We start from the raw sequence: 227,778 nt of genomic DNA, 5'->3' as shown, positions 1-227,778 counted from the left end.
TCTGAACAATTGGGTAGTGGGCATACCATGTGGTCTTTCGTTTCACATCGAGGTGACTTGAGTAACAACTCTCTTCTGTGTGTTGGGATTTTTCCCTCATACACATACTGATGCCATTGTTTGTTCTTCGTATACACGTGCAGTTGGCATGTGTCTGATTCACATACATCCGTAGGGTCTGTATGAGCTCGGCATTTGATGGGTGTGTTTGAATCGGGTTCCAAGATCATAGTTTGGTCATCGTTGATTATCTTCACTCTCCATTCTAGGAGTTCCCATCGGAAGTATGGTGCTTTGATCGGATATCCTCTCATTCGGATCGGGAATGCATCCAGTCGTGCCTTGGTTGTAAAATGTGCCTGACACATCATAAATGTGCATGATGCCCATGCTAATCGTGTATGGTCCTTATGTCTTGGTGAGAGTCTGGGGTCGTCCCCTTCTGGGTACCATAGTGTCGGGTTTCTTAACATTGTGGTGGTGTCTACCGCAATGATAGGGATTGCGAAATGTTTTCCTGTTGGTGCGGGAAAATATCGTTGTACAGCTTGTTCTTGTGTGGCTGTTAGCCTTGCAGGCGTTTCTTCCTCGCTTTGTTCGTCTTCGGACGCTTCTGGAGTATCTAGGATTGCGCAGTTGTCGTCGACGCTCATTTCCTTTACTCTATCTTCTGGTTCATCGAGGGTGGTGAGGATTTGTGCGTCCTGTTCCTCCCTATATTGTTGTTCCCTTCGAATCTTCCTTGCTTCTGCTTGTTGTCGCACCCAATCGAGGATTTCTTGGTGCGAGTCTTCGTTCAAATATTCTGGCGATTTTGGTTCGAAAATCTCCTTTCGTCCTGTCATCGCAAGGGTTCTTTTTTCCACTGATTGTTCGTCCAGGTCTTCTTGTACCGCTTGTCGCGCTGCTTGAATTCCTGCGCGTATGTCCTCAAGCTCCGGCGTTGGTATCCTTTGTAGCTTTTCGTGTCCTGGTTTTCGTGGTGGTGGTGTCGTGATTCCCAATGCCCGGTTTATCTGTCTTTGCGTTTTCTTCGGCTTCTTGGGTTCTTTCGGAAACCATCCGGTTCCTTGTTTGCTACTGAGGTGGGTATAGCAGTTGTTATCGTAGCAGAAGGTCCAGCTTAGGTTTTTGTGCTCTACCTCTGGTTCGTAGATTTCGATCTTCTGTTGGTTAGTAGCATTGAGCTGTTTCTTACCTCCTTCTGGTACTGGCTTCCATTCTTTCTTGGGTTTCTTGCATTTGTTGGCGAAATGTCCTGGTTTTCCGCAATTATAACACTTCTTTTCCTTTTTGTCATCTTTTTTGGTAGCGTCAAGCTCCATTCGTCCAGGATTAAGAGTGTGACCATAGGCAATAGGTTCGTCCCGCTTCCTGCGTTGATTGGCTTGGTAACTCTTTCCTTTAGTAGGGTTCCAGGTTCCTTTACCCTGTTTTTTCTGTATGCGTCGCTGATACTGTCTGTCGTCGATCCGTACCGTCATAGCGATGTAGTCCGATAAATTGTCTGGCCTGTTCTCTCTATAGAGTTCATCTTTAACTTCTTCCTTGAGTCCCTTATAGAATGCTGACATAAGAGGTTCGTCCTCCCAGTCAAGCTGAGATGCGAGTTGTCTGAAGCGAGCGGCATAATCGGATGCCGATCCTTTCTGCTTGAGTCCGTCGATATGGTACTCGGCAGCTCTAGCTTCATCAACTGTTCCAAAGGCTTTCTTGATGGCTTTTTCGAACTCATCGTAACTTTCGAAAATGGTGTTGGTTTCGTTTTCGCGGTCGTCTTTTTCCTTGTTAAGGTAGTCCCTCATGATGGGTTCAAACCATGCTAGTGCTATTCCCGTCATACATCCTCCTGCGTGAAGTACCTTGGCAGAGGATTCTTCCATTTTGTTTGGGAATTGTCGGTGGTAAGCCCTGAGTTGAGTGAGGAATCCTTGAAGTGCACCCGGGGATCCGTCGTACGGTCCCGGCGCCCTGGGTCTGAGGATTTCTCCCAAGTCCTTTTTAATTGTGGCAGCAGCCGTGGCTTGTTCCTGTCGTTCTTCTTCCATCTGTTGAACCCGTTCGCGGAGGCGTATGATCTCAGCGAGCATCTCGTGAGCAGAGATGGTTGGTGGCCCCTCCCGAGTTTCGTTCGATCCAGATGCGGTAGTAGCCTCGCGTGGTGCCATGTTTGACAGTTATCAGATATTGCTCAGAGTGACGCAGTAGTAGTCTGAACAAGAGCTTTCAACGTGTAACGACTGTTGCACGGAAGGTCCAATAGGAGTCTTCGACGTGTAACGCTAGGTTCCCAAGGGATAAACTAGGTCGTAGTTTATGTTGGCAGAGCCACTAGGGCAGTCAATCTGAGCAGTTGGGTGTTACGTTGGTAATAGGTCGTAGACCGTAACCAAGTGATCAGAGTCAAAGAGTTGTAAGCGAAGCTTAGTCAATGTAATGATCTGTGTGTTGAAAGCTAAGGAGCTAGAGTCTATCTATGAAGCGAATTTGGGGGTCCCTATATACTACGGTGTTCACCCATTGTTCACTGAAGTCCTGGTGAACTATGGTTACATGCGTGCTACTGGTTCGTCTAGAGTTCACTGAACAGTCAGTGAACTCTTCCTCATTGGCGGCCCGTCCCGACCATTAATCCGTCACCCGCTGTGCCCTGAGCCACTGGGTGGCTCATGCAACCGGCCCATCCTGCGGCCTACGCTGCAGCCTGTGACTGGGTCGTAACATAATATAAGAAGCACTTTACGATACTACCTAATAGAGAACCTAGGTAAGCGTTATAGCTAGCTTAGTTAAGGCGTAAACCTAAAAACCTTCTCTTTTAGTTATCTTTAATTACTAGTATTACGAAATTATTATTAAAGGTATTATAATTATAAAAGCACTTTAAAACTAAACTATTAAAGATATAATAAAGGCTATAAACTAAGCCTTAAAAAGTAACGTAATAATAGCTACGTGTAAGTTACCTAGTAAAGATATAATTATTATATTCTAAGATAATACCTTCTTCTTTAAGGAAAATATAAACTAAACCTAAGCTATCTTTAAGCTAAAAGCAATAATTTATACGAGAATTCTTAGTATTATAATAAAGGCTTTCCCTATTTAATATATTAAAAAAGAAGACCTTATAGCTAACTTTAATAAGGAAAATAACGCGAAGATTATACGCGTTATAATACGCTACTCTTAAAGTAACGCTATAATATAAATAGTTTTAATTTTAAAAGTTAAAGGGATAAAGTAAGCGAATAAGCTATATTAAATTAAACTTATATATAAGGCTAAGATATTTAATGTTAAACCTTACAATAGAACCTTTAACCCACATTAATATTATAACTATTATAAGATAAGCTATATTATTAAATATTATAAGGTAATATTAAGATATAGTTAATACGCTATTATTTAATATAAAAATAAAGAAGAAAGCTACCCTATTATTACATTAAATATTAAATAAAAGTACGTTCTTTACTTTAAGGCGTATTTAATTTAATCTTACCTTTACCTTATATTAAAGGAATACTAGAATAAAGCTAAAGAAGTATATATAGAACGCTTAATAAGGTTTATTAAGCTATATTATAATAATAAATATTACCTAAGACTAAGAGCTAAGAGTAACCTATTCTTAGCGAAAGATTAACCTTTTATAAAGAAGAGAGAGTATTTACTTAAAAGCTATAATTACTATAATACTATTAACTCTTAATTAAATAAAATATTATAGTATATTAATTACCTTTTAACTAATACTCCCTTAATAAAAGTGTTAATTATAGTTATTTAACTCTTTACTTAATAATAATAAAAATTCTTTATTAGAATATTAATAAGAAGAATACACTTATATATATAGCATTATAATATAGCTTTAATATTAACCTAATAGTAATATAAGAATAAAAAATAATAAGGTATAGCTAGCCTCTTAACCTAAGGCTTAGTAAATATTACCTAGTATATTATAAAGAAAGAAACGTTATATATATTAATAAAAGGCATAACTTTAGCACGTAAAAGGCTTAAGAAGAAAAGAATTAAAGCTACGTAACGCTTAAAGGTATTAATATTTTTTCACTTTATTTAAAGCTATTAGGCTTTAACTAATAAATACTATTAGCGAAATTAAAGATAATAAAGCTCTTAAATTAAAGCGTTTTAATTAGCGATTTTAATTAAAAATACCTATTATAAGACACTTATAATAGAATATTAAATAAAGTAAAGAGACTTTTATAAATAATAAAGTGGTAGTAACTTATACTTATTACACTATATAGGGAACCTACCTAATAATACTATAGCTATAAGAATAGTATTATAGACTTAACGTAAGCTATAAGAAGCCTTAAAGTAATATACTTAAGCGCGTTTAATATAGTTAAATTTAATTATATTTTACAGCTAATTAGTATTAACCTTAAAGAGAAAAAGCCTATATTAAATACCTTATTATTAAGGTATATATAAAAGAAGATAAAAGATAACCTAATAGGTATAAAGGTATAATACCACTTTAGCTTAAAGATAGCTCTAGTATTAATTCAAAACCGCTAAGAGATTAATAAATATATATTAGCTTATTAAGTAATTATAAGAAATCGCTTAATTAATAGCTTTAAAGAAGAGAAAGGGTAAACTTAAAGGGGAATTCTAGTAAACTAGTTATATAGCGAAGGTAATAATAGCTACGTGTAAAGCGAAGAGAGCTTAGATTAAAAGACGTATAAAGTTAAACTAGTAACTTAATTATAAGGTAAAGAAAGCTTAAACTTAAATCGTAGTTAAAGAAAGAAAAGGCACGTGATAAGACGCTTTAAGAAAGGTATTATTAGCTGAAAAAGGCCTTTAAAAACTAGAAAGATAAGCGAGGCTTTAAAGCTATACCCCCCTAGAGTAAGCTAACCTTTTACCGCTATATTAAGGTAATCTAAACGATTCTATAAAGCGACCGGCTGTAAAGTATGCTAAAAAGGCTAATATTCTCGCTAAGAAATTCTTCCCTAAGTTTACGGTTAACCTTAACGCTATCCTAGACCCAGAGCATTAGAAGTAGTGTAGTTTTATAGTTTTTAGTGAATTTTAGTGTAGTGTAGTGTAGTGTAGTTTTACTATACTATATTACATTTTAAAAATTAGTGTAATATATAGTATTAATTAATTTATAAGCTATTATTAGCTAATATAATTAGTAAGCTAAAATAAAGCTAAAATTGCTTACTAATATTAGTATTAGTAAGCAGGGATTAGCTAGCTTAAATAAGCTAAAAATAGGGATTAAAAAACTAATAAAAATATAAAAATAAGAGAAAGTATAAGGGAAATTTAAGGGATTTTTATTAGGTAAGTAAGTATTATTTTATACTATAATTATAATTGAAGTTTACGTAATATAAGAAAGGAAAAAAATTCTATTATTTACATATAAATATTTTATAAAAAAAGAGATTTAACTTATTACCCTATAACTTAAATATAAAAAAATTAAATATAAAGCTTATAAGAAATAAATTAAGGTAATAAATAATATTCTTAATTATATATATTAGCTTTAGCCTTATAAGTAATATAATTATTATTATAAATATAAGAGATTATATTCTTTTAATTATATTATATATATAAATTTATATAAAATATAAATTTAAATAACTCTTTATATAGTTAACTTTAAATATTACTTTTTAAACTTTTATAAAGCTGAAATTTAACTCTTTTATATAAAATAAAAAATAATAATAAAAAAACCCTTTTAATATTAAATTAAGTATTAGAATTATAAATATTTTCCTTCTCTTCTTCTTCTTTTATATTCTTACTAATATCTATATAATTAGACTTAAAAATATCCTTATTTTTATTACAATTAGTTAAAACTTTATTCTAATCTTCTTCTTTCTCTTCTTCTTCTTTTTCTTTTAAATTTCTACTAGAATATAAAAATAAATTATAATATCTCTTATTTTCCACCCTTTTATTCTTATTTTTAACCTAGTTTTTTAATAATAAAATAATTCGAATATTTTCATGTAATAAAGTAATTTCTCGCTTAATAATAATATTAGTTCCCTAGTTAAAATTCCCTTTTATAGCTTTTAAGGTAGCTAAAATAACTAAATATTTTTAAGCTATTATAGAAAGAATTAGAAAAGATTTAGTGGAATTAGCCTACTAAATAAATATATCTTACTATTAAAAGTTAGCTTATAATTATAAATGTATAAATAATATTATAAAAGATTATAAAAGGTTAGAAATATTATATCTTCTTTAAAATTAAGCTTTAAATAACTAGAAATCTTATTTTTTCTAGTTTTTTTAATAGCTTTAGTTTTTTACTTTAAAAATAAGTTATTAAATAAGCTAGGCTTTTTTTAAAGCCTAATATTATTATAAGAAGCTAAATTAGCTAGTTATTATAAATTAACTTTAATTCAAGTATTATTTGTATTTTTAGTTGATTTTTTAGAATTAGAAATTTCTTCTAATTCTATATAAGGAATTACTTTATTTTTAGGGTCTTTTATATATTCGTAATAGATTCTATTATATAATTAGTTATTAAGAAATTTAAAATATTTATTATATATAATAAATTTAACTTACTCTTTATATTTAGCTTTTAAGTCTTTTAATAATTAATTAATAGTATTAGAATTAATACTTCATTAATTTTTAATTAATTGTAAATTAAGTCTAAGGTTTAATATAATAGTAAATAAATAAGGCTTCTAAAAATTATAATTACTATTAATATCCTTAAGAAAATAGTAATTTAATTTATATAAGCCTTTTTTTAAAGCTAAAATAAAGATCTTAGCTAATAAATTATAAGTATTTAACTATAAAATAATTAGTAATTTAAAATAAATTTATAAAATTATAAAACTTACATTTTTAAGCTAACTTTTTTAATCTTTTAATATATCTTAAAGTAAAGTATAAATTCTTATTAAGAAAAAATATACTAAACTTATAGTATTACAAGATTAGCTTTATAATTATGTTATAGGCTAATTAATAATCTCTAAAATACTTATTAAAGTATTTAAATTAGCCTATTCTTATATAGTTAAGCTAGTATCTTTAAAAGCTATTAAATTCGTTTTTTTCTGTAATATTTTAATAGGTTCTACTAATAAAATAGCTGTGTAAAGTATTTTATAGGTTAAATTCTATCTTATTACGTTTACTAATATAAGTGAAGTTAATTATTAATACTTATTATAACTTATTAATATTAATAATAATATTTATAAGCTTTTAAAGCTTTAAATAATATTTATAATATAGAATTAATAACTTACTTAATAGTATTTTTATAAGATTACTATTTTTAGTAATAAATCCTTTATCTTTAGCTTCTTTTAAAGCCTTTAACTATTATAAATAAAGTTATTAGTTATTTTTAATAAGAATAGCTATTCTTTTAACTTTTCTAATAATTCCTATTTTATAATTAGCTTAAATTATATAAAATAACTTAAAATAAGTAATATAATAAATACCTGAAATTAAATTATTAAATTTTATTCTTTTTTTAGCAGATAAATCGTTAAATCCTTTGGTAGAATAATGTAAAAATTCGCTATTTATATAATCTTTAATATTTTCGGTATTTGTTATTTCGTTAATAAATATAAATATTATATCTTTAGCTACTATATTTAAAATATAGGCTGTATAACGAATATTTAAAGGCTTTTTATGCCTTTTAGAATATAAGTTTAAAAAAGAAGATAAAAAGGTATTATTATTAGAACCGTTATCCCTAGTAAAGCTATAATTAAAAAGTTAGTAAATTAATATTATTTTATATATAAACTACTAAACTTATAATGTTTTTAGGGTTTATATTATATTCAGTTAATAATTCATTGAAAATTGAATTAATTAAATGGCCGGTATAGCTAGTAGGTAAATATTCAAATCCTAAATATATAATTAGCTTTTAAATTATAATAACAATAATAATAATAATATAAATATAAGAATACTTACTAATTAAATAATATTCTAAGTTAAATTAGGGGTTTAACCAATTAGCTATAACCCCTAAATATAATTTAGAATTAATAGAAGTCTAAATATTAAGTTAAATAGATATAAAACCTATTTTATTAACTTAATTTTAAATTTTATTTATTATATTCTTTTTCATATTAGAATGTAATATTTTTATATGAGATATAAGGCCTTTATAATGAAAAAAGCTAATATTATAACTAAAATAACTTAATATTAGTATAATATATAAGTTATATTATATATATTAATATAACTTACTTGTAATAATAACTTAAAAGCTTTTTAAAGCTTTTACTAGTTATAATAGTAAAAGATAGGTTATTTTAAAGCATAAATTCAAGAGCTAATATAAGAGTAGTATCCTTAGAAAATCCATTACTACTACTAGTAATAGTATTATTTTTAGGTCTTTTATTACTTCTTAAAAAGCTAGAAAAGCTAGATTCGGTTAAAAAGTCTAAAATTAAAGGTGATTCTATAATAGCAGGGACTATTTATAAGTATATTAGTAAATTATAAATTTGTAATATTATAAATATATAAATTAATAATATAATAAGATATAAAATAATAAAAGAAGTAACTTACTAGTTATTTTATCGTTTTCTTCGGCTTTTAATACTATAATAGTAGAATGTTTTTTCCTATAATATACTAAACTATTAAAGGACTAAAAACGGCTAGCTAGGCATGTAAAAGTAAAGTTACAGCTTAGTTAGCTGTAAAAAAAGGTGATTTCTCGTGGTTTTTTTAAATTAACTGCTAAAACCTTATAAGAAAAAAGGTTATATTAAATAATATATAATTTTATGCGAAATTAATAGCTCTTATTATTTATATAGTCTTTTTTAGTTAAAGTTTACTAAGAAAAGCTTAAATTATTTGTAATAATAAGAGGTGTAATTCTAAGAGGATTTTAATCCATTATAAAGGTAGGTTTTAAATAATAAAAAGTTTATATAAGATAGCCTAAATTTAAGGCTATTTAATAATAGAAAAATTTTAAATAAAAGTTAAGTATTCGTAGAGTTATAAGGGTAAGAAGATTAATGTAAAAAAGAGAGGTTTTAAACTTTAAAGCGGGAGAATACAGTTAATATATAGAATAAATTTATAATATAAATAGTTTTAAAAACCTTAGAATTTAGGCATTTTTTTAATGCCTAACTTACCCCTTAAATATGTATATTCGTGTGGAAAATAATAGAATAGTTTTACGAGAAAATGTAACTATAGTGAAATAGTTGAAAAAGCTAGTATGCTTATAATGTATTAAAGGCGTTATATTATGTGATAATATGCTGTTTTATCACTTAAAACATATATATACAGCTTATAGGAAACCTTTATATCTTAAAACTTTAACCGAATATAACTCCTAAAATACTAGACTTATAATTATGCAACTAGTATTAAATTAAAGGGCTTTTTAAGGGCTATTAATTAATTATAAGCTTATAAATTTTAGTTAAGTATTCATAGAGATATTAGGAAATAGAAATTATAGCGTTTTTTATTAAAGTAGGGTAAAATGCTATAGCGTTTTACCCTAGTTAACTTACCCCACTAAATACCGCGGCTATTATCTTTATAATTAATAGGTGAAATTAAGTGGGGTTAATATTTTTAAATAGCTAAGATTATAAGCTTTAAAATAATATTACTCTTATTTTAAACTCCTTTTTTTTATAAAGTTATAATAGTTTTAATATATAAAATAAAAAAAAACTTAAGAATAAAGTTTTTAATATTTATATTAATCCTTATATATAAAATTAATTATATTAGATATATATTTAAGCTTATAAAATACTTTATAGTATATAAATTAATAATATATATAATTTTACTTTAATATAAATAATATATATTAATTAACTTAAAAAACATATATAATTATATATAAAATAATTTATATAAATTTTATTAAATATATATTAAATAAAGTTATACGTTTTATATTAATAAGCTATTAAGATAACTTATATAAAATATAAAAATACTTATTACTTATTTTTATAGATTTATTTTAATTAAATAAAATATAAATAAAAACTAAAAATATTTTAAAATATTATTTACATATAATTAAGGTAAAAAAAAATATTTTAAATTTTTATATTAATTACATATATTATATATATGTAATTAACATTAAAAAAGCATTTATTTCTTATTAAATACTTAAAATAAATGAAGTTAATATCTTTATTTTTAGAATTCTTTAAACTTTAATATTTTACTTATTAATCAACTTATAAAGGATATTTTTATAGTATTATAATAAGCTAAAATTATAGTATTTTTTAGTTATTTTTATAAGCTTATAAGTTTACTTTTAAAGCCCTTATAATTATATATTACACTATAAATATAATTATAATATAGTTAAACTATACTAAAACTATAAGAATTATATTACACTAGAAACTACACTAAAAAACTACATGTAGTATAGTTTTTTTTGTTAATGCTCTGCTCGCGCTCTTCTTAAGTCTAGCTTAAGACCTTATCTTTACTACGTTTATTATTAGCGTATCTTTATTTATTAGTTATTTCGTTTTAAAGGTAACCTCTTTATTTTACTTATTTTAAAACTTCTCTTTTAACTATAAGAGTTTAATATTAATAGCTATATTATAAAGTTAAGTTATTATTACGTTATACTTAAAGCGTAATATTTTCTTACCTATAATTTCTTTTTATATACGTTTATTTAAGGCTTATTATAGTTTTATAAGCTTTATAAAACTAGCTTATAGTATCTCTTTAATAAGCGTAAGCCTATTCTTAAATTAAATAAAGAAGTTTATAAATAACTTATTTTAATATTATTACATTTAATTTAACTTAATAAGTGTAATTTTCTTTTAATAAGAGTTTAAATATATAAATAATAAGTATTCTAAAAACTAAAATAAGTTATAACTCTTTACCTTACTTAATTTAAAAAATAAAGCTATATAACTCTTAACTTTATTAAAGAGATTCTAATAAATAAAGACCTATTAATTATAAGAGCTATTAATAAATTATACGTTTTTGATTAACTTATATATTATAAGCTTCTTTTAAGCCTTAAACACGTTCTTATTACTATTAAAAGAGGTTCTTATTAAAATTAATTTTCGTTTTATTAGGGTATTATTATTAATAAATATTCTTATAGTAGGTATAGCTTATATTACTTAGTTTTATAAGTTATAATATTATTTAAAGAGTTAATAAAGTCTTTTAGTTTAGGTATTTATAATCTCTTATAATATTATAAAGTTAAATAAAGTGCTTTTACTTAACGTAAAAGTATTAGGTATAAGTAAGTTTTATCTTATATTAAATATTACTTTATTAAGGTTATTTATAAGAAAGCTTATTCTTTATTAAGAATTAATTATATTATATTATTATAAGTATATATCTTTAAAAAGTAAAAATAAACTTAAGAAGAAAGAGAAAGAGAAAGAAAGATTTCCCTCTTTTTATCTCCCTTTATATCTTTATTTAACCTATAAATTATTTAAGTTAAGTCTAAGCTACCTTTATATTAGGTCTAGCCTAGGCCTAAGCTACTAGCTTAAGCCTATAATAGTATAGTATAATAAATTTTTAGAAAATTACATAATCTAGTTTTGAAGCTTATAATAAGCTAAGAGGACCCACTTTTTATATAAGCTAATTAGTTATAATATTAGCTAATTTATGTACTTATTATAATAATTTAAGTAGTTTATTAGATTTATTATTAAATATTTAAGCTTTTTTAAAAATTAAAAATATAGTTTTCTTATTAATACTTTAACTATAATTAATACTTTAAATATAATAAATATTTACTCTTTTTATAATTAAATAGAATTTTATTATATTTATTAAAGTATAAAAATCTTCAAGTTTTATAAGAGAATTTAATAAGTTACTTTTAATAAAAATATTCTTTAATATATTTAAAAGAGTAATTATAATATTTTATAATTTAAAAGAGTATTTTTAAGTAAATTTCTTAAATAAAGTAAAAGCTTAAATTAATTTTTAAAGTATATTTAAAGGCTATAATACGTTAGTAAGCCTTAAATAGCTAGTAGTAGCTAGCTAAGCTCGGCTAGGTAGCCTTAAAAGTAAGAAAGAAGTAAAGTTTACTATAATATACTAATTATACTAGAAATATTTAGGATATAGCTTAACGTTAAGCTTAAAATAGTGTAATATAATATAATACTTAAAGAAAACTACGTGATAGCCTTAAATACCTTAATACTAGAATAATTACTTAACTAGTATATTAAAGCTAACTTAAACCTAACTTAAACTTACTATTATATACGCTTTAATAAACTATTATTAAAATAGCTAACCTAATAAATACCTTTAACTAATATATTTTAAAATACGCTTTATATAATTATAGGTTATAATTAGAGTATTAATAAGAAAACTATATTTTTAATTTTTAAAAAAGCTTAAATAATTAATAATAAATTTAATAAAATACTTGAATTATAATAATAGATACATAAATTAGCTAATATTATAACCAATTAGCTTATATAAAAAGTGGGTTCTTTTAGCTTATTATAAGCTTAAAAACTAGATTATGTAATTTTCTAAAAACACACTACACTATACTATACTACAAAAACTACATTTTATAGTTTTTATAGTTCTAGGCTTATAAGAGCTTATAAGGACCCACTTTTTATATTAGCTTATAGTATAAGATTTATACTATTTATCTATAAAACTTATAATCTTATAAGTAATTTATTAGATTTAATATAATTTTTTATATTCGAAACTATAAAAACTATAAAACTATAAAACTATACTACAGTTAATACTCTATATAGACTATAAACTATATAGTATAGTAAGGTTTTAGAAAATTATATAATCTAGTTTTTAAGCTTATAATTAGCTAAAAGAACCCACTTTTTATATAAGCTAATTAGTTATAATATTAGCTAATTTATTTATTTATTATTAAAATTCAATTATTTTATTAGATTTATTATTAAATATTTAAGCTTTTTTAAAAATTAAAAATATAGTTTTCTTATTAATACTCTAATTATATATTAAAGAAAAAGAGTTAACTAAAGAGTACTAGCATAATAATAGTAATATAATACCTTACACGTAACTATATAAGCCCTATAATAATAGTGCCTCACACGTGATTGTGTGGGCCCTAACAGTCAGCCAGACCCTAGTGCGCGAGAACATTCACGCAGCCCATTCCTGTTTTTCACGGACAGCGTTCGATACTACTATTATGTAACTGCATATGATGGAGCAACGCCCCATGCGACAAGGGATCGGATGAGAGCTTCGAGACCAGAGCTTCAATTCAATACAATGACTATTTTTGTGTCTAAGATCCCAGTGGTCAAAGATGCCTCGAGAGACCAGAGGTCCATGGATACATTCAGGCAGTCTAGATGGGGCCTGAGACAGCTCCCTTTGTTGAACAAATCATACAGCCTGGGGTTTCCAAACGCTCCAGACTTGCGGCTGTTGTGTAACCTGTTAGTGTTGAGCGGTCTGCACCGATTTTTGAGGTGCGTTTCCGTGTGACGCCTCACCTGCTCATCACCTGCGGCTTTATTGTGATATATTTCTTTTCCCCCAAGACATGCAGACCCATGGCGACGCATAAACCAATAACCTGTGTAATGTTGAATGGTTCAGCCAGCCATTGTCGCGTTTGGATTCTGCATGTCTGGGGACGGAAAAATACGTGAGACACAGTCACTTTAGCTTTTAGGCAACACATAAGAGGTGGGAATCACAACTAAAACCGTGAGCTCGTTTGGTCCTACATAAGCATCGTCCCTGGAATAATGTTGATGAGTGAAATACCGGGTGACACCTTTAACGCCTTGTTAATCTCTTCAATATGCCGGGCCCGACATCAGGACGTACTCAACGGTGCCACTTTCACTTAGCTGGCGCGACAGTACCTGACCAACTCAATCTTTCAGCTGATTTTTTCGGGATCCCTGCTTAAGAGGTGGATGAGAAAGCCCTATCTTCTGAAAAGAATGTTGACTGGCCGATTCCCATAAGAGATTTTACAGACTTAATTGAAACCGACCTTGAGTTAAAAAGGCTGGCTATGTCTATGTTTGATGAAGTCCCCAGGCGAGATCCTTACGCCTAGGACCCCGTGGGCAACAAGCAAGTACGAAATTATAAACAGATGCTTTATCTGTTCGCAGCTATATTAAATGGAGGTGCTCTAAGATGGAACATAGCGGAATATTAAGGTTGTGACAAGGGCTCAAGGAGGGCTTGGAGCTAATAGCTTAATTCATCTAATAACAGTCTTTGGTATTAAAGGTCATTGGTTTTCCAAGTCCTTGAGGGACCAAAGGTCGCTATAAATACAAGAAGTCAGTGAGGGTCTTTGCCCTAGGTCTCGTGACCGTAGCCCTTGTGTAACCAGCCATTTCCGTGTAACACCAGCTTCCTCTCTCTTTAGCTCGCCCACTAGCTATTATTCAAGGGTCATGATAATATTTACCGCAGGTTCTGGTTAGGGTCAGGTTTCTGAATGCCAGCGCGGAAATGCTTGAATGACCTCCCGTAAATCTAGTCAGAGGCAGGGTCACTGCTTGCTAGTACGGTAAGAGGTAATTTACATTCTTGGTGACCTAGCAGAGGCATTATTCGCTTGATAGCCCAAGGATGGAAGGATGCCTTTAAGGGAAGACTGTTATTTGTGATAAGGGCTCAAGGAGGGCTTAGAGCTAATAGCTCAATTCATCTAATAACAGTCTTTGGTATTAGAGGTCCTTGGTTTTCTAAGTCCTTAAGGGACCAAAGGTCGCTATAAATACAAGAAGTCAGTGAGGGTCTTTGCCCTAGGTCTCGTGACCGTAGCCCTTGTGTAACCAGCCATTTCCGTGTAACAAAGGTGGGCTCTTGGGCTTCCCGTTTAATGCTATTTTGAACTGGCCTATGGGTACTTAAAGCGGTTATGCTTTCTTTCTGCACCCAAGAGTAAATTGACATCTACACATTATACTTGACACTTGGAGAGATAGTGTTCTTATGACGGAAAAGTCGCTGGGAGTCATTACAACTGGTCCGGGGGGTTGGCTAAGCGAAGAAGCTCTGGCTGTCATTGAGAGCGATACTAATATCGATGGTGCACAATGGCTCAAGTTTGAAGAGCTCTTCAAGTGCGATCCTTAACGCGACCCGGTACACTGGGGTTTCCAGTCCTGGGACGATTTCTTCGTCAGAGAATTCAAATCTATCGATAGACTACGACCAGTGGCACACAGAAATGATCCTAGGTGGGTTTTCAACTCTTGTGAAGCCATGCCGTATACACTTCAGAGCAACGTTAAAGAGCAAGATGAGTATTGGCTCAAAGGACAACCATACTCGGTGTCTAATATGCTCAACATGCATCCGACTGCAGCCCAGTTCGCTGGCGGCACGATATATCAAGCGTTTCTAAGCGCGACATCGTATCACCGTTGGAACTCGCTAGTGGGAGGAAGAGTTATACATGCTGAGGCTGTTAATGGAACATACTTCTCTGCCTCTCCTAGCACTTGGTTCTCAAATTCTAATGGTCTAGACCCTGCTGCGCCCAATTAAGCTTAGAGATATATTACGCAAGTGGCAACACGTGCAATGTTTCTCATCGATGCAGAAGGCCTAATTGGCTTAATGGCCGTTATTTACATCGGGATGGCTGACGTGTTAACGTGTGAAATCAAGGAGAGGTTTCGACTCAATTTACCATAATTGGTAACTAAAGGTGAAGAGATTGGATGTTTCACTATGGGGGGTCAACTTACTGTCTGCTCTTTCGAAAAGGACTAAAATTAAGCTGGGTACCGGCCTCATGTCCTGATACCGCCCGCAGGAATCTACCAATTCGTGGTGAGCTCGTGTATGCCGCTAAAGACCTCTAAGAATTATGACATGCAGGAGGAACCTAACCTGAAGCCCTTATTGCACAAGAAGAATATGGACTTTAGAGGCTAAAGCTGGGTTTCGCGGCTGGTGAGGTCTTCTGTCGTTCAAGATTCAATTTCACATACCGTATGACTAGAGCATTAACATGTGTGTACCTCGTATTTAATGTACTAGGACAGTAGATATCAACGCCAAAGGCCCCTTTCAATGGAAAATGGCTGCTATTTATCGGGGACCCCGATAAGCCCCAAAACGCCTCAAATAGCTGCTTTCTAATTGTACGAAAAGCCTTAAAAGAAGGCTCGCGCTACTACCCTATTAAAGCTAAACCTTTAATAGCTAAATATTATAGAACCCCTTAAATTAATTACTTTTTAGGTGACCTATTAAACGACCTTGATATTTATAAATAAGAGCTTATTTTCGTACTTAAATAGCTTTTATTTTAAGGATAATTCCACTATTTAATTTACTTTTATAGCTATTAACGTAATAGTTATAAGCCTAGTTTACTATTAAATTTAAGATATTTTAACGTTAAATTATAATATATTTAAGGTCTTTAAAACTTAATTAACCTAGCTATAAATATTAAAGGTTCTTTACTAGTAACTCTAATAGGTTTAAAAAGCTAGTTTTAATAGCTTTTTATCGTTAAGAAGTACGCTATTAATTAGAGTATTTAACATTTAATTAACCCTTAATAGCCTAATAAGATAACTATTATCTCTTTAAAAAAACTCTAACCTAATAATATTAACCTTAAAGCTATAATAATTATAAATCTTAATAAGGTTTAATTTAAGAGGCTTAAATTCCTTATAAATAACTATTAGATTAATATTTAAGCTTACTAAAGGTATTAAAAAGCTCTTTTAATTACTTAATAATTTATTATAAAGACTATTAATAGTTATTATAATATAATAGCTATTAAAGATAACGTTTTAAGGTAATTAAAGCTATTATAAGCCTAATTATAACCTATATTATAGGAATATAAAAGAGAGGTTTTATTAAAATATAAATTAGTATTAAAGAGCGCTAATCGTACGAAAATTAAGGCTTAAATTATAAGCTAATAGAAGGTACTAATAAAAGCTCGTTAAATTAATCTACCTAATATAAAAGAGCTTTAATTAACCCTAGATTTTATAGCTATAATAGTCTTAATTAGCTTTATATTTTTAAGCTACTAAAATAATTATATTTTAAACCTTTTAAACCTTAATAAGAAAGGTTAAATAGATAAGGTTTTTAACGGCTTTTAAATTAATAATTTATATAAATAGTATTACTAATATTAAAAGGCTACGAAAGGTAAAAGTAGTTTTTTATTCTCTACCTTTTAAGAAAGCCTATTATTATTAAAGACCTTAAATCTATTATAAGTATTAAGCTAACTTAAAAATAATTAATAAAAAAGGTTAAAGATAGCTTTAAATTACCTTTATAATTAAAAATACTATTATTTATTAGTATTTATACTTAAATAAGCCTTTTAAAGATCTAATATAAAAGCCTAACGCTAAAATTAAAGCTTAAATTTAATAAAAGCTATTAAACCCGTTTATTAAGGTAAAAGTTAATTAAGCTTATTAATAAGCTTTTAATTAAATTAATTAAAAGTAATAAAAAAACTTAAAATTAAAAGGTATCGCGTTTTTAAGCTAACTTTAATAATAATAATAAGGTATTCTTTAAAATAAAAGCTCTTATTAATAAGATTCTATATAAGATAAAGGCCTTTTATAAGCGCTAGGGTAATTTAAGCCTTAATAGTATTAAATTAAAGAAGCTAATAAATACTTTTTACGAGTATTAATTAAAGAAGCTTATAAACGCTTTTTACGAGTATTAAAAGCCTAAAAAATTAATAAGTAATAAAGCCTATAAAGGTCTAGTTATTAGAGGGCTTGAAAGGTTAAAAAATAAGGGTAGCTTTAAGAGCTTAAAAACGCTAAAAACGCTTAAATTAATAAAAAAGGCTATAATTAATAAAAGTATAGGTTAAATTACGTGAAGTAAGTAGCCGCGTTATTTATCTAGTTAATCTATAAGAATATTTACCCTTTAAGGGACTCTTTTATTCTGGATTTTAGGTTAAATATATATATTTATAATAACCTTAATTAATTTACTAACTATTAAGTTCTTTAATAGCTTAAAGAAGCCTTTATAAGTAATATAAAGCTTTAAATTAAAGGCTATAAAAAGGTATCTTTATAAACATAAATAGGGCTCTTTTAGCTAGAGTAAGTAGCTTTTATTTTAACCTTTTACATAAATATAGCCTTATTAAATAGCTTTCTAGAAAAGAGCTATAATTAAAACCCGGTTATAAGAGCTATATTAAAGGATAATAAGGTTATCTTTTATATAAGGTATTACTTTAAGTAGCTTATTATTAAATTTAATGAAATTTATTAAATTAAAAGCTTTTAATTTAATTTAACGCTACCTTAACCCTAGAAAATAGCCTCTATTAACCTCTAATACTAATAGCTAGGCTACTTAAACGTTAATAGCCTTAAATATTTAGTTTAATAGACTATTAAATTAAAGATTTAAGGCCTTATATAAATTAATTATAAAGCCTATTTTAAGGCTTAGGCTAAAAGGGTTATCTCTTATTAAAGCCCTCAAATAATAAGTCTAAGACCCTTTTAAAGGATTTATATTAATATCTTTTAATTTAAGCCTAGCTATAATAATAAGTTAATAGCTTTAATAGTTAAAGATAAATTCTTAGGCCTTTTAATAGTCTTTAAGCTTAAAAATACTACTTAAAATACCCTATTATTAGCCCTTTAATTATTTAAGGCTTAAATTTAAAGGTAATATTAATTAGGTATCTATTAAATCTATTAAGATTAGACCTCTAAATGTATTGTATGTTTTGTAGTTTTTACTATACTATATTATATTATATTATATTATAATATAATATAATATAATATAATATAATACATAAATAAAATACCTATAAATGTATTATTAGAATATATAATAATAAATTTCAAAAAATATATAATAATAATAATTTTTTTCTTATTATAATAATATAAAAATTATACTTAAAAGTCTACGTATTAATAAAATATTTTACTTTAAAAATAGAATAAATATAAAATATTATATAACTTTTTATATAAAATAAATAAAACAATAAGGTTTTTTTAAGCTTTATAAAGACGTTATATTATGTAAATTAAGTAAATATTTTTTAAATAATTTTTTTTTACTTATATTATATATAAAAAACTAAAAGAATATATAATATATATTAATTATTTTAAAAATAATATTAAATAATAAATAAAAATATATATATAATATAAGATAATTATATAATAATATATTCTTAATAATATATATTTTTTTTATTTTTCCTTTATTTATTATTAATTTAAATTATTTATTATACTTTATATTTTATATATATTTATTAATATAATATAAATTATATATAAATTATATATTATAAAATTCTTTAGCTTTTTTTATACTTATTCATATATTTTATAATTATAAAATATTTACATATACTTATATATATTATAATATATATATATATATATACATTAAAAATAAATTCTATAACTTTTATTATACTATATATTTAATCTATTATAACTCTACGAAAAAAACGAATTTTATTATAAGATTACTATTATTTAAAAGCTTATAATCTCAGCTGTTTAAAAATATTATTTTTATTTATTTTTAATTAATAATTATAGAGATATTATATACGGTATTTAATAATATAAAGAAAGTAAAGTATTTAAGTTACTTTACTTTAAGAAAAACGCTACATTCTATAAACTAGAATATCTCTACTAATAATAGACTAAAATAGATAAAAATAAGACTAATTAATAGCTCTTAAAAAGCTCTATCTTTATACACTAGATGTATCTTTATACGTTTAATATTTTTAAAGTTATATTAACTTAAAGTTTAAAAATGTAAATACTTCTTTTAGTATATATATATGTTTTAGGTGAAAAAACGCCTTAACGTAACACAATAAAAAGCCCTCTATACATTATAATTATACCGGTATATTTTACTATTTTATAATAATTGTATTTTATCTTATAAATTTTTCACTAAGTTTTATACGAATATACACGTTTTAAGAGTAAGTTAAGCATTAAAAAAATGCCTAAAATTTAAGGTTTTTATAACATCTTTTATTATATTTAAACTTTATATATTAATTATATTATCCCTCTTTAAAGTTTAAAATTCTCTTTTTTTACACTAATACTTAAACACCTATAACTTAATTAATACCTTACTTTTAATAAAACTTTTTTTTTCACCAAATAACCCTACTTTTAGGGTATATAATAATTACTTTCTTTACCTTAAAACCCTATCTTATTTATCATTAAAAATAGCTAAAAATCCCTTTAATTTTAAACCTAATTTATTTACGAATAATAACTCTATTACGAGTCTTTTAACGCTAAATTAATATTAAAATAACCCTAAAAATAATAAGAGCTATTAATTTAATTTAAAATTATATATCTTTTAATATAATCTCTTTAATTTTTAATTATTAGAGATTAATTTTAATAAAGAAAGACTAATTTATTATTTTTATACTTAATTAGATTATTTATTTACTTTTTATACTAAAGTAAAGCGTTTTTAGTCTTTTAATAGTATTATATATTATAAAAAAAAACATTCTTCTATTATAACCTTAAAAAACGAAGAAGATTCTAAATTAACGTGTAAGTTATTATCTTTAAACTATTCTTTTAATATATTAATATAATATTATAATATTTTAAAGATATTAATTACTAATTTATTAATATATAGTGCCTATTATTACGGAATTACCTTTATTATTCAAAATATTAGCTTAATCTAGTATATTTAGCAGTAAAAGAGGTAATAAAAGACCTAGAAATAATACTATTATTAGTGAATTTTCTAAGGATATTACTCTTATACTAGCTATTAAGTTTATGCTTTAAAATAACCTATCTTTTACTACTATTACTAGTAAAAGCTTTAAAAAGCTAATAAGCTATTATAATAAGTAAGTTTATAATATTATATTATATATTTAATAATATTAACTTATTTTAATTAAGATATAAGCTTTTTTCACTATTAAAATATACTTTCTTATATAAATATTTTATATTTAAAAATAAAGAAGAATATAATTAATATAATTTAAAATTAAGTTAATAAATTAAGTTATATATTTATTTAACTTAATATTTAAACTTCTATTAATTCTAAATCTTATTTAAAAGTTATAGCTAATTAGCTAAACTTTAAATTTAATTTAAAATACTATTTAATTAATTAGTTTATTATTTTTATTATATATTATATTATTATTTAACTTTTTAAATTAATTATATTTAGGATTTAAATATTTACCTAATACTTATACTAGAAGTTCTATTAATCTTTATTTTAATTAATTATTATTAGAATATAATATAAAACTAGAAAAAATATTAAGGTAAGTTAATCATAAGGTTATTTTATAATATTTTATGATATTTTATAATATTTTATTAACTTATTTTAAATTATAGTTTTACTAGAGATAATAGCTCTAATAATAACACTTTTCTTACCTCTTTTTTAAACTTTTATACGGAAAAAAACCTAAAACCTTTTAATATTCGTTATATAGCTTATATTTTGAATATTATTATTAAAGATATTATATTTACGTTTATTACTAAATTCATAACATTTAAAAATATTAAGAAATATAAAAATAGTAAGCTTTTATACTTTTTAATAGAAGAATTTAACTAATTATCTTTTAAAAAATAAAAACAATTTTCTAATTTACTTCCGGGTATTTTAAGTTTTTTTTCATTATATTTATATATATTTTAAGCTAATTATTATATAGAAATTATTAGAAAAGTTAGAAAAGTAGTAATTCTTCTTAAAAATAACTAATAACTTTATTCTTAATAGATTAAAGCTTTAAAAGAAGTTAAATTTAAGGGCTTTATAGCTAAAAATAATAATATTATAAAAATTCTATTAGGTAAGTTATATAATATATTTAATAGCTTTTATTTCTATTAAAACCTTAAAAATCTATTTAAAACTATTAATAATTATTACTAACTATTTTTACTTAACTTAATAAACGTAATAAGATGGAATTTAACTTTTAGAATAATAAATATAACTATTATACTTAAAAAAGCTATTATATTATTATAAAACGTTATAAATATAATAGCTTTTAAAGATACTAATTTAATAACGTAAGAATAGCTTAATTTAAAGACTTTATTAAGCATTTTAAAGGTTTTTAATAAGCTTATAAAGAAATTATAAAGCTAGGCTTATAATACTATAAGCTTAATATCTTTTTATATCTTTAAAATATACTTTCTTCTTAAAAATATATTAAAAGATTAAGAAAGTTAGCTTAAAAACGTAAGTTTTTTATATTTTTAAACTTTTTATATTAAAATAATAATTATTTTAACTTATTTATAAAAAACCGCTTATAATTCGTTAGCTAGAGCTTTTATTTTACCTTTAAATATAGGTTTAAAGAAATTAAATTACTATTTTCTAAAAGATATTAATAGTAATTATAGTTTTTAAAAGCTTTATTTATTTACTATTATATTAGACCTTAAATTTAATATTAAAACGGTTAAAACTTAATTTAATATAAATTTAATTACTTTACATTTATTATTAAATAATTTAAAAATAGAATATTAAGAGTAAGTATAAATAATTATTAAAATTAACCTTTTTTTTAATATTTTATAATTAATTATATCTTAGAATATATAAATTATATATAAAAGACCCTAAAAATAAGCTTATTTTAAATATAAAAATAAAAGAAGATTCTTTTTTTAATTCTAATTTAAATAATTAAGTAATAATTAATTTATAATAACTAGCTAAGAAATTAATATCTTATAAAGATCTTAGGCTTAAATTAAAGCCTAGTTTATTTAATAACTTATTTCTTAAGTAAAAAAATAAAGCTATTAAAGAAACTAAAAAAAACGAGATTTCTAGTTATTATAAGCTTAATTTAAAAGATAATAAGGTATTTTTAATATTTATAAGCTTAATTATATAAAAATAAATACTAACTTTTAATAGAAAGATATATTTATTTAGTAGGCTAATTCTATTAAAGCTTTTTTAATTCTTTTAATAATAGCACGAAAATATTTAGCTATTTTAGTTACTTTAAAAGCTATAAAAGGGAATTTAAACTAAGAAGATAACGTGATTAGTAAGCGAAGAACCTCTTTAATACATTCTAATATTTAAAAAATTTTATTATTAAAAAACTAGGCTAAAAATAAGGAAAAATAAGTTAAAATAAAGAAATATTATAATTTACTCTCTTATTTTAACTTAGATTTAGAAAAATCTAAATTAAATGAAAATTCAGCTTTTTTTAATAATAATAAAGCTATTTCTAAAGTTAAATTTATAAATAGTACTAAAAATAGGGAAGAAGAGAAAGATAATAATATTTATAATGTATAATAGCTTTATATTAGTATAAAATAAAGCTTTTAATATTTTTTTTGAATTTTATAATAATAAGAAAAACCTTAGCTTTATAAAAATATTTATATTAATATTATAAGTTATATATTTAAAAAGTTACTTATATTTATATTTTTTTAAATTTAATATTTACTCTTAAGTCTTTTTATAGTATATTTTTAAATATATTATTAAGAATTAATGATATAAAAAATAGTATTCTATTAGTATAATTTTAAGGTTTATAATAATTTATTATTTGCTATTAAATTTTTAATAATTATTAAGATATTAAATAATAAAGCTTAAAAATTTAAGTTTAATACTATATAAATTAAGAAAAAAGGACTTAAAAATAATAATAATTAAGTAACATAATTAATTAACGCGTTCATAGCTTTAAAGTATTTAATTTTATAAAATTTATATATTTAAAGTTTAAACTTTATATTTTAAATTTTTAATAATATATTTTAAATAATAAAAATATAAGTAACTCTCTTATTATATATCTTATAATAATATAAATTAATGCATTTTAAAGGCCTAAAATAGCTCTATTTAACTATATAGAAATATTTCTTATAAGCCTTATAATTAGCCTTATATATACAAGTAAAAAATTTACTAGCGTTTTTCCCTAATAATACATTTATAGGTATTTTAAGAATGTAATATATTATATTTAAATATAATACACGGAAATACAATACAATATAAAATATAATACACAATACACTTGTATTTACTATATTCGTAAGAGCTCTAATTAAGATAATAATAAAAGCCTTTAAACGGCCTATAAAGCTTAGATTAACTATAAAGGTATTATTAATAAGCTTATATTACTATATATACCCGCTTAAAACGGCTCTACTAAAAGGTTTAGGGGTATTTTAGGGTTAAAAGCTCGTATAATATAGCTAGTAGTTAATCTTTTTATTAAATTATAGCCTAAGATTTAAAAAGCTATTACTTACCTTTATAATCTATTATTATAATAAGGTATAAACTAAAAGACGCTCTTCTAATAGCTTTAATAGTAGCTTTAATTAAATAATCGTAATATAAGTTATTTAAATAAGCTTAATATTATACATTTAATCGCGTATAACTATAAGGCTTATTTAATAACTTAAAAAGCCCTTTAAAGCATTTAAAAATAAGCTCTTAAGATAATAGCTCACGTAAAAATTAACTATCTTATTAAATATAACTGAACTAATATCTTTTATATATAAATTCTATTAAAATTAAAAGTTAAACGGGTTAAAGATATAACCTTTAATAAAAAAACCTTTTATTAAAGCTGAATTTATTAAATTTAACTATAAAAGCTATAATAGCTTAAATTTTTAACCTATATTAAGTCTTATAATAATAGTAATATTAATAAGGTATAATTCGTTATTAAAGTTAACACTTAAGGCCTTTAAGCTAATTAAAAAGAAAGTTAATTATTTAAATTTAATATTTTTAAAAACCTTAAATCTAATATAAGCGGCCCTTATTAAGACCTTTTAATATTAGCTTTATTAGAGCCTTTTAACTAAGATAAAAGATCTTAATAGTTATAATAAATTTCTAATAGGGCTCTTAGTAGCTTTTATAGTAGCTTTTTAATTAAATAGCTTAAAAAGCTATATAAAAGAAGCCTACTACTTAAACCTTAATATTAAAAAGAGCTATAAAAGTACTCTTATAAGCTTAAATTTAAAAAGGCTACTTAAGCTAAATATAATACTCTAATTAGCTAAGAGACCTTTTAACTCGTTTAACCTAATTAAATAAAATAATTATATTACTTATTATTATTAACTTAAGTGTTTAAATATAAATATAATAAATACGAATTTATTAATAAATTTAAGGCTCGTTTATATATACGAGATAACCTTTAACCACCTAATAATAAGAAGACTTATACTATAACCTTAACTAAAAGGTTATTTGAAACTCTAATAGCTATTACAGTTAAATTTAACCTAAAAGCTAGGTAGCTTAACGTAATAAATGCCTTTATAAATAGTTTAATTAATAAAGAAGTTTACGTTAAATTTCCTAAAGGCTTTAAAAGACCTAATTAAATAATAAGGCTATTATAAGCCTTATATAAGCTATAAAGGTTAGCCTTATTATAGTAATAGTCTCTTATTAAAACCTTTAAGCTATTAAGTTTAATACCTTATTTAAAAGACTCTTATATCTTTAATAGCTTAATATTAATAGTCTTTTTTTACGTTAATAATATTATCTTTTTATACTAATAGATAGCTTTTAAAGCTACTAATTAAATAATTTAAAAGCTTAAATTAACCTATAATATAAAGGATCTTAGCGAGCTATAATAGTTTCTAGGTATTTAAGTTCTTTAAGATAAAGCTACTTATAAGCTTTAATTATATTAGAATTTCTATATTAAAAAACTAACTATAAAATTTAATATCCCTAAAAGAGATAGCTTTAAAGAAAGTCTAATACCTAAAAATCAATTAAAACTACATTTAGGTATTATAACTACTAATTAACTTCATTAATATTAGCAAATAATTAGCTCTATTAATTATATTACGATTATTAAAAGACCTAATATAGTTAAACTAATAGCTAAGCTAGTTAAATTTCTCTTTAATCCGTTAAAAATCCACTAATAAGTCGCTAATTAAGTTATTAAGTACCTATATTTAACGCGATACCTAGCAATTAAATTTAATAAAAGTTCTAATAACTTAAAGCTTTAAATAGCTTTTAATATTACCTTTATAAATAACTAATAAACCTAAAAGTTATTATAAGGCTTAATAATTCAATTATTTAATAGACCTATTAATTAAACGGCTAATAAGTAAGATATAGTTATAATATCGTTTATAAAAGCTAAATTATTAGCTTTTACACATATAATTAAAGAGACTATCGCGATATTTAGGCTTTTTTAATAGCTAAACCTTTAGCTAGATTATTTAAAGCCTATAATATAATATAATAATTTATAAACGATTTAGCTTATTAATAGTAGTCTTTTAAGGCTTAAAATTACTCTTTATTATATTAATATTTATAATAGCTAGATTTAATAAGCCTATTAATCAGACCTCTAAATGTATTGTATTTTTTGTATTTTTTACTATACTATATTGTATTGTATTATAATGTAATATATTACAATACATTACAAGATTAGAATACCTATAAATGTATTATAAGGCTATGAAATATTTAATATTATAAATAAATGCTTATATAAGCATATTATATATTAAAATAAAGCTAAAAATCACGTGATTTCAAATCTTTAAAAGTTAACCTTAAAATGTGGATATTAAGCGAGATATTAAGCTTTAAAGTTATGTCTTAAAATAAAAAGTAAGTAAAGCGGGGCGAATTTTCAATTGCTTATAACTTCTTAATGTAGTAGCTTATAATAGTAAAAAGTGAGGCATTTTAAAGAGCTGATTTAGCTCTTTTAAATGATATAAGATTTTTTCTTATAACCCTTATAATTAGCCTTATAATTTTAAGTTAAAAAAACAAGGGTCTTTTTTCCTTAAAATACATTTATAGGTATTTTACTAATGTAATGTAATGTATTTAAATACAATACACGAAAATACAATACAATACAAAATACAATACACAATACACTTGTATTTACTATATTCGTAAGAGCTCTGCTATTAATAAGGGACCTTTAATATTAAATTCGTTTAAAGCGCTAATAATTTAACTAATAAATTAACGAAGATCTTAATAAGCTAATAATTTAACCGCTTTATTAAGTAATTAAGGCTTATTAATATTATTAGTATTATTAAAAGAGCTTAAATTAACTAATCTAGCTTACCCTAATAATTATTAATAGCTTTAACAGCTAGCTATTAATTTAATCTATAAGGGTATATTAACGCTAAAGGCCTCTTTTAATAGAAAATAACTACTATTTATTAGGGACTTTAATAAGCCTTAAAACGCCTTAAATAATTGCTTTCTAATTATACGAAAAGCCTTAAAAGAAGGCTTACACTACCACTCTATTAAAGCCGAATCTTTAATAGCTAAATATTATAAAACCCCTTAAATTAATTACTTTTTAAGTGACCTATTAAATAACCTTAATATCTATAAATAAGGGCCTACTTTCGTATCTAGATAGCTTTAATTCCAAGGATAATTCCACTATTTAATCTACTTTTATTAGAGTATTAAAAGTAGTATAGTTTTATAGTTTTTAGTGAATTTTAGTATAATGTAGTGTAATATAGTTTTACTATACTACATTACATTTTAAAAATTAGTATAATATATAATATTAATCAATTTATAAGCTATTATTAGCTAATATAATTAGTAAGCTAAAATAAAGCTAAATTTACTTACTAATATTAGTATTAGTAAGTAGAGATTAGCTAGCTTAAATAAGCTAAAAATAGGGATTAAAAAACTAATAAAAATAAAATAAAAATAAAATAAAAAGGAATTATAAGGGAATTATATTAAGTAAGTAAGTATTATTTTATATTATTATTATAATTAAAATATTTTAAATATAATAAATTCAAAAATTTCTATTATTTACATATAAATATCTTATAAAATAATAATATTTATAGTATTACCCTATAACTTAAATATAAAATATTAAATATTAAAGTTATAAGAAATATATTAAAGTTATAAATAATATATTTAAATACCTTAAAGTTTTTCATATAAAATAATATTTTATACTTTCTTTTTATATATATTATTTCTTATATTATAATAAATTTTATATTTCCTACTTAACTTTTTTATTTTTAAATTTTATTATAAAAAAAGTTTTACTAAAAAAAAGCTTATATAAGTATATTATATATTAAAATAAAGCTAAAAATCACGTGATTTTAAATCTTTAAAAATTAACCTTAAAATATAAATATTAAGCGAGATATTAAGCTTTTAATCTCTTATTTTAAAAAAGTAAATCTTAATTTTTAACTAAGATTTCACCTATTATAACTCACTTAATCTATAAGCTATACGTATAAAAACTAATGTATTATAAAGAGCTAAATTAGCTTTATTTAAGTATAATAATTATAACCTTATAAGTCTTATAATTAACGTTATATTTATAATTAAAATTTCCCTTTATAATTACACATTACACTATAAATATAGTTATAGTATAGTTAAATTACATTAAAACTATAGAAACTACACTACACTAAAAACTACACTAAAAAACTACATGTAGTGTAGTTTTTTTGTTAATGCTCTGGCTTCCATAGCTGTTAACGTGATAGTAGAAGTCGGGAAATGCGAGACATTAACGGCTGCCAGCCTAGTGTTTTTGGGTGTGACTAAGAGTCAGGAATCCGGCAGTTTACTTGATTTCATTTCTATCATTATGCTAAATCGTGAGGAGATTGATATACCGGACGTATAGATGGAAGCATACGCTCCACTAAGTACGAACACTTATTCTCATGCACCCTGAAGATTGCTATCCCACCAACCGACAAACCAGGAAGTTGTTTAATTTGACAACCCACTAAGCTCTATATTCATAGTTCCGGAAACCAGTCTGTTGCAAACGTCGTGTGGTCGTACCCCGAGGCTTGCTGTATAGCAGGTATATCTGCGACGACGCATGGATTTGGAGCACCACTAAGCACCATGTCGCGTTTCCGTACAACACATTGTATGTCGCTGAACTGTGACGACTTCTGCAATTCATCGAATTGCCTCTTCGCATTGAAAACAAGAGATGCGCATGTAAATCGTCGCCCTGGGCGGCAACTACACGGATGTAATCCCAGAACAAAATAGCTGAGACCAAAAACCGAATAGTAGTAGTCTTCGTGCCGGACATCTTTAGGCATGTCGAGGGGCCAGGGCTCAGTGTCGAGCTTTCGAAGACTGCGAAGCTGGGCCATCATGTCTGCTTCGAACTCCACGTCTGTTCGAGGGGGCGTCATTGGAAATAAAGCTATGAGAGTTGTGAATTGGTTGTTGTTTTCCCATTCAAATTGTTGTCTTATTTTCCAATCCTTGAGTCGTTGGGCTACTAATGCGGAATTTTGCTCACTTCCAAGCTCCCATTTGCATACACAGAGATCCCATGTGCTTCTACTAAAAGCTAGTTTCGCGCCTATACAAGGTAGGAAGAGACTTGTGGCCCATATCGCAAATTGTTGTCGAATTCCTTTCTCTTCATCTTCTTCTTGTTCTCTCGTCGCTTCGTTGTGAAGGTGAACGTCCAGCTTTCCGACACATGGCAACAATTTCAACTTCTCGTGAGAGTTGTTGGCATGCAGAGAGTGAAACTCTGCGCTGACGTCCCGACCAGCGCTGCCCAAGAGGAGCCCGCCACCAGGATGATGTTTGTGGTAGTGTGTAATGTCATAGACAAGACCATCTACAACTACCCAAGCATCCTGAGCTGAAGAGTGCAGCTTTAGTTCAGATAGATCTACTGTGGGTGGCGCTGAAGCAACTGGGTGCCACCAGTTGATCAACTTATTGGTTAGGGTTGATAGCGCAACTCCCGCGAAGCTGTTCTGCATTTCGTCCTCGTCACTCATGATTTGAATGGGTGTGATGGCTGTCGTCGTTACGATCTAAACTTGCTTCAAGATGACCCAGCGGGAAACACCCAAGAAAAAAAAAAGAAGAAATGGGAGAGCGCGAGGAAAGAGCAGATCAAATGGAACTGACGCGCATGTATGTGCGTTAGTTGCGTGAACTCTCCTTGAAGACCATTCTAACCGGGCGCTGTCCAAGTCCGTGCGATGGGGGCTGCAGTATCGGGGTTTGGAGACAAGCTCAATTCAACCTAACAATTAAATTCGCTTAGATATCAACGGCCCCTGGTTGTCTCAAAGGGCCCAATGATCAAGTACCTCCTATTCAACACAGTCAGGCGGTGAGCCTGATGACCTTGTAAGCCTGAGGGCGAAAGCGGTCTCGGCTCCGTTGTGTAACATCATATTCCTTTTTTTCGTGGTGGGCTCGTGAGACAATTATGTATGTCAATGGATCGAAAATGATTCGACACCAAATAAACGAGAGTCACCTCGCAATTTCCGGACAGGTAACAAAATTCCATTTGATTCCTCTTACTCGGTACTGAGAAATGGAAGGACCTCCAGGATAAGAAATCAGCAAACAACGAACCTTTTCAAGCCGCTTCCACGGAAACATGGAGAACATGGATCTAGTAACAGCACGGATTTCCCTTCCGCAGCATGGAGACAATTTTTTTGGCCCCTCTACACTTATCTGTGCTGCGTGGATCATCATCAACAGTCGAGATGCAGGGTTGGAAAATGTGACTCTCAGCATTGCCACAACTGGACATAACCTGCAAACGAGACTGGATGACCATGATGCGGCCCGGATTTCCTCAACAATAACTTTATGCCTGAATCGGAACCCAAAGCTTGGAGAGTTTCTGAAAACTCTGCAGGTCCATGCCTCGCAAGCACCTGCACATGGCGAATTACTGCAAATTTCCAGAACGTATCCAATGACGCAAGGAGAGAACTTGGCATACTCCTTGGACGCAATCCGGTTGGGGGAAAACGGCATTGAGCAGAACTGTACTTCAAAAAATGGCCTGACCAAACATGTGCTTGCATCAGCAACTGCTTCTGTGCTCCAAATTCAGCTTGAGCCCAACGGCAGCGCAATAGCCGCAATGCGCTCTGATCCTAGGACAGCGAATATCCGGTCAGAAGCGAAGATTTTCGAGCAACTTGCATTTGTGACGAGCCAGCTCACTCAGGGTCTAGGTCCCAACCAGGGAGTCAGAGACATCTCCTTGGTTACACAGACCGATCTTGAACAGATATGGAAGTGGAACAACAGTGTTCCCATGGCGGTGGATGACTGTGTACACAAACGCGTCGAGGCACAGGCACGAATTCAACCAGATGCGCCCGCCGTATGTGCTTGGGACGGCGAATTGACCTACAATAAACTTGACCGACTGGCCACAGCGCTGGCCCTTGAGCTAATTGATAAAGTTGGGGCTGGGGTAAAAACAACAGTGCCACTGTGCTTTGAGAAGTCCATGTGGACGGCAGTTGCTATGCTGGGTGTTCTCAAAGCCGGGTTTGCCTTTGTCCTACTCGACCCTTCGCTCCCAAAGCGTCGATTACTAGTCATGGTTGACGAGGTGGATGCATCTTTGGTTTTGACATCCATGTCCAACTTGCAACTTGGCCAACAGCTCACTCGGAAAGTCATCTGCATTGGTCCCGGCTTGATCAATCCCGCCAGCAGTGACGCAGCATCGGCAAGTCACATTCAGGCTTCTTCCGCAACATTGGCATGCGTATTATTCACATCGGGCAGTACAGGCATTCCAAAAGGAGTAATGATTTCGCATGGAAACTTCTGCTCTAGCTTCGAGTACCAAGCTGGCCCTCTCCGCTATGGTAGTGGCCACAGAGTGTTTGACTTCGCCTCCTATTCTTGGGGTGTGGCCGTGATTACTGCGCTCGCCACGTTGGCCTCGGGGGGGTGCTTGTGTATTCCATCCGAGGAGGACCGGCGTGATAATGTCGGCAAGGCTATTGCTGACACGAGAGCTACGAATGCCGACATGAATCCTGCCGTTGCAAGACTTTTGAGCCCGGCAACAGTGCCGACGCTGAAGCTGCTTATTCTGAGTGGCGAGGCACTAACAACAGACGACTTTGCTCGCTGGTGGGGGAAAGTACAACTTGTCAATCTATATGGCCTCGCCGAATGCACAACAAATTGCGTGCTGAATAGTAGTCCGTCAAGTCTGGAGGAATGCACCCGGATAGGCCGAGGGGCTGGCCTAGTGACTTGGATTGTTGACCCCGACGACCATGAGTGTCTGCTGCCATTGGGATGTACTGGTGAGCTGCTTTTAGAGGGCCCTCTTATTACAGGGGGCTATTTGAAGGACCCTAAAAGAAACGCAGAAGTCTTTATTGATAGCCCGTCGTGGCTGCTACGTGGCACGTCTGTCTGGCCAGGAAGGCAAGGAAAACTGTACAAGACGGGCGATCTAGTACGCTACGAGCATGATGGAAGTCTGGTGTACATTGGCCGCAAGGACATGCAAGTCAAAGTGAATGGCCAGCGAGTTGAGCTCGGGGAAGTTGAGAACCAAATTCGACATCACTGGCCAGCGGTGAAAGAAGTCGTGGTAGAGGCTGTAACACTGCAACATGGGGCAAGACAACTTCTTGCTGCATTTTTACAACTTGATCATGACCAAGCACATTGCAACAAAGCAGCCTCAACACTTGACGCACCCCATATCATCTCTATTCCGGTACATTATAAGGACAAGTTGGAACAACATCTACCAACTTACATGGTGCCAAGCATGTACATCTCTACGAAATACATTCCCAGGACCGCCACGGGAAAGACCGACCGTAAAAAACTACGGCAAATTGGTTCCGCTTGTACCACGCAACAACTCGCCAGAACCCTGGCGTCTAGCCTCTCAAAGCAGTACCCGACAACTGCATTGCAGAGACAAATTCACAAAACATGGGTGGCCGCCCTTGAAATCGATGCAGAAATGATTGGCACCACGGACAACTTCTTCGACTTGGGTGGAGATTCTATAGTCGCCATGAAAGCGGTAGGAGAAGCACGAAATGTTGGCATCAACCTTGGCGTGGCCGATATTTTTCGTCACAAGACAATTATGCAACTCTGCGAGGTCTTGCCAAAATGTACAACCGCTGATCAACTGCCGAGACGGACCAAACTATATGGTTCCGAAACAGAAGCAACGCTACTCGCAGAGATGAAGTCATTGTATCCCAGTGTCAAGTCCAGCAAAGTGTCCGGTTTCTTCCCTCTTACGGCTTTCCAGGAAATGGAAGTCAGTGAGGGCATAAAGTATGGCGATTTTTGCAACTACTTCTTCCTCCATGTTGGCGCTGAGTTGAATGTGCCACAGCTCAAGAGGAGTTGCGCCACGGTGGTAGAAATGTACCCCTTACTTCGGTCTTCCTTCTTGCGACTATTTGGAGATTTTCGCCAGGTTGTTCTTCAGAGTCCCGAGGTCCCATGGATACGATTGACACATGTCCATGGCAATTTCGATCGAGTTACATTCGAGCTGTGCGAAAAGGACTTGGGCACCTATAATCCCACTCAACCTCCGTTTAACGTCATGCTTCTAAGGCACCCAATTCAGGGTGACCGCTTGGTTCTTCGTCTATCTCATGCCCAGTATGATGGTATCTCTTTACCGCTTTTGTTTCAATCACTTTCAGATGCATACAAGGGAATAGGCCAAGGGTCTGGTCAAGCAACCGATTTCTCTGCCTATCTGACGTATGCCGTTCTTCGGCGATCCGAATCACTACAATACTGGAGGCAATTACTCCAAGGCTCTCAGTGGACTCCTCGGGATGTATGGCTGCCATTATCGGGTTCCCCGGGGGGGCCACCTAAATTGGAACCTGTGAAAACAGAAGCGACGATCAGGCTGCCAACCCTTGACAGCAACATCACCACCGCCACACTTGTTAGCACTGCTTGGGCTGTGCTTCTTTCTCGCTTGACTGGTCGTGATGACGTAGTATACGGCCACCTAGTTTCGGGACGCAATTCATGCATCAAAGGAATTCAAGACATTGTGGGACCATGCATTAACATTGTCCCTGTCCGTGTGAAGCTGGACCCAACTCAAACTTTGTTGGAGCTGATGCAGTCTGTTCAGGAGCAATTTCTTATGCTTGGAGAAGCCGACTCGCTGGGCTTCAAGGATATCATTGAGAACTGTACTGATTGGCCAGCAGAGTCGTCTTTCGATACAGTTATTCAGCATCAAAATATTACTGAGGAGCCAGTTATCCGGTTTGTGGGAACCGGATCTCAGGTTCGGGAGGTTGAAAATCCAAACTCGATCACAACATACATTCACATCATATCATATCCACATAAAGAGCATCTGCGATTTAGGCTTCTAGCGAATACAAAGATAATAAGCTTGGGCATTGCGAATTTGCTACTTGGTCGACTTTGTGGAGTAGTAGAGAAGCTCGTGCTTGGCCCTCAGAAATGTTTGTCACACTGTCGTGGCGAACTAAAGACAAATCTGGTATGAGGTATCCAACAACGGCTTCCAACCCCAAGAGGATGAAAGACACAGTGGAATCAAGTCTTGCAGAGATACTCGGCTTTCTAGCTATTATGAATAATAATGCTGTTTACAGGGAGGGATACAGGAGATATAGTCGTCGTATTAATAAATCTTAAGATAATAAAGCTCTTAAATTGAGGTATTTTTATTAATAATTTTATTATGGGCTCGAGCTGGCAGCTCGGGCCTAGGCCGGACCCGATGCGGAGGCAGCGTGGACCCAGCTCGGATAATCTACGGGCTAGGTAGGGATATAAAAGGGGGTAAGAAGGGGGGAACCTTTCTTCTTCTTTCTCTTTCTTCTTAAGTTTATTCTTACTTTTTAAAGACGTATACTTAGTAGTATAGTATAGCTAGTCCTTAATAAATTTTAATTAAAAAGACCTATTATAAAACGCTTATAATAAAATATTTAATAAAGTAAAGAGACTCTTATAAATAAAGTATTAACTATAGTATAGTTTTATAGTTTTATAGTTTTTATAGTTTCTAATATAAAATATTATATTAAATCTAATAAAATACTTATAGAATTATAAGTTTTATGAATAATTAATATAAATTTAAAATTATAAGCTAATAATAAAAAAAGTAGGTTCTTATATACTCTTATACAGAGTATTAATAAGAAAACTACATTTTAAATTTTTAAAAAAGCTTAAATAATTAATAATAAATCTAATAAAATACTTAAATTATAATAATAAATACATAAGTTAGCTAATATTATAACTAAATAGCTTATATAAAAAGTGGGTTCTTTTAGCTTATTATAAGCTTAAAAACTAAATTATATAATTTTCTAAAAATATACTATATTATACTATACTATAAAAACTATATTTTATAGTTTTTAAAGTTCTAGCCTTATAAGAGCTTATAAGAGCCCACGTTTTATGTTAGCTTATAGTATAAAATTCATACTATTTATTTATAAAACTTATAATCTTATAAGTATTTTATTAGATTTAATATTATTTATTATATTAGAAACTATAAAAACTATAAAACTATAAAACTACACTACTTCTAATATGTAACGGTGGCTTAGGTTCTAAGGCACAGTAGGTCTGTTTCTTAGGAAGTAAGTCAGGTTGAATGCTACAGAGTAGCTTTTGAGCAGTATCACAATAAGGCCGTTAAGAGTATAACTCTCAATAGTAAAACTATTGCTTAGATTGATCAATAGAGATCTAGACTATCTGACTATGGGAATACCTCCTCCTTAAGTACTCGTCTATCTCTCTATTGTAGTCCTGGATCAGATAGATCCCATCTGATCCCCCGTGCTGGATCAGGTTGATCCCCTCTGATCCATTGAGTTGGATCAGACTGATCCCATCTGATCCCCTCACGTGACCTGCGATCCCGTCGGGCCCCATTCTTGTCTGCATGCTGGCGGCCCATGACGCCGGCCAACTGCTTCAGGTACCCTTGGTTCGTAACATAATACTCCTCCCCCATTGGTCTTGTCCTCAAGGCCATTTCGTTTCGTCCGGTAAGTATTCTCTTCCTTCCCCTCTTTCCCTTTTTTCTTTCTTCGTCATTCTTTTCACAATGTCTTCTGACCGTGTTTCGAAACAGCGATCTCGCCCTAACCAGAAGATTGATCGCAAACGTCTTTCCGAGTTCATATCTGCCTTTGGCTTCGTCATGCCTTCCTGCGATTCGTGTCGAAAAAACAATCGAGAGTGCATTGTCGCTGAAGGGAAAGACAGGTGCAGCGAATGTGCTTTGCGTGGTTACACCAGCTGCAATCCGGGCGGAACGTCTTCGGATGCTTATAATCGTGTCCTTCGCGAAAAGGATCGTCTCGACAGAGAACGTGCTTCGGCCGAGGAGGATTTGGAGCGGGCGATGGCTCGTTTGCAAAGGATTCGTCGTCAGGAGAAATTTTTGCGACAAAAGGCTGCGGAGATGATTGCTCGTGGTGTGGAGAGTCTGGACGAGTTAGAGGCCCAGGAGCGTCTGGAGTTGGAGTCCAACATGCTTAATCAGACACCCGAGTTTCTAGCAGACTTGGGTTTCCCTATTCCTGATGAGTTTTTATTCTCTGGTGGAACTGTTCAAGCGACGTCGAGCAGTTCGTGAGATTCTTGGCTGGTTCCCAGGTGTTTTCGGAGTTTGGATATCCCTTCCATTTAACGAGATAATGACGATTCTTTGTATCTCCCCGTGCTTTGAGTATCCGTTCGACTTCGTATTCGTTGGTATCTTCCGTTGTGATGTTGGTAGCGATTGTAGATTCATCTGGTGCTTTCTCTAGTAGCGATATATGAAATATGGGATGGATTTTCATTCCATCTGGTAATGATAGTTCGTAGTTGGTATTCGAGATTTTCCGTTTGATAAGGAATGGTCCGATCTTCTTCCAGTCGAGTTTGTCGCTGGGTCGCTTAGTTTTGATGTTTTTGCGAATGAGGTATACTTTATGTCCCTCCTCTAGGATTGGCGCTGGCAATCTCTTTCTGTCCGCGTAGTGTTTCATTCGGTTCTGCAAAAATATCCATTCCTGTTGCAAGTGTTTCTGTATTTCTGTCATGGTTGCTGCATGCGTTGTAGCTGCTGGCGCGTTCACATTCTGTGTCGCATGTGTCTCGATGATAGGGTCAAATCCGTAATTTGCCCTGAACGGTGACATCTTCATGTTGTCAATTTCGGAGCTATTGTAAGCCCATTGTGCTAGTGGTAGCCATTCTACCCAATCATTCTGTTGGTAGTTGACATAGCTTCGCAGATATTGTTCGAGTATTTGGTTCAAGATTTCTGTTTGTCCATCTGATTGTGGGTGGAATGCCGTTGATAAGCTTTGTTTGATCTTCATGGTTTCCATGAGGCATTTCCAAAAGTTTGAGGTGAACAATTTGTCGCGATCCGATATAAGCTTTGTTGGTAATCCATGTTGTGCAATGACTGTTTTGAAGAACATATACGCTAAGTCCTTGGTGTTGCTCGATTCCTTGTATGGAATGTAGTAGGCGTATTTTGTGAGTTTGTCCACAATAACTAGGATGCTGTCGTAAGCTACTCCTGTCATGGGTTCTTTTGACTTCGGTAGTTTGACGATGAAGTCCATTGTAACAGTTTGCCATGCTCTCTCAGGTGGCGATATCGGTTGTAATTCTCCGTATGGTGCGTGTCGCGCTGATTTTGCTTTGTTGCACGTGTCGCATTTCTTGATGACTTCTTGTACCATTTTTCTGCTTTCTGGGAAGTCGTACGATCTTCTTAGCCTGCTGATCGTTTTCCCTACACCCTGATGTCCGTGTAGTGGGTGCTCGTGTATTTCCTTGACAAGCTGTTCTTGAAGTGTACTGGGAACATACTGCCGTTCATTGTACAAGAAGGTCTTGCCTTCCTTGGACAGATGCGTTTTCGTTTCCCAATTGTCCAGATAGCTGTCATTCTTAATGCATGATGCGATCCGATGCATCCATGTTTCATCTGGCTTGACTTGCCATGTCATGTTGATTTCTCGGGTGCCTAGCACAAGGTTCCCATCCTTGGTGGCGCGTAGCAAGGGTGCATTACTCACTTGCTCATCCGATTTCAAATCCTCTCTTCGGCTGAGCGCGTCTGCTCTTCCGTTTTCGGATCCTTTACGGTATATGATTTCGAAGTCATAATCCGTGAGGGTTTCATACCATCTGATCTGTCGTTTGTTCAGATCCTTTGTGGTCAAGAACGATGTGAGATTCTTGTGATCGGTATAGACCTTGATTTGATGCTTTGCTCCTATGAGATAGTGTCTCCATTCTTTGAAGCACTCAATGATAGCCATGAGTTCTTTGTCGTGGATCCCATAGTTGAGTTCGGGTCCGTGGAGTTTCTTCGAGAAGAATGCAACTGGGTGCAATCTTCCTTGATCATCTCGTTGTCCAAGCTGTCCGCCTAGTGCAAAGTCTGAGGCGTCCGTTTCAAGCTCATAAGGTTTGTCCTGATCAGGTGCTTTCAACACAGGTTCTGACGTAACTAAATCTTTCATTTTCTGGAATGCCGTGGCTTCTGGTTCGTTCCATTGGAAGCCGACTTCTTTCTTTGTTAGGTTTGTAAGAGGTCGTGAGATGTCTCCATATCCGCTCAAGAACTTGCGGTAGAAGTTCACGAATGCTGTGAATCCTCTAACTTCCTTCAGATTCTTTGGTGTAGGCCATTCCTTGATGGTTTTGATCTTATCCGGGCTCATTCGTATTTCTCCGTATGTGAGCACGTACCCTAGAAAGTGCACAGTGTTCTGGTGGAACTGGCATTTCGAGGCTTCGACTAAGAGTTTGTTGTCCTGTAGAGTTTGTAGTACCTCATGTACATGTCGTTTGTGTTCCTCAAGGGTATCTGAATAAATGAGGATATCGTCGAGGTATACAACCACAAACACTCCTAGTTGTTTCCGTAAGATTGTATCGATCATTCTTTGAAAGGTTGCTGGTGCGTTGGTAAGCCCGAAAGGCATCACTAGATATTCGTAGTGTCCTCTGCTGGTTCGAAATGCTGTCATCCACTCGTGGCCTTCTTTCATCCGTATAAGGTTATAGGCTCCTTTTAAGTCGAGTGTGGTGAACCATTTGGCTTTTCCAACTTTGTCTCTGATTTCCGTCATAAGCGGTAACGGGTATCGATTCTTGATTGTGATCTTATTCAAGTGTCGGTAATCGATGCATGGTCGTAGTTTCCCGTTCTTCTTTGGTACCCACAGGATTGGGTATCCTGCTGGGGACTCTGATGGTCGTATGTATCCTTTTTGTAGCATGTCCTCCAGATACTCCTTGAGCGCCTTGTCCTGCTCAGGGTTCTGAGGATAAATTTTGTTGAACGTTGGTTCAGTACCGGGCTGGAGTCTGATCTCGTGGTCCCAGCGTGAATGCTCCGGTAGTCCTGTTTCTAGCTCTCCGCTGAACAGCTTGCTGTACTGTGAGTATTCCTCGGGAATCTCCGTTGTCTCAGCTTTTGGCTCTCTGGCGATCACATATATTCCTAGAGGCCTGTCGTAGTTCGAATGAGGTGCCCTTCGTAGGCCGCTCTCTGCTTCGTAACCGCATCCTGGTAAATCCCATTGAAGTTGGCCGGTTCTCCAATTGACTCGTGGATTGCTCGCCCGCAACCAGGGTATCCCTAATATAACATCGTGTTTTGAGATCACTGTGATATCTAGTGTAACTCGGTGTTTCGTGCCTTGTATGTCGACTAGAAGCTGCGCAACTTCCATGTCAACTACTCCTTGGCTATACTTCACCGCAGTTCCTTCCACAGTCGTGAGTCGGTAGGGCTCGTCTTTGGGTGTCCAAGGCAATCGTAATCTGTTGACGAGATTCGGCGAGATAAAATTTCCTTGTGCTCCGCTATCAATCATTGCCTGGATCCTTTGTCCCATTATAGTCATGTCGATCATGAGGTGTGCTGTGCTGCCGATGTTTGCAGTACATAGAGACCTGTCAGATCTCCGTCGAGGAATCGGTCTTAATTGCGACGACGGCTGTCGTTTCCCGATTTGTTGATCCTGTCCTCATGTCGTTCTCTAGCGCGTTGTTCTAGGCGCTGTCGTCGGCGGTTGTCTTCCGACGCATTGTTGGAGCTTCCTTGGTGATCGCTTGATCTACCATCTGTGTTAATCGAACTCGGGCTAAGCGAGTTGCTCACAGTCACACAGTTCCCTTCCTCCTTGCATTGTGGGGTTATGGCTTGGGTAGTGTGTGCGTTATCCTTAGCACAGTATAACTTTCCGTTCAATATCTTTGAATCGGTTCGTCGTAATTTCGGTTGTATCGTAAGGGTTGTTCTCCTTCCCTTTCGTTCTCGTGGAAACCATCCGCTACCTTGCTTGCTGCTAAGGTGCGTGTAGCAATTGTCATCGTAACAGAAGGTCCAATTAAGGAGTCTGTGTTCGATTTCAGGTTCGTCTTTCTCAGTTGGATGATTCTCTTCTTCTTGGATCTGTTCCAGTGAAGGTTCACTTTTTGGTGAGGGTGTCCAGTGTTCCCAAAAGTCGTCGGGTACTGGTTGGGTTCCGAATTCCCAATCTTCATCCGAACTGATGTTGTTTGCTAACGTGGGGCTTCCTTCATTGCTTGCCATACTAAGATTTCGCGTGGGCAAGTCTTCTCGATTTGCGGCATGGAGCTTCTTGCCTTCAGGGATTGGCTTCCATGGCTTTTTCGGGGCTCTGCATTTATTCGCAAAGTGTCCAGTCTTGCCACAATTGTAACAAGTCTTCCCCTTTTCCTTATTCGCGGCGTCAAGTTCCATAGGTCCGGCGTGGTACCCGTATGCTGTCGATGTTCGGCGTGGCTTGCTACTATTAGGTTTATTGAACCTAGCATATGTTCCGAATTTCCTGTGACTTTTTTCGTGACGTCGCTCGTATAGACGGTTGTCTGCCTTGATGACCATTTCGACGAAGTCGTCAAATAACTCAGGACGATCTTCTCGATAAATGTCATCCTTCACTTCTTCTTTGAGTCCTTGATAGAAGACTTCCATTTTGGGTTCGGTATTCCAGTTGAGTTTTGCTGCGATGCGTTTGAATTCCCTAGCGTAATGAGCTGCAGATCCGGTCTGCTTGAGTCGAGTAAGTTGTCGTGTAGCTTCCTTATGCTCATCGGGATTTCCAAATGCAGCGAGAAGTCGTTCTTCGAAGGTTTCGTAATCAGAGAAGATGTGGACAACTTCCGCTCCGGCTTCGGCACCGTGCTTAAGATGTGCGCGGAGGGTTGGCTCCCACCATTCCATTGCTTTCCCAGTCAAGAGGTTGCCAATGCAAAGAATCTGTGACTCAGGTGTCGTGTAGATTTTTTCGTTGACTCGTAGGTAAGCTTGGGCTTGTGTGAGAAAGTTCCTCACATCACCCTTGTAGCCATCGTATGATTCAGGCTTGGGGAATTTTGGCATGTTGTTGTTGTTGATAGAGGATGCAGGTGTGAGATTTTGAACTGCTGCAAGTTCCTCTTCTCGTGCCTCAAGTTTTTCGTAGAGATCATTCTGTCGGTCGAGAAGCTGTCGATTCTGCTTCTCGAGCTCGGTGATCTTGTCATGAAGGTACTTCATCATCTCCCCGGGGTTGGTGGTCTTTCCGCTTGAAGTAGACATCTTGGAAGTCGTTACTGCTCAAAGTTTCAAGGTAACTTACTGAACAGGATTGATCAAAATGTAACGGTGGCTTAGGTTCTAAGGCACAGTAGGTCTGTTTCTTAGGAAGTAAGTCAGGTTGAATGCTACAGAGTAGCTTTTGAGCAGTATCACAATAAGGCCGTTAAGAGTATAACTCTCAATAGTAAAACTATTGCTTAGATTGATCAATAGAGATCTAGACTATCTGACTATGGGAATACCTCCTCCTTAAGTACTCGTCTATCTCTCTATTGTAGTCCTGGATCAGATAGATCCCATCTGATCCCCCGTGCTGGATCAGGTTGATCCCCTCTGATCCATTGAGTTGGATCAGACTGATCCCATCTGATCCCCTCACGTGACCTGCGATCCCGTCGGGCCCCATTCTTGTCTGCATGCTGGCGGCCCATGACGCCGGCCAACTGCTTCAGGTACCCTTGGTTCGTAACATAATACTCTGCTCTTATAAGCTTAAAACTTAAGAAACTATAAAATATAGTTTTTATAGTATAATATAATATAATAAGTTTTTAAAAAACTATATAATTTAGTTTTTAAGCTTATAAAAAGCTAAAAGAACTTACCTTTTTATATAAGCTAATTAATTATAATATTAGCTATTTTACATATTTATTATTATAATTTAAGTATTTTATTAGATTTATTATTAATTATTTAAGCTTTTTTAAAAAATGAAAATATAGTTTTCTTGTTAATGCTCTGCGTGGCATAGACCACGCACGCCCTTAAGGAGATACCAATTGGGTACAAGGTTATGGGTAGTTGCTGACTCGGGATACTTTCTTCGATGGTCCTTTCATGTAAAGGGTAGTGGCCCCGTCAGATACGACGCATCTTTATACCCAGAACTAGCTCCAGCACAAGGAATTGTTATTGATCTTGGCTACAAGGTATAGGTAGTTGCTAACTCAGGATACTTTCTTTGATGGTCCTTTCATGTAAAGGGTAGTGGCCCTGTCGGATATAACGCATCTTTGTACCCAGAACTAGCTCTAATACAAGGAATTATTATCGATCTCCTTAGCCGACTGCCAGCTCCTCCATCTGCAAGTCACGGCTACCACTGCTTTATGGACGATCTTTTTAGTACACCATATCTAAAATATTCGAGTTTTTGAGGTACCAAGGTTCTGCTGCTACAGGTACCACGCGTCTTAGGAGGATTGATAGCCGCAAGATAACAGAGCTTAAAACTAAAGATAGATCCAAGGATATTGTCGTATGGGGTACTAGGTACTCTTCACGTAAGGAAGCATAAGACTAAAGACGTTATACAATTTGCTTTTAAGGATAATATATTAGTACTTACTATAAGTATACGCTTTACTAGATTCAAGTCTTTAATATCGAGACTACGTAGACGACCTGGGAAAACGTCCACGAGTGCTAAACTGTAAGAGTACCCTTTAAAGGCGAACTAACAAAGATGCTACAGATGCCACGACTTATTGATGGGTATTTTGGCACTCAAGGTGACTTGTATTTGTATGGATTTACCATGTATATATATGTACCGGTGGCCCGCTTGTGTAAGTAGTTTTTGGTGTTTCCGATTAGTTACCCGTAAGCGAGATTAGGGTGGAAACAGTGTGGCAATTATAAAGAATTCATGCGCGCACTACATAAGTCATGGCATTAATGCGCGAACCTACTAAGCGGGCCGGCCCTACGCATTAATAAGGCGATATACATATGCGTAGCCCCACTTGCAGCGGGCCTCGCGACTGACGGCGCCCACAAGCTCCGACACAATGGTTATGGTTAATGTTCCTTTAAGGTTATAAATCTCAAGTGCCGGGCTCCGTTCCGTCCACCACTTGGCCCACTGAATGACTCGTCGAGACTCAGCCCGGGGCCTTCTTTCTAATAAGAGGGCATATTATTGCGGCATTTGCTCCTACCTATAGCAAAAGTGGAATGCACACTTCAATAGGAGCGGCGTTGTTATGCATTTGATTGGTACACTGACACATATGACTGTAGGCTGAGTGGTGGGCCAGGTCGCGAGTAATGCCAGACGATGTTTCAGCGCGCGAGGGACTGGGGAGACCGAAATTACATGGACATGGCGGATTTATATGCATATAGTGTTACGCGTCAGCTAGCATCGTCATGACAGCTCACACCAGCACATCGAGACGTTTCTCCCCCCCACATCCCTTTCTCGGTAGGTGATACATGGTGCAGCTATATGCTATCCATTCTTTAGCATAATATATGCTTAGTGGGGGAGATTACGGTATCAAGAGATGAAATGGGATAACCGACTATGCTGTCAAGATGAGTTGACTGTTCTTGTGTGTTACGTAGGTATATAAAGACAGTCAGGATCCTCTCTTCCTCCATGCCGAGCTCTTACAAGCAACCAACACATATTTCGTCTACCAGTCACATCTACATACTACAGCACTTCATCATGAGCTTCTCCATCACCCCACGAGTCTTTTCCGTCTTGTGCCTGGCGGTTGCATCTGTTGCCGGCCAGTGGAGCGGAAATTACAACACGACGAGCGTGCCGCGCCGTCTGGACCCTGCGGCCAAATGCTGGATCAAGAGCCTGGCCCAGAGGCCCTACACGGCCATCTACCCGTGCACCTGTACTGGCGGCGAGGTCTGGCCCGACTGCAATTGGCAGGATGCGTTGCTTTTCAACGCTGTCAGAAATGCAGACTGCAGGTGTGCCACGACGGGAGATCTACAAAACGAGCCTGAGAGCCTGAAGGCGTATGGCCAGAAGAAGCCTAACGCGGTGACGCAGTGCCTCTGTGATCCCGTGGCCGGCAACGAGGCCGACACCGATGGGTTGGTTGTGCCAGCTCCCGACTGCTGGTGCCCGGCCCAGTCTCTTAAAGAGAAGAGCGGGTTGTCCGAGGCCAAGGAGAGCCAGGTCGTTCCGGAGACGCCTCCTTGCGGCGCATCTATCCAGCAGTGCCGCGACGAGTTGAACAAGAGCGGCCATCCTCCGAAGAACGTCTGCCAGCATTTAATGCAGTATAAACCTACGGAAATTTCCGAACCTCTTAAGAGCCGTCTACCAAACTGCAGCATTTCTTCCCTCACTGAAGTCTGTAAGGGTATTTAACAAGACTAATAAGTCAAGGTGTTATGGGCTCGTGCTGGAAGCTCGGGCCTAGGCTGGGGCCTTTACGGAGCTAACCCGTACCTGGTCCGGGTAATTCTTGGTCTAGGCGTCGATATGATAGGAGGAAAATGAAAAAAAAAAAGTTTATTTTTACTTTCAGTAACGTATACGTATTACGTGCAGCCGCAGATATTCCCAGTCTTTTATAAGAAGTTACCTTTATTACATGTATTTACTATAACTTATTGCTATAAGAAATATACATATATATACTATAAAAATATAAATCTCTACGCTATTTAGCTTATGCTATGCCTAACTAATTAAACTCTCTTAACACCGCCCCTTAGGTATAGGCTATAGCAAAGGGGTATAGGTCTCGCGATACTGCAATATAGTTAGACTACTAAACGTACGAGTATTCTTCTAATAGAACCTATTAATAGGTTAAAGATACCTTAAGTGTTTACTATTTTATATGGAGATTAATATAGTCCTATTATATGCTAATACTCGCGTAAACTATTATTTTTATAAAGAGTAATCTTTAGTATCTCCTATTATAATCCTCACGTCTCGCAGTTATCTTATAATATCTATTACGCCCTAAAACGAATCTTTGTGGTTACTAGTTACACAATCTATAACCCTAAGGTTATACAGAGCGTATTTCGTATCGTGTAGGTTAAAGGTGCCCACTAGGCTAGCTATTCTAGTAGTGGTTCGTTAGTTAAGTATTATATTATATTATATTATTTTAAGCCTAATATTAAGCTATATTTTAATTACTTTTAATATAATTAATATATTACAATAAACTTTACTTTTTCCTTACTTTTAAAGTTACTTAATTAAGCTTAATTAATTATTATTAGTTATTTAAGGCTTATTATAACCTTTATAAGAGCTTTAAATTAAGCTATTAATTTTTCTTTCCTTTCTTCTTCTTTAAACCCTTAATTTTTATACGTATAACCTCTTTATATAGCCTTTAATATTAAGCTAGTCTTATAATAGCTTTTAATACTCTTTATAAGCTTATTAAAGTTATACTTATATTAGCTTATCTTTTAATATTTTTTAAGCGAATTTAATTAATACACGTTATTCTTTAAGCTTTATTCTCTTTCCCTTTAATTATTATAAGCGTTTTATTAATTAAGGTAAGTTCTTAGTAACTTCTTACTAGAGTATTAACAAGAAAACGATATTTTTAATTTTCAAAAAAGCTTAAATAATTAATAATAAATCTAATAAAATACTTAAATTATAATAATAAATACATAAATTAGCTAATATTATAACTAATTAGTTTATATAAAAAAGTGGGTCTTAATAGCTTATTATAAGCTTAAAAACTAGATTATATAATTTTCTAAAAATATACTATACTATATTTAGAGCATTAACTGTAGTGTAGTTTTGTAGTTTTGTAGTTTTTGTAGTTTTGAATATAAAAAATTATATTAAATCTAATAAAATACTTATAGAATTATAAGTTTTACGAATAAGTAGTATAAATCTAAAATTATAAGCTTATAATAAAAAAGTGGGTCCTTATATACTCTTATAAGCTTAAAACTTCAAAAACTACATTTTATAGTTTTTATAGTGTAGTATAGTGTAGTGTATTTTTAGAAAATTATATAATCTAGTTTTTAAGCTTATAATAAGCTAGAAGGACCCACTTTTTTATGTGAGCTAATTGGCTATAATATTAGCTAATTTATGTATTTATTATTATAATTTAAGTATTTTATTAGATTTATTATTAATTATTTAAGCTTTTTTGAAAATTAAAATATAGTTTTCTTGTTAATGCTCTAACTATATTATATTATAAAAACTATAAAATGTAGTTTTTTAAGTTTTAAGCTTATAATACTATATAAGAACCTGCTTTTTTTAATATTAGCTTATAATATAGAATTTATATTAGTTATTCGTAAAACTTATAATTCTATAAGTATTTTATTAGATTTAATATAATTTTTTATATTTAAAACTATAAAAACTATAAAACTATAAAACTACACTACAGTTAATACTCTAGTTCTTACCTAATACTAGCTTAATATTAGGCGTTTCTCTCTCTTATCTTAGCTACTATTTTTAATTATATATTAGTTTATTTTACTTTATATATCTACCTAACTTTAACCTAGTCCTAATATTCTTTCTATTAATATTTCATAGAAAGCTAGTATTTATTTATATAATAATATTAAAAATATTTTATATAATATATTTTATATAAATTAATATATATTTATTAACTTCTTAAAAAATAAATAAAATAAATTAAAATTAAATATAATAAAATATATAAAATATAACTTATATATAAAAAAATTTCTTAAAAATTACTTTATTATATATATAATTTTTATATTATAATATATTTTATTTTATTTATTATTAATAATATTAATATTTTAAAGACTAAGAAAGTGTCCCGAAATTTTATAGCTGTCCCGGAATTTTATGGTCAACTAAGTGGCTGGCCCACTTAGTTGTCAACGGGTATATAAAAGACACCATGTCAATGTCCTATTCAGTGTGAACAACATCTGCCAACGAGCCGGTTCCAGGGGGATACACCTGTCTAGTAAATTTTATTAAAAAGTGAAAATTTTTTCATCACATAACGTCATGAATCCATCATGCAGGAGTGGTTGGATGTTGTCATCCATAGATCGATCCATTCATTTAACTAGTATCAGGCGTACCACCTCTTCCTTGTTCGCACGCAGAAACTTCCAGTCCGGACAGTAAGACATACAAATACACAGAGTAGAAAAGGGATATTATAAGAAAAAAAAAAGACAAGCCAGCCATGTGTCTGTCAGTGCCCCCAATAAACGCCCCTTCTCTTGAGATAAATACGACCTTTCCCCACTATTCCGAGAGAAAAAAAACACTGCGATCCTCAGTCACTTGGTCATCTATACAGACGCGCAAAGTGCATCATCGCTGTATTTCTTGGGTCATCCAAATAGCCACTCCCATGAACCCTTTTGTCCCCCTTGTCCAAATCAACGCCCTTTTCACCCTATTTCTCTTTCTGTTTAACGCCGTGTTCGATAATAAAAATCCAGTCAGTACACCCCAACCCCAACCCAAGAATGTGAAATAAAACAAGGCTTTCGTGAGCTCCAAACTATTTCTGTGTTTTGACGGCCAAATGGATTCCTCTCTCCAGTTTTGGGTGGGCTTGCCTGCAACACTATGAATCCGTCTGCATGACCATCTGGCAGTTGAAACAGCGAAACCCGCAATCGTCAGCGATAAGCAAGTATACATCATACACATTCCGATACAGAATCAGACCCCATTCACTGCTGGTGCTGAGTCATTGGTCTTGTCCAGAGGCTGGGGGTCCATCGTCATTTCCACTTGAACGTCGTCAGGACTGGCGAGGCCTGGTTTCAAGAGAGTTGATCCTCCTGCGACTTTGCCTGCGGCCTTGTTTAGTCGACTCTTGTAGTCGCTGAGGCTCAATTTCTTTTTGACAGGACTCGGGGTTGCAGCGATACCATTGATCGAGCCTACAGCAAAAGAATTCGGTGCGCTTGCAGTTCCAAACGGGGACAGCGCCGCAGAACTTGCTGCTGATAGAGGAGTAGCCGTACTTGACGCAGCTAGTCCAGTGCTGTCGAACGCAGGTACGGGAGGCAATTGTACGCGAAGATCTGGCGCCTTCATCTTGCTTGTTTCTATCGTCGTGCCATTCAAAACTACACTTTGAGGAATTTCAGCCATGCTGGTATTGGTCGTGTGCGACGTCGGTGATGTTACATCAGAGCCAGTGCTAGCGACCGAGGCTCGATGTTCGCTGATAGGCGAGTCCAGCTCCACAGCTGAGACACTGCATAATTGATTTGCCAAACAACTTCTTTTCCTTTCCTCTTCACTGATTAGACTTTGGCGTCGGTTGTTCATTAATCTTTTCGAAAGTGAAATGATTTTCTTCCTGATCGGAGTTGGGTTGCAGGATTCGCTTATCCAATGGCCCTCAACGGTCTCTGTTTGTACGGCTACATCGCAGTATATTGCGCGGGGACCTGTCGAGGTCTGCCTGGAGCCCGACGTAGATGGACATGGCTTGTCCGATGCCTTTGGATATCCGATGCTTGGCGACCTTCCGCTAGCCGGTGAGCCAGACTTGCTGCGAGTTGTACCTGCATCAACATACTGCCCAGGTGGACCCGCTGAACCATTCCTTGACTTTGATTTTGATGAGGACGTTGTCCCATCAGAAACGCGCTTCTTTTTCCTCAGCGGTTGCTGTTGTTCCATTCGACGGAATGAATCCTCCACCATAGCTACTTTCCTCTTGTCTCTGTCCGTTGGCTCAGTTAGTATTCCAAGTTGATCAAAAGACCCAACTGGCGTACGGTCGCGACTTGGAGGTTTACTGCGCGACCCTCCTTCAACTTTGACATCATCGGCTCCTTCGTCAGTATTTCCCTCACTAGCAGCTCTGCTATTGGTAGCGTGACCAGTGCTGGTGGGCGAGATGGTGTGATTACGGGGCTTTCGAGACTTCTTCTTTCCACCTTTGCCTTGGTTTCTGCCAAAAAGATATTGTCGATGAAAACGGGCAAAGGCACAGTTGTTCTCCAGGTCGCAGGCACAACCACCGTATTCAGATAATATTCGGTCGATCCAGTTAGAAATGGCTGTATATTCAGCCGAGTCCAACTCTGGCTCGTCCTGAGCAGCAGAGTCGTCATCGCTCAATCCCAGTAAATTAAGCCACCTGTCCCGCACACTCTTTTCCAGTCGAAAATCCCACGGCAGCGTGATTTGTTCCTTGGCAGGGATATACCGGTCGCTGACAAGCCAAAAGTGGTATTCTGACCCCCCAGACAAATACGTGTCCAGCTGAGCATTTGGCTTGCAGCTCCTCCGCACATATCTCGCCAGAGAGCCTTCTTTTCTGGTGTCAATGTACAGCGGTAAACTAGGGTGGAAAAAGACAAAAGGGAGGGGGCAAGAGAGATCAGCCCAGACGTTGGCAGGGTCGGCGCAATAGTCCTTTTGAAAACCGATCTCGCCATTCAGCTCAATCAAGGCAACATCCTTTTCGATCGCCGTTGTCGATTCGATACAGCGCCATCGAAGGGTCGTTCCAGGCTCTACTGATCGGGTAGTGTCATTTACCTCTAGCTTTGGCTTCATCTGATCCACATTGGGTGGCTCATCTTGAAAGACTTCTGCGCGGGTCCTGCCCACCTCTTGTTTCATCGTATCGGGATCTCGCAACCATCGTGAAAGTGCTGTAGGGATAGCTAGACTAGCAAACGCATTGTTATGTGTATCGGGGACCTCTTGCTCATTATAGAGGGCGTAAAATCCAGCGGAATAGTGATGAATCTGAAAGTCATTGGGGAGATCGGGAGGTGTTGTGGCGGGACTGGGAGGATGGGCAGGATTCGATTGCGAGTTTTGACCGTACGAAGGGCTTCGCTTCGACGGCTGGGAACTGACGGAGTGCGAAGGGCGGTGTGAGGATTTTGCTTTCTTCGAGGAAGGGGGAGGGGGGCTGGCTAGTTTGCCGTTTTCAAGGTGGCCATTTAACTGTAGGTCATTTGGCTTCGGTTTCTTTCTGGCCCCCTTGGTCGGAGGTCGCTTCGTCTTCTTGTCCAGGGGCTCCTTTTGTGCTTCTAATATACTATTGGCATTTCGCAGTCGAAGGGTTCGCTCAATGGCCTTTTGTCGATCTAGGGGTCGCGGCTTGCATTCTGCACAAGAGTGAGAGAAGTCCTCTCGAATAGCCTCCTCTCTATTGTTAGGATAGAAGCAGTCAATGTGCTGCCAAGTATCGCACGTCTCGCAGTAGATCGTGTTTCCGTCATCGTCAGAGAAGTTGCAGATACACTTGATGGTGTAAGGCTCTTCCTCCGTCTGCTCTACGCTCGGGGCAATAGCCGGGTCATCTTTGACAACCGTATCCACGGGCGCTGGTAGAACGGTCTGACTGGGAAGTGGTGCCTGCGTCGACGGCGGCGCGGGTATGTCTGTCATAATCTGAAGAAGGTCTCACAGGAGTTGGCGGCGAAGGGCGTGAGTGGCAAGCAGAAAATTAAGGTCGCAATCTTGGGGGCATGACGCCGCTGTGCATAGAGGCGCGCCCGTGGTGTTGCCAAAGGACGGGGCCCCAAAGGTGAGGTTCTTACAGCCTGACGCCCAAATAGGGGTGAGATTATCTCTTTGCGATCAGGCCGCCGACGATTGAAGGAGTTGTCGAGTGTGCACAGCGAATTGAGAGTGGAAGAGAGTCGAGCGCAGAGCGACTGCGGAAGGGTAGCGACGCCACGGCTGATCGGAACGAGAAATCAATCGAGCCGAAGAAGGTTTCTGTTGTCTAAAGCCAGAAAACGCCTTTTTTCGAAGCGTCGAAAGGGGGTGGTAGATTTGGAAAGCCGTGAGAGTCTCTTCACCAAAGCCGTGGAGGAAGCGTCAGGGCGGACTTGGAGATGACGGAGCGCGGCGGATTGTGGCGCGTGAAGGCAGACAGTTGCGCAGGAGCGGCAGGAGCGAAAATGACAAAAGAAAAGGGAGAAGCAAGGCCAGAAGTAGCCGCCAAGTAAATCGAGAGTGGTCTGATGTAGTGAATCGCGTCGTGCAGTCGAAGAAACGAAGGGGCGATGAAGGTGTGCGTGTGTGCGAAAGGAAGAAGAGGGAGACAACTCGTGGGCTGCACAGAAGAGAATGGGAATTTGGGGGGGAAGGAGCCAAGATTCAATGGGTAGCAAATGGCAGCAGGATGGGGAAAGAGCGAACCGGAAGACCCAAAACACCAGTCGACGCTTGGGGGGGAAGGGGGGAAGGCGACTAGACATCCACGGGAACTTTGGCCTACGGGCAGTCAAGCACTGGGGTGTGAGGGGGGCTGACCACTTTGAGCAGCTACAGAGTGGCCAGAGCGGCCAGCGAGACCAAAAGCTTGACGCTGCACGAGAAACGGACAACCGACGACCGGTTGCGCTGGTGGTTGCGAGGGCGTGTGTTATGTGTCGTCGTGCGTGCTGTCTATGAGCCAGCTCGGGGAGACTGGATAGCGCTGTTGAGCCAGACGAGCGCAGTCAAAGACGTCGGGACCTGCGAGGCAACAATCACCAGTTTTGCTCGAGCTTTTGAGCCGTCCCAGGTTAGGAGGCAGTCCGAACAGCTCGTAAAGAAGACCTGGACACTTGAGAACTCCGTCCTCGCACATGGATTACAATCTCAGCTGCTCGATATTGCCGTGGATTGGGTGTCCAGGCATTTGAGCTCGACAGCCAACTCTCGACGGCAGATAGGATCTGATGCGTGCTTGCTCGCCGCGGATGCTGACCACGGATGTTTGCATTGTAGAACTGGCCCATTTAGCTTCTTGCGCCAGTTACAGCAAGCAACCTACGCCTCTCACCTCGACTTGCATCAGAAGTGCATCAAACACTACCAGCCTTGGATGATGTTGTTGCAACCAGGTCGAGATCCGTCCGTTGTTCCGACGCTACAATTCACATTCAATAGAACGGACAAACGCGCACGAAAGTGAGGCACCTGGTGCGGTCGAGTGCAGACCCAAGGTTGATGTCCGAAGCACCGAGTTGGCTCCATCTATTCTCCTCCATTCATTCTCACGTCATGTCATGTCATGCTGCCCACATGTTTCCACTTCTCTTGATAATCTTCTCGCCTCTATCGGTTTTCCTGTCCTCAATTACATACGATTGATGGACATGTCGAGATTTGCTCCATATTGTAGTGATGTGGTGCAAGACCGAGAAGGCGGCCCCAAAGAGCTGTCTCTCTCCCTCAGGAAGGGGGTGTGTGCGAATTTCAGCCACCAGAAGTAGAGGCGGAGGCGGAGGCGGAGAGAAATTGACAAGGACTTGCGTCAGATGGGAAGAAGAAAGGAAGAGGGACAAGAGAGAAGGAAAAACACAGGTGGCAGAGGCGTCGCATCTATTTAAACCTAGACCTAGTTAGGAATAGCGTCGGACTCGATGACTCGCTCTGAATGGTCGTTGGCCACATTACTTGACAAGTCTGGTCCACTTGGTTATCGCATGTGTGCCTGAGGCCACATTTTTTGCTTTGGCCCCACGCGCTAGACTCCCAACTCCTTACCGGGAACGGGCGTCAACTAGAGATCAGAAAGTTGTTGACGCAGACGCAGATGTGATGCAGACGGCATGCAGATTCGTGACTCCTCACTTGCCCACCAACCTAGGTACTACTTAGATCCATGAGCGATCGGGACAAGGTGACCGGGAGGGGGAGGGACAGCACTATTGCAAGTGGAGTTCAAATGTTATCTGGAGTGTGCCTGAGGTGCAACAAGCACCGAAAACTGTGCATCAACAATAAATACCAGGCAGGTCCACGGAGCAGTCGACAAGGGTTCGTACTGCTACTAGTCGGTGATTGCTGACGGGCGTCCTGGTGGTCATGGCCAACATGGCTTGCTATACAGCGGATGGGCTTCGCATCCGTTTGCTTCTTTCTGTCCATAGGTTCTACCTTTTGCTGACCTTTGCTCGACTCAGATGACTTTCACGGCTTCCAAGTGCGTCTCGATCCATTGCCAATCTGCTACCGAATTGCGTCTGATATTCGAAAACGAGGTGGTCCTTTACCACAGGCTAGCGCAACCAGCGGTCAACCACTTGAGAAATCCTCGACGAGCGACCGATTGTCGCCTATTCCCCGAAATAAATATAGATCCCAAGCGAGGGGAATAGAAGACAAACTACCCGAATTAAGTGACATGCCATGCCTTGCGACTGGACACACATTACTCGTCCTGCAGCGTAGTCTCACTGTCCGAGCTAGAGCTACGACAAGCAAGCGACTAAACTAGGGAGATCGTGCCTGGGCCAGATTACTGTGGACGACGCATGTCAAACCAACCGGCCCTTCATGTGCGAAATCTATTCTGAACATCATAGGCGATAGTTTCCGTCGAGTGTCCTACACCCGGCCAAAGTGCCCGCGCGGCCAACCAGCGTAGCATCAAACCATGCAATTGCTCTTGTCCGTAGGCAGGAATCACAAAAAAGAAGGGGGGGGCAAGATTTTATTCAATGAAACAACACCCGCCCGTAGACGAATACGGTGCTTTTGCTGCCTATGGTCGTGCAGATTTGTACGGCTTCCCGAGCTTTCAAACTTCGGCCCTTAGTGCATTGCCCACAATGGTTTCTATTTAAGGTGTCGTTCACATCACATGTTTAAATATAGCATTTTTCCTTCGTGCCACAGTATAAACTGCAAACACAATGGAAAAATCAAAAATTACGCCCCCAATGGCCCCGAAGGACAATTGAGCACAGGACGACTCCGCGATGTGCAATGCAGGCCTCCTCTGCTAGTATCCCGTATTCTTGATCGCAGGATACTGGAACAAGGTAAGTATGAAGAAGAAAGGAGAAAAGGTTGGAAACAGGACGGCGGGAAGCAGGAACTATATACTACTTGTGGGTGGTCTGTGCGCTTGCCGTTCCTGCCCAAGGCACGCAAGGCTGAGTTGGTGCCTGCTGGTGCCTGTTGATGCCTTGCGGCGGAAATTGCGGTCTCATTTCGTTTATCCGGAAAGTTGCCGAGTTCTGTAGTTGCAGGTTGTTTCTGTCTGTTTTTGCTCTATTTTCCCTTTATTCTCTCAGCTTGCATCACGTCACAAAAGTGCAGTAGAACAATTCTCTCTCGTCGAATTCCCTTGCGAACAGTGTTACGGGAATCGTATCCTCTGGCCAGATGTGAAACCAAACTTATTGAAGAGAGTAATGGCTAATCTCTCGACTACTTATTACGGAGTACAAAGTATTCCAACATTCGTACCCAGCCCAACCTGTTGTCGTTGGTGGCCGCGGATATATTCCAAACCGACATGAATCCCCGGCTCGGCGTTCAATGTACCATTATATTAGGATTGCTTCTTTCCACACAGGTGTTCAGCTGTTGGGTGGTGTACTCCCCGTTTGCTTCGGGAGTTTGCCATTGCAAGTTCAATATTCAGGATGATGTCAACGACCGGCTTAGGCCAATGACACTCACATCTTCGGGTAGGAGGATCTCTGTATACAGATACCTTTGGTAAGGTGTAGATGTCATTCTCGTGGATGATTTGACTTCGGGGCCGATCTACTAGAATCAGTAGCGACTTCGTAAGCAGCTTCACCGTTGAGTCGAGAGTCACTACCCAGAAGATTTGCGATACGCATTACCAAGGCGACCTGTTAATGGTCCCACCGGTATTGTGCGATAATGTGGTGCCTCGCTTCCAATATGAGAGTCTTGTGCTCCGTGTCACCATATGCAATACAGGCGGTATGGGGAGAATGAAGGAGCGCATGGGTGTAACAGAATATCCCACGTAAAATACGGGATGGGGGCACCACTGGCGAACCTATAGTCGCAGACTCACACTCGTCACACGGCTTTGAGAAACACGAAACAAAAAAAGTCCACCCCCATGATCGACCCGAATTTCCTATTCAATCTGTCCAAACGAGATGTTGTCATTGAGTAATAGCCAGAGTACGGAGTACTCTGTTCTGTATAGGGTGGTTGGGTTGAAACATTGCTCGTGGGCGTTGGACATGTGTCGCGGTATCCCAAGGACAAGACGGATTTGAATATACGTCACAGCCCACCACTTCGTGTTCCGCGGCAAACAACAGCCTTCATGATAAATCCAGGAAGTGCCAGTCAAGGCCGACAGGGAACATTTGAACTAGTGGAGAAAACATTGAAGCCATTCAATGCTATTATTCCATGTTCAACTGGTCCCATGACGCCCTGTTGTGCCCCAGCACGCGGGTTGCAAAAAAGACCGCACACCTGTGTGTGTGGTTGTGGGTGCGGGGTGTGCGGCCTTTTTTGCAACCCGCGTGCCCAGCCAAAGCGGCCCATTCACAATCTGTGGGTCTCGTCAGCCAACCAGTCAACTGCCGCCCGCTCACTGCAGCCATGTCTCATCCCCAACACTCGCTGCCGTCATCTCTCGCCTCATGCAGCGACATCGTCCAGCGACTGTTCTACGACCGAAACGCCGAGACTACGCCTTTTAAAGAGACTTTCGCTGCCTCCCACCCAGCACAGCCTACAGCCAGCCGTGTTTATTATCGCCGTCAACTGCTGAGCGAAAATGAGATTCTCTGTTGCTGCCTTGTCCGCCCTCCTGGCACCTTCGGCGGCACTGAGCTTGTTCAACGGTGATTCCCAGCAGGCCATCACTTCTAATGACGACTTGAAGATTCCCGGGGAGTCCCCGCTAGAGCACTGCCCTGACAGGAAGGGTGAAGGATATATTGAGTTAAATAGCGTGGATTTGGCCCCGAACCCTCCTGCTGCGTATGTGCTTTCCCCTCACTCCTTGGCGAGATGGTGGTTGGATATCCTGCGGTGAATGGCTATACTGACTCGTTTGTTCTCTTCGACTCTAGTGGCCAGGATCTCGTCATAAAGGCAAACGGAACCGTCAAGAAGACCATCGAAGAGGGCGCGTATATCGATCTGGTTGTCAAGTATGGGCTTATCAGACTTCTCAAGACCAGAGCCGATCTGTGTGAGCAAATGGGTGAAGTTGATCTGAAATGTCCCGTCGAACCCGGCGACAGGGTCATCACCAAGACTGTTCAACTGCCCAAAGAGATTCCTCCCGTAAGTATCTTGTGATACCCAGGTATGTAGGTCTCTTGGACCAAGTGAAGCTGATTTGGCACGCAGGGCACCTACAATGTCGAGGCTGACGTCTTCGCTGCCAATGGAGAGAGAATCACCTGCTTGACTGCTACTGTTAAGTTCAGTTTGCCCGGAATGGATTTCCTTGACGGCGAGTTGTAATAAGTTGCTGGGAAATGCGTCATATTAGACGATAGTTTGTTACGAGACACTACGTACGGCAGCCTGTGTTGATTTTCTGCTCCTTTTGCTTTCATATCATTGCTTGTTATGTTTATTACTTCAGAAAGCATCTGTTGGACGTACAAGGCCACAAGTTTGATGTGTTTCAAGCCAGCATACCTATGGGTTTTTTTCCCTTTGGGTTCTTCGATCTTGGTACTTTCCAAGGACTGCGGTAATTGAGTTGGATCAGAGAGTCAAGCCGGAGGTGGTTTTGTTGAGGAGAAATCAATAACGCGGCTATACCTCTTATTCATTTTCTTTTTAGCATACAAGGCCCGCATTTCAGCAAACGACTTATCTCAAGCAAGCTGTCTAATTCGCAAGTGCAACGTGTTCCGTGCCATCATGACCAACGCAATTAGGCTGAATTTTATCCGTAGTATCTTTACCACCTCACATGTCATGCATGCTGATCTTTACTCCCCAAATAGGCGACGAACTCGCCTTAAAACGCTGTCCTTCTCAGGATCGTATGGGTGGTCCTTGCTGGGAATCTCCAGAACAGTCGGAAAGGCGGCGGTGTAAGTGTCAATTCTGTGCCGTATCCGGTCCGCAATCTACCACATTCTGTCAGTTGATCCAAGTTGAAACCACGACAGGTGCGTGTATCCGCGTTGTACTGACGTGTTGGTTGATCAAGACGATGCCTATGTCATTTCGGTCTTGGGTAAATCGATCAAAGGCCGATTCGATGGCCGCTGTGTCCGTTTTGCTATCTACAACCAGGAAGTTCTTTTGGGAGTCGGCGCCAGCTGTGACATGCTATGAATGATTTGCTTAGTCTGCCCAGGTCGGTGTGTTTACGATCCAACGGCTCATGTACTTACGCCGATGCCTGCGAGTAGCAAGCCCGTTACCGAGTCCTAGGTGCGTCAGTCGAGGCCTGTCGTTACGATACGTTCCTCGTCTCTCTGCCGGTGGGAATGTTGTCCCATGGCTCAACCTACCTCGTCGCCAATGACGGCAAGGAATTCTCGGTTCTTGTAATCCGCTTGGTTGGCCATCTTGACTGTCGGATGGCGACTTGGCTGCGGCAATGTCCCCCGTTGTATAGCTGGAGGCGGTGGAGGTTAGGAGTTGGCCTAGCCGCCACTATGGTGGCAGCGCAAGCCAAGGCAGGCAGGCGGTGGGAGGTCTCGAATGCCCCGGTTGCTGCCCCAGTCGCTGCATTAGTAGCTGCCTGTTGCCCCGCAAAGTGCTGAAGCTGGCGCCTGCAAAGTTAAGTGGGGCGTCTTTGCGGCGCTAGCTCTCGAGCCAACGCTCCTGCCTGCTTGTTGCTGGGCGCTGGACTCGAGCTGGAAACCTGGACAGAAAAAGCTCTTACTACCGGGCCATGTAAACACACATTGCCGACCCTCCCTCTCTTCAAGCCTTCAACAAGGGGACTTCGCGGCGCATATCGCCTGTGACTTCTCTTCTGTGCGGCGAGAAACGACCACATAGCTCAAGGGTTTGGTCGTTATTAAGCTTTCCTTCCGCTCTCGTCGATTCGTTAAAAGGTTCGATCATCCTGCCGAACAGCCTGACGGTCTACAACCATGCCCCGACTCGTACGACGGCGTCCCCTTTGGGATCGCATCACTTCAATGCTGAACCCCATGGATTTTTTGTTGTGGCTTTCCGAGGAGATAGAGACGAGAGACTGGGATTCGGGTCTGGTGGGAACGCAACTTGGCCTTGGGTTGAACTTTCTCTTCCTCGTCGTGCGGGCGAACTCGGGTTCCAAGCAGGCAAGCGATGATATTTTTGGCGACGACGGTTCATCCCGCTGGTTGTCGATGCTTGTGAGTCTTTTACATATATGGGAAGCTTGGAGCTCCTGAAGCTGATACTAACGTGGTGAATTGGTAGATCTATCCGCTATCCTGGGGGCTGATTGCGTTTTCCATTATCAACGCCATTTATACTGTTTCGCGAAGTAGAAAGTACAGATTATTTGAGGCGAATATCGACGTGAAACCGAGTTCATCTTCTGTTCGACGAGTTAAAGTGCAGTCTTCGCCGGTGGCTTCGTCGCCGCTGCGCTTTATTGCCGACATGATTACTTCAGATTCGGCCGAATCGAGGGCCCATCCAGACAAGAGCCGAGATGTATGGGAGCTCTCCATATGGGACCCTCTCCCTGTTTGCGTTAGGCTGGCATGCTTGTTTAGTCCGGGACATGTACTCGTCTATCTAATATTCTTGCCTCTAGCGCCTTTGGATCCTCGCCCTAGTGTCACCGTCTTTAATTCCTTGGTTATGCAAGTGGTCTTGTCTGCGCAGATGCTTTTGCTATCATCGAGATATTTGCAGCAGGCCAAGGATAGCGCTATCGTTCAGAAGGAGGTTTTCCATGAATACGATGCCAAATTTGTCCAGCCACGAATCCACCCGATTGTCAGAGACGTCGGGACGCAAATGTCGGACGACCAACCGGTAATTTCGAGAGAGTTTGTTCAGGTTGGAACGCCGACGACGCTCATCAGGCGGTCTTTTATCTCTCATGGTAACTCATATGTCGACTCAGAGGAAGCCACGCCTATGAAGAGGTTTAACAGTCCCAGTATCAGTGCGGGCAATGTTATGAAACCACAGATGTTCACGCCTGCCACTGCCAGTCGGCGAACAGAGCTATTCACTCCCGCAGTAAGCAGTCATCGATCTTCGGGTATCCGACATAGTTTGCCGGCTGGATACACCCCGCGTAGTAATACTCCTGCTGCCTACACACCTGCTCCGCCGTCAACCTCCACGGTGGGCACGTCAACGGGCGTGAATACGAATTTCGGAGGCGGCCTTGGCGTTTACTCACACCAAAATTCCCCCTTGAAGAAGGCTATTAGTATGTCAGACATGAACAGTGACAACTTCTCGCCTAGGAGTTCTAGGGAAGTAGCTGCATATGAACAGCGCGGTCAGGAGCCCCCAAGTAGCCCGACAAAATACTCGGAAAATATGCGCTTCACGGGTACGAATATCAACAGCTCGCCGCATCCATTTGCCAATATGGGCAAGCATTCGGCGTCGGAAAGGTTTCCTAAGCGGTGGCGCGGCTAGTTGGCTATTATTACTGAGGAGAATATTCGTCTTGCATTGTCCTTATGGCATTTTCTGGCGTTTTACTATTTAGGTTAGGTTAGAAGCTGGGGCTGTCTTTATACGAAGTGCTCTATTCTAATACACAAAGCTCCAGACCTGGGTACTTGCGCCTGACTGTAAGTGTTTCATGGACTTGGATAGTCCAAGACTTCGGTGGTATTCCATTATCAAGCCAAGGACCGGTTGCTCCTTTCCCGATTTTCGCGTCACCGGTAAACTCGCCGGATGCGCCTACTTCTGGAAATACAGACAACGCCTTCCGTTTTGCTTGGTACAATTAACTCCACGTAGCAAAGATAAACATTTTTCACTCTAGAACTTGATTTATTCCTTAAACTGCCGAGCTGTTCTCCATTATTTATTGTTACTTGCGTCTGACTTTGCGCGGGCTTCACACCCCCAGCTGGAAGCACCTGACGAGATTCACCGCCAGCTGCCCAGGCACTGTTCAACCAGTAATGAAAGCTTGGTTCTCGTGATACCGCCCCTTTAGTTAGGTGGAACATGTCACCGTTTCTCCCTCCCAAGGCGTCCATCCCGAGTCCGACAACGCCTGTACAATCCGACAAACGGTCCAAACCAACAACAGGAAAGAAATCATCTGTCAACACCCATAGCTCATACTCCATCAGCTCCTGGGTCAAGAACATATTGCCTAGCCACCGACCGGAGCGTAGGGGTACACTCCGTCGTCGAGGCTACTGGGAGCAGCAGGAGTTGAGGCATTCTAATCAGAACGAGACGTATTTCGCAGCAGACAGACAAAGTCGAAGGAGCGCAACGGTTGGGTCAAATCATATCACTGAATGGAACTTGGCGAGAGACCTATCTGACGGTGGGAAGACCTGCCGTGATTGTGAAGAAAATATGGCTCTGGATGCTGATCGAAAATGGAGCTGGGCTCCTGGCGACGATACTGTGAAAAGCCGAATGGACATCCCGGATACGAAACAAGCACATGGGCCTTCTAGGAAAAACCAAAACCAAGCCAATGTTGCGGCCGTTGACAGTTCAGGGTCACAATCACCATCTGCAGCTGAACTTCAGACCATCGAGGCGAAAAAAGAGACACGTCGACTTCGACGTAATCTGAAAGAGAGTGGCGATTACCTGGGTGTTCAAGGTTTTAACCCAGAGACTGGTCAGCTCGATGTTGTGACCTCAACGGAGAGCGATAGAAGCAGCCTCAGCCAAGAAACTCAGCAAAAGCTTCTTATTCTTCGTAATACCCTGAGAGATGCCCGGCATTCGTACAAGGGCGCAAAAGAGAGGAACGAGAACGAAGTTAGGAAAATTCTGTGGAAGAATGAAAAGGAAAAGCTCCGCCGGTTGGAGAAAGAAAAAGAAGCGGCGACGGAGATCAACAAAACATTCAAGTGGAAACGCCATGCACGGCAATGGTCCTCAGCTCAGGAGCCGGATTTGAGTCCTATCGCCCAGTCAATTGTTGGAACAGCAGAGACATCTCGTGAGTGAGCCGCAACAGAACATTCCGGAATGCCCTCACTAACATGGTCCAACCTAGGCAGGGAATCACATCATCAAAACTCGAAACTCGAGCATCACGACTCGATGTCAAACCTCATTGATCTTGATTTTTCCTGCAAAACTTCCTTTCCTGCTTCAGCGATGCACCGCGACCAGCCGCTAGCGCGGAGTCCTGATTCAGCAGCTACAGTCGTCAAAACAGCACATGGCCAAAGCCTCGCAGACCCTGCCGGGTTAGGTTCCTCGGCCTGGGAACTCTTCGTGAATGGTATAAGTTTCGACAGTTCCGACGAGCCCGTGCCCGCCAAAGACCCGGAGGTTAGCTTGCCAGGTAGTGAGAGGACATATATAAGGCAATTTGGGAATAGTGAGCAACCAGCCTCGGGTAGCAAGTCAAACAACAGCCAAGAAACTCATTATTCTGTCCTGAGAGAAGAACTGAAGCAGAAGAATGCGAATATTGGACCTAATAATAACGGTTCTTTTTTAGACTTGCGCCGCCAGAGACAAGAAGACCCTAGAGGGGAAACAGCCATAATAAACTCTTTGGCAATACTGACGAGAAAATACTCCGAGCCCAGCATACGGTCAAAGAGGCTGCATTTACCCCACAACGTTGTCAATCTCTCAAGCCAATGCAAGCAAGACAAAAGAGGGCCAGCTACGATAAATCACAACAAGAAGGGAGAGCAGTCCCAATCATCTTCCATGATGACCGCGGAGCAGGTGCTACGAAAGCGTCAGTCCGAGGGCATCCAGCCCACGCAAGAAAAACCTGTGATAGCGACAGGTTCACGAGCAAAGCTCATGCAAAATTGGGGTCATTGGATATCGAGAAGGAGAGGATCCCGAAGTTCTCGATCAAGCCAAGACAACACAGCGAGCCATTCCGCCGTCGATCTCAAGACAATCCCACAGATTCCAGACAGTTGGGCAGCAGATCTAACTTCCAGGCTGGGCCAGCAGATTTTTGCTCACAGGCCGGAGACGAACCGCCGAGTGAGTACCAACTACACGACGCGCCAGCAGACGGGGACAGAAGTCGAAGAACAGCATCGAGTCTCTTCAATTACAGAACCCAACGAGCACATAGACATCTCGGCCCGAGACAACCGCGAGAGTATTGCATGGAAAGAAGTCGAGACCAAGCAACCAGTACCGGTAAGCTGTGCATGCACACCCATCACCACCACTACTGGTTGCGGCCAACAAGATTTGCAAGTGAGCCCCCGAACGAATATCCAACGGGACACAGAGAACCCTTCAAGTCTACTGTTGGAGAGTCATCGCCGTGGTATAGCGTCCGGCATGCCTCTGGCTGCCAGGTCCGAAAGCAACTTGGGGGCCGCTGTAATGAAACCCTTACGGAATCAATTGCAGAGCGTGGGCCAGGCAAATCACGGTATCGGAAGAGATACTATGTTGAAGAACAGGAAAATACAAATGGACGAGCGCATGGAGAGGAGTACCCGGCCTGTTGCGAAGACCGGCAACACGGCAGCATCGGACGTGGTCGTGTCCAGGCCGAAAGAACTGGTTGGCACTTCAAAGGCAGTCAAGGGTCTCGGAAAACCTGTGGCCCATGGCGTAGACATGAGGCCCAAAGTGATTTCCAAAGTATCGAACGAGGGCGAGCTAAAAGATGCCAACATACGAACCGAATGCAAGCTCGTCATGTCAGAACAGAACCGGCACATGGCACGACAAGACGAGCCCGGCGGGCTGAGCGACGCAAGTCAAGGACCAGGACGCTTCACGGATCCGAATGTCGGAGACACTGGCGGCGACGGTTGCCAAAGCTCTTCAAGTGGTGACAAAACAACTGACGCTGTTTCTCTTATGGCGATTACGGAGTACTTGGAGCTAGTAAGATGCCACTTACTCGCATTCTTTCTGCTGTACTGGGAGATTGTAGGCCCAGTCTTCAATTCCGGATCGGAGTACTGGGCGAGAAACAGGAGAAGCGAATCAACTCTGGGCGATTGTTTTGCTCTAGTTCTTGCGCTGCCCGGAGCAATCCTTGTTGTCATGGGCCTTATTTAGGTGATGAGGCTGGTAACTATATGCGGAGAGAATTCCGGATACATGAAGGACTTGATTTACGACGTGCTGAATGCGTGGGGATTCCCATAGTAGAGCCGCGACTGGGCATGGCATCCGACGTGGCTACTCTTCTCAATCTGAGCGACATGCAGCACTGCCGGTGATAACCAAAGATTTGAACAACAAGCCTGTGCTACTCTGAGCCTTGCAGTATTTTTCGTAGACTACGGAGTAGTGGTGTCGGGATCGTGGGCCAGCCGTGGGCCGATGTGTGGCGTCTGATGGGGCCGGGCCGCCGAAAGCGCAGACAAGAGGGGAAAGGGACACAGCGGTCAAGGAGTAGGTGGCCGAGTGTTCAGGTGTGTGAAAAGCGACGATCTTTGGACGGAGATCAAGCTGTGAGAGGACCACGTCGAGATGTCTGGGCAAGCGAGGCATCATGTTCGAGTGTGAAGGGCTGGAGGGGCCGTGATGGCCAATGCCATGAAGGGCATTAGACATGGTGTTTGTTTTCTGGCCATCGTACTCGGTACTGAGTAGGGGGAAATGGTTGATGGGCGGGCAAATGAGCCATGATCGGGTGAGCTCATGCACATGTGTGACGGTCTGTGTGACGATTGATGCCGATGGCCGCAGGGGGCTTAAGGCTGAGGGGCAAATCGGCGCCGATGTTGGCGGCCCATCCCATGGGGCACTGGAGCAAGAATGCCATTTGCGTGCTCTGCACTCTGTAGAGAGGTTTGAACAACAGTGTTACTTGACAGAGCTATTAGACTTAGGCAACTAGTTGTTATGAAACGAGTGATGGGGAAAAAAGAAGTAGTATTGGACTTTTGACACGCGTTTCTGTACTCTAGGCACGGCGGACATTATTTTCTGGTACCATTTACCGAGTACCCATTGAAATTGCCTTTGGGCCAATCCGCGACCACCATTTAGCAATCTGCATGCTACCAACATTGAAAGTGCGGGGCCAGTGGACGCGAATGGGGCTGCTTCAGCGGGGTGTTAACCAGTAAACGGCCGTTCTCCATGTCCGCAGGCAGACACGCAGAGCCCCAAAGCACCGTACGCCAGAAGCTGAGGAGGGGCTACACGCGCTGTGATATGGCGCCTCGTTGGCCGGTTCGGAGTCGCGAACCCGTCAAGAATTGGCGGCTCCGAACATCGGAGGCCCCGATGCCGGTCCTGCGCAAAACAGCTACCTTGCCGTGTTCCTGCACTTTGCCGACAGTTGCAGATTAAAACCAGCCAGTGGGCCGCGATGTCTTTTCCTCAGTTTGGTGGAGGAGCTCATCTACTTGACTTTGCTTGACTTGCCATTGATGGTGATTGAAACGCACACGACATCATCAGCACTCCAATAAAGCGAAAAAAACACCTTGGCAGAAGCTCGGCACTGTTTGGCTTCGACCAATAGACGACGAATTAAAACAAATCCACGCGCAGTTCGCACCTTTGGTGTCTTTGGCGTCAGCGGCGCTTCGCTTGGAAACTTGTCGCCTGTTTTGTCCGACTTTCTCCTCTTGATTTCTCCTTCTCTTTCTTCTTCCCTACCCACCTATTTTCTTTTGTTGCGCGCAACCCGGCGGTCACAATGCCTGGGCCCGAGAGGAATCCACAGACCCTGTACGATAAGGTTCTGTCGAACCACATTGTTGATGAGAAGCTCGATGGCACAATCTTGCTGTACATCGGTATGTCTTGCATTGTGCTAAGATTTTCTGTGACAACGGCTGACTTTTTTTTGCTGCATCTAGACAGACACTTGGTCCACGAGGTGACTTCACCTGTATGTTTGCTCTGCTGCGGCGCTCACGATGCGGAATAATGGATAAGGTGCTGACTAGTAGCAGCAAGCTTTTGAGGGACTGAAGAATGCTGGTCGAAAAGTTCGCCGGCCAGACTGCACTCTGGCTACCACTGACCATGTAGGTTTCGCCGCCCTCACTCACACATTGCTCTGTTGGTGAATATGCGAATGATGTGCTAACAAGAGCAAAGAACGTCCCCACCACATCAAGAAAAGGCATGAAAGACATTGCCACCTTCATCGAGGAAGACGACTCAAGAACCCAATGCGTTACCCTTGAAGAAAACGTCAGGGATTTCGGCCTGACCTACTTTGGTCTCGGCGACAAGCGCCAGGGCATCGTTCACGTCATCGGCCCGGAGCAGGGCTTCACTCTCCCCGGAACTACCGTTGTCTGCGGAGACAGCCACACCTCTACCCATGGCGCTTTTGGTTCTCTCGCATTTGGCATTGGTACCAGCGAGGTTGAGCACGTCCTGGCCACCCAGTGCCTGATTACCAAGCGTAGCAAAAACATGCGAATCCAGGTCGATGGCGAGCTGGCTCCCGGTGTGAGCTCCAAGGACATCATTCTCCATGCTATTGGCAAGATTGGTACTGCTGGTGGCACTGGCGCTGTCATTGAATTTTGTGGCTCAGTCATTCGCAGCTTGAGCATGGAGGCTCGCATGTCCATTTGTAACATGTCCATCGAGGGTGGTGCTCGTGCTGGCATGGTTGCTCCCGATGAAACCACCTTTGAGTACCTCAAGGGCCGCCCACTGGCCCCCAAGTTCGGTTCCGATGAGTGGAACAGGGCCACGGCTTACTGGAAGGCACTGCAATCCGATCCTGGTGCCAAATACGACATTGACGTTTTTATCGACGGCAAGGACATTATCCCCACTGTTACTTGGGGGACCTCTCCCGAAGATGTTGTCCCCATTACCGGCGTTGTGCCTGACCCCGAGACGTTTGCCACCGAGGCCAAGAAGGCTACCGGGCGTAGAATGCTCGAGTATATGGGCTTGACTGCTGGCACACCAATGGAAGAGATTGTGGTTGACAAGGTGTTCATTGGATCTTGCACCAACTCTCGTATCGAGGATCTGCGTGCCGCCGCACACGTCGTCAAGGGCAAGAAGATTGCTTCTAGTATCAAGCGAGCCATGGTGGTCCCCGGCTCTGGTCTCGTCAAGACTCAGGCTGAGGAGGAGGGCATCGACCAGGTTTTTGTTGACGCCGGATTTGAATGGCGCGAGGCTGGTTGCAGCATGTGCCTGGGCATGAACCCGGATATCCTCTCTCCGCAGGAACGATGTGCCAGCACCTCCAACCGAAACTTTGAAGGTCGTCAGGGGGCCGGCGGCCGAACACATCTGATGTCTCCTGTCATGGCTGCAGCTGCGGCCATCGTTGGCAAGCTCGCCGACGTGCGCAAGCTCGCCAGCTACAAAGCCAGCCCACATGTCGAGGCCAGCATTACCCCATCCACCTCACAAAAGGCCCATGTAGATGAGAGGGTCGCTACTGATGCTCATGAGCGAGAAGTTATTGGCGACCAGCCTGAAGATTCAGAGCCGCACACCAACACGTCTGTCCCTGCCTCCAACGGCGGCTCCTCAGCCGTCGGGCTCCCCAAGTTTCTCAGCCACAAGGGCATTGCCGCGCCCTTGGACATGGCCAATGTTGACACCGACGCCATCATCCCGAAGCAGTTTTTGAAGACCATCAAGCGAACCGGCCTGGGCACTGCCCTCTTTCACGCCTTGCGCTATAGCCCAGATGGCTCGGACAATCCCGACTTTGTCCTCAACCAGGAGCCCTACCGCAACGCCAAGATCCTCGTCTGCACAGGGCCAAACTTTGGCTGCGGTTCATCCCGAGAGCACGCCCCCTGGGCCCTCCTCGACTTTGGCATCAAGTGTGTCATTGCCCCCTCCTTTGCCGACATCTTTTTCAACAATACCTTCAAGAACGGCATGCTGCCCATAAAAATCGAGAACAAGCCAGACCTCGACGCCATCGCCGTCGAAGCCCGTGCGGGTCGCGAAATAGAAATCGACCTCCCCAACCAGCTGATCAAGAACTCTGTCGGCGACACAATCTGCGCCTTTGACGTGGAAGAATTCCGCAAACACTGCCTGGTTAACGGCCTGGATGACATTGGCCTCACTATGCAGATGGAGGACAAGATTGGCGAGTTTGAGAAGAAAATGACGGAGAAGACGCCATGGCTGGATGGCACCGCGTACTTGAAGAGACCTGGCCAGGGGGGCAAACTGGCCGCCAAGGCGGTGCCTGTGCCCAAGACGAACAGGGGCGAGGAGAAGAAGGAGCCACTGGAGTGGTGAGGAGCATTTCTGAAGATGATGGGATCAAAGGATTTAAAGCGAAAGGTGTAAGCGGGTCTAATGGAAATACTTTGGTATTGTGATGAACTAATTGCAACGAATTGGTCTATGAGTGCGTGATGGGCTCTTCACCAATGACACTTTTTGAAAAAGCTCCCGTTTCTGCGAATATACCAAAGGCAGATATAGAAAAATAAAAAAATCAAACGAATGAATCGTTCAATGGTTGCGTTGCGTATCTGGTGTCTCACCTTGTGTCGCGCTGAATATGTTAATTGTGCGGAGGTTCATATATATGAACCAAACTAAAGAAGATTAATAAATCTTGAAAACAGCTTTAAAAATTATGACAACAAGAAAATGTGAATTTTTATTAGCTGTTAAGAAGTTTGGAGGAGGAATGGGCCGTGATGTGGTTAGCTCTCTTCTTGTCCTTGCAGGGAAGAGATGGAACTGCCAACTTGGTTTGGAGTGGCTACTCTGTACGCTGGCTAATGTTCGCTGGTCGGTTGATTCGTTTGCGAAACCGTGGTTTGGGTGGTGGTGGAATTGCATGCGCTGACAATAGATTATTGCAATTTGCATTTGGTCAATGTGGGTTCACGAACCACCACCATCATTCTCGGCAACTTCTCCACTTGACGGCTTCGACTTTCGACGACGACGCTGATGCCACGGCGGCCATTCAAGGATGGGCTCCAAGACCTTGGAAAACGAAGACCGTCGGGAATATGGTATACACGCCCGCTCCCTTACTGTTTGAGCTTTTGCGGTGCTGACCCCCGAGTAGAGGTCCCGTCATCCAGCGGATCCTGTTCTGCCGGCGGAGAGCCACGAGGCAGCCACCTTTTGCGAGATGGTGATGGGTGTATGGGTAGCCAGGGCGCGGACGAAGGCGACAATGACGACGATGACGATGAATCGCATGCTGCTGCCACCGTTTCGCTGACGTGCCCTACGTCTGGCGAGGCAAGCAAGAAAAAGAAGCGCAAGAGGTCCAAAAAGAAGAAGGCCCAGACCGCTCTCAAGCAGTCGTCACCTCCGAGGATCCCGCTTCACCAGCTCTTTTCTTGTGGGGAGTATCGACCCGGTGAGCTGTGCGACTATGAGACGACTTCTACCGTCAAGGCGCCCGAGCTGCGTTACCAAGGACAGCGTGCTCTTGAAGACCCCACGTTCCTGAATAATTACCGAAAGGCGGCTGAAGTTCACCGCCAGACTCGGAAATGGGTACAGGAATCTGTCAAGCCAGGCCAGACACTTACTGAGATTGCCGTTGGAATCGAAGAAAGTGTTCGAGCCCTCCTGGATAACGCTGGGCTGGAGGCCGGACAGGGTCTACAATCAGGCCTTGGGTTCCCCACGGGCCTGTCGCTGAACCACTGCGTGGCACATTATACGCCGAACCCCGGCCAAAAGGACGTGGTGCTTCAGCGGCAGGACGTCATGAAGGTCGATTTTGGCGTCCACGTCAATGGCTGGATTGTCGACAGCGCGTTTACAATGTCGTTTGACCCGACGTATGATAATCTCCTGGCCGCGGTGAAGGACGCGACCAACACGGGTATCAAGGTGAGAGGAGAATCCATCAGGATTGCCGGCGGCATGGAACTGACGAGGCAGAATGCCGGAATCGACGTGCGCATCAGCGACGTTAGCGCCGCGATTCAAGAAGCCATGGAAAGTTATGAAGTGGACATCCGGGGCAAGACGTACCCCGTGAAGCCCGTGCGGAATCTCTGCGGACACGACATTAAACACTATCGCATCCATGGCGAGAAGACGATTCCATTTGTCAAAAATTCGAACCAGACCAAGATGGAAGAGGGCGACGTCTTTGCCGTCGAAACATTTGGCAGTACGGGGCGTGGCTTCATCCGGGACGGCGTAAGTTTGGGCCACGAGGCCGTGTCATGAGCCAGACTGTGCTAAGGTGCAACAGCCAGGTATTTACGGCTATGGCTTAAGCCACAGTCCTCCGGAGCGCGTGTCTCTCCCCTGGAGCTCAGCGAATAAACTGTACAAGACGATCAAGGCGAACTTTGGGACGCTGGTGTTTTGTCGTCGGTACCTGAATCATGTCGGTCTGGACCGTTACCTGGCCGGGGTATGTTTTGTGATTGTTGACGAGGGTGGCTATTGCTGACGGGAGCAAGATTAATTGTCTCGTGTCGAATGGAATACTCGATGATTATGCGCCTTTAATGGATGTTCCTGGGTCTTACTCGGCGCAGTTTGAGCATGTATGTGCGCCTACTTTCTTTTCTTTTCTTGTGGTTCTGCATCTTGTCTCTCTTTGCGGCGAGAAGGTTACGTTGCTAATCCTGGCAGACTATTTTGCTGCGCGAGTCGGCAAAGGAGGTTGTTAGTCGTGGTGACGACTATTGATCGTCGTCTTTGGGCTTGAATGATGGCGTTTCATTTAACAAATCAAGGCAACAAGAGACTTGGCCTGATGCGAGCTTTGCATTGTATAGACCGGTTCAACACTCCTCTTGGAAAGGCTCAACGCGTGGAGGAATGGTGCCGTCAAGAGCTCAACACTTCTGTGGCAAGGGGTTTCAACACCCTGGTGAGAAGGCTGCTTCAACGTCAGCTCTTTGGGGAAGATTCGATATACTACGTCCATTTATGCAATGTGATTTTGTTAAGCCTTTTAGCTTAATAGCCGCTCCGTGGCGTCGGCCTGGCAACCAAGATGATATACTGCGGCATGTGACACTTGAGTGCGCTATACTGTATAATTATCGCACATGAGTGTATACTCGTTGATGGACAAATGTATCCTGACGTAGACTGTAGTTGAAGGCCAAACAAATCCTGGCAGGTACATGTTTCGTATACTCTTTGCTGTCGTCACCAGAACTAGCAATAGATTCGCAAACATGGCCTTGCCTCGATGCATAGCCACTATTTAAAGAATAGCCATAGAGATAAGTCATGGTGCAGCGTCGTGACGTTTGCTTGAGTAGAGCCCATTTGACGTCTTGGCCGCGCATTCAACTCGCTTCGCCGCCTTGCTAGCGTGGAAGCCTCATATCCAGCCATAGGTGTTGGAAGGATTCCTTGATCCGGCGGCCCTGCCTACGTCAGAGGTCCTCTTGATGATGGGGCCCGGTGCCTAGCATATTGACTTTGCAAGAGGGTAGAGAGCTCTGACAGCAGCGTGTGAAGGCATTCACTCATAACGAGTGTTCTGAATAGCATGAAAGAATCGTCCTATCGGATTTAATGATTCATGGCTAGATGTAAAGTATAAAACGGCAGAGTACCGAAGCGCTGGTCATGGTTGGTTAGCAGGGGCAACTCTGGAGTACAGCTTCAATTTGACACAATACACGCATCCTCGACACATTTTTGGCCGTGGGAATCATTACTCTATTCTTAGATAATATGGTAGTCTGCTGGCCAAAAGCTGCAGTCGAAAAGACGGCCCACGCACCCGCAGCGATAGATGAGGATGGGGGCGAGTGGTATCTAGCAGGCAGAAGGGGCTGCGTATGACACAATGGAGCTTGGAACTACACAATCTGAAGCTCTTCATGGAGAGTGTGAAGTGTAGATGAGCAGAGAGAGAGGTGAAGTACAATCAGCGCTACGATTTCGGCCAAAGGCATACGAAGCACGTTCAAGATATCACAAGTCAAGGTGATTATAATAAAGGATGTAGAAAGGCAGCGAAAAGTAGCTCAATTCGTAACATGACAAGCACTTGGAGTAATCCAGGTAAAGCCTTGATGCGTTAAAAAATTGCTGACGACTGATACTCGTTACAATGTGCAGATGTCCACTTTTACAAGTGTCGTGCAGAATGACCCTATCAACATTGCCAAGTGTGCAAGTCAAAGCCACAGAACAATGGGTGAGTCGCTTATTTGACCCCAGAGAACAAAAGAAGGCGTTGGTAAAGAGAGGACTTTGGTCTTGGTTGGCCGGGCTCTAACCCTCATGGAGAGCTTCATACAACGAAGCAAGGCCTGAATCATCCATGCGTTTAACCTTTTCCATGGAGTAGAAAACAGAGTGCTGAGCGTGAAAGTTTTGAAACGAAATTCGCTTCTAGCCCCCCGTCTTGTTTATACAAGACAGGCGGGGAGGCCAATGAGGACTGGACTGCCAATGTTATAGCCAGAACGGCTGTTGGAACGCGTTCGAGGTGAGCAGGGATTGTCCAGGATGGTAGGTGTTTTGTTTGGTTCTTTTTTCCCCTTTTGGCTTGATGTGTAGTTGCTTTGCCTGACTAGGCTGAGTATCGGTGGATAGGCTTAGAATGATTGAAGTGGATTTTGAGCAGGGACACTACCTCGAATTACATGTCTCGTCTCGCGGCGGCAAACATAAGAACATTGAACAGACAACCCATGATGCATCATGCTGGATGATTCTGTAAGATACACAGCAGACGTTGACAGCCTGCGATACTGCCCAAGTCACCCATGGGTTGCCGACTCGAGTCACGTCTTGCTCACTGCTATATACCGTGGAACACACGACATGTCCAGCTAGAGTCATTACTGTACAATTACAAATCTTAACAGCCAGCTACCAGCTTACATGCTTGAGACATTATCCGCTTACAGTTGGTGTTACCCGCGCTGCTTATGACCGCAGAAAAGTACTACGTGGATTAGTTGTGATACACGGACTCCATGCATACTAAATAAAGTTGGAAGTAAGCATCGGAATAGTTGCCGCCGGAGGACAGGGGCACACGGAGCTTTAAGGGGTCTTTTTTGGCATGACAAGTGCATTCTTGAGTATATAGAGGAAGTAACAAGTGAGTAGATGACGGCTAACCTTTGTACGCGCTGAAAACGAAGAACTTTTAGCTATTAGACCGGGCATCGATTGTACGTACCCACATTACCCGATGGCGGCCATTGTGTGACATGCTTGGATCAATTTTCATCCACGGAGCCTGTGTATGTGGATGTTATCGCGGTTATCCCTAGCCTTCTTCCTAGCCCTACACTATTATAATTGTATATATTATATGTTCACGGTGTCTTGCGTCGTTAGTTACGGTTCCCTGGCCTAGGTACGGCTAAAATACAGTGTTACTAGATGCCCTCTATCTAGCCCCACCTTTTTTTTTTCTCTAAATAATAAGTTAAATAAGTTAATTAAAATAACTTAAAATACTACGCCACCCCTTGCACGTTAGAGCTGTGGGTGCAAGGGGTACGATCATCCGAAGGCTGGGAGTCCTTGGGCCAAGCAACTATTAAGCCATTACATTTAGCTAGCTATCTAGTTATGCAGAGCCGTGGTCTGACCTATATGGATTCCGTGTAAGGACCTGTCGTCTTCTATGCCGCTCATCCCTCATCTTCATCTTCATACCCTCTGGTGGAGACTCGTAAAACAGGTGACCACGATCAAAGGGCGCATCCAGCATCAAGCCCTGGAGCGTTTTTACGCGAGAGACAGCTACGTAGCTTAAACCAGTCTGAAAGTCCCGACAGGAGAGATCTGTCACGATGACATCTTCAGTGATGCTCTGCGACTTGTGAACCGTAATGGCGTAGCATACGATCAGGGGAAACTGCGTGCGAGTGCAGAGAGTGCTTCCGATGAGGAAGTCCCTGTCTACTGGGAGAATCGGGACAATCTTTCTGCCATCAGCGGTGGTCAGGAACACAGGTCCACTGTACTTGTCAAACTCCATCATGATAACACAGGGAGGGTCTTGGACTGGGTCAGCCCCCGGTGCCCAGCCGATATCGTAAACGGTACCGCGAGCGCCGTTGCAGAGACCAACTGGCTGCCAAAGGTTAGATGTCAGCATCAGACGGGCGCCAATGCATATAGGGATCTGCTTCGCAAGGTTGCCCGCCTTGTCATCAGGCGCCGCAGCCGCGCCAAGGCCGACATTCTTAGCCTTGACCTGAATGACTGGCCGGCCGAGGCGGTCGAGGTGGTAGTGGTTATATTCGTTCACCCTATCTTTCGTGGCGTATACTCGCAAGGCGTTGGCGAACCTGGCGACCTCCAGATCATCTAGCTTCGCCTGTACTCGACCGGAAAGGAGTTTCCAGGACTCGACTGACAGTTGGAGGAGCCGCAATTCCTCGAGAGCTGTGCGAAACGCCTTCTGATCGTCGCCCCGTTGCCGTTGGACAACCTTCAAGAAGACTGATTTATCGAAGCGTCTATATGCGTTCCTGCCTTTGATCTCCACTCCCTGCACCTCTTTATCGTAATAGAGCGGCTTCTGTAGCACGGGTGGAAGCTGGAAGAAGTCGCCAACCAGAAGGATGTTAAGACTACCAAAGAACTCCTCATTCCTACTCGGGAACGCCTCGCGCAGGCGGTCATCGATCCAAGAAAGCTGTCGCAGTCCCAGCATGCTCTTCTCATCGATGATCAGGTAGTTGATGTCCTTCAGCTTCTTCTGGAGCTGGGCCATGTCAGTGGGCGAGAGGGGCTTGAAGTCCTTGTTGATTGGAAGGTGTAACAGGGAGTGCAAAGTAGTGCCCGATATCTGATTTCCCGCGACGCCAGTGGGCGCGGCACGCCAAACAGGTGTCCCTCTCCCGGCAGCAGCGGCTTGGAGGTGCGCGGAGAGCAAATTAATGAGGTATGACTTCCCGGTACCACCTCCACCATCCACATGGAGCAGCAACTGAGAGGGTTCCTGATTCAGGAAGTGGTCCATCACGGTATCGTATACTAAGCGCTGATCCCGGTTTAGGGAATCTCGAGCTTCCAAGGGCTGATGATCCACATCAAGGTCAAGGCGGTTTGCCGCCTTGCGTTGCTTCCAGTAGTCGCCCTTGAGAATACCGTCATCAGTATACCGTCCAACGTGAGGGGTCCAATCATAATTGATGTCGATGTCTCGGCGGCCGAGCATGTCGATATCCTCTTCCTCCAGCGGGCGGTCGGGAAGCATGCGGGCGAGTTCATGCCAGTCTTCATCCACAATGGGCTCTTCATGGACCTCAAGCTCAAATTCGTCGTCCTCAGCCCTCAATTCATTTGTATCTGGCTCCCCATAATGATCGTCCGCATGGGTGTCACGGTGCTGCTCTCTGCAAAACCTGTACGCAGCCGCGAAGGAATCGAACCGCTGCCCGCCCACGGTGAGCAACTCCTCTGGAGAGCGATGCGGATGAGCCATCATCAATTTAACACGGCAGAAGTCACCAAACTGGGGAGATGCCTCCACGGACCTGTATCGAGGAAAGTAAGACAGGACTCTCTTCTTCGCGTTGGCAGCGAGTCTCCTCCACGTCTTGAGATTATACGATTGCAGGTACTCGAGGTAAGTTGCATCCTCGTGCTGGTCATTTCTCTCGAGATACCTCCTGTAGCTGCCGACGGTCTCGTTGACATCTTCATCCACGCGATACGAACGTGCATGTTGCTCCAAAGGACGGCAGTCGACAGAGACCACCATCCGCGTGCCTTCCTGCAGAGGAATGTTAAGGAGAAGATGGGAAATCTCCTGCGCCGAGTAATCTCTCTCGGCAATCAGCTTATTCATCAGGCGAGAGGAGAAGGATAATAGCGGCTGAAGGTGTGCCGTGTGCGGCAAAACCTGGTCTGCAAGCTTACAGTAAGGCTCAGTCTTCTTCTCAGATTTGCTGCAATACTTGGCAGCGTACGTAATAACCGCCTGTAGGCTGGTGCAAGGAGATATGTCGATATTGGCTAGCCAGCCTAGTATAATGGCGGGATTGAAGTGATTCATGAGGTTGTCATTCCGCGCCGCCTCGAAGACATAGTACGACTTGCCTTCCTTCCTGATCACTGCGGCCAGCTCCCGCAAGGCACGAGGAAAGTCAAAACGACACTCCCGCTCTGGATTGGCCGCATTGGCCGCCTCGATATCTGCAGCAGCGCCTTCCATATCCCTCGCCAGATCAACGGTTCTCTTCCTTACGCGTAAGCAGTATGTGGTATTGCATCTGTGGCGCTGGCAGCGGTTGACGATTTGTGAGAGACGCAGGAATGTCAGTTCTGTACTCAGTGGATCTACGCTCAGGGGGTTACCCTCACCCTGGGGCATAGTCCTAGTCGGCTCAGGATTAATGGCAGTGATGTGGAATCCCCACGTGCGTGCAAAAACATCACGAGCGGCTTCATCCACCATGTCGACTCTTGGGCAATTCTCCATCCAGTACAGGCCATGGTTGTGCGGACTGCCACGCCCTTGCCATTCATACCGATCCCAGTAATCCGTAATGTTGAACTTCTTGCTTAACACGATATCTCGAAAGAAACAGTATCGGCGGTAGAAATGGAAAGCAGCAATGTGAGGATTCTGACGCAAAAGTTGGCGCGAGAGACCCATCCTCTCGGACTCGGACGCAGCCAGCCATTCATCATATCGGGGCATGTGCTGGTAGAGACTCCGCCAGTGTAAATCTGCCGGGCTGAATGTGATGAATGCACCAGGACATCCAAGGTTGTAGGCATAGGCCTCGAGGTCCTGCCTCTTCCTGTTCCAGAAGGGGCGCGTGCCGCGAATAGGTACCGCATGTCTTGTGATTGAGTTGATTAGCACCTGCGCCTCAGGGTCCTCGCTGTGCTCCAGTGCCTGAACAAGCTGCTCCCGTGTGAGCGGTTCATGACTACCATCGTGTTGCTTCACGAAGAATTTGGACCGTGCACGGGCCTGTGACCGCATCAGAGTATTGAAGGCGACGAAGCGGAAGGTCGGGTGGCGTGCAAAACGCCCGTCATGCCAGCGCATCGCGTGCTCGATGTAGTCCTTGTAGTCGATTGACCGTAGCCGAGGCTCAACAAAGTCGGCTCTCCCGTCAGGAAAGAGGCAGGGAAAAGCTAAGGAGAGTAGGGCATGAGAGCGATTGAACTCATTAATGGGTGTGCGCCGTATATTCGGAAGCTGCAGCTCGTGCTGCACCTGCTCCTGGAAGCTTGTGGAAAGCCTTGGTTCAGCTTCTGGTTCTCCGGCAAGAATAGACCGCAGAGCATCGAGCTCCGTGTCCTTGGCCAAAAGGTCCGGCACCGCAGCCTCGTCCTCCAGGTCCGGTTCTGCCTCCTCATCTTCCTCGGGTCCAACTTCGGCAGCCTCCACCTGGCTCTGGGGGATGTCGTCCAGGACATTGCCATCTTGAGGCAATTGACTCAGCCGCTCTTCGTCGATGACGATGCATCGATAGCCAGGATGATGGCGCCGGAGGTAGTTAAGCCATATGGCAACTGGCTGGCGGCGTACACGGAACTGGCGGGTGAATTGCCGGCTAAGGTTTGCATGGGACGACGTATTGGAAGGACGGAGTAATACAGTGTTCAACTCCCGCGGCAAAAGCGGGAGTTGGTTGTACACCAAGCCAACCTCGCGGAGAAAGTGAACAACATGTCCCCGATATTTGTACTGCTGGCCCCGCACAAGCATAATATTCACGTGGACGTGAACACGGCCTATTAAAGACTCTTCAGTAGGTGTAAGCTGAGGCAATTGAGTCGGTACGGAGCCAAAATCCAACTGGTTGTCCACAGAGAAGAAGTACGGCTCTTCAGGGCCGCGTTTATCATCCTTTCGACAGCAACGCGCACAAATGCCATCAGAATCGATCTTCATCTGGAACCAACGCTCTTGACATCGACCACAAAATTGCATTTGGTCATTGTCCAGCTTTGTCCAGAACTCACGGAGGATTGCTTTATCACGACAGGTCAAGGCGCAAGCGTCCAGGTCCCCATTCCACACCGGATCTTGTGCGTGAAATACGGCCGATTCTTCAGGTGGAATCATCACTGGACTCCGGTACCGTCGTGGCGGCCCCGACGATCGAGTTTGCCTTTGAGATTTTTTTGGCCGCCCTCCTGTACCAGGGGCAGGACCACGGCGAGCACGGCGACGAGGCCCTGACTTTCTGGAAGGCTGCCGCGAGCAATAGCGAAGAGGGCTTTCGTCCAAGGCATTGCTATTATCGTTCCCGTCTTCGTCCCCTAGATCGGAATCAGACTCTACCCCTAGGTGTTCGAGGTACTTCCGTGGTCGAGCAGGTGAAAGCAGCAAGTTGAAATAGTCCTCGACGTCAACATCAGATTCAGAGAACTGTCCCCTGTCATCCGCTTCCTTGGTCATTCCATCCCCATCTGGGAGCTCATTTGCCTGTAGTCGATCTTGACTCCCAGCTACGTTCCGTGGTTAGCTTGAACAAACTGCCGGGACCACAGCACAAGGATACCTTCTCCAGGACCATCAGAACCTTCAAAGACGCCGAGTTGAGAGATTGTGGGAGTTAGTGACACAGCCTCCCCTGCACGGCGTCGTGAACGATGGTCGCGCCGAATAGTGGCCTGCTTGGCCCTGGCGCCGGCCTTGGAGGCATCATCTTGCGAGTCCTTCCCGCCCTTGTGGAACCTAACAGCCAGGTAAGAGTAGTCCACACCAGTCGTGCTGCTTCGGACAGTAGATGGATCAGAATGTGAGGCGACAGGATCGGTCGAGGGCGGCACAGGCGGTGAGGGAGCTAGAGCCCGGAAGAGCCGCGAGCTCGCTTGGGTTGGTGGGATCGGCGTCCCCAGCACTATCTGCGGCTGGCTGCCTGGCTCTCCGAACAAACTCCTAGCTGTATGTTGTTGCCGTAGCTTCTCTGGCGATGTAGGTTGGGTTCCAGATCTCTGGTTAGGAGGCGATAGGCCAGCGTCTCTGTCGGTTCTTTTCGGGGCAGATCTCTCAGCTGAGGTAGGACGGACAGCCAGCTTTCTCAATGCAAGGACGGCACCTTTGGACCTGGCACGCTTGATCAGGTTAGGGAGGCATATATAGTATATCAATGGTGTCAGTTACCTCGGAATTGCGGTGGTCCCGGCATTCCAGACAGGTTGTAGTTGGATTGGCAGATTTCCTCCTGCTAACGAAATTACTTGGTGATTTTGTTCGGTCGCAAGACGGGCAATGGACTGCCAATTCAGATCTAGGACTAATATTACCCCTAGAATCATAATCCATACCCAACCATGCGGTACATCTGTTTCAATAATGGAAGAAAGGCTGCTGGCCAAGCAAACGAACAGATCGCTGGGCAAATTTAGCGATTGTAAACGATTGTAAACGATTGTAAACGATTGTAAACAGAGAAGTAAACAAAGAAGCACCGACAGACGGTGGCTGTCCTTTACCCACTTTTCTAGAGCCACCAACCAATCCAGCCTTCTTTCGCGATTTCCCATACAAAATTTGGACCAATAGAAACTTATTTGTCAAGCCTGCACCAAACCCTCATTATTCGGAAAACTTATGGATTAATGTAGAGTCAGCCTTCGGCTGAATAATAATAATAGTAAAAAAGTAAAGTTAAAAGATACATTTTTTTCTAAACTTTAAAACTTATTATTAATAGCACTTTACTTTATATAAACGATACGGTAAAAGGGCTTACGAAAGTTAACATTTATATCAGATATTATTATAACACCGCTTTCAGACCCTATACCCGCATATAATACGAAAATGTCGTCGAACAGAACGAAAGGTAGACCTCTGTGCACGAATCCCGGATAGCTGCAGAGATAGCTCTTAACGTAGCATGCAGCAATAATTCGAGGTATAGGAGTCCAACTGTTGTAGCTCCTCATCTTGTTTCTGCTCTTGATGCTGGTACTGATGTTGATGCTGCCCCCAATTATGCTGTTGTTGGTACTGAGCTGTGCTACCATAGAAACCCACCGGTAGCTCGTGAAAGCCAGATTCAGATATTGTTAGCGACTGTCCCGTATTCGACTGGGTTGATGGGCGTGAAAAGCATTCTTGTTCTGCCTGCTCCAGACTGTCAGAGCTGAGCAGTTGGTTGGTGAAATTGTACGTGGAGGCATTTGGATTCGTGGGTTCCCAAGCGCTTGCAGCTGATTGGGAGTGCTGATAAACGCGATCTGTACAGGTATATCGTGCGTTGTATGGGCTGTTTTGCTGCTGCGTAGGAATTTCATCCTGGGCCATATGGCTCCTCGTGATATGGTGACTCAGGTCACCGACGCTTTGGCCCATCGGTCTATGTATCCTGGAACTCCCAGACACCGATGCAGAAGCATATGCGTCCTCGCTTCGTTGTTCAAATTGTTGATCGTGTTGGCCATGGGAGGAGTTTCCAGACTGAGAACCTGAAGACGATTTAGCCCACCAGTCTCGGAGCGTCGCGCGAATCGTTTCAGGGACAATCTTGGTTAGCTTTTCAAAGGCTTCCTGTGTCATGAGCTGTTTAAGGCCATTTATCTTATTTATGAAATTGGATTCAAGATGATGTCCAAACGCAGCATAGGGCTCGGGGACGTCGTTATCAAGATACGGGCTGCTTGGCAAAGGATCCTTGGGGAAAATGATTTGGAAGACCGTATTCCAGCTCTCCTCACTATGCGCTGGCATTTTCTTCTTGAATTGTTTTTGGTGGTCAACAGTGATAACCCTTAACTCATGGTTATTCCAGCCTTCAGGCTGACGTCGGTTCTTCGGAACCTCACAAGAATGGGATCGTTTCAGATGTTGCTTGACACGGGATATATCCTCAAAACCTGTTCTGAAGCAGGGGTGGTCATAGCTTTTAGATTGCTTAGCTAGGGGACAAGCCCAGATTTTTCTGGACCTTGGCTGAGGGTTAGATGACGAGCTACCTTCGGCATGCTCATCCGTAATGTTGTTTCTTTTGCCCGGTCGCGCTGGGCGGCGTGGATGATCGTCTGCGGGCGGCGACGAAGCTTTGTGTTTTCCTTTTCTTGGCTCAGATGAACTTCTCGCCGCAGGATGTGTCGTCCTTACTTGGGGGGTTTGTTGGTATGGCCTATCTCGCGCCAAGACCGGAGAGGTGTTTTCAATACTGAATGGCCTTTCTGGTGGAAATATAATGGATTCTCTGTCACTGAAGACGTCACTATACTCTTGATTGGTTCCGGACCAAGATGTAATGTTTGTTGTTGCTTGCCCTACCCCAATCTCTAAAGCCCTTGGCAGCACATTCGATTGTGGTAGATCACTTGGTTCAACTTGGCAATCTTGTCGCCAACTTAGCGCGCCGTCAAATGTGTTTGCATTGGAACTTACACCGTCCAAAGTCTTCGGATAAAGGTCGCTGCCCGATGATGGCGGTAGCCCCGCGTAGCGACTCGTTGCTTGGCCACTACCCGAAGCTGTATTGCTGTATTGTGTGTATTCTATACTATCATGGCCGTGTCCGTTTCCGGATTGGTCCTGGAGATCTGTTCTGTCTTTGTGTTCTCGCCGTCCCGAGAGGGAGACTTCCTGGTTGACGATAGAGATTGGAAAAGCGCTGTCTCAGTGGGTCAGTAATCGGGGCAACAAAAGTTTGGCTGCTCTATAGCATGGCTTTAAGCGACTCCCCTTTGCCACAGTTGACAAAGTAAAAATGATGGCGAATTGCCAAAAGACGAGGCATACTCTAACGTCAACCCACCACCACCGCCGTCACCGTCCTGTGCACCATTATAGCAAGGACCGCAAGTGCCTGGTGCCTCAAATGCCTGCTTCAAAGTGCCATCAAAATCATCAAATCGGCCCCCTGTAAGAGCCGCTGGGTTTGAGCCTAAGGTTCTGTCAGATCTGTCGTAAAAGGTATCACAAGACGCTCATCAACTGCGGGATGTCCATCTGCCATACCATGGTCAAGAAGCTGCGAGGCTATTGTAGTAGGCAAAGTCTTCGGACCATCGGATATAGGCACCTGAAATAGGTAGTTCGATCGCAAGTCCATGCTTGGTGTACTGATTAGACGAATGACTGCAGATGTGTTACATCCGATGCGTGAGTCGCTTATCTGACACGCACCCGTTGCAGAATGAAGCTGCTGACCACCGCTTGAACTAAAGATTAAGAGCTCAACTTGCGATTCAGAGAGAATGAGGAGGAGGGCACACTTAAAAGGCAATCCCAGTCGGGGTCTGGACCAAAGGATTTCGGTATGTACCAACTGTGCTGCCACGTCCCTTGCACTGCCTTCTCGTTTTGCGTAGTGGTCTTCCAGGATGGGCAAAAGCTCTGCAAATTCATCCAAAGCAATAGGAGACTCTTGGAAATATCTTGACCAAATGGGAGAAGGACACTTCTGGTGGCACCCGGCGGTCAGAGCTGGTCGGTAGGTAAGAGCAGAAAACAGAGGACAAACAAGGGAACTGGGAGAGACAGCTCTATCTGCCTCCTTTATCCCAAGGTAAAGTCACTTTGTGGAGGAAGGCACAGCACAGTCCGTGAGTAATTAAAGTGCTGCGAATTGCAAAGCAGCGCCAGGATATACGATGTTGACACAATGGCTTTCAAGCCTTCGAACCGGCTTGTCAAGTTTCTCAGCTGGATTCTTTAATTTCCTCATTTGGATAGATCTGGGACGTGCCGACAAGGTTGCAACGCACGAATGCCGTCAATTGTATGTTCAACACAACTGCGTCGGCTCAACGCGGTTGCCTTTGGGGGCGATGGGATGAGGCGCCCAATTAAAAAAAAGAAAATCTTGGCATAGTGGTCAGATTTGCAGTCACGTCCTTGAACACTTGCTGCACAAGAGACTAAGAGCGTGTCTGTACTTTCTGTACCGTAAATCAAGCAACGACAATGTACAGCGAGGGAGTGATAGGCACGTCGTTCCGGGTACATAGCTTTCATGGTACCTAGTTTAAAACTGTCAACTGTGATATCTATAAAAAATGGTAATCAGCGGTGTGCCAAGTATGAAGCAAGCCAGGGTAACAGAGCGCATGTGTCCAGCCTCGTAAGCAAGCAGTGTGCATGCAGTGAGAGCAGACCTTGGCTTCAGCCATGAGTTCTCATCGCATTGACAAGATTGTGATGCCTTTATTTCTCAGACAATTTGGATAAAGGCCCGCGCAGACGAGGGACTTGACCCCAGAGCGCAACAAGAACCTGAACCGCACATGCGGCTGAAGTAATTTACTCACTGGAGGCGAGACTTCAAGACACGAAATATCCCGATCACGGGGTACCTGAAGCAAGTATAAACGTCCTTCCCCTCTGATCCAACAAATGCCCAACACGCCCTTCCTCTGCAACTGCATGGCACCCGCCACACGCGACCTATTTTACGAACAACGCACAGCCCCAACTTATGTGCTTGTGCCGAGACATCGACGACAGCAAAATACTGTTTTAATACAATATTTACACTTTTGAGATGATCTTTTTCCTAATGCGATAGCCTTCTCGCAACGGGTGTCGCCTGTCAGGCATTCTCTCCACACATGCGCAGTCTCCTTCACCAGCACCAAGGTAATAACACAGTTGGGTTGGGGGAACTAGTCCTACCTATTCATCCTTGGCAGCAAGGAAAACAGCATGTAGTGAGATATTGGTGGCTTGTAGGACTTGGGCAATGCGACCTTATCCCTCCTTGAGACCCCATGGGTGCCTAGATGCAAAGGAACAGCATCAAGGCGTTGACAGCTTCCCGCCCTTGATCCCTTCTCATCTTATCAATACAGATGACTTGTGGGTCATTGTTCGGCATTTGTGTTGTTACATCTCGTCTGAGACGTATGAACAAGTGGCCCATGAGCTGTGCTGCTCAAAACGCCAACACACGAGGAGCGCACCACTCGGCTTGCCTTTTCAATACCCCTGCTGAGAGGGGTGAGATGGCTGATACGGCTGAGATGGCTGGTAGTCAGTAAACATGGATGGCCATGCAGGCCTGCCCAACGACTCGGGACTCGGCCGAAAATTGGCGTTTGAGTCTGGATCATTGCTGGTCAAACAGCTGCAGTGCCCTGGATACCATTATTGAGTGATACCGTAACAGTGACATGTTCGACCGTCTTTCCCCATCAGAAAGTGTCTAAATCTGCTATACAAGTTGGCTTTATGCGAATCTCGAGCGCTACGTGTCACGACTTCCAGCAAATATAGCCCTCACATCTCAATGGATCAGCCTGGTTCAAGTCCTGCCTTGCGCAGCAATTTATCCATGAGTCACCACCCCCCTGTAGAGGCTCTGCTGTCCCTGGTGCGGCCATCGTCTGTCCGGGCTGCCATCCGAAGTTGCCGCTCATCCTCCGATAGTTGTTCAGCAGTCTACAAGGGGAAAGTGGTTTGCCGTCCTTCCGACGCATGAGACCCTCCAATGTAAAAAACATGGACCAGAAAGACTGAGTGGCTGGGCGACTTCTCGAGCGAGCTTTGGCTCTAAAGTAGTTCACATGAGCAACTCGTCAGATACGAAGCTGCCGTCTGCGCCATCGTCTGTAATTCAACCCGAGTTTTCGGACTCTGGTCGGCCTTGACTTGTTCAAGGTCAAAGACACAATCTGTGTCTAAATGACAGATGCATACCGAATTTATCGGTATCAATGGATCGCGTGCTACAAGGGTGAGTGCCAATCGGAGGATGATGATACACCTCCGAACTGCTTTCCCTGAAGCCTCGATATGCACATTGCAGCCATGCTTTTGTCAGGCTCCAAACCCTGGGGCTCACAAGATTCTGCCTAATTTTCTCCATGTTTCAATGAATTCAACCCACCTTCACCCGACCAGTGGACGCCCAATTGGCTCTCAGTCACTCACCTCAGCTCGTGGGGAAGCAGCGCCACATGGCCATCGATTCATTCCCGTGCTGTCTACGAATCTACGATGAGCAATGGGACAGCACAATCTTCATGACACGTGCCCCATAGTTGTCCAAGGCGTTGATTACAGCTGCATATTGAAGATGATCGAAGATCTTTTGTTCATGCCGACACACATCTCTTGTGATAATTGAGGGAGAAATGAGATTCCCATGATGGGATCGACGACTCCCATCGTCGCCCGAAATGGCCCCCGCTTTATACCCAGTGAGAAGGCATCCCCCAATATATGTGTGCGATCTCCCCGCGGCAATACGACTCTGTACTTCCATCATCCGCTTCCCATCAAGTATACTGCAACTTCAGCAACTTTACATGAACAGCATGGCTTCCCGTCCCTCTCCGAAGATCACTTCTTTTGTTTGGGGTCGAATGGAGATTGATAGGGAGCAGCCTGCCAAAGACCTCAAGCTATATCCCGGCGGAGCAAAAAGTTGGGGCTGGGGTGAGATTGGAACAAGGCACCAACCAGGGATTCAAGTTGAAGATGTGCAAGAACTTTTCGGAAAAGGCGCCGCGACGATGGTGCTCTCACGAGGAATGAATAGGAAGCTCCATGTCGATGATGCAACTCTCAAGTTCTTGGCAGCACAACACGTCACGGTAGATACCGCGGAAACGCGCGAGGCAGTCGGCATTCATAACTCACTCGTTGAAGCGGGTTCTTGGGTTGGCGGACTCTTTCATTCCACCTGTTAGAGTTGCTCACATGTATCCAGCTACACTCACAACACACAAATACTTTAGTCTCATGGTATTGTTGTTGAATGATAAACCTGTATGGCACGTGTGCGTCTCTCCGTCGCCAACCAGGTCAAGCTCATTGCTTCCACGCCACCGTATATGAAACTACTATCCAGCATATTACGAGCCACTATACGGAGTACTAAAGTCGCGTCTCGATTACGTTGGCTGCGCAGTGATGGCAGTTGTGTTGGTTCTCGTCTCCACTTTCACTTGAACACGACTTCAAACCTCGGCAACCACTTCCAAGGTGAACCAAGTCTTCTACTAGCTATTCCAGTACATCTCACGAGAAGTAGACAATAAAGTTAATATAAAGCTACGCTAAAACCGAATTTTTTACTATTATTTACATGTAACTTAAAGAGCTTAGTTTAGTTTAAATAAGCTAGCTTCAATGCTACTTGATCCTGAGACTTGTACTTTCCCCTGGCAGGATTTACACAATGCGTGGGTTAAAGTACAACTTCGGGTTCGGGTCCGGCGCCGCATGGAGAGAGCAGTTGCAGCATGCGGTTTCCAGAAGGGGACAAACTCGCATGCTTCGAGGAGGTGCATACAAGGTCGCATTCTACTCGCGGCATCGCACAGTCCGCATGGAGCCAAACGGAACACTGCTATACACCGTCAATCTCACCCGAGGTCAACGCTGAGTAAAGCCACAACTCGGAGCAATAAAGTTATGTAGAATGACTAATTTCTTCGCTACCGCTCATCAGATATCTACGTTCTTCCTCATACATTATTGAATAAAGCCCGGACACTACCAACAAAGAGTTTCACTTACACAGCAAATAGAATCCCGACACCTTTGCAAGACATCTTGTTGCCGGTTCACTTTTTGGCAACCAAAAGCTGCTATTATACCCCCGTTTATAGTCGCGGCGGACCGGAACGAATACCAACGCTTTATATATCCTGATTAGGAAACCAAGAAGCACGGTGCGGTTTCACACAGTTGAGAACAGCATGCCGCGACGCTGCCGGGGTTCGTGGTTATTTCGTGGTTATACCGTGGAGTACCAGGCTCGCAACAGGTAGCGAACGGGCTGGCACATGCATCAGTGACGAGAAGGAGCTCGTATATTGCAGATTGAAAAGTTTCTTGTAGTAAGGAGTCTTTCTAGATTCCGAAATAAGCTTCTAGCTTTTGTACTTGGAGGGAATGGTTTTCAGATTGACACCTCCTCGGATGCTACGAGGATATGACACTTGCTGGGAAATTTGTGTTGCTGGACTCCTGCTTCTGGTCTATAGGCGACCGCGATGTTACTCAAATTGAACTCGTGGAATAGTAGCTGGATATACCAAAAGCGCCACACATACCTACACCAGCTGATTCACTGACTCGTGTCTATATATTGGTTACGCCCAAGGCGGCTGCATTTCTCATATTTTGACACCACCTAAGACACTCCCAACTTGGCTTTCTTTTGTTGGTATGCGCAAAAATTCCGTATTTTCTGTCTACTGCGGCTTCTGAGTGAAGATCTGGATATACTGCCGGCCTACCTGGCCTAGATCAATCCTGAAGCCATAGTTTTCACCCGCCGACCCTTATAGGACACAGCGGTTGAGATGTGCGGTTATCTAGCTGAAGTTGGCTACCGGAACTCTCTTAATGGTAGAATCTCGTCAAGTGCATGACACAAATCTAATGTTTTAATTCTGTCGCTAGTACTGTCACCATCTTGTCAACTTGCAAGTCGAATCTTGAGACGCGCTCTATGCATGGGCAGCTATGGCAAACCAGGGCCTGCTTTCTCTGCAACCATCATTAGGTTCCTAGGAGAAACCTTGAAGTCGAAAATGGGTACAATATCTATCCCCTCCGCTCTCTGTTCCTTCAAAAACCAGTAGCGATCCAAGGCAATTAAACTCTCAACCACCTTGCAGCAAAGCACGCTGAGCGTCCATAGAATGGCAATCTGACCCTCACAGTCTCTATATTTCTCCTCATAGGCTATCAGATCCGCGGCTGGAATCTTGCCATGCGCTATATTCAGGCAGTCCATCGATCTACGCGCAAACTTGGCGAAACTAGCGGTATCCTGTTTCCGAATGCCCCATACTGGCCTCTTTCCATCCCGCGTGTTCACCTCTATTCCCTTGTCGTGTAACAGTTTCTCCAGGATTGCACGGTGCAAACGACGCTTGCCAAACACCGACCCCTCTTGCTGGTTACATGCGCGGCCTGGCCTTGCCCAGTTATTCGGCGCTTGACAGCCCGTCATGAGAGCAGTGGCACTCAGCATGACATTATGTTGTCTCAACACCGAGCTGATGGGGAACCCGGCCGGACAGCTGGGCGACCGAGGAATGACATGGTTATAACAGCAACCCACCACCGCCAAGGCTTCAATGCAAGGCACCGTGGCAAAGTACCTGATCATGTGCTCTGATAAACTCCCGCATGCGTGAAGACCCACGAGCATGCAGCTCTCCCCATCGGCCCAGTCCTCAATCTGGGACGCCAAGGCCGGAGCGCCGTCGATCCAATGCACAATTTGTTTCAATCTGTGTTCTGGTATGCCTAGGGAGGCCGCAACCGACCGCGATCCAGCGATTTGGGATTCACTGCCATCGATGGCGAGACATCGCAGGCCGGGGAATAGGTAGGCAAGGCTGATGGACAGGTAACCTTGGCCGGACCCCATGTCAATAACGCGGCTGATGCCTTTTCTTTGACAGGCATTGTGGATATAAGCGGCTCCGAAAGAAACCTCGGAGATCTTTTTAGGCTTCATGTGCACCGTCAACACCTCTGGCAGGGCGATTGCTGGACCTGGGCGTTGGCTGCGAGGAAGCGCGAGTGACTTCAGAGTCCTCAACCAGTTGGTCAGAGATTCTGGCCGACTTGCAGCGAGTTGAGGCTGTTGCTCAAAAATACACGACCCTATCTCAGCTTCTTCGTCAATGCTGTCGATAAGGTCTTGCTGAGCTAGACGATAATCCGGCCACGCGGACCACCACTCCGTCCATTCTTGTGGCAAGGCCTGCCAGCCACCGTGGATCAGGGCGTCGTTAACATGAATCCCTCCCGTAATCTGACGGACTAAAGGAGTATCAAAAAAGCCACAGAGCTCAGCAGTATAATTTTCTATGTTGTCGTATGATATCGGAAGCGTAGGTAATATCATGGCCATTGATGTCGAGAAGATGGTCTTGTATGGCCATCTCACTTCGGAGCACGGAATTCTGCCGCCGAAGTTTTTCAGTCCTATAGATTCCGGACTCGACAAGTTCGGCATTAAGCTTGGGTCATTATAAGACGATTTATAGTTACAGACAATGGTAAAAGTGTTGGAATCTAGCTCAAACTATGCTTTAGAGAGGAACAAAATCTGCAACCAACAGGGATGTGGGGTTGAAGTGAATGGCAGGTGGACCAATTGTCAAGAAGTGCGCTAGACCAAGTTGGGTCTCAACTCAGATTCTCTTATTCACTCCCAAAGCCGGATGTTATCTGGCTGCGTCTGATGACAGTCTCGTACTGTGAATTACGGGTGTCCGAAGATGGCTTTGAACTGGTTGTATGTCGAACTAAGCTCTATGTTGAGTCCCAATTTTCTGGGGGCCGCTGTTTCCCGCACCGGCCTTGGCAGGACCCTAAAGACACGCTTCCACAACTCTACAGACTCACATCTCAAATTAAGTCTCCTCTCTTCAGATAATGCTTCTGTATTCTTGATCTAGTCTCCTTTAACCTGGCTGAAACCCCACCTGGAAGGGTTCTTTCTTTCGCCGCCCTGCTCCTACCAGCTCTAGGCCAATGCAGCAGCTACCTTAAAGTCTTTTTTCTTTTTGAAGAGACAGGGTACCAAATTCAAGATGGAGAAATATGTATTATATGTTTTGTATTTATCCTTGGAGAATCAGTGACACAGACCAGCCTAGGTAGCCAATTCCACATAACCCTAACCCCAAGAACCGGTCGAAGAGGAGCCCAATAGGCAACTTTGCAGCAGCAGCCAAATAAAAGGAATCGGAACCGAATTATGCAACTGTTAAATACCCATTGCTGTTAAAGCCTTACATTTGCGCAGATAATTCGACAGGCTTATTCCTAGCTTGCACCTCGTGAGGCCCTGTTGTGCCGCCACCTTGATACTGGTGAACTACTGCTCCTGGTTGAGCCGCTGTTGATAAGCGGTGGCGTCTTCATATGCCAGCTGGCTTGGGTTGGATATCGCCTTGTTTCGCCGATAACGAAGAATAAAGAGAGCGGCCGCGATGCCTAGGATAATCCCAGCCAGCACTGTGCCAACAGCGATGCCAGCAATCGCACCCTTGGATAAAGAAGTCGTCGAGGATTCAGGCAAGGCGTCTGACGGCGTAATAGTTGGGAGAGGGAATGTCTTAGCCGACTTTATATCTGTAAATTCGAAATTGAGCTGAAACATGGGTGCCCACAACGTCGTAATAGTTGGCGAGATATTGCCCGTGAGTTGAATAGAAACACTACCAGATAAAACATAGGATCCTTCTTCGGAAATACCGCTCGGCCCGCAGGTAGCCGTTGTAATTGTAGTCTTGTTCGGAACAGCATAGCACGCGTTTCCCTGTGAAGACCAACTTGTGCATGTATAACTACTGCGCGGGCGGAGAGAATCAATGCCAATACCACACGACAACCGGGGCGTCTTGAATGAGACTTACTTCGGGCAGCAACCTATAGCAGTCTCTGCCGGAAAAATGGAAAACTGAATATCCCAGCTTGCTCTTTGCGACCCAATGGCCGACCATGCCGTCGTGTACCCGGCAGAACAAACCGAACCGGGAGAGTAAAACCTCCAGCCACCTATAGCAGACTCTTTGCCCTACTTCTTTCCTACCACGCGCCCAGCAATCTTTACCATCTCTAAGCCCCAGACTTGTATCACAGCGCTGACAGCGATATGCGTACATGGTCGAGTTCAAGTAGTCTGGCCACGGAAACAGCATGACAGCATTGTCCACGTTATCGTAAGCGGCCCAAGCCAAGTTCCTTCTCAGTCATTGCTTTTTGTGCGGGTGGGCAAAAATAGCAAGCCTTCTTATACCGCCGTGATTCAAGCCCGAAGGAGGGGGGAATAGGAGAACAAACTGAAGGACGCAGAAATTAGAGAAAGATTTCTCAGCCTTTCACCACGTCAGTAGGTAAGGCTGCCCCTCTGTCCCCTTTTGTTGGTATGCTGACGCCACTCAGTATGCGCTGCAGTTGAGCCTTGGTATCTTGCTGTGCCCTCGATTGGGCATAGATCACCATGGGCTTGCCTGGAGGTGGTTTTTGTACCGGCTTCAATATCCACCGCTTTGCACCACCATTCATTCCTTGTGCAAGGAAAGTCTTTGGCACGGGAAATAAACAATATCAGCTCAAAAAGTAGAAGTCTTAAAACGATTGATGTAGATGCTGGCAGTGTTGTTTGGCAGTTATACGAATGGAATGAAAATCGGGGATGTGACCTTCGGGGCGGTTGGAGAGCAACATGATCGTTCCATTTACGACGTGTCAGGCTCGGGCGCTTAGCTGGATAGTGCTGAAAGAGACAACATTGTCTTCTGAATCCATGATTGGAAATCATGATCGGCGGCTTCTCCAGTTTCTGGTTGGTGTGAGATTCGATTGGTCATCAGCTCGAATTATACGTAATTTATTGGCATTGTATAGTCACCAAGTAGAAGCAGGTAAAGTACAGAGTAACTATCATGATTGCTATAAAAGAGAAAGACTGGCCATGAGACGCCAGACACTCTACTCTGTCGTTGCGATTAGCCCACCAGCGATATATACTAGGGACGAACATATTTTGCCGGCTGTATGCCCTCATCCGCCTCACTCTGCCCAATCTGCAGCCAGCTCACACCAAGGATGCCCGATGCCAACTCGTTTGGGAGATGCATGGCAGAACACAAGTGCATCGAAAAGCTGAGGAGAAAACGCTCTGCGTATTGCGTGGAATCTTCGAGTCTCGCGCGGTGCAAGTTTGACCTGGTCCTGGCTGCGCTTTCAACCTACGACAACTTGGATATCGACTACCGCGCCCAGCTGAGTAGCGCAATATAGTTAGTTCCTAGGGCGATATCTAGGCCGCTGGGAAAAAAGAAGAACCTCATTCAAGAGCTCCTACGACTGTGCGAGTGACACCGCGACGATCGCTGCACGAGAAAGCTCGATATCGAAGACGACTTTTACCAGACTTTAATGGAGCCCTACTTTTCTATTATTAACATTGAAATTGACAACCTAGTTTCTCTACCGTTTAAGGAAAAGGGCACCTGGCTCGAGTTCGGGTAACGAGGTTGGCCAACATTCAGAGTCGACGCAAGTCCGGCGGTTAGGATGTCAATTATCAGATCGCTCGCAACATCCCTTCAACAAGCCGCTCGGCTGATGCAAACCCTTGGTATCTGGTACATTTGGGTCGATGCCCTTTGCATTATCCCAGACAGCGAGCACTCCTTTAATCTTAACGCGCGCGCAATGCACCTGATCCACGGCAACGCCATCTTTGCCCTCTACGCCGCCGATGGCGCTGATGCTCGGACTGGCCTATTCGTCCTAGACGAGGATCATAGGCTGGAGCAATGGGTCTCCCACTGCGCCGACGGCGTTCACCTGCTGCGGTCTCCGCCTCAGATGCTATCTCAACTCAAAATCTGAGCCCCGTGATTCTACACCCGCTCTGTATCCCTTTCTACGGCTGCGCCCCCCTTGGACATGACAATTGCGGCCGTCATCTCCAAGGAGATGGAATGTCGGCTAGTCAAGGAAGCCGGAGGAGGATTTCTCAACATTCCCGTAAGAACCATACAACGTCCGCAAAACATGTGAAAGTCACAGCACTAGGCCGCATTGCGTCCCGGCCAGCCATTTATGCAATTCTTTACCTGACAGGCGTCATTCCACGTTGTGCCCGCCGCGACCGCCCACGAGGTCGAAGACGGGGGTCTCGGGGAGTCGGGTTCCTCGGGCCGGGCCTCTGCCGGTGCCACCAGTTGACATCATTGACGGGCGGGTCCGCGGAGCCAGCAGCATACCGGCCAAGAGGTCTTGAACGGCGTCACGGATGAACCGGGCGAAAAGACGGAGAAGACAGAGTTCGAGTTGATTGCCATCTCAGAGGTCAAGTCCTTCAAAAAACGACATCTGCAGTGTATTTATCCCGAAAGAGAGCGTCGACTCCAAGGTGGAAAAGATTCGTGGGTACCCAAGGAAAACCCCTAAATATCAAAGCCTAAGAATAGGTGCCTATCTAAGCCTTAATAGGTTCATTAATAAGTTATCATATATTAGATGAGAGATTTGAGTCTTATATGAGCACCCATCTTACACTTAAATTTATGGGCACCCATAGATTATTTTTTTACCTACTTACTCTAAGGATACCCGTTTCTACTCCATAGTCGCGTCTGAGTGGGATCCGGTCCTCGTGCTCCTGTTGAGCACTTTCCTATCAAGGGGTTTCATAGCAGAGTAGCCCTTAGAAAGGTTTTTAAGGCTGTGTTAACTCTGTCCCAAGTGACGGGAATTCATACCTTGAATGAGATGATCATGGCTACTTATGGGTATGGAGGGAACCGTCGTCGTGATTCCGCAGTTTGAGCACTGGGTGATTTCTCCGACATCGAGTAACCGGGCCGAAGTGAATGGAAAAGTGTCTCGGTAACATTGATGGCTCAAGCGACCATTGCAAATCCAGCGCTGGATCGAGTATAGTAGTAAGCAAGGTAAAATGGCTATGTCTCTTGCATCTTGGGCCCATGGCGAGCTTACGCGGCTTCCACCTCCGAAGATTGCCCATAGCCTTGGAAATGCGAGCCCGTGTACCATAATTTGCGTCAAATCCCACGATTATTGTCGAAGAGGTGCGGCATATTATGGAACCATTCCGTTATCCAAGGGAAAACTGACACCGAGGGTCTCGGACGTATTTTTGTCTCGGCGTATATGAATCGTTCGGTAGTCATGTTTCCGCACGTACGATGCCACATGAACCCTGCGTTCAAAGCATCTGTCCTCCGCACTTGTGACAACGGATATATCGTCTTCGTTCTAGCAACAGCTGTTTGACTGTCGCATTTCTGACAGTCGTCTCGCCATGGTAAGGGGTTTGCCATAACGGAGGTCGGAGCACACCCTAATGAGAGTGATTGGGGCTAAAGGCAATAGCTAAAGAGAGAGCTTTCCTCAGGTGCCGTTGTCATAGAAAATGAGGCCAGCAATCGGAGGGAGTGTATATCAGCTGAAGTCCGTCCTCCCTTTTCTGGAGAATACTTCGTCAACGTCAAGGGTTTTTACACTGCAGCGCCAGATCCAGAAATTTGTCGGCTTTGGGCCTCAAGTCGTTTCATTCACTCAACTTCAAATTTAACTAGATCCTACTACATCGCCACCTTTATACAATACCGAGATAGCATGTTTACGTCTTGGGAGCATTTCTGCTGCCCACCCCATCACGGTAGTCCTTGAGAACTGGCGAGGGATTTCCGGTATATCCTGTTTTCTCCATCCATTCTTGCACACTCTTCACCCTAGACGGCAGGATCTCATCCAGAAGCTTGTAATCACGCTTTGTCAGGTTATCCTTCCACATATTCCAAAAGCACGAAAAATTTTCCCGGAAAGTAAGCAGCGTGGGGTTCTCTCCACTGGTGGAATGACCAACGGTCATTTCTGGATTCGGAAAAACTGGCAGTTTGAAGTATTCGTCCAGAGTTAGGTCTTTATATATCGCCTTTCGACCAGTGACCTTTGTAAAGGCAGCAGCAAGGTCTTTCCAAGCGATATCTTCCGTTGCGACATGTAACTGCACGCCGCTACTCCGAGATGGAGTGTCGAAAACCCATCGGACATATTGGCCATAGTCTTCAAGATAAATGAGAGGGCATTTCCCCTCTCCTAGCGGAGCTGCAAAGACAAGAGTGTTTGGATCTTCACGGTCAGGAAAAGGTTGAAGAAATTCTGAAAGTCCCTCCATGTACATGCAGGAGGTTACGACAGTCCAGGCCATTGGAGCAGTGGGTTGAGCGGAAATGTAGTCGGCGACTTTGCCTTTCCCGTCAACGTGGCCGCAACGGTATTTGGGGTCGAAATTCCCGAGCTTTGAAGCATACTCGAGAGCCGCGTAAATGAAGTGCTTCACTTTAGATTCCCGACAAAGCTCATAAATGCGAATGCCCCAGTAGATTTCTGCCACTTCTCCAATGGCAAATCCGTTGGTATTGGCAAAGACGTAGTCCACGTCCTTCAGCGCCTCACGAAGCGTTGGCTCGTGATAGGTATTTCCTTCCAAGATTGTCACCCCAGGGATGGCTGCCAATTCGATGGCCTCCTTGGAAGAAGCGTTTCTTGTAATGACGCGAACAGCATATTCAGAGTCGGATGCCAGTGCTAGGATTACGTTGAGTAAATGTCTCGAAAAAGGACCAGGTTTCTGGCTGACCTTTGACAACCGGCACGCCCTGGGCGCCGGTGCCTCCTATGACCAGAGCGGTTTTCATTGTGTTTCAGGGTCAATATGTTGAAGGTTTCTTTACGGAGGTTAGAAGGCTAGGCGCTGATGGAGAATCAGTCGCATAAGGGTGTCTATCTATATGTGTACTCATAACCCGACCAAGGCTAATTGCCACCCTGCATGATAGTAAAAACTATAACAAAGCTACTTAGATTGATGAAATGATGAAGGATTATGAATAATCTCCTGCTATGTGTCGCTCGCCATAGCCTCGCCGTGGCGTCTCACTATAAGCCACGTATTTCCAGCTACCTTCTTCAACCGCCCAACCAGCGTACCCGGCCTCTATGGTGGCCTACGGTTCATATTTTCAGAACCTTAGGACTTGGCTACTTGTGCAGTGATGGTAAGTGTCTGTCATTATGAGCAACAATTCTGCTCAAGAGTGCATTTTAACAATACCGAGACTTAAGGAGATGACGCTATTTCGGCCACACTGGATTGGAAATCACAAGTGGTCAGAGCAGAGTCCTACAATAGTATCGTTTCTTTACGGATGCATATTTTATCATTGGCTCTGCTCCTTCGCAGCTGTATAACCTCATCGCGTTACCAGCTCGACTAGCACAGCTGGCGCTTCCTTCTCGAGGGACCGAACTCTAAGTAACACCAATATTGGCAACTCGAAATTGCTATCCGAGGCATCCGAGTCCACTGCTTGTGCGCATTTGTTCGGAGGTCTCGACTGGCGATCGCCCGACAACAGCTCTCTGGTGGCCGTGGGCGCCAAGAGCAAGCCATCACCAGAGCATCCTCCAGTCACAATCGAAGCCGCCCATATTGCGCAGCAAGCAGTCCAAGTACAAAAAAAGCCCCGTTGTTTTCGAAGACCATGTGAAGTGGCCCCCAAATGACGTCCAATCCGGCCTCCTTCCAAGTGGCTGTTGCCATTTGACCTGTTCCACGACCCAGGAATAACGTTTTGTTGCCAACCGCCACCAATGCTCATGGGTGAGACAATGCGACCATTCAATGTTGGTGATGGCTGAAGCCTAGTCACCCAGATTTGGTGTTTACGAAAGATTCATAATGTTCCCTCAGGCGGCCGTTACCTCTACTCAAACAACATGATTACAGTGTCCGCCCATTTGATTACCGACTGCAAATGAAATTCTCGGCATACCCTTCAATTTCAATGGTTATTTTTGCCACAAACTTTAGCCGAGGCGACGGCAACAAGTTTGTCCTCAACCATTTGTAACAGCCAAGCATCCTAAGCAACGCAAAGCGAATGTACCGGCGCCGCTGCCACGGATACGTCCCGACATATCTAAGTAGAGTCACTGACCTCTTGGTAATAGAGCAAGATACCCATTTCAAAGCATACTTGTTTGATCACGATGTCTATGTCAGTTAGTACAGTGGCTTGGATCGGGGTAAGACGTGCCTCCTGTTCACATATTCCACCTGTTTCTGGAATGCTGATTTTCTTAACCTCTACTATGCAGACTGGAAATAATGGCAAACCACTTCTTGATGTTGTGGCCGCCTCAGAAAAGTTCAAAATAACGCTTCTTGTCCGCAAGCCGCCAGAGAACTACATAGATATCGTCCCCGACTCTGTGACGGTCAAGCAGGTTGATTTCCAATCTCATGCCTCGCTTGTGGCTGCTTTCCGAGGTATTGACGCGGTGGTCAGCGTTGTGGCATTCGGTCCACAGTCAGATATAGACGTGGTAGAGATAGGAATGATCAACGCCGCGATTGAGGCCGGTGTGAAGTTCTTTATTCCATCAGAGTGGGCGCCTGACTCGGCTGGGGCGAATGTGACGGAGGACCCTTGGATAGAGGTCACTCCGACCAAATGCCGTTCTCGCTCCAAAAAGGGCAGTACACAATTATCTCATGGCAAGAGCAGCGCAAAACCGGATTGCTTTCGCCGTTGTGTATACTGGAGTTATCATTCCAACCAGTAAGTAACATGACTATACATTCATCTTTGCATTCGATGTCTCGCCTTACTTCTGGCTTCTAGGTCTCGCCGTAGGCTTGATAGCATTCGACTTCCAGAACAGGACTGCAGTGTTGCCAGATCACGGCCTTCCCCCCTTCTCCGCTACAACATTGGCAACTACGGGGTCGGCTGTCGTTGCTGTACTTTCAGCGGCGTTTTCCACCGGTGTGAAGAATCGGTTTCTCCATATTTCAGACTTTACAACATCCCTGGCAGAGATTTTGACCATAATAGAGACGTTGGACGGAGTAGGCTGGAAACGGAAGAATATCGCGGCACGAGAACATACGATTTCTAGCATGGCTGCTGTGGATGCCGGGACGTTTGGAAGAACGCAATTCTCGGGAGCACTGATTAGTCCATTCTTTGGAGGGGTTCCCCCATGGCAACATCAGGATAATGAGCTACTTGGACTTGGACAAGAGAAAAGTCTGACGGAAGAAGTGACCAAAGTACTTGAGGCGTCTAGAACCAATCGCTAAGCGGTGTGTAAGCCGAGTGGTGCCAAGATGCCTTCATCCATCACAAGGACAGATCTAGGCCATGGCTTATCTATTATGGAATTATAGTAGCTCTAGTGTTAAACAGTTTGAGGAAGCTTTCTTCTATTGATGTTGATGGATTCCTCAAAGATAATTCTTTCTCAAGTGTAGGCAAGGCGTGTACGGCACAGTTCGATTCGTCCGCGACAGTGGCGCCGCTGTTACACGGAGGTCACATAGCATTGAAGGTACGGGCCGTACCTTGAGCCTGAAGATAGTTACACAAGGGCTCGAGACCTAGTTGAGACCTTAGGCTTCCAGGCTCGCTTGCTCACCACTGGTTTGTATAAGTAAGGGTCATCTGCCCTCTAAGGCCTTGAGAAAACCAAGGACCTTTGATATCAACGCGAATCATGAGTTGAATACGAATATTGTTCCAAGCCCTTGTCACAGCCGCACATTGATCCGAAAAGTACGGAACACCTTTGTCAGTATATGGAGCCCCCCGGCGCCTATGCATGTGACTGTTGAATCCTCCCGCAGATGTGATGTCCTTTACAGCATCGCACAGATATGCGCGCTGCACACGCTTCGCTGATGCCCAACCTCCTGACCGCGCTCACCGTAGCTCGACAGCCTTAAGAATTCCCTGTTGGACATGATAGAAGAGCCCATAAAATGGTGTGGCAGTTCTTGGCCTCTGCCAGGCCGAGCTGTTGGCCAAGGTGCTTCAGAATGGTTTTGTTTGGTCAATGCTTGTCCCGTGCCAGTAGTGGACGTCCATCTATAGTCATTAGAAGCCATCTCTACTCTCAGATAGAATGGCTCGTAGCATGACGGCGACTCGACAGGAAACAGTAAGTTAGCCGTCTACCCCCGAAGCAATCGATGCGGGAGCGCTCACCGTACTGAAGGAGCCATTGCCGGTCCCATTCAAAACAAAAGGCAATGGATCCAATGGCCGAGTCGAGAAATGGGAAGAATTAATGCCGGCATCTCGCCGATCGAAAGCAGATATTGAATTGAATAGCCGACAATACCGCGCCATGGACATTGTCCAACGCCCCCGAGCTGACATGGAGTTTCTGGAAGGGGAACTGGGTGTCCCAAGTCTGAATGATGTCCATGACCTTCTTTGGCTAGCTGGACGCCCCATGCCTCCACGACCGCTCACCTACCAGCTTGCGGCCTCGCGAAATATAACCGTGGTGGAGGACGTCAATCTCCATCTTGTATGGGAGCCCGGGCGGATATTTTTGAAGCCCCTTCCACGATACTTGCTCAATGCGGCCTTCTGGACCGAACACCTCGCCTGTGATACGGCGGCCCAGGATAATTCTTCATGCGTCTCTGGTGTGAGCCTGCAGCAAGATGGCCCAGGTGCTCCGTCCAACGCTTTAAGCAAACGGCGACAGCTGTACGGGTGCGCCTATGGCTTCCTACTGTCATACACGGCCTTGATCCAGCACGAGAGCGACTACCATCTCGCCGCAAGCAACCACTTACTGCCAGCGGACGTGGACTGGGTATCATGGTGTCAGACCTCATGGCAGCTTCTGGAGAACAGCCCTCGCAACATCACACGGGTCAAGTACAGATACGGAGAGCTGCGACTGTCGCGACTCAACAAAATTTCCCGCTGGCGCAGCGCAGCCTGACCTGCTCCGGAGACGGGCCAGTAGGGCTGATGCGTGGATACAAATTCGGGTTCACCACGTACGGCCAGCTACTCGAAGCATGTCTTGTCCCAGTCGTCACGGCTACCGCCTATATGCTGTTGGTTTTGACAGCCATGTAACTCGGGCTTTCAACGGACTACTTGAAAGGCAATTTCGCGTTTCAGCAGGTGTCGTGTGGATTCACGGTATTTTCCATCCTGGCGCCGCTTATGCTAGTTATCCTGAGCTTCGTGCTCGTTTTCGTCTATGTCATTTCCAACTACCAGAGTACAAAAGTGTTTAACCAGAGGAGGATGCGGGTTTATAACGATCTGGACCAGAATGGATGCTGAGACGGATATTCGCTTTTTGTTTTTTTACGAGTCACGCGTGTGGTGATCATGGTGCCATTTGGCCGACTCCATCCCCAGTGAATGGCAACTATTGGGCTAGTGTGATGGAGGGCTATGCTGAAAAGTTACCAGTCTGATGCTTGTAGTCAGGAGCAGGATTACAGTGGTGAGATTTCGTTCTCGGTCGCTCCTTGAGAAACATTCCACTCCACCAAAGCCCGTACTTTCAAGCTGTTTGTCAAATGTTTGTCCCTTTTATTTTGTACATACTTAATATCTTTGCCAGTTCCGCGACCCCTTCTTAAATCAATTAAAGTGTAAATTCATGTCACATTGATAGTCATATGAAGAGGGTTCCCTCGAACTGCCGTGACATCCATATCGCGAAAAAGAACGCGCTCTAATCGAATAGCAATTATACCCCCTTATATTCCGTTAACATCCCAGTTTACTCTTGTGAGAAGATACGCGGACTTCGGGCTGTAATCCTTGATTCCTGTCCATGCCTTCGCCCTCCGAGAGTCTAAACTCATACAAAGCCTGCTCAAGAATGGCAAGACGCGCATCTGGCTTTGGACCAACAATGTGGTCCACCGTCCCGCCATGCTAAAAACGTATAAATGTCGGCATAGCTTGAACAATAGGCTGATTTTACTAAATTGTTTGAGGTTCATCTTTGTGAGATAAATATTGCTAAAATCTTACTTTCCGGGTATTTTAATAGCTCTCGTTAGCCAGCGTTTCGCCAGTTCATCATGCGTGTTGATGCGAGAGGAGCCAGGGCCTTGCACGGCGCGCACCGGGTGGCGTAAGGCCAACTGTGACATTAAAGGGTCGCTTAATGGTGTTTTCAGGATGATCCTGTTTGTTTGAAAATTTCTATTAATATTTTTACGTCTACAGAATTTCAAGTAAGTTGAAACCTGCGTATGGAGATCTGTGACATGTCTACACGGCAAAAGCACAAAGAGGTATGTGGAAATTGAAATGCCCATCCTTAACCTGGGCGATTCACATTTCTTGATACACACTTCTGGTACTACTAATATAATAGAATACACTTGACGGCACAGACTAGACGTATTGTTCTTGGTGGTGCTAAGCTATCCCATCTACCTTCCCCATTCGTAACTTTCCAAACTTGCTCGACAGCCTCAGACAGCAAATTTTGTTTGCATATAGATTCTTCTATGTGACTCGCTGTCAAGGTATTCGCCCAGCCGTGTCCCTAGGTGCCGAAGTTCCCACCTAGCCGCATCAAATCAGAGGAGATTCCGACCTTTTATGGTGTCTTATTAGAGGCGACGGGGAATCGGCTCCTAATGGCACACGGTTACACGAGGGCTACGATCATGGGATGACAGAAGGCCCTCACCGACTTCTTGTATTTATAGAGACCTTCGGTCCCTCAAGGCCTTGAGGAAAATAAAGAACTTTTGATACCAAAGACTATATTAGATAAATTGAGCTACCACTTCAAGCCCTCACTGAGCCCTTGTCGCACCTTAATCGGGCAATGTAAACGCAGCGCAAAGCGGGATACCCTTGCATGGACTGAAAGCACCATGCTCTACATCACGAAGTTGAGTCGGTTGCTCCTATTTCGTCGACTTCAAGTTATGGGTTTCGCTGCTGAATTGGAAACTGACCTGTCATATACATGTAAACGCAGGTAAGAGGAGGAGTTGTGCCTCGGCCAACCGACTCGACTTTCCCGTGTCTTGATCAAGATTTGATTAGACCGATTCTCTGGCATGAACTTTCTGCAAGAATGGTTTTCTCGTACTCTGCCGTTGACCTAGCCACAAACACTGTATTTCGGATCTAGGCAATTATAAGAGCTTATTGATAGCGACAAGAGTTGTCGTACCTCTCGGCCATTCAATTTTATGTCTGTCCGCCCTCACTCAGCCTCCAGTATTGCCTTCCAACGGCTTGCCATGTTGAAGATGATTGTCAGATATCTCTCGACAGTTCCTGGGTCCACGCCCATCTGCCAAAAACGTCAGACAACCCTTTATCCAACTTTACAGGGGTCACTCACTACGCCTTTTCCCTTGCACGACAACTTTAAGTGTTTAATTCTCGTCCCGAATTCGCAGAGACCGGACAGGCTTCTTTTGCTTCTCGGAAATTTCAACATCGTCATAAGACGACGGAGTACATGAAATGTCAGTGATGTTGGCAACGCTATAGGTATGTGATTATTTCAGGGTCGTATTTTTTACTCGTGGATTTGTTTCTAAGAGTTTCGCGTTAGTCTTTGTTATTGATATTATAATGGCCCAGTCGGAGATTTTCCTCCACCGCGGCTGATATCATTGTCCATGGCGTTAGGCTTCCCGCCCAGCCGCGTAACAAAGTAAACCAGTGAAGTTGGCAAACTATGTACAGAGAAACAAAGACCTTATCTTGTTATCTCAGTTGCGAGAAACCGCGAGCAAGGCTTTGGTCTTCCCTTGTTTCACTTGCGCCATGGCCGATAAGAAACTGCCTCCAGCGCACTGAGCGCAGGGTTCTGCTAACATAGTCCTGGGAAGCAAGTCCACGCTTAGCTGCTCACAATCTGCAACTCGTAGACGACTACCAAAAGTGGAGGCACCAGACCTTCTGTTGGTACACGTCTCTCTCTCCCTCTCTCTCCCTGTATCACAGTACCAGACATTTCTCAATTGCATCTGCATGATCTGAGTAAAGCATTTGCCCGTGTTCGCGTCAAAATGCTTACATAATCACATTGGCAATGTCCTTCCTGAGCCAACTCCCCTGTTACAACCCAGACCAGACCCAAACCACACCAACACCCGAAGCGCCACAGCCAGCTTTACCCAAACACCATCGCATCACTGCCATTTCAATGTCCTGGAAGCTAACCAAGAGTAAGTAGCGCTAGCATAGCCTGATGAACGCCCGGCCGCCTGCCCCTCAAATATCACGCACTCTCTGTCTGTTACACAACCCAATCCCGCTAATAGCTCATCTTGTAGAATTAAAGGAGACCACCTGGGCTCCTTGGCAGGTTTCACGAGATCTACATCAACTGCTTCCACTCTAGACCCTAACAAGGACAACAGCCATGTGGCCTCTCTTTCTGATGACGGAACAACAGCCAGCTCCAACCCCGCTGGTATGCTTTGGCCTGGTGTCAAGCTTCAACTCACTGACCGCCCGTTACAGTTGCCTTGGAAAATCCCAGCCAAGCTCCTGTGGTAGAGACGCCAAAACAGGGCATTCTAGTCGTCACCATGCATGAGGACTGCGGTCTGTCCCAACCTGAACAGCACCAAAATATATACTCGTCTCAGCACCACACGACATGCCGCTCGACGGGCAATGCGGTGAGCACTACCAGCTCTACGGAATCGACGTCATCTCGTACTTCGGCTCCCTTCGCGACCAATTCACATCGGCCTCAGTCCTCGCTGGGCCGTGGGTTTCGAGGGATCCCAACTATCCACGGCCGAGTATCTAGCAAGTACATGCCATATGGTCTGGTCGATTTCGACAAGGTCCAAGTCTTTATCAACTCTATTGAAGGGACGCCAGACAATCCCACATGGGCCGGCTCCAACACCCAGTACAAGTTTGACGTGTCCAGAGTTTCAGAGCTGACAGCACATCTCTTCATCCGCAACCCTGCTGCTGCGCGCGGTTTCGGTCGGTCGCAGGATATTTTCCTGGGGTGTGTTAGGGAGAAAAGTGGACTCGGTCACGTTATGTGGTGATGTGAGGGGTAATAATACTAGGGGCACTTTAGGCACATAAGATAGAAAGAGAGAGTAATTAATATAACTAATACCCTAAATTATTATATAGTTTTAGTAATAAGACTAAGACTATTATAATTCTAATACCTTTCTTTATTTCTTTCTTAACTTAATATAAGTGCTAAACACCTAATAAAGCTATACGAATAAGCTCTTATTATTAGACGAATATTATAAAGCTTATTAATATTATAAAACGAATTAATTCTTATAAGAACTTAAGACTATAATATTAAGACTTTAAGGAAGCTTAAAATTAATTATAAAAGATTATTAAACCTATATAAAGCTAAGAATAATATAAATAAACCTTTATTTTATATAAAGAAAGAAATAATATAAATAAACCTTTATAAGAAATTAAAACTATAAAATTAAGATTATAAAGAAGACTAGAACTATTTATAAAAGATTACATAAATTATAAGGTATAAAATAGTTTTAATATAAATAAAACGAGAGAAGAACTTAATATTATAGTATTAAAATTATAAAGAAGTTATAGAATAATACTTACACTTTAAGAGACTATAAAAGCTTAAAGAAGGTAATTAAATAAAAGCTAAATATACGCGAATAAATAATTTAAACTTTTAATTTTAAGGGAGCTTTAAAATATCTCTTAGACACTTAAAAAGGGATATAAAGAGGTTTATTTTTTATAGTTTTTTATAGTTATAAACTTAAACGATTTAAAAGCCTTTAAATAATAGCTAAATACACTATAATATAGCTTTACTTTACTAAACTTTAAGAAAGTTTTAAAACCTACGTTAAACGCTTAAAGAATAAAGTAATAATTCTTATTTTTAAGACTATAAACTTAACGAAATTAAAAGAGATTAAATATATTAATTAAGCGCTTATAAATAGACTAGAATATACGATTATTACTTCTCTTTTTTTAAAGGGTATAAAAAGACTCTTAAAGCTTTTAATAGAACTCTAAAAACGCCTATTCTTTTATTAAAGAATTATATAAGATATCTTCTTATAAAAGTTATATAAGGCTAAAAAACTATAAGCACTTATTCGTTTTATAATATATTAAAATATAATAATAAGGCTAATAATATATTAGATTTATAAAAATAATTAATAAACTACGAAATTAATTCCTAAAAACCTATACTAATAGTATCTTATAAAATAATAGGACTAGTAATAGGTATATTTACTTTTCTATTATATAATCTTATAATTATAGTTAAGTATAAGCTTAAAGTTTTAGCTAAGTAAAAGTAAGGTAAAAAGCTATTAGATATTAGTAAATATAAGATTATTTTTTTAGTTTTTAAGGTTACTTTATAACCCTACTTTAAAGTAAAAAACCTTAATTTTTATACGCGAGTACGTTATACTTAATACTAGAGAGTATATAAATTACTTTACTTTACTAATCTCTTATTAAACTTATTTAATTAAATAAGAAGTATTAGGTATAAATTATAAGAGCTACGTTATAAGAATATAAGATTAATTAAACTTAATTAAATTAAGTATTATAAGAAATTTATAAAGAAGGTAATAATAATTAAAATATTACCTATTATAAATAAAAAGGGTAATTAAAAGTAAGATTAAAATAAAAGAAAAGAGTTTCTTCTTTTAAAGAATTTATATTTTAAATTTTAATTAATTAATTTATTTACCTATAGAAAATAAGAGGCGCGATAGATTTATTAAAGATTTAGCCTTAATTTTACCTTTATTATAACTTTTTTTAGCTTATAAGCTACTTTCTATTATTACTTAAATAAATACGCTTATATTTATTAAACTTCTTTTATTAAACTCTTATTATTAGCTTATAATAATATAATAACACTTAAATACTCTTTTTCTTTTAATCTCTTAAAAGCTAATATTAGCTTAAAATATTTAAAAGACCTTAAAGTTTAACCTTTTTTCTTATTATATTAAGCTAATTTAAAACTATTAAACTTAAACTTAAACTTTAAACTTAACTTTATACCTTTATTTATAAAAGATCTCTCTCTTAATTTTATATATTTATTAAAGAACGTTTTACCTTTATTTTTACGTTTATTAATTAATTTAAACTTAAGAGAAGAGAAGATTAAGAAATTACCTTTATTTTTATTACTAAGAATTATAAACTCTTTAAGCTTTTATTTTATAAGAGAAGTAAAAGAAATTTTATTTATTAAATACCTTAAAGATAATTTTACCTAAGATTACGTTAATTATTATAATATTATAATAGTATTAATAAAAGTATTAAAATATATAAATACTTTAACCTAAGTATATTTTATATAAGATTTAAGGGGAAGAGTAATAATATAATATAAGAACTTAAATTATAAGAATAAAAGATAAGACGCGCTTTTAGTAAAGTTTATTAGAAAGTTTTTAAACCTTAACCCTTATTTAAAGGTAATTATAAAATAAAAGATATTTTATTTTATTAGAGAAAAGAGAGAGTTATTAATAGCTTATATTTAAAGAGTAAAGAACTTAATAATAAAAGTAAAGATAAATGTAAGATAAATATTACTTATTAACTTTATTACTTATTTAATAGATAAAGAAATAAACGCTTAGCTTTAAAAGTAAGTATTAAATAAGCTATTTACTTTAAATAAGTAAATATAAGAGATAATTATTAAAGGTTTAATAATAGTAAATCTTAAGATTATTCTTTATAATTATCGCTTATTTACCTTAAAAAAGATTATAAGATAATATAAGAAATTAACCCTAATAATAAGTATAAACTTAATTCGCGTATTAATAGACTATTAAATAAAATAAGATAAGTAATAGGTTAAATAATAAGTAAAAAGAGATAAGAAAATATTTAAACTTATTAAGTAATTAAAAGTATTTAAGGTTTAAATAAACCTAAAATTATTAAGATTATATAAATAATATAAAAGGCTTAATTATTATACTTAAAACTTAAATAGGTAAATAAGAGGTAATTATATAAACTCTTTTTATATTAATAATAATTTAAACCTAAGAAATAAGACTTTAATATTATTAGCTTTCTCTTTTAAAAATAACGTATAAAAAGACTTAAATTATTTTTAATATTTCTCTTATAAGAAGTAAGAATATATAAAATATAGCTATAAAAATAAGAATAAATACTTACTTAAAAAGTTTAAAAAGAGACGAGAATTATAATAATAAAATGCTTAATAAATAAGAAGAGATAAATACTAGAAGCTAAATATAAGGCTATAATTAAATTACATAAAAGATTTAAGATAAGGGTATTAAAAGATAATTCTATTATTAGAATATACGCTTAAAGAACTAATAATATTACGGTTATTTTAAACTTATATAATTAATTTATAAAGTTATAAATTCTCTTAAGTAAAGAAAATAAATAAAAGAATAAAGAGTATAAACGTAACTATAAAGAATAAGAGTAAAGTTAAGAAGATTTTTAATCTTTAAAGATTATTAAATAAGGTAATAAAACTATCTTAAAAACCTAAAGTTTATTTTAATAATTAAAGTTAAAAGAGAATAAAAAAACTTTTAAATTTTAAAACGCTAAAGAAATAAGCTCTAATAAATGTAAGCCTATTTTAACCTTTATAGTTAATATTATTACTATAAAAAATAATATTAAATAAATTTAAGAGGTTAAGGCTAATAATATAATTACACTTAAAGAGACTAAGTAAAGCTTTCTATAAGTTAAAGTTAAGTCTAATACCTTAAATAGTTCTATTATTACTTATTTTAGTTTTAACTATTATACTTTTTATTAAGGTATCTTTACTTATAAAGAAAATATAAATAAAGAAGGTATCTTCTTTTAAATATAAGTTAAAACTAAAAAAGATTAAAGTAATAAAGGAATATTAGGTTTTAGCTTTTAATCTAGGAAAATAAATAAGAGATACTAGGTTTAATATTAATATTCTATAACTTCTTTAACTAGCTTTTATCTTATAATAATAAATAATACACTTAATATAGTATTATAAGAAGCTAAAAAGTAACTTAATTAAGGCTATTATAAATAGCCTTATTATACTCTTTTAAGATATTATTAAACTAAAATACCTATTTAAAGCATTTATAGTATTAAGCTATTTTAATCTTATAGCTTATAATAATATAGCTAAGCTAAAGAGGTAAGTTATATTAATATTAGAATATATTATTACCTATTTAAAAGAATATTAATCTAGTTTTATTCTAATAAATAAAGAATTAAGTGTAAAACTAATAAGTTATTATTTTATAATAAAGTATAATCTTTTATTAATATAATTAAAAGAAAAGAAACCTATTTATATAATAAATAATATAAAACACTTTATTATAGCTTATACTTATATTAATATAATAATAAAAGAAATTCTAGCTTTAATAAAGTTCTATATTATAAAAGCTTAATAGAATTAAAAAGTACTTTTAAGAAAGACTTAATTACGTTAAATATACGTAGTAAAGTATTATATAAAAGAGAAATTAACTATTATTAAAGTAAAAGGTTAAACTTAAATAATACCACTTTACTTATATTTAAATATATTTATTTAAATACATTTAAAGTAATTATTAATAAGAATAAACTTTAATAAGAACGTAAAGTTTATAGAGAATAATTATAAGATTATTAAAGAAGTAAAAAAGATTCTTAAAGAATTAAATAAAGAAGTTTATAAACGTATAAAAAAAATAAAGTTAAGAAACTTAAAGTTAAAAAAATAACTATTATAAGTAATTATACTAATAATTATTCGCGGGAATTACTTAAACTTAATAATTATAAATTAAACGCGAATTAATTAAAATTAAACTTAAAATAAAGACTATTAAAATAAAATATTACTTAATATAACTTAAATAACTTTTATAATCTTTATAATTAAACGGTAAAGACTAAATAATTATAATTTATAAACGGGATAAAGTTATAAGCCTTAATTCTTTAAAACTTAAACCCTTATAAGTTATTATTAAATAATTATTAGGTAAAAATAAAATTAGCTTTATATTACCCTTAAACTTATACTATAAAACCTATTAATATTACCTAAAATATTACCTAAAAATAAGTAACCTAACGTTTAATTACATAAAATTAAAGATTATTTAATACTAGAGTTTATTATTACTTAAATACCCGTAAAATAGAGAATAAATAGACTATAATTTCTTTATAATTAAATAAGGTAAAATTATCTTATAATAATTTCTTAAAGAAAGAATATTATAACTTTAATAATAATAAAACTAAAAAGAATTATATAATAACTTAAATAATATTAATTAAATTAAAATAAAAGAAGAATAAAAATAATAAGAGAGACTTAAATAAACCTTATAATAATAAGAGAATACTATTAAATCTACTAGATATATTTACGAATATTTTAAGTGTAAGAGAGTTAAATAAACTAATTAAAGATATATCGCGATATTTAAGTTAATAGATTTATATAAAAAAACCGAAAATTAAAAGAGACCCTTTACTAAAGTAAAATCCCTATATAAATCTAATATTACTATTCTTAAAAAAAGGTAAATAGAATAACCCTCCTTATTTTTTAACCTTAAACGAATTTTATATAAAGAGCCGAATTAATTAACGGTAAAACGCACCTAAATATAATAAAGCTTTAATTTATATAGAAAATATAAAATCTAAGGTTTACCTCTTAAAAAATAAAAAACCTTATATAAATACGAATTTCTTAGACTTACTAAAAGGTATTAAGTCTAATAGCCTTTATTTTAGGGACTTAAAGAAATTTATTATAGCTTATAACCTTAACTTTATTTAAATATAATAGAATATAGCTAGGCTTTAATTTATATAGGAAATCTAGAATTTAAGGTTTATCTCTTTAAAAAGTAAAAACCCTATATAAATAACGAAAATCTTTAATTATCCCTAAAAGTAAAAGCTAAAACTCTTTATTTTAAAGGCTTACCCTTAAATATAATATACTATTTAAATTAAAATAATTTATTACCACGCTTTTATTTTAATTACTTAAAATATACACGAATATAAAGTAAGTCTTTTATATTATTAGTATCTTAAAGTAATAGTTTATACTAGGTATTATTATAAAAAGTATTATTTAAAAGTTATTACTCTTATAATCTTAGAGTTATAAAGAAGCGTAAAGATTTAGCGTTAATTAATACTTTAAAGAAAGATAAGGTAAATATAAATATACTAAAACGTAACCTTACTTTAATTTATATAAGAAAATTAAATTTAAAGGCTTACCTCTTATAGTTTTAAAATCTATATATAAATTATCTATTAATTACGTAGCCTTATAAAACTATAGTTTTATAGTTTAAGAATTCCTATATTACACTTAAAAATCTAATAAAAGATAATAATTAACGCTTTATAATTATAAGGCTATACTATATTTATAGAGATTATTTTATTACTAATATTAAAGGTATTTATATAATAAACTTATTATAATATTATATTCCTTTAATTTTTAGGGTACTTCTTAAAAAGCGTAAATAATATTAATATAATAGCTTATATTAAGAATTTTTACGTAAGGTTTTTTCTACTATAAAGTAAGCTAGAATTATTTAAAGAGAAAACTCTTCTTAAATTATATTAATCTTATTTATAAATAAGCTAAGCTTAAAGGAATATTAAATAGTATATAATTATTATAATATTAATAGTAAAACTATTAAATTTAAATATTCTTATTATAATATAAAAGTAAATTTAAACTTAATATATTATAAGCGCTTTATTATTTTCTTTTAAGCTAATACCTTAAATAGGTTTTAAGCTATTAAGATTAACCTAATAAATAAATATAAGATAGCTTTTACTAGGTTAAATGAAATATTTTAATATAATAATATACCTTAAGGCTTAATAGAATTACTAGTTACTTATATTAAATTTAAGGATATAACGCTTAAACACTTATTCTTTAAAGATAAAATAAAACTAGAGTTAATTTTAGGGTATATAAAAGATATTTACACTTTATTTTTTATTTACGTTAATAATTATTACTTAAAATTAAAGACGTGGGAAAACTACTTTAACTTTTTATAAAAGAGGTATTTTCTAAGAGTAATATAAGCTTTTATTAAGCTTAATAAACGTAAGATAAAGCTTTTCGCTTTAAGCGTAAATTATATAAATTATTCCTTAAAGAAAGAAAGGATTTAACTAACACGTAAATATAGGGATTAATTTACCTTAATAGTAAAATATTTTTAATAAAGACTATTATAATTATAAAATAAAATTCTAATACTTATTTATTTAACTTTATTTTTAAGAAAGTTTATTTTAAGTTAAGTTAATTTAATTTTTATTATTAAAGAAGTGTTTTTTTATAAAGTTTTAAAAACTATAAAGATAAAAAGGGAATTAATATAATACTAAAAGGTTCTTAAAGATAACCTAACTTAAATATTAAAGGCTTAAAACGTGCTCTTAAAAATTTATAATAGTATTTAAATAAATGTAATATTTAAAGCGCGTTTAAGGTTTTAATTTTACATGGTAATAAGCGCCTTAAACACAGGTATAAAAGAAGTTTTATTTTAAATAAAGAATACTAAACCTAGCACTTTAATATTAAATAATAACTTCTTAAAGGTTAAAATTATTATATAGCTTTTTTATAAGCTAATAAATACGAAAAAAAGATATATTATACCTAAGAAAAAGATATATATAATTATAGTAAAATTAAAGAAAATATAATAGCTAATAAAGAGTTTACTATTCCCTTTAAAGGTATATATAAATTATAAAGGTATTATTAACTTAATAGTAAGTATAATAAAAGTATATAAAAAAGTAGCTTAATAAATTAATATACTATAAAAGTTAAACGTAAAATATATTTATTAAGCTAATACTATAAAGATTATAAAGATTATTAATAGAATATTAAGAATACTAAATAGCTTAAGATTAAAACCTCTATTAGTAAAGAGAAGAATAAGAGTAAAAGTTACTTTTATAATAATAGATTAATTAATTTAAATTTTAATAAATATAAATATTAAAGAATTAATTCTACTTAAAGAAAGCTTTTTAAATAAAAATATAATATAAGAACTAACACGTAAACTTAAGAGATAGTTTAAATTATAATAATATAAAGAAGTATTAATTACTATTATTTATAAATACTAAATTATTTCTATTAAATAAAGGAAACTTATTAGGCGTTACTCTTTAAAATATAAAATTATTAGTTAAATACTTTATTATTTAAAGTAGAATAAATCTTTAATAAAATATACTCTTATAAAGAATATACTAATAAGAATCTAATAGGCTTATAATACTTTAGAATATTTTAGGCTAAAAATTACTATATAAAAACTATAAAGGAGATTCTTTTAGCTAGATTAATTAAAAGATATAAAAACCTATTATTATTCTTATCTAATATACTAATAAACTAAAAGACGCTTATTAAAAGCTAATTTTAAGATAATTATTATTTTAAAACTATAGAACTTAATAGCTATAAATTATTTAAGTCTTATTACACTTATAACTTAAAATAAAGACGCTTATATATTAATAATAATAGATTATATAACTTAATTTATTATAACTTAATCCTATAATAAAGCTATTAAAAGTATAATTACTAAGACTTAAAATAAGTGCTAGAGATTAATTATAGGATAATTAAGGAAAATCTATTATAATAATAGATTTTACTTTAAGAATTTAAACTTAAAAGTAATATCTTAAAAACACGAAACGAAGATTACGTTTAAACTAGTATTTTATTTATTTACTATAAAACTTATTAAATAAAATATACGCTTAATTAAGAGCTAACTAATAAAGTAAGCTATAAAGAGAGAAGGTATATTATTAGAATTATAAAATTAAATATTACTAACTATTATAATAAACCTTAATAATAGATATATATTTATTATAAGAGCTAGCTTAATAATAGTAATATTAGAATTTAAATTATACTTATAATATAAGAGAGTAAAAGATTTAATTTTAAATAAAGAAATATTATTAGAGAAAGAATTAGTATAAGAAACTAATTTAATATAAATTAATTTCTAAGAGAAGAAAAGAGAATATATTTATACCTAAAAAATTAAAGCTATTACTAATAAAAGCTTACGAAATATTCTATGATTATTTCACGTAAATAATTTAATTTAAAAGAAACTAAATAAAAAGAATAAATTAAAAGGGAAGTTTTATAAGATATAAGAAAATCTTTTATAAGTAATTATAATAATATCTTTAATATTCTATAAAATTAAATTAATAAAGAGAGGTCTATTATAAAAAGTTCATATAAATAACTTAAAATAATTTATTCTATAATTAGAATAATTAAAGCTATTAAGGTTTAATTATTAGGATTTAATTAATTAAAACTTGAAATAAATAAAGCTTAAAAGGGAATAATATATAATAAATTTTAAAAGAGAGCTTAATATAGTATTAAGGTTAATACTAGTTTTCCTCCCCCCTAACCTATTAAAGAGAAAAGTAGACTGTTACGAACCAAGGGTACCTGAAGCAGTTGGCCGGCATTATGGGCCGCCAGCATGTAGACAAGAATAGGGCCCAACGGGATCGCAGGTTACGTGAGGGGATTAAATGGGATTAGTCTGATTTAACTTAATGGATTAGAAGGGATTAACCTAATCTAGCACGGGGGATTAGATGGGATCTATCTAATCTAGGACTATAATAGAGAGATAGACGGGTACTTAAGGAGGAGGTATTCCCGTAGCTAAGTAGTCTAGATCTCTATTAATTAATCTAAGCAATAGTTTTACTATTAAGAGTTATACTCTTAACGGCCTTATTATAATACTACTTAAAAAGCTACTCTATAACATTTAACCTAACTTACTTCCTAAGAAATAGACCTACTATGCCTTAAAACCTAAGCTACCGTTACATTTTAATTAATTCTATTTAGTAAGTTACCTTAAAACTTTAAGTAGTAATAACTTTTAAGATGTCTACTTTAAGCGAAAAGACTACTAACCCCGGGGAGATAATAAAGTACCTTTATAATAAGATTACCGAGCTTAAGAAGCAGAATCGACAGCTTCTTAACCGATAGAATAATCTCTACGAAAAACTTAAGGCACGAGAAGAGGAACTTATAGCAGTTTAAAATCTCACACCTATATCCTCTATTAATAATAACATGCTAAATTCCCTAAGCCTAAATCATACGATGGTTATAAGGGTGATGTGAGGAACTTTCTCACATAAGCCTAAGCTTACCTACGAGTCAACGAAAAAATCTACATAACACCTAAGTTACAGATTCTTTGTATTAGTAACCTCTTAACTGGGAAAGCAATAGAATGGTAGGAGCTAACCCTTCGCGTACATCTTAAGTATAGCGCTAAAGTTAAAGTGGAAGTTATTTACATCTTCTTTAATTACAAAACCTTTAAAGAACAACTTCTCGCTGCATTTAGAAACTCTAATAAGCATAAAGAAGCTACACGATAACTTACTTGACTTAAGCAAACCGGATCTATAGCTTATTACGCTAGGGAGTTTAAACGCATCGCAGTAAAACTTAACTAGAATACTAAACCTAAAATAGAAGTTTTCTATTAAGGACTTAAAGAAGAAGTAAAGGATAACATTTATTAAGAAGATTATCTTAAGTTATTTAACGACTTCGTTAAAATGGTTATTAAGGCAAATAACCGTTTATACGAGCAACGTTACGAAAAAAGTTACAGGAAATTTGGATTATATACTAGGTTTAATAAACCTAATAGTAGCAAGCTACGCCGAATATTAATAGTATACAGGTACCACGCTAAACTTATAGAACTTAACGCTACAAATAAGGAAAAGGGGAAGACTTATTATAATTATAGTAAGACTAGACACTTTACGAATAAATGTAAAGCCTTAAAAAAGCCATAGAAGCTAATTCCTAAAGGCAGGAAGCTTTATACCGTAAACCGAGAAGACTTACCTACGCGAAATCTTAGTGTAGTAAGTAATAAAGGAAGCCTTACGTTAGCAAATAATATTAGTTTAAATAAAGATTAGGAATTTAAAACCTAACTAGTACCCAATAACTTTTAGGAATACTAGACACCCTCACTAAAAAGTAAACCTTTACTAGAACGAATCTAAGAAGAAGAGAATTATTTAACTAAGAAAGATAAACCTAAAATTAAATATAGACTCCTTAACTAGACCTTTTATTACAATAATAATTGCTACACGCACCTTAGTAGCAAGTAAGGTAGCGAATAGTTTCCACGAGAATAAAAGGAAAGGAGAATAACCCTTATAATACAACCGAAATTACGATAAACCAATTTAAAGATATTAAACGGGAAATTATACTATGCTAAGAATAACGCACACACTATTCGAATTACGCCCTTATAATCCGAGGAAGGAAACTATGTAACTACGAGTAACTTACTTAGTCTAAGTTCGATTAACATAAATAGTAGATCAAGTAATCACTAAGAAAGCTTTAATAAGACGCTGGAAGATAATCGCTAATAACAGCGCTTAGAGATACGCGCTAAATAATAATAAGAGGAGAGAAATAATAATTTAGGAAATAACAGCCGTCGTTACAATTAAGACTAATTCCTTAACGGAGATCTAACAGGTCTCTATATATTACAAATATTAGTAGTACTATACACCTCATAGTTAATATAACTATAATAGGAAGAAAGATCCAAGCAATAATTAATAGCAAAGCATAAGGAAATTTTATCTCGTTAAATCTCATTAACAGATTACGATTACCTTAGACACCTAAAGACGAGCCCTACCAACTTATAACTATAGAAGGAATTACGGTAAAGTATAGCCACAGAGTAGTCGATATAAAGATCGCGTAGCTTCTTATTAACATATAAGGCACGAAACACTAAGTTACACTAAATATTATAGTGATCTTAAAACACGATGTTATATTAGGGATACCCTAATTGCAAGCAAGCAATTCACGAGTTAATTAGAGAACCAGCTAACTTTAATAGGATTTACTAGAATACGGTTACGAAGCTAAGAGCGGCCTACGAAGAGTACCTTACTTGGACTACAATAGGCCTCTAGGAATATATGTGATTACTAGAGAGCTAAAAGCTAAGACAACGGAGATTCCCGAGAAATACTTATAATATAATAAGCTATTTAGCGGAGAGCTAGAAATAGGATTACCAGAGCATTTACGCTAGGACTATAAGATTAAACTCTAGCCTGGTACTAAACCAACGTTTAATAAGATTTATCCTTAGAACCCTAAGTAAAACAAGGCGCTTAAGGAGTATTTAAAGGACATGTTATAGAAGGGATATATAAGACTATTAAAGTCCCTAGTAGAATACCTAATTCTATAGGTACTAAAGAAGAACGGGAAACTATAACTATATATTAATTACTAACACTTGAATAAGATTATAATTAAGAATTAATACCCGTTACCGCTTATAACGGAAATTAAAGATAAAGTTAGAAAAGCCAAATAGTTTACCACACTTAACTTAAAAGAAGCCTATAACCTTATACGAATAAAAGAAGGCTATAAGTGGATAATAGCATTTTAAACTAGTAGAGAACACTACGAATATCTAGTAATGCCTTTTAGGCTTACTAATGCACTAGTAACCTTTTAAAGAATAATTAATATAATCTTATAGAAATAACTAGGAGTGTTTATAGTTATATACTGTTACGACCCAGTCACAGGCTGCAGCGTAGGCCGCAGGATGGGCCGGTTGCATGAGCCACCCAGTGGCTCAGGGCACAGCGGGTGACGGATTAATGGTCGGGACGGGCCGCCAATGAGGAAGAGTTCACTGACTGTTCAGTGAACTCTAGACGAACCAGTAGCACGCATGTAACCATAGTTCACCAGGACTTCAGTGAACAATGGGTGAACACCGTAGTATATAGGGACCCCCAAATTCGCTTCATAGATAGACTCTAGCTCCTTAGCTTTCAACACACAGATCATTACATTGACTAAGCTTCGCTTACAACTCTTTGACTCTGATCACTTGGTTACGGTCTACGACCTATTACCAACGTAACACCCAACTGCTCAGATTGACTGCCCTAGTGGCTCTGCCAACATAAACTACGACCTAGTTTATCCCTTGGGAACCTAGCGTTACACGTCGAAGACTCCTATTGGACCTTCCGTGCAACAGTCGTTACACGTTGAAAGCTCTTGTTCAGACTACTACTGCGTCACTCTGAGCAATATCTGATAACTGTCAAACATGGCACCACGCGAGGCTACTACCGCATCTGGATCGAACGAAACTCGGGAGGGGCCACCAACCATCTCTGCTCACGAGATGCTCGCTGAGATCATACGCCTCCGCGAACGGGTTCAACAGATGGAAGAAGAACGACAGGAACAAGCCACGGCTGCTGCCACAATTAAAAAGGACTTGGGAGAAATCCTCAGACCCAGGGCGCCGGGACCGTACGACGGATCCCCGGGTGCACTTCAAGGATTCCTCACTCAACTCAGGGCTTACCACCGACAATTCCCAAACAAAATGGAAGAATCCTCTGCCAAGGTACTTCACGCAGGAGGATGTATGACGGGAATAGCACTAGCATGGTTTGAACCCATCATGAGGGACTACCTTAACAAGGAAAAAGACGACCGCGAAAACGAAACCAACACCATTTTCGAAAGTTACGATGAGTTCGAAAAAGCCATCAAGAAAGCCTTTGGAACAGTTGATGAAGCTAGAGCTGCCGAGTACCATATCGACGGACTCAAGCAGAAAGGATCGGCATCCGATTATGCCGCTCGCTTCAGACAACTCGCATCTCAGCTTGACTGGGAGGACGAACCTCTTATGTCAGCATTCTATAAGGGACTCAAGGAAGAAGTTAAAGATGAACTCTATAGAGAGAACAGGCCAGACAATTTATCGGACTACATCGCTATGACGGTACGGATCGACGACAGACAGTATCAGCGACGCATACAGAAAAAACAGGGTAAAGGAACCTGGAACCCTACTAAAGGAAAGAGTTACCAAGCCAATCAACGCAGGAAGCGGGACGAACCTATTGCCTATGGTCACACTCTTAATCCTGGACGAATGGAGCTTGACGCTACCAAAAAAGATGACAAAAAGGAAAAGAAGTGTTATAATTGCGGAAAACCAGGACATTTCGCCAACAAATGCAAGAAACCCAAGAAAGAATGGAAGCCAGTACCAGAAGGAGGTAAGAAACAGCTCAATGCTACTAACCAACAGAAGATCGAAATCTACGAACCAGAGGTAGAGCACAAAAACCTAAGCTGGACCTTCTGCTACGATAACAACTGCTATACCCACCTCAGTAGCAAACAAGGAACCGGATGGTTTCCGAAAGAACCCAAGAAGCCGAAGAAAACGCAAAGACAGATAAACCGGGCATTGGGAATCACGACACCACCACCACGAAAACCAGGACACGAAAAGCTACAAAGGATACCAACGCCGGAGCTTGAGGAAATACGCGCAGGAATTCAAGCAGCGCGACAAGCGGTACAAGAAGACCTGGACGAACAATCAGTGGAAAAAAGAACCCTTGCGATGACAGGACGAAAGGAGATTTTCGAACCAAAATCGCCAGAATATTTGAACGAAGACTCGCACCAAGAAATCCTCGATTGGGTGCGACAACAAGCAGAAGCAAGGAAGATTCGAAGGGAACAACAATATAGGGAGGAACAGGACGCACAAATCCTCACCACCCTCGATGAACCAGAAGATAGAGTAAAGGAAATGAGCGTCGACGACAACTGCGCAATCCTAGATACTCCAGAAGCGTCCGAAGACGAACAAAGCGAGGAAGAAACGCCTGCAAGGCTAACAGCCACACAAGAACAAGCTGTACAACGATATTTTCCCGCACCAACAGGAAAACATTTCGCAATCCCTATCATTGCGGTAGACACCACCACAATGTTAAGAAACCCGACACTATGGTACCCAGAAGGGGACGACCCCAGACTCTCACCAAGACATAAGGACCATACACGATTAGCATGGGCATCATGCACATTTATGATGTGTCAGGCACATTTTACAACCAAGGCACGACTGGATGCATTCCCGATCCGAATGAGAGGATATCCGATCAAAGCACCATACTTCCGATGGGAACTCCTAGAATGGAGAGTGAAGATAATCAACGATGACCAAACTATGATCTTGGAACCCGATTCAAACACACCCATCAAATGCCGAGCTCATACAGACCCTACGGATGTATGTGAATCAGACACATGCCAACTGCACGTGTATACGAAGAACAAACAATGGCATCAGTATGTGTATGAGGGAAAAATCCCAACACACAGAAGAGAGTTGTTACTCAAGTCACCTCGATGTGAAACGAAAGACCACATGGTATGCCCACTACCCAATTGTTCAGAACATATGGTAGATAAGGCCAGGGAATGGCACAAGTGGCAATGTGGCACACCAGCAGCATACAAACGGGCACAACGAGCATTAGACATACTCGAACACAAAGACCCCAGGGGAATCACAGAATCAACATACCACAATGAGCAAAGGCTGGATAAGTGGTACAACGAACAGAAGTTCAACCCCAGATGCAACAAGAAATATGCGGTAAACTGCGACAACCCAAGATGCGAGAAGCATGGAGAAATGAAAGATCAAATTTACAACCGCCTATGTCAAATGTTTAACGATGGGTTTTGCTTTAAACACCCACAGAATGGAACTGGACCTACGGAATGGTACCAGGAAATGAAACGACAGATTGCAGAAGAATCTATTCCGGAAAACTCAAAAAACGAGGCACGCCATCTGTAAAAGGGCTACAGGCTGGCATGAAAAGAAAGACGCTAATGACCCTCAACGCAACCCAGAACGGACGAAGCGATAAGATGGTATTAGACGCCGAAGTCATGGGACATCGCGTTCGCATACTTGTGGACAGTGGCGCGATGGGCAACTATATCTCACCCAGAGTTGTGAATCGTTACCAACTACCGTGGAAACACAAAGAGGCACCATACGAGTTAACTGATATCGAAGGAAAACCTTTTGATTATAATGACGGGATCATTAACAGAGAGACTGATCATCTCAAAGTACAGATTCAAGATCATTCAGAAGTGATTCAACTCGATGTTATGGACGTATCGGAACACGACCTAGTGTTAGGGTACCCATGGTTATGGGAGAGTAACCCACTGATCAACTGGAGGACAGGCCAACTGAAGTGGAACGAGACTTCAGGCCAACAGAATCAGCAGATTTCGGAAGAAAGAACGAAATTTCGTCATAACTTAGCTCACGAACAGAGTTCTGAAGAAAAAGAACCTTCAAGCAAGTTATCCAAGGACCAACGACAACAAAAGAACAATACAGAAACAACGAATACAAAGAAACGAACGATTGGATCCACCGTAACGACCCCGACGGCGCTACAAACCGGAATACGAACAACAATAAATAATAAGAAGACAAGAGCCAAGATCCGAAAGGTTATTGCCGCCTTACGGAAAGACCTCGCAAACACAAATAAGAAGCTCGAAGGAGAAAAGAACAAAAACGATAAAAACGACAAAAGCTCAATAACGAAAGAAGAAAGACTCAAAAATATCCCTAAGGAATACCGGAAATACGAAAAGCTATTCGCAGAAGAATTGGAAACCGGATTACCAGAACACAGTCAATGGGACCATCAAATCGAATTGATAGATGGAAAGTCGACAACATTTCATAAGATTTACAACTTGAACGCAAAAGAACTCGAAACGCTACGAGAATACATCGACGAGATGTTAGCGAAAGGCTACATCAGAGCATCCACATCAGAAGCTGGATACCCAGTCATGTTTGTTCCAAAGAAAAACGGGAAATTGCGGTTAGTAGTGGACTATCGACGATTGAACGCGATTACCATGAAGGATCGAACACCGTTGCCGCTTATCTCCGAATTACGAGATCGACTGCACGGAATGAATTGGTTCACCGCTCTAGATCTAAAAGGAGCATACAATTTGATTCGAATAAAGAAAGGCCATGAATGGAAAACAGCCTTCAGAACGAAGTTTGGACTATTCGAATACTTGGTAATGCCATTTGGGCTTACCAACGCACCAGCAACATTCCAACGAATGATTAACAGCGTACTACGAGAATATTTGGACAACTTTGTGGTAGTATATCTGGATGATATACTCATCTTCTCGAAAACCCTAGAAGACCACAAGACGCACGTACACAAGGTACTGCAAGCGCTACAAGACGCAAAACTATTAGTTGAACCAGCAAAAAGCAAGTTCCATACACAGGAAGTAGACTTCCTAGGACACACAATACGACCAAACGAGATACGAATGGAAAAAACAAAAATCGAGGCAGTAAGAAACTGGCCAACACCGAAGAATGTCAAGGACATACAAAGCTTTAGAGGCTTTGCGAATTATTACAGAAGATTCATCAAAAGCTACGGCGAAATCGCAGCACCCTTGGATGAACTCACCAAGAAGGATAAGCAGTGGAATTGGAACGATGAGGCGCAATGTGCCTTTGACAAGATCAAAGAACTCATCACATCCGAACCTGTTTTGAAAACCTTTGACCCAGAAAGAGAAACGGAATTAGAAACCGATTCATCAGACTTTGCTCTAGGAGCACAAGTTGGACAAAGAGACGATGACGGAAAACTGCACCCTATTGCGTTCTACTCAAAGAAACTTCACGGAGCAGAACTAAACTACCCCATCTACGACAAGGAATTCCTAGCAATCATCAATGCTTTTAAGGAATTTAGGCACTACCTTATGGGAAGCAAACACAAAGTCAAGGTGTATACCGATCATAAAAATATCTCTCATTTTGCGACGACGCAACAGTTGAACGGACGACAAATCCGATGGGCCGAATATCTTTCAGAATTCGACTATGAAATCATCCATCGAAAAGGATCCGAAAACGGACGAGCAGACGCTCTAAGTCGAAGAAGCGACTACGATACAGGAGTACCTACAGCAACAGGACAACTCCTTGAGATCAATAAAAATGGCAATTTTCAGCAGAGACAACTGAATGCCATACTAAAGGTACAAGACGGAGACCCAGTATACAAGAAAATCCAACAATGGGCAAGGAGAAAGGTCAGGTTTGCAGACACGCCAGAAGAATGTCTCACAGAACCCGGAACTATCCCAAAGTACCATGGAAAGACCTGGATACCTCCAGAACTACAAGAAGAATGCATCAAAGAAATGCATGAACACCCAGTTTACGGACACCAAGGAATCCGCAAAACACTGGACAAGATACGACGACAATACGATTTCTCAGGAATCAAGAAAATGGTCGAAAAGGTTGTCAACGAATGCATACAATGCGGAAAGAGTAAGGCTTCTCGACATAAGCCATACGGAGAATTACAACCATTACCAGTACCAACACGACCATGGGAATCGATAGCTTTCGATCATATCACGAAGCTACCAATGTCAAGAGAACCAATGACCAATGTGGAATATGACAGCATATTCGTGGTCACGGACAGACTCACAAAGTACGGATACTTTCTACCGTACAGAGAAGCAAGCAATGCAGAAGAACTTGCATATGTGTTCTTACGAACAATAGCAAGCAATCATGGGCTGCCAGAGGAAATCATATCGGATAGAGGAAGTACATTTACCTCTAAGTTTTGGCAAGCACTTATGGCACAACTTGGGACAAACCACAAGTTAAGCACTGCATATCATCCACAGACAGATGGACAAACAGAAAGGTTGAACCAGACGCTTGAACAGTATCTGCGATGCTACATCAATTATCAGCAGGATGATTGGGTAAAATGGTTACCTACAGCGCAATTGGCTTACAATAGCTCGATATCGGAATCGACAAAGCAGACACCAGCCTACGCCAATTACGGATTTAATCCCGAAGTATTCCGAACACAGCGCGAAGGACCGCAAGCAGAACGAGCAATGTTGCAAGCAGATGAACTGAAAAAATTGCATGAAGAAATGCGACGCGAATTGGAATTCGTACGAAAAAGAATGGCACAATATCATAATCGGAAAAGATTGAAGGGACCAATCTTTGGGGGGGGAGACATGGTCTACCTACTCCGACGAAACATCAAAACAACGCGACCAAGCGACAAATTGGATTACAAGAAACTAGGACCATTCGCTATCAAAAAACGAATATCGACGAACAACTACGAACTTTCATTACCAAAGACTATGAGGAATCATCCTATAGTACACATTTCACTCCTTGAAGAAGCACCAAACAATGCACCAGCAGAAGAAGACATCGAAGTCATGGACGAAACAGAGTACGAAGTGGAACGGATCCTAGACATGAGAACAAAGAACAAAACGCGCCAATATCTCATTAAATGGAAGAATTACGGAAACGAGGAAAACACATGGGAGCCTATGACTAATTTGAAGAATTGCCAGGCACTGTTGAGACAGTACCACCAGCAGCTTGCGACTCAGCGCTAAGCAACGCGCCCCAGTCTACAACATCAAAGGCACCCCAGTTTTGAGCATCACGAACAGCCTCAGACTCTTGCTGTTGAACCTGCTCCAGCTCACGCTTTCGAGCCTCCTCCTCCTCCTTCTTCCGATCCGCATCCTCCATTTCCTCCAGAGAAGCGAAATCACGACGGGCCATCTCCAGACCCTTTTCACGCAAATGACGACGCATACGCCGAAGGCGCATCAGACGATTCAAGGCCTCATCTATCTCCAACTGAGCCTTACGACGCCTTTCGATTAAAAGCTCCTCCGTTAACTCCTCCTCCTTCTCAAGCCGACGAAGCTCCTCGGTGATACGGTTTACTAGGAATACGTCAGCCAAAGACACGTCACGACAGACAAACCCCGCACGTACAATTCGCCATGGGAGCGCGAGAACTGTCACAAGAACGACCCAGGGAATAACAAAGCGCACAACGACCGATGCTTCCCACAACCCAACAAGGACCCTTCTTTTCGAAGCAACGACTACAGGGCGACACTTCAAAACCCTGCTCACGAATGAAGGCGGCGGTGGCAGCGCGGTTAGTGGTAGAACGGGATTTCTTAGGTTTTTCCACACGGTTAGACATGATGAAAGAAGGACATTACGGGGAAGCAGAGAACTTACGACCAACGGAAGAAAGGGCGACAGGACTATTTATGAAACCAGGCTTGGGTCTTGAGGACAAGACCATGGGAGAGGGGACATCGTGTTACGACCCAGTCACAGGCTGCAGCGTAGGCCGCAGGATGGGCCGGTTGCATGAGCCACCCAGTGGCTCAGGGCACAGCGGGTGACGGATTAATGGTCGGGACGGGCCGCCAATGAGGAAGAGTTCACTGACTGTTCAGTGAACTCTAGACGAACCAGTAGCACGCATGTAACCATAGTTCACCAGGACTTCAGTGAACAATGGGTGAACACCGTAGTATATAGGGACCCCCAAATTCGCTTCATAGATAGACTCTAGCTCCTTAGCTTTCAACACACAGATCATTACATTGACTAAGCTTCGCTTACAACTCTTTGACTCTGATCACTTGGTTACGGTCTACGACCTATTACCAACGTAACACCCAACTGCTCAGATTGACTGCCCTAGTGGCTCTGCCAACATAAACTACGACCTAGTTTATCCCTTGGGAACCTAGCGTTACACGTCGAAGACTCCTATTGGACCTTCCGTGCAACAGTCGTTACATATACCTTAATAATATCCTTATCTACTTAAATACCCTTAAGGAATACAAGCAACATATACATAAGGTACTATAAACTCTACAAGACAATAAACTCTTAATTAAAGCCTTAAAATGCTAGTTCCACTAGAACACTATACACTTTCTAGGGTACGTGCTTATACACGGAGAAATACGAATAAGCCCAAATAAGATTAAAACTATTAAGAAATAGCTTATATTAAAGAATTTAAAAGAAGTTAAAGGATTTATAGCATTTATAAACTTTTACCGTAAGTTCTTAAGCGGATATAAAGACATTTTATAATCTCTTATAAACCTAATAAAGAAAGAAGTTAGCTTCTAATAGAATAAACTAGAAGCTATAGCATTCTAGAAGATAAAAGATTTAATTACGTTAAAACCTATATTAAAAGCACCTAATTAGGATAAACCTTATAAGCTTAAAACGGACGCCTTAGACTTTATACTAGGCGAATAGCTTAAATAACGAGATAATTAAGGAAGATTACACCTAGTTACATTCTTCTTAAAGAAACTCCATGAACCTAAACTTAATTATAGGATCCACAATAAAGAACTCATAGCTATTATTAAGTGCTTTAAAGAATAAAGACACTATCTTATAGGAGCAAAGCATTAAATTAAGGTCTATACTAACCATAAGAATCTCATATCGTTCTTAACTATAAAGAATCTAAATAAACGATAGATCAAATGGTATGAAACCCTTACGAATTATAACTTTAAGATTATATACCGTAAAGGATCTAAAAACAAAAGAGTAAACGCGCTTAGCCGAAGAGAGAACTTAAAATCGGATAAGTAAGTAAGTAATACACCCTTACTACGCGCTATTAAGAATAGGAACCTTATGCTAGGCACCTAAGAAATTAACATAACCTAGCAAGTTAAGCCAGATAAAACATAGATATATTGGATTACATTATACATTAATAATAACAGCTATCTAGATAATTAGGAAACGAAAACGTATTTATCCAAGAAAGGCAAGACCTTCTTATACAATAAATAATAGTATATTCCTAGTACACTTTAAGAATAGCTTATTAAGGAAATATACGAGCACCTACTACACGAACATTAGGGTGTAGGGAAAACGATTAGTAGGCTAAGAAGATCGTATAACTTCCTAGAAAGCAAAAAAATGGTATAAGAAGTTATTAAGAAATGCGACACGTGTAATAAAGCAAAATTAGCGCGACACGCACTATACGAAGAATTATAACCGATATTACCACCTAAAAGAGTATAGTAAACTATTATAATAGACTTTATTATTAAACTATTAAAGTTAAAAGAACCTATAATAGGAGTAGCTTATAATAGCATTCTAGTTATTATGGATAAACTTATAAAATACGCCTACTATATTCTATATAAGGAATTAAGTAACACTAAGGACTTAGCGTATATGTTCTTTAAAACAGTTATTATATAACATGAATTACTAATAAAGCTTATATTAGATCGCGATAAATTATTCACCTTAAACTTTTAGAAATGCCTTATAGAAACCATAAAGATTAAACAAAGCTTATTAACGGCATTCCACCCACAATTAAATAGACAAACAGAAATCTTAAACCAAATACTTAAATAATATCTGCGAAGCTATGTTAACTACTAATAGAATAATTAGGTAAAATAGCTACTACTAGCATAATAGGCTTATAATAGCTCCGAAATTAACAACATAAAGATGTTACTATTTAGGGTAAACTATAGATTTAACCCTATTATTAAGACACACGCGGCACGAAATGTAAACGCATTAGTAGCTATAGCGTATATAGTAATAATAACAGAAATATAGAAACACTTGTAATAGGAATAGATATTTTTGCAGAACTAAATAAAACACTACGCGAATAAAAAGAGATTACTAGCGCTAATCCTAGAGAAGGGATATAAAGTATACCTTATTCGCAAAAACATTAAAACTAAGCGACCTAGCGATAAACTCAACTAGAAGAAGATCGGACTATTCCTTATTAAACGAAAAATCTTGAATACTAACTACGAACTATTATTACTAAATAGAATGAGAATCCATTCTATATTTTATATATTGCTACTAGAGAAAGCACTAAATAAATTTATAATCGCTATAAACATTATAATAGAAGATACTAACGAATATAAAGTTAAACGGATACTTAAAGCACGGGGAGATATAAAGAATTATTATTATCTCGTTAAATAAAAGGGATATTTAAACTCTAAAAACACCTGGGAACTAGCTAAGAATCTTACGAACTGCTTAATGTCACTTAAATAGTTCTACTAGGGAATAAAAACTTATTAGGAATAGGGAAACCTAAGTCTACTAGAAACTCAAGTATTTAATTAAGCATGTTAGATTTTAACTCTAGACGCTTCTAGGCCTTTAACTCGTTTAAACTCTCCATACTACGAGCGATTATCTCCGTAGCCTTTTATCGTAAAAATTTCTTTTAACGATAAATCCTTTATAAACGAGCTATTACTCGCTTTAAATTCTCCTTAACCAAAGCACGTTCTCTATTAAGATAATTCTTTTCGTAAAGGACACGATTATAAGCATTTAAAGACGTTCCGCCCGAATTACAGCTAGTGTAACCACGTAAAGCGTATTCGCTACACCTGTCTTTCCCTTTAGCAATAATGCACTCTTAATTATTTTTTTAACACGAATCGTAGAAAGGCATAACGAAGCTAAAGGCAGATATAAACTCGGAAAGACGTTTGCGATTAATCTTTTAGTTAGGGCGAGATCGCTATTTTAAAACACGGTTAAAAGATATTATAAAAAGAATAATAAAGAAAGAAAAAAGGGAAAAGAGAGAAAGAAAGAGAATACTTACTAAACGAAACGAAATGGCCTTAAGGATAAGACTAATAGGGGAGGAGTATTATGTTACGAACCAAGGGTACCTAAAGCAGTTGGCCGGCATTATAGGCCGCTAGCATGTAGACAAGAATAAGGCCCGACGGGATCGTAGGTCACGTGAGGGGATTAAATGGGATTAGTCTAATCTAACTTAATAGATTAGAAGGGATTAACCTAATTTAGCACGGGGGATTAGATAGGATTTATCTGATTTAGGACTATAATAAAGAGATAAACGGGTACTTAAGGAGAAGGTATTCCCGTAGCCAGGTAGTCTAGATCTTTATTAATTAATCTAAGTAATAGTTTTACTATTAAGAGTTATACTCTTAACGGCCTTATTATGATACTACTTAAAAAGCTACTTTATAGCATTTAACCTGACTTACTTCCTAAGAAACAGACCTACTATGCCTTAGAACCTAAGCCACCGTTACATAGACTTAGTTACGTTATATAGTAATATAAGAGGTAATAATACTAGGGGCACTTTAGGCACACAAGATAGAAAGAGAGAGCAATTAATACAACTAATACCCTAAATTATCATACAGGTGTCGTTCGCCTTACTCTGCGACTCCACGCTAATGAACTTTCAAAAGACGCTAAACCTGGTAAAATTGGCGGAACAACTCAAGGATTCAATGGCGTTGGGTGGTTCAATCTACAGCACGGAACAGGGAAGCTCCAGATTGGTATCGAGTTTGTCGAGAACCAAGCCAGCAAGCTCAGCATTGACGACTTTGACTTGTTAAAAGTTATTGGAAAAGGAAGTTTTGGAAAGTGATGCAAGTAAGGAAAAAGGATACAAACCGCATCTACGCCCTAAAAACGATACGGAAGGCCAAAATCATTTCCCGCTCCGAGGTGATCCATACCCTGGCTGAACGATCCGTTCTTGCTCACACAACAATCCCTTTATTGTCCCTTTAAACCTTCCAGTCACCAGAGAAGCTTTACTTCGTTTTAGCTTTCGTGAACGGTGGGGAACTGTTCTATCACCTCACAAATGAACGACGATTTGATGTAAATCGCGCCCGTTTCTATACAGCTGAACTTTTATGCGCCCTCGAGTGTCTTCATGGCTTTAACGTCATCTATCGAGATTTAAAGCCAGAGAATATCCTCCTCGACTATCAAGGCCATATCGCGCTTTGCGATTTCGGTCTGTGTAAGCTCGAGATGAAAGACGAAGACCGCACTAATACATTCTGCGGCACGCCTGAATATCTCGCACCCGAGCTTTTACTTGGTCAGGGCTATGATAAGACTGTGGATTGGTGGACGCTTGGAGTGTTGTCATATGAAATGCTAACTGGCCTACCGCCGTCTTATAACGGAGAGACCAACGAAATGTATCGAAAGATACTGTCGGAGCCTCTAAGTTCTCCAGGGAATGATGTGGTACCACCGGCAGCTAAGGATCTCTTGACCAAGCTACTTAATCGAAACCCGGCGGAACGCCTTGGAGCGAATGGCTCGGCGCAAATAATGAGGCATCCTTTCTTCCATGCTATTGATTGGAGAAAGCTTCTGGAACGAAACTATGAGCCGACGTTTAAGCCCAATGTGGTATGTTGTTCCCCCACGCCTCCTCTTGTTGGATGCTGCGTGACTGGACAGCTTGGCTGAAATATGTAGGCTAATGCCCTCGACACTACCAACTTCGCCTCCGAGTTCACAACAGAAGCACCTCAAGATTCCTTCGTTGAGGATCCTGCTCTCTCGCACACTATGCAGGATCAGTTTGCCGGCTTTAGTTATACTCGCCCTGTTGCCGGACTCAACGACGTGGGGGGGAGTATCAAGGGTCCGTCCTTTATGAATGGCTCTGAGAATCTACGATGAGCACTTGTGATGCCTGCGAATGTTGGCAAGAGAAAGAATGAAACGCTCGTGGTAGGATGGGAGAAGTTGCAGAGCGCAAGTGTTGCGCAAAAGTGGCCCAGAGTGCGCCGAATACACTATGATCTGTGAATGCAATTTCGACACGGTATGAACTATCTACACCAAAATCTCAGTTCAGTGACCCCCATGCCAATCTCCGAATTAAGATAGTAAGCATAGCTGCAGGAAGGGTCCTTGTTGATGACGGCGTCCCAAAGATGTTGTCGGGCAACGGCCCACACACCTGGTGAGGACGATGAATATCTACAATGACATCCCCAGCCGTCATCATAACGGCCAACCTCGGCCTCCGTGATCAAGCCCCACATGTTGGCCATTTTGTCCATGCACTCTTGGTACCATCCAGTGTATTCCGCCCCAGCAATATGCGCGTTACAACGCACCATCACCACGGGCCCTAGGGGTCCTGCGGTCCTTGAGCTTATGGTACTGTTTGGAAGTGAGGCAGCAGCACAGGCGCCAATGACAGCAAGTGCATATAGTCCCGGCCAAGTACGCATCTTCGTTCATATTACCAGAGCCTGCTCGGGATATTAGTCCTCCTTTTGACCATGACTGCTATTGTTAGATGAGAGGGAGAACAAACCAAGGAATACACTCTGAAGAATAGCAAAGGAGCCAGAAAATAAAAGATGGAACCCAACACAGATAGAAAAGTGCCTGGTGAAGAGGCTCTGTCATTTTCAGACTATTTGGGTTCATTCTTATACTTGCCGAAGACACGCAGACGCGCAATTTTCTACACACAAGCCAATAGCCCCATCTCAATAAAGCGGAAGTATCCCCTATACAAAACTGGTACTAATGAGTTGAAGATGGGTTATCGTACCATAAGATGCCAAAGTCCACGACGCTGCGATCCAATGCCGCTTGCAAGACAAGTGGGACTAACTGTGGCTATTTCCCGTTTTTCGTCCTGCCGGGGGCTCAATACGTCAACCTACCTACAGGTAGGTTGCATTCAGCGACGCATATGGTCCTGAAGGAATTCACCTTTTGGGTAGGCCACAGCAATAAGTCAACTAAATGAACACGGCACGGCTGGGAACTCTCGACGCAGGCTCCAGCCGACGCCGCACGCCAAGCCTTACTTGACCACTTGAATAAATTTCTCTCCCAATTTTTCAGATCCTTCTTCGGCGACGACTTCGCTCTCACCACCGCTCAAGACATCGTCAACACCACTCCCCCGGTTTGTCTCCAATGGACGTCCATCAAGAGACAGAGCAAACTCCACTACTTCGAGCAGGACATCATGTACACCGCACAACACAGGATGCTGTTCGCAATTCTCCGCCGTCGCGTCTAGCTGTCGCCTTTCAATGTCTCCTCTTGATCGCATTAGTTGATATCGGCAATACACTCATCAGCAGGCCGATTGAACAAATACAATGGGAAACGTCTTGTCACAATCCCAACATGAGCAGTATATCAAGTGTTGCGGCAACTCCATCGTGCGCCCCAAAGGACTTTTCCGTGCTTCAAAGCTGGAAAGTTGCTTTCGAAACCGTCATGATTGTCCTCACAGCTGCTCCATTTGGCATGGCGGCCGATGCGTGCGGCCGCAAACGAATCCTCCAGCTATCCATTGTGGGCATTACTTCCGCGCAGGCATTTGACATTGTCATCTGTACGGAGAGTCATGAATCCCGACGTGCTCTAACAGTGCAAAGGGGCTGATATTGTCGTTTAGCTCGCTTCCCGGAAACATTTCCCGTCCATCTAATGGCGCTGAAAGGACTTTGGGCCCTGATGGGGGGCGGCCGTACTGTATTTTCAGCCATGATATTCACAATCTTGAGTGACGTGAGCACAGATGCGCAAAGGTACGGCTGACGTCGCTTTAATCTCAAGACTTTGGCTAACATCCTTGGCTGGTCAACCACCTTCTTTTATGTCGCCGCTGCAGCAATATCAAGTGAACTACTGTCTTACCAGCTACTCCTCATTCTCATGTACGCAGGTAACTGGATTTGTATATACGCTGGGCTGGGCTGCATCGTCCTGTCCTTGTTGACCACGCTCTCTTTGCCCGAGACCCGTCCGAGTCCATCAGCCCCTGAGAGCTGTGGCCAACCGCCGCCATATCAGGGACCAATTCGTTCATTTAGGGAGTGCCACAGGCTCATAGACTTCTTCAAATCGACCGTCGTACTAGCCCGTCGTTCTTTCTATGAGAACAAAAAGCTAGGTTTGCTGCTGTTGTTTTGTGTATTCACAACCGCTGGTAGCCACATACCGCTCATGCTGGCCTGGCAATCTTCAGAGCGACCTGACGCCCTAGACTTGGCGGTGAGTTTCAAACTTTGTACAATGTAACTTATACATGTAAAGCCCCCAATTTACCAACACCCTAGGAGCAGATATTTCTGTCGATCATTTGGTCGAATATTCTAAGGGTCGTGCTATTGACGATAATACTGCCCTTGGTCAGTTACTTGCTTGCCCAGAAACTGGGGCTTAATCCGTTGAAAAAGGATGTTTATATCTCGGCTGTGAGCATTGTAGGGCTTGTCGCTGGATCGTTGGGTCTTGTCGTTGCAAAAGCCACCGGGTCAACCCTTGTAATTGCAACCATCTACATCTACGCCCTCGGATGTGGATATGGTCCAGCCATGCATAGCCTTCTAGGCCTGCTATCAGGAGGTTGTCACATTGGCATGTTGTATGCGATTATTGGGGCTATGCAAAGCGTGGGAGTCTTCCTTGGGGGGGTTTTGTTTGGGGGCTCATTTGAAACGGCCCCTTTTCTTTTCACAGTCTTGTTCCTGGTGCTTGTTGCGGGTGCCTTGTTTTTGATACAATTGGAAGACGGCCAGCAGAGGCAGCCAATATGGATTCATCTTGATGATCTTGTGGTACACAATGTGTCACCATGAAGAGTCAAGATTCGCTTTCTTCATTCTTGGTTGGCTTATTAGACGTGAGATTTCCTGGCGTGTGTCATACGAAAGAAATTACGTTCCAAGGGGTTAAGAGGCCTTTGGTTAAGTTTGCGAAGGGGAGGCATCTACCCTTAATTAGGTTGACGTGAATACAATACACTAATAGATGAGCGCATTTTTATTTTAACAAGAACCAATAATCCGCTCACACCGATACGCTTCTGACCATGACAATGTTGCAAGTTCACAAGCTGAGTTTTAACCTGCGGGGGGGTCCAATACCCTCCAGTTGAAGAATCTGCTACGTCTTCGCAATAGGTTTTCGGGCGCTCGCGCGAACCAAGACAGACCTACATCAGCCCGGACGTATTGGTGTCTGATCCTGCTAGCAACCGAAAGGGATTGACATCACAGCTTACAGCACAACGCTCCAGCCAGCGGAGGATCATAGCGACCACTACAATGTCGCGGATACCACCAATAACCGTGTTACGAACGCCATAAGCGTATGTACGTATCAATCAACGTCATGCTGTGGTAGATTGTTCCAGGAACGCGGTGGATTTTCAGGTACAGTGGCGTTTGCGTGGCCACATGACTTGGCTGCTCTGGTCGAAGCCCTTGCCGCAAGAAACCCGGAACTTGAAGCCCGTACCCTCACGCCGGCACAGTTTTATCTTACAACTGTGCTTGCAAATATCATGTTTAGAAACCACGGTGATTATGATTCTTCGCTCCCGGCTATCAGACTCTCCCATCTACCATGGTGTGTTTTCTCCGTCGGGATGAGGATCTGAAATCGGGGGCACTGTACTATTCGACAATAAAGAAGACTTGTGGCGCGGGTTTCTAATTGCGAAGAGGCCAAACCCCGGAATAGTTCAATGTCATGATGTAGAGACGTGAATGGTTAACAAGGGCAGTTGCTTCGCCTCCGCCACCGGCCGACCTTATCAGGTGCGCACATGACGACCATGTCCAACCTATCCCTTTGGCTGTGCTAAGGTGCCAGTCAGGTATCGAATTCTGGTTTTAGCCAATTAAAAACCCTACATTTAAAGATACTTAACCCCGCTAGGAAATAATAAGATGATAGAAGTATTAGCAATGCTGTGAGTTACAAAGAGCTACATCGCACATATTACAGCCGAACCTAGCGTACGGGGCCTTTTTGACGCTAAAAAGGTACCCGTTAGGTATCGCAGAAAAAATGGGGCCGATACCTGACTGGCACCTTAGCACAGCCAAAGGGATGTAGTAACTATGGAGTACCTTTAAAGATGACGTCACCCCTGGTCTGCATGGGTCGTCCGTGGGTGGCCTATTCTGGCCCGTGTCCGAAAGTTCCCCGGATTCTCTTCCGCCATTTGTTTCAGACCTATGTATCCGATGGCCACTGGCACCATCTTATCGGGTGGCCAGTCAGACTAATTGCGTGACCGTTCAACACAGCCCCAGTTTACGCCAGACTTCCAAAGGGGGAACATTAGATCTGTTTGGCCTTTTTGCGCAAGATTGGTGGATCTTCGATATTGTGGCTAGCCAATCTCGGGGGCTTGATCATGAGGCGCTTTGTTCCAAAAGCCCCTTGTTCAAATCAGAAGCTGACATTGGTCTGCCTCATCTATTTGTTGACGTACTTTGAGCGTTAGGAACAGACAACGGCAACAAGCTTGGAGAGGGCAGGAAAGGTGAACCTATCAGCCACTTTCTTTTAAATAAGCTGCAACCACTTGCTAGTTTTTAAATATGCCGTCATTCGACTGCAGCCGCTATGGCCACCATGACCTTTGTTCCTTTGGAGTCGTGGTCTTGTAAAGGTGGCGAAGTGGTCAAGGAATTGTGAGGCACAGGCTAGTCGTGACAAGTCCTTGGCGACAAGCATATGACTCGCTCGCAATCAAATGAATGAGAAATTGGTTGGTCTCGGTATCAAGGCACGATCCAAGGAGTGGTCCGAGGGTGCTGAGCTGTAGCTTCGTTTCCAAATCAGCTGATAAGATTTAACACGCTCGAAATTCCCACTGTAGTAATAATACCCTCACGTTTTGAGATGTGATTCTAGGGAACACAGATCCAAGCCGAGGTACAATTGCCGTGATTCAACACTACACTAATAAACTCTGGCTGAAGAGTATTGTGAAAAGGGGGAATACATTTGCCTTGGGCCAAAATTAGAAGATAAAAGACAAAGCCCGTTGCCAGAGAAAAACGCCATGAAGAAGTCGCCTTCAGATGACTTCCTTTTCTTAGATAGTATTCCAAGATGAAAGAGAAGACATTGTTAGAAAGGATCTACAGAGCCAGACGTTTTCCGTAGGATATCCCACTGTGTGGAAGAAGGCCAAGTAAACTTGCCAAATACGTGACTGAGACACGGATGTTACCCTATGCTTAGTCGCATCACGGCTGCAATAGACTGTCAGAAGTGTATATCCGTCTTATTCATAGTGTTTTACGGTTGCGCCTTATACTCATATGTAGTCATTTAGCACTAGATTCTGCCTAGGAGCGTCGTACCATGTTTCCTATAAGGTTTTGAATCTGTTTTCAATACAGCAAGTTATGAAATTAAGCTGAATATTTTGCTGTTGCTTATTCGAGCAAACCGCTAAGCAAGTAACACTAGAGATTTGCCCATTGCTTCAATTCTGTTCTTAGTCTCAGCTCTCAAGCCCATAATTGTGCAACCACACAACCAGAAATAGACTGCGTGTTGGGCTCGCCACGATGCGCAGCTACTTTGTTTTCCCGAATGAACTTACAAAACCTGGAATGTCCTAGCGTCTCTAGCCGTCTCGCGTCTCCCTATCACATACATATCCCCCTCGTGAAGGCGCAGCCACATTTTGTGACAGAACTGTACTAGAGCAGGAACCCGGCAGTGGCTGCATTGTTCAGCATGAAAAGGACCGATTAGCATTTTCAGGGGCATCTTAATATAGAACACGAACCCGACCACGTGGTTGTAGCGCAACAATGTAAGATTTGTTGATACCCTCCCGCAATCAACTGGAGATATGCGGGGGTGGCAGCTCTCGCCATCCATGAGACCTGGGGAAGACCTGGGGAAGTCCACTTCCAGAAAGCCTCAAAGAAGCAACCCTCGGCAGCGGTGTCTAGCCGTGGAGTAAACTGGAGCGACGACCCACAACTATCAGCCAATTTCTATTGTTCTCGATGGGGCAAGTCATCACGAGGGCGACTACTTGACGCCCTGACCATCTGGGGTATCTATTGTCACAATGGACCTGAGCCCCATGTCATTATTTCCCGATGCGGCATTCAGCCCAGTCTCGATGGCTTCCTACAGACATGTAGTGTAGATGACTTTAGGCAGATAGTTTTGGTTAGAGTCTGGTCAGTCCGGAACCGGCGTGGTTGTGTAGATATAAACTGCAGCCGTCTCCCGTAGTTTCAATGGCATCACAATCACTTTATCAGACACCAACAATCTCCTGTCACGCTTACGTTCAATCCAAAATTCTCACAAGATGAAGTTCTCAGTTACTTCTGTCGTGGCTGCCGTGCTAGCTGTGGTCAACGTAAGCACCCCGATGGGAAGTACGCCCACTTACACCAGAGCTAACAATGTACTACCATAGGGCCTCCCTAGCACGCCCTTACACGAATTAGACGCCTTCAACGTAATCGGCGGCGTCACCTGGACGGGCGAAGTTCTTCCAGGAAAGAATGTTACATTCAGCGGCACCATGCAGGAGGTCCGGGCACAAATATTGGCTGAAAACCCCGACTACTTCAGTGCATATGACAACGAGACGAGCATTGAGCAGGGAACCCACCTTCAGAAGCGATGGGTAAGTTTCCAATCTTGTCCCCTGTCGTTGTTGTTTTCTTCGGGATAATGATTAACCTTATTGCAGCAGCTGAAGCAGCCTCCGGACTGCAACTACGGCCATTTTATGCGAAGAATATACGCCATACAGTTCATCAACCGTACGTTAGATCGACTCTTATAGCCTGCACAAATATATCATCGCTAACTTACCCCTCATCGTGCAGAACTAAACGCCAAAGGCGGCGGTCATGCCATGTGTGGTGCGCCTCCGAGACGAGCACCTGGACTCGGCGGTTGCTCCCGAGTTAGCTGCAACTGGGGATCGCAGATGTGGTTGTGCAATGATAACAATTACCACTTGGAGCTTCCTTGCACGGAGGTTGCTTCTGCTTTGCTTGAGCTGAGCAACGTGTGCTATACTGTCGTAAGTCAACCGGCGCCAAACCAAGAACTCTGCCGCACATTGATGCAGACAAATCCCTAACGTTTAAAATAGCAACCTGGTGGTGATACGCAGACACAAGGCCAGGTGAGTATTTCGTCTCTCATTGTAATATGAACCATGGGGCCATGCTGACACACTTGATAGCTCTTTACCAAGGATAACTGGAATGTCATTATTGATTATTATGGTGACTGTCATTCAAGAGCCACTGTGGGTTGATCGATCTGCTGTGACAGAGGCGAATTGCCATGGATTGTTTTGGGAGGTAAACCAGGTTATGGGTTCACGGCGTCAACTGTATACACGAAATATTATACATTTAGAACTGGCTCTTAAATAGACTGCTGTCAATAACAGAAAGTTTGAGCTGCTCATTTAACACGTAGTTGACTTACTGTCTCGTAAAGAGATGTCACTACTCAAGGCTGTGAAGCCGACCAAGACAAAGTACGTTTTGTATCCCCAATGCCAAAAGTTTCGGCCTTTTGAACATATTATATACGGTCCATAGTGGTCGGCAACATGTACCAACACGGCAAACCGAGAGACTGGGATTGGTTCCCCCAGTCTCTGCTGAGTCTACGCCAACATATTGTTAAATTTCCCTGTTCCCTGTCTCAGGTCAGGCCTTTTGCATGATATATTGACTCATCGGCACGGAAAACACTTTATAACCCCCGAGTAGCCACTTGTGAGTCAGCAAGCCCGCAACAGCCCACAACGCCAAATAACTACTAGTAGTGTCTACCAAGCCAGAGGCCTTGTATAAGAAAATGATGGGTCATTTAGCAACGGCCGGGACGGATGTTACATGGAGCTCAGTATGTTCTTTCACCACATGTTCTGAGGGCTGGGACTCCATGTATATATGACGGGAGTGCGAAATCGCACACGGACCGATGGTCTTCCCGACGGCGAAATGCCAAGGATGGGAAGGCGCTGCGAACTCAGACACTTCCAATCACCATGCTGACGGTTGCGCTCAAGGAAACATAAAGATATTTTTCACCTCCCAGGTGGACCCAAGTACAACGCTGACGTAGCTTTTGGTGTCGATGGCCCAACTGCTCCTCTCTCAATGACTGATGACGGGCACTAAAAACACCTAGGCAGCCCATAAGTGCGTTTTGTTCACTATTTTCTATCGAAACGGAGTCTTTGCGAGCCCAAATAAACCGATATCGTAATAGTACTAACGAGGCTGGAATCCATGTTCCAGCCTTCTGGAGGTGGAGTTCATTCATGAGAATTTCGAGGTTCAAACTGGGCGAAGGCCTATCCGCTACACCGCTGGACTGTATTCGTTGTCGGTTTCTGGGGGGGGGAGGAACTGACTGATGTTGCAATGGAAAGCGGGGGGGAAATGAGGAGGTCGGTACAGTCGGCAAGATTATGCTGGTGAACCATGTAGTTGAACTGAGCGGGGGTTGTCAACACGCAAGTTGTGCATCGATTTGATACAGAGAGAGGGAGATTTTACGCTCTGTGGGACTATTTCGACATTGACGGAATCATATTCACGAATGTGGTATGGCACCAAGTGCTTGAGTGTTCCAAAATCGCCGTACCGACACACAAACGAACAGAAATACGGTTTTAAAGGTTCACAACACCACGCTGTGAGTTTTCCTATGGAATACAACATTGTATTTTTGGCTTGAAATGATGATTACGTCACACGGGTATCCGAGTAAGTCCAATTCAGTACCCTGCCTTGCGCGCTTGCCTACACCTTGTACGGCCAACACCAGTCAACAGCAACGTTGCCCTGAAAATCGGTAGAGTTTGAAAACGCGTGTTCAAATTCATGATAACGACCTAACTACATTTCCCTAATGGCCGGCAGTATTATAAAGAGCAAAGAAACGGCAATCAGCTTCTCGTGTTTTGGTCGGATAGATACTCGAGGCGTCACTATGGGTTGTTTGATGGTTTTCCATATAATACTGTCATCCTACAACCACGTCACGCCAGCCAAGGATATCGAGATGAGGCCATATGCATCCTACACAGAATGAAAGGGAAAATGAACCCCTCAGTGGACAATGCGAACCATGAGATATGGTAGGCTTAATTCGATCGCTAGCAGCTCATGGAGAATATATTCCGCGCAATGGATAACGACCATGGGCTCGAGGGTTGTCTCGTGGCTTCGCGTGGCATGGATGACTTGAAGCACGCCAAAGAAAATTCACCACGCCACATGGCCGCCATCAATTCGAAGGTCGCTGCCCGTCATGAAGCTGCTTGCATCGCTGATAAGGAAAACAGCAGCGCCTCGATACTCGCCGGGCAGACTGAGGTGGTTGAGCATGTTATCCCTGGACCACGATTCTCTGCGCTCCGGAAACCCGCCCAGAAGCGACTGAACCACTTCTGTCGTGATGCATCCCGGAGACATCCCGGAGACAGCGTGTTGACCCGGATGCCATGTTGACCCCATTCCGCGGCAAGGCTGCGGCATAATTGAGGAACAGCTCCTTTGGACGTATTATATGCTTTGAGCGGCAAGCCCGTTAGTCCGAGGGGGTCTGTAATCGTGTCAGGCATGAAACATACGAAGAAGGCATGCCGCGGTTCGCAACGCTGCCACTCATGCTCGCAACAAGACAAATGCTTGCGCGTCGCTTTAGCCGTATCATCTGGCGAGCAGCCGCTTGGGCCGTCATGAAAGTTCCTCTGACATTCACACTCATTATGTTTTCCACTTCGTGCGGCACAAGTTCAAGAGCTGAGGTCTCATTTTTTATGCCAACGGCGGCGATTAACCATCTAGTCGACCGTGGTCATGGGCGATTTTAGACATGACTTTATTGAGATGAGGGACATTTCTGACTTCGGCCTCGTGGTACGTCAGAGCCGGGCTTGGTTTGTCAACGGGTAATGTTTTATCGATGCAATGCACTGCAACGGTTGTGAAAAATACATGAGTAAATTCATGACAGATTTGCAATCGCGCATGGTTACTGCAATGTCGTACCGTTTGCGCCAGCTTCAAGTAAGGCTTCGGCTTGAGCAAGACCAAGACCCCTGGTGCCTCCAGAAACAACGACGACTTTCCCACTCGAATTGAATTCCGGAAGCAACTTCTTCCCTCTTGATTGCACGCAGCCGGCTATCGAGGCGGACCTGAACGGGCTCAGGCGGCGGCTGATCAGGAGCATTGTTCGTTTGGGCACGCACAGTGTGTCAACAAGAAGTGGGTTATTTCGTAACACACCAGACATCTCGAAGAGCTCCTGTACGCGCCATGATACTATCCGTGATTGGTCTTCGGCAGTGGCGTCCAGGGTGCGATGTAGCATCCGAAGTGTTTGAGGCCATTGAGCTAGTCCGGGCCCTGAAGCTCGCTGGAGCACCAGATCAGAGCATTCCGTTTGACCGACTTTCTTTTGCTCTTCGGAATGCTTACTTGATAATATTGCAGTGATGGTGATGGAAGTCGGACAGGCAGCAGCAGCACAGCTCTATTCACCTTTAGCTTTGCAAGTAGGTAAATACTAACCCTACTTGCCTCTATCACCCTGAATACCAACCCTAACCCTCTCAAACGCTTGTGGAGACCGTGTCAGATGCGAAATGCTGCAGCAACGTCCACGGCGCACGCGCCATGCGCCCTGCGCCCTGCGCGTGATTAGGCCAATGACGACATTGAGGCCACCAAGGGACTTTGGCGACTCGAGCAGCCAGCAAGGTTCTGTAGAAGCTGGTACATGTAGGCACGGCGGCATTATTGGCGCATTGACCAGACCAGACAGACGCCTTCAATCTTCAATGTCGTCTGGTGCTGCACAAATGCGCAAATGCGCAAATGCGCCATAAAGTCAAGTGGTTCAGCAGCGCTGCATGCGGTTATTAGTGGGGCTGGCTGCCAATAGCAATCGTCCATCAAGGTGCAGCCCCGCCTTCCATCATTTTACAAAAACCAGTCATCGACAAAATTCTCGAGCCTCAATCGACAAGGAGCCATTGACAGCACGCACATTCATTTCTAGACTCTGCAGAGACGCCATGCCCTCCAGATCAGATATCACCTATTTTGGTGCAGGCCCTGCGCTTCTGCCGACCGACGTCCTTGAGGATGCTGCCAAGGCTCTCCTCAACTACAATGACACTGGCTTGGGTGGTATGGAGCTCCAGAGGTCCTAATTCTCCTTTTCGCACCATCCCAAGAAGCCTCTTGAAATGTCCCTTTTTTCAGCCATCTTGAATAAGTCACACTGACCTCTATTTTCTCCGTATAGTCGCCGAGCACAGTCACCGCTCGCAGCTAGCGACTGACATCATCAATCAGGCTAAAGCCGATCTGGCCTCCTGCCTTGATATTCCAGACGACTATGAGATCCTCTTCATGCAGGGCGGTGGCACGGGCGAATTTTCGGCCACGGCGTACAACTTTGTCGGGGCCTGGGTTGCCCGCAAGCAAAGGGAGATTGTGGGCACTATTGGAGGCGATCCCACCGACCCCAAGTTGGTCCAGCAACTCAAGGAAACCGTGGACAAGCATCTCAAGATCGATTACCTCGTTACCGGCGGCTGGTCACAAAAAGCGTCAGCTGAGGCCGTGCGTCTCTTTGGCTCAGAGCATGTGAATATTGCCGTAGATAGCCGCGAGTCCAACGGCGGCAAGTTTGGAACTATTCCGGATGAGAGCACCTGGAAGCTATCCAAGGATGCTGCCATGGTGTACTACTGCTCAAACGAGACCGTCGAAGGCGTTGAATTCCCTGAATTCCCCAAGTCTCTTGAGCCGGGGCCCGACGGAAAGGGCCCCATTGTTGTCGCTGACATGAGTTCGAATATCCTTACGAAGAAAATTCCCGTCAAGAACTTCTCAGCCATCTTCTTTGGCGCCCAAAAGAACCTCGGAGTAACAGGTGTCACCGTTGTGATTCTTAAGAAGAGCTTCCTACCGCCTATTACACCTCAGCCTTCTGTAGCCCTGATGAGACAACTGGCTTTACCTATTCCGCCCATCGTCTTCCAGTATGAGACTATTGCCAAGAACAATAGCCTTTACAATACGCTTAGTATCTTTGAGTAAGTTATAGTCGATTTGACACTTCCAAACTAACGTGTAACTAATTATGTTTATAGCGTATACGTTGCAGGCCGTGTTCTTAAGAAGCTATTGCAAACGTACCCTAATAAAGTTGAAGGCCAGCAAACTGTATCTGAGAAGAAGGCTGGACTTATCTACAATGCCCTGGAGGCTTTTCCCGAGATCTATAAGATTATTCCCAACAAGGCAGTACGGTCTCGTGTCAATATTTGCTTCAGGGTTACCAAGGGCGACAATGTTGATGCCGCTGAGAAGGCCTTTTTGGAACAGGGTATTGCCCAGGGACTGACGGGGCTCAAAGGGCATCGTAGTCTGGGTGGAATTCGCGCAAGCAACTACAACTCGGTTCCCCTTGAGGGTGCAGAGAAGCTTGCCAAGTTTATTACCGCCTTCGCAACGTCATGAAAGCAACCTATTAGCTAGACTGGCCTAAAGTCGATGCTAGAGGCAGCGTGCTGGTACTGACCTCTAAAATGCTGGGGCAAATATAGAATTTGTTTTGAAGTCAAAAGTAAAACGAGCCAATTTTGTGTGTTCTCACGGCTACCTCTTGTAATTTTATTACAGAGGCATACTTTAAAAGGAATGTTGTCAGGCATGACCAGCCGTATCTGCGTGGTTTATGACTGGAGCCATGTCAAGCGTGACGGCAGTATTTCGTCCTAGAAGGCGGTTTTTGTATCCGTGCTACGGCAGGTTTCGGACAGGGTAAATCAGAAAAAGGTGTTTCTATTAAAACACTTGACTGATACTGAATCTTGAGCTTCTTAGAAAGCCAGGATCTATCCATGATTTCCTTAGCTTCCTTGTTTGCACCATGCTGCCATTCGCCCCCTTCTCATATGCCACATGTAACATCTACTCGCCCAAGCCACTCAGACTCGATGAGTCCCAAAGGATTTTGAAAGAAGAGAGTAGCCATGTTCAGATAGTAAATAAAGGACAAGGGCAAGCGAAAAACCTTGTGAGGGGTTGAAGTGGCCTCCTCCCGCCTATTTGTTGGTCGTATGGATCTTCTCTTAGAATAGGATTAGTTGGGTCGTCAAGTAATGAAAAGCTGAATGAGAGGGCACATTGGCTGAGAAGTGAACCAGCACTTCCGTTGCAATGGCCCCAACACCACTGATAGTCTAGATGTTTATAATTATAGTCTTTGTATGCTGTTGATATCGGCTCAGTCTTTGTGAACAGTGCTGTGTCTAGTCCATCTTCTGAAGGTCTTGCCATAAAAGTAAAACACAATTCCTAATCCGCAAAACAATAATGTCAAGCCCATGTTTAACATGAAGACGGGAATAAATCTGCAGAGTACAGTTAGCGTTCTTTTCATTACTCGTCCACGCTTTCGTGTTTATAGGTGGAAAAGCTGTGAACCTACCCTGACTGTTCGCTCCACGAAGTGACAAATTCGGCCATGCCATATCCCCAGACATTCTTGTTCACCGTTATGGCCACGAATAGCGCTCCTGCTACCGGCTTGTAGCTGTCAACAGCATAGGTGCTAACGATACTCGGAAGGGCTGCCACTTGGATGCCGGTACAAGTATACCCGATCATGACGATTGGCTGCCACGGCCATTTTTGCTGATAGCCTACGGCGGGGATGATGTGCCCCAGCATCATCAGTATGAGATAGGGTATCATGGCGGGCAGACGCATCTCGGGCTCGCGAACTCCGCCATTACGAGCAGTCGCCCTGGCACAAACCCAGTCGCTGAAGGGCCCGGCAGTGAAGAGGCCGATGAAGGTACCAACAAAGAGAGGCAGGTTGGTAAATCCAACCTGCTCCGCGGACCAGTTGTAAGGAGGAGCCGAGAATACTTGCGACTGCGTCAGGTTGATGATGAGCAGGCCGCTGCAGCTCCAGCTGACGGCAAACGAGGCAAACAAGACAATGGGAAACGCGAATAGCCTCCAGGGCATCCAAAGCTCGTTCCAAATCTTTCTCCATGTCACAGGTGCTGTCTGGAAGATTTTCCACTGCCCACGACTCGGCTTGCCGCTTCCGACCAAGGATTGCTCCGGCAGGCTGGGGCCTGTTGGGCTGCGAGTAATGTCCTCGAGTTGAACGTCGGTGGTCTTGTTGTACCAGTCGCCTTTTCTATTGACGGCAATGTTCTTGCTTCTATGCCAGATGGTCTCGGGGAAACCAAAAGCAATCATGATGAGCGACAATACAGTCATTCCCGAGCACAGCCAGAAGAAGCTGGGCCACCCGCTGCGTTGGGCCATTGTGCCGGAAACCACGGGTGCAATCTAGTCAACAACATTGTAAGCACTTTGAGCCCGGATGAAGAACAAAAAAAATCTCTCATATCTCACCATGAGTGAGCCCATGTAGATGACCCAGTACAGGGTATTCCACTTGCCACGGTCGTTTAGGAAGAACAAGTCTGCTGTGACGGTAGGCTGGATAGTCTCGGCTGGACCAGCACCGAAACCGTTGAGGCTAGAGGTCGGTTAGCACGTGGGCAACGGTGTTGTGAGGACCTTTCACCGGCGGTTTACATGATGGAGCCCATGAATGAGCTGTAGCTTGTCGCCTTTGCCCGCCAAATGTATGATATTAAGCAAATAATTTGAGACGAGATCAAGACGACGCGTCGGCCGTTGGAGGTTGTCAAGGGAACCCTACAGACACGGATATTGTTAGGATTATCGGCTGACCTGAAATATCTCTCCGAGACGGTGCTACTTGCCAGAAAAAGTTGCTGAATCCCAGAATCAAGATGATAACACCTGTGAACTTGATGACATCTGCCAACGATCGGTCAAACTCTTCCATGAGGAATGGAAACATTGGTGCCAGGGCCAGCGAGGCAAAGCCTTGCGTAAACGTCAGGGACGAGGTTGCAATAATGGCTGAAGCTTTCCAAAAGGGAGACCAGTTGAGCGGATCGTCGGGCGAGTTGGACGGTTGGGGGACCAATACAAAGTGGCCGGTTCCGGTTGATTGTTGGTCGTCAGCATCTTTTGCTGAACCAGTCATAATCTCCGTGCCCGGGAGAATCTCGACGTTCAAGTCATCTCGACGCCGGCCAAACTCCTCCTGCGCTCTTGTTAGCGAATACAGACACGTCGATGCGAATCACTTGTAGGGGTTCACGCACCTCGGTATGACGAGGCGCGTTTTCCTTCATGGCGTAGATGATTTGAGCAGATGAGTAAAATGTCGAATGTTATTGCACAGCACACAGAGGCAGATGATGAAGTCGGGCCTCAACATTATATGGAAACCCCGTTGTTATCCCCCTTGCCATGTCCCAAACCGGCATCTGTCTTCTCCAGACTCCGCTATTGGCTTCCCCGCATCGAGTCCGTCATCTCATCGGATCAGGGGTCAAGGGATTCTTACTATTTTCGGAAACCGGATTGGTCGAGTTCCGATCTTGGGAACCTGGGCGCATAAAGGCGCCGTGGGGACGCGCGATACATCCAAGTTCAAGGCAATCCCACTTGTTGCCCGACGTTGGCGTTGCATTCTCGGCCATTTAAACCAGCCCACACACTTGGGCTTCGGCGAGTTGTCGATGGCTTTTATTCAGGTACCCTTTGAGCGGCGCCATTGATCCAGACCTCGAGCACCACACTTCAAGAATGACACGTCCTGTACGTATGCGCCCTGTCTTTGCCGTGCTGGGCTTACTGATGCCAACAGTCCTGTGTCCTGTACGGGCCTGGCAAAGTCCGCTTCGAAGACCGCCCGCTTCCCGTCATTGATGATGCTCACCATGTGCTAGTCCGCATTGCCTACGTGGGCGTTTGTGGAACTGACGTATGTGGGCTTCCGTGCAAGCAAGCAGTGGCATGGCATCTCATTGACAGAAGCTAAACTCTAGGTGCGTTTCTGGACGCATGGAGGCATGATACGAACAGTGTCTGAAGAGCGGCCGCTGGTCATGGGCCATGAGGCCTCTGGAGTTGTTCATGCCGTAGGCGCAGCAGTCAATCGTGTCCAACCCGGCGACCAGGTTGTCATTGAGCCCGGATTCCCATGCTACAAGTGCAAGTTGTGTCTGCATGGCAGATATAATCTGTGCCCAAGAATCAAGTTTGCCGCCGACCCGCCGCAAGACGGGACTCTGTCCTATCTTTACCGGGTGACCGAACAGTTTGTCTTCTCGATTCCGAGCTTTCTGAGTCTACAAGAGGCTGTTCTGGTCGAGCCCCTGAGCGTCGTAGTACACGGCGCCCGTCTTGCCCCCTTGGAACCCGCGTGCAGTGTATTAGTTCAGGGACCTGGAGTATTGGCCTCCTCGCAGCGGCAACCGCGCATGCCTTTGGGGCACGGCCAATCTTCATTGCTGATATTAATCAACAAAAGCTTGACTTTGCCAAGGGCTTCGTACAGTGTTCAACATTTACTCCGGACTTTGCGTGTACACCCAAGATGAACGCAGCAAAGTTCAAAACAGAGATGAAGCAAACTGATGGGGTGGACATTGTGTTTGAGTGCACCGGCTCTGAGTCGGCCGTCCAAACAGGGCTTCACACTTTAGCAACGGGTGGTACCTTTGTGCAAATAGGCATTGGCAAGTCAGAACAGGTACTGCCACTTACTCTGATGTGCGAAAAGGAAGTTGATTTTCGGAACTCATTCCGCTATGGACCTGGGGACTTTGACCTTGCCATCAAATTGCTCGAGACACGGAAGTTTTCTGTCAAATCATTCATCAGTAACATTTTTCCCTTTGAGAAGGCTGTTGAGGCCTGGGAAAAGACACGGCAGGGTGAGAGAGTCAAGAATCTAATTCAAGTTGCCGAGGACTAGCGCTCCTGAGTAGATAAAGCATGTACGGTAGGGGCGGTTATTGTTTCAATGTTATAGTACGATTTCTCATTATAGACTACTGTCAAGATTTAGAAGTGTAGAAATATAAACTGGATGCTGGGGATATTCGCCCAAGGGTTGCTATTGCCACATCTGTTTGCTTCATGACCCAATGGCCACACTCGATGGCCATCGCGACAATATATAACTTGCATACTACAAATGAACACAATGTACAATCTTCGGTAGTCCAAGATTGAAAGTAGAAACATATTGTACCACCACAATTATACAGCCTCTAGGTCAAACCTCCTCCAACCCGCACACTAGTCACACGGCAATACTCCAAAATTCAGAGACCCCAGACCGGCCGAACCAATCGCGCTTCGGTGGGAAGGACAATGTGGGATGAGACCATGCAAGGTCTCATCCCACCTCTGCCGCGACGCCAAATCGGAATCCATGATCGGATTCTGCCTGCTTAGATTAGACTTTTTCATCCGATATCCTTCGTGTTGAGATGGTACAGTGCCATCGGCAGGCATCCGAGGCGCTACGCCCATCCGATTACATGCGAAGGAAGCTTCGCTTTGGATCTGTGTCTTCGAAACCCTCTCTCCACTTGGTCATGGACTCGAGGGCCCCCAGTCGTGATTCCCCAGGAGTGTTACATCAAGCTGTGGCGATATATTGTAGTTGGAGGGGACACTACAGCCGGGCGCACCATCGCCAAGTCCTGTTCGTTTCAACCTGAAAATAAAACTGTCTTTGCGATTCAGCTCTCCCTTGGTTTCAAGCAGATGACTTCACTCACCAACGGCACCCAACGCCACCCTGGCAGTGACGGATCCCCCAATGGGACATCCCCAACTTCCAAATGTATTCCCATTAACGACCAACCGGCATTCACACCTAAGCGGCTCAGAGTCGTTTGCTCCGGTGCTGGGTATAGTGGTTTGATGTTTGCGTACAAATACAAGTACGAGACACCATCAGACGGCTTCATTGATCTGATAATCTATGAGAAGAATGATGATGTAGGGGGAACCTGGTTGGAAAACCGATACCCCGGCGTAGCTTGCGACGTGAGTTGGATCCAATCATATCTTGTCATGAAAAGTACAGCCCGTAACACGAGTAAAGGTCCCTGCTCATATTTATACGTTTTTCTTTGGGCCAAATCCTGATTGGACCTCGTTCTACGCGAGTGGTCCGGAAATCTGGCAGTATATCAAGAAGACAACGGACAAGTACAACCTGGATGAAAAGGTGCAATTCAATTCTACCGTCGCTTCTACCGTATGGGACGATGACAAGGGAAAATGGCTGCTCAAAATTCAAAGAGGCGACCAGACAATCGAGGACCAAGCAGACATCAATGGCTCTGGCCTCTTGAACAGATGGAAATGGCCGGCTATAGAGGACCTGCACTCTTTCAAGGGGAAGCTCCTCCACAGTGCTTCATGGGACACGTCGTTTGACTGGACGGGAAAGCGTGTTGGCATCATAGGGAACGGCTCTTCCGGAATCCAAACACTACCCCAAATGCAGCCTGGTGCGGGACAGATTGTCCATTACATCAGATCACCGACTTGGATATCCAACCCGTTTTCCGCTGATTTGACGCCAGAAGGAAAGAATTTCAATTATTCAAAAGAGGAAAGGGCACGGTTTCGTGAAAACCCCGAAGGGATTCTGCATCTGAGGAAAACGATTGCACACCACTTTAACCAGTCGTTTTATGCAAACATAATTGGGAATCCTCAAGGAAGGGCTGCCAGCAAAGATTTTGAGGACATGATGAAACGGAGACTCAACAACGACCCCAAGTTGTGCGAAAAGCTGATACCTAGTTGGAAAGTAGGATGCAGACGACTCACGCCTGGGGAAGGGTATCTAGAATCTCTGCAATAATCCAATGTCACATTAGAATTTTCAGCCATATCCAAGGTCACGGTAACAACAATCCAGACACGAGGCGGGTTCGAGGAATTGGACGCCATTGTCTGCGCGACGGGCTTTGATGTCGGCTTCGTGCCACACTGGGAGGTCATCGGCAAGAACGGCGTGAATCTGGCAGAGCAGTGGAAAGATGAGCCAACGGCATATGGCAGTGTTTGTTCGCCCAACATGCCCAATTATTTCATCTTCAACGGACCCAATGCGGCCGTTGGCCACGGCAGCTTGTTGTCCGTCATGGAGTGGACGGCGGAATACATTCTGCGATGGTGCAGGAAGATTGCTACCAACAACATCAAGTATGTCCAAGATGCCGAGGACTCATCAAGCTCTTGTACTAACCACTTCATAGGTCGGCGACGGTTGACCCTATTGCCACTGAGGAGTACAATGAATATACCCAAGCGTGGTTAAAGAGAACGGTTTGGACCAGCGGATGTCGATCGTGGTTCGAGAACAATCGCCAGGAGGGCAATGTGACTGCCATGTATGCGGGGATTATTCTGCATTACAAGGAGTTTCTGGAAAGCTTCCGCACAGAAGACTTTAATATTGACTATCATGGTCCAAATAGATTTGCATTTCTGGGCAATGGCTTGACGGCACGAGAACAGGCGGGAGGAGATTTGGCCCTTTACGTATATAAATGAGGACGGTCAGATGGATTCTTGTTGATGAGACAGAAATGAGGGGAATCACGCGTTCAGGCACAGCAAGAGAGCTGTTAGGCCGCCGGATTATACACCAAATCTAACCTTCTGCGCGTAACTAGTAATCCATTCAGTATTAGCCGGGCAATCCTTGCTCATTTCTAAAACACTCATCCCTGTAAACTCAATCCAAGCTAGTAGCCCATAGAGGCAAGTCACAAAGTCATCAGGGCTGGGAGTGGCAACCGGTCGTTGGCCTTTCAGAGACCTTTTTGCCAACGCTGGCCAAAAGCCGTCGAGGAAACTGCCACGACAACGATACGCAATATCACAGTCAAGACAGACATCCAATTTATTCACTTGCTAATTCTGGAATATCCGATTTCGCCAGATTCTAGGCCTCAAAAGCCACTTGAGATAGCGTTAAATGAGTATCTAGGAGGTTTTATACAGCACTAGCTTTATTTTTCACGTCCAACAACCCCTCTCATATAGCGGTTAGCAGTCGTGCAGAGATTAGGCCGTAACCTCTCAAGCCTTTGTATTACTTCTGGAAACCGGAACCGAGTGTTACTTACACATCGCCATCTTTCAATTTGGATATATCTTCTCTTTCTATGTAAGAATGTACAAGTCCCTGAGCCACCCTCTATTTTCACAACCAAGTTGTCAGTACATATTTTATATCTTCATTGACGTAGGCTGCCAGGCTGTGGAGTTCCGACTGGTTATCTTGTTGCTGGCAAGTACTACGTACAGATTCCCCCCCATGGCCTAAATATAGCCATGTCACGCCATTTAAAGTTGGATGTCAGCCTGTGAATCGCCTTCTTGACCACTCTTGATTGAATGTCCTAGAAATGTCGCTCCTGAAAGGATCCCGGCACTACGCCCTTTGAGGCTATTATCACAGTTGCCGTGGACTTTTGCACAAAATGACATTCTTATTTCTGTGCTATAACTTGTTCAGCTCAGCAAAATGCCTCAACACTTACTGTTATTCAGGTGGCCACGGTCTGCCTACATCTAATTTAAGATTTAAGTAAGCGGCGTGAAAATTCTCCACCCCATTATTTAGGCATATGCCTTTCGGCAAGCTTCAGTATTCTATGCAAAGCGACAAGTGTTTACTTGCTGGTGATGTTGGGCCAGACTTGAAGGCCACTGTATCAGTAGCCCAGACCACCCCGCCTCGTCGGGAAGTATCTAATACCCGTGATACAAGTTGAACAATGCCGTATGGTAAAGCGTAGACTAGTCAGCTTTCAATCATTGGATGGTTCGTGCACGCCGAAAATTGTAGGGGCCAGAAGCTACCAACACCACTGTAATCGGATGACGATCCTAGAGAGAAGATCTTCAATCAAAACTTTGGTTTAGTATTAAGAAGTGGCCAAAGAAGAAGACAAACTTGCACTTCTTCTATTACACATGTCAACTACGGTTTTAATTGATCGAAAAGTATGCAAATCATGATGCCTCAATGCTTCCCTGTGGTTAACGGAGGCCTCTTCATGAGATTCGATGCCGTCGTTACTTGGTAAACTTGACTGAAATAAACCTCGCAAAACATGCGAACGGTTGGCTACTAGGGTTGATGCTAGGGTAGCAAGTTCGAGATTATCCTTTGAGAAGAAATGCAGTGCTAATCACCACTGACAGTTTGTCTCAAGGTGTAATGTAAAGCTTCACGGGGATCTGCTGATACGCCGACGCTGCACATGGAGTTTTCAGAGCCAGACGTCGGTCGTAGGAGTCAATTCTAGCCAGTGAATTGCAGAAGCAATCTTACCAGGCTCAAACACCTCGGTGTGATGAAGACGCGGTGTTCCAGGTGATCCATGGTAAAGTGAAACCAACCCGACAGGATTCGGGGCTGACGTGAATATTAGAAGTGGAACGGCACCCTAGACAAAGTACTTCGTATGACATAGTATCATGAATATGAGTCTATTATTGTCGACGAATCACCGAGATTTTCAGTCCCTAGCATTGAGAGTCTGGCATTCAAGCCTAAGATGCGACAGGCATCATGAAGTTATCGAGACTTCCCTGCAACAGTGTGATATGAGTAAGACAACCAGTGCGCGCCGCGGTCACGCAGTGCAAAGGAAAAAGAAATTCTACCTCATCAAACAGATCCGCCTTTGTGATTTGTGACCATAAATGAGGCGTTGGGTTCTCAAGTCCTTCACAGGTCAGGCTCGAAGCTGTGTCCTACGTGACAACTCAATTTGATGATTGTCCCAATCTAAGCCGCCTTGATTGCCATGTCGACGGCCGCCCCATCTACATTCCGAGCTGAAACGTCATCCAGAAATGTATGGCAGCAGACCGTTGCCTTCACGTCTCAGCCTGTCAGTCTTTGTCTAGTCGCATTGTGATATTACGTTTCTTCACTCACGCCCCCAAGGAACTGACGCCCGCATATTAGCCATAGCTGGGACGTTTGTCTTTGAATAGGTGTGATGTAAGCCGCTTACCAAAACTGGCTTCGGAATGATATCGCCTCCGGCTGATACGAAATATATTGCTGTACGCAGACACTGCATTCTCCATGAGAATTCTTTCTCGAGATTCAGACTCAGACCGTGCTTCATTTTTGCAAGAATGCGGCGGTTACCGTCATCAATGCTCCATCTTGGCTAGTCTCTTGTTGCTGGGCTCCCGCATCGCCGAAGGGCTTCCTCATATATATAACTAGCCAATCTCCCGTTTTATTGCACTCTTTGTCACCAACTACTGGCTTACTCGCAAAGTATGTGTTCAATTCCGGTCTAGTTATTGTTATTTGATCATCAGTTATATCGACGTCCGTTTCGGGCAGCTGCACAAGTCTTGTTTACAGAATCGTCATTCCGAGACCTCTAGACATGGAAGTGTCTGCGTCAGATATTTCACCCGTACACGAGGCTGCTGGAATCTGCACAGCCCTGTGTCAGGCTGACCAGCAATATGCACCACGCTCGCATACAAAGCCGCGACCTGCAATTCAATAGCGAGGGCCGTGTAATGACAGAGTGGCCAAGAAGATCCAGGCACAGCTTGAACGCGGCACGGGATAAGGCAGACGACACGTTCCTCTATTCCAACCAAGAATATCGCAGGGTCCTGGTCTTTTGGCTGCTTCAGCTAGCTACCCAACTCACGACTACTCTGTGCCTCGGAATTGCCATCTACTTGGCCAAAATCCCGATCTTCTCCGATGTCTCCAGCACTTTTCCCCCTGCAGAGGAAGAATCCGCTTATTTATAGCAGATACCTGGTCGTCTATGGCACTCAGCGCGACTGTTGATGCCATCGCCGTGTTGGCTACGTTCAACGTCCCCGTCATCCGGCGCTTTCATTACGCCGTGTCCCAGCGCATCAGGATTTTGGCGTCGAATCTATCATTTATTTTATTCTCATCAAACGGAAGGCGAGTTTCGTCGCTTAAAATCCAATAGAGTCGGTGGCCATTGCTTGCGCGCCGTACGCGCTCTCCTGCTTCGTTCTAGACAGCTTCGAGAAGAATGTACATGCCAGTGATGCAGATTGCTGCTGGCGAGGTTTTTCACAGTATAGTCAAATATTCTTCCGAGCTCATTCCACTTGGGGCCGTGCGTTGGTTCACTCGGTGGTAATTGCTGTGGTTGGGCTGTTCCTGACCGTATTCATACCTGCTCCGTAGTCGTCAGTTATTCCAGTCGTTCAAGTCCTTTTTGAGGTATGCCAAGTGAGTACCACCATAGTTTGCTGTACAAAGTGCAAGCTACTAAGCCCGAGGATAGGCCGTACATCTATCGACGTTGAATTTAAAGAAGACGCCGCAGTATATCCTCCTGAGCTCCCCTCCCATTCTTTGCAAACATCTGCGTGCTTTAGGGGTGGCGCCGCTTCTTTCTTCGCCACGAATATCTATCCAGGCTTGGTCTTTTTTAGCCCTGTTTCTGGCGGGACGCGTAATACTTGACATGCACTTGAGAACCGTACTGAATCGCGCCATGGGCTGCATTGGACCAGGGTGCAAGGACTTCCTTCTACACGCCAAGTGTCGTGTGTTTGCGCCGCAATGTTGCTGTTGGAAAGCCCGGGGCTGAAGGTTGTCACGTATATCAAGCTTATTATGATTCCTGCGATATTCAGCGCAGCAAGTGTTGGGGTCGCTTCGCTTGCCGCTCACGGCATTGCTGTTAGGGTCTCTACTCACGGATAGAGTACTTGTCATTTCCGCTGCCTTGATTGATTTTTGAGCAAGACAGCATTTTAAGAACTGGTCTACTACATGTGACACGAGATTAAGATGTCCTCGGTTGCAGGAGCAAACTTGACCTTGGCCATGACTTTCCGTCCCCTGCGCATTCGAAGTGAGGACAACATTGTAGATATATCACGCATGAAGGGTGTAACGGCAGCTGTCGTACAAAGTATTTTCTTTTCGAAGACCTAGTTGTAGAGTCTTGAGGCAGCCAGTGAAAGGGCGCCAAGCTGGATAGCTGTCTCCAGTGCAAAACTAACAGTCAATCCATGGCGGTGGGTACAAATATGGGCGATGTTGGTCTCCAGAATAGCTTCAGGGCCGTCCTAGTCACGTGGAACACAAAACCTTCTTGTCAAGCCGGAACTTGACATTGATGTTGCAGTAGTACACTGCATAAAGTACCGTCTCTCTAGAGGCATACTCAAGGATCGCCTCCAAGAATGCCGTCTACGCCAAATTGTCGTGTCGGGTTGTTGTAAGACTCCGACAGGAGCAAGTATGCCGCGGCTGCGGATCAAGGGATATTCACATGGCATCAGATGCTGTACGGTATCGCTAGTCTAGGACTATCCTCCCTGGTCCATCGTTGGCAGTCGACTGCTCCGCTCACTAACCTCAGGAATGTTGGCTCAGAACAAGGCCTGGCTCTTTACGGTTCAATAGTCCAAAGGCATTGGCCTCGACTCTTGGCTCAGACCAGTGCTGGAGCGGAGTTGAGTCTCGGGTAACTTCTGGTGCTCGCAGCATCCCCTGGCGGACATTTGACTTGATTCGGATGGTGAAGCTGGGCCAGGGTCGCAACCGCTGGAGTTTCGGACACTGGCTATAACTTGACCAGCTACGTGTCCCAACGAAAGCAAAGACGCGGACCTTGGCATCAGTTCACCCCGCACCCCGCAACGATCTCCTAATGCAACCTTCCCCAGGATGGGTTGGGTAGAAACACAAAGGATGTGTGGGGAAACAAGCACTTGCAGAGTCTCAGACCCTGAGTTCTCGGCTCAACTTGCTGTCATCCGTGGCTTCGTGAGAAGGTCAAAGCGGGGGTGCCTGTTGATCCCGCGCGTAACCATTCTTGACACCGTTTGGGCCATTCTTCGACTACTAACTAGCACAAAATCTCAAGACCCGAGTTTGAGTTTGATCTTGCCACTAGCAATCCCGTGCTGTCCACGTGGTCGTAGGACGGCTTTGACGATTCTCCCCACCACCAACTCTGCGGATCGACATCGAACCCCAAGCCACCAATTTCCCTTGCGGGTGAGCGTGATACACTAGCTAGTTCTGGCCAACACTGAGAGATGCGGAATGGCAGTCGAGGGGATAGTGATGCCAAGTCTCGGAGCCATGTTGAAGCCCTTTACCGTTTCCCACCCCACGGGAACGGCACAACTTTGCAAATCCGACATCACATGCTCCATCATCTTCACCATCGCGTATTCAAGGGGTCTGATGGAATCTCAAGGCTACGCTAGGCCCTTGTTCGCCAGGACTTGCTGTTCAGCTAGACTGGGATATTGTAACCCGCTGGGGCAGCCAAGACGAATTAGAGCAATACACGCCTTGCCAGATGTTACTTGGGATGAATATAAGTTTACGACCATGCGGCCTATTTCGTACTTGGCCTTGCCCCGGAGCCTCATCCGTATATCCTCGTGGAAGCCACGCGGTCTGCGAGACGGCGGAAGAGTTTGCAGTCCCCTAGCCCGGCCCTACATCCGTTGTTATACGAGTCAGCCACTTTGGACGCCATGTTGATCTATAGCCTATCCGTCTCCCTTCTTTGGGCAGCCTTTGCTCTGGCGTCGCCCACGGGGACTCCTGAGCGCCGTGCTGCCAGGACGGCTACCGCCGTTGTCCCGGCCGGGACGATGTTGGGAAATGTGCAGAACGGTGTCGAATCATTTGGTGGCATCCCATATGCAAAACCTCCTCTTGGTCCATTGCGGATGAAGCCCCCAGTGCGTCGAACCGAGTCTTTGGGTGTCTTTGATGCCACCGGCCCTGCCGGGGCTTGCCCCCAGCACGCGGCTTCAACCGAGAGCAAGAATTTCCTTCTCAACACCCTTGGATCTATTGCGAATCTCCCATTTGTTCAGAATGTCACTGGACAGTCTGAAGATTGCCTAACAATTACTGTTGCCCGCCCCGAGGGCACAACTGCTGGAGCCAAGCTACCGGTCCTCTTCTGGATCTTTGGCGGCGGCTTCGAAGTAAGTCTCTGCGAAAGAACAAAAAGAGGAAACGGAAATGTTGCTTTGCAATTTCAAACTAACACGTGGATTTTCACCAGATTGGGTGGACATCGATGTACGACGGCACGAGTCTCATCAACCATGCCAGGTCCATCAACCAGCCATTCGTTTTCGTCGCGGTTCAGTACCGTGTTGCAGGATACGGGTTCATGCCAGGCAAGGAAATCATGGCCGAGGGCTCCGGAAACGCCGGTCTGCTCGATCAGCGCATGGGCCTGGAGTGGGTTGCAGACAACATCGCTGCCTTTGGAGGCGACCCCGACAAGGTGACCATCTGGGGCGAGTCGGCCGGCGCCATCTCGGTGCTCAGTCAGATGATTCTCTACGACGGCAACAACACGTACAAGGGGAAGCCGTTGTTCCGCGGAGCCATCATGAACTCTGGGAGTGTCGTTCCCACAAACCCCCTGGACTCCCCCAAGGCGCAGGCAGTGTTTGACAAGGTCGTCCAGACCGGAGGCTGCGGAAACGCCGCAGACAAGTTGGGATGCCTCCGAGCCCTGAGCTCTACAGACTTCCTGAACGCCGTAACCTCGGTGCCCGGCATCCTGTCGTACGAGTCTCTTGCGCTGTCCTATCTGCCCCGTCCGGACGGCAAAGCCATCACCCTGTCGCCAGACGCCCTGATTCGGGCTGGAAAGTACGCGCCTGTCCCCATCATCATTGGCGACCAGGAGGACGAAGGCACCTTGTTCGGTCTCTTCCAGCCCAACCTTACCACCACCAGGGGCTTTGCCGACTACCTGAGGTCGTACTATTTCCCCGGCGCAACCACAGATCAACTAGTACAACTGGTGGAAACGTACGGAAGCGGCCTCTCTGCCGTAACCAATGGTAGCCCGTTCAACACGGGACTCCTCAACGATATAACCCCGGGCTTCAAGCGCCGGGCAGCCGTACTTGGGGATCTGGTCTTCACGCTTACTCGACGCATGTTCCTGACAGGGGCGAGTTCGGCCTACCCAAAGGTTCCGTCGTGGTCATACCTGGCCTCCTACGACAAGGGGACTCCCGTCATGGGCACTTTTCACGCTTCGGATCTTCTCCAGGTGTTTTACGGCGTCAACGACAACTATGCCGCCAACAGCATTCGCACGTACTACTCCAACTTTGTGTACAACCTGGATCCCAATGTCGGAGTGTCTGGCAAGTATCCAGACTGGCCGCTTTGGTCAGAGGAGAACAACTTGGCTCACTTCTTTGCCGACAAGTCGACGCTGCTCAAGGACGATTTTAGGCAGGCGTCGTTTGAGTGGATTACAAACCACATTGAAGCGCTACGATTCTAGTACTTTTATCTTGAAATTTGCGTATATATCTTGAATGTGACTGATGTTGAACTACCTATCTATAAGAGCCCGTTTGTCGCGTGCCTCAATCTCCCAGCATCTTCAAATGCAGCAATACTTCCTAGAGCAGTAATGACATAGACTATATGTGTATCTTGGACTGGGTCCCCGCGCAACAGCACAAGATCTGCTCGCTTTCCGGCTGCGACAATACTGCAGCCATTCTGCCCAAAATGAAATCATCTTCTCGACTGGCAGCATGGCCATGTCCAGCGCCATTGCCACGCCATAATTGGTCGTTGCCCAAGATGGCCGTCGCCATGTAAATGTACGTGTGAGTCGACGAGTCCGGGCATTGAGACGCCCCCGGCGAATCACCAATGACATCGTCATCGATGACGACCGTTTTCGGGCTGGTTATTTCGGTGCAGTTGAAGACGTGGACGTTTCCGACGACCGTTTTTCTGGTTGGGGGCATTAGGGGAGTTTGATGAAAGCTGGGCAAGACGAGTAAAGCGAGGCGGTCTAGCCTAACAGAAACAGGCTGGCCATCCGGAATCAACTGAAGAACTGTTCAGTCTTGAATAAAGAACCATGAATTAGCATAAGTGAGTCGTGAATCAACGAGATAATGTTCAGGTGAGGGCGGCATCATTCATGAGATTGGAAGTTCTCGACGAGAATGGACGCAGTTGCCACGGCACGAGCATCGCAGAAAGAAAGCACCATGGTCGCTCCCAGCAGGCCACAGGATGTCCCAACTCGAATCTACGACGAACGATACTTCAATGTTGTATCTTCCAATCAGACGCTGCGTAGGGTTGCAACGCTCGAGGCTCTGGGGCGAGGCGTGTCCGTACGAGCAAGCGCCCGCCCGAGACAAGGATTCATTTCTGCCGGTGCCTCACCTACCAAGTCTAAATACTTGAAGCGAAAAAGGTGAGATGACAGACTTTTGGTTGAGAAGCATGCATAGATGGGTTGTGGAAGATGCAGGGACCATGTTCATACGGGAGCACCCATGGCCCTCGGCGTGATGGGAAACACGTGGCCGCGGATAAAGTAGTCATTCGTTTAGCTACCGTAGAACTTCTTGTCATGGACACTGCGAAACGTGCACAAGTAGGGCAGCCATCCATGCTGATCTAGTGCCACTTTGTGGCGTCTTCCCGATGAGGCATCTTGTTGTAGTACTTTCCCATGCCCGACATCTCTCACCTACTGAGTAACTGCTCCCCTTGGTGCCCTCTCCTACTTAAGTAGTTGAAACAGTTTTGAGGCGCCAATTTCGTTTCCACTGGATTCCGCATTCCGTCCCACTCGGCGGTTGTAGCATCACCACTTGCGCCGTGTCTCGAAGCATCGAGCATCCTTTTATGCGCAAAAGACAGCAAAGCATTCCGTTCTAGACACGATGCAGGGTCGTACAACTTGTTTCAACAGCTCGAACTGAGAATGGCGTGGCGGCAGTTCTTCTCTGCGCCCGAGTTGGTCTGGAAATAACTCAACATTATGCGCGGCCACCACCATCCACCGGCCCCAGCCAGAGGTTGTGTCCGCCCGTGTATGTCGTCCCGTACATGGCAGTGGCCGCGTGGCAAATCGCGGAGCCTGCATACACAAGTTCGTCCGACCCGGAGAAGAGGCTGGGGTCATATCAAGGTGGCCGTTCCGGAACTCGGAACCCCTGACGCCCATGTTTTTTCCATCTGCAGGCACACGCAACTAGGCAGGTGGGATGTTTCCCCGCATGGAAACCCCACGAGTATCAGACTTGGCCCCTGCCGTCACAGGTTTTGTCCCATGTCCAAGTTGAATCGGGCTGTGGCTTGCTGGGTGCGTTATCAACACAACCGGGCTGGTCCACCCGTAGATGGTGAGCCGGCAGATGCGACCCAGGTTGTTGCGTAAATAGTCTGGTACTTTCTCGCCAACCATTGCTGGGCCCGCGAATTGATAACAGCCATTGCTAGTGTCGGAATAGCATTCCGTCCGATAAAGCGTCGCCGATACGCCCATGTTGCTCTTTCTGGCTCTGCCGGCATTCGGAATTTCGGAAGGGGGGAGGATTCCCCGCAGGATTATCAGCATTTATATATTGCTGCGGAGATTCGGAGCAGGCAGCGAGCAAACTGACACGAGATTCTGCTCTTGCGACCCCAATGGCTTCGCATCAATCCACCGCTGGCCTCGAAAACGCCACCGCCTACATCAATGGCCGCGTGTTTACCGTCGACGAGAGTCAGCCGTGGGCCGAGGCCTTCATCGTGTCGGCCGCGGGCGTCTTTGCCCTCGTAGGCTCGACGGAAGCCGTCCTGGCCGCCGCTCGCGAGAGCAACATTGTCGTGCATGATTTGCAGTCACGCTTCGTCATGCCGGGGATACACGACGCCCATGTGCATCTTCTGGCGGCCGGCCTCTCTCATTTCAGCAACATCCACCTTGGCCTGGACGAAATCATCCCCATGTCTGAGGCGACAGCCAAGCTCAGGAGCTCTGCATGCGGCTGTGAGTATGCTCACGCCTTTGGCCGGTAAGCGTTTCCGGGAGGATGCCGTCTGAAGGGGAGGTGAAGCCCCCGGAGGGAGACGATGATGACGACCTGGAGAGTAAGAGTTGCGAAGGGAGCATCGCAGAGTATTTCTAACACAAGGCTAGATGGCTGAGCGCAGATGTCTTCCGCATCAAGGACTTTGACCGTTCCGTCCTTGACGAGGAGTACCCCGACACGCCCGTCATCATCCGGGCCGGCGCCGGCCACAGTCTGCATCTCAACACGGCGGCCCTCCGCGAGTCCGGCTACGACCTCGTCAACGAGTCGTATCCAAACGGCGCGTACGTTGGGCGCCGACCCGACGGAACCCTCAACGGCGAGGTCGCCGAGCTCGCCACCACCAAGGCTCTTCTCGCCTGTCCCAAGCCTTCCGTCGCCCACGCGAAGCGCGCGCTCAAGTACGCCGTCCGGCGCTTGCACCAGGCCGGCGTGACGTCTTGCCAGGAGGCCGCCACCAACACGCTCATGCTCACCACGCTGCGCGACATGGACAAGGACAACCAGCTGCCCCTGGACACGTATACACACATAGTGTACGCCCCGGAGTTTATCGCCGAAGAGTCCCAGCCCGAACTGATTCAGCTGCTTGACCGAGCCGGGTCGCTAAAGACTCGACACGTGGACACGCGCTTCGTCAAGATCATACTTGACGGCGTCCCCTTGGACCCTTACTTTACGCAGGCGGGCCTGGATAAAGACGGCAATGTAGAAAGAGAAAAGCTCTTTCTGCACGACCTGGAGGACGCCGTCATTCGCTATGATCAGAGGGGAATGACGTGCAAGATTCACTGCACGGGCGAGGGCGCGACCCGACTGGCCTTGGACGCCATTGAGGCCGCGAGACTACGGAATCCAAACGGGCCAAGACACGAGATTGCACACTGCTCCGGGGTGCATCCAGGTATGTCGAGCTCTTCCGCCGTCTCTTGTGTCGTCATTTCCGTTCCAGAGGACATGTTTTATTCGAGTCCCAACCTGCTCTGACTAGCTACACGTAACTAACCCGGCCATGTAGACGAGTACCCTCGATTTCGTCGGCTGAATACCACTGCCGAAATGTCACCGTCCGTCTTCTTCTGTCAGTCGTTTAGCCCAGAAGAGGATGTCCTGCAGGACTGGAACTTTCCGCTGATGCTCCGCCACAACGCGCACATCTCGATTGGCTCAGACTGGGGTGTCCCCGAGTCTCCGGACCTGCTCCCGGGCGTAGAGGGCATCGTTGAGGCTGTGGGGTCTGGCGACCGAGGCAAAGGGGCCAAGATGGTGCTGCGCATGATGACCTTGTCCGGCGCCGAAGCCGTAGGGCGGGAGAAGGAGACGGGGAGCATCCAGACGGGCAAGCGTGCCAACTTTATCGAGCTTGACCGCGACCTTAGCCTAGGAGAGCAAGGCGCATTCAAGGATGCCAAGGTTCGAAGGACTTGGTTTGAGGGGGAGCTTGTTTACACTGCGTCGAGTTGAACTATGGTGTGGATATTTGTACAAAGACCTGGCTTGACACCAGGGAATATATCGAAATGCTAGCCCTTTGATTGAGGTCAGGGGGTTTTCCACAATTCAGAGTATGAGAGTTTTCAAAAGGAGCAATTCATCAACACAAGCAAGCAAAATATGCTAAAAGAGAAGCATGTGGCCTTTCGCATACCACCATGTATCAGTTTGCACCCATGGCAACAAACCCATGCACACCCTATAACCGCCACGTTCGTATGTAGATGGGTCGAGTTGCAATCATATCACAGTAGTATTGCCTATGATTATATCATAATGCCTGCAACTTTGTGTTGCTGTTCATACTTGGAAACTAATAGTCGAAACCGTTACGAGGACAGAATAAGTTGAAACGGAAAGCTGAAAAACGATTTAATTACCCGAGTTTTGAAAAATAGCCATCAACAAACTCGTAAAATCAATTCTAAAGTCCCGCCTTTCAAACCTATAACTAGCGGGGAGACGCGTCTCAACAAAAGGGCTATGTGGCAATACACGGTTGGGGAAGATCATTCGAAAGCTTATATTCCAATATTCCACGTCAATTGTTCCTGTGTCGTACCTTTTCATGCGGCATTCAATCTCCTCGAATTGTCGACTTGTGAGCAGCTCTGCCTGGCTTTCCCCTGGTTTGTCCGAATAGTGACATTCAACCAAACCCCCCTTGACTTGCGAAACATCTTCCAACGCATGGCTGTAGCACGAGTGATTAAAGCGGTCGGATCCCTTGGCGACCGGACATGTCCAACTAAAGTTATTGCTGCGAGCGCCCTGTTGGTCAGCCGCCTAGTGGGAGTGTACGTTAATATATGGGTGGCCTTTCTTCGAAGCCAACGTTCCAGAGTCTGAAAAGTTCTTCAAGCTAGCAGGGTCAGTATGTGGCGGCACAAACGCATCATGATCCCTGTTACACGAGCGAAAATCCGGCACAAGAATGACATTCGTGAAACTCGACAGAGGCCATCTGGCCCCGAAAGCTTCCGAGACTAAGCCTTCCTGCGGCAGAGCCATCAGATATGAACCCTGATATGGACGTCGGTCGTACACCCATTTGGGTCTCCCCCGACCGGTATGACGTCGCCCACGCCATAGTAAAGGTCTTTGGCTGTAGAAATGAGAACAATGCAAATTGGCTCGATAATGGCGTTTGTATCGGCTCATTTGTTCCGACGCCGACTGAAACGGTTCACCAGCTCCCAGGCCAAACACGGGACGAATAGTATTTGGAAGGGTAATAGTATTAACACTGTATTTTGCTTTAATTTGGGCAATTGTGTGTGAAAGCGGAACAACATGACCGTGACCTAGATTGTTCTCGGCCACGACTTGTCCGTAGACTTCAAATGTTTGTTGATCTACGACGACTGAGACGCAGTCCTCGAGGAAAATCCCTACAAGAGACTACGTTCAGAGAGATTATTGAGTAACAAGACACAGGAGCTATTGCTCACTTACCGGGGCCTTTATCTGAAATGATGATCCATGTCTCGACAAGGGCTTTCCAGGCAACGACCCAATGTAGCTACCTGCTGCAAGTAGCCTGCCTGGTTGTACCCCAGCCCTTCCGGATATCAAGTAGACCAGAGTTGCGTAGCGGTAGGAGGACCTTGCACCGTTTGGAGGAGGATTGGAGATTCATCGTCTCGAACGTCGCTATTGGGGCTCAAACACGCCCATTCCAAATATGGCATCGAAGGGTGCAATTCGGCAGCTGTTTTGGTTCGTTCATCTGATCCGGAGGAGTTTATGGACTGAGCGGCATCGGCACCATCAACGGGTCTAGTCCCAAGAACATTCTGGCATGACCCAAAACTCTCAGTCGCGGCAGGGTCGGTGTCTTCAAATATACACAGCCAAGGTTCTTGTCCATCCGTCCTTCACGTTGGTCGTCGCTGTCATTGAACAATGGGTCACTTGCGTATTCCTGGCTTATGGCTTGTAGCCAATGGTGAGGACTGCTCGGAGGCTGCTCACCGACCACATCATCGTCCCCGAAGAGATAGTCTACAGTAGGAAGTCGGTCATTGCCATCAATTTGGAGTGTTGGTCCAATTGTTGCGCAGTGCTCTTGGTGCTTCATCAAGGATTCGCACATGGTAGCACTTGATGAATCAGAGGGCTAATAAAATAGCCTGAACATGGGCTTTGATGATTTATTGTCAAGAAACAGCCTGGGTCGTGTCGATGTCTGTTCTTGAGTCGTCATCGGCAGAAGAACCGGAACTGATAGGGCATGTCTTTGAAGCACACAGCTCAATAAAGTTTCCATAATATGCCAACAGGGCCCATTGAAGCATATCTGAACTGTTTTCGGTGTTTTTCTGTGCCAAGGGTTGGAAACTGGCATTGTCAGGAGAAGTTGTGCTTTTGCGCATGGGAGCTTGCCCGTTATCCTCACTTAAAATCGGCTGGTGAAGGATGGCTACATTGCTTTTGGCGCCCACGTGGTTTTCGTGGCAAATCAACATTTTCTTTTGATCCGCCCTGTTCTCTTCAACGAATCGTGTAAGCGTCGAGTCTGGGAATACGTCTCCAGGGCCGAAACCGAAGTAGGTCATGACTTGCACTACAGCAAGTCTCGAACCTCGTTCCAAGCCTTGACATATTGAACACTTGTCACGCTGGCTTCCTTGGGCGGACTTGCATTGTGTGACATACACACTTGGACAGCCTTGTTTCAAGCAAGGATAGTGGTATGCAAACTAGCAGACAAAACGAGCGTTTTATTATCCATACCATGTATATCCAAAAGAAGGTCCCATCCCTCAACTTTCCAATGTGGCATGCACCCAACCCTGTTCCATTTCCATCGTCATATACAGTCATCTCAAGACTGCAGCCAACCAGACGCTAAAAGAATGTATTTCGATCCAACCAGAGGAAATTTTATACCTCTTCTTTAAGAATCCCATGGGTATAAGCATCTAGGTAGATGCGGGGCTGGTTGCGAGCGTAATAGATTAGTCTCTTGGTAGCAAGTATGATGAAATGGACCACTCACGACGACGGATCGAGGGCTTCTTCAAACAACATTGTTGGAATTCGTCAAACCCTAGTTCTTCTACTCATGGGCAGACTTCCTGATCAGTTTATCGGGGGTGGGAAGATCTGAAAGACCTGGGATTATGTTGTCCAACCCGAACAAAGGCCAGGCCGAGGCGGTAACAGCGAAAACAAGCAAATTCGCAAGACGCATGGTGCTTAAATTCCGAGGGCGAAATGTTTCAAAGAAGAAGGACAATTGTTGGGTATTCTGGTCGGAGAAGGAAATATTGATGGAGATGACTGGCTTCTGGTCAGACAGCCATGCCCTTATTTATATGACGAGGAAGGACATTCGATTTCAACATCAGATTGCGAAAGCTCTCCCACCCTAGTGCTCTGCTCTGCTCGCTTGCACCAACTGTCCATTGTGTCTGACTCGGCTTTTGTAATGAAGCGCGTGACAGCTGATGCCTCCATTCAGCGCTCCATCCCACATGGCCAGCAAACAATGCTCGAGATCTCGGACAAGCAAGGAGAATATACAAAGGCTACAAAGGAGTTTTTTTACAAGCCTCGGGCACGTGGTGAAATTTTTCAAGCCTTGCAAGCAAATCGGCCGCCGCTTCTTCCCGCCGCATCTCAATGACAAGCTTCCGGCACGGTCCATGGCTCGATTCAGCTTGGCACATCCCGACGTCTTTGTTTTTCTGAATCCAAAACACTTTGCGTAAGAAACTCTGGTCACCCGAGCAAACTGGCGTCGTCCTTGGATCCTACTCGGTCGCTTCTTTCAGTTCGAAATGACAGGCCGAGAACATCCAAAGGAGACATTTGAGAAATCGCCCCTACAACTGCCATGTGAGAAGGGAAGAAATGCATTATTTTAGATCTTTATTACGCGATTGGGGCTGTGTGTCTATCCCTTCGTGAAAGACGGGGAAAGCGGAAGGGGATGGGTAACGTTGAACAAGCACAAGATGTGCATGCGACAAGACACGACAGCGTGTATTGTGTCCAAAGACTTGACGATCTGGCATGTTGGACCATGCCAACTATTCGACTATAATGATAATATGCATGATTAAGCCCCACAAAAGCTCGTGAATGTCAGTCCGAGAGTTGTGCCCAGTTTTGGTGAGTTTACAACTCTTTACACACTTGTCTTGTTTGGCAACAGCAAGAGCCGAGGCCGTGTTGATGGAAGCAAAGTGGACGTCATGTAGCATGTTGTATATTGAGTTATTGGTACGTAGATGTCTAGTGCGAGTCGTCCGTTTGTCATGCGCCGCTGATGGAGGCGGCCATCCCAGTCTCCACACTTCGGCATTCTTTCGTAGGCCGAGATGCGCCGCATTTGTAAGAGGCTTCCCAATCACCGCGATGCGCGTTACATGAGCAGGCATAGGTTTGCTACGTGAGAAGGACAAAAAGGCAGAGTATAAAGGATGAGGGCAACGGCGTGGGCAGCAGCGCTCGTCTGAGCCCATATTACTCGCCCTCCCCCTCCATCCGCTCTTCCACGTCGCACACCAGACACTCGATCGCGACACGATCCGACCAAAACAGCCATGTCGCGCGCGCTGCTGATAACAGGAGCCACCGGCAAACAGGGCGGCAGCGTCATCACGGCCCTGCTCGCCAAAAACGCCGACTTTCAAATCCTCGCAGTCACCAGGAACACAACCTCGCCCGCAGCAAAGAAACTGGCTGCTGCGTCTCCCAAGGTCACACTCATCCAAGGAAACCTGGACGACACCGAGGCCATTTTCGAGAATGCCCAAAAGGCTACCGAGGCGCCCATATGGGGGGTCTTTAGTGTCCAGGTACGACACGCAGAGCAAAACGAAACAATGCCGACTTTTGCTAACCCGCTCAGTTGGCCGCAATGAACAGATCCGGCCCCCTCGTCGAGGAAGCTCAGGGCAAGTCGCTCATCGACTCGGCCATCAAGCACGGCGTAAAGCACTTTGTCTACACATCCGTGGATCGCCACGGCGCCAGGTCCATCGACAACCCTACCGATATCCCGCACTTCAAGAGCAAGCACCACATCGAGCATCATCTCATCGACAAGGCGCAGAACACCACCATGACGTGGACAATCCTCAGACCGGTGGCCTTCATGGAGAACTTTGCGCCGGGGTTCATCGGCAAGCTTTTCGCAACGGCTTGGCGGGACGCGATCAAGTCCCGCCCGCTCCAGCTCATATCGACCGATGACATTGGCACCTTTGCCGCGCTGTCCTTCCTGGAGCCCGAGCGATTCGCGGGCAAGAGCATCTCGCTGGCGGGGGATGAGTTGTCGTATGCGCAGGTGGAAAAGGTCTTTACGGAAAAGACGGGCGCGCCTCCGCCGACGACGTTTGGGTTTATCGCCTGGCTTGTTTTGCGGCTCTCGGTCGAGCTGAGGACCATGTTCAACTTTTTTGACGCCGAGGGCTATGGTGCAGACATCGCGGCTGTTCGGGAGATGAACCCCGACGTCAAGGACTTTGGCCGCTGGCTGGAGGGGAGTGCGTTTGTCAAACCGAAACGAGAATGAGGTTGTGTGGTCGCATGTCCAGTATGTCCCGGTCAGAGTTTAACATGGTGCGTGAATAATGATGATATTATTACACCTTACCGAGATGAATAGCAGTTCTTGAGTGAAAAACTACCAACACTCGGGAGACGCTCACCTCTTTATGGCTACATGTGTACTTGTCACGGGCACGCGTACGGGCACTGTCCCATCTGCACAGATAAGTAGATGTAGGAGGCATAGAGCACATGTCTACCTCAGACAAGGTCCAGCTGCAGGGTGCTTTTTCGAGTCGACATTTGGTATGAGTCCGTAGAGGCCGCCTAAAGCACTCGGTAGATTCAAACCATGCTCCGAACACATGACACCGAATCACACAATGTCCAATCTCTCAAGTCTTGCGATTGGATGCGTAATTGTTATCTCACCGGGCCGCTGCCGGTGCGCTTATGCGTTGACCTACACAAAGCCGAGGCTGGTCAAGGCCTGACGCAGACTGGCGTGTGGTTGATCCCCTTGATCAAGCGCCATTATCGATATCAACGTGCAATTATGTACTTTAGCTGTAAGTAGTCTCAGCTAATCATCTCAGAGATTCCGGGACTAGGTATGCAACTTGCTGTCTCTTCCAATAGACGCATGGGCTCTTTGCATTGCCGGAATTGTTCTCACATCATTCTGTTCAACAGTCGAAACCCTCATCCTGGCCCAGGGTGTAGCCTACGGTGTCGCCTTCCTCATCTTCTACTACTCTGTTGCAAGCATGGTCAACGAACTCTAAATCGCCCGTCGAGGAATGGCGTACGACTCAAATGTTCAAATGTAAAACGTGGTGAAGTGAAAGTTCCAACAATCAACAGATCCAGATCAGTCCACTAGGCCCGATGTGGCTAAGTGTCCCGTCCCAAAGAGGCCAAGGCCCAGTTGACATCCGAGATTTGGTTCGCAACCAAGACATGTCAACATGCTTTGACCCCACGCTGCCTCTCCCTCCACCAAGTCGGCGCGTCGCGACCTGCATCTTTTTCCTCATTCTTTTGCCTGCGCATCATCAAAATTCGCGCCACCGCAGCATTGCATCATCCAAACCATCAATCTGAGGGGGCTTTCATGTCCATCTTGGCTGCTACAAATACATCTCGCTCGCAATATAGCCCGTCAGAGCTCTCGGCGCAAATCATCGCATTCGTCTGCCCTTTGCGACAAGCGACGGTCATACACGGGCATCTTCATACCAAATGCGCTGAACGACTCCCTTGGCGGCCTAATTCTTACGCATCATGGCCGACTGGGCTAAGCTCAAGGTCGTCGACCTCAAAGCCGAACTGAAGCGACGAGGTCTTCCTCAGGGAGGGTTGAAGACAGAGCTTGTTGCGCGACTGGAAGAGGCTGATCAAGAAACCAAGGAAGAGGAACCGGAGCCGGAGCCGGAGCCGGAGCCGGAGCCGCATACTGAAAAGCAGATGAATCATGAGGCGCCGGCAGCCGAGTCCGAGTCTTTGCAGCCTGTCAATGGCGATGCCGCCAGTCAGGCAGAAGAGGAACAGGAGGTGCAGGGGCAGACCAAGGATGGACAATCCGTCACACGGGATGCGCCAGAAGTCGAACCAGAGCAAACACCCCCTCAACCCCCGGCGACGACACAAGAGCCGAGTCCTGCACCAGCACAAAAGGAAGAATCACAGCCCGAACCAAGCCCTCCGTCTCGAGACCCTCGGCCCGCAGATGGCGACGCTCCCATGGATGAACAGCCCATCCAAGACCCGGCCGTCGAAGCTTCAGCCGAAGCGCAAAAGCGCAAACGACGCTCTGCCAGTCCCACCCCCAAAGAGGAAGATGTTGCCAGAAAACGGGCGCGAGCAGACACCGGGCTTGCTCCTAGGTCATATCAAAACCATTTCCCGGCCGAGGCCCGCGATGCCCCAGAGGCAGAGGTAGACTACGACCGACACGTCGAACCCTCGATGCACCCGGCCACCTCAGCCCTCTGCATCAACAACCTCATGCGACCTCTTCGACCGGCTGAGCTCCGTGCACACATAGTCGCCCTCGCTTCCGCGCCCGGCACAGGCTCCACCGACGACATTGTCACCAAGTTCTACCTCGACTTCATTCGCACTCACGCCTTTGTGGCACTAGAATCCGTATCAGCTGCCTCACGTGTTCGCCAGCTTCTGCACGGCCGTGTTTGGCCCAACGAAAGCAACCGCAAGGCACTGTCGATCGACTTCATACCACCCGAAAAGATAGATTCCTGGATCGACATGGAAGAACAAGGTGGCAGACGGCCCAGTCATCGATGGGAAGTCGTCTACGCCCCCACCGGAGACGGGAGCACCATTGAAGCAAACCTCGTCTCAAACCCAGTTTCTTCGTCATCCAGCAATCGTCCCCCTCCGCCCACGAACCCCCCATCCGTGGCAACATCAGCGCCGGCGCCAGCACCAGACAGCATCAACTCTGCCCCTCTCGGACCCAGAGGCACCTTCACAGACTCGGCTCCACCAACTGGTCCCCGTGGTCCTCGACGCCAGCAGCCACCACCTGCACCGCATCCCCCGTCCGGCGAGGCACAATTCACCCGTGCCCGCCCAAGTGTAGCATACCATCTCGTGCCAGAGGATCTTGCCCGTCGCCGCGTCCAAAACATGCGCGCCTTTTACACGCGCGACCTGAACCGAGACTTGGGCCGCGAAATCAACAGGTACTCGTTTGAAGATTCAGACTCGTTTGTCGACCGAGGCCGTGAAATCTTTGAGGGCATCCGTCCGCCTCACAGGGAGAGAGGCGGTCGCGGCGGTGGACGAGGCAGAGGCCCCGGGAGATCCAGAGGTGGTTTCCGCCCGAGAAGTGATCGGTATATTCCCGGCGCAAGAGGCAGGGACGAAGACGACCGCCGCCGGTTCTAGGAACAACCCGCGTAGACCTCTTTACTTGCAAAACGGAGTATATCCCTAATATCCAACTGTGGAGGTTCTCCCAAACAGCCATCTCAAGTCATCAGGCACAATGTACAACAAAACCGGTTAATAACGCCGTCCAGAGGCGGTCAGGAAAGGAGGCCATTTGATGCCCAATCGATGAAGTTACAAAAATGTATTGTACCATAGAGCGCAGGCGAAATTAGCCAGCAACACTAAATACCAGAATATACACCCCCCAAAAAACCCACACCACTCTTGTGTCCCGTCTCCCAATGAAACAAACCAAGTCAGTAATCCTCCAGCCGAGAAACCACCTACGAAGCATCAAAGCAATGGACCGATTCCGTCGTAAGATCCCTCCACAAGTCCCCGACGCTTCTCGACATGTAAACGCTCGCACCCGCGCAATTCACCTTGCTATTTCCCCCCCTTTAGCCATCTACTCGGACCGCCGGACCAGACAGCAAAGCTCACCTGTAGGCATAACAAAACGTCCGACTCCGCAGCTTGATGCTCTCAACCCTGAACCCACTGCACGAGGAAGTCAGCAGAAAAGCCAAACTGGTTCCGAAATTATAAACAGGCCTCATCGATCGGCAGTACATACGCGGCGTCGACGTTGACGCACCCGAACCCGAGGACGTTTCTCGACAACCCCCCGAAATCAGGCTGGCTGTACACCGTGGCCTTGATTCCATAAGTACCGGGTATCCGTTTTGTGCGCGGCAAGATTTTCCAACGTACCGAGACGACGCCCTGTGCTGCAGCGGCGGAAGCAAACAGCGGCAGGAGCAGGAGACGCATCGCTGACTATGTTTCACGGTAGATGAATGGGGGGACCTGCAAACGGGGACACGGTGAAACCTGTCTCCATTCAGGACCGAGCCGGGCTATTATACCTTTTTGGAGAGGAGGAGCTGGGAGGACGCGGGCGCTTACGCAGGTTGGCCGATTGGACGGCATGGGGAAATATTGGGAGCTGAGCCCGGTGGTTAAAAAAGGATGATGATGACTGCATTTCTCGTGCAACCCAGCGACGAGGCTGGGCGCGTTCTTCCTCTGTCGTGATGTATCCGTCCCTGCTGTCGGCAACATCCCAAGGGACTAACTAGTATCGACTGGCAACCTTGCGAAAAACAGCACCAACTATCAACTCCAGACCAACCTTGACCGACCAATGGCAAAATACAAAATCTCCAAACTTGGAATGGTCAACCCAGCGTTGAACCGCTCACAGGCCCTTGTTGGCCCAAGAACCTCGGCCTATTTCTCAGACTGCCAGTACCAAGTACCTGGTTATGATTCGCTGAGGCCCGAGCTGAATAAGATGGCTTTTAGTTGGAAAATATTACAAACACCACGACGACCTCTTGAAGCTATAGATTTTGTCATTTACTGGGTGCGGCTGTGCCTTGCATCTGCCGTCAAACAAATCGTGCCGAGACAGTCGCGGAAACCACACACCACTCATTCTCTAGTGCCGACCATATGATCGTTGTACTTAGTTGTATTGATTTCATGATAATCTGCCTAGTAGACACGCAGCCAAAACGCAAATCAAAGCGCCATTCCTTTACAACCCAAGACCTGCGACCAACGTCGGCTTTACGCGGCGCTGGCAAGAGGTACGGGCTCAACACCAACACGTTCTCGACTCAGTATATCCAGCATAAATTGGCTGGGGCGGTTGTCCCTATACTCGAGTGCCTTGCTTTTTGCAAGACGGACATTATCCAGGTATTTTTCAAAGAGGTACGAGCTGTCCATTGGACCACCCTTGGCTTCCGGATGGAATTGAGTAGAAAAGATGGGTCGAGTCTTGTGCAACATACCCTCGTTACTTCCGTCGTTGAGGTTGACAAAGTACTCCTTGAATTCGCTGGGCAGAGTGCTGGCGTCAATGGCATAACCATGGTTCTGGCTGGTAATGTGGCATTGTCCAGTGGTCAAGTCCAGGGCAGGAATGTTATGGGCGCGGTTGCCGTACTTGAGTTTGATGGTACGGGCACCAACGGCAAGGGCCAGGAGCTGGTGGCCAAGACAGATGCCCATGATGGGGATGGAAGAAGTTTCCATCAGACGGGCCAAGTTGTAGACAGTCTCCTGGCAGTGAGTTGGGTCGCCGGGCCCGTTGGAGATGAAGACGCCATCGTAATGCTGGGCAACCTTGTGGATGGGGTAATTATAAGGGAAGACGGTGACAGAAGCACCACGGCTAACCAAGCTTCGGAGAATGTTCTCCTTGACACCACAATCAATAAGAGCAATGTGGAGCGAAGCACCGGGAGACTCGACCACAAAGGGAGCCTTGGTGCTCACACGCTTGACCAGGTTGATCTGGCCAGGATCGATGAAGCTCTCGTCTTCGTCGGCGTCATATTCTTCGCCAATGGAAATTCTAGCAAGCGAAGAACCCTGTTCTCGGAGGAAAGTGACAATCTCACGAGTATCGACGCCAGAAATGGCAGGGACACCCTCACGGGCACACCACTCGCCCAGACTCTCGACAGCAGTCCAATGGCTGTAGTTGAGAGCCACATCAGAAACGACAACGCCAGCACACTGAATGTGAGGTGACTCAAAATGCTTGAGAAGATTGTACTGGTCTCGCTCGTTGGAGGGCACTCCGTAGTTGCCAATGAGCGGCTGGGTAAAAACGAGAATCTGACCACGGTACGAAGGGTCAGTCATGGACTCGGGGTAGCCGACCAGAGAGGTGGTGAAGACAGCTTCACCCGAGATGTTGGCATTGGCACCAAAAGCCGTGCCATTGAAGACAGGGCCATCCTAAGCAGGTCAGCAATCATTTGGCAAGTCTAAGACAAAAATATAGCAACATACTCGAATGGTGAAGGTAGCAGGCACCGAATCCACGGGAGCAGTGCTCTTGGTGGGCTTGGAAGGCATCTTCCTGCCAGTGCTTCCAGCGGTAGCCTGGGATATAAATCGGAGTTGGATGGCCATTCGAGGCTTCATGGCAGCCGCCGGCTTAAACGCCGGCTTGGCGAGGTTAATTGCCAGTCGAGAGAACATGGCAATTCGTAATACGGATAGTAGTTTGGATAAAGAGTGCAGCTAGAGAAAGTCGAGGTCAAGAAATGCCAATCTAGGATGACTGGGACTTCCAGAGGTGGTCTACATTGTCAAGTGTCAGTTTGGGGGTGGGGGGATGTAGCGATGACTCAAATCGGACGAACCAGACAGATAATCCTGTCAACACGGCGTCAGTATTCAAGATTCCGTCACAATTGAATTGCCATGCTCGCTGAGGGAGAGTAAACAATGGCGGCAAGCATGACGGGAAGGTATCTGTGCCAATGAGATACAGGTGCAAGGGAGAGAAAGAGTTATGCCTGCCTTGCGACAGCCGGGTGCAGCTCAACAAGACGGTGCAAACTTGGGGCGTATAGAGAGAGGACCAGCCGATTCCGGCTACATACCTGAGAGGTGAAGACTGACGGGCGCCCGTTCATAAGGGCGGATTCAGACGCAGCTGTTCAACGGAAAAGAATCTGAGGCACAATGGCACTCTTGGGGGTAAAAGAGGTTTAAATTGGGGAGTATGCTGTCGCGGGCTTGGAAAGATGAGAGCTGGGGATTTGTCTTTGCTGACCGTTGAGGGGAAGAGGAAGGGGAAAGAAAAGAGTGGGATGGACGGCGACGCGGGCAGAGGACAGAAAAAATTGAGCCACACGGGCCAATTGCTCAATGTTCTCGTCGCTGTGAGGTGTGCCGTTGGCCGCTGCTCAAAACGCTTCCTGATTGGCCCGCCTCGGGTGCTGGCCCATGCGCCATTGGGCTGCCGGCGGTCGCTGTAACTTCCGCTGTCCAGTTGGACTTCTGGCTGCATTGGGGGAGCTGTCTGGTGAGGCCGGGGCGGCAGCGGTGGTGGGGGGAATGGAAATGCGCTTGACCGCTTTGGGGAGAGTGACCAAAGTCACTCGCCGATATCGTTTCAAAAGTTGCTGTAGCCCATGATGCCAAATCCTCGTCGACAGGGGCACATCAAGGATTCAATTGTCTTTGTGTTCCACTGCAAAGGCGTCACAGGACGCCTTGCATCGACTTTCCTCCAGTGTTGCCGCTGTTATTCGCGCCAGCAATCCACATCTCGATCCTACGGTAGCTGCAAACGCGACCTTCTTGTAGTCAGCATATGACAACTGTGGGGGCGTTTGTGTCACCGTCTACTCCAGACGGGAGGAGATGTTAGCATCATATTAGCTACCACCATGTCATACATATGTATGCATTGACACCGTCTCGGCAACTCGCTTCTGCACAAATACGCTCAGAAAGCGCGAAATTCCGAGCTGCTTGGATACTACACCATACCGGGGTAAACTTGTTGATTGGCCTGCCAAGGCAAATAACGGCGACGACCAAGTTGTCAATAGTTACGTTTCACATGCCCATCTACCGCCAATATTGCAAACGCAGCGTGACGCAATTCTAGGTCCACGTGTAGCACCATTTACAAACAAACAAGTAATTTTGGTACGGGATCTTTAGGTCTATTGTCTTGGCGCCAGCTTTACAAGTCTGGTCCTGCCAGTCGGCAGTCAGATGCTACATGTTTTAACATATCTTTTTTTGCGTTGAACCATTTACAACGCACCCAACTCTTTCAATCTACCAATCAAGCCATCAACATCCTCCACCTTGCCGCCACCCTGTCTAGGTGCAGGTTCTACAACACTCGTCAGCAATCATTGCGTCTCAATACCCTCCACAACGTAGCACTTACCCGAAACCTTGAGCACTCTGAGGCGCTTCTCGTTTTCCAATCCAAAGTCCTTCAACGTCTTCTTATCCAGCTTCTTCTTTTTAGCCTTCATGATGTTGGGCAAGCTCGCGTACCGGGGCTCGTTGAGTCTTAAATCCGTCGTAATAATCATGGGCAGCTTGGCACGAATAGTCTCAACACCACCGTCAACCTCTTTCGTCACGGTGACGCTGTCGCCCTCGCCAAAATCGATCTTGCTTGCCTGGGTGGCCTGGGGCCAGCCCAGCAGACCGGCAAGCATCTGGCCAGTCTGATTGGCGTCATCATCGATGCTCTGCTTGCCGAGGATGACGAGATTGCTTTTTTGCTCTTCCGCGGCCTTCTTGAGTAGCTTGGCGACTGTAAGGGGTTCCAGATCGTCGCCCTCTTTGACATCGACGTGGATACCGCGGTCGGCACCCATGGCCATTGCTGTTCGCAGGATATCTTGGGCCTTGGTAGGGCCGGCGGAGATGGCGCAAATGTCCTCTACGCCGCCGGGGGCTCGTTTCTTCTCGCGGATGCGAACGGACTCCTCCACAGACAATTCGTCAAAGGGATTCATGGAGTGTTTGACCCCGGCGGTTTCGACAGCGGTCTGCGCCTTGTTGACCCGGGGTTTGACCTGTAGTTGTGCAAAAGAAAGGACTGTCAACTGCTGCTCATAGGGGAAAGCTGCATGACTTAGGTACCGCGTAGAAAGAGATCCATACCGCATAATCAATAACCCGCTTGACGGGAACGAGGATCCTTAGAGCAGACATGGCGACTGTTGCAATCAATGCCTATGTGGAGGAGTTGCGAGAGGGAAAGGCATACAATGGTCCTATCATGGCGGTTGCCCGAGTAGTCCCGGCTAGGGCCGGCTCCAACCTCGGCCGCCCGAGTCACGTGAGTGCCAGCGTCAAAGATTGCGTGTTAGACAACCCGGCCGGGAAGCAAACGCCACGCACTTTAGGAGTCTCTGTCTCTTGTCTCGCGATATGCGGACAAAGATCAGAAGAGATTACTGGACGTGATATCGCATGTGATTATCCATGCTGAAATGGGAGTCGCGTGTTAGTAGGTTTCGCATCGCGTGGCAAGTCTGCACAACCAAGTGTAAGCTAAGCTGTATTGGTGGAAATGGGCTGCAATTGGAAGAAGAATTTCAGCACACCAATCGCACCAGTTTAGCTGCTGCGCGCTGCTGCGTTCGTCCGCTCCATATCCTATGCGAGCTAAATCTGTCAAAGGTAACAGACAGCGCTAGTAGTTCCACAACTAGAGGCTGTGGCCCAAGGAGATGGGCAGAGTGAGAGCCAGACTCGAGATAAAAGATGAATGACCGGGTGAGAGTTCATTTCCTTGGTACGGCGTAGAGGGGCGTGGACGATGTTTTGCCACTACCCGGGCAGACTGCAGACCATGCCTACATGTTGCAAGACGAATCTGCCTCAAAAGTGCCACCACCATCTGCTACTTAGCTGATCTGGCCTTCGTGTTGACCGGCTCTGGATCAAGACCACATCCCACACCCAGGCGACTATCACACACACTGGGGACTGAAGAATAGATAAATCATCATAGCTGGCTAATATACAGCCGCCATACTCCAATCAACGCCCCCAGCCACTACCCTCGTGACTAAATCACCAGTCATCCCAATCATCTGCCTTCTTCGTAGGCTGAGCGACACCAGAGCCTTTCTTCCCCATCCCCATGGCACTTGTCCCAATAGAACTGCTCGTCTGCTTCTTCTGCTCCGCCAGGCTTGAGAAATCATCCCAAAAGTCTTTACGGCTCGCATCCAGTGGCGCGTCTCTCCTGTGACTGCTGTCGTTACCCTCGACGAAGCGGTTGAACCCTTCCTGCGCGGATTTTCCGGCCAGTTGGGCTTGTCTTGCCAATTGGGAGGCTGTAAGTTGGGCTTGTTTGGCGAAGTCGCCTTCTGCGAACTATCACATCGCAAAAGTTAATGTTCCCAAATTCCGTACGGGGAGGGTTTTGTTTGGAGTGATAGGAAAAGGGGGGAAAGGGGGTGCGGACAAACCTGCTTGGCGGTCGGTTGGATGTAACCATCATTTACTGTCTTGGCAGTCTTACTCACGGTAGAGGTAAACCAACCGAATCCTTTTGAGAATGCAGCCATGGGATCCTTTTGCAACTCATCAAAGTTGGGAATACCAGCCTGAGTCGCCTTGGTAGGTGCAGGGGTATTTCCAAAGCCAGCATACTTCCCTCCTTGACTCGGCGGAACATCGTCTGGTCTCGAGGCATTCTCTGCTCCCAATCTTGAGAAATACTTATCGTCAACCTTGACCTTGCCGCCAGCGCCACCCTTACCAGGACTCCCGCTCCGGCTAGTCGAATTGCTCAACGGTGTCCCTGTCCTCGACCCAGTTCTCTGACCTCCCAGAGCAGGTGATGAAGCAGGCTTCAACGCAGGAGCAGCAGGCTTCTTCTCGCCAGGAACATATTCTCGCTTCTCAACCTTGCACGAGAGTCTCTCCTTCCACTCCTCGCCTACTTCGCCGCTGTATCGTTCCGCAATGGTCGCATCCTCCCAGGTGATTCCTCGCATCTGGGTGTCCTCGTGCTCTTCAAAAAACGTCCTCCACCTCTCGTTGCCACCGAGCCGCATTCGTTCAATCTCGCTCGCTTTGAAGGCGTCCATGGAGATGCTGCGCACAAAGGAGATGTGGACGCCAAGACCACGGTGTACGCCGGCGCAGGAGAGGCAGATGAAGACGCCGAATTTGGGGGATGCCCATTGAGGAGACGGCGCGCTGCAGTCGCAGCAGATGTTGTTTTTGGATTCTTTCTGGAGGGCAGCGAGCTGTATATTTTGTCGTTAGCATGCACCTTCTCTTGTAGGAGTGTCTGTGACGGGCACGGGCTGGTCTGCCAGTTGCTCGTCTGCTCGGGAAATCATGAGCGAACCTTGGACCGCGTCTCAGGGTCGACTTCCCACATGGCCTTTGACGCCATTGTGTGTCGAGGCGCGGAAGCGGTCGAGGTACGGTCGAGGTATGGACCAGGAGTTTCGGATGCAAGTGCGTAATGTTTGTTGTGCCTGGTATTCTCGACGGTTCGGGCTATGTGGTAGTTATAGAGAAAATCAGAAATCAGGAACACAGGTGACGCCTGTTTTTGGCATGCACATGTGGTGGCTGCCGCCTTGTGAAGAGTTGTGGCACACACCCAGTCCCCTCCTCCTCTCTCCTTTGTCGTCAACGCTACCCGGCAAGGCCAAGTGGCTCCGGGTGTCCAATCCCCCGGGTCATCAGCCAACTTTTGGAACAGTAAACTCTCAAACTGTGGGTTGAACCTTCGAGGCTATGGGCGGGGCCACACAACATTGAATCTGCCTACCTAGTAACTAGTAACTACGGAGTATGTACTCCGTATATGCGCATTCAATACCACTAGGTCTACAACTTTGCATCTTCACCCTTCCATCTGGAAATACATAGATCGATATTCGAATTGCCACTTACATGCATGCCCAAGGTCAAGCCCAGCACTCTTCACCCCAGTATACGGCAATATCGCTCAATATGTCGTCCAATTGCCATGGAGAAAGAGCCTACCATGCATCATCGCAGTCCAGGTGGGCCGAGCTCATAGAATATCACTACAAATCCATTTTCCTCTTCTCATATCAGTCATACATTACTCAGTAGTTTTCTCATGGAGTTAAAATATTAAATTTTCATAACAAACAAGACAAATCAAACCACTGCCATCCCAAATAACTGCCAGACTCCACCCACATAGACATAGCTTGTGTGATGAAATGTCTCTCAGGTAAAACAAATGGAGCAGTGCCCATAACCGCTTGTTTTCTTAAAAGTTGAACCAGCATCTACCATAAGTGATATGGAAAATCATCGTAATTATTCTCATTCAGGCAAGGAAACGCCCCGAGTCATCTAGCGTAACCCTTGCCTACCAAAACAACAAGGCAGGGCCTACCACCTTAAGCAGTGGTGGTGACAGCCTCAGTGGCCTCCTTGTTCTCCTCCTGAGGAGCGTTGGCCTCCTCATCAGTCTTGTCGGGGCTGTCAATGGCGACCTTGACAGCAATCTCGCGGCCCTCAATTTCCTTGCCATTCATCTCAGCAACAGCCTTCTGCTGAAGTTCTTCGGAGGCAAGGGTGACGAATCCAAACCCACGGCCCTTACGAGCCTCACCACGAGCCTGAAGCTTCTTGATCATGAATCGGGGGATAGGTCGGAGGGCAATCTTGGCAGAGGAAGGCTCGTATGCCGTGAAAAGCTCGATGAGCTAGAGAACACGTGTCAGCACAACTTTCAACTCACGCTACAACTTCCTACCACCAAAAAATAGAATGTCTTCTCACCTTCTCCTCCGTCAAGTCATAGGGGAGGTTGGCAACCATGACCTTGGTCTTGGAAGGGATACCATCGGCAGGGGGGCCGCGCTCGCGACGCTCACGCTGGGGTCGAGTCTGATTCTTCTTTGGTTCCGAGTCAGTCTTGTTCTGATGGTGGTTTGTGATGTCCGTCAATGGTTGAACCTCAGTGTTGCCCTCGGTTTCAGCAGGGGTGGCCGCAGCCTCGGTGGCGGCAATAGCAGTTTCACCCTCCTTCTTCTCATCGGTGGCATCCTGTCGAAACAGTTGGGTTAAATCTTTGTCTGTATATTCTCTTTCAACGTCATAGGGAGACTTACGCCAGCGCGACCACCACGGGCAGCACGTCCTCCACGGCCACGGCCACGTCCGCGACCTCGACCAGAGGCCCGACGGCGCGATCCCTCGGCACCTGAACCTTCGCCGTTGGCACCCTCAGTCTTCTCACCAGCAGGCTCGGGCTTGCGGGCAAGTTGGACAGAGACCTTGCGCTCAAGGATTTCCTTGCCAGAGAGCTCAGCAATAGCACGCTCGGCCTCAGAGGGTGTTGAGAGGTCAACAAAGGCGTAGCCCACAGGGCGTTCAGTGCGAGGGTTCTTTGGGATCGAGACAGACTCACTGTGAGCACTGTTAGCAGGTCATGGATACCACTCAAAGCGCGAGACTTTGAAAATGAGCCAAGTGAACAGCCCGTCCATCACACATGCTCTGTTTCATGATAGCAACATTTTTTGCTATCAGGACAGAAGGCAAGTGAGCTTGCAACGTCCCTCGGGGCCACATCAAGGCGAACGCTGGCCATGTCATTTGGCATCGGGCAAGGAGCCCACAACAACATCATTCTCGTCAAGGGTTTAGCCAAGGGGGACACCTACACAAGATAGCTCTTGAAGAAGTCCTTCAACTCCCCCTCAGTTGTCGCGTAGGCCAGGTTGCCGATATAGAGGCGGCGGCCTTCCGCAGCGCTGGCCGAGGCGGCCTCGTTGGCGGCGGCCTTGTCGTCGGCAGGCTGGCTGATTGAGGTATTGCTCAGAGTATTTGCAACGTCATTGACAGCGGCATCGGTGGCCTTCTCCACGTTGGTAGCAGACATGTTGATGGTTGGATGGAGGATGATTGACTGTGTGTAAGTCTTGGGGATGATGACGTTCGAACGTTGGGCTTGTGCGAAAGCGACGTCCGAAAGAGCGTGGTGGGTTGAAATAAAAGCTCGTGGATTGAACTCTGTTGCAATGAGGAGGGAGATTGATCAGGGTAGCTTCGTGCCCTAGATGGGGTTGAAATAGACAGACGGCAAGCGTTGCGCGGAGTCACAAGTTTGGCTGATGTTATGTGATGGGGAGAAAGGAAAGGGGGAGAAGGTGTTCAGGAGTCGCGTATCTGAAGGAAATAATTTTTTCTGGCTGGCGTTTGCTGGGGGCGGCTGCTGCAGTGGGCAGGGGTTTGGGTCAACTGGCAGGGGAGGGAGACCAAACAAAGAGCAAGCAGGATCTGGACCAAGCAGCGCGGGAGGGCAGGCGGTGCCGGGGCCGTTCAGCAAGAGCCACTGGTGCCTTCCCTGGAATGCGAGTGTTGCGCCGCGAGTAGCGAGGGGAGGCTTCTGTCATTGGCATTTGTCCTTGCCAGAAGCTACCAGCCATGTAGCGGTGGTCCATGCTAGCGACCAGTAACAACAACTGACTGTACGGAGGACCTGCCAACTGCCACGAAACACTTGGTCTTGACTCTGGTGCCACTGGCCAACCACAACCCAACTCCAGCTCAACCTTGAAGAAACAAGCGACCACAAGCGACCAGACAGAAGCACTTGAGCACGACGGCCAATGCGGGGGGTCAGGCGGTGGCCGTTCTAGCTCCTTCCATGCATGACCCAACACTTGACGCCGCACATTGATTAGCATGTCCGTCATACCATGTAGGTGCATTGTACATTCAAACATCAACAGCAGCCTTGAAAGACATGAAGTGAACAAAGGAAGGCCAGGACACGCAAGCCACGTCATATTTCTCTAGGGACACTCTGTCCAGTCTGACTACTCTGCAAGCTAAAAGCGTACCCTTTGTTTAGTGTTCTCTTCACAAACACAAAGTGTCCTCGTCAAAGCCCGCAGGCAAAAGTTCATGCCTGCTGACTTGTTTGACACAGGACAGTCGCTGGGGAGGTGGGTCTGTGCATTCGGCTTGAGTACGGAGTACCTTCTACCTAGTAGGCTAGTACCCACCCACCTGGCAGGCTGGTTGCTGTCTGACAGAAGGCTGTATGATAATTTGGGGCATTAGTTATATTGATTGCTCTTGTTCTTCCTTCTTTCTACCTGAAGTGTCCCCAGTAATGTTACCCCTTATTTCACTATATAACGTGACTTAATCCACTTTTTCCTATAACAGAACTGGTGTTAACCCTAACACTATACTAAGCTCTCTTTTAAAATCTATCACATATTACTCCCTCTAAGCCCTGCTTATCTTAGGTTTTAATTAGCTAAATTCTAATAATTAAACCTTAATAGCTTTAATTATTTTAATCGTAGAATAAATTATTTTAGGTTATTTATATAAACTTTTTATAGTAAATCTCTCTCTATTAATTTAATTTTATAAAATACTAAAAATACTATTATAATTACTTATAAAAGATTTTCTTATATTTTATAAAACTTCTCTTTTAGTTTATTCTTTTTATTTAATTTCTCTTAAATTAAATTATTTACGTGAAATAATTATAGGATATTTTATAAGCTTTTATTAGTAATAGCTTTAGTTTTTTAAGTGTAAATATATTCTCTTCTTTTTTTCTAGGAATTAATTTATATTAGATTAGTTTCTCGTATTAACTCTTTCTCTAGTAATATCTTTTTATCTTAAATTAAGTCTTTTATTCCCTTATATTATAAGTATAATTTAAATCCTAATATTACTATTATTAGGCTAGCTCTTATAATAGATATATATCTATTATTAAGATTTATTATAATAATTAATAATATTTAATTCTATAATTCTAATAATATACCTTCTCTTTTTATAGCCTATTTTATTAGTTAATTTTTAATTAAGCGTATATTCTATTTAATAAGTCTTATAGTAAATAAATAAAATACTAGTTTAAACGTAATCTTTATTTTATCTTTTTAAGATATTACTTTTAAGTTTAAATTCTTAAAGTAAGATTTATTATTATAATAGATTTTCCTTAATTATCCTATAATTAATTTTTAGCACTTATTTTAAGTCTTAGTAATTACGCTTCTAGTAGCTTTATTATAAAATTAAGTTATAGTAAATTAAGTTATATAATCTACTATTATTAATATATAAGCGTTCTTATTTTAAGCTATAAGCGTAATAAAACCTAAATAATTTATAGCTATTAAGTCTTATAGTTTTAAAATAATAATTATCTTAAAATTAGCTTTTAATAAGCGTCTTTTAATTTATTAGTATATTAGGTAAAAATAATAATAGGTTTTCACGTCTTTTAATTAATTTAATTAAAAGAATCTCTCTTATAGTTTTTATATAATAATTTCTAGCCTAAAATATTCTAAAGTATTATAAGCTTATTAGATTCTTATTAATATATTCTTTATAAGAGTATATTTTACTAGAGATTTATTTTACTTTAAATAATAAAGTGTTTAGCTAATAATTCTGTATTTTAAAGAGTAATACCCAGAGCATTAATAAGAAAACTACATTTTCATTTTTTAAAAAAGCTTAAATAATTAATAATAAATCTAATAAAATACTTGAATTATAATAATAAATACATAAAATAGCTAATATTATAGCCAATCAGCTTTTTTAAAAAAGTGGGTCCCTTTAGCTTTTTGTAAGCTTAAAAACTAGATTATATAGTTTTCTAAAAACTTACTACACTACACTACACTACAAAAACTACAAAATGTAGTTTTTGAAGTTTTAGGCTTATAATAGTATATAAGGACCCACTTTTTTTTATTATAAGCTTATAATTTTAGATTTATGCTAGTTATTCGTAAAACTTATAATTCTATAAGTATTTTACTAGATTTAATATAATTTTTTATATTCGAAACTACAAAAACTACAAAACTACAAAACTACACTACTTCTAATGCTCTGGTAATACCTAATAAGTTTCCTTTATTTAATAGAAATAGTTTAATATTTATAAATAATAATAATTAATACTTTTTTATATTATTATAATTTAAACTATCTCTTAAGTTTACGTGTTAATTCTTATATTATATCTTTATTTAAAGGGCTTTCTTTAAGTAAAATTAATTCTTTAATATTTACATTTATTAAAATTTAAATTAATTAATTAGTTATTATAAGAGTAACTTTTACTTTTATTTTTCTCTTTACTAATAGAGGTTTTAATCTTAGGTTACTTAATATTCTTAACATTCTATTAATAATTTTTATAATCTTTATAATATTAACTTAATAAATGTATTTTACGTTTAACTCTTATAGTATATTAATCTATTAAGCTATCTTTTTATACACTTTTATTAGATTTACTATTAAGTTAATAATACCTTTATAATTCGTATATACCTTTAAAGGGAATAATAAACCCTTTACTAGCTATCGTGTTTTCTTTAATTCTACTATAATCGTATATATTTTCTTCTTAAATATAGTATATTTTTTTTTTCGTATTTATTAGCTTATAAAAAAGCTATATAATAATTTTAACCTTTAAGAAGTTATTATTTAATATTAAAGTGCTAGGTTTAGTATTCTTTATTTAAAATAAGACTTCTCTTATACCTATATTAAAGGCGTTTATTACTATATAAAATTAAAACCTTAAACGCGCTTTAAATATTACATTTATTTAAATACTATTATAAATTTTTAAGAGCGCGTTTTAAGCCTTTAATATTTAAGTTGAGTTATCTTTAAAAATCTCTTAATATTATATTAATTCTCTTTTTATCTTTATAGTTTTTAAAACTTTATAAAAAAACACTTCTTTAATAGTAAAAATTAAATTAACTTAGCTTAAAATAAACTTTCTTAAAAAGAAAGTTAAGTAAATAAGTACTAGAATTTTATTTTATAATTATAATAGTTCTTATTAAAAATATTCTACTATTAAGGTAAATTAATTCTTATATTTATATACTAATTAAATTCTTTCTTTCTTTAAGGAATAACTTATATAATTTACGCTTAAAGCGAAAAGCTTTATCTTACGTTTATTAAGCCTAATAAAAGCTTATATTACTCTTAAAAAATACCTCTTTTATAAAAAGTTAAAGTAATTTTCTTACGTTTTTAATCTTAAGTAATAATTATTAATATAAATAAAAAATAAAGTGTAAATATCTTTTATATACTTTAAGATTAACTCTAATTTTATTTTATCTTTAAAGAATAAGTATTTAAACGCTATATCTTTAAATTTAATATAAATAATTAATAATCTTATTAAGCTTTAAGGTATATTATTATATTAAAACATTTTATTTAACCTAGTAAAAGCTATCTTATATTTATTTATTAGGTTAATCTTAATAGCTTAAAACCTATTTAAGGTATTAGCTTAAGAGAAAATAATAAAGCGCTTATAATATATTAAGTTTAAATTTACTTTTATATTATAATAAAGATATTTAAGTTTAATAGTTTTATTATTAATATTATAATAATTATATACTACCTAAAATTTCTTAAAGCCTAGCTTATTTATAAATAAGGTTAATATAACCTAAGAAGAGTTCCCCCTTTAAATAATTCTAGCTTACTTTATAATAGGAAAAACCTTACGTAAAAATTCTTAATATAAGCTATTATACTAATATTATTTACACTTTTTAAAGAGTACCCTAAAAATTAAAGGAATATAGTATTATAATAAGTTTATTATATAAATACCTTTAATACTAATAATAAAATAATCTTTATAAGTGTAATATAGCCTTATAATTATAAGGTATTAATTATTATCTTTTATTAGATTTTTAAGTGTAATATAAAAATTCTTAAACTATAAAATTATAATTTTATAAGGCTATATAATTAATAAATAATTTATATATAAATTTTAAAATAATAAGAGATAAGCCTTTAAATTTAGTTTTCTTATATAAATTAAGGTAAGATTACGTTCTAGTATATTTATATTTATCTTACCTTTCTTTAAAGTATTAATTAGCACTTAATTCTTATACTTCTTTATAACTTTAAGGTTATAAGAGTAAGAACTTTTAAATAACGCTTTTTATAATAACGCTTAATATAAACTATTCTCTTAAGGTATTAATAATATAAGAGACTCGCTTTATATTTATATATATTTTAAGTAATTAAAATAAAAGCGTAGTAATAAATTATTTTAATTTAAATAGTATATTATATTTAAAGATAAGCCTTTAAAATAAAGAGTTTTAGCCTTTACTTTTAAAAATAATTAAAGATTTTTATTATTTATATAAGGTTTTTACTTTTTAAAGAGGTAAACCTTAAATTTTAGATTTTCTATATAAATTAAAGCCTAATTATATTTTATTATATTTAAATAAAAGTTAAGGTTATAAGCTATATTAAATTTCTTTAAGTCTTTAAAATAAAGGCTATTAAACTTAGTATCTTTTAATAAGTCTAAGAAATTTATATTTATATAAGGTTTTTTATTTTCTAAGAGGTAAACCTTAAATTTTATATTTCTTATATAAATTAAAGCTTTACTATATTTAAGTATATTTTACTATTAATTAATTCGGCTCTTCGTATAAAATTCGTTTAAGGTTAAAAAATAAGAAGAATTATCCCGTTTACCTTTTCCTAAAAATAATAATATTAGATTTATATAAGAATTTTACTTTAATAAGGGGTTCCCCTTAATTTTTAGTTTTCTTATATAAATCTATTAACTTAAATATCGTAATATATCTTTAATTAGTTTATTTAACTCTCTTACACTTAAAATATTCATAAATATATTTAATAGATTTAATAATATTCTCTTATTATTATAAGGTTTATTTAAGTCTCTCTTATTATTCTTATTTTCCTTTTATTTTAATTTAATTAATATTATTTAAGTTATTATATAATTCTTCTTAGTTTTATTATTATTAAAGTTATAATATTCTTTTCTTAAGTAATTATTATAAGGTAATTTTACCTTATTTAATTATAAAGAAATTATAGTCTATTTATTCTTCGTTTTATAAGTATTTAAGTAATAATAAACTCTAGTATTAAATAGTTTTTAATTTTATATAATTAAACGTTAAGTTACTTATCTTTAAATAATATTTTAGGTAATATTAATAGGTTTTATAGTATAAGTTTAAGGGTAATATAAAGCTAATTTTATTTTTACTTAATAATTATTTAATAATAACTTATAAGGGTTTAAGTTTTAAAGAATTAAGGCTTATAACTTTATTTTATTTATAAATTATAATTATTTAGTCTTTACCGTTTAATTATAGGGATTATAAAAGTTATTTAAGTTATATTAAGTAATATTTTATTTTAATAGTTTTTATTTTAAGTTTAGTTTTAATTAATTTACGTTTAATTTATAATTATTAAGTTTAAGTAATTCTTATAAATAATTATTAGCGTAATTACTTATAGTAATTATTTTTTTAACTTTAAGTTTCTTAACTTTATTTTCTTTATATATTTATAAACTTCTTCGTTTAATTCTTTAAGAATCTTCTTTACTTCTTTAATAATCTCGCAATTATTCTTTATAAACTTTACGTTTTTATTAAGGTTTATTCTCATTAATAATTACTTTAAATATATTTAAATAAATATATTTAAATTGTTACGAACGATACTATATAAGACACGGGACGGGACCGTATTAGCTAGGATAGGCACGACTCGTAGGTATAAGAAGAAGATAAAGGCACGTGACTAGCTATATAACCTAAGAGGCGATTAAAGAGGTTAATATTTAAATATATTAATTAAGAAGAATTAAATTAATTAAACCTTAAGCTAATTAATTAAGGTTTAAAGAGATTAATAGTTAAAGCAATTAATTTAAAACTATAATAAAAAGATAAATAAATACTTAAGAAGAGAGTATTTTTATAATTAAATAATTTAATTCTTTATTAATTAATTTAAGTAATAGTTTTACTATTAAGAGTTATACTCTTAATAGCCTTATTATAATACTACTTAAAAGCTACTTTATAGTATTTAACTTAACTTACTTTTTAAGAAATAAACCTATTATACCTTAAAACTTAAGTTACTATTACATTTTAATTAATTCTATTTAATAAGTTACCTTAAAACTTTAAGTAATAATAACTTTTAAGATATTTACTTTAAGTAAAAAGACTATTAACCTTAAAGAGATAATAAAGTACCTTTATAATAAGATTACTAAGCTTAAAAAGTAAAATTAATAGCTTTTTAATTAATAGAATAATCTCTATAAAAAACTTAAGGTATAAGAAAAGAAACTTATAGTAGTTTAAAATCTTACACTTATATTCTTTATTAATAATAATAATATACTAAAATTCCTTAAGCTTAAATTATATAATAGTTATAAGGGTAATATAAGAAACTTTCTTATATAAGCTTAAGCTTACCTATAAGTTAATAAAAAAATTTATATAATACTTAAGTTATAAATTCTTTATATTAATAATCTCTTAACTAGAAAAGTAATAGAATAATAGAAGCTAACCCTTTATATATATCTTAAGTATAGTATTAAAGCTAGAGTAAAAGTTATTTATATTTTCTTTAATTATAAAACCTTTAAGAAATAACTTCTTATTACATTTAAAAATTCTAATAAGTATAAGAAAGCTATATAATAACTTACTTAACTTAAGTAAACTAAATTTATAGCTTATTATACTAGGGAATTTAAACGTATTATAATAAAACTTAACTAAAATACTAAACCTAAAATAAAAGTCTTTTATTAAGAACTTAAAGAAGAAGTAAAGAATAATATTTATTAAAAAGATTATCTTAAGTTATTTAATAACTTTATTAAAATAATTATTAAGGTAAATAACCGTTTATATAAGTAATATTACGAAAAAAGTTATAAGAAATTTAAATTATATACTAGGTTTAATAAACCTAATAATAGTAAGCTATATTAAATATTAATAGTATATAGGTATTATACTAGACCTATAGAACTTAACGCTATAAATAAGAAAAAGAGAAAGACTTATTATAATTATAGTAAGATTAAATACTTTATAAATAAATATAAAGCCCTAAAAAAGCTATAAAAGCTAATCCCTAAAGGTAAGAAGCTTTATACTATAAATTAAAAAGACTTACCTACGCGAAATCTTAGTATAATAAGTAATAAAGGAAATTACACGTTAATAAATAATACTAGTTTAAATAAAGATTAGAAATTTAAAACCTAATTAATACCTAATAACTTGTAGGAATACTAAATACTCTTATTAAAAAGCGAATCTTTACTAGAATTAATTTAAAAAGAAGAAAGTTATTTAATTAAGAAAGATAAACTTAAAGTTAAATATAAACTTTTTAATTAAACCTTTTATTATAATAATAATTACTATACGTATCTTAGTAGTAAGTAAGGTAATAATTAATTTCTATAAGAATAAAAGGGAAGAAGAATAACCCTTATAATATAACTAAAATTACAATAAATTAATTCTAAGATATTAAACGAAAAATTATATTATACTAAGAATAACGTATATATTACTTAAGCTATAACCTTATAATATAAGAAGAAAGGGAATTATATAATTATAAGTAACTTACTTAGCTTAAATTTAATTAATATAAATAGTAGATTAAGTAATTACTAAGAAAGCTTTAATAATACGTTAAAAGATAACTACTAATAATAGCGCTTAAAATAACGCGCTAGAGAATAATATAAGAATAGAATTAATAAATTAAGAAATAATAGTTATTATTATAATTAAGATTAATTTCTTAATAAAGATTTAATAGGTCTTTATATACTATAAATATTAGTAGTATAGTATACCTTATAATTAATATAATTATAATAGAATAAAAGATTTAGGTAATAATTAATAGTAGAGTATAAGAAAATTTTATCTTATTAAATCTTATTAATAGATTATAATTACCTTAAATATTTAAAGATAAGCCCTATTAACTTATAATTATAAAAGAAACTATAATAAAGTATAGCTAAGAAGTAATTAATATAAAAGTTACGTAGCTTTTAGTTAATATATAAGGCACGAAATATTAAGTTACATTAAATATTATAATAATTTTAAAATATAATATTATATTAAGAATACCCTAATTATAAGTAAGTAATCTATAAGTTAATTAAAGAACTAGTTAACTTTAATAGAATTTACTAGAATATAATTATAAAGCTAAGAGTAGCCTATAAAGAGCACCTTATTTAAACTATAATAAGCCTCTAGAAATATATGTAATTACTAAAGAGCTAAAAGCTAAGATAATAGAGATTCCTAAGAAATACTTAAAGTATAATAAGCTATTTAATAAAGAGTTAAAAATAGAACTATTAGAGTATTTACACTAAGACTATAAGATTAAACTTTAACCTAATATTAAATTAACGTTTAATAGAATTTATTCCTAGAACCTTAAGTAAAATAAGGCGCTTAAAAAGTATTTAAAGAATATATTATAAAAGAGATATATACGACTATTAAAGTCTTTAATAAAATACTTAATTTTATAGGTATTAAAGAAGAATAGGAAACTATAATTATATATTAATTACTAACACTTAAATAAGATTATAATTAAAAATTAATACCTATTACCGCTTATAATAGAAATTAAAGATAAAGTTAAAAAAGCTAAATGGTTTATTATACTTAACTTAAAAGAAGCTTATAACCTTATATAAATAAAAGAAAGCTATAAGTAAATAATAGTATTTTAAACTAGTAGAGAATACTATAAATATTTAATAATACCTTTTAGGCTTATTAACGTATTAATAACCTTTTAAAGAATAATTAATATAATTTTACGGAAATAATTAAAAGTATTTATAATTATATACCTTAATAATATTCTTATTTATTTAAATACTCTTAAGAAATATAAATAATATATATATAAGATACTATAAACTCTATAGAATAATAAACTCTTAGTTAAAGCCTTAAAATACTAGTTTTATTAGAATATTATACACTTTCTAGGGTATATACTTATATATAAAAAAATATAAATAAGCTTAAATAAGATTAAAATTATTAAGAAATAGCTTATATTAAAGAATTTAAAAGAAGTTAAAGGATTTATAATATTTATAAACTTTTACTATAAGTTCTTAAGCGAATATAAAGATATTTTATAACCTCTTATAAATCTAATAAAAAAAGAAGTTAACTTTTAATAGAATAAACTAAAAGCTATAGTATTTTAAAAGATAAAAGATTTAGTTATATTAGAACTTATATTAAAAGCACTTAATTAAAATAAACCCTATAAGCTTAAAATAAACGCCTTAGACTTTATACTAGGCGAATAGCTTAAATAATAAGATAATTAAGAAAGATTATACCTAATTATATTCTTCTTAAAGAAACTTTATGAACTTAAACTTAATTATAGAATTTATAATAAAGAACTTATAGCTATTATTAAGTGCTTTAAAGAATAAAGATACTATCTTATAAAAGTAAAGTATTAAATTAAGATTTATATTAATTATAAGAATCTTATATTATTCTTAACTATAAAGGATTTAAATAAACGATAGATTAAATAGTATAAAACTCTTATAAATTATAACTTTAAAATTATATACTATAAAGAATTTAAAAATAAAAGAGTAAACGCGCTTAATTAAAGAGAGAACTTAAAATCAAATAAGTAAGTAAGTAATACACTCTTATTACGCGCTATTAAAAATAGAAATCTTATATTAGGTACCTAAGAAATTAATATAACCTAATAAGTTAAGTTAAATAAAATATAAATATATTAAATTATATTATATATTAATAATAATAGCTATTTAAATAATTAAAAAATAAAAACGCATTTATTTAAGAAAGGTAAGACCTTCTTATATAATAAATAATAGTATATTTCTAGTATACTTTAAGAATAGCTTATTAAGAAAATATATAAGTATTTATTATATAAATATTAGGGTGTAAGGAAAACGATTAGTAGGCTAAGAAAATTATATAACTTCTTAGAAAGTAAAAAAATAGTATAAGAAGTTATTAAGAAATATAACACGTATAATAAAGTAAAATTAACGTAACACGTATTATACGAAGAATTATAACTAATATTACCACCTAAAAGAGTATAGTAAACTATTATAATAGACTTTATTATTAAACTATTAAAGTTAAAAGAACTTATAATAAAAGTAGCTTATAATAGTATTCTAATTATTATAAATAAACTTATAAAATACGCCTATTATATTTTATATAAGGAATTAAGTAATACTAAGAACTTAGCGTATATATTCTTTAAAATAGTTATTATATAATATAAATTACTAATAAAGCTTATATTCAATCGCGATAAATTATTCACCTTAAACTTTTAGAAATACCTTATAAAAACTATAAAGATTAAATAAAGCTTATTAATAGTATTCCACTTATAATTAAATAAATAAATAAAAATCTTAAACTAAATACTTAAATAATATTTACGAAGCTATATTAACTACTAATAGAATAATTAAGTAAAATAGCTATTACTAGTATAATAGGCTTATAATAGCTTTAAGATTAATAATATAAAGATATTATTATTTAAAGTAAATTATAGATTTAACTCTATTATTAAAATATATATAATATAAAATGTAAATACGCTAGTAATTATAACGTATATAGTAATTATAATAGAAATATAAAAACACTTATAATAAAAATAAATATTTTTATAGAACTAAATAAAATACTACGCGAATAAAAAGAGATTACTAGTATTAATTTTAAAGAAGGGATATAAAGTATATCTTATTTATAAAAATATTAAAACTAAGCAACCTAATAATAAACTTAATTAAAAGAAGATTAGACTATTTCTTATTAAATAAAAAATCTTAAATATTAATTATAAACTATTATTACTAGATAGAATAAGAATTTATTTTATATTTTATATATTACTATTAGAGAAAGCATTAAATAAATTTATAATTACTATAAATATTATAATAAAAGATATTAATAAATATAAAGTTAAACGAATACTTAAAGTATAAGGAGATATAAAGAATTATTATTATCTCGTTAAATAAAAGAGATATTTAAACTCTAAAAACACCTAAAAACTAGCTAAAAATCTTATAAATTACTTAACGTTACTTAAATAGTTTTATTTTTAAAAAACGTATTCTAATTAATCTCTTAAGTATTATTTAATAACTTAATATTAAATTTAGTATTTAAGAAATAAACTAAAATAAAATCTAGATTCTTAGAAGGAGTAAGAAGGACTCTTATAGTCTTTTAAAGCTATTTCGCTTTCTTACGTTTTATATATTTTAACTCTTTAACGTTATTAATACTACGTGTAATTACATGTATTATTTTCTTAAACTATAATTTCTTTTATTTCTATAAATATAAGACCTTTTAATTCTTAATTAAAGTATACTTCTTAGCTTCTTTAAGCTCTCTCTTAAGCTTATAATATTAATTTATAATACTATAAAGCTATTAAAGGGTTACCCTTATAATATTATAATTCCCTTACTTATTTATTATACACTTTATATAATAACTTAAATTAAAAATAAAGGCTTTATATTAGGGAAGTCTTATATAAGCGTAATAAGTGTAAGCCTTTATAAAGAATAAAGATAAATTATTAATTATTATAAAAAGAAGGTTATTTTAATAAAGAGAAGAAGTAAATAAAGCTTTAAACCGCTATTTTAAGATATAATTAATTAATATAATAGGATATAATAATAAAAGAAAGAAAACGTATAACACTTAAGCTAGCCTATTTTAATAGCCTTAAGAATAAGACTAATAAAGGAGAGGTATAATATTATAAATAATACTATATAAGACACGGGATAGAACTATATTAGCTAAGATAGGTATAACTTATAGGTATAAGAAGAAGATAAGGGCACGTAACTAGCTACGTAACCTAAGAGGTAATTAAAGAGATTAATATTTAAATATATTAACTAAAAAGAATTAAACTAATTAAACCTTAAGTTAATTAATTAAGGTTTAAAGGGATTAATAGTTAAGCTAATTAATTTAAAATTATAATAGAGAGATAAATAAATACTTAAGAAGGGAGTATTCTTATAGTTAAATAGTTTAATTCTTTATTAATTAATTTAAGTAATAGTTTTACTATTAAGAGTTATACTCTTAATAGCCTTATTATAATCAGACCTCTAAATGTATTGTATTTTTTGTATTTTTTACTATACTGTATTGTATTGTATTGTAATGTAATATATTACAATACATTACAAGATTAGAATACCTATAAATGTATTATAAGGCTATAAAATATTTAATATTATAAATAAATGCTTATATAAGCATATTATGTATTAAAATAAAGCTAAAAATCACGTGATTTTGAATCTTTAAAAATTAACCTTAAAATGTGGATATTAAGCGAGATATTAAGCTTTAAAGTTATGTCTTAAAATAAAAAGTAAGTAAAGCGGGGCGAATTTTCAATTGCTTATAACTTCTTAATGTAGTAACTTATAATAGTAAAAAGTGGGGCATTTTAAAGAGCTGATCTAGCTCTTTTAAATGATATAAAATTTTTCCTTATAACCCTTATAATTAGCCTTATAATTTTAAGTTAAAAAAACAAGGGTCTTTTTTCCTTAAAATACATTTATAGGTATTTTACTAATGTAATGTAATGTATTTAAATACAATACACGAAAATACAATACAATACAAAATACAATACACAATACACTTGTATTTACTATATTCGTAAGAGCTCTGATTATAATACTACTTAAAAGCTACTTTATAGCATTTAACCTAACTTACTTCCTAAGAAATAGACCTACTATGCCTTAGAACCTAAGCCACCGTTACATAAATATAAGTAAAGTAGTATTATTTAAGTTTAATCTTTGACTTTAATAATAATTAATTTCTCTTTTATATAATACTCTATTACGTATATTTAACGTAATTAAGTCTTTTTTAAAAGTACTTTTTAATTCTATTAAGCTTTTATAATATAAAACTTTATTAAAGCTAAAATTTCTTTTATTATTATATTAATATAGGTATAAGTTATAATAAAGTATTTTATATTATTTATTATATAAATAGGTTTCTTTTCCCTTAATTATATTAATAGAAGATTATACTTTATTATAAAATAATAAGTTATTAGTTCTACACTTAATCCTTTATTTATTAGAATAAAATTAAACTAATACCCTTTTAAATAAGTAATAATATATTCTAGTATTAATATAACTTACCTCTTTAACTTAATTACGTTATTATAAGCTATAAGATTAAAATAGCCTAATACTATAAGTGCTTTAAATAGGTGTTCTAGTTTAATAATATTTTAGAAGAGTATAATAAAGCTATTTATAATAGCCTTAGTTAAGTTACTCTTTAGCTTCTTATAATATTATATTAAGTGTATTATTTACTACTATAAAATAAGAGCTAGCTAAAGAAGTTATAGAATACTAATATTAAACCTAGTATCTCTTATTTATTTTCTTAAATTAAAAGCTAAAACCTAGTATTCCTTTATTACTTTAATCTTTTTTAGTTTTAACCAGAGCATTGGAAGTAGTGTAGTTTTGTAGTTTTGTAGTTTTTGTAGTTTCGAATATAAAAAATTATATTAAATCTAATAAAATACTTATAGAATTATAAGTTCTACGAATAACTAGCATAAATCTAAAATTATAAGCTTATAATAAAAAAAAGTGGGTCCTTATATACTATTATAAGCCTAAAACTTCAAAAACTACATTTTGTAGTTTTTGTAGTGTAGTGTAGTGTAGTAAGTTTTTAGAAAACTATATAATCTAGTTTTTAAGCTTACAAAAAGCTAAAGGGACCCACTTTTTTAAAAAAGCTGATTGGCTATAATATTAGCTATTTTATGTATTTATTATTATAATTCAAGTATTTTATTAGATTTATTATTAATTATTTAAGCTTTTTTAAAAAATGAAAATGTAGTTTTCTTGTCAATGCTCTGGTTTTAACCTACGTTTAAAAGAAGGCGTTTTTTTTATTTATATTTTCTTTATAGGTAAAAATACCTTAATAAAAAGTATAATAATTAAAAGTAAAATAAGTGATAATAAAATTATTTAAGGTAATAGACTTAGCTTTAGCTTATAGAAAGCCTTACTTAATCTCTTTAAGTGTAATTATATTATTAGTTTTAACCTCTTAAATTTATTTAATATTATTTCCTATAATAATAGTATTAACTATAAAGGTTAAAATAAGCCTACGTTTATTAAAGCTTATTTCTTTAATATTCTAGAATTTAAAAGTTCCTTTATTCTCTTTTAAGTTTAATTATTAAAATAAACTTTAGGTTTTTAAGATAATTTTATTACCTTATTTAATAGTCTTTAAAGATTAAAAACCTTTTTAGCTTTACTCTTATTCTTTATAATTACGTTTATACTCTTTATCCTTTTATTTATCTTCTTTACTTAAGGGAATTTATAACTTTATAAATTAATTATATAAGTTTAAAATAATTATAATATTATTAGTTCTTTAAGCGTATATTCTAATAATAAGATTATCTTTTAATACCCTTATCTTAAATCTCTTACGTAGTTTAATTATAACCTTATATTTAACTTCTTATATTTATCTCTTCTTATTTATTAAGCATTTTATTACTATAATTCCCGTTTCTCTTTAAACTTTTTAGGTAAGTATTTATTCTTATTTTTATAGTTATATTTTATATATCTTTACTTCTATATAAGAAACATTAAAAATAATTTAAGTCTCTTTATACGTTATTTTTAAGAGAGAAAGCTAGTAATATTAAAGCCTTATTTCTTAGGTTTAAATTATTATTAGTATAAAAAGAGTTTATATAATTACCTTTTATTTACCTATTTAAGTTTTAAGTATAATAGCTAGGCCTTTTATCTTATTTATATAATCTTAATAATTTTAGGTTTATTTAAATCTTAAATACTTTTAATTACTTAATAAGTTTAAATATTTTCTTATTTTTTTTTACTTATTATTTAACCTATTACTTATCTTATTTTATTTAATAGTCTATTAATATACGAATTAAATTTATACTTATTATTAGGGTTAATTTCTTATATTATCTTATAATCTTTTTTAAGGTAAATAAGTAATAATTATAAAGAATAATCTTAAGATTTACTATTATTAAACCTTTAATAATTATCTCTTATATTTACTTATTTAAAGTAAATAGTTTATTTAATACTTACTTTTAAAGTTAAGCGTTTATTTCTTTATTTATTAAATAAGTAATAAAGTTAATAAGTAATATTTATCTTACGTTTATCTTTACCTTTATTATTAAGTTCTTTACTCTTTAAATATAAGCTATTAATAACTCTCTCTTTTCTTTAATAAAATAAAATACCTTTTATTTTATAATTATCTTTAAATAAAGGTTAAGGTTTAAAAACTTCTTAATAAACTTTATTAAAAGTATATCTTATCTTTTATTCTTATAGTTTAAGTTCTTATATTATATTATTACTCTTTCCCTTAAACCTTATATAAAATATATTTAAGTTAAAGTATTTACGTATTTTAATACTCTTATTAATACTATTATAATATTATAATAATTAATATAATCTTAGGTAAAATTATCTTTAAGATATCTAGTAAATAAAATTCCTTTTACTCCCCTTATAAAATAAAAGCTTAAAGGGTTTATAATTCTTAATAATAAAAATAAGAGTAATTCTTTAATCTTCTTTTCTCTTAAGTTTAAATTAATTAATAAACGTAAAAATAAAGGTAAAACGTTCTTTAATAAGTGTATAAAATTAAGAGAGAGATCTTTTATAAATAAAGGTATAAAGTTAAGTTTAAAGTTTAAGTTTAAGTTTAATAGTTTTAAATTAGCTTAATATAATAAGAGAAAAGATTAAACTTTAAGGTCTTTTAAATATTCTTAAGCTAATATTAGCTTTTAAAAGATTAAAAGAAAAAGAGTATTTAAGTATTATTATATTATTATAAGCTAATAATAAGAGTTTAATAAAAGAAGTTTAATAAATATAAGCGTATTTATTTAAGCGATAATAAAAAGTAACTTATAAGCTAAGAAAAGTTATAATAAAGGTAAAATTAAGGCTAAACCTTTAGTAAATCTATTACGCCTTTTATTTCTTATAGGTAAATAAATTAATAGATTAAAATTTAAATATAAATTCCTTAAGAAAAGAAACCCTTTTCTTTTATTTTAATTTTACTTTTAATTACCCTTTTTATTAATAGTAAATAGTATTTTAATTACTATTATTTTTTCTATAAATTTCTTATAATATTAAATTTAATTAAGTTTAATTAATCTTATATTTTTATAATATAGCTCTTATAGTTTATATATAATACTTCTTATTTAATTAAATAAGTTTAATAAGAGATTAATAAAGTAAAGTAGTTTATACGCTCTTTAATATTAGGTATAACGTGCTTACGTATAAAAACTAAGGTTTCTTACTTTAAAGTAAGGTTACAAAGTAGCCTTAAAAACTAAAAGAATAATCTTATATTTACTAGTATTTAATAGCTTTTTACTTTACTTTTACTTAGCTAGAACTTTAAGCTTACACTTAACTATAATTATAAGATTATATAATAGAAAAGTAAGTATACCTACTATTAGTTTTATTATTTTATAAGGTATTATTAGTATAGGTTTTTAGGAATTAATTTTATAGTTTATTAATTATTTCTATAAATCTAATATATTACTAGCCTTATTATTATATTCTAATATATTATAAAACGAATAGGCGCTTATAGTTTTTTAGTCTTATATAACTTTTATAAGAAGGCGTTTCGTGTAATTCTTTAATAAAAGAATAAGCGTTTTTAAAGTTCTATTAAAAGCTTTAAGAGTCTTTTTATACCCTTTAAAAAAAGAGAAGTAATAATTATATATTTTAGTTTATTTATAAGCGCTTAATTAATACATTTAATCTCATTTAATTTTATTAAGTTTATAGTCCTAAAAATAAGAATTATTACTTTATTCTTTAAGCGTTTAGCGTAGGTTTTAAGACTTCTTTAAAGTCTAATAAAGTAGAGCTATATTATAGCGTATTTAGCTATTATTTAAAGACTTTTAAATTGTTTAAGTTTATAATTATAGAAAATAAACCTCTTTATATCTCTCTTTAAGCGTTTAAAAGGTATTTTAAAGCCCCCTTAAAATTAGAAGTTTAAATTATTTATTCGCGTATATTTAGCTTTTAGTTAATTACCTTTTTTAGGCTTTTATAGTCTCTTAAAGTATAAGTATTATCCTATAACCTCTTTATAATTTTAATATTATAATATTAAGTTCTTCTCTTATTTTATTTATATTAAAATTATTTTATGCTTTATAATTCGTATAATCTTTTATAAGTAATTTATAGTTCTAGTCTTCTTTATAATCTTAATCCTATAGTTTTAATTTCTTATAAAGGTTTATTTGTATTATTTTCTTTTAATATAAAATAAAGGTTTATTCGTATTATTCTTAGCTTTATATAAGTCTAGTAATCTTTTATAACTTATTTTAAGCTTTATTTAAGTCTTAATATTATAATCTTAAGTTTTTATAAGAATTAATTTATCTTATAATACTAGTAAGCTTTATAATATTCGTTTAATAATAAAAGCTTATTTATATAATATTATTAAGCGTTTAGCACTTATATTAATTTAAGAAAGAAATAAAAAAAGGTATTAGAATTATAATAGTCTTAATCTTATTATTAAAACTATATAATAATTTAGGGTATTAATTATATTAATTACTCTTATTCTTCCTTCTTTTTACCTAAAGTGTCCCTAGTAATATTACCCCTCATTTCACTATGTAACGTGACTTAATCCACTTTTTCCCATAACAAGGCTTCAAATTGCGTTCAAGTTCGGTCAGACGCTCTCTAGACGCACAAATCGGCCATGGCCATTGAATTGATGGCTAAAGTGCCCGCCATCTTCATCTTTGACAGCGAACCTTGCCCCGCCTACCCTCCCGTTGTCTTGCCTTTCCACAGATCCACTCGTCCCGAGCCCTCAGGGAGCTAGACAACGAGACACGGATAGATGAGTGACGACTCTACAATGTTTTTCTGCTTCATGCTAACGACTGTGGCACACGATTACGTGCAGTACGCAAATCCATGCGGGGGGTTAATTTTACAACACTGGTTGCGTGTGAGCGCTTGTGAGCGACTTGTGTGCGTCTAGACAAGCCCGGCAACAACTTCCCTGCTATGAAGGGTAGCATGGTTAGCAACGAGCCATATTAAAATCAAGGCTCAGACGTGTCGCCGTCTTTCATTGCAAGCCTTGCCCACGCCTATGAGAGTTGGTCGCCGCAGCGTTGCTCTCGAACAAGGAAGGCACTCTGTGCAATGGTGCAAAGTCGAGGACCTGGCATTTTGACGGCCGGAAATTGAGCAGCACAAATTCAATGTTACGAGTCCAGGAGTCCGATGAGCTAAGGCTGAATGAAGTCACTCTGGAGTGTCGGCCAGTGGATTTTTCTTTGGCGGCAAACCGCTACCAAACCATCACATTACTGTGCGCTTGGAGACATGTTAAATAGTACACGAACCACACTTGCACAAGATTCGCGAAATCTAATTTCAAGTGACTACGCAAGATGGCAGTTATACTGCGCCCATGTCGTCCATGGTAGCTGTTCCGTGAACATCATTGGTGTCGTCAAAATAGATTGCGATGCAACCTCGATTGATAAGATCTCGGTCGGCTTGGCCAACGCCACCGACCGGCATCGGACCCATGGAGCGCCGAGTTTTAATCCGTCACAAGCCTTCTCGCAACCTTCTCGCGAACCAGTTTATTGCCATCAACGACGTCACGCACGTTAGCGGGCGCCCCACGACGGCGTTTCTCATGAGCATACGGCTTTCTGAGCAGCCACCTAGCTAGCCCTTCTCATTCCGCGCATCGTTTTGCGCCAGAGCAACCAAAACACGCTGGCGGCATGACCAGCTCAGACAGGACCAGCTCAGACAGGACCGTCCTGGTCCTGTACGGCTCCGAAACTGGCAATGCCCAGGATATGGCCGAAGAGCTCGGCAAGTTGTGTCAGAGATTGCGCTTTACCAGCCGCGTGGAGGAGCTAGACAATGTGAACCTGGTAAGTTGTGCAAAATAGCTCGGTCACTTCGTGTTTTTGCTAAGTGCCTTGTTTTCACGCAGAATGAGCTCCTCCAGCACCAGTTCGTCTTGTTTGTCATCTCGACAACCGGACAGGGTGACATGCCACACAACTCCCTCTTGTTTTGGAAGAAACTGCTCCGCAAGAAGCTGCCGCCTGACTGTTTGGGCCAAATGAAGTACTCTTGTGTTGGTCTCGGTGACAGCACCTATCTCAAGTGAGTTGCATCAATCGGCCCATCACCAACACTTGGCTAACTTAATATGTAGATTCAACTGGGCAGCCAGAAAGCTTATCCGGCGTCTTGACCAACTAGGGGCCTCTACATTCATTGAGCCGTGCGAAGCCGATGAGCAATTCCCAGAGGGGTATGTTGTTTCCAATGCCGTATCAAGTCTACATCTAACGTTCAATAGTATCGACGGAAGCTTTGTGCGCTGGGCAGATGGCCTCCGCAAACGTCTTCTGAAGCACTATCCCGATCCAATGGGACGAGGTGCCATACCCGAGGATCAGATGCTTCCTCCAAAATGGTCATTAGCACCCGCCATCAACAATCGCGCCGAGGCCTCTAGAAAGTCTCACGTCAATGGTGACACCAAGAAACCACCCTCAACACCACCACTAAACCAACTACCTGTTCCCCACGGGCTACAAGCCACCCTCGTTGAAAACAAACGACTCACCCCCGAAAGCCACTGGCAAGATGTCCGCCTCGTATCCTTTGACATCCCCAGCTCCCTGCAAGTCAACCCAGGCGACTGTCTGACCATTTACCCCAAAAACTTCCCCGAAGACGTGCAAAAAGTCATCACCCTTATGGAATGGGACGCCATTGCCGACGACCCTCTCGATTTATCTCTCTGCTCCCTCCCTCCCACATTATATGCCCCCCCGTCCCCATGTACCCTCCGCGACTTACTCTTGCACAACATCGACATAAACGCTGTGCCCCGGCGCTCGTTCCTTAAAAGCCTTTCCTACTTTTCAGACAACGAGGACCACAAAGAGCGCCTCCTCGAATTCACAAGGACCGAATTCCTGGACGAATACTTTGACTACGCCACCCGCTCCCGAAGAACCATCATCGAAGTCCTCGAGGAGTTCTACTCGGTCCGCGTTCCCCCTTCGCACCTCCTCGAAGTATTCCCACTCATCCGCGGCCGCGACTTTAGCATTGCCAACGGCGGCAAGCACCTCACCCCGACGTCCCCATCTCCAGCCACAAGAATAGAGCTCCTGGTCGCACTCGTCAAGTACCGCACCATCCTGCGCAAGCCTCGAGAGGGCCTCTGCTCCCGCTACATAACCCACCTGCCGCCCAGCACCCCCCTAACCGTCACCCTCAAACCTGTTCTGTCCCCCATCCACGGCGCCGTAAATGCCCAACGGCCGCTCATAGCCATGGCAACAGGCACAGGCGTCGCCCCCGTCCGCTCACTCATCCACGAACGAATGACACACAAGTCCTCTGCCCCAATGATATTGTTCTTTGGTAATCGTAACAAAGACGCAGATTACTTTTTTGCCGAAGAATGGAGCGCACTTGCTGGAGACAAACTTACTGTGTTTACGGCGTTTTCCAGAGATCAGCGGGAGAAGATATATGTGCAGGATTTGATACGCAAGGAAGCTATATTGTTGGAACAGTTGATTCCGCAGAAGGCCATCTTCGCTGTATGCGGGGGCTCGACCAAGATGGCAGATGCATGTAAACATGCTGTTTTTGATACCTTCATCGAGGGTGGGGATGAGGTGGAGAGGAAGCGTAGCTTGGATGGCATTACTTGGTGGCAGGAAATCTGGTGATGAGCCACGGCTAGAAATTCAGTTTACTAGACGATTTTACAGATATGCTTCACTCAAGAGTACGGGGTGAATCCATATCGTAGATCGAGATAATTACAACATGCGTCTCTAGACCTCACACAATTTCAACGTCACAGTGTGCAAATTGTGCAATCAAAGGTGCTTCAACTGATGAAGTTGGTATTCAGCATTCAGCTACCATCTATCTTGCCATTTGGTGCCACTGAGCAGAGTTCATACCCCTTCTTCAAGTCATAGCCTCCGCACCTAACACGGCCCCTCCACTACACATCTTCTTGCTCAATTCCATTCCACCTCATATAAACGTAAGGATATATATGGCGAACGAACCTTGCTCCACATGCTCCGAGTATCCAAGTTTGTGCCCCGACGAAGAAAAAAAAAAGGGAAAAAGGAAAAGGGCAATTGAGTCCCTAATTGTAATAACAGCAAGGGACAGACTAATAACTCCGCTTTCAGATTGCACCCCTTCTCATATTGCCGAATTGCTGGTTTCATGAGGGGGGGGAAAACATCCCACGATTGATGAGCAAGAAAATGTGTAATGCCTTGCCCGAATGTCGAAATAAAGTTGACGATTTACCGAAACTCCTTCGCTATTGTTACTGTCAAGAGAAATTACGTAAATAAGGTATAAAAATCGCTCAAGATGTGAAAGCCATGAAAATAAAGAACCGGGTCGGTAAAAATGAGATTTTGTCGGTCACAAATCATTGATTGGAGTATTGTCATGATCGATCTTCTTCCCAGCTGTACCGTTTATCGGCCATTTGAGGAACGTGGATGAGATCGCGACCAGTATCGATGCGGCCTTCCTCGGATGACCTATCCGAATGTACTGGCCTAGGGGACCCAGTTTGGCTTTCATGTTCTCCTGGCTGAGAAGGGAGTGGTTGTCGGTCTGTGTTCAATTGACTTCGTATAGTTCCGTGGTGACCGCCGTTTAGTCTCATGCTCGAATGGTTGGTGCCTCGTGGTTCTTCTTCTTCGGCCATTCTGTCCTCTTCTTCTGTAAAATTACTCCCCAGACTTCCTTCAGATGCGTGAGATCCGGGAACAAACATGCTAGCAGGTATCTCGCATCCATCGGAGTTCATCATGCGTGACCCTGTGCCTACGATATGGCCTGACAAGTGAACGCTCTCAGGCAACGGGCCCAGGCACACAACTTTGGAGGGATCAATAGGAGTCCGTTGAAATGCGGCAGGTATTGGGGGAGGTCTTGTGTCAGTCGCTTGGGATGCTGGTGAATTGGAATTTACGGACAAGGATCGGCTTGCCGTAGATTGACCTCCGCTTCTAGTGCCTGATGAATATGATCTAGGGGGCATGGATGCCGTTACAGGCGAAGGCAGTTCGGCTGAATTCCAGTCTCCTCTTGGTGACACCGGCGATGGCTCGGATACGAGGAGAGTGTTCGAGGTCGAATCAGCGCCACGAGATCTTGCTGGAGAAATTGGTGATGGTTGGTCTATCATGTTCGTTTCAAGAGTTGGCCGCACCTCAGGCACAGAAGCTTTCTCCAGTTGCACACCAGTTCCGTCAACGGGTGGTGTATATTCCGGCACAGGACCTTGAAGCTGCCGATCCAATTTTCTCCTTGCAATCTCGTAGGCACTGAGGTGCTGTGTGCTGTCTGTGCCTGAGTCTGTTTCGCCCAGAATGGAGTTATCGTCGCTGCCTCCAGCATCCAATTCGGCGGGAGCTGCGGGAGCTGGAAGTTCGTATATTTGGTGATCAGGGGCTTCCGATGGGTCACCGCTGGCTGTCATGGTTGCTCCTGCCCTTCGAGATCGTCTGCGTCCAACGATCCTGGAAAGCATTTGGGATATGGGACTCCTGGGGGAGTCTGGTGTGAGTGTCGACGCGGAGTCTTTGTCATCATCAAAGTCGTCACCCGATCGTTCACGCTGTTGTCGTTCATGGCGTCTGTAGCAGAAGAAGGCAAATACAAGTGTGCTGAAGAATGCCACGGCACCAACAGCTATACCAACCATCTCTGCTGTCGAAAGACCATTTCTACCGTTGGAGTCTGGTGGCGGCGGGAATGGGCTGTTGTTTGGTCGGTTTATCTTGGTCAGCTTTGCATCTCCAGTCGGATCGCTGGGAAACCGTGCTTGATGTATTGAAAAGACGCCAGAATCATATTTCGTCATGAGGTAGGCCTCTTGCATGAATGCGTTACCAATAATCGCGGTGCCATTGGTAGGGGCCTTCCTGAGGGCAAAGTACGGAACGGCAGGGTCGGTATATCCAACAGCTCCCTTCATAAAGGGGTAGCTCAATAAGCTCACGAAGGTTGTGATCGGCACCGTAATGTTTACTACACCAGTAACATCAAGAGGGTCGCCAAAGTTATCGTGATTGTCCATGCTTGAGAAGCTAAACACAAAAGCAAGGGAGCTGCTGGATGAATACTGGCGATACTGCTCGTTTGTCAAGGTGTAAAGCTGGAAAGTTTCATTGTAGGTCAAGTTAAGCGCCGTGGCAAAATTGTCACACAACGCGGGAGGAAGCCAGAGGTAGGGTGTTGTCGTGTCAATAACGGCCGTAAAGGCACTGTTATAATCCAACAAGATCCGGGTGGCTGTTTTCCAGCTGCTTTCGTTTGATGAGGATACCTCAATTCCTCGAATAAGGGGTCTGGGGACACCTTCCGTCTGATTCATGGTAAATGTCTTGTCGTGCATGGCTAGTCTGGCCGCATCATAGCCACCCAGCGTCGCTGATCCAACAGTGTTGCCTACAGTCGCATGTCAGCACATGTTAAACTTGCCCGCCGCGTGATATGCCAGTCAGGAACGAACGGTATGATGCCCCAGCAGTATATCCGTAGCTGTAACTGGAAACCCAACCAAATGATGCCACGGCTTGTCTCATTGGAGGAGTGGCAACGATGTCACCAAAGTTACCTGATCTCATTCCAACGCCGAAGAATCCGAGAAAGTAGTTTGTCGAGTTGATAGCTGATATGAGAACGTTGGACATTTGATATCCAACACTGGTCATGGGATTGAGACCTGCTATGGTGTCAAAGCCATATTGTCCATTACCTCCTGTCCCCAAATCCGGCAACCCAAGTTCCCATGTTCCCAGCCCAGACCAGTGCTTTGAGTCGGATGGATAATAAATACCTCCTCTGTTTGAGCTGCAATGAGGGTCATCTGTAGCGAAACACGTCAGTAAACGACGAAGGATTGATTGTTCACGAAATCCGCAATGTTATACTTCTGTTACATCCTCCTGGTCCCACAGCCCAAAATTCCGATAGCGCCGTACTAAACAGGACATTGACGTTGTTGGAGCCGACCAGAAAGCCGAATGTCGACCAATTTCCGTCTACTCCCAGCCTGTGGTACATAAGTTAGAAGCCATGTTTAGAAAATGAACGTCCCTTTGCACGCTGGCAATTTCCGGCGGTCGTGAGAGTTATGCTGAAGCAGTGACTGACCACGCGGTAGGGTAGAAGGCCACCGGCTGTGGCTCTGCTGCCTCCACGATCGGGGCAACAGATGCTGTGGCAGCAGCAACTGTCGTTACCGCTGCTTGCGCCCTCATGTCGTATGAAATTCGTTCCCTCCTATAATCGTGGGTCGAATATTGGTGCCAGCTGGTGCTGAGATGTGCGAATTTGAAGAACCCCCAGGTCACCGTCAAGTTAGTCAGGTTGTCCTGGGGTTCATCGAAGAGGCGCGTAAACGAAACAACTCTATTTTGCCATTCGCAGCGTAGACATTGAAGTAGTCGCGCAAAGTTCAATGACGATTGGCGATACGAGAAATATGACCCAATACTCCCATAACCAGATTGTCCTTGATGGCTCTCTTCGTAATTAGCTCAGTACAGGATTGGAAAATGGGAGTCCAAATAGGCAGTAGAAGTGAGGAACCGCGGGCAGCTTAGTCAAGGGACGCCGTGAAGAGTTGGCCGGCAGATGAGTTGGTGAAGAACAGAGTGTGGAAGATGAAAGTCCATCCAAAGAGTCGGCAGAGCATTTAGAGCGCTGTCACTGGGACCGGGGACATGGGGGGATATGGGGAGAGTCACTGGCGCAATCGAGGGACCATTCGATGTGACAGGGGTGTGCGGAGAATTCAAGACGAGAGACAGAGAGAAGGGACTGGAGAATGCAAGGCCAGATGCACCGCTAGCGCAATAGTCGTGAGAAGCCAGCAGCCGTTCACTGTTGATAAATCGGGTGGTGTGGCAAGCTAGATGCTAGAGACGCAGAGACGCAGGTCACCACCGCGTGGTGTGACCCGTAATTGGGGGCCCTAGGTAACTAACTACCTTGCGGATTTGTCGGTACATCCTTACTCCGTAATCCGTATTTGTACACACCGCTGTCGACACTATTCTCCTACCACTTCTCTCCCTTCGTCCTTGGCGCGCCAGAATCTTGCAAATACCGTACGGAGTTCAATGAGTCCATAGTCCAGAGCAAACGACTAGCCACTACGCAACTGACTGGGGTTGTACCCAAAAAGCCAGACACAAAAGTGGGTTGGCATTAGACTTGATTTCTCGCTCCCCGCTCCACGGTGGGAGCTTGACAAGATTTTGCTCTTCAAGAGCAACTGGTGTTGGACACGGCCGTGCCCTGACCAGCTTGATTGGCCCATCACCTGAGACCACAGGTGCAGCTCAGTGCGGTACAGGCCGGGCTTTGGCTGGATCCCAGGGACACGGGTATAGCTGGTGGACTTTTCCCCAAGGGAGGAGGAATGCAGCAGGGCACAGGAGCCATCCGAGTGAATCAAAAGACGCATCAGTTCCCTGTCCCCAATTTCCACCGTCTCAACCCACGGACGGCTCACAAAGTGACGGTCATTTCTCAGCCGGCCTATCTTAATTAGCATGACCGGCTCGCAGAGACATCTGAAGCCCGCAGGACTGAAATGGGTATAAGGGTTGTTGAAGACGACTTCACATTGTTGCGCCGTAGCACAATAGACGCGGTTTTCGCACATGTGAGCCTCCCGTCCCGTCTTTGAAGGAAACCAAGCTTACCAAAAGAGTCGGTCCCCGGCATCCCGCCGCCCCCTTCGCCGGGGCGGGACCATCCACGATGGCAACAAGGGCCAGCCATCATTGCGAGTCGGACGCCTTAGCTTGTGTCTGCCATCCACCCATCCTGGTAACTGGGTAAGCATTCGGGTGCTTCCAGTGATGTGGCGACCAGTGAGCATTCTCGTATAGACGTCCCGGAGCTAAACGGATACTAATAAAAAGGTAGTCGAGCAAACAGTTTTAAAACGGACGTATCCAAACACAGCGCACGCAGTGTCTTGCTTCGAAACTAAAGCCACTGATGATAACTAGACACTGCAAGTGCCAAGAATGCAAGTGGCGCTATTGGTGTCGCGTCGCGTGGAGGTACGAAATGATATGGATAAAACGTTTCTTCGTGTCTAGGCAACTATTAACTGAAGCCGTTCGAGGCTCCTATGAAAGGCAGGTTGTTCAATGCGTTTCACCACATCTTGCATTCTTGTGGGTGGAGATAAGACCTGCCCATCGTAGAAGGCGGTGCGACAGCGAGCTGCCACGTCGGGGTAAGCAAAGTTCAATTACGTCTGGTGCGAAGTGTATCGGTTTGGCACCTACTCCGTAATCTCTTAAATCTCCGACGAAAACACGCGTCCGTGATGCGGCGGTTGACGGACTTACCTGGGCAAGACGATCAAACCATGGATACCGGCGATCATCTTTTGTCTGTAGGGCGCAGTCCGTTTTGGCGTCCGTGGAGCAAAGCCTGTTAGTTATTGTGTACAGACATGCTCCAAGAAGTGATAGTCCTCAGTTATCCTCCACATCCCGCATGGCAGGTAGATGGCGCCGTATCCTTAGCTGTTGTCATGCTCTGGTATTAAAGCTTCACTAGCTCGATGCTAGGCAAAATCAGTCCCAAGAACATGGATCGGCCTGGCCGAGCTTGCCTGCTGCCAAGCCAGCATTGAATACTCCGTATTGTGATATTAAGCGGCGGATAGACAAAAGGTCAGACTCTATTTTCTCCTAGGGTAAAATTAATGAGTCTTGGTCATTGGTCATTAGCTCAGGCCAGCCTGGACGATGTATCCATGTCAAACCACATCCCTTTAAAAAAAAAAATCGGCGAGGCATTCCCATGACATCAGTAGCTATGACGATGCTTTCCATCACAACTTGTGAGAAGCCTCGCAAACTGGCTGTTGGAGCGCAGAAATCCCGAGACATCATGTCAGTGGCTGTGCTAACTGAGCCAGAATGGCTTCTTTTTTTCGCTTTTTGTAGAGCAATGGATGAATCCTGATTCAGGGTCAACGCTGAAGTGATTTTGCCCCTTCGTTGGTCAGCAATGTCTCAGAATCGAGTATTAAGGGAGCTGAAAGCACCTGAGCTAGCTTGTGCCGATCTACCCAGCACGCGTCCGAAATGGGTTAATATTGGTGCTATGTCGTCTATTGATCGATATGTCCTTCTCAAAGAAAGGTTGGCTATTTACCATATGCAATGGCACGAGGCTTGTTGACCGCCAGAAACGACACTAATATCTACACAAAGCTCAGATCCAAGGATGAACCGCATTCCTGACCGCCTACCCTGCCTTCAACAATAGTCCGTTACTGCGAGCCCTGTAGGAATGATTAGGGAACTCACTTGTACCCAGGCAGAATCAGTTGCATGGAGACGAAATATGCATATCGAGATCGGCTGAAATCCAAACCAGATAGTACTCGGCGTCGCAGGCACAGCTTCGTACAGAGTAGGAGCTACGGCAAGATGGCAGGCACGAGCCACCCAGCCAACGTTACCTGCCTGCCAAGATGCAAGTCTCCAAATCTCCACAGCCCGGTTCCGTAGTTATGCCGTATTGTACGAGTTGCTGACTCCGTGCGTCGAAGTTGTTCATTTCTTCTTGCTTGACGTCCTCCACAATGCCGACAACAGTCACCTTCAAAGCCATCTCGTCGTACGTTGATGGCGCAATCGTTGTCGACCGTCTACAACACGTAGCCAGTCCGTCCACAGCCCAGCAATCAATGCCCCATCGCCGAGTTTAGGCCTGATCGCTCGACTGGGATGCCCCGCCCCCATTATGCAGCCATATGGCCTCCTATCCACCACCATGCTGCCATGGTCAATGCCTTCAATCTGGATCTGGAAGGCAAGGCAACAGAATCAGGTAGGTCGATAACTACGGAGTACACCAGCGCACCAATCAGTCATGCGCGACAACACTAACTGCAGCCTTTCCATGCACGCTGCAAGATGCTTGCGCTATTGATGAACTGCTTGTGCGGCCGGAACTGCCATTCGGAAGAGCTTGATACTGCGGAGCTCTCGTCACCTGTCTCTCCGAATACAAGCGTGGCACGGGGAGTGGATCGCAAGCTTCCAGAAAACGCACCCTCTATTACACATCTGGCTTCTAGGCTGACTTGCGACATCTCAGTACATCTTTCACGAGATTGTTACCGAGACTAGCAAGATGACCACACGGAGAATCCCCCATGCACATACCGAGTGCTCCATAACCACCTCTTATCTAGCAGTTACAGTTGACCTTTATCCAGCAACATATCACATTTCGCCCCGCCCCCCAATGTAGTCGACTTTATCTTACCATAGTCCCTGGCGTTTCGGACACGGCAGTTGCAAGTTCTACGAGACACACACGTCTTCGTTCAACGTTCAATTTCGCAATAAGAAATCTAATACCGTTTTGAATTTCCCGGGGATTATGGAGGCGTTCATGCGCGGGACTAAAATGTCAAATATCAACCCTGACCCAAGCAGTTTGTTCCGAAAAGGCAAGTGTTTAGTTTCAGGCAAGGTGCGGAATGTACTCCAAGGAACCAGACGTCAGACATGGCCAGGCAAGGGTCAGGGTTAGGGTCGTCATATCAAACTGACAGCCCTTCCCCAAGTACAGAGCACTCTGACGGAGTACGTTTCAACCAAGCAATTGGAAAGAGACCATCACAGAACCCGGCCGAAGGCTATTCAACAGTTACAAGAAGAGTATGGAATATGATCCCCAGTGTTGTTTCCGAATAGACTCATCATCAACTGTCATTGGCTCTGCGGCTTTCAAACCTCCAGATCGATGCACACACGAAAACTATTTAGCTGAAGTTTTTTTTTTTTTCTTAATTACGGTGCCGTAAGTATCGTAGAAGAGGCTTAGTGATGGAAGATACTTCGGGCATAGGATCTACTGTTGCCTCGGAGTCAATTCTCTGAACGCGGGTTGCTTGGCAAGACTATCGCTTTCGATAAGCCTCCGACACCTGCCATGACTGTGGCATGGTGTAAGAGGATTCGTAAGTCAATATTCGGAGTGCGTCACAAACTTTCGCCTCTTTAGGAATGTGAGGATAGGAAAGACGCAATCCGGCACATGCAGGCTAGGCAGATGACGGGAGAAGGGGGAAAAAATGTCGTCTACAACTTCACGGCGAGCAGATGGGGACCTTGAGCCATGTTGTGTTGTTGCACCACATCTGCAGTTCGGCAGGTCTAGTTTTGTTCTGGAATATGTCTATCATGTGCGGAGTATGGAGTACCTATCAGGTACACGTCCTTTTTTTTTTATATCCGTCACCGTGCTACACGAACAGAGATATGCAGTATCAGCTGACACCATACGGCGAACGGAGTACGTGTCTCGGAGTGGACTTATAGAGTACACGGTCATGAGTCGCCGACAGACTGACCATCCGTCGTATCCGACAATGTCGCTTTGGCACTCATACTGGGCACAGAAAAGATGAACTCGCTGCAGCCAAACTACTTTGGGCATTGGCAAAGTCTCAGATGGCCACCCTTCCAAGCGGCATCGACGTTCAAGTATGGCTCCCAGAAGATTATGTACTGCCATGAAAAAGAGATGACACTTGAATTGACAGCATCTCGAGACGAAAGGAAACCAACGGTTCCAGTCATACGACACAGTTTGGGTCACAAAGTTGCATCGGCTCATCGGCCGCGCGCCAATATCCGGTGGTTGTTCCACTCAAAGCCGCCAATCACTCAAGTCTGACAGCATCACTGGGCATCCGCTTGGCATTGCAGCCCATGCATGAAGTGCTAAGTCGGTTCAGATGAATGAGAAACAAAACACTCCACATCTTCAAGCAGAACATCAAGCGCCGATAGCACGTGTTCGTGTTAGTGATTCACCTGGAGCTCCGTACCGACGACAGGCTCAATGGCTTGGTGTCGTTGAATGGGTTTCGCCAAGTACAAACGTCCTAAAGAGAAATATAATCTCGTCTAACATGTCCTAGACCGGACTGGCCCCCAAATTTTCAAAAGCCAAGGCGGACGGCTTGACGGCCTAGAGCTCGAAAACAGTGAGTGAAACCATCCGAGACTCAAGAGCAGACAAGCACTACCTGGCTTCAACATGCAATCAATTGTACATATGCATCTTCCTCCCCACAGACTAGGGACCGGGATCTACGTGTAGTTGGGAGCGCGGGCCCCAGGTTCTCTTGGGTAGCCGACGGCACCATTGCCCGCATGCCAGCAAAAAGACGTCAACTCATTTGCCAGGACTGTCGCATTGTCGGAGGAGAGCGAGCCCTGGAATCTCTTCAACCAACTGTGTACTGTATTGAGTGCTCCGTAACTCTGCACGCCTTGGGAACATGTGGCGTCGATGCACTATATGCCGTCCGGATGGCGATTGATGTCTGTGGTGAAAGGCAAACATTGATGAGGCCAAGACAACGCTCGACCGGACAGCCAAGACTCTTGCATCAGCCCGTCAGCCCGTCATCAGCCAAGGTTCAGGCCCAGGCCGCCACCTCAGAGTCACCAGGTAACGTTTGGTGGAAGCGCCCCTGTGCCGTTCTGGCAGTTCGCCCGATCCCATGTCCGAATTTGTTTGTTGGTCATGGACCAGCCCCTCAGCTGCACCAAGCGGGCTTCGAGCTGTGGATGTTGTGTTCCACTGAAGACGCACGCCATGCCGCAACTCGCTCACTTGGACTAGCCACGAGTCACCGGCATGGCAACAGCAAGTCTGGCTGGTCGTCTCGCACGGTGAGAGCCCTTCGCTGCCGACTAAGTGGACCATGATACGAAGTCCTCGGTCGGTTGAGGAGAGGAGCCATGCCGCCCGCGCTGACTCTACTTCACGTGTCCTTGCATCAACTAGGGCCCCTGGTTCAATGGTTGGATTATTGAACAGACTGGCACCGTTATTCCCACTTGCTTGAGCCATTGGCACCACCCAGGTACGCGAGGTCCGTCGACTGGTCCTCTGTTACCCTTGTCATTCTTTCAGTCGAGAGGTCCCGCTTGCTCTCCAAGTTCTCTTTTATTACGGAGTAATTTCCAATTGTCTCTCCATCTCTTGTCGGTGTTGGTTCTGCAGCAAATTTTCCTTTTGCAATTGCTAAACAGCCAAGCTAAGACCTCGTTAGAAATCAAGCTGCCGAGCGGTTGTCTATCTGTGTTAATCGACCGTCTACTTGCTATCGCTGACTCACACCAAACGGTTAGATTGGTTTTTGGAGGTAACAAGACCATTTCATGGTTGGCAGTCATGCGAGGATACCATCTGCGACTGTCGGGGCTGATTCATAGATGATGCATCATTGATGGTCATTGCGACTGGAACTCTCTATCGTGGCGCACGCGGTGTCTTAGGACACGGTGGTTGTTCAGTCCTCGATCAAAATGAAGTTTGACAAGAAAGCGCTGCTGGGCTCCTCTTTCTTCTTCACATGTTTTGTCTATGCAGGGACGGGAGCGGGTATGTTCCGTCGGGACCAGATGCTGGCGCCTTCATATGGCGTCTCACCCTCGCGTATAGAACCTAAACTAATCGCGATGGACATGTTTCAGACCTCTCAAACCGCCCTCAATATCCGCGTAGAGTGCTCAATGCTACGATTAGTACTTCCGAGCAAAGCCTACAACGACCTTCATCAGACCCCGCTACAGTGTCATCATCGTCGGCAAGCCATCTTATAACCACAACCCCAACCCCGTCAACCACCACTGCATTATCACAAGGTAGTCCTAATGGCTCCGTATCACTTGGCTTGCCTTCCCAGCAAGACCCATCATCAAAACCTACCGATTCATGGCCTTCGGAAATAAGCACTCTGAAGACCAGATCAAGGAGCCGCTCTCAAGTATCCTCTTCTTCCTCAGTTTTGTCATTAACATCAAATCTGAGAAATCTCATCGCATCAGCCACAGCACCAAACTCTTCCACAAGCGATGGACCCTTCTCTACGTCACGAGAGAGGCCTTCTGGAAATGCGCCATCTGATAAGCATGGAAACACGAATAATGGCACAGACAGCCTGCTTCCCTCGAGAACGAGAAATAGGCATCCAACCTGGTCCACCCATGCATCCAATCACACCATCACTGGGACGGGGACGGGGACTCGACCTCATTCAACAAATTGCAACCGTGTCAAGGCCCAGACAACAGTGACGATGGAATGTCCAATAGGATTTGACATGTGCTATATACCTGGCGAGCCAGAATCTGCGGATGAATCTGTCTCAACTTCAACAATCACGAGGAAATGTACCCTATTGGAGGATGAAGAGGAGCCAATGACGATTTACTCGATTGTTCACACTAAGACGGTGACTTTTTATGGCAATAGCACTGACTATACACCACCATACTCAACAATCAAGACTCCAGTGTACTGTTTAGATTTCGAAGAATCGCCAGCGTCTCCAACGACAGAGGGACAAATTCCCGAGGTTACCCAAGTCGCAGCAGGAACAACGACGGATTATTTCAGGTCCCTTACGCCATTCATACGACCAAAAGTCACCTTTATCACGACAGACAAAAACCCCTCGGTCGTGTTTCCTTCTGACCCTCCACCCAATTACAGCGCAACATGGTCTGATCCATACCCAAGCCCGATAGTGCACAAATCTGTGCCACCCCAGGGCGATCAGGACGATCAGGACGATCAGGACAATCAGGACAATCAGGACAATCAGGACGATCAGGACGATCAGGACGATCAGGACGATCAGGACGATCAGGGCAGTCTTGGACATCAGGGTGGCCTGGGACGGACGCCTGAGGGAAACAATCAACCGCGACCCACGTTTAATGTCACAGCAAAGGGGAACGAGGTCATCATAAACACCGAGACATATAGTTCGTTGAAACCAGACCAGACCACGACCGTCAGCGTTGATGGCGGCAAGTTCACGATTTATCCCACAGCCATTGTCGGTGTAGGAGGCACTGTTGCGAAACCGCCTCCTGCCCCGACTAAATTCGGCGTCCCGTCGCCGACAAAGGGCACCGTTGGCGGACTAGACGTGTCCTTGTCCGGCTCACAGGTTGCCATTGGCGGCGTTACGATGACCATGCCGCCCCATGGCACGACGACGAATATACAGGGACAAGGCGTGACAATCAGCGCAAACAAAATTATTGTCGGAACAAGGTCGTTCAAGTTCAATCCGGTACAAGCACCGCCTGAGTCCGAAGTTGTAGTTGCGGGGGGCGAGATGCTCACAGTCGCGGGTAAAAGCGTCGTGGTTGTGCATTCAAAAACAATCACGTACGGACCCGACACACCGGCCACCACCGAAGTTGTCGAGGGTGACACGGTCGCGATTGGTCCGTCAGGCGTTGGTGTACATGGCCTGGTGCTAGGCGGCTTCCAAGCCAACGAGACAGACACGAGATACGAGATCATCGGCGGAGCGACCATAACCAAGATTGCTCCTTCCATCGCCATCATCAATGGCAACACGTTCACCGTCGGGCCCGGCTCGCATCTCACAACCACGGTGATTGCCGGCCAAGGGTTCACACTCGGCCCCATGGGTGTCATCGTGCCAAGCATCACCCTATCGTACCCATTTGGTTCGACTGTCGTCACAACCATCTCACCGACGGGTACCTGGCTCAATACGCTTCCCATAGAGACGAGTCGTTCCCCCCAGGACGACGATCACGACAGCATGGGTCCTTTCATACGACCAAGCCTGTCCTGGGCGGGCGTGGCACTTTGCATAGCGACTGGCGTTTTAGTATTTGTATAAACATGTTTGATCTTTATTTTCTTTGGATATACAGTGAAGAGACCCCTTTTAACTGGTGGGTCGACACGAATCAGACCATGAGGTAATGAACCGGGACGGAATTTTGCTTTTTCTTTTTTTCTTTTTTCCCGTCTTTTATCCAACCTCGGCCCGTGTCTTCTTTTGCGGCGTTTAAACACAGACGATGGTGGAAAAGGTGCATTGGGGATGGCGCATCTCCCTGTTGGGCCATTGGGCTGGTTTATGTATGAATAAATAACATTGGACGGCTGGGAGCTTGTCCCTGGGACCCTAATATATCAACCAACTACAATAGGTACTTGCTTCAGTGGCTTATCCTTTCTGAAAAGGACTTGCACTGAAGCAACCAATGAGCCGGACACCCATCTCACCCGTGTCTCGGGACAAAGCATCCCGCCAGTCTAAGCCGCGACGCGCCCCTCGAAAAATGTACAAAGGGGGGCCACGGGACCAACGTAATTGGAATTCAACTGCGGTTCGCTCATGTAAACCGTGATATTTGCCGCAATATATGGGCCAGCCGGGCCTGGCGCGGCCTTGATGTTCAAATTTTGGCCCAAGCTGCAGCGGCTGTCCTCACACCACGCCTACCTAGTCAAGGCTGTACGCCATTTACCATGGGCCATTTGACATGACTGTGGACGTGCGGGTTCCTTTTCGCCATCCCCCATCTGGGCATGCAAGTCCCATGGGCCCGCGGCACTTGATTTCCGAGCCGACGGAGCTGAATCAAAATTCACTCGGCAGTATTCTGCACGCCGCTAGACTGTCTTGCCAAGGACAAGAGACCAAAAAAAAATGACGACATACTCAACCTGACGTCGGGATTCGCCCGTCATGTAGAATCTTGTATTGCCCGTGTGTAGTATGCGGCACATCAATCCTGGCCGCAAACACAAGCGCACGAGACGCAATCAACGTTGTAGAGCAGAAAACAACAGACTGTAAATTTAAACAAGGCTGCTAATGTTGAATTAAGCACAATGCGTTGAATCAAACCATATCTACTGCCTACTAATGCCCTTCCCCTTCCCAACACCCTCCGTATCCAGGGGAGGGAAGTCACCCTCGACATGCACACCTAGCCCTACTTCCTCATGCTCCTGCATACTTAGACTCATTGCCAAGGCAAGATCTTCGTCTTCAGGGTTCAACTTGGATCGACCCCCGTTGACGGGGGTGTGGCTCGTTGATGCGGGCGAAGTAGATGTCGAACGAGATCCCTTGGCTTTCTTCGTCTTGACTTTGATTTGGATAGGAAAGTGGAAATCGCCAGAGGAATTACCACGCGGGGATTGACCGACGTCATTCACGCCTTCCAGCAGCGAGAGCCGAATCGCTTGCTGGATTTGCTGCTCGAATTCGCTCTCATCATTGTCGGTCACGCTGGCTATGGGAGGGCTCACATCCGTGACGCTGGGCTCGGGAGTGATGGTGTCGACCGAGCTTTCGCTGATGGATGATGCTGTGTCTAGACTTGCCTCGGCAGCAGAGTCGCTAGCTCGACGCTGTTCTTCCTGGAGGTAGGCCTCCTCGGAGACCATTTCCGCGTATCGAAGGGCCTCTTCTTCGGTGAGGTCGCCCAGAGCGCCAACGCCAAAGCGCTTACGGAGATGCGCCTGCTCGCGGGCGCGGGCTTCATTTTCACGGCGGAGCTCTCTTTCTTCAGCGGCAATGTACCCTGAGACTGTGCCGCCAAGTCTGCGACTGGCAATGCGTCCGTGGATATCGGAGTGTCTGGCTCGACGCTTCCGACCTGTCGGGTGACTAGCTGAGCTGTACGTCCAGTACCGAAGAAATGCGCCAAAGGACACCACGCCCCGCAGGACCGTTGGGTCTGGATCTAGATAGATGGCACCGACTGCCGAATAGTTTCCCTCCCGAAGCGTTGGATTCATGGTCATCATGTGGCGCGGCACACGGCCATTGGATCGCGCATTGAGAGTTCGAATAGGCTCCAAAGTCGACGCAAGGGGATCCCAGGCTTGCACGAGGCCGTCACTTCCTCCATGGACCAAGTACAACGCTGACACTGCAAGGCACGAAATCTCAGGAGAATCTGTGTGCAAAACACGCAGAGGCTGCGCAGCTTGGTGTCCGACTTCATCGCGAGCATTCCATACCGTAATAACACCAGTGTCAGTGCCAATCGCCAGGAGACGGGCTCGACGCCCCGGAATCTCTGTAACAGCCTGCTCAGCCTTCCCCGCTGATGTCTTCGTGGGGGTAGTCGTAGACGCAGTGACAACTCCAGGTGCAGGAGTAGACTCTCCTGCTGCGTGCAAGGGGTCCTCGCTGAGCGTGAGCAGAGAGTGACTCGAGCAGTCTAAACTGCTAGCGGTGATATTGACTGCCTGTTGGCCGCCTTTGAGCGCAAAAGCGGTACAGTTCCAGTCGTGCAGGCTGGCTGTAGACTGACGCTGCGGCGACATGGGCGTCGGGGGAGGCGGGTGCGGCGATTGAGGCTCCGGGGTTGCACAATCCATTGCCGCAGCCATTTCCGTCGATCCAAAGAGCGATGGCCGTGGTCTGATCTGTGCGATCGCTGCAGAACCGCTTCGTTTTGGACCACTCTGTTGGTGTTGCACTACGGGCGAAGCCAGTGACCGCCAGTATCGCAACACTCGAGCGGGTGTTTGGTCAGCAAGTCCACAGTCAATGACAAAAATGCCTTCCCCGGCCCCTGCGCCATCATCGCCGGCGAAATCAACCTCGAGCCTTCGTCTCATATCCCAGCCCTCGCATACCTTGCGAAAGTGAGACGGCTTGTAGCGAAGGTACTTTTCGATTTCGCGAGCTTCAGCTGCGAGTTGCTCTTTGCTAAGGATCATGTCATTAGATGGTGAGCGTGGCGTGTAGGCTCCTCGCACCACATTCTTGTCCAACTCATCCGGTCTGGCAGTGCGCCTAGTCGACTCCAACAGGTGCCAGTATGCTGTCCTACCAGCAAGCCATGCATGTCTAATGACATCGTTTCCGTTGCCGCGATTGAGTGTAGTCACGGGGCTGTCTGTTAGATAGTAGACTTCGCCTAAAGCATTAAGAGCTACGGCCCAGACTCTGAACGACGACCTGCGCTTCACACTATAATTATCATCAATCTTGAGTGAAATGATTGGCACGCCGGGGCTGAGAACCCATCGGGCTGTCATGTCGCCATTGGCATATCGTGGACCATTCGGATCGCTTCCAAGTGAGTAGGCGGTAACAACGCCCAGTGCAGAACCCGTCAACATACCGCACATAGACTGGGTGGCGGCTGGAACGGCGGGCGACTTTGCAATCCACAAACTGCAAATGGCATCTGACATTTCTGGAATCTTGGGTACATCTGGGTACGTGTCAACTACTCCAGTGTCACCACCAAGGTAGCGACCACAAGACTCATTGACGCCTCGAAAGTGAGCGCGACCGCCTGGGAAACCTTCGCCTGCTATAACACCATACGGTTGACTGACATCCATGACATTGGGGACAGCGACGGGTCCGTCTCCGAGACCATAGGGAACAAGATTTGGCACCACTTCTTCCAACTGGGCAGCCGAGAATGGGTCCTCAAGGCCCCATTTCTCAATCTTGCCGCTTGTCGGATCGCTCATGGTAGCAACACCAAGATCACCAGCTCCCTGGATGGCGCGCGGAGGCCGCTTGCCGTTGGAGAAGACAGCATGAATATTGGTAACCAGCCATGGGAGCTTTGAATTGTATGTCAGGACAGCACTCCTACGCTTGGAAGATTTGCTTGCTCCTCCGGAAGCACCAATACCACCGGAGCTACTTCCGGGCTTGCCTCGTGCCAAACTTCTCATCAGCCGAGTTCGAAACAGGTACTCGCTCCGCCAAGTGGCAAGAGGGGTTAGGCGGCCAAAGTAGCGTATGTCAGATCGCACGACATCAGAGGTCGACCCGGCCCAGAGATCAGCGGTTCTTTTCGTAGACGTTGTATCCAAACAAGTATGCCCGGGGAAGTATCGCATGAATGCCATACGCCATGCATGCGGGGTCGTCACCAGCGCATAGAAACGTTTCGATACCAAAGCCACGGCGGCATGTGAATCAGGATGCAGGTGTGATAATATGTGTGTCAGAATCTCTGCAACGGCCAACAGTTAGCGGAGGAAAGCAATGGCGGATGGCCGTTCTGCTAGCTGTGATGTAGCCGTCATGATAACAAGCGTTTTCTGTTGACAAAACAAAACCCAAGCGCAATAACTAACCATTTGGGAAATCTGTCATTTGAGGGCCATCAGATGAAGCAGAGCGTCGAATGACCTTGAACCCTAGAGCTTGCCTCGGAGTAGGCGGCGTAAGGGCGTTTTCATAGTCTGAAACTCTCTGACCGGCAGTGATAGGGCGATTTCGACTCGTCTTGGACTTCCCGTCAAGACTCAATCCACGCAGTTTCTCATCGAGCTTATCAGCATCGACTGCATCGCGAGGTTCACGGCCAACGTCCGACACAGAGTGCGGCGAGGCGCTGTGTGAGTCACGGCTAGAGCTTGCGGAGCGGACTTGACGGATGTCGCTGGACCCATGGTGAAAAAAGCCATGTTGAGATGAGGAGCTTGGAGCTGGAGTGTTGTTGGACTGAGAAATCTGTTCTGAGGACTCGGATGGCTGTCGTTGCATATAGCTAAGCGCGGAGAGAGAGGTGCGACGAGTGTTTTGGCTGTGCACGACTTCTTGCACAGTCCGTAGAAAGAATCAATCGGAGAGCGTTGGAGGCGATGGAGAGAGCTGAAGATGAAAACCAATTGTACGGTACGGTTGCGATGGTCTTGTGTGTGATGGGCCGCGAGAAGCGAGGATTATGTCAAGTAGAAAAGAATGGGCGCTTGAACCGAATGACGCGACTGCCACACCGTGGGTATCGTATGCATCCGCAAGTGCCTATTTTACCGGTATAATTCCGAAAAGGGGCTAACGAAGGAACAAGCTCATAAACTCCCATTCCCATGCCGCCATGGCGATACATGTCAGTTCGAATATACATAGCACAAGCCATATTCCACTTCCTTCGCTTTGCTGTTTCATTCATTCTTTACATCAGCGCGCATCTTGGACTGGTATCATAACCCTCGTGACTTGACCGCCTCTTGTCAGTTGTCACCACCCTGTCGTGCCCAATTTTGTCTTGCGTTAAAACAGGAAATGAAATCATGTGCCCGGCAGTCTATCTCTCTGTGCTTAACCTGGGCGGCATGTCTGCTAATTTCAGGCTTCCCATCGATAGTAATTTGATTGTTGATTTCATGGCTTGTATAGCTGCACATCAATATTTCCCGTGAAATACAGCAGACATGGGCTGCCTGGCTATTCTTACGCGCTCAGTACTAACTATTGCATGTGCTAACAGGCCAGGCGCACGCATTTGTTTGGTGTAAATACTACTTTCCGGTGGTGTAAGTCAGGGCATCCCTGCAAGATAAGAAGAACATCTGCCATGTGGCATTGAGCCGCGGCCTAGATCGGCACCCAAATGTCCGGTATCATGAGGCAACAAATTTATCAACGCTGTCAGACTGATGACCTCTTGGAAAGTCGTGGCGCGGCTTATTGAGGCGACAGGGAGACACCATACGAATGAAAATCTGTGTGCTGCCTGGCCGTTCAGAGCTACTTTCTTTTTTCTTTTTTCTTTTTTTTTTTCTGTTTTCATCACCAGCTACCAATTATCATAGTCTCGGTGAATCATCCTCAGGTTGTGGCAAAAAACCATTGATCCACGAAGCCCAGTTCCCCGGTACCATGAAGTTATTCCGGAAATACCAATCCATCATCGCGATACCATACCGAAGATATTCGCATCTCTTTGCCGAGCTTCAGCCACCTGTGTTACTTTGCCAGCAAGTCCGCAGCAACGGAACACACCGGTCAAGCTTTCAGCACTGACGCTCGAGCAAGTTAGACATCAAGAACGTGGCTCTTCGGGCGGTGCGAGGGAGAGTGCAGGGCGTGTCGTCTATCTGTAGCTCCAGACCCGGGCAAATGTCTAATGTCTTGGACGAGAACCGCATGGTTTGGACTTGGGAACTGGATCCCATTTTCGGGCTGGCCTGTCCACTGACCACTTGGCCAGCTGCCTGGACCCCAACCCATGAGCTTTCGTGTTATCGCATAGTAAAAGCCCCGTAGTGTATTGGCGCCTGGGTTCTCTTGAGTAGGCTGCAAGTTAATTATTCTTCATCTCACAAGATGCAACCGGGCAGAAGGTGTGTAGATTGACTGTTTAACGAGAGACAAATGGAGGGAACTCGTACTTGTGCCCCGATAGGAATGAACTTACGCAGCACTCTCAAAAAAAGAGCCATGGATCAAGGGTTGTAATGCGGAAGTCATAAAGACTGAGTTTCCGCAGTCTTGTCAGATAGACCTTCTCTGCTCTGCAAATGCTGCCTCTGACCTCGTGCGTGAGCCTCCGGAGTAGACTGGCGTTCCGACTTTCTGGTCAGGATCGTGACTAGGCCACAACAGCAGCGCGGTGACGACATATTCACCAGTTGGTGGGACCTGTTCTTCACTGTGCCGTCGCTGGACTCACTTTCGTCTGTTCAGAAACCTGGAAAGTCCCTCCCTGTTCCCTGGATCATGCATGTTGCTCAGTGGGTGGGTTGCATTGGCTTGCCTGTGCGTTACTGACGAACGAGGATAATGTATGCGGAGTTGGGAGCCAAGGGCAGCTTCCCAGAGCCAACAAAGGGAAAACACAAGGCAAATAATGTCCGCACCAGGCACAAGTCTACCATGGCAATGGGAACATCGGCTGTGTCCAGACGAGAAGAAAGCTACTCACGTCCGGTGTCCGAGGACGCCCGTTTGCCTATGATTTAACACTACGCGCTCTCCGGAATTCAAAGCCAGAACTTGTCAAGGGCGGGTTATGATCAAAGCATCAAGGCTGAAGTGGCAGGATTCGTCCAAGTCTGTGCTATCCATGTTTGGAAGCCTTGGTTCACTGGACAATGATATGTCGATTGTGGCCCATCCCAGTCGCATCTCATAACTTGGCGCAGCAATCTACTGACATGCATGCCTCCACGGACCTTTGACTCGGCAGCTCATGACTTTTCTTGATGCCGACTTGCAGGCGCTGCTCAAACCAATGATACCGGGGCATTTAGCCCTTCTTCAGTTGGAAAATGTGTTTGTGCATAACCTTGAGCCTTGCAAGGACACGCCCCGAAAGCCTGACGGCTCAAGGAGGGACGGGGCAGGCGGAAGCATCGTGAGAGGATTTGATGAACACCTTGTGGACCAGCAGCAAAGTCGTGGTCCATCTACGTATATACCAGCGAGGACGGCAAAAAACGCCAGATTTTGGCTTGGACGAATCACCTGCCACTATTGAGGCAAATTGCCGAGAGCGCGGTACGTCAGCGCCACCCGCTGAGTAGGTTGTATGGGTGGTAATAAGTTCTCATTGGCAATGGCATCCAGGAGAAATTCGTCTACCAACAAGGCAGTCATCGAACCAAACGTCAAGGGCCACTACTAGGAATGTGGCATTCTGCATCTTCCATAAAAGTGGTTGAAACCATCACCAAGCATTGGCCTAGGTGGAATAGATATTGCTGCAAGACAAGTCCTGGCAGTCCAGTACAAAGTCGCAAAGCCCACTTGTCATAAAGCACCATGCACTAAAGAAGCCTCACTGATTGTCAAGGTTTCCCCATTTCGAGAGGCACGCCCGCAATTCCGACAAGCAGTTCGGGCCTTTTGAAGCTGGTTGTGAAAGTCACGCCGTATTAATGCACAACCGTGGCAATGCAATTGAGGCAATGGGACCACATGCCCAAAGGCTGTGGTGCAGGACAAATGTAGGACCCTGTTGGTGAGAATTGATATATCAGATTTTGGCACCCAGCACCGCGTGGTGGTCGGGAGCTATTTCAGTCGTTGAGACATCAGACACCCCAGCTTGTCAACGTGGAGTCTGCCCAGGACCCCCTTATCCCCGACCCTGAAATACTGCTCCGTACTCCGTACTCGGTACGAATACAGAATACGGAGCACGGAGTAATTGTGCGCGATCTGGCGCTCGGTCGTTCGGTCCTCACTGATGCGGGATATGGCAAGCTGTACGGAGCACCCCGTAATCCATACTTCAATAACGATGCATTGAAGGCGGCTTTGGTTCCGTTAGCCCTGCTAATAGAGACCATTTCGTTTGCAAAGCTTGTCCCTCGAGTCGGCAACCACCTGGAGCGAGCAAAATCATGGACCAGAAGGCGGCTTGAGCGTCTAAGGTTTTGAAGCACGAGGCAAGTTGATGAAATTTGAGAAGGTCCGGAGTAGTGAAACACAGGCTTTATTAGTGTCGGCTGAGGGACATGACAGCCGAGGCAGGTGGACGCATGCGGGCCGTCTGATCTCAAGTTGACTAGACAGGAAGCGAAGCGAGAAGTGATTGCATCCAGTGTTTGATGTGGTGAGGTGTCGAGGAAATTAATGATGCAAAAGAGCAGGCAACAAGCTCCGACTCTAGATGGCTCCTTCCGCATCTGTAGCAGGATACCACACAGACTCCTGAGTTTTAGCAGCCAAGTAGTAATTGATAGCGTTACTGGAGTGTGGAGTACCCGGCAAGTAACGCACAAAGGCGGACCGTAGGCTGTGGTACGGAATTGCGTTTTTTAAGTACGGTATACATACCTAAGGTACCTCGCGACACAGCATCTGCGGAAGGTGCTCCGTAGAATATTTACTGGAAGCTCGGGTTCTCCTTCCTTCGGACCAGACGATGGCTTCTGGTGGCGTCGACTAACCTAACCTCCAGGGCCGTCAGCGCTGAGGTCTGTCGTCTCAGGTTTTTCGTTCTGCCCGCCGTAATACACCAGTGGCATGTGGTGTTTGACGCCTCTCACCGTTGAGCACATTTATCATGCATTCCAATCACGAATCCCGTATTCCATGCATATGACGCAAAAAACATACAATGCATACAACACGGTACTGTCGCTAGCCCCCCATACTGTGCGACTTCCTTACAGTACAGCAGATGTCTCTACAGCTTCGAGTCGCTTCACAAGTCACCATGTGTTGAGCAGACCATGCGTCGTTCGTGACCAACCCCCTGCATCGATGCCCGTCCCTCATCTCTCTTCTTGTCTCGGCTGTCCAGAAGCAACAACAGTTGGCCATGTACCGGATGAATTGCGGCATCCTGACAATGCACCACTGCGGGCTGAGACTGCAAGGGCTATTGGCACCAGACTGTCGGTTGCTCCCCCTCCACCAACGATAAGAAAGCAGCACCCTCCATCTACCCGGCTACATTGATGCTACTTGAACGAATAGATGAGAGATGGGGCGTTTGGCTGGTGGCCTGATGGATCCTGGTGGGCTTGCCAGCACATCCCTCTCGGACAACTGCCAAAGGCCCAGCAAAGACTTGCCTGCCCGTGCAGAGAGTACTGCAGTAGTAGCTCCGTCCCAGCGGTACCAATGGCACGAGACATCGAATCCCAGAATCTCGGGCCCAAAGACAAGCTATTGTACATACGGAGTAGCTAGACGGCTGGCCCACACACCCGGACAGCGTCCGTCTCCGATGCTCTGGTTGGGTCCATCCCTGCTCTTCCAGGGCGGCCGCGATGAGAGTGAGATGAAGCACGACGTTGATGGCGTAAATGTTCCAAGCATTCCTCCGACGCAGAAGGGCACAGCTGGACGAGACGCTTGGCCCTGCCGCTTCTAGTAACAGCGCTGGCTGCCAGACGGGATGGTGTCGTATGCCGTCGCCATCAGACAAGTCAGCCGTGAACCGCCGGTCTCTTCATTCCTGGAAAGGCCAAGGCGTCTCGCGGCTGGCCTGCGTCTTCTTGGCTTGGGATTTAGCGTTGGCCTTGGGACGCCAGACTTCTATCCAGGTAGATTGAGGTCCGCTTTCTCTCTTCCTCCCCACCACCATTCGGTGACCCTGGCGCTGCCGCCCGTCATCAAACGACCAGCAACCAAAAAGAAAGCCACGCAGCCGGTCAGCCAGCAGGCTGGGTCGCCAACCCACTGGAACCCGCTCATCGGTATCGTCCTGCTCGATGGGCTCATGATGCGACTCCACACCACGGACCACAACCACAGCGCCTATTGCCACTTTATGCATAGTACCGGCGCAATAGATGCAGCTCCTGCAGCTGCAGAGTTCTCTAGTCTGTGTGGTTGCGTTTGTTTGCCAGGAGCACACGTCCAGTTTATCGACTGGAGACAATTTTCGCGCTAACTAGCTGCCGCCTCGTCCGTTCCGTTGTGGTGGGATTTTCGGTCCCAGGGTCGCCATCGTCACTCCACATGCCGCTCTCCTCAGTTTACGCTTCATTTTCGTCCTTTTTTGTCTCCCTCTTGCTTTCCTGCTCTAATCCTTCGAGTCCCTTTCCAAGCACTTTCTTCTGCTGCCCATCTGGTACCTTGACCTCTTGCGCCTGTGAAAGCGGAAAAGAGAGGAAACTCGGGAGCGCTGTGTCTTGACCCTTCAGAGTTTCACAACTATACAGAAGCCGACGGTTACGTTTGGTTCACACGCCCAACTTTATGCCAAAAATTGACATCCGGAACCCAGAGACTGTCAGGCCCGAAGTACAACATTTTTATCTTTGCCTTTGTTACCTAATTTTTGAACGGGTCTTCAGCTCTCTCAAGCTCATTGCATGATTCAAGCTAGAAACCGAGCAACCCAACTGTTCTGGCCGGCGACAGCACTCCCACCGCCTGCTTCTTGCTGGCAATGAGTCAACCCGTTACAGGTACGACTTCAACGCCGGGGCAGGATTTGGATGGCAAGGGAGTTGGGAGAGTTATTGCCAAAGTTAAGAACGCATTTAAGTCTGACAAACGAGAAGCTACCGCCCCGAGCTCACAGACACCTTCTTCTCCACGGGACGACATCCGATCAGATGCGAGCCAAGGATCAACGTCTGCCTCCACGGTACCCAAACTGAAAATTCTGGAGGAGCGTGCGAAGAAAATGGGTGAAAAGTTTGGACTGGTCATTGAATCATCCGATTTATTAAGCCACTCTCCAAACGAAACGGTTCTGCGAGTAGACAAACCTATCCGGATGCGCGTACGGCGCACTTGCCACCGGTGCAACACGACCTTTACAACTGGGAATGAGTGCACGATGTGTCAGCACGTTCGATGCGAGAAATGTCCCCGCCATCCGCCCAAGGAAGCTGAGGGGTGTCTGGCCGATCTTGCGCAGTTGGGGGAGGAGCTCAAGACCAACAAGGAAAATCCTCCAATCATGCCCGACTATTTCTGGGGTGACGAGCGAATAGAATTAAAACGGCCAAGCAAGACTGGAGGGCAGGATTTGGTCCACAGAAAACCTCGACAGCGTGTTAGGAGGACGTGCCATGAATGCCAGACGTTATTTGCTACTGGTAGTAGAAAGTGTGAGAACTGCAACCATGTTCGTTGTACTGATTGCCCACGGGATCCGTAAGTCCTACCACCTCGTGCCTGTTGAAATACGCACACTTGCTAATACTCTTGCAAAAGGCCCAAAAAGGACAAGTACCCATTCGGCTATCCCGGTGATGCGTTTGGACCAGATTCTGACGCACGATTCGAGTGCAATTCTTGCGAGGTGGTATATCCTGCTGGTGCCGAGGACGGTACTCCTTGCATAATGTGCGGCTTGGAAAAATCTGTCGAGTCGCCTCGAGCCTTGCCACGAAAAGTGCAGCCTGCTCCCGACCTGGAGGTTCTCAGCAGACTACAGGCTAGATTGGATAGACTAAGAGCAAAGGACTAAATCTGACATGGTAATTTGGCTACTATGCAGGCTGCAGCACTATGTAGGATGTATCCTTGACACGACACTCCCGACGAGCAGTCTAGCGAATAGTCTTTGTCTATTATCACGTTCGAAACGACAGCAACGACCTTGATGACGACACTTAACTTCTCTTTTCTTTCTTGGTTCATTTTTCTTCCCCCTAATGCAGGGCATCTGACGTGGCTTTGACAAGGATTCATATGGATTTCTTGGAGCACACTACCCTAGGAGTCATCGGCACTTCGTTTTATCCATACTGTATTTCAATGGCTCTAGGAGAATTATCCCATGGCAATTGTGCCGAATTTTTAGACGCGGGAAACGGGCACGGAGCAGGTAACTCTATTTTTCCGCAAGTCTTGGTGCGATATGGGTGGGGTTTGGGTACATAAAAAAGCATGAGCAAGGAGTGATCTACCGTTTTTATATTAGTATATTCTCCGTATATAAATTAACACCAAGTCAGATCGATATCTGCAGCCACACCTTTGACGGTAAACTCCAATACCAGCCAGCCTGCTGACACATTGCGGCCAACGACTACCTACCCAAAACAAGTCTTCGGGGCCCTACCCTTGCACCTGTAGCCCATCTTCCTTGATAAGAGGCTCCAGCGATATGGTAGATCCCTGGGGCACAGAAGCGCCCAGACTGTCTATCCTATTCGCCTTTCTGCCTATATAACCACCGACGCCTCCGTCCATACGGTTATTCAAGTACGGCACCTGTTCATCCACCTGCCCCCGCGCAAGGGCCGCATTGAAGGCCGCAGGGTTCAAAATGGGCATCAGTCGATGAGAAGGGTAGAACCGTCCCTTGACGAACTGCTCGTTTAGCGTGAGGTTCTCCTTTACCAGCACCCAGCGCCGTGGCTTGGCGGGGTTAAGCTGATTACGCCAGGACGTCTCGTCCCTCAAGGCAATGGGGAGCTGGTCCTCCGGCATGATGCTTGACGGGGGCGAGTCGGGTTTGGCCAGCCGGTACACGTTTCCGCGGAAGAAGACGGCGCCCGGGTATTCCTTTTTGGTGAATATGTACCGGAGGCCCATTATGGACGCGTCGCCCAAGGAGGGCTCCGACGGAACGGGCTTGATGCGCAGGCAGTCGCCGATTTCGATTCGTTCGGCGCCGAAGAAGCAGCCGTAGTAGGGGAAGGTGTCGGCGTTGGGGTCTTCGGAGAGGGGACACCAGAGGGAATAGGAAGCGTCGATGCGGGAGGCGGCTAGTTTGGAGGCGTCGAGGGCGAGGAGTTCTCGCTTGGGGGGCTCGTTTGCCGACGAGTGGAAGAGGGCGTCCCAGGGAACCTGGTCGAATGGCTTGTCCTTGAGCTCTGGGACGGCGACGGGCGGGACGGAGAAGGCGTGGAAGGGGCGGAGGTCGGACTGGGGTTTTGTGACGGGTTGTTGGGGGACCAGGGCGTGGCCGAGAGGCAGCATGGTGTGAGTTGGGGAAGATGGGTTGGGACTGGGTGAGGCGACGATGCCGAGACGCCAGGTGTTGCCGTTTTGGTACCATGTTAGTTCGCCGGCGCGGAAGAGGAGCGAGCCTTGGAGGGACCAGCGGACGGGTTGAGGGGGTTGAGGGGGTTGAGGGGGTTGAGGGGGTTGAGGGGGTGGTTGTTGTGATGGTGGTGGTGTTGGCTTCGGTACAGATTGTTGTGGTTGTTGCGGTGTTGGCTGTGGTGTATTGGAGTTTGATCGAGAGGGCGCAGCTACTATTAACTGACTCGTGGGCTTGGTTGGTGTAGATTTTGGAGTTGGCGGTTTGGTAGCTGGTGTTGCGGACATGGTGGGAGGAGTCTGCTTCGGCTGTCCTGGGATAGCAGGCAACGGAACAGGCGTGACTCTGTGCGTGGCAGCCGGGACAGGAGCCGGCATTGGTGTATTCGACAAGGACTTGACTCCGGTGCCAGACGCAGTAGCTGCTGATGCGGGGATGGGCGTCTCACTGGGTGTGATGATGAGAGTGTCTTCCACCGACGCCGCGAGCTTCGCAGGATTGGGGAGATTGCAGTGTACGCAGCAGCAGTCCTTGTAGTCTCTGGACGCAGAGAGCAGCCAGATGAGGTGGACACCGAATTCCTGCGGGCTCTTGTAGAGCTTGGTTTTGATGGGATAACCTGACACCCAGAGATGTTTGGACTTTTCATACAGCCAGTATCCCCTAGGAAACTGTACGTACCACGGGTTTCCTTCTACGTCTTTAGTTAGCCTTTCCTTGTCCGAGTGTAAAGAGCGGGGGAGGTATTGCGCACCGTCGGGATTTGGTGCGAGTTCCTGCTTGAGTAGGATTCCTAGCTTTATCCGCCACTCGATGAACCGGGGATCGTCTTCTGCCAGCCGTGTCATCTGTGGCTTCACACGGGGCGTCTTTTCAACTGTCGCCGCCGCTGCATCCTTGCCAGTCTTTTTGGGGGCCGTATTCATAGAGGGCCAGTACCCCGGGCCTGTGTCTGTGCCGTCGCTGCGAGCGACGCGGACGACGTCAAAGTCTTTAGTGTCTGCTGCCATGGCCGTAGCTTTGCGGCCTGCGGGTATCTTTGATGACTTGTCCGTCTGGATGTATGTCTCCGACGGTTGGGAAGCTAAGGACTTTGTGTCTTTGAGCCCCGTTTATATCGAGAACGACACCCTCGGCCCGCCTCCAGTGGGTTGGTGACTGCTTTGTATGCTTTGATGCATCAACTTGCGAGAGTTGGAGGGAAGCCAGGTTCCAGGGGGTGGAGTGAGATGTGCTACCCTTCACGCTGCTAAAGGATCGAAA

The 227,778-nt window shown here is 42.3% G+C and overlaps 47 protein-coding genes across 47 annotated transcripts; 30 read left to right on the top strand and 17 right to left on the bottom strand.

The window, feature by feature from the left end:
• Positions 1-28,987: 28,987 nt before the first annotated feature.
• On the bottom strand, positions 28,988-30,077 carry J3458_020651 (uncharacterized protein; the record flags this gene model as incomplete). The annotated part of the gene is made up of 1 exon (XM_066122156.1): positions 28,988-30,077. The coding sequence occupies one exon, from the start codon at positions 30,075-30,077 to the stop codon at positions 29,058-29,060; it is 1,020 nt and encodes a 339-aa protein (XP_065972783.1). The 3' UTR covers positions 28,988-29,057.
• Positions 30,078-31,192: 1,115 nt separating this feature from the next.
• On the top strand, positions 31,193-34,603 carry J3458_020650 (Nonribosomal peptide synthetase; the record flags this gene model as incomplete). Its single annotated transcript, XM_066122155.1, has 1 exon — positions 31,193-34,603. The coding sequence occupies one exon, from the start codon at positions 31,193-31,195 to the stop codon at positions 34,601-34,603; it is 3,411 nt and encodes a 1,136-aa protein (XP_065972782.1).
• Positions 34,604-36,103: 1,500 nt separating this feature from the next.
• On the top strand, positions 36,104-37,161 carry J3458_022577 (uncharacterized protein). The gene has a single exon (XM_066123074.1). It carries the CDS (start codon positions 36,197-36,199, stop codon positions 36,728-36,730), a length of 534 nt encoding a protein of 177 aa, XP_065972781.1. The 5' UTR covers positions 36,104-36,196; the 3' UTR covers positions 36,731-37,161.
• Positions 37,162-44,177: 7,016 nt separating this feature from the next.
• On the top strand, positions 44,178-44,843 carry J3458_020649 (uncharacterized protein; the record flags this gene model as incomplete). The annotated part of the gene is made up of 1 exon (XM_007817991.1): positions 44,178-44,843. The coding sequence occupies one exon, from the start codon at positions 44,178-44,180 to the stop codon at positions 44,841-44,843; it is 666 nt and encodes a 221-aa protein (XP_007816182.1).
• Positions 44,844-47,679: 2,836 nt separating this feature from the next.
• On the top strand, positions 47,680-47,979 carry J3458_020648 (uncharacterized protein; the record flags this gene model as incomplete). Its single annotated transcript, XM_066122154.1, has 1 exon — positions 47,680-47,979. The coding sequence occupies one exon, from the start codon at positions 47,680-47,682 to the stop codon at positions 47,977-47,979; it is 300 nt and encodes a 99-aa protein (XP_065972780.1).
• Positions 47,980-48,167: 188 nt separating this feature from the next.
• J3458_020647 (uncharacterized protein) lies at positions 48,168-50,873 on the bottom strand (the record flags this gene model as incomplete). Its single annotated transcript, XM_007810496.2, has 1 exon — positions 48,168-50,873. The coding sequence occupies one exon, from the start codon at positions 50,871-50,873 to the stop codon at positions 48,168-48,170; it is 2,706 nt and encodes a 901-aa protein (XP_007808687.2).
• Positions 50,874-55,726: 4,853 nt separating this feature from the next.
• On the top strand, positions 55,727-57,053 carry NPC2_4 (Phosphatidylglycerol/phosphatidylinositol transfer protein). Its single transcript, XM_007816062.2, has 3 exons — positions 55,727-56,192; positions 56,285-56,501; positions 56,568-57,053. Exons 1-3 carry the CDS (start codon positions 55,987-55,989, stop codon positions 56,682-56,684), a joined length of 540 nt encoding a protein of 179 aa, XP_007814253.2. The 5' UTR covers positions 55,727-55,986; the 3' UTR covers positions 56,685-57,053.
• Positions 56,989-57,791, bottom strand: VMA7_2 (H(+)-transporting V1 sector ATPase subunit F). Its single transcript, XM_066122153.1, has 4 exons — positions 57,695-57,791; positions 57,575-57,610; positions 57,372-57,509; positions 56,989-57,304 (listed from the first exon to the last, which is right to left on the bottom strand). The coding sequence occupies exons 1-4, from the start codon at positions 57,749-57,751 to the stop codon at positions 57,164-57,166; spliced, it is 372 nt and encodes a 123-aa protein (XP_065972779.1). The 5' UTR covers positions 57,752-57,791; the 3' UTR covers positions 56,989-57,163.
• Positions 57,792-58,082: 291 nt separating this feature from the next.
• On the top strand, positions 58,083-60,114 carry J3458_020644 (uncharacterized protein). The gene is made up of 2 exons (XM_066122152.1): positions 58,083-58,531; positions 58,599-60,114. The coding sequence occupies exons 1-2, from the start codon at positions 58,286-58,288 to the stop codon at positions 59,784-59,786; spliced, it is 1,434 nt and encodes a 477-aa protein (XP_065972778.1). The 5' UTR covers positions 58,083-58,285; the 3' UTR covers positions 59,787-60,114.
• Positions 60,115-60,174: 60 nt separating this feature from the next.
• Positions 60,175-61,388, top strand: J3458_020643 (uncharacterized protein). Its single transcript, XM_066122151.1, has one exon. It carries the CDS (start codon positions 60,333-60,335, stop codon positions 61,302-61,304), a length of 972 nt encoding a protein of 323 aa, XP_065972777.1. The 5' UTR covers positions 60,175-60,332; the 3' UTR covers positions 61,305-61,388.
• A 636-nt stretch (positions 61,389-62,024) lies between these two features.
• On the top strand, positions 62,025-63,912 carry J3458_020642 (uncharacterized protein; the record flags this gene model as incomplete). The annotated part of the gene is made up of 1 exon (XM_066122150.1): positions 62,025-63,912. One exon carries the CDS (start codon positions 62,025-62,027, stop codon positions 63,357-63,359), a length of 1,335 nt encoding a protein of 444 aa, XP_065972776.1. The 3' UTR covers positions 63,360-63,912.
• A 704-nt stretch (positions 63,913-64,616) lies between these two features.
• Positions 64,617-67,911, top strand: LEU1_3 (3-isopropylmalate dehydratase). Its single transcript, XM_066122149.1, has 4 exons — positions 64,617-65,056; positions 65,120-65,151; positions 65,216-65,290; positions 65,364-67,911. Exons 1-4 carry the CDS (start codon positions 64,957-64,959, stop codon positions 67,503-67,505), a joined length of 2,349 nt encoding a protein of 782 aa, XP_065972775.1. The 5' UTR covers positions 64,617-64,956; the 3' UTR covers positions 67,506-67,911.
• Positions 67,912-68,129: 218 nt separating this feature from the next.
• On the top strand, positions 68,130-70,442 carry J3458_020640 (uncharacterized protein). The gene is made up of 6 exons (XM_066122148.1): positions 68,130-68,239; positions 68,296-69,077; positions 69,129-69,392; positions 69,448-69,612; positions 69,662-69,748; positions 69,837-70,442. Exons 1-6 carry the CDS (start codon positions 68,197-68,199, stop codon positions 69,891-69,893), a joined length of 1,398 nt encoding a protein of 465 aa, XP_065972774.1. The 5' UTR covers positions 68,130-68,196; the 3' UTR covers positions 69,894-70,442.
• An 8,563-nt stretch (positions 70,443-79,005) lies between these two features.
• J3458_020639 (uncharacterized protein) lies at positions 79,006-79,848 on the bottom strand (the record flags this gene model as incomplete). Its single annotated transcript, XM_066122147.1, has 1 exon — positions 79,006-79,848. The coding sequence occupies one exon, from the start codon at positions 79,846-79,848 to the stop codon at positions 79,006-79,008; it is 843 nt and encodes a 280-aa protein (XP_065972773.1).
• Positions 79,849-86,478: 6,630 nt separating this feature from the next.
• On the bottom strand, positions 86,479-88,126 carry J3458_020638 (uncharacterized protein). The gene has a single exon (XM_007816067.2). It carries the CDS (start codon positions 88,061-88,063, stop codon positions 86,552-86,554), a length of 1,512 nt encoding a protein of 503 aa, XP_007814258.2. The 5' UTR covers positions 88,064-88,126; the 3' UTR covers positions 86,479-86,551.
• Positions 88,127-88,930: 804 nt separating this feature from the next.
• Positions 88,931-89,215, bottom strand: J3458_020637 (uncharacterized protein; the record flags this gene model as incomplete). The annotated part of the gene is made up of 1 exon (XM_066122146.1): positions 88,931-89,215. One exon carries the CDS (start codon positions 89,213-89,215, stop codon positions 88,931-88,933), a length of 285 nt encoding a protein of 94 aa, XP_065972772.1.
• Positions 89,216-91,188: 1,973 nt separating this feature from the next.
• Positions 91,189-91,458, top strand: J3458_020636 (uncharacterized protein; the record flags this gene model as incomplete). The annotated part of the gene is made up of 1 exon (XM_066122145.1): positions 91,189-91,458. The coding sequence occupies one exon, from the start codon at positions 91,189-91,191 to the stop codon at positions 91,456-91,458; it is 270 nt and encodes an 89-aa protein (XP_065972771.1).
• A 1,759-nt stretch (positions 91,459-93,217) lies between these two features.
• Positions 93,218-94,298, bottom strand: J3458_020635 (uncharacterized protein; the record flags this gene model as incomplete). Its single annotated transcript, XM_007816068.2, has 2 exons — positions 93,218-94,188; positions 94,241-94,298. The coding sequence occupies 2 exons, from the start codon at positions 94,296-94,298 to the stop codon at positions 93,218-93,220; spliced, it is 1,029 nt and encodes a 342-aa protein (XP_007814259.2).
• A 1,456-nt stretch (positions 94,299-95,754) lies between these two features.
• On the top strand, positions 95,755-96,228 carry J3458_020634 (uncharacterized protein; the record flags this gene model as incomplete). The annotated part of the gene is made up of 1 exon (XM_007816069.2): positions 95,755-96,228. The coding sequence occupies one exon, from the start codon at positions 95,755-95,757 to the stop codon at positions 96,226-96,228; it is 474 nt and encodes a 157-aa protein (XP_007814260.2).
• A 1,566-nt stretch (positions 96,229-97,794) lies between these two features.
• Positions 97,795-98,406, top strand: J3458_020633 (uncharacterized protein; the record flags this gene model as incomplete). Its single annotated transcript, XM_007816070.2, has 1 exon — positions 97,795-98,406. The coding sequence occupies one exon, from the start codon at positions 97,795-97,797 to the stop codon at positions 98,404-98,406; it is 612 nt and encodes a 203-aa protein (XP_007814261.2).
• Positions 98,407-101,558: 3,152 nt separating this feature from the next.
• YPK2_3 (Serine/threonine-protein kinase) lies at positions 101,559-102,558 on the top strand. The gene has a single exon (XM_066122144.1). It carries the CDS (start codon positions 102,005-102,007, stop codon positions 102,482-102,484), a length of 480 nt encoding a protein of 159 aa, XP_065972770.1. The 5' UTR covers positions 101,559-102,004; the 3' UTR covers positions 102,485-102,558.
• Positions 102,559-127,324: 24,766 nt separating this feature from the next.
• Positions 127,325-127,990, top strand: YPK2_2 (Serine/threonine-protein kinase; the record flags this gene model as incomplete). Its single annotated transcript, XM_066122143.1, has 2 exons — positions 127,325-127,714; positions 127,784-127,990. The coding sequence occupies 2 exons, from the start codon at positions 127,325-127,327 to the stop codon at positions 127,988-127,990; spliced, it is 597 nt and encodes a 198-aa protein (XP_065972769.1).
• Positions 127,991-129,469: 1,479 nt separating this feature from the next.
• Positions 129,470-129,730, top strand: J3458_020630 (uncharacterized protein; the record flags this gene model as incomplete). The annotated part of the gene is made up of 1 exon (XM_066122142.1): positions 129,470-129,730. One exon carries the CDS (start codon positions 129,470-129,472, stop codon positions 129,728-129,730), a length of 261 nt encoding a protein of 86 aa, XP_065972768.1.
• Positions 129,731-129,860: 130 nt separating this feature from the next.
• On the top strand, positions 129,861-131,109 carry J3458_020629 (uncharacterized protein). Its single transcript, XM_066122141.1, has 2 exons — positions 129,861-130,342; positions 130,414-131,109. Exons 1-2 carry the CDS (start codon positions 130,004-130,006, stop codon positions 130,927-130,929), a joined length of 855 nt encoding a protein of 284 aa, XP_065972767.1. The 5' UTR covers positions 129,861-130,003; the 3' UTR covers positions 130,930-131,109.
• Positions 131,110-134,429: 3,320 nt separating this feature from the next.
• Positions 134,430-135,398, top strand: J3458_020628 (uncharacterized protein; the record flags this gene model as incomplete). Its single annotated transcript, XM_066122140.1, has 6 exons — positions 134,430-134,480; positions 134,541-134,753; positions 134,823-134,892; positions 134,959-135,158; positions 135,231-135,263; positions 135,324-135,398. 6 exons carry the CDS (start codon positions 134,430-134,432, stop codon positions 135,396-135,398), a joined length of 642 nt encoding a protein of 213 aa, XP_065972766.1.
• Positions 135,399-139,117: 3,719 nt separating this feature from the next.
• Positions 139,118-140,944, top strand: SER1_5 (Phosphoserine transaminase). The gene is made up of 3 exons (XM_007816076.2): positions 139,118-139,305; positions 139,424-140,219; positions 140,277-140,944. The coding sequence occupies exons 1-3, from the start codon at positions 139,191-139,193 to the stop codon at positions 140,644-140,646; spliced, it is 1,281 nt and encodes a 426-aa protein (XP_007814267.2). The 5' UTR covers positions 139,118-139,190; the 3' UTR covers positions 140,647-140,944.
• Positions 140,945-141,415: 471 nt separating this feature from the next.
• J3458_020626 (uncharacterized protein) lies at positions 141,416-142,763 on the bottom strand (the record flags this gene model as incomplete). Its single annotated transcript, XM_066122139.1, has 4 exons — positions 141,416-141,542; positions 141,620-142,497; positions 142,564-142,690; positions 142,750-142,763. The coding sequence occupies 4 exons, from the start codon at positions 142,761-142,763 to the stop codon at positions 141,416-141,418; spliced, it is 1,146 nt and encodes a 381-aa protein (XP_065972765.1).
• Positions 142,764-142,861: 98 nt separating this feature from the next.
• J3458_020625 (uncharacterized protein) lies at positions 142,862-143,381 on the bottom strand (the record flags this gene model as incomplete). Its single annotated transcript, XM_007816077.2, has 2 exons — positions 142,862-143,290; positions 143,352-143,381. 2 exons carry the CDS (start codon positions 143,379-143,381, stop codon positions 142,862-142,864), a joined length of 459 nt encoding a protein of 152 aa, XP_007814268.2.
• Positions 143,382-143,838: 457 nt separating this feature from the next.
• XYL2_5 (Endo-1,4-beta-xylanase 2) lies at positions 143,839-145,012 on the top strand (the record flags this gene model as incomplete). Its single annotated transcript, XM_066122138.1, has 4 exons — positions 143,839-143,850; positions 143,900-144,016; positions 144,081-144,485; positions 144,566-145,012. The coding sequence occupies 4 exons, from the start codon at positions 143,839-143,841 to the stop codon at positions 145,010-145,012; spliced, it is 981 nt and encodes a 326-aa protein (XP_065972764.1).
• An 800-nt stretch (positions 145,013-145,812) lies between these two features.
• On the top strand, positions 145,813-147,621 carry J3458_020623 (uncharacterized protein; the record flags this gene model as incomplete). Its single annotated transcript, XM_066122137.1, has 4 exons — positions 145,813-146,097; positions 146,156-146,864; positions 146,943-147,270; positions 147,324-147,621. 4 exons carry the CDS (start codon positions 145,813-145,815, stop codon positions 147,619-147,621), a joined length of 1,620 nt encoding a protein of 539 aa, XP_065972763.1.
• Positions 147,622-153,612: 5,991 nt separating this feature from the next.
• On the top strand, positions 153,613-155,459 carry J3458_020622 (uncharacterized protein; the record flags this gene model as incomplete). The annotated part of the gene is made up of 2 exons (XM_007816079.2): positions 153,613-154,074; positions 154,155-155,459. 2 exons carry the CDS (start codon positions 153,613-153,615, stop codon positions 155,403-155,405), a joined length of 1,713 nt encoding a protein of 570 aa, XP_007814270.2. The 3' UTR covers positions 155,406-155,459.
• A 1,893-nt stretch (positions 155,460-157,352) lies between these two features.
• Positions 157,353-159,659, top strand: J3458_020621 (uncharacterized protein). Its single transcript, XM_007816080.2, has 3 exons — positions 157,353-157,938; positions 158,064-158,860; positions 158,975-159,659. The coding sequence occupies exons 1-3, from the start codon at positions 157,568-157,570 to the stop codon at positions 159,418-159,420; spliced, it is 1,614 nt and encodes a 537-aa protein (XP_007814271.1). The 5' UTR covers positions 157,353-157,567; the 3' UTR covers positions 159,421-159,659.
• Positions 159,660-164,003: 4,344 nt separating this feature from the next.
• J3458_020620 (uncharacterized protein) lies at positions 164,004-164,977 on the top strand (the record flags this gene model as incomplete). The annotated part of the gene is made up of 2 exons (XM_007816081.1): positions 164,004-164,258; positions 164,312-164,977. The coding sequence occupies 2 exons, from the start codon at positions 164,004-164,006 to the stop codon at positions 164,975-164,977; spliced, it is 921 nt and encodes a 306-aa protein (XP_007814272.1).
• A 327-nt stretch (positions 164,978-165,304) lies between these two features.
• On the top strand, positions 165,305-165,737 carry J3458_020619 (uncharacterized protein; the record flags this gene model as incomplete). Its single annotated transcript, XM_066122136.1, has 2 exons — positions 165,305-165,521; positions 165,592-165,737. The coding sequence occupies 2 exons, from the start codon at positions 165,305-165,307 to the stop codon at positions 165,735-165,737; spliced, it is 363 nt and encodes a 120-aa protein (XP_065972762.1).
• Positions 165,738-166,236: 499 nt separating this feature from the next.
• On the top strand, positions 166,237-167,865 carry J3458_020618 (uncharacterized protein; the record flags this gene model as incomplete). The annotated part of the gene is made up of 1 exon (XM_007816082.1): positions 166,237-167,865. One exon carries the CDS (start codon positions 166,237-166,239, stop codon positions 167,863-167,865), a length of 1,629 nt encoding a protein of 542 aa, XP_007814273.1.
• Positions 167,866-168,152: 287 nt separating this feature from the next.
• Positions 168,153-168,503, top strand: J3458_020617 (uncharacterized protein; the record flags this gene model as incomplete). Its single annotated transcript, XM_066122135.1, has 1 exon — positions 168,153-168,503. The coding sequence occupies one exon, from the start codon at positions 168,153-168,155 to the stop codon at positions 168,501-168,503; it is 351 nt and encodes a 116-aa protein (XP_065972761.1).
• A 670-nt stretch (positions 168,504-169,173) lies between these two features.
• Positions 169,174-171,489, bottom strand: CPA1_2 (Multifunctional pyrimidine synthesis protein CAD). Its single transcript, XM_066122134.1, has 3 exons — positions 171,321-171,489; positions 171,078-171,090; positions 169,174-171,015 (listed from the first exon to the last, which is right to left on the bottom strand). Exon 3 carries the CDS (start codon positions 170,569-170,571, stop codon positions 169,486-169,488), a length of 1,086 nt encoding a protein of 361 aa, XP_065972760.1. The 5' UTR covers positions 170,572-171,015; positions 171,078-171,090; positions 171,321-171,489; the 3' UTR covers positions 169,174-169,485.
• A 998-nt stretch (positions 171,490-172,487) lies between these two features.
• On the bottom strand, positions 172,488-173,409 carry CIR1_2 (putative electron transfer flavoprotein subunit; the record flags this gene model as incomplete). Its single annotated transcript, XM_007816084.1, has 3 exons — positions 172,488-172,570; positions 172,628-173,270; positions 173,359-173,409. 3 exons carry the CDS (start codon positions 173,407-173,409, stop codon positions 172,488-172,490), a joined length of 777 nt encoding a protein of 258 aa, XP_007814275.1.
• Positions 173,410-174,276: 867 nt separating this feature from the next.
• GCS1_2 (Zn finger-containing GTPase- Activating Protein for ARF) lies at positions 174,277-175,615 on the bottom strand (the record flags this gene model as incomplete). The annotated part of the gene is made up of 3 exons (XM_007816085.1): positions 174,277-174,582; positions 174,678-175,463; positions 175,568-175,615. The coding sequence occupies 3 exons, from the start codon at positions 175,613-175,615 to the stop codon at positions 174,277-174,279; spliced, it is 1,140 nt and encodes a 379-aa protein (XP_007814276.1).
• Positions 175,616-176,606: 991 nt separating this feature from the next.
• J3458_020613 (uncharacterized protein) lies at positions 176,607-178,096 on the bottom strand (the record flags this gene model as incomplete). Its single annotated transcript, XM_007816086.2, has 4 exons — positions 176,607-176,915; positions 176,992-177,258; positions 177,324-177,621; positions 177,879-178,096. The coding sequence occupies 4 exons, from the start codon at positions 178,094-178,096 to the stop codon at positions 176,607-176,609; spliced, it is 1,092 nt and encodes a 363-aa protein (XP_007814277.1).
• A 20,078-nt stretch (positions 178,097-198,174) lies between these two features.
• On the top strand, positions 198,175-200,160 carry TAH18_2 (NAPDH-dependent diflavin reductase; the record flags this gene model as incomplete). The annotated part of the gene is made up of 4 exons (XM_007815905.1): positions 198,175-198,330; positions 198,393-198,568; positions 198,621-198,719; positions 198,768-200,160. 4 exons carry the CDS (start codon positions 198,175-198,177, stop codon positions 200,158-200,160), a joined length of 1,824 nt encoding a protein of 607 aa, XP_007814096.1.
• A 749-nt stretch (positions 200,161-200,909) lies between these two features.
• J3458_020611 (uncharacterized protein) lies at positions 200,910-202,871 on the bottom strand (the record flags this gene model as incomplete). The annotated part of the gene is made up of 1 exon (XM_007815906.2): positions 200,910-202,871. One exon carries the CDS (start codon positions 202,869-202,871, stop codon positions 200,910-200,912), a length of 1,962 nt encoding a protein of 653 aa, XP_007814097.2.
• Positions 202,872-204,448: 1,577 nt separating this feature from the next.
• On the bottom strand, positions 204,449-207,108 carry J3458_020610 (uncharacterized protein). Its single transcript, XM_066122133.1, has 3 exons — positions 206,559-207,108; positions 205,852-206,506; positions 204,449-205,784 (listed from the first exon to the last, which is right to left on the bottom strand). Exon 3 carries the CDS (start codon positions 205,149-205,151, stop codon positions 204,630-204,632), a length of 522 nt encoding a protein of 173 aa, XP_065972759.1. The 5' UTR covers positions 205,152-205,784; positions 205,852-206,506; positions 206,559-207,108; the 3' UTR covers positions 204,449-204,629.
• Positions 207,109-210,415: 3,307 nt separating this feature from the next.
• J3458_020609 (uncharacterized protein) lies at positions 210,416-214,160 on the top strand. The gene is made up of 3 exons (XM_007815907.2): positions 210,416-210,537; positions 210,600-210,931; positions 211,024-214,160. Exons 2-3 carry the CDS (start codon positions 210,856-210,858, stop codon positions 213,216-213,218), a joined length of 2,271 nt encoding a protein of 756 aa, XP_007814098.2. The 5' UTR covers positions 210,416-210,537; positions 210,600-210,855; the 3' UTR covers positions 213,219-214,160.
• On the bottom strand, positions 210,432-218,068 carry J3458_020608 (uncharacterized protein). The gene is made up of 2 exons (XM_007815908.2): positions 217,457-218,068; positions 210,432-217,332 (listed from the first exon to the last, which is right to left on the bottom strand). Exons 1-2 carry the CDS (start codon positions 217,866-217,868, stop codon positions 214,244-214,246), a joined length of 3,501 nt encoding a protein of 1,166 aa, XP_007814099.2. The 5' UTR covers positions 217,869-218,068; the 3' UTR covers positions 210,432-214,243.
• Positions 218,069-223,959: 5,891 nt separating this feature from the next.
• On the top strand, positions 223,960-224,991 carry J3458_020607 (uncharacterized protein; the record flags this gene model as incomplete). The annotated part of the gene is made up of 2 exons (XM_007815909.2): positions 223,960-224,675; positions 224,736-224,991. 2 exons carry the CDS (start codon positions 223,960-223,962, stop codon positions 224,989-224,991), a joined length of 972 nt encoding a protein of 323 aa, XP_007814100.2.
• A 593-nt stretch (positions 224,992-225,584) lies between these two features.
• J3458_020606 (uncharacterized protein) lies at positions 225,585-227,525 on the bottom strand (the record flags this gene model as incomplete). Its single annotated transcript, XM_066122132.1, has 2 exons — positions 225,585-227,209; positions 227,270-227,525. 2 exons carry the CDS (start codon positions 227,523-227,525, stop codon positions 225,585-225,587), a joined length of 1,881 nt encoding a protein of 626 aa, XP_065972758.1.
• Between the last annotated feature and the right edge of the window lie 253 nt (positions 227,526-227,778).

The sequence above is a fragment of the Metarhizium acridum genome (assembly GCF_019434415.1).
Source record: "Metarhizium acridum strain ARSEF 324 chromosome Unknown scaffold_574, whole genome shotgun sequence".
NCBI lineage: Eukaryota > Fungi > Ascomycota > Sordariomycetes > Hypocreales > Clavicipitaceae > Metarhizium > Metarhizium acridum.
This window is presented reverse-complemented; position numbering and strand designations above follow the sequence as displayed.

Bases quoted from the DNA above. Each gene is read 5' to 3' on its own strand.
- J3458_020610 (XM_066122133.1), bottom strand. From the start codon at position 205,151: ATGTGCGAAAACCGCGTCTATTGTGCTACGGCGCAACAATGTGAAGTC.
- J3458_020640 (XM_066122148.1), top strand. From the start codon at position 68,197: ATGGGCTCCAAGACCTTGGAAAACGAAGACCGTCGGGAATATG. The intron at 69,393-69,447 runs GTAAGTTTGGGC...AAGGTGCAACAG, and splicing joins GTGGCTTCATCCGGGACGGC to CCAGGTATTTACGGCTATGG. The intron at 69,613-69,661 runs GTATGTTTTGTG...GACGGGAGCAAG, and splicing joins TGGACCGTTACCTGGCCGGG to ATTAATTGTCTCGTGTCGAA.
- J3458_020621 (XM_007816080.2), top strand. From the start codon at position 157,568: ATGGCTTCGCATCAATCCACCGCTGGCCTCGAAAACGCCACCGCCTAC. The intron at 157,939-158,063 runs GTAAGCGTTTCC...ACACAAGGCTAG, and splicing joins TATGCTCACGCCTTTGGCCG to ATGGCTGAGCGCAGATGTCT. The intron at 158,861-158,974 runs GTATGTCGAGCT...CCGGCCATGTAG, and splicing joins CTGCTCCGGGGTGCATCCAG to ACGAGTACCCTCGATTTCGT.
- J3458_022577 (XM_066123074.1), top strand. From the start codon at position 36,197: ATGTCTTCTGACCGTGTTTCGAAACAGCGATCTCGCCCTAACCAGAAG.
- J3458_020609 (XM_007815907.2), top strand. From the start codon at position 210,856: ATGAAGTTTGACAAGAAAGCGCTGCTGGGCTCCTCTTTCTTCTTCACA. The intron at 210,932-211,023 runs GTATGTTCCGTC...GACATGTTTCAG, and splicing joins CTATGCAGGGACGGGAGCGG to ACCTCTCAAACCGCCCTCAA.
- YPK2_3 (XM_066122144.1), top strand. From the start codon at position 102,005: ATGCATGAGGACTGCGGTCTGTCCCAACCTGAACAGCACCAAAATATA.
- VMA7_2 (XM_066122153.1), bottom strand. From the start codon at position 57,751: ATGGCCAACCAAGCGGATTACAAGAACCGAGAATTCCTTGCCGTCATT. The intron at 57,611-57,694 runs GTAGGTTGAGCC...TGACGCACCTAG, and splicing joins TTGCCGTCATTGGCGACGAG to GACTCGGTAACGGGCTTGCT. The intron at 57,305-57,371 runs GTCAGTACAACG...AGAATGTGGTAG, and splicing joins TCGTCTTGATCAACCAACAC to ATTGCGGACCGGATACGGCA.
- SER1_5 (XM_007816076.2), top strand. From the start codon at position 139,191: ATGCCCTCCAGATCAGATATCACCTATTTTGGTGCAGGCCCTGCGCTT. The intron at 139,306-139,423 runs GTATGGAGCTCC...TTCTCCGTATAG, and splicing joins CAATGACACTGGCTTGGGTG to TCGCCGAGCACAGTCACCGC. The intron at 140,220-140,276 runs GTAAGTTATAGT...TTATGTTTATAG, and splicing joins AATACGCTTAGTATCTTTGA to CGTATACGTTGCAGGCCGTG.
- LEU1_3 (XM_066122149.1), top strand. From the start codon at position 64,957: ATGCCTGGGCCCGAGAGGAATCCACAGACCCTGTACGATAAGGTTCTG. The intron at 65,057-65,119 runs GTATGTCTTGCA...TGCTGCATCTAG, and splicing joins CACAATCTTGCTGTACATCG to ACAGACACTTGGTCCACGAG. The intron at 65,152-65,215 runs GTATGTTTGCTC...GACTAGTAGCAG, and splicing joins TCCACGAGGTGACTTCACCT to CAAGCTTTTGAGGGACTGAA.
- NPC2_4 (XM_007816062.2), top strand. From the start codon at position 55,987: ATGAGATTCTCTGTTGCTGCCTTGTCCGCCCTCCTGGCACCTTCGGCG. The intron at 56,193-56,284 runs GTATGTGCTTTC...CTTCGACTCTAG, and splicing joins GCCCCGAACCCTCCTGCTGC to TGGCCAGGATCTCGTCATAA. The intron at 56,502-56,567 runs GTAAGTATCTTG...TTTGGCACGCAG, and splicing joins TGCCCAAAGAGATTCCTCCC to GGCACCTACAATGTCGAGGC.
- J3458_020644 (XM_066122152.1), top strand. From the start codon at position 58,286: ATGCCCCGACTCGTACGACGGCGTCCCCTTTGGGATCGCATCACTTCA. The intron at 58,532-58,598 runs GTGAGTCTTTTA...GTGAATTGGTAG, and splicing joins CCCGCTGGTTGTCGATGCTT to ATCTATCCGCTATCCTGGGG.
- J3458_020638 (XM_007816067.2), bottom strand. From the start codon at position 88,063: ATGCCGAACTTGTCGAGTCCGGAATCTATAGGACTGAAAAACTTCGGC.
- J3458_020643 (XM_066122151.1), top strand. From the start codon at position 60,333: ATGTCACCGTTTCTCCCTCCCAAGGCGTCCATCCCGAGTCCGACAACG.
- J3458_020629 (XM_066122141.1), top strand. From the start codon at position 130,004: ATGTACGCAGGTAACTGGATTTGTATATACGCTGGGCTGGGCTGCATC. The intron at 130,343-130,413 runs GTGAGTTTCAAA...CCCTAGGAGCAG, and splicing joins CTGACGCCCTAGACTTGGCG to ATATTTCTGTCGATCATTTG.
- CPA1_2 (XM_066122134.1), bottom strand. From the start codon at position 170,571: ATGACTGACCCTTCGTACCGTGGTCAGATTCTCGTTTTTACCCAGCCG.
- J3458_020608 (XM_007815908.2), bottom strand. From the start codon at position 217,868: ATGCAACGACAGCCATCCGAGTCCTCAGAACAGATTTCTCAGTCCAAC. The intron at 217,333-217,456 runs GTTAGTTATTGC...TGGCCGTTGCAG, and splicing joins AATGACAGATTTCCCAAATG to AGATTCTGACACACATATTA.